The following is a 288358-nucleotide window of genomic DNA, read 5'->3' as shown; positions in this document are numbered from 1 at the left end:
TTATATCTCCTCCTTAGATGCTGTATATAGTCTTGTTTCATGATGTCATTATCTCTTTGTGAAATTAAAAAAAATTCGCTGACAGTTTAAGAAATTTGTCACAACAGTTGTATACTACAATCTGTCTAATTTAGGAGACAGTTTCCTGTCACATCACTGTTCTGTGAGTACTTAATCTGTTTGCCATTGAGTTTAGGGTAATTTGGAATTACTAAAGATGATGAGTAGTATAACAGACAGAAAGAGTCAGCTGATGTAGGTTCTAGTTTCAGCCCTGTATCAGTTTCCTACTGCTGCTGTAACAAATTAACACAAATTTAAGGGCTTAAAACAATACAATTTTTTAATACTACAATTCTATAGATTATAGATATAACACAGGTCTCACAGAGTAACCCACTCCTGATCTTGTGGGCCCCATTCTTCCTCAAAGTCAGTAATTTTATATCTCTTTGACCATTCTTTCACAGTAACACACTCTCTGGCCCTTCCCTCAGCTGTGAAAGGTACTTTTAAGGACTCATGTAATTAGATTGTGCCCACATAGATCATCCAGGATTATCTCTGCCTCTCAAGGTTCTTAACTTTAATCACACCTGCAAAGTCCCTTTTTCCATGTTTGGTGGTAACATATTCATAGGTTCTAGGAATTAGACATGAACACATTTGGCAGAGGGCATTATTATGCCTACTACAAGTTTCATTCATATCACTTTATGACCTTAGTTAATCATTAAGCACTTTAACTCTTAGCTCCCTTTTCAGCAAAATGGTGATAATTAATCACTCTGCTGATTAAGGTGGCCTTCCTTTATTTTATTCTCTTTGTCCCTTTTCCTAAGATTTGTTGTAAAGTGTAAGGTAATGAAGGTGAAGTTATTTGCATTTTAGAAACCAGGTGGTATTAGTCCCAGATTTGTTTTGCAATTTGCTAACTTATTCATTAACTCATATACTCACTAAGTAACTGTTGAATACTTACTGTGTGTCCAATGCTACAGTACATTTTACAGACATGGTGGTGAACAAATAGACAAGGTACTGACTGTTGAGGAGATTTAATGAAAAGATAGGTCATGTAACTGAAAGAACACTGGGCAGCTACTCCAGTTAGGGTGAGCAAGGACTACTTCTCTGAGGAGGAAAGCTGAAAGTAACATACTCATTTTCCAGGAATGGCAAGGAGATCTGAAATAAGAGATCTTGCAAGACAGTAGGAAGAGCATTTCAGGAAGAGAGAAAGGATCTAAAATGGATTCAAGTTTGGTCAGTTCCAGGAACAGCTAGAAGGCCATGTAATTGAACAAAATAAGCAAGAAGGGAGGTGAAAGGACTAGGTTGGACATGTAGGCAAATAATTTGGTCAAGTAATTAAATGAGAAATGGTGAGGAACAGAACATATGTTCATGTTGACCAAGTCCATATAAGTTTCCCTTTCCCTATTTTATTGTTCTTAAAAGATAACTGACAAAATCATCTTCCTGGGATTTTGTTGTTGTTTTAATCTAGATAAGTGGTCCCCAACCTTTTTGACACCAGAGACCAGTTTCATATAACACAATTTTTCCACAGACAGGTGTTGAGGGGATGGTTTCGGGATGAAAATGTGCCACCTTGATCATCAGGCATTAGAGTCTTGTAAGGAGCGTGCAACCTAGATCTCTCCCATGTGCGGTTCACAATAGGGTTCCCACTCCTATGAGAATCTAATGCCTGGCTGATCTGACAGGAGGCAGAGTTCAGGCCGTAATGCTCGCCTGTCACTCACCTCCTGCTGTGCGGCCAGGTTGCTAGCAGGCCAGGGACTGGTACTGGTCCGTGGCCCGGGAGTTGTCGACTCCAGATGTAGATGATAAATATAGTAATAAACTATCCTGTAGGGAATTTAGAGAAAAACAAGCAAACATGAAAACCAATATTTCAGTACTTTCAATGCAAAAACTAGTAAGAGAGGCCTGGGAATTATTGGTGTTTATCAGCTGTGGTCTGAGGATGGAAAAATGATTTAAGTATTTACCTAAATATATCTATAGTTCACCATTACTCTTAAATAGGAAGTTTAGGTGGGCATTACATTCTAGTTGGGTACTTTTGCATTAATACATAAAGATACTGTTTCATTATCTTCTGGCATTAGTTTTACTGAAGAAAATGAAATTTTGTTCCTTAGTAATCAGCCTTTCTCAATTTTTAAAGATATTATATTCTCATTGCTTTTGGTTTCTGAAATCTCACTATGATGTGCCTAAGTTGGATTTCTTTTCATCCTCCTAAAATTTTGTATAATTTTCAAATTATGGATATTTATCTCTTTTTAATCTCTTGACTATTATATCTTCAGATATTGCCTCTTCTACGTTCTCTGTTTCTGGAACTCCTATAGGTATATGTTGACGTTTTTAATGCCATCCTTCATGTCCCTTAATCTTACTTACATATTGTTTACTTTTTCTTGCTACAAGGTAGGAAGCTTTTTTGTTCTTCCTTCAAGTTCAGTAAGTCTCTCTTCAAATAATGATAAAGAGCAAATACTTTTAAAAAGCTTTCTTGGCATCAGGAAATCTTTGAAGCCCTTTTTATACATTAATTCATTTACTTAGCACAAAAAGCATAAGCCGTTTATCATCTTATAGATGAGGCAACTGTCTAATTTGCTTTGAATTTTTTATTTCAGTATCTGCGTTTTTGCATGTTCTGCTTTGTTACCAATTTCTGCTTATGAAAAATAGCCACAGTTACCTTTTCCACAGCCACATTATTGTATTTAATGAATTTCTTCCACAAAAAATAGTGGTGTTGTATGTAGTTTTAGATTTAAATAAATTATAATTTCTATATATCTTATAGTTTCATACTTGTATGCAACTCATACAGTTTTAGTCATTTACCTTCAACTTATGTCTGATTTCAATTGATTATTTTATAAGGCATATGTCATGTTTTACTTAGTCAGCATAGGTTAGATTATGCTGTGGTAGCAAATGTCTCCATCTCATTTGCTTACAACTACAAAGATTTATGTTTTAACATGCTACATGTCCATCAAAAGTCATCTTTCCTAGCAGCCTCTGATAGAAATGGCAGTTTTCACATTCCATTGGCTAAAGTAAGTCTTGTGGACAAACATGTCCTTACTGGAGTGAGAAATTAGAATTCTTCCTTGGGGACTGGCAGGGTAGTTCAAGCCTATAATCCCAGCATTTGGGGTGGTCAAGGTTGGCAAATTGCTTGAGCCCAGGAGTTCGAGACCAGCCTGGGCAAAATGGTAAAACCCAGTCTCTAGTAAAAATACAAAAATTAGCTTGGCATGGTGGTACACACCTGTAGTCCCAGCTCCTGAAGAGGCTAAGGTGGGAGGATTACTTGAACTCTAGAAGCAGAGGTTGCAGTGAGCTGAGATCATGCTACTACACTCCAGTCTGGGTGACAGAGAGAGACTGTCTCAAAAAAAAAAAAAAAAAAAAAATCCTTTCTAGGAAGTGTAAGCAAATATTGGTAAACTGTTATTTTACCTTCCATATTCGCCCTTTCAACTGCCCAACATTTTATTTCCTCTCGCTTTGACATGTAGCACTCACTCAGTAATCCTTCAAGGGAGACAAGCCCAAAAGTCCTAACCATTCTCTGCTCTAAGCACAAATCCGGAATCAGTGACTGGTGTTGGGTCTCTTTATCACTTCTAGAGATGAATCCTCTTAGTTAAGAAAATTCTGATATGAATAAAATGTTTAGGACCTTATACACTCTCAAAACATGATGACAGGACAGAGATAAGCTCGTTCAGATGTGGAAAGAATGAGAGAATCTCTCCAAGGGCCTGGGAGAATACCCTACTACATTTGTCAGTAGCAATTCCCAAACCTTGCTGGGCAGAAACATCAAAAATCCCCTGTCCTCAGGGTGAGGGACATTTTTTTCTAGGCCAAAATTCTACTCTATAAGATTAGTTCCATAATCAATTATGCTCATAAATTTTGGCTCCACTCTTGAGTTATTTTTGTCTTCCATGATCTTCTTTGGCCACATCTCAAGGAAGCATTTAAGAATATTTCTTCCTAAGGGGCTGAGAAGCTCTCTCAGTCTGCTTTCCAGAGGATTTGGGGCCTATGTTTGTTAAATATCACAAGTGATTTATATCTAGGTTTATAGTGCTTCTACTAGTACAACTCTCTCAAAAACATGCCTTTCTCAGTTACTGCCACCTGGAGCCTATAAAACCGCACTGGAAAAGCCACAACCTTAGAATTTTTTGCTAAAATACTTTTTTCTAACCAAGAAAATTTACTGGGTACAAACGTAATCAATTCTATGGTTTTAACAATGAGTATAAGGACAACACTGTCAATTTGATTCTTAATAGGAATTTGACTTTTAAGCTTTCAAGTCACTCAAATAATTTTTTACTTCATTTTTTACCAATTGAGAATGAGAACCTGTTGTTGTCTTCCATACCTGAGAGTTTCTCAATTACTGAAATTTACTCTTACAGCAGACATTACAGGATATCTTTTTTGCATTGCCACATCAGTATTGGCTGTCTCTCAATGGATAATACCAGCATCTCTTTACCTGATACATTTCTCCAAAGCTCTAGAAGCATGTTCTGCCTAAGTGCATGGCAGTGGATGACTCTGAAACATGTCTTCCACACCATTTTTAAATGCTTCCAAGTGGGATTATGATACAGTGCCAACAGAGGTAGCTGGCTCGAATGCTTTCCTTTCTCATTCCTCCCACTCCCTACTTGTGTTTCCTGTTCATCCCAAATAAATTATTTTCAGTTTAATCCTTGGATAACAAGATCAACTATTGGGAGAATTCAAACCAGCTGAGTTCACTTTTATTTCTGTGTGAAACCTGACAATTCTTTGCCAAGTACAAATATTTATTGTATTAATTTGTTAAACAAAACAATATTAACCAACCAACCACTGTACCAATAGTCTTGTTGTTGTTAATCCCTTTTCCAAAAGCTACAAACTTATTACATACTTTACAAATTATTTCATTCAGTAGTTATACCAAATTGTTGCCCGTGATTAACATGGATCACCACCTTTCCAGATTTTAACAACAGTTTTTTCTCTATCCCTTTCCAACCTTGAAGCAATTGACACATAGTTTAAATTTTATATTATTGAAAAATCATATTCATGGTACAATTTATGCATTATTCAGGATTGGCTAGGTTGTGCTGCAGTAATCAATGATCTGCAAATCTAATTTGCTTACAGCAGAAGAGATTTATTTATCAGTTGGGCTGGATGTCTTCATTCTGGGGTCAGGAATGAAGGGTTAAGCGCTATAAAAATTGCAAGTCATCATGGCAAAGAAAAGAAAGGATAAATATAATAAAATATAAACTGGATCTTTAATAATGTCAATTAGATAAAATACAGAACATTCAATTACATTTAAATTTCTGATAAATGATAAATACATTTTCTGCGTAAGTATATCTCAAGTATTACATGGGGTACACTTATAAAAATTACTCATTGTTTATCTGAAATTCAAATTTAACTAGATGTCTAGTATTTTTACTTGTTAATGCTAGCAACCCTACTACTATGGGCTGAGTTGTGTACCACCAAAAATGTATATATTAAATCCCTAACCCCAAAACCTCAGAATTAGACTGTATTTGGAGATAGGGCCTTTAAAGATATTATTAACTTAAAATGAGGTCTTTAGAATCTGAACTAATCCAATCTGACTGGAGTCCTTATACGGTGAAATTTAGACACACAAAGGGACACCAGGGATGCATGCACCCAGAGGAAAGGACACAGAGATGTGAGGACACAGAGGGGTGGCCATCTGCAAGCCAAGGAGAAAGGCCTCTGGAGAAACCAAACATGCCTGTACCTTAATATTGGACTTTTAGCCTCCAGAACTGTGGGAAATAAATGATGCTTAAGCCACACACTGTATAGTACTTTGTTACGACAGACCTAGGAAACTAGTACACCTACTGTTTAAGCTTCTGCTAGAAAGTGACACATACAATTTATGCTTGCATTGGCTAAAGCTGATCACATGGCCAAGCCTGACTTCAAAGGGACAGAGACATACAATTCTCCCTCTTGTTGGGGAAGCAAGTATTGATGGAAAGTAACAAAATCTATCACCTTTTTCTATTCCTTTAGTACTAGACATCAAAGCCTCATAAAATTATTTGCTCTAACAAGCGATAAAGAATCTCATCTATTTGTGCTTTAGAAATTAACAAATTCTTTGGGATATATACACCCAGAAATGTAATTGCTGGGTCACTGTGCATATGCACACTAATTTCATTAAAAATTTCCTGGAAGCTCTCCAGAATGGCTACACATCTGGTCACTTTCTCACAAGAAATGAGGTTTACCTTCCCCAACCTTCTCTACAGCCTTTGGCATAAACATCTTTCTTTTTCTCCAACTAATCAGTATGAAGTGGCTTCACATTAATTTGCAGTCCTCTAATTTTTAATGAGGTTGCACATTCCTGCATGCATATATTAAACATTTAGTATCCCCTTATGTGAGTTGTCCTTTCGTGTCCTCTGTATCCATTTTTCTATTGGGTTTTCTGTATTGATATTCTAACTCACATAGGAGTTAATTCTAGTTATTAATTATTTGTCTCTTAAATTTCCAAATATCTTCTTTTAGTATGTCACCCATTCATTAACTTTAATCACAGTGTCTTTCCCTAAATATAAATTCACTAGTTTAAAGTAATTTTTTTTCTACTCATAGCGAATGCTCTTGTAGACATGCTTAGAAAAATTCTCCTTCTGGATTTTTCACAAATAGTTTCTGAATATTCTATTGGGTTTATAGTTTTACTTTTCACATTTGGGGTTTTAGTAATTTAGACTCTATGGGCTATTTTTTTCTATATGGACTACATGGCCTGTATGGTCTATATGGACTCTATTTTTTCTATGTGGTCTATATGGGCTCTATTTTTTTCTGCATAGTAACTAAATGTTAGTTACTAAATGTTAATTTTCTACATGGGAACTAAATGTTCCTAACACCAACCATTGTATAATTCATTGATTCCCCAGCAATTATGATGTTATTCCTATTAGATACCATATCCCTGTATTTCCATAAATCTATTTCTGGGCTGTCTATTCTGTCCTCTGAATTCTTTCTCTGTTTCTTTATTAAGATCTTGCTTTATTAATTGTGATGATTTTGTACTACATTTTAAAATCTTATAGAAAATGTATTCTCTTTTTCCCCTTATTTTCAACATTGCTTGATATATTTGAGGATATTTATTTTTCTAGCTATATTTGAATTACTCAAAAATTCTTTTTAAGATAGTAATTGAATTTAAATATGAGTGGTTGATTGTTAACATCTTTACATGTAAAATTATCCTATCCATAAATATATTGTTCAGATGTTCTTTTGTGCCCTGTAAATAGAGTTTAAATTATTATCTGCACTAAAGGTCATATGTGTCTTTAGTTGGGGCAATTCTTAATTTTTTATGCATTTAGTAATTGATACCTTTTTCTTATTTTATTTCATTATTATTGATTTTCAGAAATGTCACTACATTTTTGGTATGTTGACCTTATATTCAACAACTTTCCAAACTCTATTATTAGTTGTTACAGACTTATTAATTCTACTGAGTTTTGTAGGGAAATTATCTCATCTGCAAATAATAACAATTATGGTTATCTTGTCTATTTTTCTTGCACAATTATATGTTATGCTCATGTCAGATCTTTCTGCACTTTAATGGACAGTACAATTGACGAAGAATCACTGTCTTAATGCCAGCTTCAAAGGGAATGTGTGTCAAGTCAAGGAAAATGTTAATGCAGGCTTTATTCAGAGTCTTTACATATTTAAGTTTTAGCTTGTGTTTTCTAAGAATTCTTTTTCATCATCAGTAAGTGTAGGTCTTTTTTCAAATACTTTTGCTGAATCTATGGAGTTGGTCATTTTAATTTTTCTCTTTAGGTATATTAATGTGCGTAATTATAGTAAAATCCATCATTGTTTTTCTCCTCATGGCTAGTATTTTTCAAATTGTGTTTAAGCAATCTTTCTCATCAATATTTCTCACAGATTGTATCCTATTATTTATTTTATTGACTTTATACTTTTATTTTTCATGTTTTGAGCTTGACAGATTTTCTAAACTGAGCCCATCTTTATATACTTATTTGATAAATATGTGTATTTTATGTTAGTTGGTTTGGGCTTGTAATATTTTGCTTATGATATTTGCATATGTTTTTATGAGTAAATTTGCTCTTTTTTTTCTCACATTTTCCTTATTCTATTTTATCATCAAGACTATATCAGCCTCATAAAAAGGGTTGGGCAGGGCTTGGTGACTCACACCAGTAATCCCAGCACTTTGAGAGGCCAAGGTGGGCAGATTCCTGGAGCACAGGAGTTCAAGACCAGTCTGGCAAACATGACTAAACCCTATCTCAACAAAAAATTTAAAAATTAACTGACATGGTGGTGCCTGCCTGTAGTCCCAGCTACTCAGGAGACTCAAGTGGGAGGAATGCTTGAGCCCAGGGGGGCGGAGGTTGCAGTGAGCCATGATCGTTCCACTGCACTCTAGCCTGGGTGACAATGCAAGACCCTGCCTCAAAAAAAAAAAAACAAAAAAAAAACTGCTGGGTAATTTTCTCCTTTATTACTTTTTTACTTTCCAGAACAACTTTTATTAAAGAAATATTAGTTCCCTTATAATATCTAGACATTAAAATTTTCTGGGAAAATATAATTTTATTTCCATTGTTCTTATTCTATTTCTTCTTGTGTCAATTATTACATTTTATTTTTACTTATCTATTTCACATTTTAAATGTATTAATGAATACTTTATAATATTTTATAGTGATTAATCCTCCTTTGTCTTTTTTTGAGCTGAAACAATTTCCATCTTTTCTCCTTTTCTTCCTCTTTTTTTCACTTCAGTCTTACCAGAGATTTATCAATATGTTAGATTTTTCAAAGAACCATGCTTTGATTTTATTAATTTTATCTATATTTTATACCCTATTTAATTGAGTAGCACCCCAAAATTTACTGTTTATTTCTTAATTCTTTGTGTTTATTCTATCTTTATTTCTATAGCTTCTTTTGTCAAACTCTTTGCTTACTTGTTTTCAATGACTGCTATATCTTCACAAAGAGTCAAAATTTAAAATTTTCATTGAGTACCACTTTAGATTCATGCTACAAATTTTCACATGTGGTGTTTCTACCGTCATTCAGTTTTAAGTTATTTTATCTTTATGATTTCCTGTTTAACCAAGTGATAATTTCATATAATTTTTTTTTAAGTTTCAAGGCATATGGGATTTTAAGCTATTCTTTGGTTACCGATTTCTAATTTTAATGCATTATTACTAGAGAACGTAGTTTGCACTATTTTGTTGGGATGTAGTGAAGCTTCTTTTGTTATCTAGCTGCAATGGATACCATGGCAGTCTTTCTAGATAGTTTCTTCAGGGATGATTTGCCTATATTCCAACGTCCAGAAGCATTGGTTACTGATTGTTCCCAGCTTGTCCCTCACAGGAGATAATCCTCAGATGCAAGGAAATGCCTGTTTCAAGGATCTCTCCCTTCCCTGGTTCAGCCTGTAGCCAGTGACTACAGACAGTAACATGCAAAGTCCCTTTCTCTCAGTTTGGAAAATCTTGGAAGAGCCCTCATTAGGATTGGTTGAGCTTCACTAGCGACCTTTTTGTGGGTCACGTTCCCTCTCTGCCTGAAACTAGTGTGTTCACGTATGTACAAGTATATCTCCTAAAAGCACATCCCCAAGAATATTCTGCCTATTGCTCTCCATCTTAGATTCTGTTTCCAGAGAAATGTTAGTGACTGAAGCATGCATGTTAAAGAGAATGTGCATTCTGTGTTTGTTGGTGTAAAATGTTATAGGCATCTTTTATATTCCCCTACTTAATTTTTATTATTTTTTAAAATGATTTATTATCTTCTGAGAGGAGTTATTAAAATCTTTTGTCTACAATTATTATTTTATCAATTTTCCCATTATTATCTAGATTTTACTTTGTATATTTTGAGACTATATTGTTAACTGCATATGTACTCTGGAACTTTGACTATTCTTGATACTATTCAGTATGTAGTAATTTTCTTTGATGCTTTGGCATTTTTGTGCTTGAATTTCTTTATCTGTCTAACATTACACCTTTACCAAATTTCATTTAGCTGCTCTTTGTCTGCTACACCTTTGTATCATCTTTCATATTCAAACATTCCATGTGCTGCAGCTCTAAATATGAGAGAATGTTAATGAAATGCAAAGACGGTCTCAACAGTTAAAATAAAGGGGGTTGTCCTATTATAAAGGGAAGAGTGAACCAGAGTAGAAGTGAGCCAGTGATAGATATCTATTGTTTTTCCTCCAGGTATGTCAACAACCTAGGTGAACAATTTCTTACTCTGTTTCTCCAATGAAACAGTAAAGGCAGAGCCTCACTACCCACAGATTATAGGATAATATTCAACCAGCTGTGAAGAGCCAATAGCAATGAACACAGGCCAAATTGGACATTATTGAGAGAGAATATTAAAACTTTAGCTTATAGTAACCTTGGGACAACTAGCATAAACTATGCCTGATCTAAGGAAACTGGTGTATATGATCACCCTGATTCTCCCTTTATCTCCCACCTCCTCCTATGCACAAAGTAATTACAATGTTTTTGAGGAACAAATCCAGAAAGATAAAACAAAAGAGAAAGTCCAAAATGCTCTTCACAATTGTAGAGATTTTTCTCAATTTAAAAACAAAACAACAACAAAATACCCCAAGTATATACCACTCAATATATTGAATGAAAAATTAATAAACCACAATGCCTGTCTAGACATGTCCCAGAAACATATCTGAATTAGATGAATAAAGAAAAAATTCTTTCAAGTATCTATGCAGGAAAAAGTTCATCTACAAATAAGAACCATGCTAGCCTCAGACCCCAACAACTTAAGATACATAATTTCAGAAAACAATGGAATAATTTATAGATAATATGAGAAGTGAAATGATGTGATATTTACAGGGTATAATTAAGAAACTTAGCTCTTAAATATTAATAACAGAAGAAATTATTAAGTATAGAATAAATACTTATTCTGAGTATACAGGAGCTAAGAATATGCCACTCAACTTAGACAGACAAAACTGAAGTCAAAATAAGAAACCACAAGAGACAAATTGCTAGAATAAAAATAGCCTGGACATTCCTGTGGGACTCTAAAATATATGATATCCAAATCACCAGTGCTGGTACCAGTGAGTACCAAACAAGATTAACCTCAACACAGCATTCAGCCTGCAAGAAAGTGGATGTATTTAGAATTCCTTTCACAGTGACACCAAAATAAAGCTTCAAATAAACAATCTCATGATTGTCATGCTCTTCAATGGCAGTAATACTTTAAGGCCGCAAAAAGAAGTCTCCTACAAAAGCCATTATTTCAAGTAGGTTTACCAACAAATTCAAAAGTCCACTAAATATGATTGTAGCTTCTGTATTGAAAAACATAGGTTATCCTTTAACAACAACAACAACAAAAACTACAAAGAAATATGCCAACATGTTGGTGTAACTTTCCTTGGTTGTTTAGATAAGATTGATGGTTTTCTTTAGAATACTTTAATATTTTAAACAAAGTATTGCTTTGTAAATAAAAAATAAACTTTATATGAAAACCAAATGTTCAAATCTAAATCTCCCCAAAAAATATAAATTATTATTATAAACCCAGGTCACCATTCCCCTCATCCCTGTCTTATCCTCCTGAACGATATTTATAGAAATTGTTTTTATATATTGAAAAAGCAAAAATGTCACTCCAGAAGTGACACAACGGAAGATGGCAGAATACACAGAGTGAAAGGAATTTGGAGATGTTGTAGTTCAGTGGTTCAAAACCAGGGCTGATTTTGCCCCAGTGATGTTTGGCAATGCCTAGAGACATTTTTGGTTGTCACAATTGGGAAAGGGGTTGCTACTGTCATTTAATGGGTAGGGGCTGGGGATGCTGGTAAGCATACCTCAAGGCACAATGCCTGCCCAATAACAAAGAATTATCCAGCTCTAAATGTCAAAAAATACCACATTTGAGAAAACCCCATCAAATTCAATTCCCTAGATGTATAAATCAATGAGAATATACTTAACACTACTGGCTATGCATTTAAAAATGGTTAAGATGGTAACTTTCATGTTGTTATTTAAAAAATAAATTATGATAAAAAGATTAAAAAAATGGTCAAAGAGATTGCAACTCTTTTCCAGCATTGAACAATTATTATGTGACAAAGAGTAAGCAACAGTGACACAGTTAGTACATGGCAAAAAGATAAAATTATGTGATTAAGAATTTAGTTGTTTTTATTCTAGAAGCAGAGAAATGGTGGAGATGAGGCCCCAACTCCTTCATATGACAATTTTTTTGTCTTCCTTGGGCAAGGGCCTAGATAATTCCCAAACTGTGCAGATGCAAATTTTTCCTGCTGTGCATGTATCACCCAGCCTACCATATAGGCCCCTGAAGTCCATCGAGGTGGTTGTTTCTGCTTAAAAAATTTATGAAAGACTGCTTTTCCTCCATAGTTAACGAGGAACTAAAACAGGGTGCAGATTTTTAAATCTCTGCCAGATGTTGTTTAATAATATCATCACTCACTCTTTGAGAAGAGTGAATTATATCTGCAGTCAGCCAGGTCATCACCCCTAAAAGTTCATGGTTTCATTAATTTTCTTTATGTGGATGTAGACAAGACCAAAAGTCTCAACCCCCAACTATTTATAAGCACATTTTCTTCAGGACTTTAGACACAGGCAGATAAAACTGAGTTGAAGCTACTTTGGGCCAGGGCACTATTTGAATTTTAATATATCTGTGCTAAAGTCAAATTATACACAGTCTCTGAATTAGAACTATTAATTTTGAATCATGTTGTATTTGCTTAGGGAATAGTGGGTCTGTGAGGTAGGAGCAAATTGTGTGAATACACCCATAGAGAGGAGTCAATTTGTGAGGGTTCTAATGAGAAAATAAACTAATATTATTAAGAGGAAGCCTTGATTAGGTCCAAGAAAATAATACTGAGCCCTACATACAAAAGGAAAGCAAGAAATAGGAGGAGTAGCAATAAAGTGAGATATTGAAAGTTTCAAGAGCAAGACAAACTTTAGGTTTAAAATGGTAAGTACATTGAGAATTCTTTTGCTGTCTTTTTTATGGTGCCTTTCCTATGTTATTGAGAAAAAAAAAAAACCTTTCTAAAGGGGCAGTACAGAGCTCAATAATTAAGATTCAATTTCAGTTTGAACGAAAATGTTAAATTCCATAATTTGAGAAGGAAATGAGTTTTTTTTTGTTTTTTTTTTATTTGTGTTTGTTTGTTTGTGGTACAAAACCCAAAACAAGGGAGCTCAGCTCAACTGGAACAAGGATCTGGCAATGCGTCTTAGACTCTATAAGGTAGCAGAGTTTGCCATGAGTGGCCATAGAATGGAGTTAGTGTGAGAAAAGAGACACAGATTCCGGAGTGAGCAAAGAAGACTCATATATTCGAGTGACTCAACTGCTTTTATTTTTCTGGTTATGCAAGCATGAGTCAATATAAATGACAAAGTTGGGAGAGAGGATGAAAATGGTGACTGCGAAGCTATGGGTTGTAAGCAGTGTAGCTCTACATAATAGGAGTAGTGAGGTTAGAGAGGCATAGTAGAAGAATGTGTGTGTGTTAGAGTATAACAGATCTGGGTTTCAATTCTAGTATTTCTACCTAGTAGTCTCTTACTCCTTTATCTTCATATTTCTCATCTAGGTAATGGAGAAATTGATATAAATCTCATCCGTTAGTTGTATAAATTAGCTACTTAATGAGTGCCTAGCCCATGTAGTATCTCAATGAGTAAGTTCTTTTGTTATCGTTAAAGTTTACTACATCCTATTTCATGCTCAAGGTTCATAGACTTAGCTTCCAATCTTATATACCCTGACACATACACCTCACTATGTTTCTTCAGTATTTCCCTAAATTGGATATGAATCATAGTATGTTTGTCTGTACTTTTTCAGTGTTCCTTTTGCATAATGCATTTTCTAATTTAGTGAACACTTACCCTAAGTATTCAATTCATCCCTCTCCTTAGCTATGCTTTTTTATTATTAAAAAAATTTTTTTCATCAAATTTTATTTTATGTTCCAGGGTACATGTAAAGGATGTGCAGGTTTGTTACATAGGTAAACATGTGCCATGGTGATTTGCTGCACAGATCAACCCTTCACCTAGGTATTAAGTTCAGCATCTGTTAACTACTCTTCCTGATACTCTCCCTCCCCAACTCCCAACCACAGCACCCAGTGGGTGTTGTTCCCCACCATGTATCCGTGTGTTCTCATCATTTAGCTTCCACTTGTAAGTGAGAACATGCAGTGTTTGGTTTTATTTTCCTGAGTTAGTTTGCTGAGGATAATGACTTCCAGCTCCATCCATATCCCTGCAAAGGACATAAGCTTGTTCTTTTTTATGGCTGCATAGTATTCCATGGTGTATATGTACCACATTTTCTTTATTCAGTGTGTCATTCATGGGCATTTAGGTTGATTCCATGTCTTTAATGTTGTGAATAGTGCTGCAATGAACATACACATGCATGTGTCTTTATATACATGTACACATGCTTGTATACACCTAGTAATGGGATTGCTGGGTCAAATGGTATTTTTGCTTCTAGGTCTTTGAGGAATCACCACACTGTCTTCCACAATGGTTGAACTAATTTATACTCCCACCAAGAGTAAAAAAGCATTCCTTTTTCTTTGCAACCTTGCCAGCATCTGTCGTTTCTTGATTTTTTAATAATTGCCATTCTGACTGGCATGAGATGATATCTCATTGTGGGTTTGAATTGCATTTCTTAATGATTAGTGGTGTTGAGCTTCTTCTCATGTTTGTTGGCTGTATAAATGTCTTCTTTTAAGACCTGTCTGTTCATGTCCTTTGCCCGCTTTTTAATGGGGTTGTTTGGTTTTTTTGATTTGTGCATGTGTGTGTGTAAATCTGTTTAAGTTCCTTGTAGACTCTGAATATTAGACCTTCGTCAGATGGATAGATTACAAAAATTTTCTCCCATTCTGTAGGTTGTTTGTTCACTCTGATGATAGTTTCTTTTGCTGTGCAGAAGCTCTCTAGTTTAATTAGATCCCAATTGTCAACTTTTGCTTTTGTTGCAATTGTTTTTGGTGTTTTGATCATGGAATTTTTGCCTGTACCTGTGTCCTTAATGGTATTGCCTAAATTTTCTTCCAGTGTTTTTATACTTTTGGGTTTTACATTTAAGTCTTTAATCTATCTAGAATTATTTTTTATATAAAGTGTAAGGAAGGTATCCAGTTTCAATTTTCTGCATATGGCTAGCCAGTTCTCCCAGCACCGTTTATTATATAGGGAATCTATTCCCCATTGCTCATTCTTGTCAGGTTTGTTGAAGATCAGATGGTGGTAGGTGCGCAATCTTATTTCTGAGTTGCCTATTCTGTTCCCTTGGTCTATGTGTCTGTTTTTGTAATGGTACCAAGCTGTTTTGGTTATTGTAGCCTTGTAGCATATTTTGAAATTTGGTAGTGTGGTACCTTCGGCTTCATTCTTTTTGCTTAGGATTGTCTTGGCTATATGGGCTCTTTTGTGGTTCCATATGAATTTTAAAATAGTTTTTTTTCTAATTCTGTGAAGAATGTCAGTGGTGGCTTAATGGGAATAGCATTGAATCTATAAATTACTTTGAGCAGTATGGCCACTTTCATGATATTGATTCTTCTGTCCCCAGCATGGAATATTTTTCCATTTGTCTTCTCTGATTTCCTTGAGCAGTGGTTTGCAGTTCTACTTGAAGAGGTTCTTCACTTCCCTTGTTAGCTGTATTCCTAGGTATTTTATTCTCTTTGTAGCAATCGTAAATGGGAGTTAATTCATGATTTGGCTCTCTGCATGCCTATCAGTGGTGTATAGGAATGCTAGCAATTTTTGCACATTGATTTTGTATCCTGAGACTTTCTTGAAGTCGCTTATCAGCTTAAGAAGCTTTTGGGCTGAGACAATGGGGTTTTCTAGATATAGGAGTATGTCATCTGCAAACAAAGATAATTTGACTTTTTCTCTTCCTATTTGAGTATGCTTTATTCTTTCCATTGCCTAATTGCCCTGGCCAGAACTTCAAATACCGTGTTGAAGACGAGTGGTGACAGACTGCATCCTTGTCTGGTGCCAGTTTTCAAGAAGAATACTTCCAGCTTTTGCCCATTCAGTATGATATTCTCTATGGGTTTGTTATACATGGCTCTTATTATTTTGAGGTATGTTCCATCAATACCTAATTTATTGAGAATTTTTAACATGAATGGATGTTGAATTTTATCGAAGGCCTTTTCTGCATCTATTGAGATAATCATGTGATTTTATCTTTAAATCTATTTATGTGATGAATTACATTTATTGATTTGTGTATGTTGAACCAACCTTGCATCCTGGGGATGAAGCCAGCTTGACCATGGAGGATAAATTTTTGATTGGCTGGATTCAGTTTGCCAGTATTTTATTAAGGATTTTTTACATTGATGTTCATCAGGGATATTGGCCTGAAGTTCCTTTTTTGTTGTATCTCCACCAGACTTTGATATGAGAATGATGCTGGGCTCATAAAATGAATTGCAAAGGAGTCTCTCCTTTTCAATTATTTGGGATAGTTTCAGTAGGAAAGGTCTCAGCTCCTCTTTGTACCTCTAGTAGAATTCAGCTATAATTCTGTCTAGTCCTGGGGTTTTTTGGTTGGGAGGCTATTTATTGCTGCCTCAATTTCAGAACTTGTCATTGGTCTATTTAGGGGTTCAACTTCTTTCTGGCTCAGTCTTAGGAGAGTGTATGTGTCTAGGAATTTATCAATTTCTTCTAGATTTTCTAGTTTATTTGCATAGTGGTGTTTATAAGTATTTTCTGATGGTTGTTTGTATTTCTGTGGTGTCAGTGGTGATATCCCTGTCATCATATCTGATTGTATGTGTTTGATTCTTCTCTCCTTTTTTTATTAGACTGGCTAGTGGTCAATCTACTTTATTAATTATTTCAAAAATCTAGCTCTTGGATTTGTTGATATTTTGAAGGGTTTTTCGTGTCTCCATCTTCTTCAGTTCCACTCTGATCTGGGTATTTCTTGTTTTCTTCTAGCTTTGGGGTTTGTTTGCTCTTGCCTGTCTAGTTCTTTTAGTTGTGATGTCAGATCGTCCATTTGAGATCTTTCTAGCTTTTTGATGTGTGCATTTAGTGCTATAAATGTCCTTCTTAACACTGCTTTAGCTGTGCCCCAGAGATTCTGGTATGTTGTCTCTTTCTTCTCATTAGTTTCAAATAACTTCTTGATTTCTGCCTTAATTTCATTATTTACCCAAGAGTCAGGAGCAGGTTGTTCAATTTCCATGTGGTTGTATGGTTTTAGGTATGTTTCTTGATCTTGAGTTCTAATTTGATTGCACTGTGATCTGAGATACTGTTTGTTATAAATTCAGGGGTTTTTTTTGTTTTTTTTTTTGCATTTGCTAAGGAGTGTTTTACTTCCAATTATGTGATCATTCTTAGAGTAAGTGTCACGTAGTGATGTGAAGAATATATATTCTGTTGTTTTTGAGTGGAGAATTCTGTAGATATCTATTAGGTCCATTTGATCCAGAGCTGAGTTCAGGTTCTGAATATCTTTGTTAATTTTCTGTCTTGATGATTTATCTAATATTGTCAGTGGGGTGTTAAAGTCTCCCACTATTACTGTGTGGGAGTCAAAGTCTTTTTGTAAATCTCTAAGAACATGCTTTATGAATCTGGGTGCTCCTGTATTGGTTGCATATATATTTAGAAGAGTTAGCTCTTCTTGTTGAATTGCCCCCTTTACAATTACGTAATCTCCTTTTTTGTCTTTTTTGTTTTTTGTTGGTTTATAGTCTGTTTTATCAAATACTAGGATTGCAACCCCTGCATTTTCCTGTTTTCCATTTGCTTAGTAAATTTTCCTCCATGCCTTTAATTTGAGCCTACATGTGTCTTTGTATGTGAGATGTGTCTCTTACTATACACCAATGGATCTGGACTCTTTATCCAGCTTGCCATTCTGTGTCTTGTAATTAAGGCATTTAGCCCATTTATATTTAAGATTAATATTTTTATGTGTGAATTTGATCCTGTCATCATGATGCTAGCTGGCTATTTTGCAGAATTGTTTATGGAGTTGCTTCATAGTGTCACTGGTCTGAGTACTTCAGTGTGTTTTTGTAGAGGCTAGTAACAGTTTTTCCTTTTCATAATTAGTGTTTCCTTCAGGAGCTCTTGCAAGGCAGGCCTGGTGGTGACAAACTCTCTCTGCATTTGCTTTTCCAAAAAGGATTTTATTTCTCCTTAGCTTATGAAGCTTAATTTGGCCACATATTAAATTCTGGGTAGGAAATTCTTTTCTTCAAGAATGCTGACTATTGGCCCCCAATCTTTTCTGGTTCTTAGGGTTTCTGCTGAGAGATCTGCTGTTAGTCTGATGGGCTTCCCTTTGCAGGTGACCTGGCCTTTCTCTCTGACTGCACTTAATATTTGTTACTGTATTTCAACGTCGGATAATCTGACGATTATGTGTCTTGGGGTTGATCTTCTCATGGAGTATGTTACTGGAGTTCTCTGTATTTCCTGAATTTGAATGTTGACCTGTCTTGCTAGGTTGGGGAAGTTCTCCTGGATGATATCCTGAAGTATGTTTTCCAACATGGTTCCATTCTTCCTGTCTCTTTTAGGTACCCCAGTCACTCATAGGTTCAGTCTTTTTACATAATCTCATAGTTGTCGAAGGTTTTGTTTGTTCCCTTTCATTCTTTTTTCTCAATTATTGTCTTCATGTCTTATTTCAGAAAGATAGTCTTAAGCTCTGAGATTCTTTCCTCCACTTGGTCTGTGTGGCTATTGATACTTGTGATTTCATTGTGATGTTCTCATTTTGTGTTCTTCAGCTCCAGCAGGCCATTTATGTTTCTTTCTAAACTGGTGATTCTGGTAATCAGCTCCTGTAATCTTTTATCATGATTCTTAGCTTCTTTGCACTGGGCTAGAATATGTTCCTTTAGCTGAGTGAATTTTGCTATTACCTACCTTCTGAAGCCTACTTCTGTCAATTCATCCATTTCAGCCTCCACCCAGTTCTGTGTCCTTGCTGGGGAGGTGTTGTGATCATTTAGAGGAGAAGAGGCACTCTGGCATTTTAAGAGTTGTCAGCATTTTTGGATTGATTCTTTGTCATCTTTGTGGGCTTATCTACCTTTGGTTATTGAGGTTGCTGACCTTTGAATGGGGTTTTTGTGGGTTCTTTTTTTGTTGATCTTGTTGTTGCTTTCTGTTTGTTTTTCTTTTAAGAGTGAGGCCTGTCTTCCATAGGGCTGCTACAGTTTGCTGGGGGTCCACTCCAGACTTTAGTTGCCTCAGACTTTCCCACACCTGGAGGTCTCACCAGTGAAGGCTGCAAAACAGCCTGCTCCTTCCTTGGGAGCTCCATTCCAGGGGAGCACTGACCTGATGCCAATCCAAATGTTCCTGTAGGAGGTGTCTGGAGACCCCTGTTGGGAGGTTTCACCCAGTCAGGAGAAACAGGATCAGGGACTCACTTAAAGAAGCAGTCTGCCTGCCCCTTGCCAAAGTGGGTGTTCTGTGCTGGCAGGAACCCTCCTCATCCAGATTTCTGGGACTTTCCAGAGCCAGCAGGCAGGAAAGGCTGCCAGCTGATCTGCCGATATGGTGGCCACCCATCCCCCTGGTGGCTCTGTCTCAGGGAGAGATCAGCGTTCTGTCCGTAAAACCCAAGCTGGAGTTGCTGAAATTACCACAGGGAGGACATGCCCAGTGAGGAGGGATGGATCAGGGTCCCACTTAAAGAAGCAGTATGGCCACGATCTGTCACAACAGCTGTGCTGTGGGGAATTCCCAGACTCCCCAGAGCTGGCAGGCCAAAATGGTGAACTGGAGCCGCAGAGATGGCAGCCACTCATCCCCCCAGGGAACTCAGTTATCTCAGGCAGTCTCCAGTCTGGTACTGCTGGCCAGCTGATATTCCAAGCCAGTGGGTCATAACTTGTGAAGTGCTGTGGGGGTGGGGCCCACAGAAGGACACTACTTGTCTCCCTAGCTTCACCCCCTTCCTAGGGGAATGAAGAGAGGATCTCCTGTCTCACTATTATTCCCAGGGCTGGGGAATGCAAAAACTCCTGGGACTTTGTGCCGGCCTGAGTGGCTGCTGAGACTCCACATACCTCTGTGCTGCAGACCCAAGGCCCTGGTGGCGTGAGCTCACGAGAGGGTCTCCTGATCCGCGGGTTGCACAAATTCATGGGAAAAGCATGGATTCCCGGGCAGGGTCACACAATTACTCACCACCTCCCTTAGCTGGGTGTAGGGGCCCCTCTGGTACCGTGTTGCTCCTGGGTGGGCCATCACTCACCCTGCTTTTCCTCACTCTCCATGGATCACATCGATCATGTAGTCAGTTCCCATGCTAGAACCTGGATACCTCAATTAAAGATGTATAATTCACTCATGCTTTTGTTCTCCGTGAGAGCCAGGCAGACGACAGCTGCCTCTCTTAGGCCATCTTGGCTACCGGCAGCTATGCTTTTATTTCTGTCCTCTTTGGCTCACTATAGTCACAAAAAAGTCTAAAGATGATAACCTTCCAAGTGAGACTAAAACTAAAAGTAAGTAAAGTAACCATACATTGCAGTTTACCTGGAACTATATCCATGGATGTGTCTGGCCTCCTACATAGTTAAACATTTGTCCATAATTTTTATGAAGTTTTATTATTAACAAGTGTATTAAAGAATGCTGGAGTAGGTTTGGTACACATTTGCTTTGTGCTCCCAGCATCTGCCGAGGTTTCTCCCCGTAGTGTATAAGACAGATGGGTAGTTAACAGAATACTCACTGTAATAGGAGAATAAATCCGAAATATGACCTGTGATGACCCCTTTCTGGTTCTTTCTTAAATTTTCAAGGACACTATATAGGATACTCATTCATAAAACAAAGTGACCTCAGACTAAAGCAGCCTTGGAGAACTAACACTTCAGTTTGAGGTAGTAGTGGATTACTTTTTGATTCTGTTATGCCTGCCACTAGACGAGTTAGCCAATTTTACTATACTATGGCATTCAAAATATTTATATCCACCAGATTACCAGTTGGTAGGGTTAGTACAAATCAATAAATATTATAACTGGATTATACATGAAACATGTGTGTGAAATACAGGCTGAGAAATCCTGCCATAGATTAGATAGAGAGTATTCAGAATATTCTTGCTACAATGGTTTTGTCACATATAATGGTATAAATCTAAAACTATTTTATTATTTTGTAACATTTATATTTATTTTGTAATAACCCCTTTAGTAACAAGGTGTTAACAACAAAAAGATATTTGTACAAAATTTTAGGTACAGAATTTCATTTTCTCACAAAAGTTGACTGTGTTTATATTACTTGCACAAGTTTTGTGTCAATATTTACAATCCATCATGGAGACCAGGGTGGTATTAGTGATCAGAGAAAAACATAAATCTGTTGCGGTATCACTGTCACCTTCAAAAGTTAGAAAAAATGTACACAAAGATGACAACTTATCATCAGCAAGTTTATGTAATGTAAGTTTGTGATATGTAAATTGCATGCCATATATCGCTATATGAAGCATGACTGTTCAGTTAAATTGCATTACTATTCTTCAAAATTAAATTTGCTCATTTTCAATTCCAAGTTCTGCTGGGCATATACAAAATTCAAGGAGTAGCTAATGCATTTGCTCCATTAGTAGAAGAATTTTACAAACAGCTTTAAATGATTAAACTTTTATATCAACTTTAAATAGAAAGTCATGTAGGTACAATAATATTTCAAAAATTTCAACCCATTCATGGAATCAAAGTAAAGCATTTTGGTGTTTGTTCTCTAAAAGATGAAGCATCTGACATTACTTTTAATATAAATTTAACTTAAAAGTTCAAAATTTTAAAAATGTTATTGTGGTGATAATATGAATAGAAATTTTGGTAGACCACAATGTTATGATGACAAACAAGGTTTGTAGAGAATTTTAGGACAGAAATATAATTGAAATTAATTGTACTAATAATATAATTTACATGTGTATTAAACTGTGTTATTCTACTAATTAAAATAAAAGTTGTAATTGCATATATTTACCAATGCGTATGTGTGTGTATATACACATATCCAGAAAGAAAGATGTACAAAGTGATAAACTACAACACTTTTGAGATAAATTTTATGTTAAATACAAAAACGATGCTTTAAGATGGCAGATCATAACTGCTCTCTATACTGTCCTTTATCAATAGGAGCCTTTTAAGAACTACCTTGTAAATAACCTGAAATCCTTAATATTATTTAGCGTTATTGTAAAAAAAAGTCCTCCAAAAATTTATATCTTTTAAAAAATCTTTTTGAAAATTTTAATCAAAATATCCAACAATGAATCATCAAAACAATAAAAGAACATTATACAAACAAGAAACTAAACGAATCAAACAATAAGGGTGCAAATTGTGCACTAATATAATTTTTAAATTTTAAAATGGCACTTGGAAAGATCTTGCGTTTTGGAGAAAGTCTTTTGATAGTGATCTTAATTTCAACTATATATACACTGTATTTATATTCTGTGCCAAATTGTAATGAAACTAGAAGGCCTACTATGTTACATTATGTAATTTTGATTAATTTTGATTAAGCAAAATAATAATAGAGACCACTAATTGAATGAGTTTGTCTTATAAAAGTATGTAAAAAAGAGAAGCACTATGAATTAAGGTACAATAAGAGTACAGGAAAAATGTTTGGCTGAAACATTTACACACTTTACAAAATAAAAGTTAGAATTGACAATACACTTCATTTAGAATAACATGCTCTGAGCCTACCATGCATCTTTGCACGGGGTGGAGAGACTTTTTTTTTATAATAAAGGTTTGATTAAAAGAGTAAGCATTAATTGAAGGTGTCAGCACTTTCAAATTTACTAGCCAGAAGATTGTAGGCAATCTTACTAAACTTAATAAGACTATTATAACATACTTTTCAGATAAATATCCATGACACAGTATTAAATGTAAGCAAGAAACTGATTAAAGTATGTAAAAATATACTAAGAAAAATTATTGTACTTATGCAATTTTTAATGCTTAATCAACACAATAAATGGTTGGGTTGCTGTTTATGTATTTGACTTAACATTCAAAGATCGATCTTATTTTTAACTGTTTTGCATTCTTACTTTTTTTTTTTTTTTTTTGAAACAAGGTCTCACTCTGTTGCCCAGGCTGGAGCACAGTGGCATGATCTCAGCTCACTGCAGCCTCCACCTCCCAGGTCAAAGCAATTCTCCCACCTCAGCCTCCCAAGTAGCTAGAACTACGGGTATGTTCCACCATGCCTGGCTAATTTTTGTATTTTTTGGTAGAGACAGGGTTTCACTATGTTGGCCAGGCTGGTCTTGAACTCCTGACCTCAAGTGATCCGCCCACCTTGGCCTCCCAAAGTGCTGGGATTACAGGTGTGAGCCACTGCACATGGCACATCTTTACTTTTGAAAATAGTTTTGAACACAATGAAAGCAATTTGGAAGTAATATTACTTTACAAATTGCTTTCATTGTGTTCAACACTAACTTAAACTATTTTAATAAATATGTAAGTTATTTATAACTTATATATTATATGTTAAGTTATAACATAATTTATTTAATAAATATATAATGTTATAACAGATGTTAAATATTAATAAATATATAAATTATTTTAATTATTTTAATAAATAAAATTTTATATACATATACACACACACACACACACACACATATAGAGAGAGAGAGATTGAGAGAGAGAGCATTCTTACATTCTTTATTCTTAGAAATGTCCTGGTCTAGACAATAAGTTATATGGTTATCCTGCCTAGGATGACTCTCTTTTTGGTCACCCTCTTCTCATAAATTGGATTCAGCCAGTGGGGAAAAAAAGTGCCTTAATTATATATGCATCTTATAAGGAGGGATAAGGGGAAAGGAAAGGGAAGTCATGGGGAAGTGAGTGGAGGAGAAGACAGAGGAGGAGAGGGAGAGGGAGAAATGAGAGCAGGAAAAGGTTTCAGCCATTAGGAGTTCTGGAGTGAGCGGGGAGGCCAAAATTCTACACCATTTCAAATTTTCAACCTGATTTGTTCTTTCTTTTTAATTATTTTTAAGTGAAGATGTAATTTATATATAGTTTATTACAAAAGTCTGCTCTGTGTACCGCTCTGCGTATTGTTCTATGAATTTGTATCTGTGTATGCACCACGTGATCATTACTTAGTCAATCTTCCAGAAACTTCCTTTTTGTCCATCAAAGTCAATATGACCTTCTTCTCAGCCAGCCAGAGGGAGTCACTATACTAATTTCTCCATAGAATATTTTTTCCTATTCTTGAAACTAAAATTAAAATAAAAACATATAGCTAAGTACACTTTTGTGCCTGATTTATTTTGCTCAAAATAATGTTTTTATTATTTATCCATATTATGTTTTTTTTCTTTTGTATTACTGTGTAGTGTCTCACTGTAGGAATATATCACTATTTATCCATTCACTTGTTTATAAACATTTAGGTTGTTTTCATTTTAGGGCTATTACAATTAAAGCTAATATAAACATTTTGTACAAATCTTTTGGTGAACATATGAGCATTTTTCTCTTAGATATATATTTAACAATAGAATGGCTGGGTCATAGGATAGATGTATATTTAGTTTATTAGAAACTTCCTGAAAGTTTTTCAAATGTTGAGTTATTTTACTTTTAAGAGCAATAAGTACAAGTTTGTTGCTCTACACATTTACTAATATTCAATATCATTAGTTTTGTTTTTGTGTTTTAATTTTTAGCCATTATGATGGAAGAGCAGTTTTAATTTACACTTCTCTTATGAGCAATATTATTCAGCACTTTTTTCATATACTTAATGTTCATTTTAATACTTTCTTTTTGAAGTATCTGTTCAAGTCTGCTATGGGGCATGGAGATGATGTCTCTTCCTTGTTGATCTGTAGGAGTTCTATGTATTTTCAGTCTATGAGTCCCTTGTCAGATGCAGGTATTTTTAACTAACTTATAAATATTTTTCCCCAGCCTATAGTTTTCCTTTTCTCTTTACTTAATGGTACTTTTTGATAAGCAGTAGCTTTTAATTTGATAAAGTTCAAGCTATCATTTCTTCTTCTTTTTTTCTTTTGACGCTGTTAAATAAAATACATAGCAGGCTGTTGGATCAGACTGAGCCCCTGCACTAGATCCAACAGACCAAATAAACCAACATGGAGTTAGTCATGCTAAAGTATCATGCCACCAAGCCAAAACTAAATTATTTATCTGACCTTCCAAGAAATCCAGCAAGTTAGAGATAATAGCCAAATCTCCAAACAGATCAGTGTTAGCCGGCATAATAAGGAAGTCCTCTCTGCGTTAACCTTTACAAGGAAAATCACTTTAAAATGACCAATCTACATTTTGTTCTGTTTCTGCTTGCTTAAGCCCTTTTCTGCCTATAAAACTAATGTCTCCTGCTCAGCTCATTGAAACACTCATTCTGTCTTCTGCTTTTTAGAATGGGTCATTACCCAAGCTAGAATTACAAATAAAATCCAATTGGATCTTTAAACTAAATTTGCTGTAATTTTTGTCTTTTGACATTGCTTAATATCTTCACCCATGCTAAGGTCACAAGGATATCCTCCTAGGTTTCCTCCCACTCTCCCATTTATATCTATGATCTATCTTAAATTAATTTCTGTATATGTTGTGAGGTAGGTGTCAAAGGTCAATTTTTTTCCCAAGGGACATCTAATAGTTTCGGTGCTACTTATTAAAAAGACTTTTCTTTCCTCCACCAAACTTCATTAATGTCTTTGTCAAAATAATTATTTCTTTTTTAAACCAAAAGAGAGAGGTAAAAGTGCTTTGTTAAACAGTCGTTATACAATTCAGCAGAAAACGTCCTTCATGGAGAGCAGGAAGAATTTGAGGTCAACTTAGGGTTCTAAGCAAACTGGACCTCACATTAGCTTTTGCAATCAAAAGCAGCTTCATTGATCTCTTCTTCATTTCTTTTCTCTCTGTTTCTCATTCACAATATCTATAAGGAACACTCAAATTGCTGTTTTAATTGTAGGGATTCCTTGATCAAAACAGTTATTTCTCAATATACCTAATTACCTGGTTTCTAAATAGCCTTGACCTGAAAATCTCTTCTACTTATTCCTCGGATGGCATGAGGCGTTAGCTATAACAGACTGTGCTTGGAAAAATTTTTATTAAGGAAACTGGAGACATTTCTTTTCCCTGGATTGCCACTGTGGGTGACCTTGGGCATGAAGCTTATCGGTCCTTGTTCTTAACATCCTGATCCATCAAATGATGGTGTTAGATGTTTGATCTAAAACACCCATCGGCCCCAACATTCTAGGAATGAATGTTTTCCTTGATTAACAGCCTCTGCTTCATCATCCATTAGTATGCTTGATAGCAGAGAAAAGAGTGACAGACTTTTTTTTCCCACTCCTTTTATTAAACTACCCAAATCAATTAACTCCAATTAAAATTTGTAGTTTTAATTAGTTTGTCTGATGGGTTTTTTAAAAAAACTCATAAATGTAGATCTTTGCCCTTCTCTTTTTAGGCTTGGAAGCTGTCATGCTCCTTTTAATTTGAGCTCCTCTCACCCTTTTGTGCCACCTTTGATTCATTATTCTTTGTTCTTGTGTATTGATTTTGTCTTTTTTCTCCTTCTCCTGATAGTGATAATACCTTGCTTAAACAAAATTTTAGAAGCAGAGTCACAAAGATTTTGAATTACCTAGAAATGATTTCATTCATAAGAGTTAAGTATTGTTAAAGGGCTTCTAGCCAGTAGAAATATGTCAGCATCCCAGACACATTTTTGACATTTTTCAGATGTATATCATACATCACCCTTCCATGACCTGCTGAGGCTCACACATAAAGCATAACGTTCCTGAGGAGAAGAAGGAAAACTCTCATACCCAATATACTTCCCACAGCTGCACATGTTCACTGATGCTTGGTTTGTAAGCAATATATTTAATTATATTTATTTTATTACACTTTTGCACATCCAAATCAACTTAATAGGAATCTAATATTCATGAGGACAAAGTTTTTGCCTGTTTTTTTTATTGAACTTTAAGTTTTAGGGTACATGTGCACAATGTGCAGGTTTGTTACATATGTATCCATATGCCATGTTGGTGTGCTGCACCCATTAACTTGTCATTTAGCATTAGGTGTATCTCCCAGTGCTATCCCTCCCCCCTCCCCCCACCCCACAACAATCCCTGGAGTGTGATGTTCCCCTTCCTGTGTCCATGTGTTCTCATTGTTCAATTCCCACCTATGAGTGAGAACATGCGGTGTTTGGTTTTTTGTCCTTGTGATAGTTTACTGAGAATGATGATTTCCAGTTTCATCAACATCCCTACAAAGGACATGAACTCATCATTTTTTATGGCTGCATAGTATTCCATGGTGTATAGGTGCCACATTTTCTTAATCCAGTCATCGTTGTTGGACATTTGGGTTGCTTCCAAGTCTTTGCTATTGTGAATAGTGCAGCAATAAACATACGTCTGCATGTGTCTTTATAGCAGCATGATTTATAGTTCTTTGGGTATATACCCAGTAATGGGATGGCTGGGTCAAATGGTATTTCTAGTTCTAGATCCCTGAGGAATCGCCACACTGACTTCCACAATGGTTGAACTAGTTTACAGTCCCACCAACAGTGTAAAAGTGTTCCTATTTCTCCACACCCCCTCCAGCACCTGTTGTTTCCTGACTTTTTAATGATGGCCATTCTAACTGGTGTGAGATGGTATCCCATTGTGGTTTTGATTTGCATTTCTCTGATGGCCAGTGATGATGAGCATTTTTTCATGTGTTTTTTGGCTGCATAAATGTCTTCTTTTGAGAAGTGTCTGTTCATGTCCTTTGCCCACTTTTTGATGAGGTTGTTTGTTTTTTTTCTTGTAAATTTGTTTGAGTTCATTGTAGATTCTGGATATTAGCCCTTTGTCATATGAGTAGGTTGGGAAACTTTTCTCCCATTTTGTAGGTTGCCTGTTCACTCTGATGGTAGTTTCTTTTGCTGTGCAGAAGCTCTTTAGTCTAATTAGATCCAATTCATCAATTTTGGCTTTTGTTGCCATTGCTTTTGGTGTTTTAGACATGAAGTCCTTGCCCATGCCTATGTCCTGAATGGTAATGCCTAGGTTTTCTTCTAGGGTTTTTATGCTTTTAAGTTTAACATGTAAGTCTTTAATCCATCTTGAATTAATTTTTGTATAAGGTGTAAGCAAGGGATCCAGTTTCAGCTTTCTACATATGGCTAGCCAGTTTTCCCAGCAACATTTATTAAATAGGGAATCCTTTCCCCATTGCTTGTTTTTCTGAGGTTTGTCAAAGATGAGATAGTTGTAGATATGCGGCCTTATTTCTGAGGGCTCTGTTCTGTTACATTGGTCTGTATATCTGTTTTGGTACCAGTACCATGCTGTTTTGGTTACTGTAGCCTTGTAGTATAGTTTGAAGTCAGGTAGCATGATGCCTCCAGCTTTGTTCTTTTGGCTTAGGATTGACTTGGTGATGTGGGCTCTTTTTTTGGTTCCATATGAACTTTAAAGTAGTTTTTTCCAATTCTATGAAGAAAGACATTGGTAGCTTGATGGGGATGGCATTGAATCTATAAATTACCTTGGGCAGTATGGCCATTTTCACCATATTGATTCTTCGTACCCATGAGCATGGAATGTTCTTCCATTTGTTTGTATCCTCTTTTATTTCATTGAGCAGTGGTTTGTAGTTCTCCTTGAAGAGGTCCTTCACATCCCTTGTAAGTTGGATTCCTAGGTATTTTATTCTCTTTGAAGCAATTGTGAATGGGAGTTCACTCATGATTTGGTTCTCTGTTTGTCTGTGATTGGTGTACAAGAATGCTTGTGATTTTTGTACATTGATTTTGTATCCTGAGATTTTGCTGAAGATGCTTATCAGCTTAAGGAGATTTTGGGCTGAGACAATGGGGTTTTCTAGATATACAATCATGTCATCTGCAAACAGGGACAATTTGACTTCCTCTTTTCCTAATTGAATACTCTTTATTTCCTTCTCCTGCCTAATTGCCCTGGCCAGAACTTCCAACACTATGTTGAATAGGAGTGGTGAGAGAGGGCATCTCTGTCTTGTGCCAGTTTTCAAAGGGAATGCTTCCAGTTTTTGCCCATTCAGTATGATATTGGCTGTGAGATTGTCATAGATAGCTCTTATTATTTTGAGATACGTCTCATCAATACCTAATTTATTGAGAGTTTTTAGCATGAAGCGTTGTTGAATTTGTCAAAGGCCTTTTCTGCATCTATTGAGATAATCATGTGGTTTTTGTCTTTGGTTCTGTTTATATGCTGGATTACATTTATTGATTTGTGTTTGTTGAACCAGCCTTGCATCCCAGGGATGAATCCCACTTGATCATGGTGGATAAGCTTTTTGATGTGCTGCTGGATTCGGTTTGCCAGTATTTTATTGAGGATTTTTGCATCAATGTTCATCAAGGATATTGGTCTAAAATTCTCTTTTTTGGTTGTGTCTCTGCCAGGCTTCGGTATCAGGATGATGCTGGCCTCATAAAATGAGTTAGGGAGGATTCCCTCTTTTTCTATTGATTGGAATAGTTTCAGAAGGAATGGTACCATTTCCTCCTTGTACATCTGGCAGAATTCGGCTGTGAATGCATCTGGTCCTGGACTCTTTTTGGTTGGTAAGCTATTGATTATTGCCACAATTTCAGAGCCTGTTCAGAGTCTATTCAGAGATTCAACTTCTTCCTAGTTTAGTCTTGAGAGGGTATATGTGTCGAGGAATTTATCCATTTCTTCTAGATTTTCTAGTTTATTTGCGTAGAGGTGTTTGTAGTATTCTTTGATGGTAGTTTGTATTTCTGTGGGATTGGTGGTGATTTCCCCTTTATCATTTTTTATTGTGTCTATTTGATTATTCTCTCTTTTCTTCTTTATTAGTCTTGCTAGCGGTCTATCAATTTTGTTGATCTTTTCAAAAAACCAGCTCCTGGATTCATTAATTTTTTGAAGGGTTTTTTGTGTCTCTATTTCCTTCAGTTCTGTTCTGATTTTAGTTATTTCTTGCCTTCTGCTAGCTTTTGAATGTGTTTTCTCTTGCTTTTCTAGTTCTTTTAATTGTGATGTTAGGGTGTCAATTTTAGAACTTTCCTGCTTTCTCTTGTGGGCATTTAGTGCTATAAATTTCCCTCTACACACTGCTTTGAATGTGTCCCAGAGATTCTGGTATGTTGTGTCTTTGTTCTCATTGGTTTCAAAGAACATCTTTATTTCTACCTTCATTTCGTTATGTACCCAGTAGTCATTCAGGAGCAGGTTGTTCAGTTTCCATGTAATTGAGCGGTTTTGAGTGAGTTTCTTAATCCTGAGTTCTAGTTTGATTGCACTGTGGTCTGAGAGACCGTTTGTTCTAATTTCTATTCTTTTACATTTGCTGAGGAGAGCTTTACTTCCAACTACGTGGTCAATTTTGGAATAGGTGTGGCATGGTGCTGAAAAAATATATATTCTGTTGATGTGGGGTGGAGAGTTCTGTAGATGTCTATTAGGTCCGCTTGGTGCAGAGCTGAGTTCAGTTCCTGGGTATCCTTGTTAACTTTCTGTCTTGTTGATCTGTCTAATGTTGACAGTGGGGTGTTAAAGTCTCCCATTATTATTGTGTGGGAGTTGAAATCTGTTTGTAGGTCTCTAAGGGCTTGCTTTACGAATCTGTGTGCTCCTGTATTGGGTGCATATATATTTAGGATAGTTAGCTCTTCTTGTTGAATTGATCCCTTTACCATTATGTAATGGCCTTCTTTGTCTCTTTTGATCTTTGTTGGTTTCAAGTCTGTTTTTTCAGAGACTAGGATTGCAACCCCTGCCTTTTTTTGTTTTCCATTTGCTTGGTAGATCTTCCTCCATCCTTTTATTTTGAGCCTATGTGTGTCTCTGCATGTGAGATGGGTTTCCTGAATACAGCACACTGATGGGTCTTGACTCTTTATCCAATTTGCCAGTCTGTGTCTTTTAATTGGAGCATTTAGTCCATTGACATTTAAAGTTAATATTGTTATGTGTGAATACGATCCTATCATTATGATGTTAGCTGGTTATTTTACTCGTTAGTTGATGCAGTTTCTTCCTAGCCTTGATGGTCTTTACAATTTGGCATGATTTTGCAGTGGCTGGTACCGGTTGTTCCTTTCCATGTTTAGTGCTTCCTTCAGGAGCTCTTTTAGGGCAGGCCTGGTGGTGACAAAATCTCTCAGCATTTGCTTGTCTGTAAAGTATTTTATTTCTCCTTCACTTATGCAGCTTAGTTTGGCTGGATATGAAATTCTGGGTTGAAAATGCTTTTCTTTAAGAATGTTGAATCTTGGCCCCCACTCTCTTCTGGCTTGTAGAGTTTCTGCCGAGAGATCCGCTGTTAGTCTGATGGGCTTCCCTTTGTGGGTAATCCGCCCTTTCTCTCTGGCTGCCCTTAACATTTTTTCCTTCATTTCAACTTTGATGAATCTGAAAATTATGTGTCTTGGAGTTGCTCTTCTTGAGGAGTATCTTTGTGGCATTCTCTGTATTTCTTGAATCTGAATGTTGGCCTGCCTTGCTAGATTGGGGAAGTTCTCCTGGATAATATCCTGCAGAGTGTTTTCCAACTTGATTCCATTCTCCCCATCCCTTTCAGATACACCAATCAGATGTAGATTTGGTCTTTTCACATAGCCCCATATTTCTTGGAGGATTTGTTTGTTTCTTTTTATTCTTTTTTCTCTAGACTTCCCTTCTCGCCTCATTTCATTCATTTCATCTTCCATTGCTGATACCCTTTCTTCCAGTTGATCGCATCAGCTCCTGAGGCTTCTGCATTCTTCACATAGTTCTCGAGCCTCTGCTTTCAGCTCCTTCAGCTCCTTTAAGCACTTCTCTGTATTGGTTATTCTAGTTATACATTCGTCTAATTCTTTTTCAAAGTTTTTAACTTGTTTGCCTTTGGCTTGAATTTCCTCCTGTAGCTCAGAGTAGTTTGATCATCTGAAGCCTTCTTCTCTTAATTCGTCAAAGTCATTCTCCGTCCAGCTTCGTTCCATTGCTGGTGAGGAACTGCGTTCCTTTGGAGGAGGAGAGGCACTCTGCTTTTTATGGTTTCCAGTTCTTCTGCTCTGTTTTTTCCCCATCTTTGTGGTTTCATCTACTTTTGGTCTTTGATGATGGTGATGTACAGATGGGTTTTTGGTGTGGATGTCCTTTCTGTTTGTTAGTTTTCCTTCTAACAGACAGGACCCTCAGCTTCAGGTCTGTTGGAGTTTGCTAGAGGTCCACTCCAGACCCTGTTTGCCTGGGTGTCAGCAGTGGTGGCTGAAGAACAGCGAATTTTCGTGAACCGCGAATGCTGCTGCCTGATCGTTCCTCTGGAAGTTTTGTCTCAGAGGAATACCCGGCCATGTGAAGTGTCAGTCTGCCCTTACTGGGAGGTGCCTCCCAGTTAGGCTGCTCGGGGGTCAGGGTCCCACTTGAGGAGGCAGTCTGCCTGTTCTCAGATCTCCAGCTGCGTGCTGGGAGAACCACTACTCTCTTCAAAGCTGTCAGACAGGGACATTTAAGTCTGCAGAGGTTACTGCTATCTTTTTGTTTGTCTGTGCCCTGCCCCCAGAGGTGGAGCCTACAGAGGCAGGCAGGCCTCCTTGAGCTGTGGTGGGCTCCACCCAGTTCGAGCTTCCCGGCTGCTTTGTTTACCTAATCAAGCCTGGGCAATGGCGGGTGCCCCTCCCCCAGCCTCACTGCTGCCTTGCAGTTTAATCTCAGACTGCTGTGCTAGCAATCAGAGAGACTCCGTGGGCATAGGACCCTCCAAGCCAGATGCAGGATATAATCTCCTGGTGTGCCGTTTTTTAAGCCCATCGGAAAAGCGCAGTATTAGGGTGGGAGTGACCCGATTTTCCAGGTGCCGTCTGTCACCCCTTTCTTTGACTAGGAAAAAGAACTCCCTGACCCCTTTTGCTTCCCGAGTGAGGCAATGCCTCGCCCTGCTTCGGCTCATGCACGGTGCGCTGCGCCCACTGTCCTGCGCGCACTGTCTGGCACTCCCTAGTGAGATGAACCTGGTACCTCAGATGGAAATGCAGAAATCACCCATCTTCTGTGTCTCTCACGCTGGGAGCTGTAGACCGGAGCTGTTCCTAGTTGGCCATCTTGGCTCCACCCCAGTTTTTGCCTGCTTTTAAAACTTTCAGCACGTCAAATCATGCTAGAAAATAATGGATAGTAAATACTTGTTGAATGAATGAGTGAGTTTATAAGTTTAAAACTAAACCAACTAAATAAATTTATTTAATTTTTTATTATTTAAAATATTATTTTATTTTACTTCAAAACCCTTCTCTATTACTGAAGCTTTATTACTAAAAAAATATATTTTGAGCATAAACTATGCACCAACTGTTATACTAAGTTTTAATGAGCATTTCCTTATCTACTACTCAAAACAATTTTGTGAGAGAATTGCTATTATTATTTTAACTTTTAAATTATTAAATTCAGGGTTAGAAAATAATAAATAACTTACTAAGGTGTTAGAACTAGTAAGCAACAGAATCAGAATTATAGCTCAATTGCAAACAAACCCACAGAAAAATTTAGACATTGAGAAAAGAAGAAAAATATTCACCATAACACAATGATAATAGTATCATTATTATGCCTTTGTTCACATAAATTTTTGGTTTCAGATAATGGTATCAGATTATATGTTTAAAAACTATGTTTAAATTGTTACACCAGGTGGTGTCTTGTTATAACTAGCATCTTAATGGTTGCATATATCATTAATCAGTTATCTTTCAGAACCCCATGAAATGAACTAACTTGGAGAATAATCTTTACTCCTGTTAGGCTAAACTTATTCTCAGATAAAAATCAATAATATCAATAATACCATAAGGTAGTATTATAGTTGTTCTTACTATTCCTGATAGTGATAACTAAATATACTGAAAATTTATCAAGAGCCAGGCATTGTAATAAGCACAATGAAATGAGATACTATCCAATTGAAGGAAAGAAAGGGAACTGAATGCAGAACTTTGCTTTGGACTCTAACACCAAGGCTGCCATGTTTAAACCCAGCACTGCGCAGACCCCCACAAGCCTTGATTCTAGGCTGGTAGCTGTAGACTGAGCCTCCAGACGTGCCCCAAAACTAGGCAGGAACCCATAGGACCTTTGAGGTAAACTTGGTTTGTATCTGCATTACTGCCAGCTGACTGCAGTAGTCTTGCACTGCAGAAAACTTTCAGTGGCAAGCAGGCCTAAATAACCTTGGACTTGTAAACTCTGGGCATGACAGAGCTTCATGCCAGCCTCAGGAGTCATCAGATTGCAGCTCAGCACCATGTTAGTTGCAGCAGCCCTGGGCTTAAGAAATACGTTATACAGCCTTCAAAGAATCACTAGATAGGTTTACTGTTTAAAAAAATATATTCCTAGACAAACCCAGTTTGTGAAGACTGGAATGAGTATCTGTTTCCTACAATGTGCTTATTATGCATGGCCAGAAGTATCAAAAATAGTCAGGAAATTTGACATAAACAAACCAACAAAATAAAATGACCGTAACTGACCCTAACAAAATGGAGATATGTAAATGACGTAACAAAAAATTCAAAATAATTGTTTTAAGGAAGCTCAGCAAACATTAAGAAAATACAGAGAAACAATTCAATAAAATGAGGAAAATAATAAGTGACCCAAATGAGAAATTTAAAACTGAAATTGATATGATTTTAAAAACCAAACAAACAGAAATCCTAGAAGTAAAAAATATAATAATTAAAGGGAAAATGCAAGAAGCATCAACAGCAGAATTGATGAGGCAGAAAAAATAATCTGTAAACTTGAAGACAAGTTATTTTTAAAAATACAGCCTGAGGAGAAAAAAGAAAATAGAATGTAAAGTTTGATAGTTAATATTGTCAACTTGATTAGATTGAAGGATGCAAAGTATTGTTTCTAGGTGTGTCTGTGAAGGTGTTGTCAAATGAGATTAACATTTGAGTCGGTGGACTGGGAGAGGCAGACCCACCCTCAATCAGGGTGGGCAACATCTAATCAGCTGCCAGCCTGGCTTGAATAAAGCAGGCAGAAGAAATTGGAATGAAGAGACTTGCTGAATCTTCTGGCCTTCATCTTTCTTCTGTGTTGGATGCTTCTGCCTGGGCACCCAAACTTTCTTATACATCTTCTGAAATCTAGGTGGAGGTTGCTAAGCATTCTTCATGCTCATTCTGTGCACTTAAAGGCTTAACATCATGTTGAAGATGCCAAGGCTTACAGCTTGCATTATCCAAAGTGGAAGCACAACCTGTACCTGAGCCCTTTTAAGCAGTGGCTGGAGCTGGAGCAGCTGGAATGTAGGCAGCATTGTCTTGAGGCTGCACATGACAGCAGGAACTGGGCCTGTCCCATGAAGCTATTCTTTCCTCTTAGGCCTCTGGGTCTGTGATAGTAGCCTCTGCTGTAAAGTTCTCTGAAATGCCTTCAAGGCCTTTTCCTCCATTGTATTGTTTAGTAGCACTTGACTCCTGTTTAGTTATGCAGATATCTCTAGCAAGTGGTTGCTTCACAGCCTGCTTGTATTTCTCTCATGAAAATGTTTTCTTTCTCTGCCACATCTGCGAATTTTCCAAACTTTCACATTCTGATTTTCTTTAAATATAAATTTTAACATAAAGTCATTTCTATGCTCCTACATCCGAGATAGGCCCCTAAAAGCAGCCAGGCTACTTCACGAACATTTGTTGCTTCAAAATTTCTTCCATCAGATACCCTCAATCATCACTTTGAAGAAAAATTTTCCACAGTACTTAGGACATGAACAGAATGTAGCCAATTTCTTTGCTAAGGTATAACATGCATGACCTTTGCTCTAGTTCCCAATAAGTTCCTCATTTCCACTGGATATCCCTTCAGACTAGGCTTCACTGTCCATATCACTATCAGCATTTTATTTACAACCATTTATCCAGTCTTTAAGAAGTTCCAAACTTTCCCTTATCTTCTCCTGAGCCCTCCAAACTCTTCCAGCCTTTGCCTGTTACCCATTTCTGAAGCTGCATCCACATTTTCAGGTATCTTTATAACAATATCCCACCCCCAGTCTGATTTTCTGTATTAGGCAATTCTTGCATTGCTATAAAGAAATACCTGAATGGGTTGGCCAAGATGGCTGACTAGAAGCAGCTAGTGTGTGCCACTCTCATACAGAGAAATATAAGGGGAAGTAAATGCAGCACCTTCAATGGAAACATCCAGGTATGCACACTGGGACTCATCAAGGAAACAGCTTGACCCACAGACAACAGAGAAAATCAAAGCAGGACATCCATCCACCCAAAAGTGACACAGAGCCAAGGGAGCCTCCACAGCCCAGGGAAGTAGTGAGTGAGTGAACAAACCTGGGGACCCACATTTCTTCCATGGATCTTTGCGATCCTAAGGACACCTCAAGAACCCACTCCACCAGGGCCTTCAGTCTGACACACAAACTTATGTGGAGTCTCAGCAGAGCAGCCACTCAGGCACATACAGTGGGTCAGGAATCTTAGATACCTGGGCTTCCCAGGAAAAGTTACTGCAGCTCCAGCAAAGCTGGAGGTTAGACCTTCATACACACCCCTAGGAAAGGGGCTTAATTCAGGAGGCTGAGCAGCAACAGGCTGAAAGCCCTGCTTCTATAGAAGCCCACAGAATAACAGTCACTGGCATAGGAGTTCAGCACGCCATTGGTAGCAGCATTGCACCTCCTTGACATGGAGCTCCCAGGGGGAGAGGCAAGCCACTATCTTTGCTATTTCACATCCTTAATTATTGTTTCTTAAGCTCTAGGAAGTCTGAGGCAACTAGAGTCTAGAACAGTCCTCCAGCACAGTTCAGCAGCTCTATGGGAAAGTGGCCAGACTGTTCATCCATCATTTCTCTTCATTGAGTGGAATCTCTCAACCAGGGCAGGGTCTTCAGTCACCCTTGTCAATGTTTTCCAGCCAACAGTGGATACAAACCTCCCTGGGTCAGAGCTCCCAGAGGGTGGGGTAAGATGCCATCTTTACTGTTTGACAACCTTAACTTTTGTTGCTTTCTGGATTTGGAGAGTCAGAGGCAACTGGGGACTAGAATGGACCCCCAGTGCACTACAGCTGCTCTACAATAAAGTGACAAGACTACTTTTTTTTGGTTGTTGTTGTTGTTGTTTTTCAAACAAGTCCCTGATCTTCCTCCTTACTGAGCAGGACTGCAGGACATCCTGACCAGGGACTCCAGCTACCCCTGCTGGTGTTTTCTGGATGGCAGCAGTTTCAAATCTCCCTGAGATCACCCTAGAGCTGCAGTCTTACAATAAATCTCAGAGGGGTACTATATATGGAAAGGAAAGGCTGTTACCAGCCAATAAAAATACACACTAAGTACACAGACCAGTGACACTACAAACAACCATACAAACAAGTCAGCATAGTAACCAGCTAACAACACAATTACAGGATCAAATCCACACATATCAATACTAACCTTGAATTTAAATGAGTGAAGTAACTCGTTTAAAAAGCATGAAGTAACAAGCTGGATAAAGAACCAAGATCCAATGGCATGCTGTCTTCAAGAGACCCATCTCACATGCAGTGACACCCATAGGCTCAACATAAAGGGATAGAGAAAAATCTACCAAGCAAATGAAAATCAGAAAGAATCAGAGGTTGTTATCCTAATTTCTGACAAAACAGACTTTAAAACAACAAAGATGAAAGAGAAAAAAACCCAAAAGCATTACATTATGGTAAAAGGTTCAATTTAACAAGAAGAATTAAATGTCCTAAATATACATGTACCTGACACAGGAGCACTCTGATACATAAAATAAGTTAATATTTACCTACAGAGGGACTTAGACTCCCACACAATAATAGTGGGAGACTTCAACACACCACTGACAGTTTTAGATAGATCATTGAGGCAGAATATTAACAAAGATATTCAGGACCTAAACTCAACATTGGACAACATAGACCTAATAGACATCTACAGATCTCTCTACCTAGAATACACATTCCTCTCATTGCTACCTGGCACATACTGTACAATCAACCACGCTATCAAACATAAAACAATACTCCACAAAAGTAAAATAAATGAAGTCATATCAAATACACTCTTGGACAACAGCACAATAAAATTAGAGATCAAGACTAAAAAAATTGCTGAAAACCATGTAATTACATGCAAATGAAGCAACCTGCTCCTGAATTACTTTTGGGTAAATAATTAAATTAAGGCAGAAATAAAGAACTTCTTTGAAATTAATGAGAATAAAAATACAACATACCCAAATCTCTGGGACACAGCTAAAAGAGTATTAAGAGGGAAATTTATAGCACTAAATAGTTATAAAGATCTCAAATTAACAACCTAACATCACAACTAAAAGAACAAGAGAAGCAAAAGCAAACCAACCCCAAATCTAGCAGAACACAAGAAATAACCAAAATCAGAGCTGAACTGCAAGAGATTGAAACATACAAAGAAACATTCAAAAGATCAAAAAATCCATGAGATGGATTTTTTGGGGAAAACAAAAATAGGCCACAAGGTGCACTAAGAAGAAGAGAGAGAAAATCCAAATAAACACAATTAGTAATGGCAAGGGGATATTACCACTGACCTCATAGAAATACTAATAACTATCAGAGACTACTATGAACATCTTTGAAAATCTAGAAGAGATAGGTAAATTCCTGGACACATACATCCTCACAAGACTGAACCAGGAAGAAACTAAATCCCTGAAAATACAAATAATGAGCTCCAAAATTAATCAGTGATAAACAGCCCAAACCAAAAACACCTAGAACCAGACAGATTCACAACCATATTCTACCAGATGTACAAAGAAAAATTGAAATGATTATTACTGAAAGTATTCCAAAAAATTGAGGGGGAAGCAATCCTTCTCAGCTCAATGAGGCCAGTATCATCCTGATACCAAAATTTGGCAGAGACACAACAACAACAAAAAACATTCAGGCTACTATTCTTGATGAACACTGATACAAAAATCCTGAGTAAAACATTTGCAAACTGAATCCAGCAGCACATTAAAAAACTAGTCCACCATGATCAAGTAGGGTTTATCCCCAGGATACAAGGTTGATCCAACATATGCAAATCAATAGATGTAATTTATTAAATAAAGAGAGCAAAAGACAAAAACCACACGATTATCTCAATAGAGGCAAAAAAGTCTTTTGCTAAAATTTAACATACTTTTATGTTCTCAATAATCTAGGTATTGAAAGAATATAGCTCAAAATAATAAGCCATCGATGACAAACCCACAGCCAACATCATACTCAGTGGGCAAAAGCTGAGAGCATTCCCCTCAAAAACTAGCAGAAGACAAGGATGCTCTCTCTAACCACTCCTATTCAACATACTATTGGAAGTCCTGGCTAGCAATTTGGCAAGTTAAAGAAATAAAGGGCATCAAATTAGGAATAGAGGAAGTCAATCTATCCCTGTTTGCAGATGACATAGTTCTACATATAGAAACCCCCGTAGACTCAGCCCCAGAGCTCCTTAAGCTGATAGATAACTCAGTGAAGTCTCAGGACACAAAATTACTGTACTAAAATCACCAGCATTCTTATACACCAACAAAGGCCTAGCTAAGAGGCAAATCAGGAATGCATTCCCATTTACAATTTGCCACAAAGAGAATAGAATACCCAGGAATATAGCTAACAAGGGAAGTGAAAAATCTCTACAATGAAAATTGCAAAACACTGTTCAAGGAAATCAGAGATGACACAAACAAATTGGAAAAGATTCCATGCTCATAGGTAGGAAGAATCAATATCATTAAAATGGCCATGTTGTCCAGAACAATTTACAGATTCAATGCTATTCCTATCATGCCACCAATAATATTCTTCACATAACTAGAAAAAACTGTTTTAAAATTCACATGGAAACAAAAATGATATGAAATATTCAAGGCAATGCTAAGTAAAAAGAACAAAGCTGTAGTCATCACCCTACCTGACTTCAAACTATACTACAGGGGCATAGTAACTGAAACATCATAGTACTGGTACAAAAGCAGATAAATAGACCAATGGAACAGAATCAAGAGCAAAGAAATAAGGCCACACACCTACTACCATTTGATCTTTGGCAAAGCTAACAAAACCAAGGAATGGGAAAAGGATTTCCTATTCAATAAATAGTGTTGGGATAACTGGCTAGCCATATGGAGATGATTGAAACTGGAACCCTTCTTTACGCCATATATAAAAATCAACTCAAGATGGATCAAAAACTTCAATTTAAAACTCAAAACTATAAAAATCCTCGAAGGCAACCTAGGTAATGCCATTCTGAACATAGGAACATGCAAAAATTTCATGACAATGACACCAAAAGCAATTGCAACAAAAGCAAAAATTGACAAATGGGATCTAATTAAACTAATGAGCTTCTGCACAGCAAAAGAAACTATCAACAATGTGAACAGAAAAACGGTAGAATTTGCAAACCAATTTTGCAAACCTTTAGCTGGACTAACTAAATAAAAAATCTGAGAAGATTATAATAAACAAAATCAGAAATAAAGGAGGAGATATTACAACTGATATCACAGAAATACAAAGGACCATGAGAGATTATCATACACCAACAGACTGGATAACCTGGAAGATACAGATATATTCCTGGACATATACAACCTACCAAGTTTGAATCATAAACAGAAAATTTGAATAGACCTATAATGACTAAGTAATCATAATAAATTTCTTTCATCAAAGAAAAGCCCAAGACCAGATGGCTTCAAGGCTAAATTCTACCAAACATTTAAGGAATGAATACCAATTCTCACACACTTCCAAAACACAGAAAAGAAGAGAATACTTCCAAACTAATTTTATGAGACCAGCATTACCCTCATATTAAAACCAGAAAAGGACACCAGAACTGTTTTCCTTTCTTCTGGTGTCGTTTTCTGGTTTTAAGATTAGGGTAATGCTGGTCAACCTCCCTGGTGAACATACATGCAAAAATCCTTAACAAATTATTTAAAAAATAAATTCAACAGTGATTAAAATAAGCATTCACCATGATCCAGCAGGATTCTTTCTAGGTATATGTATTAGTCCATTCTCACATTACTATAAAGAACTACCTGACACTGGGTAATTTATGAAGAAAAGAGGTTTAACTGACTCACAATTCTATATGTTGTACAGGAGACATGGCTGGGGGGCCTCAGGAAACTTACAATCATGGTGAAAGGTAAAAGGGAAGCAAGCAGGTCTTCACAAGGTGGCAGGAGAGATAGTGAGAGAAGGGGGAAGTGCTGCAAACTTTTAAACAACCAGATCTCATGAGAACTCACTCACTATCATGAGAACAAGAAGGGAGAAATCCGCCTCCATGATCCAGTCGCCTCCTACAGGTCCCTCCCCCAACATTTGGAATTACAGTTTGACATGAGATTTAAGTGGAGACACAGAGCCAAACCATATCAGTATATGAAGGTAGTTCAATATACAAAAATAAATAAATGTAATACATAACAAATTACACAAACCATATGATCATTTCAATAGATGCAAGAAAAGCATTTGACAAAATTCAACATTATTTTATGATAAAAAGAGTCAACAAATTAGGTATAGAAGGAATGTACCTCAACACAATAAAGGCCATAGATGACAAACCCATAGCTACCATCGCACTCAATGGCAGAAAACTGAAAAGTGTTCCTCTGATATCCAGAAAAAAAACAAGAATGCCCACGCCTACCACCTCTATTCAACATAGAATTAGAAGTCCTAGCCAGAGTAATTAGGCAAGAGAAAGAAATGTGGGGCATTCACATTGGAAAGGAAAGAAAGGAAATTGACCATGTTTGCAGATGACATGATCTTATATATAGAAAACCAAAAACACTCTACCAAAAAAACTATTAAAACTAATAAACAATTTCATTAAAGCTGCAGTAGACAATATCAATATAAAAAAATTAGTACTGTTAATATAAATGAATAGTGAACTATCTGAGAAATTAAGAACACATTAACATTTGCAAAAGATTTCTTAAAAGATAATATTCTTAGGAATGAATTTAACCAAGAAAGTGAAAGATCTCTACCTTAAAAACTATAAAATACTAATAAAAGGAATTAAAGAAGTCACAAGTAAATGGAAAGATATTCTATGTTTACAGATTGGAAAAATTAATATTGTTAAAATGCCCAGAATACCCAAAGAGATTTACAGATTTAATGTAATTTCTATTAAAATATAAGAGATATGCCTCACAGAAATTGAAAAACAATCTTAAAATTTGTGTGGAACCACAAAAGACTCAGAATAGCCAAAGCAATATTGAGCAAAAAGAATAAAGCTGGAGCAATAGCAATACCTGCCTTCAAAATAAATTTAAAAGATATGGCAATGCAAAGAATATGGTACTGGCATAAAAACAATGGAACACTATAAAGAGTCCAGAAATAAATACACACATTTACAGCCAAATGATTCTCTTTTTAAATTGTTATTATAGATTCAGGAGATACATGGGCAGGTTTGTTACATGGATATATTGAATAATAGGTTTAGGTTTCTAGTGTACCTATCACCTAAATAATGAACATTGTACCCAATAAGTAATTATTCAACCCTCACCCTCCATACACTTCCCCCACTGGATTCTCCAGTGTCTATTATTTCAATCTTTATGTCCATGTGTTCCCATTGTTTAGCTCCCACTTACTAGTGACAGTATGTAATATTTGATTTTCTGTTTCTGAGTTATTTTATTTTGTACAATGACTTCTAGCTCCATCCAAGTTGCTCCAAAAGCAGTATTTCATTCTTTTTATGGCTGTGTAGTATTTCATGATGTATATATATCACATTTTCTTTATCAGTCATGTGTTGATGGGAACTTAGGTTAATTTCATGGCTTTGCTACTGTGACTAGTGCTATGATAAACATATGAGTGCGGGTGTCTTTTTATGTAATGATTTCTTTTCCTTTGGGTAGATACCCAGTAGTGAGATTTCTAGGTTAAATGGTAGCTATATCTGTAGTTCTTTGGGAAGTTTCCATACTGTTTTCCATAGAGGTTGTAGTAATTAACAATCCCACCAACAGTGTATAAGCATTCTTTTTTCTCTGCATATACATCAACATTTGTTATTTTTGACTTTTTAATAACAGCCATTCTGATTGGTGTAACATGTTATCTCATTATGGCTTTGATTTGATTTCTCTGATGATTAGTGATGATAAACATTTTCTCATGTGTTTGCTGGCCACTTCTATGTCTTATTTTGAGAATAATCTCTTGTCCTTTTTTGACTTTTTATTGTTTTTTTTTAATTGAGTTCCTTGTAAATTTGACAAATAATATTAGTCCTTTGTTGAATGCATAGTTTGCAAATATTTTCTCCCATTCTAAATGTTGTGCATTTACTCTGTTGATTATTTCTTTTTATGGCCAACTAATTTTTGACAAAGGTGTCAAGAAAACACAATGGAGACAGGATAGTCTCTTTAATTGTATTGGGAAAACTAAATATCTACATCCAGAAAAATGAAATTAGATTCTTATCTCAAACCATATACAAAAATCAACTCAAAATGAATTAAAAACATAAACATAAAACCTGATATTATGAAACTAGGAGAAAACATGGGGGAAATATTCTATAACATTGATCAGGGCATTAATTTTTTTGGATATGATATCAAAAGTACAGGCAAGAAAGGCAAAAATAGAAACGTAGTCACATCAAATTTAAAAGCTTCTGCACAGAAAATGCAACAATCAGCAGAGTAAAGAGAAAACCTTAAGAATGGGAGAAAATATTTGCAAACTATACATCTGATAATGGGTTAATATTCACAAAATTCAAGGAACTGAAGCAACTCAATAGTAAGAAACTTATATCCAATTTAAAAATGGACAAAGAACCTCAATCAACATTTCTCAAAAGAAGACATACAGGTGGCTGACAGGTATATGAAAAAATGTTTAACATTACTAATTATCAGAGAAATGCAAATTAGGACCACAAATCGATACCACCTCACTCCTGTTAGAATAGCTATCACCAAAAAGACAAAAGAAAAAGGAACTCTTGCACACTGTTGATGGTAATGTACATTAGTACATCCACTATGGAAGACACTTGGAGGTTCCTCAAAAAACTACAAATAGAATTACTGTATGATCTAGCAATTCCATTACTGGGGATTGAAGAGATGTTGGTAAACAGATGCAAAATTAGATAGTAGGAATAAGTTCAAGATACCTATTGTACAGCAGGGTGACCATATTTAATGATTACATATCTGGAAAGATGCTAAAAGAACTTCCCCTGTCTGAAATATTTTATTCCTCAGCAAGACACTTTAGCACTGTACTCAAACCTTCAATTGTTCTCCTATAATTTCTTATAGTTGGTTTCCTTTTAAATTTCTCTCCTCTAGGAGCCTTCCAAGACATCTACTATGTCACCAGTATTGTTAAGCACCTTCCTGTGTCATTCCATATTCTTGGAGTTACCCCGTAATACATTATTTATAACAGAGCACTCTGCATTTCTTTGCCTGTATTTTCCACAAGACACGAAAATATATAAGGTTGTGTCATGTCTTATGTCCTCATATTTAGGGACTCAATGGATTTTTCTTTGATAAATTAATGAGCTTGCCATACCCTTTCTAATCTGGCTTTCTTATGATCAGAATTACTTATTGGCAAAAGTGCAGGTGGTCATGGAATGTGGCAACAATAAGATGCCTCAAAGAAATGTAACCCATTACCTTAAGTCTTATATGTTCGTATTTTCCTGCCCCAAGTTAATGTTTTCACCCCAAAAACTCCTCATGAATATTAATATAGTGATTATCAATCTTTCCTATTCTTGGGCACACTTTAAATTCTAGAATTTTCATCCCAAACTTGTAGATTACATTTATTTAGGATATTCCACTATTTTCTTGGTCTCCTTTCAGTAATCCATCATTACTGGGTAGAACATTTCATGATATTACTCCCTTCGCTTAACAGAGATCTTTCATGTTTCTGTAAATGAGCCATTTCCATCTTATGATACCCTTTTTGCTTTATTCACAGCAAGAGGTACTCACTTATACAAAATCTTGCAAAGCCCTCTGCTTAACATTCCATCTGCTATATGTCAAAGTAATAATATGTATTCTCTGTTGCTTCTAAAGCAAATTTTATGCATCATTTAAATTTCATGGCTGGCCCAATACTGAAGGGTTTGACTGACATCAGTGCACTACAGCTGACTTTTTACAAACCACCTTCCTAAAAGGACTTTTCACATATATATACCTCTGACCATCAATGAAAATGATTTTATTATGGCCCTTTGCAACCCAGGTCTTCACACCTTCCTTAAACAAAACTTTTGGCAAAATAACCACTTGTGGCCTCAGAATAAGGAGTTCTTGATTCTGCACCTCAAAAAAATTGTTCCATAGCAGCACCATTACTACAAATGTTCCCATTTATTCTAGCATTATTTTATCAGTGGCTAAACTTATTTTTGGAAAGAAGGTGATCTTATTGAAGAAAGTGAGCATGCAAAACAAACGTTCTCGAAAAGTTTCTAGCATGGTCATTCTGATCCTGTCTTTTATGTCCTTGTTGTGTGTCAAGATGGGCTACATTGATCCCCTTTTTCTTTAAGGAGAATTAAGAAGTGAAGGATCAAGATTTAGCTAATATAATACACTAGGAAGAGATGTCTGGAAATCCATATGGAATTTATGTCCCTTCATTTTATAAGGCTCAAACCATCTTTGTTACTCAATGTGTGTGTGTGTGTCTGTGTGTGCACGCGTGTGTGTGCACATGTAGGTGGCTGCTTAGTGGGTGCTTTCTCTTGTCCTTAATAAGAATTAAATTCCATCTTTTTTCTTAAGAAAAAAAAAAGTGACCAAAGTCATCTAGTGCCTTAGGCCCTAAATCATAGCCAGAGTAACAGATTCACTTCATTTCTTCTTCTTTTTTTTATTCTAACTTTACTAACTAGGCTTCAGTCACTGCAGTTCTTAACCAATAATTAACCTTACTTCAACAATAATTAACCATGACAGAAAAAGTGTAGCAGGAATAGTTAGAGTGAGGGGGTGGAGAGTAGTACACGTTTTCTTTCATGAAAACAGAGTCGGTTTTACAAAAGTTAAATTCAACTGAAGAGATGTGATGAGAAATATATAACAAAAAATGGTAAAAATGGTAACCAGGAGGAAGAAGATGAACCTCTACTGTATTTTCATAGCACGTTTCCAAACCTCTATTCCTATCCTTAGTATATTGAATTGTAAATATTGTTCACTGGCTTGATAAATGATGAATGAACAAATAATATCTCCTAGTTTGTAATGAGCATGGAAAGTTTCATAATGGTTCTAGGAACTGAACTCAGTGCTCATGAACTACTAAGAATCCAGATATAGAGAGTGCCATGAAAAAGACAAGAAGACAGAATGAACTCTGCACAGTAGTGGGACACTTAGTTTAGTCCAGGTACAGAGATAGGCATGACCTTAGAATCCGTCATCTCTAGCCAACTTAATCACAGGGGTACATTTTTCTTTCTAAGGAGAAAGAGTAATTTGCAACCACTTTTTTTTTTTCTATTTTTACAACCTAATACTTGCAGTGAAGGAGTCAAGTCTTTTGGGCTCTTGGTGACTATTAAAGTGGAGGTTGCAAAGCAATCTGAGTAAATAAAAGAAAAACCTGAAAGGACACATCTATCACCACTCAATTAAAAGTCTTATTAGAAATAAAGCTATTTTATTCAAACAGCTTTATTAAATATTGAGAAAATGTGTATAACTAGGAAGGCACTATGTAGATAATGTGAAATATGCTGGTTAATTAGTTATACTTTCAGATGGCAAAAAAACTTTCTTATTGTAAAATGTCATCTGGAATGTTATCATTTAAAAGTCAGTAATGAAAACAAAAATTAATAAGAACTTTAATGCAATACCAAAGTGTGCAGGAAATAAATGTCACCAATCTACAGAAACAAGATCTCTTCTGGCATTTATCATTTAATTTGGTTTTCCATTAATCTTAGCTTTAAAAAAAAACTGAAAAGCCCCTAGTCACAATCTGTTAGCCTATTTAGGAAGCCACTGTCTTTAATAACAGAGACAATAAGAAGGCCAAGTGGTTCTAGCAGTCATCCACACCCTTGATGGTTGTCTGAGCCTTCCAGACCTGAGACTGAGTTATAAGCTTAGTATTGCTTTTTCAAAACATTTCAAGCTGTTTCATAATATTGTCAAGGCATTATCCTGTCTCCCCAAAAATCTACTGAATACCTTGGAATCACCCTATACTGCCCCTCCTCTCTCACATCTGCCCTTACAGCACACACTTCCTGGGCAAACAAATATTTTCAGGTCTTCAGAAGATGCTATGCCATAAGTTTTTGTTCTCCATCCCTACTGCCACAGATCATATTTATTTTCTGAGATCTGGACTGTTTTCATCTTAGCTTCCTAATGAATCTCTTTATCTTTGGCACCTTTTCCAGGGGCAAAATGTGTGTGTGTGTGTGTGTGTGTGTGTGTGTGTGTGTGTGTGTGTGTAGAATATTAATTTTACAACAAATAAATTGGTGTGTAGAGGGATCGCCAATATTGCTCTGATCACCACCATTTTTTCTTTATTCATTTAGCAAATCATGTCTGGTTCCTGTGCCAGGCACTAGGGCTATAGCAGAAAGCAAGGTAGATGCAATACCTGTCAATATTAAGCCTACAGTTCAACCTGCATTTAAATATATAAAATCTAAAACTCTTTTACTCAGAAACCTACACAATGTTTATCTTTACTAGAACAGAAATGTAAAATAAATATGCTCTAAATCTGCCTGACACTCGACATATACCAAGTAAGTCTCTTGATTTCCAGGTTTAGAGTTTAAGTACCTAGGGGTCAAAAATATTAAATGATGTCACAAAATGGCTTTAGGTTATTGGAATTAGTAGCGGCCATCATATATTAATTAATAACATTTTATTAATGGAAGTAATGATATCTCATAGAGTTGCTGTGAGGAGTAAATGTGGATGTGCATATGTAATATCCAGCATGTGGTTGATGCTCAAAAATGTTGATACAAAAAACTGTTGATACATTTTCTCTTCTTGTTAGGAAAGATGAATAAAAAATATTAAATGTCCCAAATCAATATAATGCTACAATAGCTTCCCAAATTACACCCTTTAAATGTGTCTACCTAGAGTGTTCTTAATAAATATTTGTCTCGCTGTTATAAAAATTATTACTGAATTATCAAATTTTTTATTGTAAACTCTCATCCTTTTTTTTCCTTATCTTATTCTTGGTCTATGAGAATGAAAGTATCCCAGGATGCTATAATCTCTGCACCCCATTTAAATCCCCTCTATAGCTTATCATATAAAAAGGAAACTTACAAGCAACGTACATAAGTACATTTGTCTGAGCTTCAAATGCCCAGATCTAAGCCCGTGAGAAAACATTTCTTATAGGTTTGAGACATAAAGCTGAAATTGTGGATCCTCTACTTTTCTTTTCTATTATAAAAGCCAGTGAGTTCATTACACAGACTTCTCTCAACCTTATTAGATTTTGCTTCCAGAAAGTTGCTCATGTTGGGAACGCTTCACAGAGATACCCACTATTCCATGATCTTGTTTGTCTGAGGTTTCAAAATCTCTTGGCACCCTTTGCATCCTAAGCTTTCCTCATGTCTTCTAGCACAGACCTGTTCTTTTATAAAATGTATTTGGGATTTTGACACCAAGTTTAACATGTGGTGCAGCCTGTCTTCATGGCAGCTGATTTCCACTAATCCCATTCCCAAGCAGTCATGTTGTTTGGCAGATGACATTCAACAGGTGCGCACCATGTCTTACAAGGTCTCTGGCTGCCACAAGAGGCATAGCTGGAAAAGATCTAATGCTGTTGTTGATCTGCAAGCATCTGTTGTGGCCTGGCAACCATGGCTATGTGCAAGCATTCAAATATAGACCAAGAGGGCATTTTGCCATTTTAGCAGATGGACATGCAGAGAAGTAGCCAAGAGCCTCTGTACATGTGGCTGGAGGACAGGACGTGCAGCCAGTAACATTTATTTGGCCTTTTAACTGTTGCTTAGAAACCTCAGGTTCAGGAACAATGCCCTTCCTAATTACAACTTGAGCCTTGGACATTCTCTTCACAGGAACCATGATCTGTGACTGCTGTGGAAAAGTGTTGGGCAGGAGGAGGCCAGCTGGGTCTTTGAAGTTGACAATGGAGCCAGGAATGAAAGCTACACTTAGGGTAAGAATTGCTTCCCCTGGAGCTAAGTCAGCAAATGCTGTCTCGTTGTCAGAGCCGAGAGGTAAGGAATAAAGATGAATCATTGCATACTTGTGTTCTTTTCCCCTGCTTTCACTCTGAGTGAACAGGAAAATCAGGTGAGACACAAAATGGCCAGGGAATAAATCATTCCTCTACTGGCAAGACAGACTGGGCTGTATTAAACCAGAGTTAGGAAGAAAAGGAAAACAAATGAGAGAAAACTGGACTCTGGATCAATACATTAAAGAACCTGCAGGATTAGAGTAGAGGGTCATGTTAAGGGCTTGAACTCAGAAGTCAGATCATCTCATTTCAATTTCCGCACCTCTCTTACTAGCTTTGTAACTAGAGTCAAGCTAATAAACTGTCTGACTCTCATTTTTCTCATCTAGAAGATAAGGAATAAAAACACAGTAACTATAAGGTAGTTGTAATAATCAAATGAGTTAATGTACATAAAGCACCTAGAACAGTGCCTATTACATAGTAAACATCACATAAGTATTAACTCTTATTATCATATGTAAAGGTTAGTCTCTCTCAGACAAGCTTCAGCTAAATTATGTTCAAACTCCACTAAAAAATGTACTTTGTACCAACCTGGCTCAGTTATATTGCCCCCAGTCTCTTGTAAGATATTGTATTAAATTTTCCTCATTTGGGGTCCTATTATCTGGTAGTAACTATCATTGTATGCACAAACCATCCACCACATATTCCTAGCCCCAGCAAACCAAAACAAATAAAAAATAACAAGATCATTTAAGAAGTAATCCTCACCCCACTGCTTGACTCCTTACATAAATGTTTTGGTGTCTAATACATCTACCTCTATGGCTGCAGCTACTTCCTCTCCAATAACCTGAAGTCAAAATCTCTCTTCAGAGTCCAGACCTGTTTATCCCATGGTATATTAGCCATACATACTTGGATGTTCCACAAGTCCTTCAAACTTTGTGTATTGATCACCGAAGACATTATGTTCACTCCCAACCCCCCGCAAAACTGATGCTGTTTCTTCTTCAATATCTCTAAACCATTCATATGTCCTAGGTGGCTCTTTTAGTCTTAAAAGTGTCTCAACTTGGATATAAGTTATGTAATTGCCTTGTGTATCTCCCATCTCAGTGAACCAGCCACTCAGTTGCTTAAGGCAGAAATCCTAGCTTTTCCTCCACCCAGCATAATGCAAATCTAATATATCACCAAACCTGGCCAATTACACATTCTAATTATGTCTCAAATTTACCCCATCCTCTTTAACTACATTGCCACTGCCTTTATGTAATTCCTTACCCCATTTTTCTACTGGCATAGGTTTCCTGAATGGTATTTCTACATTTTCTGTCCCAAAATATCATTCTGAATACCTCCATAGCAGTTTTGTTCAAAAACCAAATATGACTATATTATTTCCCAGCTTAAAACTCCGTTCAGTGGCTTTAGTATATAAAGGGAAAATACAAGCTTCTGCCAAACAAAATATTTCAGCTTAATATCTATAAATGAATGACTTCCAAAGGTACATCCCCAGCACCATCCTCTCCCCTAAAAGAGAAATTTGAGTGTCCAATGGCCTATTCTACATTTCTACTCTAATAGACATCTCAAGCTAAAATTTTCAAATTTATATATATATATATGTATATCTGGTTCCTGTTCAATTTGAAAATACAGAAAAAATCTGCCATAGGGAAGAAACTCTCTCCTGGGGCATTTGCCACATCCATTTTTATTAAGCCATTATAGATCATGGAGGCTGTATCTCAAAGTGTTTAAAAAGCTCAAATTCTCAGTGTATGCCTTTAAGCAAGCCTCTTAAACTCTTTAGGGTTCAATTACCTCGTCTGTAAAATGGGAATAAGAATAGTTCCTGAAATATAAGGTTGCAGCCAGATTAAATGAGATAATAGGAATAATGTACTTTGCACCAATTTCATCATATATTAAGTGTTCATTAAATATTAGATCACTGTTTTGTTTACAAAGAAAAACAAAAGCCATGGAAGAAAGGGAAATCTGTACTTTAAAAGTTTTTAAAAAGGGATTTACTAGCAAAGAAATATATAGAGAGAGTAACTATGAACTTTAGGGAAGGAAAGGAACAAGCTGTGTCAAGAGTACAGAGGCAGAAGTTTTAAGTCCTGGATTGTTTCATGTTACTCTAGGGCTTGCAAAGAAGTCACCTCACTTCTATAGATCTCAGTTGCTTCTAAAAGTTGGAATAAAAATACCCTCCTGGTTCCTGGCTAGGATAGTGTAAAGATCAAGTGACATAACTGAAGTGAAAGTCTTTGGAAAGGTACACATATCATGTAAGAAATGTTAGATGATGATGGTATTAATGGGTACCTTATAGCCATAAATAAAATGAGCAACAGTGTGTATTCCAGACTCTGTGAGAACTACTATCATCAGTTTTATATCAAATAAATAGAAAGTGATGCAGAAGGAAGTCCAGTGGGTAGACAAGAACCCTCAGGGATGCAGTGAAAGAACAAGGGCTACAATTTCAGATTTTTGGCCTCATGTCTAGTTCTCTTTTCCTGCACAGGCTCAGAACTCTTACATTCCTTTCTAAATCTGGATCGGTGACAGCACGTTACATTCTGGTCACACAAAAAACCTTCTCTGTTTCTGTTATGTTGTTTTGCTGGAGAGCCCCCAAACTCTACACTGTGCAAAAACCACATATGTCCCTTGAGGTCAATGATATTGACATTTTCTGCCTGATTTGGAGATGTTTTATCCACTGCTACAGTAAATGTGATTTAGTCTCATTCTCCATCTCACTGATAATTCTGACTTTGGCAGAAGCGTCTGTCATGCCAGAGAAACAAAGTGAGGAAGAGAACCTGATTCTGAGACCCAAATATGATATATTATGAAGGGTTCTGCAGTTCAGCTCCAGGTTTTGTTTGTTTGTTTGTTTGGGGGGGGATGGTTGTTTGTTTGTTTTTTTACCTAGAATGGCATTACTTCTAAAGAAACTTAGAAATACATTTTACACAGAGTATCAAATCCCACTCAAACTGGTATTTTTCACCACTTTATCTGGCTTACTAAGTAAGCTGTTGAAACAACTGTGCAAACTTAGTCACAAAAGCTCCTTTGTTTATGGTCACATAGGAAGGTGGAAGAAATGGGAGGGAAAAAATAACAAAATATATCTTAATGAGAAAATGCATAATTTCTTTAAAAATAAGGTGAATTTTATTAGTAGTTAGAAATATATTTAGTAGTTAAAAATTAGTAGTTACTAGTAGTTAAAAATCTACTTAGAATATATAGAAGCAGCCATTGTCTTTTCTCACAAGATGCTTTGGGCATTATAGGACCCCAGTCTTAGTATCATAAATGTGGGTATAGCCCCAAATCCAAATTTGGAAAGAAACACACAAACAGTGCTTCAGTCTACCCACCCCTCCCCCATTTATACTGCAGATTTGTTTTATTTTTATAGCCTTTCTTCGTTCTTCTGATAGCAGCACAGTACTTTTCCTATTAGGAATCATGACTATGTTCATGTTGTCCTGGTGGAGCTGTCAATTATAGTGACCCTTCTTTCCAGCATAGCTTGTGATCATGTGATTCAGGACAGCCAATCAGTGTATTCCATTTCCCTTGTTGAAGTGATTGAGCAAAGAGTGTACACATGGCTCACAGAAGTCCAGGCCTTTCCTGATATTTGACATTTGGAGAGTGAAAAACAACAACAACAAAAAAAGAGTCCGTTTTCTGAATCACAAGTTACAAGGATATAAGCTTGGGCATTTTTTCCTATCATAGAAAGTCTTATTGAGAATGGGACCCACATGCAGAAGGTAGAAATGCTAAAAGATGAAGACAAAAGAAACAGACAACAAATAAAACTCCAATATTATAATTTGTGTCACTGAATCTTGCTATGTAGAATCAAGCTGAACCTAAACTTCCAGATATGTAAGCCAATATATTCTCCTTTTAGTTTCAGGAGTTTAAATTTGACTTCTGTGGTTTTGGGTTAAAACAGTGCCTAGTACAATATATAGTAAAATATTTCATGATCATAATCTCTAGGACCATATTGTACCAGTGCAAAACAAATACAAAACAATTTGCTTTTGGTGCTTCTTTTAAATAGAGAACATTATTTAAACAAAACTGTCTGAGAATATGAGACATCAGCCATATTTAAATTGTGTCTGAGTCACTCACAAAAGTTTAATTGCCTTTAAAAGAACATTGAAGACAAACTCCCAGGAGACAAACCCGAGACACAGGATGAAGTACTGACCCTCTCATTCCTTAAGGAGTGATTATCTTTCTGTTTCAACACCTATGAGCAGTTTTGATTAAATTTCATAAAAGGCTATTTCATTAATTGCATTTTTTATGTAAGTGATGGCCATGAAAAATTGCTTTGCTGTACAAGTGAGGCAGAGTAATATTTTGAATTGTTAACCAAAGTTTTTTCAAGATATTTCCCCTTACCTAACCACTTCTCCTAATAAAAGCAACTGGGCATCTTGTCTTTACTACTGCAGGGATGAGATGACCCAGTAGAATGCGTAATTCAGTTTGTAGCTTCTGAGCTGTAAATGACTAGGTAGAAGAACTCAGAGAGAACTGAAGAGAGCTGGGAAGTGGGTGAGATTCCTGAGAAGAGGCCCTGAGAAACAGAGTAGAAGTGACTATGTGATACATGCTTGATAAAGCTCCTTGATCCACCCAGCCCCCAAGTTGTTCATAGCTTCAGAGCAGGCAGGGAGTGCAGCCAATGGTTTTCCATGCTCGCGGCAGAAGTTTTGAGACAGTGGAGAGAGCCAGACCTGGAGCAAATGATAGCACAGCAGCAATCTGTAGGGATTGATGACCCAGGACTGGCACAGATAACTGATGTCACAGAAGATGCCTGCATAGTCAGATGACAGTCAGGAACCAGACATCACTGTGCCCTGTAACATGTGCTAAGGAATTTAGCCACCATCCTGGGGAAAAGTGGCAGAACCTTAAATAGGTTGACATTTTTGTTCCTGTTGTTAGGTAAAAATTATAGGAAACTATTGTTTTGGACTAAACTCCTGCACTAAGCCCCAACAGACCAGATTTTAAAGAAAAATAGCTTTGAAATGACTAAAGAGCTTTTCATTCTCTGCTTCTGCCTTCTTTAGCCCTTCTCTGTCTACAAAGCCAACCTTCTACTCAACTTCTCTGAACACTCAGTCTATTTTAGAGAATGAAGTGTTGCCCAATTCTAGAATTGCGAATAAAGCCAAATGAGATCTTTAAACTAAATTTGTTGTATTTTGTCTTCTTTTTTTTTTTTGATGCTTTCTTAAGAATGAGGCCTTGAAATAAAATTATATTGAATTATAGAAAGCAAAAGTTACATTTCTTAAGCACTAGAGTGAGTGGGTAGACAAAGAGTCATACTATCAAAATATTTAAAATAAGTTTTAGGGTAAAATAACCAAAAAAAATCTTTCAAAACCATTTATTCAACACTTGCATTTAAATTTATGAATCACTAAGCTTAAGATTTTGTGTTAATGAAGTTTGTTGCAGGCAGTCAGCACTTACTCCACATGTGCTGTGGCCTCCACACACCTTGCATTTCATCAACTTGTGCCTAGGGATATTTCCTCTTCACCTTAACAAATAGTCATCTACCATAGGCCCGGCATTATACAAAAGTGAACTGTTAATTACAAGGAGGGGCTGGGTGCGGTGGCTCATGCCTGTAATCCCAGCACTTTGGGAGGACAAGGCGGGCGGATCATGAGGTCAGGAGATCAAGACCATCCTGACTAATGCGGTGAAACCCTGTCTCTACTAAAAAATACAAAAAATTAGCCAGGCGAAAAAATTAGCCAGGCGTGGTGGCGGGCTCCTGTAGTCCCAGCTATTTGGGAGGCTGAGGCAGGAGAATGGTGTGAACTCAGGAGGCAGAGCTTGCAGTGAGCTGAGATTGCACCACTGCACTCCAGCCTGGGCAACAGAGCAAGACTCCATCTCAAAAAAAAAAAAAAAATTGCAAGGAGGGTTGGGCTAAATGAAGATTGCCAACTCAAGCTTTCTAATTAAGACCCTCAACTGCAAACTCACATCCTCTGACAGACAGTGGACAGAATCCCATCTGTGTGTGAAACAAGACACTGAGAAGTGGGGAAAAGCAATTGCCCATATTAGCATTGCCAAATACAAAGAAAAAAAATCTTTTTAAAAATTCAACTATGATGATATTTTCTCTCTTCTTCATTTTAAGAAGGGAGTAATATTTATTGAATACAACTTATACATCAGAAAATGTGCTAGCTGCTTTATGTACATTATCTCACTTAATGCTCACAACGGCACTGTCTGGTAGGTTTTAATATCCCCATTTTCAAGTAAAGAAAGTGAAACTCAGAGAGATTTAGCAATTGATCATAAGTGATACCCCTGATCAGGGAAAAATTGAGAATTAAAGTAAAATTAGCATATCTCAAAAGAGTGTGCATTTCAACTACGCCCCACACTTCCCAAATTTGAACCACATTAAAAGGCCCTTGATAGTTTAGTGTTAAATGGAAATTCATTAAACACTGTGGGAGCTGTTTGGGCAATCTCACCCTTGTTATTCCTTTGGCCAAGATTCTCTGACCCTACATATTTGTATAACTGAATTTTTTCATCTTCAGATCTAAGCTAAAATGTCACCTCCTAAAAGAGATGGCCTCTAATGGCCTAATCTAGAGTGGAAAAAAAGGGGCCATTCAGTCCCCAGCCTCTGTCACATTAATGTTGTAGTTCCCTATGTTTGTCATTTCCTGAGATGGTCTTTTTTTCGCCTGCTATATATCTCCTCCCACTGAAAATTCTCTGTATACCCTAAAGGGAAGATTTCTGACTTCCATTCTTGTGCCTATACCCTAATGTCACTCACAGTAGCCATATTATCACGTTCCTCTACTCAGCCTCCTCAAAGTCTTCCTATCTCACTCAGGGTAAAATACCAAGTTGTTACTGAGTTTGATTTCTGAGAGCCTCTCCTTGTACTCTCTCCAACTCACTCTGTGCCAGCCATGGTTTCTTAAAAGACTTCAGGGTCTGCAAACTGGCGATTCATCTGCCTGGAACAGTATTTGCTCAGATACCCTCATCCCTCATTTATTCACTTTCCCCAAGCCTCTGTTCATTCTGCCTGGTTGTTTAGAATAACAAACGATGGCCAGGCGTGGTGGCTCACATCTGTAATCCCAGCACTTTGGGAGGCTGAGGCAGGCAGATCAGGAGGTCAAATTGAGACCATCCTGGCCAACATGGTGAAACCTCATCTCTACTAAAAACAGAAAAAAATTAGCTGGGTGTGGTGGGGTGTGCCTGTAGTCCCAGCTGCTTGGGAGGCTGAGGCAGGAGAATCACTTGAACCTGGAAGGCAGAGGTTGCAGTGAGTCGAGATAGAGCCACTGCACTCCAGTTTGGTGACAGAACGAGACTCCATCCAAAAAAAAACAAACACAATATATCTTTACTTTTATATTTAACCAAAATTACTTTGCAGGCACCCTTACAAGATGAATTAATTGTTGAGTCTACTGACCCTCAAATGTATAAGCTTTTAAAGGAAGAAGTAAAAAATTGCTCATCTTTCTATTTCTAGAAAAGAAGTAGACTTAATCTACCTTTTACTAGTCAAAGATTTAAATAATCTTATTTTTTAACCATTTTACTTTTATTTTTATAAACTGGCATTTATTTGTTTCCTTTATTGGTTCATTATTTATTACTTTACTTCTTTATTCAATGTACATATTGTGAGCACCTACTAAGTATTCAGTGGTGGAGATACAAAAATGAACAAGACCCATTTTCTGTGCTCAAAGACCTCACAAAATCTACTAAGAGATTCCGACAAACTGTTAGGAAGGTCACTGTGACATATGTGCCAACCTAAATAGCCAACAGAGACAGACTCTCTAAAAGAAAATGATGTTTACTTGGGACGAAAGTATTGCAATTAGCATATGTGTACCATAGTAAACTACATGCATATTCAGGGAGGTAGGGGAAGACAAATATTTTTAAAGAAAAAACTGAGAAAGATTACATAATTGTTTTGAAATAATTATCATTCGCTACAAAGTTCAATAACTAGCATGATGCCAGTCTGAGGGTGGATAGGCAGTTGCTGTGCAGATATCCTTGCAGAAGTACTTTTTTTGTAAAGTTGCAATGATTTTTGTGCACGACTGCAGTTTTTGCAGTCTTTTGTGATAGCTTTTGTTATCAGGCACACAAGTGTGAGAGCCCTCTCTTCATAGCCTTCCCCAGCTCTATTTCACTATTTGTCAGCGTTGTTTTTTGTTTCTTTGGTTTAACATTATTGACTCCATTTTGACTCTGACAATTTTCACAGTTCCCCTTTTGATCAATATCTTATTTCAAAAGCATCACTAATCAATCATCCTATAGTTAGTTTTTGATGTTTCTTGGTGCCACGACGGACTTGTCCAAGGGGCTAGTCTCATCTCATATTGAAAGGGATTGATTGGAGACTAGGATCCAGGGTCAACCCTTCAGTCCTTTAGGGAGTGGCTCTCAAGCTATGTCTGCGTGGAGTTCACTATTATGTTCAATTTTGTCTGCTCTGTAGTCTTTTGTTATCTTAAAGTGCTGGGCCAACATTATTTTGTTAGGAGTTAGTATGTCCATATAAATTTAATAAGTAACAGATACAAAATTTAGAAAGGTAAAATAAATGGTAATATGACAATTCAAGTTTGCATAATGATTTTGAGCCATGAACCTAAACTTAAAAGTAACCAATCGAATAAATCAAATGACCACAGGGAATTAGGTAAGACCCATAGTAAGAATATGGTCTGTTTTCTTATTTTATGCAAATGACTCTCAACTTTCCAGAGGAATTTTACCAGGTACAGCATGTAGTATTAGCAATAACAAAGACATTTTCTTATTTAACCAATGGATACTAAAGAATGTTTAGGTTCTGTTAAGCTACCAGCAGAATCTGTTGATTGTTAAACTTTACACCATTATCTTACCATGTGAAAAAGGGAGGTTAGAGTAGCATTAAGGTAGGTAATAATCTCATTGTGGTATGAAGACTTGTTCCAATATCTTGGGAAAAGCTGCCTACAGCATGAAAACATCAACTTCTCCTGGTTTTCAGTTTGAATATCTCTAGTCATCATATCCAGTTTGATGATCTTGTGGTGACCATACATCAGGCACAAGGCTTGTTCTTTAAAAGGTATCTACTTTCAACTTACAGGGCTTTAGGATCAGAGCAGTTTTTTGTTACTAATTGGAGAGTTGTAGCCAAATATTGGTTGAAATTAGGATTCAGGATCTAGTCCAGTCTACGGGTAAATAAGAAGAACTTGAAACCCATGAATAAGGCTACAGTCTAATAACAAGTATATAATAGTTCATTTTTTCGTCAAAATAATATTTTCACTCTGCATTCATCACATAGGAGTCTCAGATTTTAATACCTCTTGAGGGAAGGAAGTCAAACCAGGGCAGACTTTAGATTTCACTTACCTTCTTTAGTTTTCCGGGCCTGCCAGGAAGTGACAGTTTCTAATCATTCACTGTGATGCTAGGAACCATTGAAGCCAGTTGTTTCATGCACATTCTCAAATAGGATACTTCAGTCAAAGCCTTAGTAATATAATCACTGTTTTCAATTCTATCCTTCTATAAAGAGACAGCAGATTTTTGTTGAACTTATGCAAGTAACTACATTATCATTAGAATATTATGAATATTTTTCAATTTTTGGAGGAATCAAGCAGGGAAAATTGAGGTTTTGGGACTCGGACTGGCTTCCTTGCAACTCAGCTTGCAGTCGATTGTGGGACTTCACCTTGTGATCATGTGACTCAATACTCCTTAAAAATCTCCCTCTCATGTATACATCCATCCTCTTAGTCCTGTCCCTCTAAAGAACCCTATTACAGAGAAAAAGTAAATACTTCAATGTTTTTTTCACAAAGGTATACTTTACCAAAGTGTTGTAAACTATGTTGTAAGCTTAAGTGTTGTAAAGCTTAAGAGATAACTTTTTTTAAAATCTTGAAAATATTTTAAGTGAATAATCAATCATTGTTTTACATAAAAATCATAAAAACATTAGCTTTATCAATTACTTAATTTCATATAACTAAATTTTTACTTTGCTTGATCTTGATGATCACTTTTATAAACTCATACATTTCTTCTTTGGAATTCTGGAAATTTTTGTTCAGTCCATTGATCTTAAAGTTATCAGACGTCCGTGTTCCAGAGTACTTCTTAGAGACTTTTTCTTGAAAAGCAATTTTGAGTTGTAGCTGATTACATATGCTATTAGAGAATAATTTAGAACAATAGCTGTGGATGACAAAAACTTAAAATAACCATGGTTAAAAGTCTGATGAAAATTCAAAGTTGACAAGGAAATGTAGTTATTTTTATTATATGCAGCATTTTAAGATGTCAACCAGAATCATTACTGACAGCGTCAAATTAGTACCATCGCACTTTTATAAATTTTATATATGCTTTAGAATACTTAAATTCATAACATATCCATTCAAATAAAACTTTAGAAAATATTTCAGAAAACTAAAATTATGGCATAACATATCAAATTTTTACAAATTTATATAGTTTTTAAAAAGTTATACCAAGAATACACCAATAAATATAACTGAAAGAAGATCTAGTATCACATCATTTGACAATGCCTTTCATACAATCTGCCAAATAAACCTTATCATTTAATATATCTACAAGATGAGAGATATATTCTTTGAGGCTCTACAGAAACCCAACTGTAAAATTGCAGAGTTAATTGTAGGTGTCAAAAAAGCCTTAATTTAGGATTTTGATCCTGGGGAAACCTGTCAAAGATGTCAAAAAGTACAAAACACTTGATAAAAACAGAATTAAAGGTCCCTGTAAAATAATAGTCATTCATTTAACCAGAATGATAATCAGAGATCTTCAAAAGCAGTACAGAAAATCAAATGAATATAAAATCCTTAACCTTTTTAAAAGGTCAATTTTCCTAAGTAAAGAAAAACACCCTAATAAAGTCAACACAGGGCCAGGTGCAGTGGCTCATGCCTATAAATTCCCAGCACTCTGGGAGGCCAAGACACGAGGATTGCTTAAGGCCAAGAGTTAGGGACTAGCCTGGGCAACTCTAAGACCCTATTTCTAAAAACTTTTTTTGTTAAAAATTAGCCAAGTATCGTGGCACACGTCTGTAGTCCCAGCAACTCAGGAGGTTGAGGTGGGAGAATCACTTGAGCTCAGGATTTTGAGGCTGCAGTGAACTATGATTGCACCACTGCACTCCCACGGGCAACAGAACGAGACCCTGTTTCTAAGGAAGAAAAAAAATATAACACAGGAAATTCTCTTAATAGAATTTAAAATCTTTGTTTTTGTTGTTGTTGTTTCTTGAGATGGAGTCTTGCTCTGTCGCCCAGGCTGGAATGCAGTGGCACAGTCTTGGCTCACTGCAACCTCTGCCTCTTGAGTTCAAGCAATTCTTCTGCCTCAGCCTCCTGAGTAGCTGGGACTACAGGTGTGCGCCACCACACCCGGCTAATTATTGTATTTTTAGTACAGATGGGGTTTCACCATATTGGCCAGGCTGGTCTCAAACTCCTGACCTCATGATCCGCCCTCCTCGGCCTCCCAAAAAATCTTTGTTTTTTAGGTTAGTTGCCAAAAAGTTAAAGAAAAATGTTCTGCAGCATGATTGTTTCTCAGGAAGCCCATTTAGATAACCTGGAAATCAATCTTGATGGAAGGGTAATTAAATTTAATCAGACTCAGAAAGAATGTGTTCAGGATTATGAGTACATTATATTACAGAGGAATGCAAACAAGAAAACTGGTACATTGAGCAGGGGAATACATGGTTTTTACTAACAATATGGGAAGTTTCCTGGTTACCTGAAACAATTCAGACACATGAAGAAAACCCAAAAGCACAGAATCAAGTTATACTAGAGAAAAACTTTGCTTTTCTAAGTCTTTGAGAAAAATATTTCAATGTCAGGCAACAAACTCAGAGTTAAAACTGAGGAGAAAAAAGTTAAAGGGGATGACAAAAATGTTAAAAGAGTGGGCAGCCTAGCTTAGCAAAAGGATATAGCTTTATAAGGGAAGAAAGGAGAGCCGAAGGCAAAGTTGATACATGACCTGCAAATCTCATGCAGAAGATACAGGAAAGGTTGAATTCTGACATATAAATATGAGAAGTTTAAAAAAATAATTTTACCTGGAGAAATGAAATTGCCATTCTGAATAAAAAAGACAGCATTTCAAATCTGAAAGTAGTAAAATTAAATATATCTCAGCAAGAAATGCAGCAGAAATAGAAACTGTCTGTAGTTTAGAAGATGGCTGGTGGCTGGGCGTAGTGGCTCACGCCTGTAATCCCAGCACTTCAAGAGGCCGAGGCAGGCGGATCACCTGTGGTCAGCCATTCAAGACCAGCCTGGCAAACATGGCAAAAACCTGTCTCTACTAAAAAAAAAAAAAAAAAAAAAAAAAAAATTAGCCATGCATGGTGGCATGTGCCTGTAATCCCAGCTATTTGGGAGGCTGAAGCAGGAGAATCTCTTAAACGCGGGAGGTGGAGGTTGCAATGAGCGGAGATGGTGCCACTGCACTCCAGCCTGGGCAACTGAGTGAGACTCTGCCTCAAAAACAAAAAGAAGATGGCTGTTAAAGAAACAGATTTCAGAATCAAAAATCAAAACCAATTGCGACTATTCTAAGCATAAATCAATACTTTGTTGTTCCTACATAGGGAACCGAATTTTTAGTTTTGTATGTCTTTTTTTCAATATTGACTCTTCTTTAAAAATTATTATAAATAATTTTCTTTTAATTATAACCAATTTGATCACACACAAAATTCTTTTTATAAATCCCCCCTTCACAAACCTTACCAAAACTCACAATATTTGTGATATTCTTGGACTCTCTGCTCTGGCCTGTACTTCTTCCTTCTTAAATAACCAGTCATTTTACTTTAGGACAAAAATTTTCTACCCAAGGTTTTTTCTCATACAAAATTATTCTCTTTTCTTCTTAACCTTCCTTGCAATCAGAAGATTTTTTAGAAACACACAACAAAAAAGTCCAAACCAAATCCAAAGAAATCAGGTATTCGCAGAAATCTTAATGCAGGCACGCAGATTGAAAAAAATATTAAACTAAACCTGCAGCCCGAAAGTGAATTCACCAGAAAAGACATGCCTCATGAACACAAAGTAGATTTTGTAAAAATAAGAGCACTCAATCCAGAAAGACATGTGTCTTTACACCAGAAAGGTCTTACCGGAAAAGACAGAAACAGTTTTATCACCTCAGGAGGGACATATGGTCCTTTACTAAAGTGGCTTTACCAGGTCCAGATTCCAAATATAGTCAAGAACTACTACCAAAAAGAGGGAGGCTCAGCCTTAGAGAATACTCACCAGGGCAGAAAAGGTGAGTCATGAAAGCAGAGAGCTCAAAGGGCTCAAGTGAGTATTGCATACCAGTTCCAAGAATCGCCAATTTCTTTCAATGGGTGATCTTTTTCATGTCCACTTCTGCAACCATATACATCAACCTATGTAACAAACAGAGAAAGAAAAAGAAAAGATGTTGAGGGAATAGAGCATTGCAATGGAAATACACATGCCGTAGTAAACTATGTGTGTTTTCAGGGAGGTAAAGAAAGACAAATCATTTTAAAGAAAAAATAAAGAATACACAATTGTTTTAAAATAATTTTCATTGGCTACGAAGATTAATAACAAGGGTCATGCCAGTCTGAGTCTGGACAGGCAGTTGCCGTGCAGATGTCCTTGCAGAATTATTTTTCTTGTAAGATTGTGATGGCCTTTGTGTACGGCTGTGGTTTTTTCAGACTCTTTTGTGATAGCTTTATCAAACATACAAGCATGAGAACTCTTTCTTCAAAGCCTTCTCTGGCTCTGTTTGTCAAGATTTTTTTGTTTTAACATTAATGACTCCATTTTGATTTGAACAACTTTCACATGTACCACCTCATCATTTCCATGGAGAAGCTCTCCATTAAACTATTACGGAAATTCATTCTCAGAATTAGAAAAGTAAAAGGAGGATTCTGGAATTTAATTTTTAAAGGGTCAGTATAATAAAAGACACACTATACACTGGTGAAATTTAGTGTTCCTACAAAATGTATGTTCATTTTTACGTAAGTATCTTTGTAATAAAAAGGAGTTTTAGTATGTTTCATACTTTTCTTATTTAAGTGTTTAATGTCAAGCGAACTTGTTACATAATTGATATCTATGATGAAATAGAGGGGAAAGAGTAGAAGACAGGCAAGAGCCACATCTGGTATTTATTCGTTTATGACATTATATAGATAAATTGTAACGTCTGCTGATTCCTGCTCCAGCCCTCTTTCCCTCAGCCCAAAAATTCTTCCTGGATATGGAGAATTAAGAGAGAATAAGAGGAATTCAGAAAAAATCATGGGAAACACTGGCACTAAATTTTCATTCAATCATGATATTCTTGTGACCAAACAGTTGCATTGAATATCAGTGGAGAAGGACTAAAAGTAGAGTGCATTCAGGAATCCAAATTGTTCCTGGGTGCACTGGGGTTTGGATACATAAAAGAGGCAACACTTGGTTCTATTGTGGTAGATGAAGTAATCATCTTAAAGGATTCTAAACTATGGTAGGTCTGTAAAATATGATTTTATTGTCATAAATGGTGTCTAATGGTGGTAAATTTATTTCGATGTTTTGACAGTTTAAAGAAATATTAAAGTTTGAAAATTAGAGTTATATTAAACATCATCTCTATTGTGAGATTTAATTTAAACTGAGTGTGTAGACACAATACAAACATCCAAATAAAAGGACATTGTGGCCAAGTGCCAATATAGCAGCATGGTTGTTATGCTGTTGCAGTTCAAAAACAAGGAGCTGTTTTTCCCTGAAATGGGTGGAGTGTTTTTGAACTGCAACAACGTAACGACCATGCTGCTATATTGCCCAATTTCTGCTATAAGTTATTATTCCAGGGGAAGTAATGGAACACATGCTGAGTCAATGAGAGCCCTTACCTGGGATTATTTTGGAATTCAGAAAAAGTGATAGCTGTTGGCCGGAGAAGGTGAAACAACTGGAAACCCTGCTGTTGTTAGTGGTCATGTCGATTGCCACACTGGAAGAACTCATCTGCAGTCAGAGAAAACAGAGTTAAGCTAGTTCTAAGAAGAGAGGAAGATGAGAGAATCCTGGTAGTAATTTAGGCCCAGCTGTATTCCTTCCCTCACTGCAGTTGTGTGTTGCTTCTTTGAGCCAACAAATTCCCACTTTAGGCCAAGCTTGACTTAGGTGTCTCAATTAAACTAATATAAATTGGCATGTAATATCTGATTGTTTATCAATACCAGAACAAACAGAAAAAAAACATAATTATTACAACATGGAAATAAATCATTCAAATCACATTTCAATTTATTCCACTGCTTGCATATAAACAAGATGAATTTTATTACATAACCACCCCTCCCCATAAAATGGCTGTTTAACTCTCCTCACCTGATTGAGTTAAAGTTAAATTATATAATTAAAAATTTCAAAATACTGTGGCTTGAACTCTTTATAGATTTAAATCTGCATAGGTTTAAAATTCAGAGCAGGGTTGGGGGGAATGTGAACGTTAAGCTTATTTTTACCTCAGTGAGCTTTGTTGTATTTTAACTTGCTCTACCTCCATCCCTGGCTCCCCTGGGTAGCCTTGGAAAGTACTAGCGCCCATTCTTGATAACAAAGGGAGCAGAATAAAGCTAGAACTCTTTCAAAGCCCCATTTCCAAAGAATTATCATCATTTTACCTTTCAGATGGTTCCCTAGAAGATCTAACATGAAAAGCTTGTCTTTATATGGCCTGACTCAAAGCTCACCTAGTGCTAATAACCTCATCCTAAGAGGCATTTATCAAAAACATCTACATGCAAGCATTTAATATTGCAGCTGTCTTAGATGATAGGTAAGAATTGGGGTGAACAATAGACTAATCATAAGGCTTATAAAGAAAATCTGAAGAGATTTTCTAAAGGGATTTAGAAAGCTCCAGTACTCCTAGGATTCTAGAAGGCCGTGCATATTCTTAGGGCTGTGCACATGCTCAAGAAAGACCAAAAAAACCCCTAAACTCTCAATTCTGGCTGACTTTGGGGCTCTGTGAAAGCAGGAATTGAAAGCTAAAGCAGCGTGGTAAACAGCCTGACTAAATGACAGAATAGGGTCCTATTGAGAGTAGGTTTGGTACTTACATTGGTATTTAAATAGATATTTGTAAATAACAGTGAAGGCCTCAACACATCCAAAGCCCATCAGCAAAGGCTAGAAGGTTTATTAGTTTCAGGCATTTAAAGAAACTTCTGTCCAATCATTAGATGACCACTAAGCTAGCTGAGTCTATACTCAATGACTACACATGACAAAGAATGCAGACTTCACAAAATTAGTTCAGAAATTTACCAAACACACAACTAGTACTACAACAAGCAGCAACAACAACAGAAAAACAGAGAGATAATTTGATTCCCAGAATTGCCATATTATATTATTTGAAGTGTCCCGTTTTCAACAAAAAATTATGACATGCAAAGAAACAAGAAAGTAGGGGGAAGAAATTAACAAAAAGAAAATATCCCTGAGGAAGCTTAGATATTGAACTTAGTAGGCAAGAAACTTAAATTAGCCTTTTACATTATGTTCAAATAGCTAAAGGAAACTATGTCTAAAGACATAGTATTATGTCTCCACAAATATAAAATATAAATTAAATGATAAAAATATAAAATAGGATAAAGTAGAAAATCTGGAATTGAAAACCATAATAGCTGAAATAAAAAATTTTTACCACAGGGGCACCAAAGCAGATTAAGCACACAGAATAAACAGAGAAATCTCAAAGATAAGTCAATCAAGATTATTCTATCTGAATAACAGGAACAAAAGAACAAAAAAGTTATCAAAGCCTGAAAGACATGTGAAACACCATTAATCATACCAATATATGCATAATGGGAATCCTAGAAAGAAGAGAGAAAAAGGAGCAGGAAGAATATTTGAAGAAATTATGGCCAAAACTTCTAAAATTTGATAAAAATTGCTAGTCTACATATTCAAGAAGGTCCAGGAACTCCTAGTAGGATAAAATAAAAGAAATCTACCTCTAGACCCCTTATAATTTAACTGTTGAAAGTCAAAGACTAAGATAAATTTTGAAAGCAGCAAGAGAGAAGAAACTCATTATGTTTAAGGAATCCTCAACAAAATTGAAAGCTAGGTTCTCAATAGAGGTAAGGAGGTAGTGGGATGACATATTCAAGATGTGAAAAGAAAAATCTGTCACACAAGAATTCAATATCTGCAAACTATCCTTCAAACATGAAGGGGAAATTAAGATATTCCCAGATAAACAAAAACTGAGAGTGTTCACTGCCGACAGACCTGCTTTACAAAAAATACTAAAGAGAGTCTTTCAGGATTAAAGGAAAACACACTGATTGGCAACTGGAATTCACATGAATAAATAAAAAGCCCCAGAAAAGATAAAGATATAGGTAAACATAAAATACAAAATAAATGCAATGTTTTATTTTTAACCTCTTTTTTCCTCCTCTCTGATTTAAAAGATAAATGCATAAGGCAATAATTATAATTTTATGTTAAGGGGTGCACAATGTATAAAGATGTAATTTGTAAAAATAACAACATAAAGAATGGGGAGCTATTACTGTTCTATATGTAAACAAAATTTGTGTACACTATTGAAATTAAGTTGATATTAAACCAAACTGAATTGTTATAAATTAAAATATTAATGTTAATTCCCAGAAAATAACTCAAAAATATGTAGTAAAATGTACAATATAAAAATTGCAAGTAAACTAAAATGGTACACTAGAAAGATCTCTATATTAAAAGTTAAATTAATTGTAAATGAGTAAAAGAGCACCACTCAACGGTCTGATCTAGAAAAGACTCACTTTATGCTCAAAGACACAAACCCAAAGCAAACAGAAGGAAGAAACAATTAGTAAAGAAATAAATGAAATAGAAATTAGGAAAACAATAAAGAAAAATCAATAAAACTTAAAGTTAGTTATTTGAAAAAAATCATCAAAATTTACAAACCTTTAGCTAGACCAACCATAGAGAAAAGGACAGAAGATTCACATTTCTAAAATCAGGAATAAAAGAAGGACATTGCTACTAATCTTAAAGAAACAAAAAGAATGATAAAAAAAAAAATACCATGAGCAATTGCGTGACAACAAATTAAATGATCTAGATGAGTTGGATAAATTCCCAGAAAGACAAAAATTTACCAAAATTCAGTCAAGAGAAAATAGAAAATCTGGATATACCTATTGAAATAGAAAATCTGGATATGCCTATTATAAGTAAAAAGATTGAGGGAGTAATTTTTAAAAACCTCCACAAAGAAAAGCCAAGAAAAAGATGGCTTCACTGGTGAATTCTACCAGATGTTTTCAGATGAATTAACACCAATCCTTCACAAACTTGTCAAAAAATAGAAAGGGAGGATACCTTTCCAAACACATTCTAGGAGGCCAGGATTTTTGCCTGATAGCAAACCGGACAGAGCCATCACAAAACAGAAAAATACAGAATATCCTTTATGAATGAAGATGGAAAGACTATAAAGAAAGCACTAACAAACTGAATCCAGCAGTACATAAAAAAAGTATATACCAGATTTATTCCAGAATCCAAAGTAAGTACAACATACAAAAACTAATCAATTTATACCCCAAAATAATAACAAGGGGAGAGAGGAACACGTTCATCTCAATAAATGCAGAAAAAGTATTTGACAAAATCCAATCCTCTTTCTTAATAAAAACACTCAACAAACTAGGAATAGAAGAGAATTTTCTGAACATTTTAAAGTGAATCTATGAAAACCCCACAATTAATGTTATACTTAATGGAGGTCAGACACAATGGCTCATGCCTACAATCCTAGCACTTTGGGAGACTGAGGCAGGAGGATAGTTTGAGTCCAGGAGTTTGAGTTTACAGTGAACTATGATCATGCCTCTGCACTCCAGTCTGGGTGACAGAGCAAAACTTGCCTCTAAAAATAAGTAAATAAAATTAAAATTAATTATATTTAAAGATAAAAGACTAAATGCTTTCCTTCTAAGATCAGGAACATGACAAGGATCACAACAAGGATTCTGTTCTCACCACTTGAAGTCAGGGTAGTATGGAGGACAATTAGTCAAGAAAACGAAATAAAATGCATCCGGCTTGGAAAAAAAATATATGTAAAAGTATCTCTATTGGCTGATGAGATGATCTCATATTTAGAAAATCCTAAAGAATCTGCACTCCCAAAAAATGCTATGAAAGCTAATAAATGATTCAACAAGTACACACAAAAAGATCAAGAAAAAAATCCGTTGCGTTTCTATACATTATCCATAAACAATCCAAAAATGACATTAAGAAAAAAATTCTTGTACAATAATATCAAAAAGGATAAGATACTTAGAAATAAGTGTAACCAGTGATGTGCAAGACATTTACATTGAAAACTACAAAACATTATTGAAATCAAGAACACCTAAGTAAATAGAAAGATGTCCCAAGTTCATAGATAAGAAGATTTAAAGTTCTTTAGATGGCACTTTTTTCTAAATAGACCTATAGATTCGTTGCAATCCCCATCAAAATTCCAACAACTTTTAAAAGTTATTCTTAGAAATGGACAAGCTCATTCTTTTATTTATTTATTTATTTATTTATTTATTTATTTATTTATTTCCAGACGGAGTCTCACTCTGTCGCCCAGGTTGGAGTGCAGTGGCACGATCTGGGCTCACTGCAACCTCCGCCTCCTGTGTTCAAGCAGTTCTCCTGCCTTACCTCCCAAGTAGCTGGGACTACAGGTTCCCGCCACCACATCCGGCTGATTTTTGTATTTTTGATAGAAATAGAGTTTCACCGTGTTGGCCAGGCTGGTCTCAAACTTCTGACCTCAGGTGATCCGCCTGCCTGGGCCTCCCAAAGTGCTGGGATTACAAGTGTAAGCCGCTGCACCCGGCCCTCATTTTTAAATTCATATCGAAATGCAAGGGAGGCAGAATAGACAAAACAATATTGAAAAAGCAGAACACAGTTAGAGGACTCAAACTTTCCCATTTCAAAACTTATTACAAAGCTACTGTAATAAGTAGACTGTGATTGCTAGGATAAGGATAGACTTGAAGATCAATGGAATAGAATTGAGACTTCAGAAATAACAATATATGTATGGTCAATTGATTTTTTACAAAGATGGCAGGACCATTCAATGGGGAAGAAGATAGATTTTTTTTTTAACAAATGATACTGAAACAACTATTATCCACATGCAAAGGAATGCATTTGAATAACTACATCATACCATATACAAAAATTAATTCAGATTATATCAAAGACATAAACATAAAATCTAAAGCTATAAAGCTTCTAGAAGTATCCCATTTAATCTTCAAAATACCCTTTATAGATCAGTCTTATTATTTTCATCCCCATTTCACACTTAGGGAAATGAAAGCTTTTCACAGTTACTGAAAGTAAGAATTCCAAATGAGGAAATTGGCTTCACTAGTCATCCCTTTAACCACTATATATTACAATTATGAAGCCACAATCATAGGTTAACTGTAAACAAATTAAATTATGATAGGAGACTCAAAAAATAAAAGTTCTAATAGTGTGAACAGAAATAATCAAATAGTAAAACAAAAAAAAAGAAGGCATGTAAAATGGCTCCATAGGAAATGCTGTGATAAGATCAGATTTTGAAAAAAAAAAAATACATGTGAAAGTTGAAGGAAGAAGCATAAATATAAAGATATATAAATGAACATCAAAGAACCATATATTGGAGTAGAGAAAACTCAAGTACAGCATGGATAAAACTCATGGAAAATATCCAAAATAAGTAAATTACTTGAATTTTATTTAGAGAAAGCCAAACCAGTGCCTGTTCCTTAGAGGTGACACAACAGTAGCACATGACATAGAAAAGAAAATCATACAGGTCTTATTACATTTAACCTCCTCCATTTCAGAATAGAGTGTGAGTTACTTACATTTATTGGGCTACTTTAGTTCTTTAGAAAATCCCACAAATATGTATCATTGCCACCATTTTACACATGAAGAAATTGTGGTTTGGAAGATACTGTTTACTCGAAGGTATAGCTAGTAAGTTGCAGAGATGGAATTTGAACTGAAATCAATCTTGTGCTAAGTCCACACTTTCTTATATGAAAGATGTGACTGGTAAAAATTAGTCAGAATTACAGATGACTGATACTTTAAAAATTGGATTTAACTGTATGATAATCTAAGCTGAATTAGTGTGCACAAACAGGTGGAAGTACCGTGAATTATGATATTCCCAGCCCAGAGATAAATGATTCTGCTTTCATAATAGTTTCCCTTTTGTTCCATTTGTTGTCCTAGTTAATGTCTAGTTAATGCCTTTGTTAAGTTTCATCTGTGGTAGCCTACAGTACATAGTCTCTTCCTGCCTAGCACTTCCCTCACTACCCACACTTTCTGCATGTGTAGCTTTAGGTAATTCAAGGGAAATCCTGAATCTAAAATACAGCTCAAAGTTATAGCTAACGAGCCTTATCTACCTAGAATAAAATTCTGAAATAACCTTTTAGCATTCTTTATTAATGGATTGTTGAGTTGTCACAGTGACAGAAGGAAACAGAGAAGATACAATACCAGGACTCTATCAGTTACCTACTGCTGAATTATAAACCACCACAAAATTAGAACCTTAAACCAAGAAAAATGCACAAAATTTTAATTCCATCACATTCTGCCATACAAAGCAAGTAATGAGGCCAGTCCAGATACAAGTCTACTTCTTGATGGGAGGAGCAGAAAAGTCACATTGCAAAAGGATGAGAAATTTCTGATTTGTTAAACTTTATTTTCTTTAAATTGGACTTTGGGCAGACTTACTATAATATGGCAACTCCAAAGATTTTGTCACCTAAGTTGTATCTGTCTCCTCTTAGCTAACTCCATCCTTTCCTGTATTGTTGTCATTTCCTTAATATTATTCAGCCTGAAAAGGTAAAATAAATGTCATTAAGTGAGAATTAAATTACTATTAGGCAGCTTATTTCCTTAATAAAATGTAATCTATAGAATATTAAATTGTTATCAGAATCAATGAATTAGAGGTATATATGGCAATATGGAGAGATCTTCAAAGCGTAGAATTTACTTGAAGTTAATAAAGCAAAATATGTGTATTCCCATGAGGAGCATGAAGGAAGTAAAGGAGATAACTGTTCACCACAGGGATCGAGTCAGGTGGGCTAGGCTGACAACTACAGGTGAGATTGTATTTGTCCTCAGAATCTTATTCTTCTAGGCATCACCTTTCTCTCCCAAACACATAAAGAAATATCCCAGCAAACATGAAATCTGGCTTTATGTAAGTGCATATTGGTTATATAGAGTCCCCCTATTAGTGCATGTTACTCATATAGAATAGAGACTATGCTTTAGGGGTAGGATCAGAAAACCTGTGACACTACAACATGGGAGATCCTGCATCACCGTGGAGTTTGGCATGGCCCCTGAGTGTGTATGTTCAACTACATATCCTGTGCTGATCCTGTGTCTGCGCTAAGGCATGTTATAATGTCTTAATATCCATTTTTAATGAAAGAATAAATGTAAAACACTTAAAACAGTGCCTGGCAAACGAAAGGTGATCGAGAAATTCAGTTACTATGATCATTATATATTCAGTGCCTTCTCTATGTCAGGCATTATTTGAGTCTCTGTGGAAAGATCAGTGAACAAAATGAACAAAACTTTATAATCTTATTGAGCTTATATTTTAATGATGAAACAGACCATAAATAAATAAGCAGAATATATAGTATATAAGACAGCAATAAATGTCATGGAGAAGAACAAGATAAAACAGATAAGGCAATGAGGGTTTTAAGTCAGGGTGGGGGTTGCAATTAAAATAGAATGGTCAGCAAAGGTGTCACTGAGATGGTCAACATTGGAGCAAACTGCTGCAGAACGTAAGGAAGAGTCATGCAGATATCTGCTTAGAGGAGACCCCTCATAGTATGACCCTTTAGCACACATTGTTTATGAATTTACTAGTCCATACAGTGTGCCAAGTCCTGTGTGAAAAATAATAAAAGTAGCAAACAATTATTAAGTGCTCACTGTGTGCTGGGACCTATACTAAGCACACTACTTGTAATATTTCCCTTAATCTTTATAAAAATGATTTTATGTGGGAAGTAGGACTTAGAGAAGTTAAGTATCTTATCCAAAGTCAATCAACTAGGATTGTTACTGGCAGCAGCACTAAGATTTCAATTTAAGATTTAGGCACCACAGCTATTATCTGAATTTCATGTTTATTTATTGAACGTAAGATATTTCTATACTCTCACAGAGCTTGGTACTTTTCCTTGATAGCTTTTAACATTGTATTTAATATATTATTCATACCACTGTTTCTTCAGTGCCTTTTTTCCACATTAGACTGCATATTATGTGAGGGCAGGGATGAATCAGGCTTCCCTCATTCACCACTGAATTTGCAACACTTAGTACAGTGTAAAAGCACATAGAGAGTGCTCAATTCATGTTGCCTGAATTAATCAATATATCATATTTCCTATCATTGCTTCTTTGTAATATTTTACTGATTGCAATGTGCACGTTACTTTTCCCAACTTTCAAATACATATTTAATAAAGAAAATTTAAGGACAGCAAATGGTCTTTGATATGGTTTGGCTGTGTCCCCACCCAAATCTCATCTTGCATTCCTACATGTAATGGAATTATGGGAGCAAGTCTTTCTCATGCTGTCCTCATGATAGTGAATAAGTCTCATGAGAGCTGATGGTTTTATAAAGGAGAGTTACCTTGCACAGGCTCTCTTCTCTTGTCTGCTGCCATGTGAGTGTCTTTCACTTTCTGCCATGATTGTGAGGCCTCCCCAGCCACGTGAAACTGTAAGTTCATTGAACTTCTTTCTTTTGTAATTTGCCCAGTCTCAGGTATGTCTTTATCAGCAGCATGATAACAGACCAATACAGTCTTCATATTCTGAGTAACAAGATCAAAGTAGGGCTTTGGGAATATTATTCCAGTTTATAATTGTCTGTAATTGAAGTCTGTAATTCTTCCAGTCCAGCACCCACTCTAGTGACATAGCCCTTCAATTATTTTTTTGAATACCATCTTCTTCCCATAAGACAGTTCAGTGGTAAAAGTCTACCCCACCTCTTGTTCCAAGGATGGTTAAATGACTTAGCTCTAACCTCTGCCAGTCTAACCGCTGGCCTCAAAGACTTGCACGCAACCCAAGGCAGGCCAAAAAGATGCAGTCCTGAATGTTTGCTTAAACTATTGGGAAAGAGATACTTTGTTTCTCTGTATTGCTAATGTGATGGTTAACATTAGGTGTCAACTTGATTGGATTGAAGGATGTCATGCCTAGATAGCTGGTAAAGTATGTTTCTGGGTGTGTCTGTGAGGGTACTGCCAAAAGAGATTGACATTTGAGTCAGTGGACTGAGAGAGGAAGACCCACCCTCAATGTGGGTAGGCAACATCCAATAGGCTGTCAGCACACTAGAACAAAGCAGGCAGAAGAAGGTGGGGGAAGCTGACTTGCTGAGCTTTCGAGCTTTCATCTTTCTCTCATGCTGGATGCTTCCTTCCGTTCCTCCTGCCCTCAGCTTTAATCGAATAACTGCAGAGTTTTCAGTCTTTGGACTCTTGAACTTATACCAGTGGTTTGCCAGGGGGTCTCAGGCCTTCAGTCATAGACTGAAGACTTTTGGACTCAGTTTGAGCCACTACTGCCTTCTTTCTTTCTCAGCTTTCAGATAGACTATCATGGGACTTGCAGGGTGATCATGTGAGCCAATTCTCCTTAATAAAATCTCTTTCATATATACATATATCCTATTAGTTCTGTCCCTGTGGAGATCCCTGAGTAATATAGCTAACATGTTAAGATTTACAACTGGAGCTTATTCAGTTCATCTAGTTTCCTCATAAGAATGTGTCTGCAAAAGAAACCAATGAAGGAGAAAAGAAAGCCAAGATATGGGATGAAACAGATTTCTGACAAATATTTTTTTTGCACTTTAGTCCATCCATCCCTAAAGCCATGCCCTTGGACTTTTCTGCTACATAAGCAATAGATACTTTTTCTTTCCTTAAGCCAATTTGAATCTGTATATTAGCTATCTGCAGTTCATAATGAATGGATTCAACATTTAATGGCTGAAAACAACAAAAATCACTTATTATCCCTCAGTTTCTAATGAGCAGGAATACAAGTGTGGCTCAGATGGGATGTTCTGGCTGAGTCTCTTATAATGTTGCTCCTAGATGTTGGCTCAGCTGCATTTATTCAGGGGCTCAACTGAAAGGGAGAATCCTTTCAAAGGTGGCTCACTCATGGCTGGCAAGTTAGTGCTGACTGTTGGCAAAAGTTCTTAGTTTTTTTTTTTTCACATGGGCCTTTCCATAGGACTCGTTGAGTATCTCCATGACATGGTAACTGGCTTCCCCCCAGGGTGAGCTATGCAAGAGCCAAAGGCTAAGGCTGCACTACTTTTTAAAACCTAACCAACTAACATTGGAAGTTACACACTATTACTTCTGCCTTACTCTCTTTGTTACACAGCATCAGCGCTATTCATTATGGAATGGAACTTTGCAAAGAAAGAAATAGAAAGCGAAGGTCACCAGAAGCCATCTAGGGTGCTGAATACCACAATCAGGTTTCTGTAATTGCATTATAAAGTCTCCTGCCTGAACTTACAAGTTACCTAAATATAATGTAAAGTGTCCATGTATTCTGATGAAAAGCCTTGATAGAATAAAGAATACAGTATAAGCAAACAACCTCATCAAGGTAGACTCCAGGGAGACAGCATACCTGAGCCAGGCTTTGAAAATTATTTCACTATTTATTTGTTTAAGTAAGGATGAAAAGAAGTCATTTCAGGGCTGAGAAAAGGAGACGCAAGAAAGAGTAATAAGAAGACTGTTGTAATTGATGTAAACAGAGGGGTCCTAGTGGAAGATAACGCAGTCAACAATTAATGGAACCAGCTTGGGGCAGATACCTGACTACATATCTTTTGGAGCTCAGATTGAATTCTGTAGCAATTTTTCCTCAGAAATGTAAGCAGTAATTAAGCAAAGGGAAAAGATAAGGGAAGGCCCAGCCATGATACTTCTGTACACACAATGCTAAACACAAACTTACCAATTTCCAAGTAAGAAGGTTGTTGGTAGCTTATGTGGTACCTTGCAAAGCCTCCATGGGCCTAAAACGTGCATCTTCTCAATGTCAAAAGATCTCTCCTATTCATTTATTCAAGGTTGACCTGATTCTAGGGGACTAACTGATGCTAATAAAACTCACAGAGATTGATTAGCAACTTGAAAGCTAATTTCTTGATTTATCATGAGAAACTTTATTGCCTCATGGACCAAAATTCTCAAGTCAAGTGGATAGTGTATCCTCTTTCTAATAGGGAAGTTTTCTTGGGAACTGAATTAACGTGAGAAAGTTGCTCAGTAATTACAGAGGTGAAAGAAAGGAAATATAATTATCTTAATGAATTTATAATTAATTGTTTTCTCTTCTCTATACTTATATCATTTGACATGTTTATTCGCTCCAAAAACATTTACTCAGCATCTTCTATGTGTCCTGCCCCATATTAGTTGCTGAGCCATGTAAAAATGTACAAAAGCCTTTGCTATCAGCAAGAGGACAAGTGGGGAACCAACATAATTCAAGCTTCTAATATTTGCCAGACCTTATACTAGGTGATTTATATCATTGATATTTTACAACAAACTCTGTAAGAAATTTAGATTTTATGTTGCTGCTTCAAAGATGATAAAATATTTTTAAAAAGAAAAAATGCAATTTAAACAACTTACGCATGATCACAAAGATATGTGGTTTCATTACTATATATGCAGTTAACCCCTGAGCAAGGCAAGTGTTAGGGGCACTGACCCCCATGCAGTCAAAAATCTATGTATAACTTTTGACTCCCCTAAATATTAACTACTGATGAACTACTGTTGATAGGAAGCCTTACTGATAAAATAAACAGCTGGTTAACACATATTTTGTATTTTCTATGTATTATATACTCTAATTTTTACAATAAAGTAAGCTAGAGAAAAGAAAATGTTACTAAGCGAATCATAAGGAGAAAATATATTTACTATTTATTAAGTGGAAGTGAATCCTCTGAAAGGTTTCATCCTTAACACCTTCACACTGATAAGGAGGAGGAAGAGGAGGAGTTGTTCTTGCATCTTGGGGGTAACAGAAGCAGAAGAAAATCCTTGTATAAGCGGACCCATGCAGTTCAAGCCTGTGCTGTTCAAGAATCAACTGTATTTGTCAAAACTGATATCATATGTAAATTATACCTCAATAAACTGATTAAAGAAAACCATGTCAGAAAGTCAAAGAGAGGATTTGGGGAGACAAAATTTTGAAAAAAGCTGTTACATGCTGTGAGTTCGCAATCCCCAAACTTTGCCTCAGGCCTACTGAAAACAGTTTCCATAGTACCACTAAAGAAGCAGAAATGTGTTTCCTTGAAGTTTCCTAGATGATTAGGTCTGAGTAAAGGTTAGTTTTATTTGTTCAACTCAGCTAGGCTATGATGCCCAGTTGTTTGATCAGACACCAGTCTAGACATGTCTAGGTATTTTTTAGATGCGTGTATTAGTCCATTTCACATTGCTGATAAAGATATACCTAAGACAGGGCAATTTACAAAAGAAAGAGGTCTAAGGGACTTACAGTTCCATGTGGCTGGGAAGGCCTGGCACATCTCACGTGGTGGCAGACAAGAGAATTGAGCTTTTTCAGGGAAACTCACCTTTGTAAAACCATCAGATCTCATGAGACTTATTCATTATCATGAGAACAGCACAGGAATGACCTGCCCCCATGATTCAATTACCTCCCACTGGGTCTCTCAAGATGAGATTTAGGTGGGGACACAGCCAAACCTTATCAATGTGATTAACATTTGAATCAGTAGACTTTGAGTAAATCAGATTACTCTATATAATATGGGTGGGCATCATCCAATCAATTAAAGGCCTAAGTGCAAAGACTGAAGTTTTTCAGGGAAAGAATTCTGTTTCCAGATTGCAACATAGAGATTCTGTCTGAGTTTCCAGTTTTTAGACTCAATACTACAACATCAACTCTTACCTGAATTTCCAGCCTGCTGGCTTTCCCTGTCCTATAAATTTCAGACTTGCTAAGATTTACTAGCCTCCATAATCTTGTGAGCCGATTCCTTAAAATCAACCTCTCTCTCTCTCTTAATCGGTCTATTTCTCTGGAGAATTCTGACTAATACAGATTTTGGTACCCAGAGTGGTTCAAAAGGAATAAAATCTTAAGAATGAGATTTCCAAATTGGAAAATCTAAACATCGGCTAGTCCTGGTTCACCAGCAGACGGCCTTTGGATTCACACTGCATCTCTTTTCTGAGTCTCAAACTGCTAGCCTCCCTTATCTTATTTTGGACTTTTGAATCCTCCACAATCACATGAGCTAATTCTTAAAATAAATGTGTTAACAAATAAACAATCATCCCACACGTTCTGTATCGCTGGAGAACCCTGATTAATATAGTCCCCAAAACTATCCTCTGCTTATTTTCCCAGTTTTAAAATTCAGAATTGGTATAGACATGCTGAGCAACCAGGGAGGAATCCCCACATTGGTTTTCTGATCTGTATATTGAGAGCTATTGTGGTAGGAAAGGCTAAGTGGAAGCCACTAGACCTATCTCTACCAAGGAAAATAGTAAACTGAAAGCAATACCACATTACTGGAGGGATTACAGAGATAACAGCCACCATCCTCTTCAATATGTCTCTCTGGAGAACACAGTCTGATTCACACCTAAGAATGTTAATCAGCCTATATAAGCAAGATAGAGTTGGTTTGACCTGCATTTTCAACTTTGGGTGTGGGGGCAAGGACTGAAATGTTTTTTATGAACTAGATCTGGGCCTCTTGAGATCATCTTGGTCCTAATGAATAGAACTGTACAGAGAATTGAGGATTCACGGCAGCAGAAGTTAGAGTAGAAAATAGGTTACTGAGAATGTTAGGAGTCAAGAGTGAATGCATCTGTCCAGGTCAAAGGAACTGTAAAAGAAAAGTCTCTAGTGTTAGGAATCTTCCAATAATCGAAAAATGTACATCACCAAATTCAATCCATAAATTTTTATTTAGTTTCTAGACAATGTTAAATAATATTTTAGGTACTAAAGATACATTAACACACAGTACAGACACAAATTGTTGCCCTTGTATAACTTTTATTCTAATGGTAGAGGCAAACATAAAAACAAGGTTATAAACTGGATCCCTTCCTTACAACTTATACAAAAATTAATTCAAGATGGATTAAAGACTTAAATGTAAGACCTAAAACCATAAAAAACATGGAAGAAAACCTAGGCAATACCATTCAGGACATAGACATGGGCAAAGACTTCATGACTAAAACCCCAAAAGCAATGGCAACAAAAGCCAAAATAGACAAATGGGATCTAATTAAACTAAAGAGCTTCTGCACAGCAAAAGAAACTACCATCAGAGTGAACAGGCAACCTACAGAATGGGAGAAAATTTTTACAATCTACCCATCTGACGAAGGGCTAATATCCATAATCTACAAAGAACTCAAACAAATTTACAAGAAAAAAAAAAAAAACTCCATCAAAAAGTGGGCAAAGTATATGAACAGACACTTCTCAAAAGAAGACATTTATGCAGCCAACAGACACATGAAAAAATGCTCATCATCACTGGTCATCAGAGAAATGCAAATCAAAACCACAATGAGATACCATCTCACATCAGTTAGAATGGCAATCATTAAAAAGTCAGGAAACAACAGATACTGGAGAGGATGTGGAGAAATAGGAACACTTTTACACTGTTGGTAGGAGTGTAAACTAGTTCAACCATTGTGGAAGACAGTGTGGCAATTCCTCGAGGATCTAGAAATAGAAATACCATTTGACCCAGCAATCCCATTGCTGGGTATATACCCAAAGGATTATAAATCATGCTACTATAAAGACAAATGCACACGTATGTTTATTTCAGCACTATTCACAATAGCAAAGACTTGGAACCAACCCAAATGTCCAACAATGATAGACTGGATTAAGAAAATTTGGCACATTACACCATGGAATACTATGTAGCCATAAAAAAAGATGAGTTCATGTCCTTTGCAGGGACATGGATGAAGCTGGAAACCATCATTCTGAGCAAACTATCACAAGGACAGAAAACCAAACACCGCATGTTCTCACTCACAGGTGGGAATTGAACAATGAGATCACTTGGACACAGGGCAGGGAACATCACACACTGGAGCCTGTCAGTGGGTGGGGAGCTAGGGGAGGGATAGCATTAGGAGAAATACTTAATGTAAATGATGAGTTGATGGGTGCAGCAAAGCAACATGTCACATGTATACCTATGTATCAAACCTGCAGGTTGTGCACATGTATCCTAGAACTTAAAATATAATTTTAAAAAGTGAAAAAAAAAAAAAAAGCCAGACTAAGGAGAATGAGGAATGCCAGGGTAGACAGGGTAGGCATCATTAGCAAAAGAAGGTAACAATTTGAGGAATTATTTGAAGGAGATAATGAAGTAAGCACACAGGTAGAAGAAACAGCCAGTACAAACACCCAAATGATGGAAATTTTCCTGGCATGCTTAAGGAACAACAAAAAGGCAATGTAGCTGTGCTAATACAGCAAGGAAACCTAATCATAGATGAAGTCAGAGAGATTGTGGGGACCAGATTATGTTGGGCTTTATAGTTCATTCTAACAACTTTGGCTTTTGCTATGAGTAAAACAAAGAGTCATTTCAGGGCTTTAAGCAAGGATCAGACTAGCTTCTAATTAAGCACAAAGGGACAAAGGTAGAGACAAAGAGAGCAGGTTGAAGAAAATAATATAGATGAGAGATTGTAGTGGCTTGGAGTCCACTAGTAGCAGTAGAAGTTGTGAATTCTGGATGTATATTGAAGGTAGCATCCACAAGATTTCCTGAAAAATTGGATATACGAAAAGAATAGAGAATCAAGGATGACTCCAAAGACTCAACAATTGGAAAGATGATTCCCTGAGATTGAGTAGACTGGAAGTGGAAGAAGTTTTAGGGGAAAGGTATTGGTTGAGCTTTGGACATCTTAAATTTAAGATGAGTATTAGAAATCCAAATGAGCATGCTGAGTAGGCAGTTTGAAATATGAGTCTGGAGATTAAGGGAGAAATCCAAGCCAGTAATATAACTTAGGATTCATCATCACAGATATAATGTTTCACACAAAGATGTCATATGATTTAAAATTGCCTTATCCTCTCATCTCCTCTTCCTATTGAAGGAAATTTTTAAAAAATACCCTAAAATATATTTCTTTGACATATTTAGAAATGCCTGCCCTTAGCCATCCTGACAGAAGTGGACTTGCAAAGCTGAATTAAATGGGGAAAATTTCCATCTATAGATAATCTCCACTAATACAGTCATGCCCCCTCCCTTTCTACACCTTTCCCCAGATCCAGGAGGGGTTGAGACTCTGACACCTTTAAAAGATTGAAAAGAAACATTTACCATCTATTCTCTCTAGGGGAGACTTCGCTACATAACAAGGCCACCTTTGCTAGCCTGAATATAAGCCCCCATTCATTCCATAACCTCATAATGGTACATTAAGTTTCTGTAACTCATTGGGAAACTAGATTTTCATTCTAAAGACTCCAATGTATCTATGCTAAATACATTTGTATGTCTTTTCTCTTATTAATCATGCTAGTGATTTTTAGCAAACCTATAGGGGACCAGGAGCCTATGGCCCCCACACTAAGTTTTCCCACTCTTGTATGAAAGACAAAAGAAGTGAGTGGAATAAAGGAGAAAGATCTGGCTGTATCTCAATTCCTATAGACAACTTCAGTCTTTACTTTGAGGGTATAGGCAGGAGGGAGGACACTTACCTTTGAACCATGATTGAAATGTGTAATTAATATCTTGGACTTGGCTATCTAATCTAATCTCTAAATGAAAGCTAGATTTGAGACATTAAGAAGTTAGAAATCTATTTCTTATCTCAGTGTGAGGAGAAAAGTCAGAGGAAATTCGTAAGTTTTAATCCAAATGCATGTAAATATTTTCCCTTATGAATACAGTTGGAAAGGGCATTTGGAGACAAAACAAAGCTGCTAGTCACTAATACAGCAGGCAAGTACATTAAGAATTAGTTTATGCACTATAATATTTTTCATTTATCCATTTCTGTTAATCCTTCTTTCTGCAGTCATGCAAAGAAAGAACCTATTGGGGCCGGGCGCGGTGGCTCACGCTTGTAATCCCAGCACTTTGGGAGGCTGAGGCGGGCGGATCACGAGGTCAGGAGATCGAGACCACGGTGAAACCCCGTCTCTACTAAAAATACAAAAAAAAATTAGCCGGGCGTGGTGGCGGGCACCTGTAGTCCCAGCTACTCGGAGAGGCTGAGGCAGGAGAATGGCGTGAACCCGGGAGGCAGAGCTTGCAGTGAGCCGAGATTGCGCCACTGCACTCCAGCCTGGGCGACAGAGTGAGACTCTGTCTCAAAAAAAAAAAAAAAAAGAAAGAAAAGAAATGCTAACTAGATTATTTATGCCCAAGAAAAAAAAAAAAAAAAAAAGAAAGAACCTATTGGCGTTTAATTGCAATAAGCTTCCAATTATGAAGGCATCTGAAGCTTTTATGAATACCTGAATGGATGAAGCTTAAGATTTCTGCAAGTTTCTGTACTCAACACTGAGCAAATTCTAATAAACACTTGGTCTTTATTGATACTTCCACTTTTACTGCAACCGTGAGAAATAAATGCTCTTGATTAGGTGCTTGGAAAAATAGACTGTGATAAGGCAAGCTTCTTAGAAAGGTATTTGACTAGCTTAGTATTCTTACTTGTATGCAGACACAGCTCATCAGCTCAATTGATAAGATTTAGCACCAAGTTGTGGGTTGAAATGTCATGATGGTATACAACATCTTACTTGATGGCTCAAAAAGCTCCCTGACTTAATTTACTTCAATTTGCCCTCTTTATAGCAAAGCTCTCTTCTGAAAAGATACGTCAGATTTTTATGACTGTATTAGAGATGGAAATTATAAATGCTGCTTTTATAAAGCACTCAGAGAAAGCATCAGGTGTCAAGATCTAAAACAGGCTGTCAGGATGATCCTGCATTGACTGCTGTTCTGGCTGCTTTAAGGAACCTAAAAATATTCACCAACATGCAAACCCAACAGCCCAGGCACACATAAGAGGACAAAGCAGGGCCAGAGACCAGCTATTTGTTATATAAATAGAACATTAGCATAATAGAAGGTATTTGCTTGTTTCAGCAAGACTACTGTCATAAACTTTGTGGAGTAATATGTTGCCTTTAATAGAACAGCTCAGGAATCATTACCGGCAGCAGCCACAATATGTCTAGGATAATAGTGGATGGCTGTTCAAGCCAGAATTTCCCACCCTATATTATCATTTTAGAAAGTTTGTAAAGGCAAACTGGAATGATAAAAGTTTCAAATATCAGGTGCACTGTCATAGCCCTTTGGATGCAAAAACAGATTGAAAGCAGCAAGAGCTATGCAATTACCTAGGATATTGTCAGTCTGCTACACTAGCAAAGTTCCTGGGGCCTGGCCAGATTTTAGCTCTTTAATACCAGCTCTCCTTGCTTTTAGATTATAGAAGATCAGGTGTATTCATATGTTCTTTCGTTGCTGTAAAGAAACACTCGAGACTGGGTAATTTATAAAGAAAATAGTTTTGTTTGTCTTTTGAGATGGAGTTTTGCTCTTGTCACCCAGACTGGAGTGCAATGGCATGATCTCAGCTCACTGCAACCTCTGCCTCCCAGGTTCAAGCGATTCTCTTGCCTCAGCCTCCCGAGTAGTTGGGATTACAAGTACCCACCATCACGCCCAGATAATTTTTGTATTTTTGGTAGAGACGGGGTTTCACCATGTTGGTCAGGTTAGTCTTAATTGACTCACATTTCTTCAGGCCTTGCAGGAAGCATAGCTGCATCTGCTTCTGGGGAAGCCTCAAAAAACTTCCAATCATGACAGAAGGCAAAGGGGGAGCAAGGCTTCTCACATCGTGGGAGCAGGAGCAAGAGAGAGTGAGGGGGCCCATGCTACACACTTTCAAACAACCAGATCTCCTGAGACATCTATTAGGAGAACAGCACCAAGGGGATAGTGCTAAACCATTCATGAAGAATCCACCCTCATGATCCAATCACCTCCCACCAGGCTCCCCCTCCAACACTGGGGATTACAACTGGACATGAGATTTGAGTGGTGACATAGATCCACACCATATCATCAGGCAAAGCCATTTCTTCAAGGAAACTAAATTTCTGCTTATACTCAATCAAAGGTAAACATGTGCAAGGTTTAGAAGATTCATAAGGGAAATCAACCGAGATAAAACAGCATTCTGAAAAGTGTACTGACTACCTGTTGTGCCTACTTAGACCACTGGAATTGCTCCTGCACTCCTGCTTCCTCTCTCTCTAAGAATGTTTGCTTCTTTATATTTTAAATTAGCACATCTTTTCCTGTAGAAAACATAACAATTTATAAAGATTTTATTTATCACATATTCCTATAATGCCTCCAACTACAAGAAAACCACTATTAATATTTTGTTATTTTTCCCAGTATTTAATATTTATTATAAATAAGGATATATGATATAGTGTATATATATCATCATATTTATATGATCATTTATATTAACATATAGTAACAATATATTATTATTTATATTATTATAGAGTAAATTTATATCATATTTACATTAATTAACATATAGTAAATGTATTACAATTATTTATATATTTATTATATTAAGTATATAGTAAATTTATTTTTAAAAATACATAAAAGGTTTTTAAAAATAATTTTTTGCAAATTTCATAACTTAGCAAAGCATATTGTTTTATTTCAAAATGTGTTTCTTTACTAGTAAAGTTGACTACTTAAAATATATCTATATTGAAGAACCAGAACTGCTATTACAAGTTTGTAGGGTCCATAAAGTTAAGCATATCTTCATATTAATGTGTAGAAAACCTCTTTCATTTGAAACTTTATGAAAATCAAAACGATTCATTAATAAAAAATGAATCTTAAAAATGTATTATTTACATTGTTTTTAAGATATAATGCTATTACTACTTAATACACTACAGTACAGTGTGAACATAACACTGCACTGTATTATTGTACAATAACCAAGGAAATCTACTCAAAATAAACTTTAAAATTGGGAGTGACTATGGATTTTTATTAATAAAAGAATTTGACGTGCTTGAGAAATTAAAATACTTGCATCCAATATGAATCCTGGTCCCCACATGTTCTGTTCATGTCGTAACTATTCATCTGGCATTCTCATTATTTGATTATGCACTTGCTTAATTTTTCTACTAGTTTTAATATTGAACATTGGTTTCTATAGAGTGTAATTCTTCCAACTTTCTCTTTCCTGTGACAGCATAGGAGTAATTTAATGAAACTGCAACTCCCTCTTTAACCTGACCATCTAATCTATATTCCTCATTTCTGTAAAAAGTCTGCAATATTTGATAATAGGAACGCAGTTTGATGTCCCTAAATGTCACTTGTTGACTGGATGGGAATCCTAAGTGAAAATGTCTTTTGTCTCAAACATTGCAAACTGAACTACAACATTTTTGTTACTATACTCTGTAAGTAATAGTTCAATAGTATTTCTCCTTCATTCTCCTATGTTCCGTGTGTGACTTGCTCAGGCACTGCTTTTTTAAACAATTTCTGCAATGTATAGTTATGTATAGATAAAAATTGCTGAAAATTTTTCATATAGTCAAGGTCTAAAATTCCAAATTTGGATACCCGTAAAATAATATCTGTGGATTTTTCTGTAAGTAATTAGTCTAATCTGACTAGAAAAAGAAAGAAAGGAACAAAGCAAAAGATGAAAAGTAAAATATATAAAGAACTGAATGTACTTGGTTTTAATAAAGCAAAACTTGAATTAAAAGTAATGGGTTAGATGAGGAGAATGAAAGGGAAGTAAAATTTGTCAAGCATCTACTAAATTTCAGTTACAGTATGTTATCTACTTGCCAATAAGCTACTGATAAAAACAAGGATATATTCTATTTTTTTAAACCAGGCACTGTAATAAGTACTTAACAAATGCTATTACATTTAATCTACATAGCAATATGATTACATATGATATACGTGTGTGTGTGTGCTTATACAAATGAGGATACTTAGATTTATATGCTTACAAGATTAACTTGCTAAGAAATTGGCAGACCTAACTTTATGGATACAAATTTGTGTGACAGTAAGTTACAGGCATGTAATTACTGTGCTTTTACTATCTTCTCATAAGGTTTATTTAATCACCAGTTTTAGAGTTCAGGAATTGAGGGTCAGATCCACTGAATAACGTAGCTAAGGACATTCGAGCCCAAATCTGTTTTGCCCCAAATAAGCTCTAAATTACCCAACACCATGGAAAATAAATATTCAGTTTTTAAGAGCAAATCTCCTGGGTATGAAAATATGGATAGCTAAAAACAAAGCTATCAAGCAATGTTAATTAAATGAATAGAAAAAGAGCTTCTGATGACTCTTCCAGGTAAGAAAAGTAAACGTTCTTGCCAATCCTAAATTGTAAAGATTTTTTTTCCATTCCCATAAGACCAGTCCTGAAAAAACACCAACTCTTCAGGTCAAGATGTTACATTTAATTGATTATCTCTGCTTTGGTGTGAACAATTAGAACACATACTCATCAACAGGGCAAACCACTTGAAACAAATCATTTAGAAACGCAAGCAAAACAAAGAGGAAATTCTTCTCAGGGAAGCTTTCTGAATTTCCCTAACCCATTAAAATATCAATTCCTATAACAAGTGATGGTTTCACCAAGGAAATTCTGATTTGCAGGTTTCAGGATAGCTGAAGCATATCTATATTTCAGTATAAATACATACCAAACTATCTTTTCAGCAATGAGTCAGAAAAATTCTCTGTGAAAATGACTTTACAGAGCTACAAAATACTCACAGAGAGTGACATGTTTTCTCAAAGGGTAGAAATTCATGATTAGAAGATCTATGGTAATGGTTTTTGTTTTATATATACTTCCCTCTTTCCTAGGCTTCACCAAGTCAGGTAGGGGAGGACATCTTCACTCTGCAACTTGCCCTACTGAATGCAGAAAGTACTGTCTACTTAGATAAAGCCTACACTAAAAGGGAATTGAATCTCTGCAAATAAGTATGTGGATCTAATTTCTACCTTCCAGATTAAAAGTGTAATTAAAAATGAAAAACTTCTTAGGACTAAATTGATTTTGGGGACAAATCTCACTTCTTAGCTTGAGCTGACTTATTCCCAATCTTAAACCCTAATTAATAACATACAAGAATGAGTTTTATTGTACATGCCACTTATATTAACTGTTAATAGTCATCTCTTGAGCTGCCAATAGAACTTTTCTACACTGATGGTAATGTTCTATATTTGTGCTGTCCAATGTAGGAGTGAAGAGCCATAGGTATTTATTGAGGATTATCCTCAATATCTGCTAGTGTGATTGATAATTTTACATTTACTTTAACTTTAATTACTTTTTACACTAAATTTAATAAACAATTTTGCAACACTAAACTTGACAACTTAAATAAAATGGGCAAATTCCTTGAAAGATCCACATTATCAAAGCTCACTCAAGAAGACATAGATAACCAGAATAGCCCTTTATCTTATGAAGAAATTGAATTTCCAGTTATAAACTTTCCCACAAAGAAAACTTCAAGCCTGGAGTTTATGGCTTCGCTAGTCTATCAAGCATTTTAAAAACTAGAAAAGTAACAGTCATACACAAATTGTTCATTTCTTCTAGAAAATTGAAAAGAAGAGAATACTTACAACTCATTTTATGAGTTTTGTCAAAGCCCGACAAAAATATTACAAAAATACTATTACAGACCAATATCCCTTATGGACATACATGGAAAAATTCCTAGCCAGTTCTTAGTAAATTAAATTCAACATTGTCTGAAATGGACAACACATCATGATCAAATGGGATTTATCTCAGGGATAAATCTTGTTTTGATATTCAAAAATGAATCAATGTGATTTATCACATTATCAAACCAGCCAAAGAAAAAGAATGTTTATATCAATAAATGTAGAAAAGTATTTGTTGAAATTCAACATCCATTCATGATTAAAAAAAAAAAAAAACTCCACCAAATAAGAATAGAAGGAATTTCCCTCTACCTGAGCATGTATGAAAAACCTACATTAATATAATTTTAGATAGTGAAAAACGGAATGCTTTCCCACTAAGATCAGAAATTAGGGAAGGGTATCTACTCTTATAACTTCTGTTTTACCTTGCACTAGAGGCTTTAGCCAGGAAACAAGAAAACAAAAATAAATTTAAAACATTCATATTGGACAGCAAGAATTTCAGGCCAGGTGCAGTGGCTCACGCCTGTAATCCCAACACTTTGGGAGGGCAAGATGGGCAGATCACCTGCAGTCAGGAGTTCGAGAACAGCCCGGCCAACATAGTTGAAAAGCCTTTCTCTACTAAAAAATACAAAAATTAGCCAGGCAGGGTGGCACACACCTGTAATCCCAGCTACTCAAGAGGCTGAGGCAGGACAATCTTTTGAACCTCGGAGGTGGAGGTTGCTGTGAGCCAAGATTGCACCATTGCACTTCAGCCTAGGCAACAGAGGGAAATTCAATCTCAAAAAAAAAAAAAAGAATTTCAAATATCTCTATACCTCTATTTGTTGACATGATTTTCTACAAAGAAATAATTATGCTGAATTGAAAACAGTACATTTTATTTGGTTTCATTTATCTAAAATTATTCAAAAAAACTAATCTATGGTGATATAAATCAGAGAAGTGGTTGCCTAGGGACCAAGGGAGAGGCAGGGAAACGTGAACTGAAGAGATGACAAATGAGCACAAAGAGATTTTTGAAGATATCAGATATGTTCTTGATTGGGCTGATGTTTTTATATATGTAAACAAACATCAAAACTTATCAAGTTGTAAACTTTAAATATGTGCAGTGTGCTGTATGTTGTCTTTGTCCATTTCTGTTGCTATAACAGAATACCTGAGACTGCATAAGTTATAAAGAAAATAATTTTGGTATGTTGTGTCTTTGTTCTCGTTGGCTTCAAAGAACATCTTTATTTCTGCCTTCATTTCGTTATGTACCCAGTAGTCACTCAGGAGCAGGTTGTTCAGTTTCCATGTAGTTGAGCGGTTTTGAGTGAGTTTCTTAATCCTGAGTTCTATTTGATTGCACTGTGGTCTGAGAGACAGTTTGTTATAATTTCTGTTCTTTTACATTTGCTGAGGAGTGCTTTACTTCCACCTATGTGGTCGGTTTTGGAATAGGTGTGGTGTGGTGCTGAAAAAAGATGTATATTCTGTTGATTTGGGGTGGAGAGTTCTGTAGATGTCTATTAGGTCTGCTTGGTGCAGAGCTGAGTTGAATTCCTGGATATCCTTGTTAACTTTCTGTCTCCTTGATCTGTCTAATGTTGACAGTGGGGTGTTAAAGTCTCCAATTATTATTGTTTGGCAGTCTAAGTCTCTTTGTAGGTCACTAAGGACTTGCTTTATGAATCTGGGTGCTCCTGTATTGGGTGCATATATATTAAGGATAGTTAGCTCTTCTTCTTGAATTGATCCCTTTACCATTATGTAATGGCCTTCTTTGTCTCTTTTGATCTTTGTTGGTTTAAAGTCTGTTTTATCAGAGACTAGGATTGCAACCCCTGCCTTTTTTGTTTTCCATTTACTTGGCAGATCTTCCTCCATCCCTTTATTTTGAGCCTATGTGTGTCTCTGCACATGAGATGGGTTTCCTGAATACAGCACACTGATGGGTCTTGACTCTATCCAATTTGCCAGTCTGTGTCTTTTAATTGGAGCACTTAGTGCCTTTACATTTAAAGTTAATATTGTTATGTGTGAATTTGGTGCTGTCATTATGATGTTAGCTGGTTATTTTGCTCGTTAGTTGATGCAGTTTCTTCCTAGCCTTGATGGTCTTTACATTTTGGCATGTTTTTGCAGTGGCTGGTACTGGTTGTTCCTTTCCATGTTTAGTGCTTCCTTCAGGAGCTCTTTTAGGGCAGGCCTGGTGGTGACAAAATCTCTCAGCATTTGCTTGTTTGTAAAGTATTTTATTTCTCCTTCACTTATGAAGCTTAGTTTGGCTGGATAGGAAATTCTGTGTTGAAAATGCTTTTCTTTAAGAATGTTGAATATTGGCCCCCACTCTCTTCTGGCTGGTAGAGTTTCTGCCGACAGATCCACTGTTAGTCTGATGGGCTTCCTCTCTGGCTGTCCTGGGACACATTCAAAGCAGTGTATAGAGGGAAATTTATAGCACTAAATAACCACAAGAGAAAGCAGGAAAGATCCAAAATTGACACCCTAACATCACAATTAAAAGAACTAGAAAAGCAAGAGCAAACACATTCAAAAGCTAGCAGAAGGCAAGAAATAACTAAAATCAGAGCAGAACTGAAGGAAATAGAGGCACAAAAAAACCCTTCAAATAATTATTGAATCCAGGAGCTGGTTTTTTGAAAAGATCAACAAAATTGATAGACCACTATCGAGACTAATAAAGAAGAAAAGAGAGAAGAATCAAATAGACGCAATAAAAAATGATAAAGGAGATATCGCCACCAATCCCACAGAAATACAAACTACCATCAGAGAATACTACAAACACCTCTATGTGAATAAACTAGAAAATCTAGAAGAAATGAATAAATTCCTGGACACATAGACCCTCCCAAGACTAAACCAGGAAGACGTTGAATCTCTGAATAGACCAATAACAGGCTCTGAAATTGTGGCAATAATCAATAGCTTACCAACGAAAAAGAGTCCAGGACCAGATGGATTCACAGCTGAATTCTACCAGATGTAGAAGGAGGAGCTGGTACCATTCCTTCGGAAACTATTCCAATCAATAGAAAAAGAGGGAATCCTCCCTAACACATTTTATGAGGCCAGGATCATCCTGATACCAAAGCCTGGCAGAGACACAACCAAAAAAGAGAATTTTAGACCAATATCATTGATGAACATTGATGCAAAAATCCTCAATATAATACTGGCAAACCGAATCCAGCAGCACATCAAAAAGCTTATCCATCATGATCAAGTGGGCTTCATCCCTGGGATGCAAGGCTGGTTCAACATACACAAATCAATAAATGTAATCCAGCATATAAACAGAACCAAAGACAAAAACCACATGATTATCTCAATAGATGCCGAAAAGGCCTTTGACAAAATTCAACAATGCTTCATGCTAAAAACTCTCAAATAAATTAGGTATTGATGGGACATATCTCAAAATAATAAGAGCTATCTATGACAAACCCACAACCAATATCTTACTGAATGGGCAAAAACTGGAAGCATTCCCTTTGAAAACTGGCACAAGACAGGGATGCCCTCTCTCACCACTCCTATTCAACATAGTGTTGGAAGTTCTGGCCAGGGCAATTAGGCAGGAGAAGGAAATAAAGGGTATTCAATTATGAAAAGAGGAAGTCAAATTGTCCTGTTTGCAGATGACATGATTGTATATCTAGAAAACCCCATTGTCTCAGCCCAAAATCTCCTTAAGCTGATAAGCAACTTCAGCAAAGTCTCAGGATACAAAATCAATGTACAAAAATCACAAGCATTCTTATACACCAATAACAGACAAACAGAGAGCCAAATCATGAGTGAACTCCCATTCACAATTGCTTCAAAGAGAATAAAATACCTAGGAATCCAACTTACAAGGGATGTGAAGGACCTCTTCAAGGAGAACTATAAACCACTGCTCAATGAAATAAAAGAGGATACAAACCAATGGAAGAACGTTCCATGCTCATGGGTACGAAGAATCAATATTGTGAAAATGGCCATATTCCCCAAGGTAATTTATAGATTCAATGCCATCCCCATCAAGCTACCAATGACTTTCTTCACAGAATTGGAAAAAACTACTTTAAAGTTCATGTGGAACCAAAAAAGAGCCCACATCACCAAGTCAATCCTAAGCCAAAAGAACAAAGCTGGAGGCATCACACTACCTGACTTCAAACTATACTACAAGGCTACAGTAACCAAAAGAGTGTGGTACTGGTACCAAAACAGAGATATAGACCAATGGAACAGAACAGAGCCCTCAGAAATAATGCCACATATCTACAACTACCTGATCTTTGACAAACCTGACAAAAATAATCAGTGTGGAAAGGATTCCCTAATTAATAAATGGTGTTGTGAAAACTGGCTAGCCATATATAGAAAGCTGAAACTGGATTCTTTCCTTACCTCTTATACAAAAATTAATTCAAGATGAATTAAAGACTTATATGTTAGACCTAAAACCATAAAATCCCTAGAAGAAAACCTAGGCAATACCATTCAGGACATAGGCGAGGGCAAAGACTTCATGTCTAAAACACCAAAAGCAATGGCAACAAAAGCCAAAATTGACAAATGAGATCTAATTAAACTAAGGAGCTTCTGCACAGCAAAAGAAACTACCATCAGAGTGAACAGGCAACCTACAGAATGGGAGAAAATTTTTGCAACCTACTCATCTGACAAAGGGCTAATATCCAGAATCTACAATGAACTCAAACAAATTTACAAGAAAAAAACAAACAACGCCATCAAAAAGTGGGCAAATGATATGAACAGACACTTCTCAAAAGAAGACATTTATGCAGCCAAAAAACACATGAAAAAATGCTCATCATCACTGGCCATCAGAGAAATGCAAATCAAAGCCACAGTGAGATACCATCTCACACCAGTTAGAATGGTGATCATTAAAAAGTCAGGAAACAACAGGTGCTGGAGAGGATGCGGAGAAATAAGAACACTTTTACACTGTTGGTGGGACTGTCAACTAGTTCAACCATTGTGGAAGTCAGTGTGGCTATCCCTCAGGGATCTAGAACTAGAAATAGCATTTGACCCAGCCATCCCATTACTGGGTATATACCCAAAGGATTATAAATCATGTTGCTATAAAGACACATGCACATGTATGTTTATTGCCGCACCATTCACAATAGCAAAGACTTGGAACCAACCCAAATGTCCAACAGCGATAGACTGGATTAAGAAAATGTGGCACATATACACCATGGAATACTATGCAGCCATAAAAAAGGATAAGTTCATGTCCTTTGTAGGGACATGGATGAAACTGGAAACCATCATTCTCAGCAAACTATTGCAGGACAAACAACGAAACACCACATGTTCTCACTCATAGGTGGGAATTGAACAATGAGAACACATGGACACAGGAAGGGGAATATCGCACTCCGGGGACTGTTGTGGGGTGGGCAGAGGGGGGAGGGATAGCATTAGGAGACATACCTAATGCCAAATAACGAGTTAATGGGTGCAGCACACCAACATGGCACATGGATACATATGTAACAAACTTGCACATTGTGCACATGTACCTTAAAACTTGAAGTATAATAATAATAAGATAAAATTAAAAAAAGAAAATAATTTTATCTGGCTTATAGTTCTGGAGGCTAGAAAAAGGGCATGATGGCACCTTCTGGTGAAGACTTTTGTACTGCATCATAATATGGCAGAAAAGTTAAAAAGCAAATGAGAGTGTGCGACACAGTAACAAGCCAACCTCACTTTTATAACAACCTGCTCTCATGAGAACTAATTCCCATGATAACTAATTCACTCCCAGTTGAATTAACTGACTCCCATGATAATGGTGTTAATCCATTCATGAGGACTCCACACTCATGACCCAATTACCTCTTAAAGGCCCTACTTTTTGATGCTGTTATGTATGCAATTAGGTTTTCAACATAGGAACTTTGGGGGGATACATTCAAACCATATCATATGTCAATGAACCCTCAAAAAGCTGTTAAAATTTGAAATTTAATTAGCCACATTTGCAGGTCTAGACTATTAAGTATTCAAGATATTTTCAAAGTTACTGAAGTCATGTGCCATGATTAAATATAACATATGCTCTGGATATAGAAGAGAAAATGGAAGCACTTGTGTCATGTTGTCAGTATTCGACATGATGTGACTGCTACAAGGATTCCATTTGCTCCATGTCATCTGATCCAGTCATGGTGAAATGCAGTAGAATTTACAGGCCATTTAAAAGGATAGGGTAAGGTAATTTGTTGAGAAAAATAAGTCTAGTCAGGCAGATGATTAAACAGTAATATTTATATTGAACTTTGACATCTTTCATGGTATTTTATAGTCATCTTGTAGTAAACTTTTCTTAAGTCACAATTGTCATGATTTTATTGAAACATAATTGGTGCTCAATAAGCTTAAATATTTTTGGAAGAAATGATGGGGCACTTCCAAGATGGCCAAATAGGAACAGCTCCTGTCTACAGCTCCCAGCGAGAACAATGTAGAAGACAGGTGATTTCTCCATTTCCAACTGAGGTACCTGGTTCATCTCACTGGGACTGATTGGATAGTGGGTGCAGCCCATGGTGGGCAAGCCAAAGCAGAGTGGGGCATCACCTCACCCAAGAAGTGCAAGAGGTCAGGGGATTTCCCTTTTCTAACCAAGGGAAACTATGAGTGACTATACCTGGAGGAACAGTACACTCCTGCCCAAATACTGGGCTTTTCCCACAGTCTTCACAACTGGCAGACCAGGAGTTTCCCTCCTGTGCCTGGCTCGATGGGTCCCACACCCATGGAGACTTGCTCCCTGCTAGCACAGCAGTCTGAGATCAACCTGGGTTGCTGGAGCATGGTGGGGGAAAGGGCGTCTGCCATTGCTGAGACTTGAGTGGGCGGTTCTATGCTCACAATGTAAACAAAGCGGCAGGGAAGCTCAAACTGGGTGGAGCCCACTGCAGCTCAACAAGGCCCACTGCCTCTCTAGATTCCACCTCTGGGGGAAGGGCATATCTGAACAGAAGGCAGCAGACAGCTCCTACAACTTAGACGTCCCTGCCTGACAGCTCTGAAGAGAGCAGTGGTTCTCCCAGCACAGCGTTTGAGATCCGGTAATGGACAGACTGCCTCCTCAAGTGGGTCCCTGACCCCCATGTAGCCTGACTGGAAGACACCTCCCAGTAGGGGCCGACAGACACCTCATACAGGTGAGTGCCCCTCTGGATTGAAGCTTCCAGAGAAAAGATCAGGTAGCAATATTTGTTGTTCTGCAGCCTCCGTTGGTGATACCCAGGTAAACAAGGTCTGGAATGGACCTCTAGCAAACTCCAACAGACCTGCAGCTGAGGGGCCTGTCTGTTAGAAGGAAAACTAACAAACAGAAAGGAATAGCATCAACATCAACAAAAAGGACATCCACACAAAAACCCCATCTGTAGGTCACCAACATCAAAGACCAAAGGTAGATAAAACCATTAAAATGGGGAGAAACCAAAGTAGAAAGGCAGAAAATTCCAAAAACCAAAATGCCTCTTTTCCTCCAAAGGAACACAACTCCTTGTTAGCAGAGGAACAAAACTGGATGCAGAATGAGTTTGATGAGTTGACAGAAGTAGGCTTCAGAAGGTCAGTAATAACAAACTTCTCTGAGCTAAAGAAGCATGTTCTAACCCATCGCAAGGAAGCTAAAAACCTTGAAAAAAGGGTAGATGAATGGCTACCTAGAATAACCAGCCTAGAGAAGACCTTAAATGACCTGATGGAGCTAAAAACCACAGTACGAGAACTGCATGACATGTACACAAGCTTCAGTAGCTGATTCGATCAAGCGGAAGAAAGGAAATCAATGATCGAAGATCAAATTAATGAAATAAAGCAAGAAGACAAGATTAGAGAAAAAACAGTGAAAAGAAACAAACAAAGCCTCCAAGAAATATGGGACTATGTGAAAAGACCAAATCTACATTTGATTGGTGTACCTGACAGTGATGGGGAGAATGGAACCAAGTTAGAAAACACTATTCAGGATATTATTCAGGAGAACATCCCCAATCTAGCAAGGCAGGCCAACATTCAAATTCAGGAAATAAGGAGAACACCACAAAGATACTCCTCAAGAAGAGCAACCCCAAGACACACAATTGTCAGATTCACGAAGGTTGAAATGAAGGAAAAAATGTTAAGGGCAGCCAGAGAGAAAGTTCGGGTTACCCACAAAGGGAAGCGCATCAGACTAACAGTGGATCTCTCAGCAGAAACCCTACAAGCCAGAAGACAGTGGGGGCCAATATTCAACATTCTTAAAGAAAAGAATTTTCAACCCAGAATTTCCTATCCAGCCAAACTAAGCTTCATAAGTGAAGGAGAAATAAAATACTTTACAGACAAGCAAACGCTGAGTGATTTTGTCACCACCAGGCCTGCCCTAAAAGAGCTCCTGAAGGAAGCACTAAACATGGAAAGGAACAACCGGTACCAGCCACTGCAAAAACATGCCAAATTGTAAAGACCATCGAGGCTAGGAAGAAACTGCATCAACTAACGAGCAAAATAACCAACTAACATCATAATGACAGCACCAAATTCACACATAACAATATTAATCTTAAAAGTAAATGGGTTAAATGCCGCAATTAAAAGACACAGACTGGCAAATTGGATAGAGTCAAGGCCCATCAGTGTGCTCTATTCAGGAGACACATCTCATGTGCAAAGACACATAAGCCTCAAAATAAAGGGATAGAGGAAGATCTAGTAAGCAAATAGAAAGCAACAGAAAAAAAAGCAGGAGTTGCAATCCTGGTCTCTGATAAAACAGACTTTAAACCAACAAAGATGAAAAGAGACCAAGCAGGTCATTACGAAATGGTAAAGGGATCAATTCAACAAGAAGAGCTAACTATCCTAAATATACATGCACCCAATACAGGAGCACCCAGATTCATAAAGCAAATTCTTAGAGACTTACAAAGGCTTAGACTCCCACACAATATTAATGGGAAACTTTAACACTCCACTGGCAATATTAGATCAATGAGAGAGAAAATTAACACGGATATCCAGGATTTGAACTCAGCTCTGGACCAAGCAGACCTAATATACATCTACAGAACTCTCCACCCCAAATCAACAGAATATATATTCTTCTCAGCACCACACTGCATTTATTCTAAAATTGACCAAATAGTTGGAAGTAAAATATTCCTCAGCAAATGTAAGAGAACAGAAATCACAACAAAGTGTCTCTCAGACCACAGTGCAATCAAATTAGAACTCAGGGTTAAGAAACGCACTCAAAACCACACAACTACATGGAAACTGAACAACCTGTTCCTGAATGACTACTGGGTAAAAAACAAAATGAAGGCAGAAATACAGATGTTATTTGAAACCAATGAGAACAAAGACACAACATACCAGAATTTCTGGGACACATTTAGAGCAGTGTGTGGAGGGAAATTTATAGCACTAAATGCCCACAAGAGAAAGCAGGAAACATCTGAAATCGACACGCTAACATCACAATTAAACGAACTAGAGAAGCAAGAGCAAACACATTCAAAAGCTAGAAGAAGACAAGAAATAACTAACATCAGTGCAGAACTGAAGGAGATAGAGACACAAAAAAACCTTCAAAAAATCAATGAATCCAGGAGTTGGTTTTTTGAAAAGATCAAACAAATAGACTGCTAGCAATACTAATAAAGAAGAAAAGAGAGAAGAATCAAGAAGATGCAATAACAAATGATAAAGGGGATATCACCACCAATCCCAAAGAAAGTACAAACTACCATCAGGGAATACTATAAACACCTCTATGCAAATAAACTAGAAAATCTAGAAGAAATGGATAAATTCCTGGACACATACACCCTCCCAAGACTAAATCAAGAAGTTGGATCTCTCAATAGACCCATAACAGCTTCCGAAATTGAGGCAGCAATTAATAGCCTATCAGCCAAAAAAAAGTCCACCACCAGTCGGATTCATAGCCGAATTCTACCAGAGGTACGAAGAGGAGCTGGTACCATTCATTCTGAAACTATTCCAATCAATAGAAAAAGAGGGAATCCTCCTTCACTCATTTTACGAGGCTAGCATCATCCTGATACCAAAGCCTGGCAGAGACACAACAAAAGAAGAGAGTTTTAGGCCAATGTCCCTGATGAACATTGATGTGAAAATCCTCAATAAAATACTGGCAAACCGAACCCAGCAGCACATCAAAAAGCTTATCCACTACATTCAAGTTGGCTTCATCCCTGGGATGCAAGACTGGTTCAACATACACAAATTAATAATCGTAGTCCATCACATAAACAGAACCAATGACAAAAGCCACATGGTTATCTCAATAGATGCAGAAAAGGCCTTCGACAAAATTCTACAGCCTTTTATGCTAAAAACTCTCAATAAACTAGGTATTGATGGAACATATCTCAAAATAATGAAAGCTATTTATGACAGACTCACAGACAATATCATACTGAATGGGAAAAAACTGAAAGGATTCCCTCTGAAAACCGGCACAAGACAAGGATGCCCTCTCTCACCACTCCTGTTCAACATGGTATTGGAAGTTCTGGCCAGGGCAATCAGGCAGGAGAAAGAAATAAGGCAGGAGAAAGAAATAAAGGGCAATTAGGAAAAAAGAAAGTCAAATTGTCTCTGTTTGAAGGTAACATGAATGTATGCTTAGCAAACCCTATTGTCTCAGCCCAAAATCTCCTTAAGCTGACAAGCAACTAAAGCAAAATCTCAGGATACCAAAATCAATGTTCAAAAATCACAGGCATTCCTATACACCAGTAACAGACAAACAGAGAGCCAAATCATGAGTGAACTCCCATTCACAACTGCTACAAAGAGAATGAAATACCTAGGAATCCAACTTACAAGGGATGTGAAGGACCTCTTCAGGGAGAACTACAAACCACTGCTCAATGAAATAAAAGAGGACACAAACAAATGGAAGAACAGTCTATGCTAATGGATAGGAACAATCAATATCGTGAAAATGGTCATACTTCCCAAAGTAATTTATAGATTCAATGCCATCCCCATCAAGCTACCAATGACTTTCTTCACATAATTAGAAAAAAACTACTTTAAATTTTATATGGAACCATAAAAGAGCCCACATAGACAAGACAACCCTAAGCAAAAACAACAAAGCTGAAGGCATCATGCTACCTGACTTCAAACTATACTACAAGGCTACAGTAACCAAAACAGCAAGGTACTGGTACAAAAACAGATATATAGTCCAATGGAACAGAACAGAGGCCTCAGAAGTAACACCACACATCTACAGTCATCTGATCTTTGACAAACCTGACAAAAACAAGCAATAGGGAAAGGAGTCCCTATTTAATAAATGGTGCTGGGAAAACTGGCTAGCCATATGTAGAAAGCTGAAACTGGATTCCTTCCTAACACCTTACCCCAAAATTAACTCGAGATGGATTAAAGACTTAAATGTTAGACCTAAATACAAAAAAACCCTAGAAGAAAACTTAGGCAATACCATTCAGGACATAGGCATGGGCAAAGACTTCATGACTAAAACACCAGAAACAATGGCAACAAAAGCCAAAATTGACAAATGGGATCTAATTAAACTTAAAGAGCTTCTGCACAGCAAAAGAAACTATCATCAGAGTGAACAGGCAACCTACAGAATGAGAGAAAATATTTGCAATCTATCCATCTGACAAAGGATTAATACCCAGAATCTACAAAGAACTTAAACAAATTTACAAGAAAAAAACAACTCCATCAAAAGTGGGCAAAGGATATGAACAGACACTTCTCAATAGGAGACATTTATGCAGCCAACAGACATATGAAAAAATGCTCATCATCACTGGTCATCAGAGAAATGCAAATCAAAACCGCAATGAGATACCATCTCATGCCAATTAGAATGGTGATCATTAAAAAATCAAGAAACAACAGATGCTGGAGAGGATGTGGAGAAATAGGAAAGTTTTACACTGTTGGTTGGAGTTTAAATTAGTTCAACCATTGTGGAAGACAGTGTTGTGATTCCTCAAGGATCTAGAACTAGAAATAATACTTGAACCAGCAGTCCCATTACTGGGTGTTTACCCAAAGGATTATAAATCATGCTACTATAAAGACACATGCACACATATGTTTATTGTGGCACTATTCACAATAGCAAAGACTTGGAACCAACCCAAATGTCCATCAATAATAGACTGAATAAAGAAAATGTGGCACATATACACCATGAAATACTATGGAGCCATAAAAAAGGATGAGTTCATGTCCTTTGCAGGGGCATGGATGAAGCTGGAAACCATCATTCTCAGCAAACTATCACAAGGACAGAAAATCAAATACCACATGTTCTCACTCATAAGTGGGAGTTGAACAATGAGAACACACGGACACAGGGAGGGGATCGTCCCACACCAGGGCCTGTTGGGGAGTTGGGGTCTAGGGGAGGGATAGCGTTAGGAGAAATACCTAATGTAAATGATGAGTTGATGGGTGCAGCAAACCAATATGGCAAATGTATACCTATGTTACAAACCTGCATGTTGTGCACATGTACCCTATAACTTAAAGTATTATAATAATAATAATAATAATAATAATAATAATAATAGAAATGTTTTAAAGTTTTACAGAAACGATTTTACCTACCTAGAAATAAAATAATAATTCACATTTTTAAAAGTCTTCATTCTTATTACCTAAAACATATAATAGCCACATTTAAAAAAAAATGATCATGGCTATAAGACTGACAAACACTGCTATAAGGTTAGCTAGTAAAAGTTATATCTTGTGTCTTAGGATTCATAGGAACTGAAGTGTGAGTGCTGTAGGCGATATGTGGGTGTATTATTTTGCTTGTGTTGCTATAAAAGAATACCTGAGGCTGGGTAAAATAAACGTATTTTCTTCATAAATTCACAGGCTGCAAAAGAAGCATGGTACCACCGTTTGCACCAAGTGAGGGCTTCAAGCTGCTTCCACTTGTGATAGAAGGGGATAAGAATCCATGTATGTAGAAATTACATGATGAGTGGAAAACCATGAGAGACAGAGAAAGAGGTGCCAGGCTCTTTTCAACAACCAGTTGTGTAAGACCTATAAATGAAAACTTTTTCACTCCTGTGAGAATGGCACCAGGTCATTCGTGAGGAATCCAGCCCCATGACCCAAACACCTCCCATTATACTCCAGCCCAAACATTGGGCATCAAATTTCAACTTGAGGTTTGGAGGATCAAATATCCAAACAATAGCAGTAGAGAAAGGGAGACACTAATAATATGAACTCAGGTAAATAAAATGTATGATTGCATTCTGAGTATTAAAACTCTAATAATTAAAACTCTAAATATTATAATTCAGGTAACTCTAATAAACTATATAGTTTATATAAAGTTGTACTATATATAGGTTATATAAACTATATATATAGGTTATATATATACTATATATATAGGTTATATATATACTATATATATAGGTTATATAAACTATATATAGGTTATATATATACTATATATATAGGTTATATACTATATGTACTATATATAGGTTATATATATAGTTTATATAAACTATATATAGTTATATAACTATATATATAACTATATATATAACTATATATAGTTTATATAATATATATATATTATATAAATATATATATTATATATATATATATATATATAAGCCTTTCTCAATTTGGGGAGATACCAATATGATAGATAGATAGATAGACAGATTGATAGATCTCCCCAAATCTGAGGAGAGGAATGGACATCCAAATTCAAAAAGGTCAACAGGCCTGGAATAGGATAAATCCAAAAAATCCTATACCAAGATACATGATAATCAGATCATCAAAAGACAAAACAAAGTCAAAATTTTAAATGTAGCAAAATAAAAGTGACTCTTCATGAACAAGAGAGTCCCTGTATGACTATGAGTGGTTTTCTCAGCAGAGACCTTGCAGGCCTGAAGGAAAAGGGCTGATATATTCAAAGTGCTGAAGAAAAAAAACTCTGCCAACTAAGAATATTAAATCTGGCAAAAGTGTCTTCTAAAAATGATGGATGAAGAATGCCTTTCCCAGACAAGCAAAAAATGATAGTGTTTTTTTTTGTTTTTTACCACTACATATGCTTTACAGGAAATGCTAACGGGAGTTCTATAAGTCAAAACAAACTAATGCTAAATAGTAACACAAAAACATATGAAAATATAAACTTTCTATATAAATGTAAAAATACAGAAAAGTCGAGAATACTGTAATAAGTGTTGAGGGTATCTAAATCATTTTTTATTTTAGTATAAAAGTAAAAATACAAAAGTATTAAGAACATAACTAAAAAATTTTAATGGATACATAATATAAAAATATGTAAATTGTGATGTAAATAGCATAAAATAGGAGAGGAATTAAAAGTGTAGATGTAAATGGAACAAAAGAACTATAAGACAAATGATGTGGTTTGGCTGTGTCCCAAACCAAATCTCATCTTGAATTTACATGTGCTGTGGGAGGGACCTGGTGGGTAATTCAATCATGGTAGCAGATCATTCCATGCTTTTCTTGTGATAGTGAGTAAGTCTCATGATGTCTGATGGTTTCATAAGGGGGAGTTTCCCTGCACAAGCTCTTTCTCTTTGCTTGCTGCCATCCATGTAAGACATGACTTGCTTCTCCTTGCCTTCTGCTGTGATTGTGAGGTCTCCTCAGACACTCAGAACTGTAAGTATATTAAATCTCTTTCTTCTGTAAATTGCCCAGTCTCGGGCATCTTTGTCAGCAGTGCAAGAACAGGCTAATACAACAAATAAACAAAATAGCAATAGTAAGTCCTTTGCTGGCAAAAATTGTTTTAAACATAAGTGGTTTAAAATTCTTAATCCAAAGACATAGAGTGGCTGAATAGATTCTTTAAAAAGACCCAACTATATGCTGTTTTCCAGAGACTCACTTGAGATTTAAGGACACACAGACTAAAAGTGAAGGGATAGAAAAAAAGGTATTTCATGCAAATGGCAAACAAAAGATTGCTGGGGTGGCTTTACTTAAGAAACACAGAGGAGGTGCGAGGTGGCTGACTAGAAGCAGCTATTGTGTGCCAACTCTCATGGAGAGGAGATAGAATGAGAAGTAAACACTAGCTCTTCAAATGGATTATCCAGGAGGTAATGTTGGGATTTATCAAATAAGCAGTAGTGACTATGGAGATCAGAGAGAAGTGAGGCAGGAAAACCACACACCCAGGATTGGCATGGCACCAAGGGTGGCTCCCCACCAAGAGGATAGAGTGAGTGAGCAAGAGCCTCTGGGGACCCATACTTCTGCCATGAGTCTTTGAAATCCTTAGCACAGAAGATCCCCTTGACCTCCTCTTTAGAGCCTCCAGACTAACATGGAGAGTTTTGTGAAGGCTGGGCAGATCTGCCACTGAAGCCTACATGGAGCCCCAGTGGTCTTAGATCCCTAAGTACCCTGAAGCCAGCTTCCATAGCTCCAACCAACAAGGGAGGCCAGACTATCTCATGCACTCTCAGGATAGGAGCTGCATCCTTGGTGCTGAGGAGTGGATGGACTGTAGACCTCACCTCTGCTGCACATCAACAGGCAAAGCCCATTGGCCTGGGACCCCAATGCAGCCACTCCACCTGTATTAGTCTATTTTCACACTGCTGATAAAGACATACCTGAGATTGGACAATTTACAAAAGAAAGAGGTTTAATGGACTTACAGTTCCACATGGCTGGGGAGGCCTCACAATCATAGAGGAAAGCAAAGAGGAACAAGTTATGTCTTACATGGATGGCAGCAAGAAAAAAGAGAGAGAGCTTGTTCAGGGAAACTCCCCCTTATAAAACCATCAGATCTCATGAGATTTATCCACTATTACAAGAACAGCAGAGAAAAGACCCACCCCCATGATTCCATTATCTCCTGCCATGTCCTTCCCACAGCACATGGAAATTAAAGGAGTACAATTTAAGATGATATTTGGGTGGGGACACAGTACCAACCATATCATTCCACCCCTGGCCCCTCCAAAATCTCGTGTCCTCACATTTCAATACCAATAATGCTTTCCCAACAGTCTCCCAAAGTGTTAACTCATTTCAGCATTAACTCAAAAGTCCACAGTCCAAAGTCTCATCCAAGACAAGGCAAGTGCCTTCTGCCTCTGAGCCCGTACAATCAAAAACAAGTTAGTTACTTTCTAGATATAATAGGAGTATAGGCATTGGGTAAATACAGCTGTTCCAAATGGGAGAAATTGACCAAAGCAAAGGGGTAAAGACATCGTTCAAGTCTGAAATCCAGCAGGGTAGTCAAATCTTGAAGTTCTAAAATGGTCTCCTTTGACTCCACATCTCACATCTGGGTCATGCTGATGCAAGAGATGGGTTTTCATGGTCTTGGGCACCTCCGTCCCCATAGCTTTGCAGAGTATAGTCCCCCTCCTGGCTACTTTCCCCCTGCATGGGCTGGCATTGAGTGTCTGCAACTTTTCCAGGTGCACAGTGGAAGCTGTCAGTGGATCTACCATTCTGGGATCTGGAGGATGATGGCCCCCTTCTCACAGCTCCACTAGGTGGTGCCCCCTAGGGATTCTGTGTGGAGACTTTTACCCCACATTTCCCTTCCACACTGCCTAGCAAAGGTTCTCCATGAGGGCCCGCCCCTGCAACAAACATCTGCCTGGGCATCCAAGTGTTTCCATACATCCTCTGAAATCTAGGCAGAGGTTCTCAAACCTCAATTCTTGACTCCTGTGTACCCGCAGGCTCAACACCATGTGGAAGCTGCCAAGGCTTGAGGCTTCCACCCTCTGAAGCAACAGCCTGAGCTTTACCTTGGCCCCTTTTAGCCATGGTTGGAAGGACTGAGATGCAGGGCACCAAGTCCCTAGGCTGCACAGAGAAGGGAGGCCCTGGGCCTGGCCCAGGAAACCATCTTTTCCTCTTAGTCCTCTGGGCCTGTGATGGGAGGGGCTGTTATGAAAATCTCTGATATGCCCTGAAGACGTTTTCGCCATTGTCATGGGGATTAACATCTCGTTACTTATGCAAATTTCTGCAGTGACTGGAATTTCTCCACAGAAAATGGGATTTTCTTTTCCATCACATAGTCAGGCTGCAAATTTTCCAAACTTTTTGCTGTTTCCTTTTTAAAACTGAATGCTTTTAACGGCACCCAAGTTACCTCTTGAATACTTTGCTGCTTAGAAATTTCTTCTGCCAGATACCCTAAATCATATACCTCAAGTTCAAAGCTCCACAATTCTTTAGGGCAGAGGCAAAATGCAGCCAGTCTCCTTGCTAAAACATAACAAGAGTCACCTTTGCTCCAGTTCTCAACAAGTTCCTCATCTCCATCTGAGACCACCTCAGCCTGAATTTCATTGTCTATATCATTATCAGCATTTTGGTCAAAGCCATAAAACAAGTCCCTAGGGAGTTCCAAACTTTCACACATTCTCCTGTCTTCTTCTGAGCCCTCCACACTGTTCCAACCTCTGCCTATTACACAGTTCCAAAGTCACTTCCACATTTTCGGGTAGTTTTTCAGCAGCACCCCACTCTACTGGTACCAATTTACTGTGTTAGTCCATTTTCATGCTGCTGATAAAGACATACCTGAGACTGGGAAGAAAAAGAGGTTTAATGGACTTACAGTTCCACATGGCTGGTGAGGCCTCGCAATCATGGTGGAAGGCAAGGAAGAGCAAGTCACGTCATACATGGATGGCAGCAGGCAAAAAAAGAGAGAGTTTGTGCTGGGAAACATCCATTTTTAAAACCATCAGATCTCATGAGAATTATTCATTATCACGAGAACAGCACAGCAAAGACCTTCCCCCATGATTCAATCTTCTCCCACTGGGTCAGTCCCGCAACATGTGAGAATTATGGGAGTACAACTCAAGATGAGTTTGGGTGGGAACACAGAGCCATAATATATCAGCACCCTTGTCTGAGCACTTAGACCAGTCCCAGCTCTGCATTTCTCTGATAGAGCTCCTAGAGGTAACCAACAAGTTTGCAGTGTTTGCCACTGCCACGGCCCCTATCCTATTGCCCTCATGCTGGAGAGAGATCCGAGAGCCCAAGAACTGTCAAAGGCCTTCAGTATACTGCAGTTGCCATGTGGAAAAGCAGACAGAATGTTTTCCATGCAGGTCCCTGACCCTCTGGATCCTCACTGGGCAGGGCCTCCCAAACTGGGCTCCCAGTGCAGCCGCCCTACCACTCTCTGATCACCTCAGTCAGTGGTAGCTCTGTGTTTCTCTGGGGTAGAATTCCTAGAGACAACTGACAGAGTTTCTGTCATTGCTGCTGTGGTGGTACCTGTCCTTGTTGGTCTTGTGCTACAGAGCAAAGACCCTGATCACTTTGCTCGCACCTCCAGCATTCTACAGCCACTGTATGAAGAGGAGCCCAGTCTCTCTTCCCTATGAGTCCTTGACCCCAAGCTATTCACGAGGTAAGACCTCCAGTTTGGGCCCACATCACAGCTACCCCATCACCAGCTTATCATTCTAATTGGCAGAGGCTCTGTGTTTCTGTGGGGTGAAACTCCCAGAGATAAGTGGCAGGCCCTCTGCCATCGCCAATGCCAAGGTCCTTGCCTCTGCTGCACCCAAGCTGGAGAGGAAACAAAAAGCATGAGCTTACCCTAAGGCTGCGGTGCATAGCCTGGAAGTGCCAAGCTGACATCTGTGGCCAGCACTTGAGTGAAAGAGGAGTCCACAGTTTCAGAGCACTGAGAAGGTGTATGGCTGCAAAAATGAGGAGATACAGAGGAGCCAAGCAAAAGAATACCCTGTCTACCAGCCATTATGCATAAGTGCCATCTACTGGATCACAGCTCAAACTACAACACCAAAAATAATTTTGTTAATACACTTCCATGTGAAACCAAGGGCAAGAATTCAGCCATAAATAAAGACCCTGCAAAAGCCCTCTGAAAACAGGCATAAATGAAACCAAGACTGTACTCAAATTTCACCACAGTTACAAGACCATTAGCCCACACAGATGGGAAAGAGCCAGTGCAAAAACTCTGGCAATTCTAATATCCAGAGAGTCTTCTTACCTCCAAACAACTGCAGTACCTCTTACCTCCAAACAACTGCACTACCTCTCCAGCAATGGTTCTTAACCAGAATGAAATGGCTGAAATGACAGATATACAATTAATGAAGATCATTGAGATTCAGAAGAAAGTTAAAACTTATCCAAGGAATCTAAGAATCCAGTAAAATGATTCAAAGGATGAAAGATGAAATAGCTGTTTTAATAAAGAAACAAACTAATCTGACACAGCTTAAAAACACACTACTAGAATTTCATAATACAATCAAAAGTATTAACATCTGAATAGACCAAACTGAGGAAGGAATCTTAGAGCTCAAAGACTGGTCCTTCAACTTAATTCAGTCAGAAAAAAATGAAAAAAAAAAACAATAAAAAATGAACAAAACCGCCAAGAATTATGGGATTATGCAAAGAGACTAACCTATGATGCTTTGGCATCTTTGAAAGAGAAAGAGAAAGCAAGAAAATTGGAAATCATTTGAGGATGTTGTCCATGAAAATCTCCCCAACATCACTAGAAAGGTCAATATTCAAATTCAAGAAATCCAGATAATCTGTGTGAGATACTATGCAAGATGACCATCCCCAGGATGCATAGTCAGTAAATATTCCCAGGTCAATGCAGAAGAAAAAACATTAAAGGCAGCTAAAGAGAAGGGGCAGATCACCCAAAAAGGAACCCCAACAGGCTAACAGTAGACCTTTCAGCAGAAACTCTACAAGCCAGAAGATCCTTAAGGAAAAGAAACTCCAACCAACAATTTTTTTATCCAGCCAACCTAAGCTTCATAAGTGAAGAAGGTATGACTCCTTTCAGACAAGCAAATGCTAGGGGAATTTGTTACTACCAGAACTGCCTTAGAAGAGATCCTTAAAGAGGGCTAAACATGGAAATGAAAAGACTGTTACCAGCAACCACAAAAACACATTTAAGTACATAGACTATTGACAATATAAAGCAACTACACAATCAAGTCTACATTACAACCAACTAACAAAACAATGACAGAAACAAATCCACATATTTCAGTGTTAACCTTTAACATAAATGGGCTAAATGCCCCTTTTAAAAGGCACAAAGGGGTTAAGTTGCATAAAGAAGCAAGACCCAACTGTATGCTGCCTTTTAAAGACCCATCTCACATGCAATGATACCCATAGGCTAAAAGTAAAGCCTCTGTTCAATGCAGAAGAAAGAAAGAAAGATCTGATAAACAATTACAGCAAAGTTTCAAGATACAAAATCAATGAACAAAAATTGTTAGCATTTCTACACCTCAATAACATCCAGGCTGAGAGACAAGTGAAGAACACAGTCTCATTTGTAATAGCCGCAAAAAGAATAAAATACCTAGAAATACAGATAACAAAGGATGTGAAAGATCTCTACCATGTGAATTATAAAACACCTCTTAAATAAATCAGAGATGACACAAAGAAATGGAAAAACATTCTATATTCATGGATAGGAAGAATAAACATTGTTAAAATGGTCATATTACGCAAAGCAATTTACAAATTCAATGATATTGCTATAAAACTACCAATGATATTTTTCACAGAGCTAGAAAAAACTATTGTGAAATTCACATGAACCCAAAAAGAGAGAGTGATAGGCCAAAGCAATACTAAGTAAAAAGAACAAAGCTGGAGATATCACATTGCTCAACTTCAAACTATACTACAAAGATACAGTAACCAAAACAGCATGGTAGTGGAACAAAACCAGACACATCGACCAGTGGAATAGACTAGAGAACCCAGAAATTAAGCTGTACACCTATAACCGACTGATCTTTGACAAAGCCAACAATAACAGCAATGGGGGAAAGGGCACCTTATTCAATAAATGTTGTGATAACTGACTAACCATATGCAGAAGGCTAAAACTGAACTCCTACCTGTCACCATATACGAAAATTAACTCATGATGGATAAAAACCCTAGAAGGAAACCTAGGAAATATTATTATGAATATCAACCCTGGCAGCATTTTCATGATGAAAACCCCAAAAGCAATTGCAGCAAAAACAAAAATTGACAAATGGGACCTAATTAAACTAATGAGTTTCTGCACAGCAAAAGAAACTATCAACAGAATAAACAGGCAAAATATTTGTAATAGGGATAAAATATTTGTAAATTATGAATCCAACAAAGGTCTAATATTCATAATCTATAGGGAACTTAAAGAAACAAACAAGCAGAAAACAAACAACCCCACTAAAAAATTGGCAAATGACATGAACAGGCATTCTCAAAAGAAGAGGTACACACCACCACCAGGCATACAAAAAAAGTTCAAAAGCACTAATCATTAGAGAAATGCAAATCAAAACCACAATGAGATACCATCTCACACCAGTCAGAATGGCTATGATTAAAAACCCAAAAAATAACAGATGGCTGGCAGGGTTGCAGAGAAAAGGGAATGCTTATACACTTTGGTTAGAATGTAAATTAGTTCAGACACTGTGGAAAACAGTTTAGAGGTTTCTCAAAACAAAACTTAAAACAGAATTACTATTTGACCCAACAATCTCATTACTGAGTATATACCTAGAGGAATATAAGTCATTCTACCATAAAGACACATGCACACATATGTTTACTGCAGCACTATTCACAATAGCACAGACATGGGATTAACCTAGATGCCCATCAATGGTGGACTGGAAAAAGAAAATGTGGTACATAGACACAATGGAATACTATGCAGCCATGAAAAAGAATAAAATCATTGCTTTTGCAGCAACATGGATGAAACTGGAGGCCATTATACTAAGGGAATTAAAACAGGAACAGCAAACCAAATATCACATGTTCTGTCTTATAAGTGGGAGCTAAACACTGAGTACATGTAGACAAAAAGAAGGGAACAATAGACACCAGGCCTCCTTCTTTAGGTTAGAGGGTAGGAGGAGGGTGAGGATTGAAAAAATATCTACTGAATACTGTACTCATTGCCTGGGTGACACAATAATCTGTACACCAAACTCTTGTGACACACAATTTAACCGTGTAACAAATCTGTACATGTACCTGAAACCTGAACCTAAAATAAAAGTTGGGAAAAATAAAAAATAAATAAATGAATTGAAATCTGAAAAATACAGAAAAAAAGTAGATGTTAAGTCCGAAACATTAAATAAGGATAAAATTATCAATTTATCAGTAAGATATAAAAATATAAATATATATACACTCAACATTAGAGCACCTACATGTATAAATCAAATATTTATAGGGCTGAAATAAGATATATAGAAATACAATAATACTAAGAGACTTCAATATCCCATCTTCAACAGTGGATAGAACATACAGACAGAAAATTGGTAAGGGAACAGTAGACTAAAACAACACCAGAGATCAAATTGTCCTAATAGACGTATACAGAACATTTCATCCCAAAGAAGATGAATACTGCACATTCTTCACAAACATACAAGGGGAATTGTCCAGAATAGACCACATGTTAGGTCACAAAACAAATCTTAACAAATTTAAGAACATTGAAATTATATCAAGTATCTTTTTTTAGCACAATGGTTTGAAACTAGAAATCAAAACCAGAAGGAAGATCAGAAAATTCACAAATATGTGCATATTAAACAATACATTCCTGAACAACAAATGAGACAATAAATAAAAAAATCAAAAAATGTCTTAAGAAGATGAAAATAGAACATGCTGAAAGTTATGGAATGCAGTGAAGCAGTTTTAAGAGGTACATTTATGATGATTAACTCCTACATTAAAAAGCAGAAACTAACAAGTTTGGGAAACTAGGGGGCAAAAAGGGCAGAAAGATCTTAAATAATAAATTTACCTTTATACCTCCAGAAACTAGGGGAAAATAAAGAACATAGTTCAGAGTTAGCAGAAGGAATAAAATAATAGGATTAAAGCAGAAATTAATGAAACACTAGAAAAACAATAGAAAAGATTAATAAAAGTGTTACTTGAAAAGATAAACTGACAATTCTTTATCTATAGTGTATTAGTCCATTTTCACTCTGCTACAAAGAACTACCTGAGACTAGGTCATTTATGAAGAAAAGAGGTTTAATTGACTAACAATTCCACATGGCTGGGCAGGCCTCAGGAAACTTACAATCGTGGCAGAAGATGATAGGGAAGAAAGGCACATCTTTGGCAGAAGAGAAAAAGACAAGGGGAAGTACCACACTTTTAAGCGATTAGATTTTGTGAGAACTCACTATCACAAGAACAGCATGGAGGAAACCTCCCCCATGATCAAATCACCTCCCATAGGTTCCTCCCTCAACACGTAAGGATTAAAATTTGAGATGAAATTTGGATGGGGACACAGAGCCCAAACCATTCCATATAGTTACTAAGAAAAATGGAGAAAACTCATTTCAAGTGGAAATGAAAGTGGAGACATTAAAACTGATATCGCAGAAATACAAAGGATCATATAAGAGTATTATAAACAATTATACACCAACAAATTGGATAATTTAGAAGAAATGAATAAATTCCCAGAAATATACAATGTACTAACACTGAATAATGAAGAACTAGAAAACCTGAACAGACTAATAACTAGTATGGAGATTGAATTAGTAATCAAAAACATCCCAACAAAGAAAAGCCCAGAACAAGATGACTTCACTGGTGAAGAGTTCACTGGTGAATTCTACCAAACATTTAAAGAAGATTTAGCGGCAGTCCTTCTCAAACTTTTTCAAAATAATGAAGAGGAGGAAATACTTTGAAACTCATTTTATGAAGACAACATTATCCAGATACCATTACAATAGCATTTTTTTTATTATACTTTAAGTTCTAGGGTACATGTGCACAACATGCAGGTTTGTTACATAGGTATACATGTGCCATGTTGGTTTGCTGCACCCATCAACTCGTCATTTACATTAGGTATTTTTCCTAACGCTATCCCTCCCCCAGACCCCCACACACCCTGACAGGCTCTGCCTGGCATGTGATGTTCCCCTTCATGTGTCCATGTGTTCTCATTGTTCAACTACCACTTATGAGTGAGAACATGTGGTGTTTGGTTTTCTGTCCTTGTGATAGTTTGCTGAGAATGATGGTTTCCAGCTTCATCCATGTTCCTGCAAAGGACATGAACTTACCCTTTTTATGGCTGCATAGTATTCCATGGTGTATATGTGCCACATTTTCTTTATCCAGTCTATTATTGATGGACATTTGGGTTGATTCCAAGTCTTTGCTATCGTGAATAGTGCCACAATAACATTTTAAAATGCCATTTTACAGTAACATTAAAAAGAATAAAATACTTAGGAATAAACTTAACCAAGGAAGGAATAAACTATACAATGAAAACTATAAAACATTGATTAAAAAATAAAGAAGACATCAATATATGAAAAGATAATCTATGTTCATGGGTTATAATAATTAATATCACTAAAATGTCCATACTACCCAATGTGATCTACAGATTTAATGTTATCCCGCATGAAATCCCAATGGCAATTTATAGAAATTTTTAAAATTCTAAACTTTATCTGGAATCACAAAAGACCTAGAATAGCCAAAGCAATCTTGAGAAAGAACAAAGCTGGAGGCATCACACTTCCAGATTTCAAAATGTATTACAAAACTAATTTAAAAAGTGTGGAACTGGCAGAAAGACAGATATATAGAATAACGAAACAGAATAGAGACCCCAGAAATAAGCCCACACATACAGTCAACTAATCTTTTTACAAGAGTATCCAGAATACACAATAGGTAAAGGATAGTCCCTTCAATAAATGTTGTTGGGAAAACTAGATATGCATAGGCAAAGAATAAAATTGAACCCCATTACATCATACACAATCAATTCAAAGTGGATTAAAGCCTGAAATGTAAAACCTAAAACTGCAAACTTCTAGACTGAAACACAGGAGAAAATTTTAATGGCCTTAGTCTGGGCAATTATTTCTTGATATGGCACCAAAAGCACAGACAACAAGAGGAGAAATAGGTAAGTGGGACTACATCAAACCAAAAAGCTTCTGCTCAGCAAAGGAAACAATAAACAGAGTTTAAAACAACCTACAGAATGGGGAAACATTATTTGTAAGCCATTAATCTGTTAAAGAATTAATCTACAAAATATGTAAGAAATTTCTACAGTCTAAGAGCAAAAAGCAAATAATTTAAAATGGGCAAAGTAGTTGAATAGACATGTCTCCAAAAAAGACATAAAAATGACCACCATAAGGGTAAACTTGGTATTGACAAAGAAGAGCACTCTGGGAAGATGACTGAAATCTCTTTCTGCTTTTCAAACTTACCTATCCATGAATACCTATCCAACAACCACTGCTTCCCTTCTTCCTTGTAAAAAACAAACAAAAAAACGAAAAAAGAAACAAACCTGGCTTTATTCAACTATCAGATGGCCATATGTTTTTCAGAGAAATCTGAACCTGTTCCAAACCTAAGAGATGAACCATAATAGGCTTAAACCAATATTGTGGTGGAGGATTGGGAAGTACAAGTCAACAAAAATGCGCCTGTATTCTCCCTCTAAGACATGGTAATCTGGAAATAACACCTGGCACCATGGCAGCTATCCTGACTTTATGAGGTTAGTCAGCCTGAGAAAAAAGACAGAAGGGTAGAAAAATGGAAGGAAACCAGGCCTTTGATGATAACATACAGCCACTGAATTCACCAAGGCTAGAATTTCCCTAGCTTCAAGTAAAGATTTTTCACACTTGTCACTATGGACATTTTAGAAGAGATAATTTTTTGTGTGTGTAGAACGCTGACCTGTGCATTGCAGGAATATAGGATGCTAATTAGCATCCCTGGCCTCTACCCACTAAATGCTAGTAGCATTCTTTCTCTTGGGTGACAAGCCAAATATGCCTCCAGACATTGCTAAATGTTTTCTGGCTAGCAAAACATTCCACAAAGCTGATCTTGGCTGAGAACCACTGATTTAGGTTTCTTCTTATACAAGGTATGTTTCTTATTGTTTCAGGTATCTTAATTGGATATGTAGCCTAAAGAATCCTAGTCAAGAGCCTTATGGCATCAACCATACCTTTTTGTTCCATTTTTACCTTTTATCTATTTATTTTTTGTTCGGGTATCTGTTTGCAAAAGCCTTTCTTTCTTTCTTTTTCTCCCTCCCTTCCTCTTTTCCTTTCTTCTTTCGGTATTTCTTTCCTTCCTTCATGTTTTGTTTCTTTTTTTCATTTGTATCTGAAAAATCATGAGTCTGGATAAAATAGTTATTAGAGTTAGTTTTGATAAGCTTGAGATGATTATGATTCATGCATTAAATCAGAGAAGTTGGAGTGACAAGGCCACTTATCAACTGATTGTTGAACAGAATGGCAAGAAATGAATTACTGCATCTGCTCCTCTTTCTCAGAGGTATTGTCAAGAATAAATCATAGATGCTGATTTTGAATCTCTTGATGAGATATAACAAAATATTCTGCTCACAAACAGGCTTGAGTCACTCCAGGCAAAGCCAGGGTGGATGCAGCATGTTGGAGGAAAAAAATACACAAAAATATTGCTTAGAGATCATCTGTGAAAAGTCCTTACTCTCCCTTACTACCTCTGACAGCATAATATCCTAACCCTTTCATAATGACAGCCATAACCTTTACTTTTGTATATGCTTCTGAAAAAGAAATTTGTGTATCAAATTATAAAAATTAGCATTATCATGAAGTGAATTTACTTGAAATGAGTTTAAGATATGTACTAAAATGGCTTTGTTATGTATTTGGGAATATTCTCTTTCCCTAGAATTCTTCTATGGCAGATATAATGTAGCTATAATTACAGATTGTCAAAATCAAGTTTTGCTTCAATTTAACATAATTAAAACTAGTTCTACCAAATTCAGTGTCCTTATTTTTGTAGCAAGAATAACTTAATGTCTTCTTTCTGTAGTTGAAAAACTACAAGACTAATGGAGCATTTGTGCTTCAAAATTCAAGTGCCATGTTTGTCAACCATGCATCTATATTCAATGCCAAGGCTTTTATTAGTTGTGCTATGACAATTAAATAACAGCTTTACAATTTCAGAGGCAAGTCATTATCACATTTTAAATGGAATTTCTAAATAATTGAACTCTTAAAAGACATATATAGCTTTTCAAATACTGTGTATGATTTACCACATGGCAAATTTTATTATTCAAAGAAACTTCAGATCAACTCTACAACTTCCATAAATGGTCATCCAACTGGGGTTGCAATGCTTTGTTGCAAAGTGCTTCATTCCACTGGTGAACAACTCTGATGCAATTCCTTCCTCTTTCCCACCCTCTCTCCTCTCTCCTTCTCTTCATACTTCCTTCTTTTTTTTCTTTTCTTTATTCCACAACTTATAAAATGCTAATATGTGGCAAGTTCTGTGTTAGGTCTGTGGATACATTAATCAACAATGCTATAGTATGAAAGTTTGTATCCCCTCACCCCACAAATTGAATATATGTTGAAACCTAACCTCCATGGTGATGGTATTAAGAGCTAGGGCCTTGGCGGGGCGAGGTGGCTCACAGCCATAATCCCAATGCGTTGGGAGGCCAAGGGGGCAGATCACTTGAGGTCAGGAGTTTAAGACCATCCTGGCTAACATGGGGAAGCTCATCTCTACTAAACCTACGTAAATTAGCCAGGCGTGGTGGTGCATGCCTGTAATCCCAGCTACTTGGAAGGTAGAGGCAGGAGAAATGCTTGAACCTGGGAAGCAGAGGTTGCAGTAAGCTGAGATAGCACCCCTGTGTTGCAGTCTAGGCAATAGAGTAAGTGATACTCCATCCGAAAAGAAAAAAAAAAAAAAAGATCTAGGGCCTATTGCAGAGTGATTGGGTCAAAAGGACAGAGCCCTTGTAAATGGGATTAGTAGCTTTATAAAATAAGCCCAAGGGAATTTATTCTCCCTTTCCACCATGTAAGGACACAGCAAGAATGTACCATCTATGAACCAGAAAGCTGACCCTTGCCAGACACCAACAGAAATAAATGTCTATTGTTCATAGGCTACCCGGTTTATGGTATTTTGTAATGGTAGCCTGAATGGTCTAAAACAAACAAGATTCAGTTCTTGATTTCAAGTAGCTCACAGTCTATATTGAGGTACTGTAAAGTAAGCAGGCAATATAGGATGAAAGTGCCAAGACAAAGATAAGCTCAGGTAAATTGGATGCAGAAATCAGTAAATACTTACTGGAAACCTATTGGATCTTTTGCACTGTGCTTGGAGCTAGGGGGCTTACAAGACAATTTGTACTTAAAATAAGGCAAAACTTGCCTCTTTGTCACTTTATTACATTAGGTTTAGTTCTGCCCTCGAAAAACATGCAGAATGATTCTAGTCTTTTTGCCATGTTCAAAAGTTTTGTCAAAGAATAGTTTTTCTTCTTTTCTTGGTAGGCACTAAAGGGCAAAGCCAGATAGTCTATAATTATTTCCTCGATGAGGGATACATCTTTAAAATATTCCTATTATGGGAAAATACAAAGGAAAATTTATTTGGAATTTTCCACCTTTGTTAATTTCAATTGTGAAGACAAAGCACAAAATGTTGTAGTCCTTCAGTTTCCCAGAAAACGTTCTACAAACAGAGGTATTGATAAGTCATCCTCAACATTGACATAAAAGTCAGCACTCAGATTAGCATTCCAGATAGCACTTGCATTTCAGATGGTAAAAAATGCCAAGGTCCTTAGACAACCAAGGTTATCAAAGCTCCATTTTTTCCTGATGGCATACAATAGAGACTTTTGGTTTTCCTTCATTTTTTCCCCTTTGTAAAAATTGTTCAATGAATAATAGGGAATTTAGAATTTGATGTATAAACTATTAAGTGTGAATTAACTGCATAAACTTTTTCTTGTGAATCAAGAATTCTATTCCCACTTCTGTCACTAATTTGCCATGTGACCTTGGGAAAGTCACTTCATTATTCCAACTGCCTATTGATAAGATAAACCTAATATTCCCTATTACCACTTTCATTTCTAACTTTCTGTGATTTTGAAATAATTTTATTGAAGAAGTAGCTAAGAAATGTGAGAATCACACAAAAAGTTTGTCTATAATTCTTACCCACATCCCCCTCCCACTAGTAAATCTAAGGAACCCTGTATTTACCTCATATAATATTTGATATTAAGTTTATAAGTCAAAGGGTGAGTGTCGTTCAGACAAAACTTAAAATAATTGAGTATCTCCCAAGCACCAAGCAATATACTACATCCTTGACATATGTGTATTCATTCAATCTTGGAATCACTAATTGTCTATGCTTTTGTCAAGTTTTTCCAACCGTATCATTATTGTGTTGTTGAATTAGAGGATAGGGACAAATAATTGTTGAGCTCTCACTATGTGCCAAGAAATATTTTAAGCATTTTACAAGCATTGGTGTAGTATTTGGTACATTTTAAAGGTTCACTAAATGTTTCTCAAATAAATTAATTTATAAATAAGTTAAAAATGATTTCTTAGTAATTATATCATATGACAACTCTATGATTTCTTGTGTTTGTGGCCTACTATTTTTGCCTTTAACCAGTCTAGTTTTTACTAGGTTTTATTTTCTTATCTAGGAAAGGGGGGAAATGCCTTATAAAGTGTTTGTTAGGATCAAGTGGGATTTAAAAACAAAAATTTGTTTGATTAATATGAAATTAGTATGGACTTACATAGTTACAGTGTATTCTCATACTTAACACAGCTTTATAAATTCCAGAAATTATAGCAATAAAGAAGAATCCAGAGATGGAGGCTGAGGAGGGTAGGCCACCCTTGAAAACCATTCATACCCTATCATCATCAATATTGTCATTGTCGTAATTCCTTTTTCTTCTTTTCTTAAAATGATTTTTTTTTTTTTTTTTTTTTTTTTTTGGATGCAGAGTCTCGCTCTGTCACCCAGGCGGAAATGCAGTGGTACAATCTCCGCTCACTGCAAACTTCCCTTCCGAGTTCAAATGATTTTCATGTCTCAGCCTACCGAGTAGCTGGAATTACAGGCCTGTGCCACCACACCAGCTAATTTCTGTATTTTTAGTAGAGTAGGGGTTTCACCATGTTGGTCAGGCTGGTCTCAAACTCCTCGTCCTGCCACCAACTGATCTGCCAGCCTCCGCCCACCTTGTCCTCCCAAAGTGCTGGGATTACAAGCATGCGCTACCATGCCTGGTCCTCATCATCATCATTTCAAACATCAAAGCCAAGTCCTGAGGCCAGGCGCAGTGGCTCATGACCATAATCCCAGCCCTTTGGGAGGCTGAGGCATGTGGATCACCTGAGGTCAGGAGTTCAAGACCAGCCTGGCCAGACTGCATACCTGGAGTCCCAGCTACTCAGGAGGCTGAGGCAGTAGAATTGCTTGAAACTGGGAGATGGAGGTTGCAGTGAGCTGAGATCATGTCAATGCACTCCAGCCAGCCTGGGCAACAGAGCGATAGGCTGTTTCAAAAAAAAAAAAACAATCCAAGTCCTAAAGCAGGGTCACAAAATCAAATGCCTGCAGGGTCTAAGCAGGTATGAGAAGTGAGGTAGGTAAAGGATACAATCAAGTTCAGAAAATATAACTCATTTTAACTGGGCTACCATTACTCACTTCTGATTCTGGACTTAGAAATTTAGAACCAGCATTACCAGACCTTCCAAATTTTAAAAATAGGTTGTAAATTCATTTTTTATGAATTTTTCCATTTTTTTAAATGTCATGCAAACCAAACATAATAGATTGCACATCGTATCTGGTTTAACATATATTTTCTTACATCAAAACTAAGGTTTTTTGTACTCTTTTTGTCAGCCCCTTTAGTGAATGGGTAATCATGTTCTATATCTTAAGCTTATCCTTTTCCCTAGATATCCCCACTATCATTGAAAGCTAAGCCCTCATCATCTCATGCCTGCATTACTGCAGCAGGCTTCTAATTGCTTTCATTGCTTCTTTACCAGATTAATCTTTCTGCAATACCACTTTAATCATTTAACTCCCTTGTTCAATAATCTATAATGTCACATTAATTCCATATTCTTATGCCTGGCTTTTAGGACTTCCTCTAATTGGATTCCCTCTTATCCAATCTTCTTTCTTCTACTTTTTTCTAAAGATGTATATTGCATTTTTGTTTTCCCTAAGCTTTTGCTCAGGCAAGCCCCCCAACCTGAAATACACTCTGACCTCACCATACCTATCAGACTTCTCCTCTTTTCATGAAGTCTTCCTTGATACCATAGCCCATACTAAATAAGTACTACATTTTCTGAATTTCTATTTCACATACATTCAGGAGACAATAGTTTAACATTAAATTATTCTCTAATTGTGTCTTATATTAGTCTTGAATATCCAATTGGGTTATAATCCCCTCAAAAACAAAGGCTATATTTTCTTCATTAGTCATTCCATTGAATCTAGCATGGTGCTGAGTACCTTAGGGGATCCTCAAAATGTCAACAAGAGTAATATGGTTAAAAGCACATAGAAGCCTGGATGAGAAACCTTGATTTTGGATGGTGCTTTGTTGTTACATAGACCTAGATCTAAATCCAAGATGTATTATGTAAGGCTTGTGTACCTTGGGTTCTGATAACCAATTTTCTTATATTAAATAATAATAATAGCTAACACATAGTGAATACTTATTTTTCCAGGTGCTATTCTAAACACTTTATCAATAATTTTCACAATAACACACTAGCTAGATAGTATTCTTGTTCCTATTTAGTAGCTGAGAAAACTGAGGCAAAGAGAATAAAGTTAAGTAATTTTCCCAAGATCATGGCTAATAAGGGTTAGAATCATGATTTGAACACAGGCAATCTTTGTTCAGAGTTCACAATCATAATCACGATGCTATGGGAATAGTACAGTACCTACCAAAGACAGTTAATACCAAGTGATGGTGATAGTTGTTAGGCAAGTAGTAGCTATTTTAACTTTGGAAAATCACTTAGTTTCTCTGGCATTTGGTTTTCATTCTACTGTACAGACTTCATTGGAGCTATTGGGATACACAAATGAGATAATCCATAAAATTTTAAGTGCACTATATAAATTATGGTTGTTTTATTAACATTATTATACTATGAATAACTTCTCAACCTTCTCATTTCTAATACATTCTTGAAAATGGTTTAATTTCTTCCTGAACCATTGTAATCAATGCCAACAAAGTTGATCAGGGCTTTTTACTTGACATCCATTGCTTGCTTGGGAGAATACTGGAAAACTGTATTGGTCTTACAGCGTTCTCCACATTTTCCAAGTTAAGCAGTATCTACCTGGGTTTAGCCTACTTCTGATCGAGACCATTATTAAGGATATTATAATCTTTAAAATCACAACAAAATTTCCAGTCTCTTCCAGCTAATACAGTCCTCCATTCAACATAATAGCATAGTCACAGAAGTAGTTATGGAGGGGAAGAGCTACGAGATGATGAAGGAAAGCTAGTTACTCTAATTTTGCCCTTTTCCTAATAAATTTTTATCTCATTCTTTTTAATTCAAAATAAGCTATGACTAAAATTTTTGGCAGTTCGTGCCAAATATCCCCAATCCACTATTCTATATGTTTGCTTCCAAAATTGAGGGAAACAAATGATCTTCACCTTTCTACCTCTAATTTAGTTTATAGAGGGTGTGGCCGGGTCCAAAGTGTATGAGTATACTTACTAATTTTATTTTTTAAATGGCTACTCCATATTCCTTTGTTTGGATATATTATATTACAATTAGTACTATATTATCGGATATTTGTTTTCTCTGATTTCTGTAAATGTACATGTTCTCTGCAATCAACAACCATAATACATACATGTTTAAGGACTTTTTAAAATCAATTCTTTTATTTTAGTTATTTATCCTGAAACTCTCTCTCCCCCATCTTGCACTTCCCAACAGACCCCAGTGTGTGTTGTTCCCCTCCCTGTGTCCGTGTGTTCTCATTTTTCAGCTCCCACTTACAAGTGAGAATGTGCGATATTTGTTTTTTCATTCCTGCATGAGTTTGCTGAGGATACTGGCTTCCAGTTCCATCTATGTCCCTGCAAAGGGCATGATCTCATTCCTTTTTATGGATGCATAGTATTCCATGGTGTATATGTACTACAGTTTCTTTATCCAGGCTATCATTGATGGGCATTTGGGTTGATTTCGTGTCTTTGCTATTGTGAATAGTGCTGCAGTGAACATACATGTGCATGTATCTTTGTAACAGAATGATTTGTATTCCTTTGGGTATATACCCAGTAATGGAATTGCTGGGTCAAGTGGTATTTCTGGTTCTAGGTCTTTGAGGAATCATCACACTGTCTTTCACAATGGTTGAACCAATTTACATTCCCATCAACAGTGAAAAAGCATTCCTATTTCCCTACAACCTCGGCAGCATCTGTGGTTTTTTGCCTTAATAATAGCCATTCTGACTGGTGTGAGATGATATCTCATTATGCTTTTGATTTGCATTTTTTAAATGATCAGTGATGCTGAGCTTTTTGATTTCATTTGTTTGTTGGCTGCATAAATGTCTTCTTTTGAGAGGTGTCTGTTCATATCCTTTGCCCACTTCTTAATAGGGTTGTTTGTTTTTCTCTTGTAAATTTGTTTAAGTTCCTTGTAGATTCTGGATATTAGACCTTTGTCAGATGGATAAATTACAAAAATTTTCACCCATTCTGTAGGTTTTCTGTTCACTCAGATAACAGTTTCTTTTGCTGTACAGAAGCTCTTTAGTTTATTAGATCCCAGTTGTCAACTTTTGTTTTTGTTGCAATTGCTTCAGATGTTTTTGTCATAAAATCTTTGCCCATGCCTAGGTCCTAAATGGTATTGCCTAGATTTTCTGCTAGGGTTTTTACAGTTTGGGATTTACATTTAAGTCTTTAATCCATCCTGAGTAAATTTTTGTATAATGTGTAAGGAAGCGGTCCAGTTTCAATTTTCTGCATGTGGCTAGCCAGTTCTCTCAGCACCATTTATTAAATAGGAGGTTCTTTTCCTATTGCTTGTTTTTGTTAGGTTTGTCAAAGATCAGATGGTTGTAAATCTGCGCAAGTGATTTTTGCACATTGATTTTGTATCCTGAGACTTTCTGGAAGTTGTTTATCAGCTTAAGAAGGTTTTGGGCTGAGACAATGGGGTTTTCTAGGTATAGGATTATGTCATCTGCAAACAAAGATAATTTGACTTTCTCTCTTCCTATTTGAATACCTTTTATTTCTTTCTCATGTCTGATTGCCCTGGCCAGAACTTCAAATAGTGTGTTGAACAGGAGTGGTGAGAGAGGGCATCCTTGTTTCGTGCCAGTTTTCTAGGGGAATGCTTCCAGCTTTTGCCCATTCAGTACGATATTGGCTATGAGTTTGTTATATACGGCTCTTATTATTTTGAGGTATATTCCATCAATACCTAGTTTACTGAGAGTTTTTAACATGAAGGGATGTTGAATTGTATCAAAGACCCTTTCTGCATCTACTGAGATAATCATGTGGGTTTTATCTTTAGTTCTGTTTATGTGATAAATTACATTTATTGATTTGCATATGTTGAACCAATGTCGCATCCCAGGAATGAAGCCAACTTGATCATGGTGGATAAGCTTTTTGATGTGTTGCTGCTGGATTCAGTTTGCCATTATTTTATTGAGAATTTTTGCATTGATGTTCATCGGAGATATTTCTTTTTGTTGTTGTGTCTCTGCCAGGTTTTAGTAGCAGGATGATGCTGGCTTCAGAAAATGAATTAGGGGGGAGTCCCTAACTTTTCAATTGTTTCGAATAATTGCAGGAGAAATAGCAACAGCTCCTTTATGTACCTCTGGTATAATTCGGCCATAAATCTGGCTGGTCCTGGGCTTTGTGTCATTGGTAGGCTGTTTATTACTGCCTCAATTTCAGAACTCATTAGTGGTCTATTCAGGGATTCAATTTCTTCCTGGTTCAGCCTTGGGAGGATGTTTGTGTCCAGGAATTTATCCATTTCTTCTAGATTTTCAAGTTTATTTGCATAGAGGTGTTTATAGTATTCTCTAATGGTTGTTTGTATTTCTGTGGGGTCAGTGTTGATAGCCCTTTTATCATTTTTTATTGTGTCTATTTGAGTCTTCTCTTTTCTTCTTTATTAGTCTAGCTAGCTGTCTATCTATTTTATTAATTTTTCCAAAAAAACAGATCCTGGATTTGTTGATTTTTTTTTGAAAGGTTTTTAATGTCTCTATTTCCTTTAGTTCTGCTCTGATCTTGGATATTTCTTGTCTTCTGCTAGCTTTGGGGTTTGTTTGCTCTTGGTTCTCTCGTACTTTTAGTTGTGATGTTAGGGTGTTGAGTTGGGGTCTTTCTAGATTTTTGATGTGGGAATTTAGTGCTACAATTTCCCTCTTAATACTGCTTTAGCTGTCTTAAGCAATTCTGTTATATTGTCTCTTTCTTCTCATTAGTTTCAAATAACTTCTTGATTTCTGCCTTAATTTAATTATTTACCCAGGAGCAGATTGTTCAATTTCCACAGAGTTGTGTGGTTTGAGTGAGTTTCTTAATCTTGAGTTCTAATTTGATTGTGTTATGATCTCAGACACTGTTTGTTATAATTTCAGAGTTTTGGTTTTTTTTGCATTTGCTGAGGATTGTTTTACTTCCAATTATGTGATTGATTGTAGAGGAATCGTCATGTGGCTCTGAGAAGAATGTATATTCTGTTGTTTTGGGGTGGAAAGTTCTATGGATATCTATCCGGTCCACTTGATCTAGATTTGAGTTCAAGTCCTGAATATCTTTGTTAATTTTCTGTCTCAATGATCAGTCTAATATTGACAGTGGGGTGTTAAAGTCTCCCAGTATTCTTATGTGGGAGTCTAAGTCTCTTTGTAGGTCTCTAATAACTTGCTTCATGAATCTGGGTGCTCCTGTATTGGGTGCATATATATTTAGTATAGTTAGCTCTTCTTATTGAATTGAACCCTTTACCATTATGCAATACCTTTCTTTCTCTCTCTCTCTCTTTTTTTTTTTTGTCTTTGTTGTTTTAAAATCTGTTTTGTCAGAAACTAGGATGGCAAGCCCTGCTTTTCTCTGCTTTCTACTTGCTTGGTAAGTGTTCCTCCATCTCTTTGTTTTGAGCCTATGTATGTCTTTGCATGTGAGATGGATCTCTTGAATATAGCACACCAATGGGTCTTGTCTCTTTATCCAGTTTGCCTTCTGTGTCTTTTAATTGGGGCCTTTTGCCCATTTACATTTAAAGTTAATATTGTTATGCGTGAATGCTAACTGGTATATTTTGCAGACTTGTTGATGTAGTTGCTTTATAGTGTCATTGGCCTTGTACTTCAGTGTGTTTTTGTAATGCATGGTTATGGTTTTTCCTTTCCATATTTAGTGCCTCCTTCGGGAGCTCTGGTGGTGATGAATTTCCTCAGCATTTGCTTGTCTGAAAATGATTTTATTACTCCTTTGCTTATGAAGCTTAGTTTGGGTGCATATGAAATTCTGGGTTGGAAATTTTTTTCTTCAAGAATGCTGAATATTGGCCCCCAATCACTTTTGGCTTGTAGGGTTTCTGCTGAGAGGTCTGCTGTTAGTCTTATGGACTTCCCTTTGTAGGTGAACTGGCCTTTCTCTCTGGCTGCTCTTAACAGTTTTTCCTTCAATTCAACCTTAGAGAATCACACAATTATGTGTCTTGAGGTTGATCTCATGGAGTATCTTACTGGGGTTCTCTGGATTTCCTGATTTGAATGTTGGCCCATCTTGCTAGGCTGAGGAAGTTCTTCTGGATGATATTCTGAAGCACGTTTTCCAACTTGGCTCCATTCTTCCCGTCTCTTTCACTACTCCCAATCATCATAGGTTCTGTCTTTTTTACATAAGCCCATAGTTCATGGAGGTTTTGTTAGTTCCTTTTCATTCTTTTTTCTCTAATCTTGTCTGCCTGTCTTATTTCAGAAAGATAGTTTTCATGCTCTGAAATTCATTTCTCTGCTTTGTCTATTTGGCTATTGATACTTGTGGTTACATTGTGAAGTGCTCCTGTTGTGGTTTTCACCTCCTTCAGGTCATTTATGTTCCTCTCTAAACTGGTTATTCTGCTAACAGCTCCTGCAATTTTTTATAATGGTTCATAGCTTCTTTGCATTGGGTTAGAACATGCTCCTTTAGCTCAGCAAAGCTCATTATTACTCACCTTCTGAGGGCTTCTTCTGGCAGTTCATCAATCTCAACCTTAGCCTAGCTCTGTGCTCTTGCTAGAGAGGTGTTGAGATCATTTGGAAGAGAAGAGGCACTCTGGCTTTTTGAGTTTTCAGCATTTTTTCATTGATTCTTTCTAATCTTCGTGAGTTTATCTTTGAGGCTGCAAATCTTTGGATAGGGTTTTTGTGGGGACTTTTGTTGATACTATTGTTGTTGCTTTGTTTGTTTTTCTTTTTAACAGTCAGATTCCTCCTCTGTAGGGCTTCTGCAGTTTGCTGAGGGTCCACGCCAGACCCTATTCACCTGCATCCCTCCCACACCTGGAGGTGTTACCAGTGGAGGTTGCAGAACAGCAAAGATGGCTGCCTGCTCCTTCCTCTGGGAGATCTGTCTCAGAGGGGCACCGACCTGATGCCAGCAGGGATGCTCCTGTGTAAGGTCCCTGGTGACCCTACTGGGGATCTCACCTAGTCAAGATGCAAGGGATCAGGGGTCTGCTTAACCAAGCACTCTTGCTGCCCCTTGGTGGTGGGGGCGCACTGTGCTGGGGGGAATCCCACTGGTCTGGACTGCCTGTATTCCTCAGAGCCAGCAGGGGGAAAGACTAAGTCAAGTCCACTGATTCATGGAAACAACTGCCACCTCTTCCCCACGGGCTCTGTCCCAGGGAGGTCAGAGTTCTGTCCATAAATCCCTGGCTGGAGTTGCGGAAATTCCCTCAGGGAGGCCCCATCCAGTGAAAAGGGATGGATCTGGTCTGGCCTAAAGATAGTCTGGCCATGAACTGCCACAGCCACTGTGCTGCACTGCAGGGATTTCCTCCTGGGTCCAAGCCACCCAGGCTCCCTGGCACTAGCAGGGGAAAATGGCAGTCTGGAGCTGCAGTGATGGCTGCGGCCCCTTCCCTGGAAACTTGGTAGCCTTAGGTAGTCTCCAGCAGAGTGGCCACCGAAAATCCGCACAGCTCTGTGCTTGGGACCCAAGGTCCTGTTGGCATTGGCTCATGAAGGGATCTCCTGATCTGCAAGCGGCACAGATTCACGGAAAAAGTGTGGTTTCCTGGGTGGGGTAGCACAATCACTCACTGCCTCCCTTGGCCAGGGGTGAGAGCTCCCCTTGCCCCGTGCTGCTCCAGGGTGGGCCCTCATTCCACGTTCTGTGTGCGTTGCACCAACTTCCTAGTCAGTCCCAGTGAGAGAACCTGGACACCTCAGTTGCCGGCGCAGGATTCACTCGCCATTTTCATTGTTCTTGGTGTGCACCTCCAACCACAGCTGTTTCTAGTTGGCCATCTTGGCTCCTCTGAGTGTATTTACTTAATAGGCATAATCTAACTTGATTAGCTATGAAGGAAAAGAACAAAGGAAAGCCACTATGCAGTAATATGGAATAATGCTCTTCTGCATAAAGATGAACAATTTCAGTCTCCTCTCAGTTCACTAATAACTCTGTCATTTAGACTTCAATATGCTCAATTATAACTACATATTATTCTATTCCAAAATAGCAGTAGCTTGTTTTTTTATATAAAGATGTAATTATGAGTATGGTGGTTGATGGCATAGAGAGGGCATTCATTAGGGTTTTTCTGGGTATAATGATAATACCAGCAATGGCCTTATTCTCGTTCTTGTTTTTCTTCTTATTGACCTTTCTTTTCCCTCCAAGCAATAGTGTTATGAAAAGTGAGTGAGCCAAAGAAGGCTAAACCAACACTGGGAGTTGGATTAGCTCTTACTTGATAAAATATGTCATCTTGTCTAGAGATATGATGCTTTGTTCTTAGAACTTTTGAAAAGGGGTGTGCTTAGTCAGTTTGCACTGCTATAACAAATTACCATAAATTAAGTGACTTAAAACAATAGAAATTTATTTCTTACAGTCTGGAGGTTGGAAATCCAAGACCAGGGTGGAAGCATGGTTGGGTTCTGGTGAAGACCATCTTCCAGGTTGCAGACTGCCAACTTCTTATTGAACATTGGTATCCTCACATGGCAGAAAGAGAGTGAGAGCTCTGTTGGGTCCCTTATATAAGGGTATTAATTTCATTCATGAGGGCGCCACCCTCATCACCTAATATTGTCCCAAAGTCCCCACTGCTAATACTGACACATTGAGTCTTAAGAGTTCAACATATAAATTTTGAGAGGAACACAAACATTCAGTTCATTCTAGGGAAATATTCTGGAAAACTAAACCTTTTATTTCATCCTATATTTTCAAAATAGAGGAAAGTGACAAAGAACTTTATTTTTTTGACCAATACCAGTGGGAAATAACTAAATCAACATTATGAGATAGCAAAAAGAAAAAGAAAAATCATTCCCAAAGGGGCCACTATGTTACTCGCTCCTCTCTTACCTACCTAAAGCAGAGGCTCCTGACCAACGTCAGGACCCTGCTATGCAAAAAGGAGACTAAATATCTGCCTAGATGCTAATCCTCATATTCCTCTCCATGGCCAGATGTAGCCTGGGGTAGTCAGAGCTATTCATCTTTTATATAATCATAACCATTAAGTTTACCCAATGTGCCTACGAATATTTTTATTTCCCACGTGCCATTATAAGATAAAGGTTAAAAAGCATTGACTGATGTAAATTCTGCCCAAGCCTTCTCCACAAAACAAATTACACTTATCTAGCAATTTATCTCTCTCTCTTTCTCTCTCCCTCTCTCTCTCTCTCTGTGTGTGTGCATGTGTGTGTATGTGTGTGTTAGCTTTCACAATTACCCTAAACAAGTTTGGAGGTGGTGAATCAATATTATACAATTTTACATTTAGTACATCACTGTACATATAGTGAGATCTTTATAATAAAATGCTGGTTGACGTAAGTCCATTTTATGTCAAAATGAATAAATATGACATAACACATCACCCCCTCGCCTATCTGAGCCAGCATTCAGACAGATCCAGAGAAGGGCATGATTTCTACTTTCTTTTTTCTTTGTCTTCTTTTTTTTTTTTTTTTGAGACGGAGTCTCGCTCTGTCTCCCAGGCTGGAGTGCAGTGGCGCCGCGATCTCGGCTCATTGCAAGCTCCACCTTCCGGGTTCCCGCCGTTCTCCTGCCTCAGCCTCCGGAGTAGCTGGGACTACAGGCGCCCGCCACCACGCCCGGCTAATTTTTTGTTTGTTTGTTTGCTTTTTGTATTTTTAGTAGAGACGGGGTTTCACTGTGTTAGCCAGGATGGCCTCGATTCCCTGACCTCGTGATCCGCCCGCCTCGGCCTCCCAAAGTGCTGGGATTACTAGGCGTGAGCCGCCACGCCCGGCCATGATTTCTGCTTTCAACATTTAAGCCACATTGCATATCCTGTTGGAAGTTCCAGAGAAGAGTTTGCATACAGTGTTTCCAATTGTGTAAATAGTTATTAGTATGACAATATGTTATTAGACAAGTAAAAACCAGGGTTGGTGTGTAAGTCACAACTCAAACTGCTGACCAGACCACTGGCAGCTGGTTGCCGGTCCTCAAAATAGCTTTTCTTTTTTTTTTTTTTCCATGTATAAACTTTAAAAATCCATGCCTTTAGTTTTGAGTCACACAGTCTGTGGGTTCCCCCTGCTGGCCCTTTAAGTATTAGGACTCACAAGCTAAAAAACACTTAGGGGTACCTATACACTGAAAACCAACTCCAGAGACAAAGCATCAGAATGATGCCTTATATTGGAAGATTCCAGTTTGGAAGGGCAGAGAGATGTGGAGATAATACTAAGCTTATTTAACCTAAGAACCAGTGAGACTCAGCCCATTCTATTTGACATGTGTACCCACTTATTGTTTTTATGAATTAGTTACTGATGTGTAAAATTTGAATTTTTCATTTCCTGTGAAAGGCTGCCAACAGAGTCGATATTGTTCCACAGCTGTGGTAAAGTAGTGTTTGCCCTTCTTAGATGGGGCATGCCCACTTGCCCACTAGAATTTGCCACAGTTACCAATATTTGCTATGCCATGACTCACACTTACCGGGTGTCAGTTGTCCATTATCATCAGGCATGAGCTGGTTTTTTATTTTGTTTATTTATTTATTTTTTTTTTTGGATACTTAGCCAATTTCACTCATTACAGTTTGGTGCCCAGATTCCACCAGACATTTGAGTTTTGAACTTCCACTTTGAAACATAGGGCAGGTACCAGTTTCTCCAAAACTCACTACTGATTCCTCCAAATCCTTATACCTCAACCCCTTGCAAACTAAGTGTTTTTGTTATTTTGACATATGTAATTTAGAACTTAGCTGCTCGTAATGAAGCTGCTTTTACCACTTGGAGTTGAAATATGAGAAAAATACATATAGAGATTCCTCTTAATAATAAACTATCAAAAGAATACCCTTACAGTACTGTTTCACTTCTGAATCAATTTCTATAGCTGCAGCAAGGAAGAAGAGAGAGACTAGTATTTTAAAAACTTTATCAGTCAAGTAGCAGAAGAAAAAATACACTGTGACTGAGAATGGGATGAAAGAAATATCTGAGGTCTTTTAAGAAAAGACCATATAATCTTACCTAGACCTGGCCATGACAAGCTGAAATTGAGGAAACCCAAAACTCCTTTTACACTGCATTTGGGTAAAAAGCAAAGCCTTGACCTGTTATTATCTGCCCCCAAGAAACCCAAACCTGCCATCAGGACTCACTGCTTCTTGATAATAGAGGTGCCAGGCACTGGTGGTTCACCAAAGCAGCTGTTAAGTTTACTGTACTTATATACTTAGCATGAAATGAGTTTTTTTGGGGAGGGTGGAGATGGACTTTTTTTTTTTTTAACACTGGAATGGTTAAATAATGATTTTCTGAGAACTTTCTGTTAAAAGGCCCTCCTATTCCAGTTCAGTTTCTTCCCTTCATCCACCTCTCATTCCAAATCTTCATCTTCCACATCTCAGTAGTTCTTATTCTACTAAGAGATGACAAAATGAAGCAGTATGAAGATTCTTGCCTGGGAGTCAGGATTTCTGAATCCAAATCACATCTCTGCTGCTGACCATTTTCTGGACCAGTTTCTCCCATTGGCAAAATATGAGTTTAGAATACAGAAAAAATGCATTGCTTTCCTTAATGACTACTATGTAATTAGGCATCCATGTACGTGTGCTTATCTAGTATAATCTTTTAAACTAAACACAAAAGCAAGTCAGAGGGTCCACAGTTGGTGTATGAGAATTATACATGACCCAAATATAAGCAAGTTGAATATGGGGGCCTTATTCACATCTATTTTTTCTTTTGGCAGAAATCTTTTCTAAGAATTTCTTGTTGTTTTATGATAAAGTGTTCATAAAATGAAACCAAGCAGCTCAAACTGTATAATGAATTACTAACAACATTAAATACAATAACTAATATATCCAAGCCAGCTAGCCAGACACCTCTCAAAGAGAAATAAATGATTAGGTCCCAGTGGCTTGAAAGATCATGAATGGTAATCATGTCTAAAGCGAAAATTTGAAAAGTCCTCAGGGCCAAGCGGGCCATATCTGTCTCATGGGGTAAATAGTGGGCTTCAGATATTAGGCAGTCGTTAATGTCTCTGCTCATTCTAATATCCCCTTCCTCATCCTTCTTGTTAAAGTAGTATTTTCCAAAGGGAATTTCATGGGATGTCACTTGGTATCCTAAAGAAAAACAAGAGAGAGGGGGTAAGAGGCTCTGTAATTTTTTAGGATATGCTGAATTGAATAACAATATGGTAGAAACAACTAATGGGTACCAGTCTTAATACCTGGCTGATGAAATAATCTGTACAACAAAATCCCGTGATATAAGTATACCTATGTAACAAACCTGCACTGATACCCAGGAAATTAAAAGTTAAAACAAAATAAAACAATATAGTGAAAACAAATTCTTCCCAGAGTCTTTAATATACCAACATGACAAGTGTTCTGGGAATTTGCATAAGGCAGTAGCTACATTAGTTCTCAATGAGGTTTGGTATCATCCTCCGAGGATCATAGTGTTAGTCTGTTCTCAAACTGCTAATAAAGACATACTCAAGGCTGGGTAATTTATTTTTTTAAAAAAAGGTTTAATTAACTCACAGTTCCACATGGCTGGGGAGGCCTCACAATCATGGTGGAAGGCGAAGGAGGAGTAAAGGCACATCTTACATAGCAGCAGGCAAGAGAGCCTGTGCAGGGGAACTGCCCTTTTTAAAACTATCAGATCTCATGAGACTTATTCACTATCATGAGAATAGCATGGGAAAAACCTGCCCCCATGATTCAATTACCTCCCACCAGGCTCCTCCCACGACATGTGGGGATTGTGGGAGCTACAGTTCAAGATGAGATTTGAGGGCGGCGGGGGCAGAGCCAAATAATGTAAATCACTTATAAATGTATTAAGTCAATTTCGATTATCATGATAATGAGAACCTTTACTTGCATTTAAAGTCCAGAGAGCATGGATGCTAAATAACCTGCAATATTTGGGGATAATTGCACGAAACAAAGAATTGTCTGGCTGTAAGTGCTAGTAGCCTCTTGTTGACATCAGCAAAGACTGCAGCATTCCCAAAAGGAATTTGACCAAAGAGCCTTCAGTTTGGAGTGAAACTTGTGAGACTACTATTTCCCGGAATGCATTTTGGGAAAGGTAGCTTAAGATACTTACTTAAAGACTTGGTTATAGCACTAGTCACCACCCACCACCACCTATGAATTTCTTTTTTTAACTGGGACTTGGTGAAGACCCAGATTATTTCAATCCCTTTAATCAAAGTGAAATGAAGGCAGTGGAAGGGAGAAGCATAATTGTGGGCAGAAATCCTGCCTCAAATACACTTAGGCGGAAAACCGCTTTATCTCTTTAGAGCATTTGTGGCTACTTCTCTTTCCTGAAGCATTAAGAAGACTCCATAAGCAAAGCCCTTCCACATCACAGGACAAATTGCTGAAGTGAAAGAGAGCCACCCTCTACTTACTGGGACTGGTGTGAGGACCTTAACCAAGAAAAGAAGATACTGAATTGTAAATGTACCTAGGGGGAAAAAATCTGAGTCTTACAAGTGCCTAAGAAATCAGCTTGTGGAACTTCCCAAACTTCCACATCAAGAAGTCTTTTCCTCTCCATTTTCACAGAAACTTCAAATTGTTACCCTTTTGATACTTCTTCTCCACCTTCACTGCTATTTCAATATAATTCATCATCTGATTTTATCACTAAATATTAAAAGGATTTTCAGAGAGTTTAAGGAGGTATAAACAACACATGTGATAAACATACTCTTCTCACCCCTTCCCCAAATAATAGCTATTAAGTTCTGCACCTAATACAAAGCTATTTAGCTGGCTGAACTTGGGAAAATCACTAATATGTTTGGGAATCTTGGTTTTCTTGTCTCTAAACTAGAGTTACTAAAAATGTTCACTTTACAGGGTTGCTGTACACATGAAATGAGATCATGTTGCAAAAGGCTTTTGTCCTGTTGCACAATTAAGTGATCAATTGATGGTAAAGCTATTATTTTTATTATTAATAGACATGAAACCGGTCTTCTAAGTCTTCGTTCAGAGTTCTTTGGCTACCTGAAATTCTCAAGAAGACTGTGCTGCTTCCAGATGTAGCTGAGAAGGTGGCTTTTCTAAACTTCTCAGGCAGCACTGGTGCAAGCAGATGGCAGCTGCAGCCTACTAGCCTGGTTTCTCATTCACCTTCTCAGGCTCCTTCTTCCACTCCTTTCTCCATCAGTTAAAATTTCCCTCAAGAAGGCACAGTGGCAGCAGAGAGGCCACCAGATTAACAACTTTTCTTCTCCAGTGTTCAGCTCTGTGGGATTTACTGTTCCACTTTTTAAATCTGAACTGATCCTCAGGGTAATTCGTAAATAGCATTGTATTTGTTAGTCTTTATTACCTGGCCCATTTGGCAGTTTGCAGGTAATATTGGCATAACATGACTCTATATGGGAGAGTGAGGGATCCACAGTCAGAATTGACTAGAGCTGTATATAGCAATGAGGCCACTCCTCTCACTTATATTTCACAAGTAGGAAACATAAGGTCTAGAGGGGGCACTCATTTGCCCAGGCCTCACCATGGTAAGTAAGGTGCAGAACTGGGTCTGGATCTGGTTCTCTTGGCTCTTTCAGAGTACAGAGAATACTATTCTGATTGTACCTTAGTACCTCTTCTAGCCATAAGCATGAAACCAGGAAAATTCAGCTATAAGCATGTTAGTAAACTAGCAATGTATTTAGCTTAAATTCACAATGTAGATATTATTCATGTCAGGGATTCTGACTAAGAGTGCTGGATTAAATGGTACTATTCCAACAAAATAAACTTCGACGCACTAATACCAGTCCTCAAAAGGAGCAACTGGAAGAAAGACTTGCCCGAGAAGTTCTGGGTGTGTCTTATCAGATTTTCGCAGGGACCCTGCTCTTAAGCCCCACTCTTACACCACCTCCTGCTGAATGCATTCGTGTGCAAAGTGTGCAAGCTATTCTCTGCTCACCTGAACACAGTAGTGACATGGGGAGGAATTTTTACAGTCTTTACCTGCATAGTTAGAGGAAGAAAAAGAACTATGAATCTCCTCTCCCTAAATGCACTATACAACCCTCCTCAGAGGTTCTGCTATCTCTACAGGGCACTTCCAGGAATCAGGGCTTGGATTGCCACAGACCCAACAACCACATACCTTCCCCTCTTTTCCTTAGCCCTGTACCGAGGGAAACTTGTCTCTGCCTTCTATTTTCCCCAGCGTCTCACGTCAAACCCTCGTCTTCCTTTTCATTTCTTTCAATGGACTTTGACAGCTTATTAAACCCAGATCCTAAGTATTCCCACCTTTCCTTGAGGGAAAGAAATTCATCTTCAAATCCTTCCAGAGGTTAAGGAGAAACTTTGTCATTCAATTCCTGCTGAATAGCAAAGAAAGGCAAGAAAAGCAAATCAGTTAAGCCTGTATTTTAAGATTATTTGAATATTTATATTCTACTATAATTTTAAAAGTAAGGTAAATTTAGGGGGACACAAAATTCAAACCAAATTCCTCACCTTACTATAATTAACTAGTTCTCTGTTCTCAGCTTCTGATTTCTTCCATAGGGTTTGTACCTGGTAAATTCCCTCACTTCATTTAATCTGCAGGCTCTTCCTTCTTAATTTTCTTTTTAGATTTTTTAGACTTATCCATTCCCGATCTCAGTGCACACTATACATTAAAAAAAAATACATGGGGACATGGAGGGGAGGGCAGTCCAGCAATATAGTCCAGGACAAAGCAGTAACCAGAGCTGTCCTTTTCTGTAAAAGGGGAATAATGATAGAATCTAACATATAGTGTTATTATGAAGATTAAAAGAAGATATTTCATATGAAGCATTTAGCCCAGCTCTTGGCACATGTAAGTATCCAATAAATGTTTGCTATTATTAAATTTTTATGGTAAAATTACCCCTACAGAGTAACCATATGGTTCTTTCCTTTCAGTGACACTATGCATTTGGAATCATTAGGAGAAAAACATTAGTTAATTCCTTCAATTTGATTCCACCACCTACAAATTTAAAATGAAATTAAAACAAGGAATCTCTTCTAGGCACTTAATAAGGGCTTATTTTTAGCCAAGCATTACTCTAGGTTCAGGGCAGAGAGCAAAAGGAAAAGGCAAGCGTATTGAGAACAAGAATTTACAGTGTCACTAGAAAATAACACCTGGGTTTGGAGGGTGAATTAAGTTTGCTTTTCCCTTTCTTGCTTGTCATTTATATTTGTATTCAGAAAGTTTTAGAAAAAGTATTCTTTATAAGACTTGCTTACCTCATGTTTCTTGCTAAGAATGTGGCTTCTGGTTATTTGATTGATTCGGGAACTAATCACCAAAAACTGATTTATATGGTTCCTGTTTCTCAAGTGGTCCTATTTGAATGGCATTACCTTGAGATATAAGGTTCTTGTCCCATTAGACATTTTTAATAAATGTGTTTTTACTAAAAACTAGAATCAGAAAACTGTGCCCAAAAAATCAATAAATTAAGGCTACTCAGGCAAAACTCCTTGATTTTCATTGAGCATATGCATATCCCTTAGGAGTTATACAAGTACTACATAAAGTACTATGGAAAACATTATGTAAAATTTACCTATATGATGAAGTGGTTATTGCCAATACAAATAGCAGTAATGATAACACTCAGCAATAGCCATAATACCATGGCAGGAAACACCAAAAGAGAAAAAATAAATCAAGGAAAGCTTTCTAAAAATAAAATCCTGACTGCCTTCCTTTCACTCTCTCTCTCCCTTTGTGTGTGTGTGTGTGTGTGTGTGTGTGTTTGTGTGTGCGTGTGTAGAAACAAGAGGCATCCAGAAAGCCCAATCAATCAGGGTCTACACAGAGCATTCAAATGAGTTCTGCTTTTGGCTTTGAAAATAAGTATAAGAAGGGGGCTGTCTTTCTCAGCAACATGGATGGAGCTGGAGACCATTATCCTAAGTAAAATAATTCAAAAACAGAAAATCAAATACTGCATATTCTCATAAGTAGGAGATAAACAATCAGTACATATGGAGATGAAGATGGAAATAATAGACACTGGGACCCCCAAAGTGGGAAGAATGGGAGTGGAGAGGAGGTTGAAAAATCACCTACTGGATACAGCATTCACTACTTGAGTGATGGGTGCATGAGAAGCCCAAACCTCACCGCTTCTCAATATATCTAAGTAATAAACCTCCACATGTACTCCTTGAATCTATAAAAATAAATAAATAAAAAGAGGGCTGTTAAAGGAAAAACATCACACTGGACAAGACAGTAAACACCCAAGTTAGTTTTATTCCAATTTGATCACCAGCAATAGGAGAAAGGGCACAAAGTCTGCACACTCAGCTCCACTAAGAAAAGGGGGAGAGAGTCTTTATTAAGAGCTGGGGTTGAGGGTCATAAGCCATCTGTGTTTGCTAACTGGCCTTACCCAAAGGAAAAGAAGACTTTCTCATGTCTTCCTAACTGGAGGTCCTTTCACAACTTGGAGCAAAGCATTTGCTGAAGGTAGGTTCCTAACCTCCCACAAAAACTGTGAGATAGGGATGCTATCTTCCTTGTTCATTATATTTCAAAGAGTTCATTTCCAAGTTTTTAGGAAAGCATTTTCTGGGTGGTAAAACTAGCAAGAGGCTTTTTAAAATATTGACATCTCAGAGGAGCAGAGAAAGAATTTAGGACTACAAATATTCTAAAGTAAATAATCCAAGAAAAGAGAGGTGAGAGGCTTAATGTAGAGAATGAGTATGTCTAACGGTTAGTCAAGCTGAGGGAAACTTTAGGCCTTATTGGTCAGAGGCCATTCACTTGCGTATACAGAAGTACATGTGGAGAAACCATGGTAATAACGTTAGAAAGGCTAACTCCTGAACAGAAATAACATAGGTTCACTCCAGAAAGACAGCTGCTATATTGGAAAAGTATATGACAGTTGTCATAAGAGCCAGGTAAAGCCCTGCACTTAGATTTGAAAAATGAACACATCTTTCCAAGAATACAGACATTTTATGGAAGCTCTTTTATGCTGGATTTTCCATGCTGACACCCTCCTCACCCTTCCACTCTTCATCAGAATGAACTTGTTCCATATTCCATTTGCTGTCTCTCACAAATCAATTTTTGCTAGGATAAAAGGTACACTAAGAATCACAAGATGATTGACTATTTTAAAGCAACTAATAGTCTGCTACTTAGTACCTTAAATACTGTAGTCGCTAAAATAGACAAAGCCATAGTGACATTTCCTAACAAGGAACAGTGACTGTCCACTTCTACAATGCTGAATTTTATCCATTTATAAAATATACTTTGTTGATTTGCCTTAAATGCTGTCTGCTTTACTTGGTATCCGTTCTAAAAAAACAAAAACTGAGTGAATGTAAAAGCTATACTCAGTGCTTAGATTTATCTAGGAATCTTCCTTTTAAGTAATAAAAGCAATAATATTTATATTGCTTTTATATGTTATCATCTAGCATACTCATATGTACTTACATGAATATATAGAACTTCGTAGTTTGAAGCTGCTTCTCTAGCTACTAATTCATTTCATCCTCACAACAATCCTTGAAGAATTATTATCCCAATTTTACAAAAGAGTTTTTTGTTTTTTGTTTTTTGTTTTTTGAGACAGAGTCTCGCTGTCGTCCAGGCTGGAGTGCAGTGGCGCGATCTCGGCTCACTGCAGGCTCCGCCCCCCGGGGTTCACGCCATTCTCCTGCCTCAGCCTCCCGAGTAGCTGGGACTACAGGCGCCCGCCATCTCGCCCAGCTAATTTTTTGTATTTTTAGTAGAGACGGGGTTTCACTGTGTTAGCCAAGATGGTCTCGATCTCCTGACCTCGTGATCTGCCCGCCTCGGCCTCCCAAAGTGCTAGGATTACAGGCGTGAGCCACCGCGCCCGGCACAAAAGAGTTAAGTGAAGCTCACTGATGATAGTGGCCAAAGTCTTACGCCAAGCAAATGTCAGAGCTACTAACAGAAAAACAAGAGAAATTGTTTATGGCATTGGCTTCCAGAGGCCTCCATCTTAACAGGGAGTTCTTTGCCAACTTTGAAATAAGGAGTTTAGAGTAAGTGAGGTTCATGTATCTTTCAGCTCTGAGTTTGTGGTTTTGCCTTGGTGGTTTTTGTAATTACAACTTCAACTCTGTGTTCATATGATACCTTGCATGGTAATATATTTGCATTATTAAAAGGCCTTCTGAAGTCCAAGTTGTTTTTTAAAAGAAAAACTCAACTTTCATGTTCTACTTTGGTAAAAGAAAGAGGCTAGATGAAAATATATCTAAGATATTTTTTCAGTTCTATTAATTTACAAAGTGTTGAACTTTTTGTTTTTCTCATCTCTTTCTGCTTTAAATATGCTTACTAATATTTTTGCATTTTTATGTGAAGTCATTAAAAAATCTGTCTGCATTCCTTAAACACACATGCACAAATAACTTCAGAGGCTCAGAATCTACCACCCTGAGTCCACCAACTAGCAATTAGCCAGAGATCTGCTTTTCTGCTTTTACTGGACAAGAGATTTAAATATAGCCAATTCAAGAATATTACAGTGTTCCCTTCCCAACCACAAGTAACATTTCATTCATTTCACTGAACATTTATTTTCTATCCAAGGACTCAAATGAAACCACATTTAAGAGAATGCTCTATGACAATGGTTGTACTTATACTGTGTGTACTCTGAATAACTTGGCAAAGGTTCCGCATGCTTGCATTAAGAATGGGATTAGGGGTGGCATTATAAAACTGGAGTAATTGCTCAAAATCTATACCTTGCCTCATTTAAATTATGTAGCTACGCAACCCTAAATCTAAACATAAAATTTATAGGCCAGGCACAAAGTGGCTCACACTGTAATCCCAGCACTTTGGGAGGCCAAGGAGGGTGGATCACTTGAGGTCAGGAGTTCAAAACAAGCCTGGCCAACATGATGAAACCCCATCCCTAATAAAAATACAAAAAAATTAGTGGAGAGTGGTGGCAGGCGACTATAATGCCAGCTACTCTGGAGGCAGAGGCAGGAGAATCACTTGAACCTGGGAGGCAGAGGTTGCAGTGAGACGAGATCATCCCACTGCACTCCAGCCTGGGTGACAGAGTGAGACTGTCTCAAACAAAACAAAACAAAACAAAAACCATAAAATTTATAGTATGTAGTTAAAGAAATAAGGAAAAAAGGAAAGAAGACACTCTACCATTCAGTTGATTTTGTGTACTGTAGGTTAAGCAAGCTGTGAAAAAGGCAAGGACGGTGCATAAAGGCCTTCTATCTCCTGCAATCCTCCTCCAGCCCTGCTCTCATTGCCGTCAGCTTCTGCTCAGCTGCCAAGTGCCAGCGTTCCCTCAACTTGCACCTATCCACAACCTCTGCACCCAACACCATACTTCCCCCTGCCAGCCATGTAGACAAGTAATCAGCCAACCCATGCTGGTGTATCTCTTACTTTATAATTGTTACTCCCTACCATAATTGTCTCCTTTTTTTCTAATCCTAGGAACATTCCCATTTCTTACCTATGTAAGAAATTCTTGGCGGTAAATAATAAGTATATGATTTAACTGATGTAAAGCTAAGAACCAGGTTTTGGAACTAAGCAAACTGCTCTGCTACTTATTGTGTGACATTAAGTAAATCACTTAACCTCCTTGAGTCTTACTTTCTTTATCTGTAACATGGAGATAATATTACTGTCTTCACTGGGTTTTGTGAGCACATAGTTTCTGCCCTGAAAATATAGTCGTTGTTGTCACTTCAAAAAAGAGAAAATTATTCCAGAAGATAACTCATTTTTTTTTCTTTTTTAACAGCAGTTTGAAGTTGCATGATCTTCTGGTAAAAAAAAAAAAAAAAAAAAAAAGATACTACACTGGACTGGAAGATTTCAGACCTAGTCCCTGCCCCACTTCCTCATTGTGTAACAGAGGGCACTAGAGACACATTGCAGAAGGATTTTCCTTTCTGGTTCTGATGAGCTGGCTCAGAAGCCCTCTGCAGCCCACACAACTTTTCCCATGCCCAGCTGTTTCAGTGAACTGCTTCTCTAGTGCCCAGTTCCTGTACCAAGCACAGCTTCCCCAGAGCCTAACTCCTGCAGCAGACAATTATCAGGAGCACCCAGTAGGCAGCAGCTTCCCCTGCCATCCGCTCACCCAGGCAATTTTGTATTGGAATGCCTCAGGCAAGACAACTTCTGTGAACAGCCTTTTCCAGTCTCTAGAGTGTAGATTTTCTGTAAGTTTCTAGAGGTCAGATTTCCAGAGGTTTCCACTAGTGATGTACCACGGCAATTTCTCTGCCATCCAATGAACCACAGCAGAGCCTTCTCCCAAAAGATCTGGGTCTCAGCCCGGAAGCTGGGAGTGGATCTTCCTTGGCTGCTCTACCCCAGCCTATCTCAGTCTGGGAGGTACTGGCTGCTCTTTATATTTGCTACTCCCGTATTCCTTAGAATTCTCTTTACTTCTTAAGAACCAAACCCTTATTATGCCAATCCCTTTTTATAGTTAATAATTCTTTAAATTTTTCCCATTCAAATTACCATGTAGTTTTTGTCTTCTGATTGGACATTGACTGATACACAGCTCTAAGATTTTGAGACTCGGAAATACTGTTATTTCCAGGATGCTATTGTTAAGAATGAGATCTTCTTCTTTTTTTTTTTTTTTTTTTTTTGACATAGAGTTTCGCTTTTATTGCCCAGGCTGGAGTGCAATGGCGTGATCTTCGCTCATTGCAAGCAATTCTTCTGCCTCAGCCTCCCAAGTACTTGTGATTACAGGCATGGACCACCACGCCCAGCTAATTTTAAATTTTTAGTAGGAATGGGGTTTCACTATGTTCAGGCTGGTCTCGAACTCCTGACCTCAGGTGATCAACTCACCTCGACCTCCCAAAGTGCTGGGATTACAGGCATGAGCCACCGCACCCGGCCTAGGAATAAGATCGTGTAATTTCACTGCTAAGCCTCTCTAAGGAGCATTGTTTTGGAGGTGAGATGTCAGAAGAAAGTAACAAGGCTTTTGGAATGGCAGAACCACATGTGAAAGACACAAAAACCTTCACTTAGAATACAAAACAGATATGCATAGAGCCCAAAGTCATCTAAATAATCAAGAGGGACATTCATAAATTTTATTTGGTTTTGTACCACTTGGAGTTAGCCAGACTGCAAAGTTAAGGTCACAGTCCTCTAGACTGCCAAGTCTGCCCAAGACTTTTGAAACAGACAAGTTTAGGAGGCTCCCAGAATCATCCCAGAATCATTCTTGGGCTCAATAATTTGCTAGAAAGACTCACAGAACTCACTGAAAGTTATTATGCTCAAGGTCACATTTATTAAAAGGAAAAGATACAAATTAGAACCAGACAAAGGAAGACACACAAGGCAGAGTCTTGGAAGGATCCAAACAAACATGGAGCATCTAGTCATCCTTTCCCCAAGGAGTCAGGGATGGACAGGGTTACCTCCTTCTGGCCACAAGCTATGGCACTACACATGGGTATTGCCAACCAGGGAAGCTCAATTGAGGTTTGATGTCCAGAATTTTTATTAGGGTCCATTACTTAGGCAAAATTGATTGAATCACGCTTCCTGAAGGTTAAACTGAGATCACATGGTCAGAAGGGCTTACCATGAGCTACCTTTACAGCATAAACTATTAGGGGATCCAGTTCAAATAACAAAGACACTCCTATCAGTAAGGAAATGCCACAGGTTCCAAGGTTACCCTCCCAGGAACCTGAGACAAAGGCCAGATCTCTTTATGACCTGGCTAAATTCCTTGCTACTCATGTACCAAATACATTGAAGAGCAGAAACAAAAGAAGCTATAGTAATTATTACCCTAAAGACAGATTTTCTTGGAAACGAATGTAGTTGTTTCTATAAGGTCAGTCTCATTGGAAGGATAATAGATTGGATATAAAAAAGGAGAAGGAGCCACCAAAAATGTCATAGGGTTTTCCTTTCCTTTTGTCTTCTTTTTAACTTTTATTCTAGGTTCAGGGGTACGTATGCAGGTTTGTTATATATGTAAAGTGTACCTTATCAGTTCTTAATTATTTTTTCAACCTTGGGACCCCAGGTTTTATGTACTGGCATGAAAAGCTGATTTAGAAGTGAAATTTGTCACATTAATTCCCTGTTTTCTTTCTTTTATATAACAACATTTTCATCTCTGTACACTTTCATGCTTCATCTCATAGGTTCGCCTCTATAACCATCCTGAAAGCACAAAGAAATTATTCTATGCCTCTTTTCTCCCTCCCCAACTCCAGGAAGAGTTAGTATATCAAAATGTCATTATCCCACCAGAATCTGTGGTCATGTGGTCTCTCATGTTCTCTTTCTTCTTGTTCTAAATCATTTCACATGCTCAATGATTAGATCACTGTTTTACATGTGTATGTATTCAATTACATTAGCAGTGATCCAGGGAATGCCAAAATGTTATTACATATAGTGAATGGTCAGGACACTATACAGGCTGTCTGAAATAGATGTAAAATGTTATTTCCATGGCTGCTTTCTTATTGTATTTGGTCCAGTTAAATTGGATGTGGTAAAAAGCAAAATAAAATAAAGGTGAGGAAAGCAGATTGGATACGCTATAAATTCACAGAAACCAACCCTGATATAATTGCAACACTACTAGTTCATCCTTCTACATTTATATGGTGAACTCATTTTCTTCTGTCACTTCACTTATTACTCTATCAAGTCTTAACTCTCCATTTTATTCTTAAAATTAAGCAGATCATGTCACCATTTACCTTACAGGGAAAATACACACGTTACATATACATGCACACACTCACACAAATACATCTCTTCCCTGCCAAGAAATACTCAAATTTGCCATATATACATAACTAATTTAACAATATTTCTCCCTCGTTAAAGTAAGGTGTATCTCCTTTCTATGTAAGGGCAATGCTTTCCTACATGCTTTCAGATACATCACCTTTACTTTTCTCCAGAAAATTGGATTGTTGATTAACATTCTTATTCCTTTTCCTTCTCATATATTGCAACACCTCTGTGGATTCTTCCTTTGGTGTTTAAACATACCCATGTTTCTCCCAATTAAATATAAAAGTCCTTCCCTCAATACTACATCCTATACTAGTTAGCAGACTATCTCTCTTCTCGCCTTTAAGGCTAAACTTCTATAAAGAAATATTTCAACTCACTTCTAACTCACTCCTCAAGCTACTCTAGCCTGGAGTTTTGCCTCCATCATGCTACTGAACCATGTCTCATGAAGATCACCCAAAATCTCCTGTTACTAAATCTGTTACTGGTGGAAGATATCTGAGTTATCAGTGGCAAATCTGTATGAGTCTGCAGCAACTTCAATTCTTGCCTCCTCTAAATAAAGAATTCTACTGAGGGTCATAAAGCAGAAGAAGAGACCACGGTGAGTTTCAGAGCAGGAGTGGACATTTCTTTTAAAAGGCTTTAGAACAGGAAAGAAAGGAGGCCTATCACCTGAGGTCAACACAGTGAAACCTCATCTCTACTAAAAATACAAAAATTTGCTGGGCGTGGTGGCAGGCGCCTGTAATCTAGTTACTCAGGAGGCTAAGGCATAAGAATCACTTGAACCCGGGAGGCTGAGGTTGCAGTGAGCCGAGATCGTGCCACTGCACTCCAGCCTCAGCGACAATGACAAGAATGACACTTCCCTCTCAAAAAAAAAAAGCAAAGTACACTTAGAAGAGACCAAAGCAGGCACCAAGGTCAAGTGTGGTGTTCAACTTTGATCCTAGATCTTTATAGGCTGGTCCCTTTCCCATTATTCTTCTTTTAAGGTGGGCTGCCCATATGCACAGTGCCCTGCTAACCCTTGGAAAGTGAACATACGCAATGTGTTTAGGAAGTTGTATCCATGCCCATCTGACTCTTTCTTCTGTTTTCCTGTGGTATGCCCCCAGAAGATCGTACTCCACCATTTTGTCTCTTAACGTGCGTGCCCAGGAATTTGCTTCTCCCTGGCATCTGCATTGAATGAAACACTTTAGTGCAACAGGTATGGATCATCAGGAAATGGCCTCTCCCTGGCACTGGCTTCCAATTTATCACTTTTAGAGAGGCAATGTGATCATTGCCAAACCATCATCCAGCATTTCTAGTGGGTGGCAGGGAAAGCCCTCTCCTGCTCTGTTTATGCCTGTCTAACTACCTGTAACAAATCCAGTGAATAGTTTTGGTTCTTGTCTTGTGTAAGTTCACAGCACTCTTCAACTCTTCTGACCACCCTTTCCTTCTTGAAACACTTTCTTCTCCAAGATCCCAGGATATCGTATTTTCTTGATTTAGTAACAGCACTGCCTAACTGCTTTGAACCTTTTGGCCTTCTTTGCTTAGCCATTTAATGTTGAAGCTCCTAAAAGTTCTATTAAGACTCTATTATATTGTCACTTTGCACTTTGTCTGTAGGAACCATCATCTATGCTTATGTCTTCATTGCTACTGAAACATAAATGATTCCCAAATCTTTATCTTCAGCTGAGATAGATCCTTTGTATTTCAAGTCTGAATTGGTAAACCAGCTTGACAATTTGTCTCAAAAGATCTTCAAATCTAATATAGCCAAACCAACCACACTCATGACTCTCCTTTCACCAAAAATTGTACCCTTTTTGGAATGGGCCATGTCTCATCCATTCCATCGAATAAGACAGAAATCTAGGGTTTATCTTTAATATCTCCCCCTCTCCTACATCTTCTATCCAATCGATGACCAAGTTAGAAAATTTTATCCCTTAAGAATTTCTTAAAGACACCTACTTTTTAAAATCTCCACTGACACATTTCAGTCCAAGACTAATCTCTCTACAAAACAATAGAAAAAATCTCCTCACATGTGTTAGTGTATTCAGGTTTATACATCTTCTCACCCATGCCAAACCAATGCATTCACCATCCTAGAGCCAGAGTGAGTTGATCATGACACCTCTGCTTAAAATATTTTGGTAGTATTGCTCTTCAGCTACAGATTTTTCCACTTCTCTTAGACTACAGATCAAAATCCTTGAGTAGCTTACAAGACGGTTTGTCCTGTCCCCTATTCATCTCATTCTCCACCAGCCCTCATCCCTTGCTTGTTTTGTTTTAGCTATATTAACCATACTTCAATTAATAAAAATGCTATGCTGCTTCTTGCCCCGTGTTCTGCATAAAATATTCCTACTTCCTAACTCTACCCAGGTAACTGGTAACTTATCTTTAGATCCCACTTCATTCATCACCTCCCCTAGGAAGATTTCCTGATACTTCTGTATAGATCAAATCTTCCTATCAGATAGTCTCATGGTAACACTTATTACTTCTCCATTATGTGTATCACTTCAATAATGTTATAAATATTTATGCAATCATTTAGTTAATCTCCACTCTAGGACTATACACATAAGGACAAGGAATATATCTATTTATTGTACTCCTGGAACTTAACATAACATCTGATTATCATTAAGTATTTGTTAAGAATATGAGTAAGTGAAAAAAATTGCTAGTTTTTGAAATACAAAATAACTTACAGACAGCAGAGTTTATGCATCTGAGGGTAAACTTCAGCAACTAATGGGAAGGGAAATTTTTTTGAATTTCTCTTTTACTGCCCTTATTGCTAAAAAATGCATTCCTCAAGAAACTGAGGAGTCTCAGAGGTGACCCAGTGGTCAACCAGGGATTAGACTATAGGGGAAGTTAAATGGCAGGGACCAAAACAATCCCAAGCTCCCTGCTCCACTTTAGCCAGATTATTTTTGATGTTGCATGTGTTAAGCAGTAGAATTCCATGGACCGTTTTGTTTGAGTAAGTGTATACTCCATCTGTGCCACTTCAAAAAGATTTGGAAGTTACTGAACTAGCCAATTTCAGTGTACAGATGAGAAAGCTGAAGCCCATATTAAGCAAATGAATAAGCCAAAGCTGCAGAGTTTGTTGGTATCAAATCTTTATATTACATGGAAAAAAATAAAAAAATCCTCAAGAGTGGGAAAATCCCCTGGAAAGAATATAGTGCTCTTCTGATAACAAAGAAAAATCGCTCCTTTATGCCTCCTCCTTTCTCTTCTTTGCTAGTTCCCCTTCTCTCATGCTGATTTTATTCTCACAATATTTGCTAAAGTATCATGAAATGAACTTCATAGGATCAATGTGAATATTTCATTTTCTGACTTTGTAAAGGAGGGTCACTCTGGTAACTGGGTTTCCTAAGCAATTTTCATTCTTCATTTGCCAGATAGAAACCCCATGTATGTATTTTAAAGCTGAAATTCTCCCAAAATAACGAATTGACTGGCACTCATTTTTATTTCTGGAGTAAATTTGAAAATAAGCATTTCCTCAATCTGTATACATACAATTCATTTATAGCAAGGAATCCTAAATAAACAGAAAACGGATTGGAAGCAAAATGTATTGTTATCCTTTCTTTGTAAACACTAGAGGGCACTAAATACTGAAGAAAAAGTTAGAAATTTTGCAAGGCATACACAAATATATCTCACTAGATGGACTAAATAAATTAAAATAATATACTATGTATGCTCTTGAGTCTCTCCTTAGATAGAATATATACACTACTTCAAGATAGGGGAATGCATATTTACTGTAATCTAGAAAAACATATTAGGAGAATATAATGAAAATCAACCAGAAAATGATCTATTGTTCGGGAATTTTAAAGTAATGTAAAATCTGTATCGAAATCCCATATATCATTGCTTCCCTCTCCCTCTATCCCTCTTTCCCCCTTCTCTTCCTCCCTCCTTCCTTTCTTATCATCTCTATCCTTATCTCTTTATTTCTATATCCTTCTTCAACTATAGCTCTAGCTTTATCCTTTGATTATATATGAGATAATTTTATATGTAATATAAAATTTATGTACATAATTATAAAATATAAGACAATTACGTAAAACTCTAATATCCAATATAAACATACTTTACACATGTAGCATAGTCACTAGTGGCCATGTATGTATATAATGTGTATACTATATATGTATAAAATGTATATACTATATACATATATAATTTTGAGCTATAATAGCAATCAAGCAATGAAATATAGGACAAAAGCAAAATTATAATATGCAATGTTGGTAAGTAGATACCAAAATAGGCCCTCTCATATAATTATAATAATTTTTTATTATGCTAATGGCATGAGTATTAAACTGGCAAAAAAAAAAACTCAGAAAGCAATGTGGAAATGTGTGGATAGGTAGGTAAGTAGGTGGTTGGGTGGGTAGGTAGCTATGTAGCTAGCTAGGTAGATAGATAGATAACAGATAGATTTTTAAACCTGAAAATTTGTATCTCTTAAAACTAACTTAAGAAAATAACCAGAGGCATGTAAAATATAAATGTACAGAGAAGTGTGCCAGAGCAATAGCAGAGTAAAAAAATAAAAATAAGCTTAATGCTCTACGCAATAAAGAATGGTCTGTAATCCCAGCACTTCGGGAAGTCAAGGCAGGCCGATCACCTGAGGTCAGGAGTTCAAGACCAGCCTGGCCAACATGGCAAAACCCCGTCTCTACTAAAAATACAAAATTAGCCAGGCATGGTGGTGCGTGCCCAGCTACTCGGGAGGCTGAGGCAGGAAAATCACTTGAACCGGGAGGTGGAGGTTGCAGTGAGCTAAGATCGCGCCACTGCACTCCAGCCTGGGCAACAGAGTGAGACTCTGTCTCCAAAAGGAAAAAAAAAAGTATATTTATAGCCATAAATAATATATTATGCTTTCATTAAAATTCAGGTCTTCAAAAATTAAAAAGTGACAGGATAACATTATGATGTTGTTTGGAACAAAAAATAGAATTGTATACAAGTATGTTCTCAATGTTTAAAAAAAACTATGTCTTTATTAATAGTAGTTAGATTTATGTTGCAAAATTATAGAAGCTTTTAATTTTCTTTTGAAATTGTTCATATTTTCTAAATTTTCTAAAATAGGCAACACACCAATTTTATAGTTAGAGAAAAAATTAATTTGTATTTCAAAAAAAGTGTAAGTTCCCCTCAAAATATAAATACAGTAAAAACAATTCTAATTAGCCTAAGTTTAAGGAGCTGGAATTTTTCAGGTTAAAAGATATATTGTTATCTATCTAAATATCCATCAATATACATATATAAGTGATAAACAATAGTATCCATTTTGCTATATACTTACCAGCATTGAATGATATGATTTTGATTTTGATTTTGTTTTATATTACATTGCTTACTTTTAAAATTGAAGATTTTTTTTTATAACTTTCTGGCCATTAGTGATTCTACTACTGCCATGAATTTTGTTATTATTTAATTTATACTTTATATTCAAATTTTACCTCTATGCCAATAAATTCCTTTATATAATTTTTTCTTCAATCAAGAAACCAACTTAGTGTTACACATTGGATTTACTTTACATATCTTCTTAATTTCTAGTCTGTAGGCTTTCTTAATCTCTAGTGACGTTGACCTTTTTTTGAAGAATACAAGCCAGTATTCTATAGACTTTGTCTCAAAAATTTGTGTTTGTTTTCCTGTAATTCAGTTCAAGCTATACATTTTTGTCTGGAATACAAATGACGTAATGTTTTTCTTCAGTAGATCACATCAGATGTCTAATCTATGGTGATTAATTTCTGGGAAGATGCTTTGTGATTATGTATATACTGCTTCTTATCACAATTTGTACTGTAGTTTTATCATCCTTTGATGATTCATGCTAGAATCAATTCTTTTTCAGGTTAAAAGATATACTGCTATGATCATCACAAGTTGGTGATTTTCTAACATCATTATTCCTCTTCATTTAATTGTTAGTCTTCTATTATTTTTTAAGTTTTCCATTCTCCCTCAGTCCTTCATTTTTATTATTGGTGTGGGCATGCGGACTCTTCTTTTAGGCAATGAGTTATCATCCATTACTATCATTATTTATTTTGGTATTCTAATCTTCTTTCCAGATTTGGCCACTGGGAACCATTTTGGGTTAGCCCCATTGTACTTTTGACATGCCTTATTATTATTATTATTATTACTAGTATTTTGACTATATCCTTATTTTGTGGCACCATAAATTGTTCCAGGCTCATCTTGTACATTTCCTTTCTCTGGAAAATTCCAGTCCAACACTACTGGGTTCTTTGTAGCCTTCCTCTATTCCATATTTGTCTAGGGGTGAAAATTCTGGCTACATCAATGTCTTTACTCATTCACTCAATCTCACAATACACAGAATAGTTTCAGAATCACTACACACATACTACTGTAAAATACAAACCCATCAGGCAAATAAAAAATAATTTATAATAATTAAAAGATAATTATTATAAAAATAATTTATAATTTATACATATAGTTATTTTATTTTTAGAATAAGCATGCATATCAAAGTACAACGTTCAAAAGCTATTTAGTTTAAAATATATTTTTTAAAAGTTATTTTGTTAGTCCTTCCCTTTAGCGTAATTAGGTGATATTCAAAAAAGTTTTTTTACGACAATAATTATATTTAGTTAAATTTAACTTACTTTAAAAAGTCATATTGAAGGGCCTTACAAAATGCATTATAAGCTGCTTATTAGTGTATTTCAATTTCGATCCAAATTAGAAACATTTTCATTTACTTGGTTTTTCGCACTTTATTTTTTCAGAGAATAAAAAGCATCATATAACCCGAGGTATAAAATAAATATCCATGAGTCTATACTGACATAAATAAATGACTGAATAAATAAATCAAGAACCAAAGACAAGTTTCATATGCAAAATAATTTCAACAGTTTAGGTAGTTACTTTTTCTTCAAGGATGTGAGGGCATAACTACTTTAAGTGAGTGAGCTATGCATTGTGACTTCCTTCCAAATAATACAATATGAAAAGGAGGTTAAAAAACCATAACTTTACAGTAAAGAAATCTACAAAACACTACTTCAGCCAGATGATTAAGATAAACATCAACAGTAATAAGTCACATTGAGAGTATTTACCCTTGATATGATGTGATAAAAATAACACTTTACCCTGTCTTCTTCTTCCCCAAAATATATTACCCCAGTCTAATCATGAGAAAAACATTAGGCACATCTCAATTGAGTGACAATCTACAAAAAAACCTGACTAGTCCTCCTCAAAACTTTCTAGGTCATCAAAAAATAAGGAAAATCAGGGAAACTGTCACAGCCTGAAGAAGCATGAGACAAAACAAACTAAATGCAATATGGTATCCTGGATGGGATCTTAGAACAGAAATAGGACACTGGGTGAAAAGTAAAAAAATCTGAATAAAGTGTGAACTTTAGGTAATGGTAATGTATCAGTTTGGGTTCATTAATTTTAATAAATTTAGTGTATAATTTAAAATGTCAATAATAGGGGAAATTCTCAGGAGATTGAGGGGGGAGAATCCCTAGAGTTTAAGGGTTCAAGTCTAGGCTAAGCAAAATAGTGAGACACTAAAATAAATAAATAGTAATAGGAGAAATTAGTTGTTGGTTATAGAGGAACTCTAATATTTTTGCAATTTTTCTGTAACTCTACAACTATTCTAAAATAAAAATTTTATTTTAAAAATCAATGTGAAATATTCAAAAGATGGAAAATGAATGGAGAGAAAAGAAATAATCTTTTCCACCATTCCTACATTAATACTTATTTTATAAAGTTTTAATAACATTTTTGGCATATTTCTCTCTCTTCAAACCTATTGACGCAAAGAAGTAATCATAGGACCGTTAATGAGATTAAAATGTGTATCCTGCATCTGAGAAATGCTGAGGACCACTAACTGATTTTTGTCTGAGAATGCCAATGTAGTGTATGGCAACAAAGTAAAAGGGGGTGCATTGGGATAGACCTGAACTCTCAGACTTCACTGGAGCAAGAGGATGACACAGACTTTTCATTAAACAGACATAAAACATGCAGGAGCAAAAGGCAGTATTGAGTCATCCGTGGTCCTGGCCAATAAAGCTCTCTAGAAGGGCAGACGGTTCTGACCTGCAAGGAGTTGGATAAGGGCTAGGGAAATAAGCCATAAGTAACTAATAGGAATAAGGGTACATCCACTCAGGTTAAGGATATTGCTGGAGAGAAGTATTCATCAATGGTGATCACTAGGGTTCCATGTGCATTTGCTGAAGATGGAGAACAAAAAGATATCTGGCCTAGTTATAACATATGTTGCCTTTCCTCACCTCTACTTTCGTTCTTCTTTCCTTTGCCTCTAGAAAACCAGAAACATTAGTTAGTATGTGGGTTAGGAGTAGGACAGAGATGAAGAGTTCAACATTCCCTTCCCTGAAGGCAGGCAGCTGCCATCTACAAGAAGGTGGAGAAAAATCTTAACTTTCAATAAATATTGAATTACTTGATTAATATCTAAAAATGGGTGCATCCTAATTACTGAATTGAAACAATGTTTTGTAAATTTAAATGATCTTTTAACGCTCTGAAAGTTCGAAAATTTTTGGACTCTTTCCAAATATTATTCAGGATCAGGAAATTTTTACCTCCACTAAATAGATGTTTAAGAGATAGTGGAAGACTAACATGAATTAGTGTTTATATTGTGCTAAAAACCATGTTTGTTCATTTTACTGAATATGTAACTGCTATGGGCCAACTTGTGCTCCCCTTTCCCCAAATTCGTATGTTGAAGACATCACTCCCAAGTGCCTCAGGATGTTTGGAGATAGGGCTTTTATGGAGGTAATTAAGTTTAAATAAGGTCATAAGGATTAGGTTCTAATCACACAGGCCCGGTGTCCTTACAAGAAGAGGAAATTTGGACACACAAGGAGACACCAGGGATGCATGCACACAGAGGAAAGAACATGTGAAGACAGCAAAGAGGTGGTCATCTGCTAGCAAAGGAGAGAGGCCTTAGGAAAAACAAATGTGCTAAGCTTTTGATCTTGGACTTCTATCTCCAGAACTATGAGACATTGTGAGACAATAAATTGCTGTTGTTCGAGCCACGCAGTCAGCGGCATTTTGTTATAGTAGCCCCAGCAAATGAATAAATAGCACCTATGTATATTTGATGTATGTCTTAGGCCATTTGTACCACTATAACAAAATACACGAGACTGAGTAATTTATAAAGAACAAAAATTTATTTTTCACAATTCTGGAGGCTAGGAAAGTCAACATTAAATTGCTGGTAAATTCAGCGTCTAGTGAGGGCCCATTTCTCATAGATGGCACTGTCTAGATGTCCTTACATGGAAGAAATGCAAAACAGACCAAACTCCCTTCCCCAAGCCTTTTGATAAAGACACTAATCCATTCATGAGGGCAGAACCCTCACTGCCTAATCACCGCCTAAAGACCTCATCTCTTAAAACTGTTGCACAGAGGGTTAAGTTTCAACATGAGCTTTGGGAGGGACACATTTAAACCACAGCAACATATCACACTTAATTCCACAACATGCTCCTGTTCTCTGTTTCTGACCTTGAATTCATTCCTTAAACTTAATTCACTGTACTTTTTCCTCTGCTATTGTTCTTGGTTTCTTTCCTTAGCTACAGTTGGCATCCCTTCTCTTTCAGCAGGCCTGCTTTTATCCTCTACAGGTACAAAAGACTAAATCCAAGAGGGTGTTAGGAACTCTCCTGATACCTGTTTCATGGGGATAATGCAATCACCAGATTCCATTCTTTTCCTTCTCAACCCAAATCCTGTGGCTAAAGCCCAGCAGCTACACCTTATAAACTTCTCATCAACTAATATCCCTCCCAAGACAAAGAAATGGACTTCCCCTAGGCATAAGAAATAGTAACAAGTCACATGAAAGCTGGAGTACAAGTTCAAAGACCATTGAGCTCAATAAGACTAGCCTTGGGGAGGAGGCATTTATCTCTGACAATTTTATATTTGCACTATGCCCACAATCCTGTCTTCATAATTGAGCGGTGCTATAACAAATTACCTGAGGCTAGGTAATTTATTTTTTTTAAGAAATTTATTTGGCTCACAATTCTGGTGGCTAGAAAGTCCAAGAGCATGGCACAGGCATCTGCTCAGTTTCTGGTGAGGGTCTCGTGCTGCTTCAACTCATGGCAGAAAAGCAGAAAGGAAAGTGGATGTGTACAAAGAGGGACCAAACAGTGGAGAAATTGTGCTTTACAATGCACTCTGGTGAGAATTAATCTATTCTCAAGAAAGCAAGAACTCACTCACTCCTGAGAGACAGAGACATCATTAATCTATTCATGAGGGATCTACTACCACCAACCAAAAGCCTCCCACTAGGCCCTACCTTCCAACACTGCTACACTGGCAATTCGACTTCAACGTGAATTTTGGCAGGGACAAAACACATCCATACCACGGCAAATTATTTTCTTCTTTTTTTTTTTTAGTTTTTCCTTATGCGGTGAATACATTTCCTGAAGGGGAGCTATTTGTGGGTAGATAATATTTCTCCCACTTTCCAAGAGTTCGCTTTATATAAATTACTGTACATAGGGCTTTTGCTTTGGCTGGAGAAACAATGATTTTATTTTATTTTTTTTGTAAGAGGTGCCAAGGCAGGCGATGGAAGAGATGAAGAGAGTACAGGCAATGGGACCACGTTTGCTGCCACAAAGCCCGTTAGATTGTGTGAGAGATACTAAGGGAGAGAGGAGTTAGGACCAGAGCATGACAGACCCTCTCACATGAGGGACTTAGTGAAAGTCTAAGAACTGGCACTGCTGCTTTGAGCCACAGTTGCCAGAAAGCTGAGGGGAGAATCATTCTTCTCCCTTCCTTTCAATACCCTGCTTTGGCCTCCAGGGACATCAGCAGCTTCAGCTTGACTGGATGTGTACATCATCACAAGTATACGGAGGTTCATTCCCTTCCAGCTGTTGGGTTATGACAAGGGAGAGATGAGCAAGTTGCAGCAGGGCCTAGATGCTGGCTGAAGCTGAACTGACGGAATACATTTTGATCATGTTTTACAAACAATCTTTGAGGCATCAAATGATAAGAGGAGACACTTTCCTGGAAGAAGGGATGTGGGGGTACATAGGAAAGACTGAGTGAAAACAATGTTAAGGGGGAACTTATTTTTTGGCCATGTACAGGGACCTCCAACTCCAGGATGAGGTCATCCCAAGATCCTTAACTTAGTTATATATGATAAAGATCCTATTTTCAAATTAGGTCACATTCACAGGTCCTAGGGACTAGGACTTGGACATATGTTTTTGAGGAGACACTGTTCAATCCACTAAATCCCCCTGTGGAAATGTTACTTCCATTGAGAATCACTATATTTTTCTGTAGTGTGTATTATCTAAACTTTAGTATTATTCTAGAAAAAAATATATTTACTTGAATTTCATTTTTCAAAATGCATTCTCTCTTTACCCACTCTCCATTCCTATGGGGTGGGAAGCCTCAAAATGCCTGCCTACTGCTGTGTGTTCCACTGCCTACCTACCAAGTTAGGCAGCTCCATGCAATTCAATTCATTACCCAGGCCAGGACTGAGTGAACTATTTGCCTTTCTTCCTGGATATTATCTAGACAACATTTTCTGGTTTCCTGGGCAGTTTGGTGTGGCCATGAGACTGAACTATCCAAAGGGATGTGAGAAGTGGTGCTTATCACCTCCAGTTAGCCCATCAAACCCTTCCTTCCTTAAGATCATACACTCTCCTCTCTCCCCACAGCCCCCAACCCACCTGATATAGTTTGGCTGTATCCCCACTCCCAAACCTCATTTTGAATTGTAGTTCCTACAACCCTCATCTGTCCTGGGAGACCCAGTGGGAGGTAATTGAATCACAGAGGTGATTACCTCCAGGCTGTTCTCCTGATAGTGAGTGAGTTCCCACAAGACCTGATGGTTTTATAAAAGACTTTCCTCCACCTTCACTCTGTACTTCTTGCTGCTGCCATGTTAAGAAGGATGTCTTTGCTTCCCCTTCTGCCTTGATTGTAAGTTTCCTGAGGCCTCCCAAGCCATGCTGAACTGTGAGTCAATTAAACCTCTTTCCTTTATAAATTACCCTGTCTCGCGTATGTCTTTATTAGCAGTGTGAGAACAGACTAATACAACACCCCGGCCTAAATTTCTACCTTCAAGGCAAACATGAAAGCCTTGTGTTGATGATGGTAAATTTTTCATCAGTCTGGGTCCCCAAAAGATTGAGTAAAATAGAGCTCCCCAACACTGATCAGGAATACCATTTGGGAATTTAGTGGAGTAAGAAATACACTTTTCTTCCACTCAGTATTAAATGACCAAGATTTTGAGGATTATCTGTCAAGGAAGTCAGCATTCTCTTAATTAACACAAGCAACTAAGGTGGTGCACAATCTACTCAGTTAGATCTTTACCAATTAGGAAAGGTGAAATCCAGAGATACAGAATGGGAGTAGAGTGTTCTATGAAAAATTAGAGTAAAATTTAATTTTTCAAAGGAACCCATTAGACTCTGTGTAAAAGGGCCCTTTCCCCTCTTCCTCTCCTGCCATTTACACCTTACTATGTTCTTCACGCTGGTCCCTTTCCTGGACTTAAACATATCATGCTCATTCCTACCTCAGGACTTTTGCATGCACTACATTCTCTACCCAGATTACTCTTCTTTAATTCTTTGTAAGATTGGTTTTTTATCATCCAAGCTTCAGCTTAAACATAATCCTCCCAGAGAAGCCTTCCTAAATCCCTGTGTAAGCTCTAGGTAAAGTAATCACACTCACGTACCCAACCCAATAATTTTCCTTATTACTCTGATATATTATTTCTATAACTTTTTGAAATGATAATTTTATTTTTTTTTTTACCTGTTTATTTTCTCTCCCTAGGCACTAAAAAAGAAGTTACATTAGAATAAAGACTTTATTTGCCTTGTTCATTGTTATATCCCCAGAGCCAAGAACAATGCCAAGCAACAATGAATACGCTCAGTGATATTTAGTGAATGAATTAGTGAGGAGAGAAAAAAGGGAAAGAAAGAGAAAAGTGGCAGACACCCAAGAAGATCACTTGTTAAATACTTACAATAAATTTTCATCAGTTAAGTGCAGAGTATATCTTTTCCTTGTACTATAAAAAGATTTTATACTATACTATACCGTACTAAGCTCTTAGAGAATAATATTCTTTCAAATTGTTTATCTGCATTTTAATGTACTTTCCATAGTAACTAGCACATTTCGCAAAGAAAAGTAGTCAATTCTGAATGAGGATACCAGAAGATGCTTGAGAAAAAGAAGGTTTCACAGTCTGAAAACAGAGAATAGACAATTAGCTATTTTTGGCTGCAGCAACACACAGGGACTTAGGAAAAGACAGTCGGGGCTCAAAGATTCAATGTTTAATAAGAGGGTCAGGCTTTAGAGAGAGACGGGAATCAAAGCAGTGACAATGGGCCCAGAAACAGGAAGCAGAATAACTATCTCTTGGCAGAAATAGTCTAGCCAGGACCCCCTACTATCCTCAATATTCCTGCTGGCATTGTGACATGATTGAGCATGGCTCCTGTTCGATCCCATCTACCACCATGATGAATTAATTCTGATCTTTTATTTCTGTATCATTTGCTCAATTTCAAAGAGCTAAATGAGAACATTTAATTTGCAAACTCTAGGTCATATGACTGATTCCCTCAGCTGCTGGCCCATTAGCTTCTGTGTTAGATGGTAGGGGAGCACCCTCAACTGAAAAAAAAAAAAAAAAAATGCGAAAAACTCTGCTTACTGAAACTCCAAGGCATAAGTAGGCAGCGGGATGTTCCCAGACAATTGTCAGATGAGGTCAAGGTGAGGAGGAGAGAGTTTTGAGGGTAACAAGAAGGCTGTGATTCAATTTGGAATAGCCTTGCATGCCAGGTTCAAAAATTTAGTCTGTGTCCAGGAAAACATGTATAGATTATTTCTCTAACCAGATCGTAATTTCCTTGAACGATTAGAAGGATAAAGTGTTTATCCCTCTGCCCCTACCCATCTTATACTGAAACTCAGACATAAACAGCAAAAAGTACAATGCTTTATGCATCACAGCCAATCAATAAAATATGTTCAAGTAAAGCAGAATACAGAGGACTACAACTTGTCATCAATTTATAATAAAATAATATAAATAAAAAGTCAAAAGCAAGGCAACCTAAGAAAATTAGAAATAATTTTTTTCTCTATACTCTCCTATTTTCCTTTTTAAGATTCTAGATATGCCTCTTCACTAACTTCTCCCCTTCCCTAGAAGATAATCAGAGTAATGGAGGGAATGGCACTTACCTATGGAGTCTGACACCCATATTTCCAATCCATACCCTGCTGCTTAGCAGCTATGTGACCATGGGAAAATCGTTAACCTTCCTCATCTTCAGCTTCAGCATTCAAAAACTAGAACTCATACAAACTATCTCATTGTTGTGACTATCTAACCTGACAGGAAAGTCTGTATTTTCCCCCTCTATCTTCCCCTTAAGAAGTCATTAAATCCAGTCTTAACTGCCCAGCAATTAGCCAATGTTCCAGGATTTATTTTCCTCCTCTCCAATCCTAGCATTCTTACCTAGCCTTATATTCTCACACACCATATGCATCTTAAAGACGGTAACTTGTGTTTCAAAAGAAAAAAAATTTAATCGTGCAATTAGTGGCAGTTAGGGAAGTATCTTTGTTGGGGCACCCTCAGGGGTATTTCTATAACATTAACTGTAATCATTTATTCATAAGAACGCATCTGCCAGGTAGTAAGAGTTTTCAGCTAATAATATACAAAATTAATAAATCATTAGAAGGCAGAATAGCACAGAGAGAAATGGCGTGATCTCTGGAGCCTATCTACCTCTGTGAAAACCTTAGCTCTAGAACATACCAACTATGTGACCTTCAGCAACCTACTAAAACCCTCTGTGCCTCAGTTTCCTTATCTGAAAAGGCAAGGGAATAGTATCTATTGTAAGAGGTTGTTATAAGAATTAAATGAGGGCCGGGCGCGGTGGCTCACGCCTGTAATCCCAGCACTTTGGGAGGCCGAGGCGGGCAGATCACGAGGTCAGGAGATTGAGACCATCCTGGCTAGCACGGTGAAACCCTGTCGCTACTAACAATACAAAAAATTAGCCGGGCGTGGTGGCGGGCGCCTGTAGTCCCATCTACTCCGGAGGCTGAGGCAGGAGAATGGCGTGAACGCGGGAGGTGGAGCTTGCAGTCAGCCGAGATGGCGCCGCTGCACTCCAGCCTGGGCGACAGTGCGAGACTCCGTCTCAAGAAAAAAAAAAAAAGAATTAAATGAGCTAATACATTAAAGCTCTTAGGACAGTATCAGAGTCAGAACTGAAATCAGTTTGTTAAAATGATTAAGCAGAATTTCCTTAAATGGAAAAAAAAAGATACAAACTCTTGTACTATTACCCTTCTTTTATTCAAAATGATCAAACTTACAGTGTGAATAGATCTGCAAACTGATTGAGAGATAAACACCTCATGCTCCTACCAAATGAAGGTCAGTTATGCAAAGATTTATGAAGTATGACACATACTAGTTTTTTGTTCCTGCATTGAAAAGAAAAATGGATGACGCAAGTCAGACACATTTAGACCCTCCCTCAGTCTCTCTCTCCCTCTCCCACACGCGCACACACACACACACACACCATGCTTTTTTCTATCTCCTATACTAGCTCCATATCTTGTTGTCTGAATCAGTATAAATTTTTATACAAATTGAATTTTTAACCACTAAAAAACTATAGTATAATACAGTATAGTGGAATATAATAGCTATGAGCATTAGCTATGAGCCACACTTACGTTTCCTTGTTTGTAAAACGGAAACAATAACTACCTCATAGCATTATTGAGGGGATCAAATAATATAGCAAAATGCTTTAAATTGTATTTTTTATAACAACCTATTGTATTTATTTTGCCAAATTTGTTGAGCAGATTGAGACAAGGAAATGTTAAGATACTTGAACAAGATAATTGGGAAGTGAAACATCTGTAATGGGTTACAGAATTTCAGAGCTCTCAGCTCATCCAATCTACACAACTACCCTCCAAAATGGTCTTATGCCTATTTCTAAACTGAAGCCCAGTAAGTACTGGAAGCTTATACAGGATTCTAAAGCTAGCAAGTGGCAGAGCTATGATGTAAACTCCAGTTTGCCCACCCTAATTGCCATGTGTTTTTGTTTTATTTGGTTTGGTTTCTCCCGTAGTTAGATGGAATCAAATGAAATTGAGATGAAATATGCCAAAAATAGTCACATTTGGCAATTCCATATAGTTCAATGTATATTTAGAAATATACTGTGGAAAAATCATCACAACTCTTCACTAACACTCTTCTTTCTCTATCTTTTCCTTTACTTTTTTTTTTCCAAATTCATAACCTAACATCCTACATATATCAACACTGATTTGAACAGAAGACCACTAGAAAGGATTTTAGAGGAATATAAGATATGATTTCTGCTCTCACATAACTACTATCGAGTTGGGTAGATATGCTAACCATGCAAGAAACTATCAAAGGGCAAAACAATGAAGGAGAAATTCAACTGGCCATCAATCATTGAATATAGAATATATATGTGTCATGCCCTATGCTTGTCTCTGGTGGATGCAGTGATAAGTAGAAGATACATGGTTCTTGTCCTCACAGAACAATAGCAGAGATAGTAGAAAACAAATAATTACATAATTACAGATGTAATATGTTTTTAGAGTACCCATCGCTTCTTTCCTCTGCCGACTAAACACCCCATCTACATACATCCTATGATTCTGAACTTGCCTTAATATCCATCTGCAGATCTTCCTTGACTTCAGTGAAATTGGAGGTGGCTAGTTAATTTTAGAAGCAGCCTGTATTTATTTTACAGACTCCCTCTTTTTTATCTGTAGATGACTTTTCTGGCAATCCCAGATTAGAACCATCCCTTCAATGGAAAGCAAATATATAATTAAGTAGGGTGGGCTCATTCTCTCTGGGAGAGACTACTTGCTTAAAAAAAAAGCTAACCTGGGGAAGCTAAATAAAAAATGTAATTAACAACTTTCTCCTTAAAACATAAAATTACAAACCACAGAAGACTCTGTTACAAGCATGCTCATCATTTGGGGGATGTCAAATATGGTCTTGATGCTTCTGATGCTTCTAGTGAAAATCATGTAGCCACTGGGTGGAGAACACAAAAGATGATTTAATTCACAGGATAAAACCCCAGATGTAACCACTCAGTCAATGAAACTCTTTAATTTCACTCTCTTTGTACTTATGGTTGAAACTGCATATGAATTAGATACTTTGAAAATAGACTTTGCTTTCTTAAACATATTTTATAAAAGGTCTGGCCAATTTTAGTGTGCATGAATAGTATACTTTCCCTAACTTGAAGTTCCTGTATTTCAATCAAGTTTGGTTTGGTTTTCTATTTAACCTGTTTTAAGGACCCTTTTAGAATTTTAGTGGTGAATGTATTTCAGGGAATGTGAATTGGTCAACAGCATATTGAATCCAAGTATTAAATCATCTTTTAATGGGAACATCCTATTTCTCAGAAGCTTTTATTTCATTGCCACAGCAGTAATAATCATCTGAATACTGCTTAATGGAGTACTTTAATCAATATGTGAGTCCATTGGCTCTTAAGAGTTCCTTTCACTGTTTCAAGCAATATTTGTATTGGCATTCTTATGCATCATGTACTTCATTTTAAAATTCAGAAATCTTTGGGTTTGTGCTATAGGTTACTATAAATATTATAGACTAATAAAAATAAATATTTTCGTGAAAATTAGAGGAATAAATCTGAATTTAACAACAAAAGTCTCCATCTTCTCCAAATCTCTACTGCTTAAAATGAACCTAACAACAAAAATAACAACAAATACAATAAAATTAAAGTGGGATCCCGGGGGTTCCTATCTGAACAAACAAAGACAATAATTATTACATTTAATCCACCAAAAAGTATAAATTATTTTCTCCAGTATACAGATAAGAAAACTAGGGCTCAGGGAGGCTAAAAACCCAATATTATCCAAGTTAAAAAACTGAGAGAGTTAGGATTTGAAATCAATTCCATCAAGCCAGCACACTTTCCACTAAACAATATTGTCTGGTTGGAAGAAATAAAAATCAACTGATGGCTGTTGTAGGAATCAAAGAGGGTGGAGGTAAAGTGATAGCAGTAGGAAAGGAGAAGCAGCAATGGATTTTGGATGTTTCCCCAAAACTACCCACTGTGGCTTTCAGCTAGATGAAGTCATTTCCAATAACTGGTAAGGGAGACAATTTAAAAGAAGAAATGACAATAAAAACTGGTAGTACAATTTATTAAAATATTGGACAAAAATCAAAGCTGACTTTTTTTTGCCTTGGAAAGCAATATGGTAGTTAAGTACATGAACTTTGTTCCTGAAACTAAGCTGTTACTCTTTTAACAGTGATGCAATTCTAGACAGTTATTTAACCTCTTTTAGCCTCAGTTTCCTTAATGAATTATTTAAGGGATAATATAATAATGCTGTTTTAGTATGGATTTCCCCTAATAGCAGAGCCTGATATAGGACTTATATACACACAGATTATTTTTGGAAATGATCCCTAGTAAGATAAATGGGGGGCTTGGAAGACTCAAATATGAAAAGAGAGCCAATCAGAGAACATGCTATTGAGCTGGCTACCATTATGGGCAAATAAGTGTTGGTCTCTGCAGAACACCTAAAGAGCTGTGCAAAATGCATCTCAGAATTGCCCCTTGAAAGAATGGAAAAAGAAAATATTTACCCATCATCACCTATTGTTCAGAGTTGCCCTGTGTTGCCCTAACTTCCTCCTACTTACAGTTTTGCACATATGTCAGGGTGGAATTGTGGACATGAATAGGCAACCCACATTATGGTGGTAGAGAGGCCCTGGGACAGAATGCACAAGGTATACAATAGAGCTAAGGCAAGGTCCTGTTAAGTTATGTGTTCACAGATATTTACTATAGTAAAGATTAGAGTAAAAAGGTGAGCCAAAAACGTACAATTAGAGCAAGCATATCAGTGGATGCCAGGGGCCAGTGGATAGAATGAGGTGATTGACTACAAAGGTGAATGGGGTTGTTTTTGAAAATGTTCTATATAATGAATGTGTGATGTTTACATAAGCGTATACTGTACATGTCAGAAATTTCTCTAATTGTACTCTTATAATTGGAAATTTAATTATTAATACAAATATAATTACCAATATTGCTATGGTTTGGATGTGGTTTTTCCCCACCAAATCTCATGTTGAAATCTGATCCTCAATTTAACAATGTTGGGACTGGAACCTAGTGGGAAGAGTTTGGGTTATATAGGCAGATCTCTCATGAATAGATTAATGCCCTCCTAAGGAGGGTAAGTTCTTTCTCTCACAGGAATGGATTAGTCCTCACAAGAGCAAATTGTTAAAGACAGTCTGGCTTCCTCAACTTTTCTCTCTGTTGATTCCTCTCTTGCCATGCGATCTCTTTGCACACGTCTGTTCTTCCACTTTCTTCCATGAGTTAAAGCAGCCTGAGGCCCTCACCAGATACAGCTGCTCCATCTTGAACCTTCCAGCTGCCAGAATCATGAGCCAAATAAACCTCTTTTCTTTGTCTTTGTAAGTTACCCAGCCTTGGGTATTCTGTAATGGCAACACAAAGTGGACTAAGACAAATATAAATTATACTTCAGTAAAGTTGGTTGTTTTAAAAAAGGATGAGCCAAGACATGCAGTAAATACAAGAAATGTCTGATAAGCATGTATTTCATATAATCTTGAAATTTAATGCAGTAGCATATGCAAAGCATATTAACTGACACATAGAAAGTATTTAAATACTAGTAGCTATTGTAATTATTAAATACTAACTGGAGATAATCCTGGTGATTTTGAAAGAAGTAGAAGAGTTGGGAAATTGAACTAATTTAAGGAAAAATTAATTTAGCCATATATTTGTCCAAATTAGGGTAATGTAAGAACATATCAGTGACTTACAAATTTTGTAAGTAATTAAGAAATTTTCAATTAGAAGTAAGTGTGGAGCTGAATATTTACATGAGTCCTTCAAAAAGTGATGGTTAATGGAATAAATGAAGATAACAGGAAAGACTGCTGAAAGAAGACAAATAGTCAAGGAATTGATAGAGGATACAAAAGATGAAAACTTACATTCTTTTAATGTCTACCATGTGCCAAAGACATTATTATTATTTAGTTTTCATAACAACAACATTTGGTGGATATGATTACTTCCATTATATAGGTTAGGAAAGTAAAGCTTAGAGGTTTGTGAACCTGCTAGTTCAAAGTTGTGTAGCCAATAGGTGGTTGAGTGAGAATTCAAAACTAGAACAGATTTGCTTGATCCAGAATGGTATGACTTTATTGTCCATTCATTTCCTTCTACATTGTACTGCCTGTAAAGTGGGAGTCAGTTATGGGAGGAGACTCAGAATGTCACAGGTCTTGCAAGCTGTTGTGGAAAATTTGGAAAGAGACATTGGATTTAATGACTGATACAGGTCAGTGAAGAATGATCTTGGAGAGAACAGTTTTCTTCAGTGGCGTGGTAGTGTTCAAAACAGGATTTGATGGTAAAGAAAATGTAGAACCATTGTGTGTAGACTCCTTGATGGAAAAGTTTATTGGTAAAAGATCAGAGGGAAATTGCAATATAGATTTGTCCATTCAAACCCCAAAGTCCAGATTCTTACTGCAATATTTGATGTAGCCAATATACAGCAGTTGAGTTCAATTTTGGCCCCTGTTTATGTGTATTCTAAAGAAAAATAACAATCCTAAGCATATGCCACTTAAACAAGAGGATGTGATTATACTATGAAACACTTGTGACCATAGGAATATAGCAGTGCTAAGTCAAGATAGGTCTTAACTCACCTCTTCCTTTCATTTGCTGCCATTGTTTGCCAGAGGTCTAGCACCTGTCTTCAGAGGAAAGTGAAAATGTTAGTGCTCAGATGGTGGGATGAATTCCTGAATTACTGTTGGCTCTAGTAGTTTCTTCTGATCAATTTTATAGTTTCTTTAGAACTAGAAAATTAGTTCTCAGAATGGCACTTGGCCACCCAATGTGTATAATACAATTACTCAACCAGCTGCCTGAAAGCAAGGGACAACAGAGAAGTCAGCTACTGGCTGACTCAGGCAACAGGAAATTTGATGATACTCCTTGGTCAAATCCTTCATTTAACATACATTTGTATAGAACCTTTCTGTGTCAGGCACCATTCTAGGTACCACAGACACAACAATAAAGAGAACTGACAAAACCTCAGCCTTCATGGAGTTTATATGCTAACACATATGCATAAACAAACACATATAAAAATCCAGAAAGTCATTAATGCTGTGAAGACAAACAACACAGAGTAAGCAGATACTGATGTTGGGTTGTTGCTTTAGGGTGGTCGGCAAAGTTGTTTCCAGGGAAGTGACATTTGGATGAAAAACTGAATAATGTAAGACAGTTAACCATCAAACATCTGTGTGAAGATCTTTAGGAGGAGTGGGGGAACAGCAAGCGCAAAAGCCCTCTGATGGGAAAGTGCTCGTTATGTCTGAAGGACAGCGGTATGACACCATGGCTGGAGTGTAGTGGGGGAGGGAGAGAGAGGTGAGAAATAATAATGGAGACTTAGTTAGGGCCACATCATGTAAATAGAGCTTTTGCAATCCTATAGACAAGAACTATGTTTTGATTTTTCCCAAGTCCACAAAATAGTTTGTGATAGAAAGCCATCGAAAGACTGAAAACGGGAGTATTATTTGTAACCTCAGTTGCTGTTCCATGCAGGCGTAGGAGAGAATAATTCTTCCTTGCTCCATATCTATTGCTGGAACAGTTCTCCATGATCTCTTTAGTCTGAGGACAAATGACAGTTTTCTGGTTACAAGACAGAGAGGATATGCCATCCTAGGCAATGAGATTGGGAAATATCAAGCATGCATGTGACTGCCAAGTATTAAACCCCATTTTCTGATGACCACTAGGGTTCCAGGTATCAGCCCATAAAGTGAGCTTTTTCTGAGAAAATGAAAGATGGCAGGCAGAAATGAACAAGCTAGTAAAGAGGACTGAGGCTTATTGTTAAGGTCTGGGGCCTAAAAATGTCAGGATTCAAAGTGATCAATTTGGAAAATAAAGAGATTTGGACCCTCCTCTGAAACCAGGGAGTAGTGAATATGTGGAGTCAGAAAGTAACTGCAAATACTGGAGAAACTGTGGAAGCAGCATTTTGTAGGAGTGTGGGGAAAACAACACCCTCAACTACTATTCCTACCTTCTGTTAAATCTATTACTTTAACTTTACCTCTGCCAGCCAATAAAACTTTTTCATGTTTTGGTACATTTTAATTGTTTCCAAAGTCCTTTCATGCATAGGATTTATTTGACTTTTACAACAACCTGAGAAATGGCTGGAACAAGTCAAGAAACTTCACATCCAGAGAAGGGAGCTGGAGATCAAAGAAGCCAAGTCATCTGTCCATAATCATTGTGCTGCCCACCTTATTAAGGGGTAAGGACAGGGATTTAATGCGTGTCTTTTCACTCCTGCACAATGCTCCATGTATTAGAGTATGGCATTTTATGTGAACTGCAGAGATATTCAAAATACATGGAATAAATGAAATTTTTAGGTGTTAAGAAAACTATTGCATGATAAGAAGTCCAAAAGGAGGGAACTTCCAGGAGTCAAAGCTTTGACATGTGAAGAAATAAAAAAAAAGCAAACCAATCCAGGCCACAGATGGGAGGTACCACATCCTTGCTTTAAATACTAGAAGGAAAATATATTCATTAGGTGGCTTCCTAAGGCCTTTACTAGTCTTCGGAGTCTAGCTTGTAAACTTATGCTCTTTAATCTGATTGAGTTCAGTGATTCAATCAGCCTGCTAGAATAATAAAAACTTCACATGCAGGGGTTGCTCAAGAGTGTACATTTAGCTTTCATACAGCTTAGGCTCTTTTTTTCACACACTATACACTTACATTCCTGAGATGCCTTTCCTACAGGGAATTCACACTTTTACTGATCAGCAGGCATACAAATACTGTCAGGTGCCAGTTGATAGTTTAGTTTCCAAAATATCACCATTTATATCTTTATAACTATGCTTATATGATCGTTTAAAAACTTTGGCATACTACTCAACATAAGATATAAAAGGCAAATAAGAAAAAGTGTTACCAGATGCTTGTAATAATTTAAACAAAGGCTGAAATCATTTGGACGGTTAAAAAAAGACAACTTTTGGGCTATATTCAATACTTAACTGAATGTTCAATTACATTAAAGGAACATGTATAAATTACTCAGAACATAATTCTGGAAATGTATGGTTAAAGATTGTATCTAATGAGGCAGAGTATAGTGATGGAAGAGAAAATGGGCATATCCTAAAAGAATAATTGGGTAAGCAATATAAAATATGTCAATGATGTGAATACAGAGAATATTTCTCTCAAGATCTAAAGAGTTATGGTCACAACCCAGACCTTTATTAGAAGAACATAGCTGGTTTTCAACTCTTGCTAACAAAGTTTAAAGCATGTTGATAAAAATCTAAGCAAATTCAGCCTCAAAATGTTTCATTTAATTTGGAGCAAAATCATCAACATATAATGTCTTCTCATACACATCATTTCAAATACAGAACAGAATAAAAAGACATGAAACAAGGAACTATATAAAATAATAAAAAAAATTTTATTTTCTTTATTTTAACTTAATCTATATAAAGCAAAGATTCTCCCCAGCTCTTAACTCACAATGTCCACAGCATCTAGAAAAATACCTGATTTCAGGAAAAATATTAGAAAACATTCATATTGTGGAAATTTTCTTAGAAGCCCAAACAAGGATTAATAATCAAGAGATGATAACCAAACACTTCTATCACAATTAGTCATTATAATTTAATGTGTAAATCTATGCTTATGTATAGTCACCTTTCAAACACAATTTCAAATTACATCAGGTAAGGAATTGCCTACATATAGTCTCAAATCACTTGACTAGAGCTCATGTATTCCTAGACATATAGGCAGAAAAGTAAGGTATGGGGCAAAACTGATTTCCGGTTCGGTGGTTAATCATAACCTTTACCAAAACACTTCTCTCTAGGCCTGTTTCCTCATCTGCAAAAGGTGATTCTCAGTTCTGAAATATCAATAGAATGGTGGGTGGGGAGGGGAATGCAGTAGCAGAAAAATGAAGAAAGGTCAAGACTTATTTGGTCACCTCATCCTAACTTTCAAGTCACCCCATCCTTGTCCTAAACTCAGAGTCACTGATATGGTTCGCTGCGTGGCATGCCCAGCGAATTGTAATAATTCTCACCCTGAATTGTAATAATCCCCACGTGTCAAGAGCAGGGCCAGGTGGAGATAATAATGGGGGTGGTTTCCCCCATGCTATTCTAGTGGTAGTGAATAAGTCTCAGGAGATCTGATGGTTTTATAACTGGGAGTTCCCCTGCACAAGCTCTTGCCTTCCCCCCATGTAAGACGCACCTTTGCTTTTCCTTTGCCTTCTGCCATGATTGTGAGGCCTCCCCAGCCATGTGGAACTGTGAGTCCATTAAACCTCTTTCATTTATAAATTACCCAGTCTCAGGTATGTCTTTATTAGCAGCATGAGAACAGACTAATACAGTCACTCCCTCCTCAGCACTCAAGGCTCTCAGCTGAGACCTCTACCTCGCTGTTAGTTCATCATAAGTCTTATTTCCCCCCCATTAGACAGTGAATCTAGTATTTCAATTATTGTGTAGTTGGCAGTTGATCGGGTCTCAAAAACACAGAACCAATGCAGAGGGGCCTGTGAGGAGTGGAAGGACCCATTCTGCTTGAGGTTAAAGTTCTGGTTGGGGTGGGCAGGAAGTGGAGGGGGGGAAACAAAGTAACCCTTTGAAATGGAGTAGGGATCAATGTAATATGAGTTAATTTTCTTTTCTTTTTTTTCTCTCCTTCCTTCTTCCCTCTTCTTTTTTCTTTTTTTTACTTTCTTTTGAGACAGAGTCTTGCTCTCCATCACTTAGGCTGGAGTGCAGTGGGATGACGGTGGCTCCATGTAGTCTCAATCTTCTGGGCTCAAGCAATCTTCCCACCTCAGCCTCCCGAGTAGCTGGGACCACAGGTGCCTGCCACTATGCTCGGCTAATTTTCCGATTTTTTGTAGAGACAGGGGTATCCCTATGTTGCCCAGGCTAGTCTTGAACTCCTGAGCTTTCAAGCGATATCGTCCAGCTGAGATGATGACAGGCGTCATCCCAGCTGGACTATAATATGGGTTAATCTTAATAGCAGCTAAATGTTTTACACATTTTATGCCAAGGACTGTGCACCGTGCTTCTCACAACACCCTAGGAGGTGGGTACTATTATCATTCTCCTTTAAATATGTGGAAACTGAAACTTAGAGAAACTTGCCCCACACTATCCAACTCTTAAGGGGCAGAGGCTGACTTGGAACTCAGGCCACAAGGGATGACCTTCCCCCACCTGTAGAGGGCAGAGATCCTGCTGGGAGCCCAGGAAGCAGGCAGGGCCAGGAGAAAAGTTAATACTCCCGCTCCAGACACTATGAGGAAGGGGTTGCTGGCACCTTGGAGTCTCCAGCCATGCGCCGGCCTTAAATAGGGAGGGGTTCCTTTAAGTGAGAGGGACTTTTCCCCATGCGACAAAAAGTAACTCCCAACTGGGAGGGGGTTCTCTCCGAGTGGCATGCAGGGTGAGCTTAGAGCCAAGCGGATCGATGAGGACCCGGCCAACCGGCTGAGGGAGCATCAGGACCCCCTGTGGGGATCGGAGGAGGAGGATTCCGACAGGAGGGAGGCGGAAGCCCTGGGGAAGCAGGATTCCTGGTCGTGGGTGGACCCAGTGGAAAAGGACGTGCGAAGCCTGTAGAGAATGGAGCAGGCCGGCCAACCGGGCCGGGGGGCAGCGGGTCCTGAGGAGAGACTGGAGGTCGCGGGTCCCGAGGAGAGACTGGAGGACGCGGGTCCCAAGGAGAGACCGGAGGCAACGGAACCCGAGGAGGGACGGGAGGCTGCGGGTCCGGAGGAGGTGCGGGAGGCGGCAGAGCAGGGACCTGGGGACGGCTTGAGCGGAGAGGAGGGGGCCTGCGTGGAGCCAGCTGGGCCGGGGGGCGGGGAGATGGCGGTCTCCGAGGGTGGGGCGCCGGCCGGTCTTGCGGTCTGGAGGCGGGGAAAGAGGCGTGGAAACAGGGACGGAGCGAAGGGGAAAGGAAAGCTGCCAGAGGGCAGGAGTGGAAAGGACCCTGGCGAGCACCGGGAGGAGTGGCGGCTGCGGGATCAGCTGCCGAGCAGGCACAGGGACAGGTGCCTGGAGAAGTACTGGGAGAGCGCCCAGGAGCGCTACCGGGTGAGGGTGGGGAAGCGCAGGGCCAAGCGCGCGAAGCAGGTTGTCGGGGACCGGGTGGAGTGGAAGTACCCGCTGGAGAGGAAGGCCGGCTGGCTGAGGCGCCCAGAGACGGTGGAGTCCGAGGAGGAGGAGGAGGAGGAGAAAGAGGAGGAGGAGGGGAAAGAGGAGGAAGAGGAGGAGGAGGAGGAGGAGGAGGAGAAGAAGAAGAAGAAGAAGGAGGCCTGCAGAAGGAAGAGCAGCCCCTTAGAAGTCCAGCAGCAGTAACTCCGGCGGCCCAGAGTCAGATTCTGCACCTGCCTCAGATCTCCACGCCTGTCTCAGCTGCCCCTCTCCTGCTGCCTCTCGGGCACCAGTGTCATTAACGAGCTGGTGAAGATGGGCGACGCGGATCTCCTCGAAGTGTTGGCGGAGGAAGGTAGGACCGCGCCAAGAGGCGTCAAGGGAGAGCCGGGCTGGCTGCCTGCACCCCGCCACCCGCGGCGCAGGGGCCCCGGGGGACGTTGGCGGTTCTGCGGCCTGAGTCCTAGGGAGGTTCACTGCGTGGCGTGCCCAGCGCGAAACCGGGACTGCGGGGCAGAGTCCCCCGCCTGGGGTGAGTGGGGTTGGTTTCGGCACCCCACAGATTTCTCTACTGCTCCTGCGCGCCAGGGACCTGCGACCTGTGACCCCTATGGTTCCGGAACACCCTCCTAGCTCCCTTGCAGGCCTGGGAACCGCCGAGTAATTCAGGGCTGCTAGGCCAGCTCTGCTGTGCTTGGGCCTCCGAACCCAGCCAATGGAAATGAAGGCTTTCAAAGAAAGCAGCAGTATAGAGTGCAAGACAGCTATCCCACGTGTAAAGAGCTGGTCCTTGAGTCTTATTACCTGACTCTCTCTGCCCGTTACTTATCATGCTTTGAGATGCTTGTTAATTGTAGGAGTAGCAGATCCTAAAATCTATCAGTTTGAGATACTGACAGCCATATGCACTTGGAAAAGCTGCTGCTGCTGCTGCTGTTGCTTTTAAACAGCTTACATTAAGCCCTTTAGTTGAGAAATATTTATCCATTGTTTGCCAAAGCCTTTACACCACCTGTATTCCGTGGACCTATTTTAATACACGTATTTTCGTTAAAATGCACATACTATTTTGCTGCTATCTCCAGGACCCCAGTTCCTTCAATGATACTTTATTTTCATGTCTTGTTTAGTGTTGGATTTAAACATGGAAACAGTTTTCCAAAGTGACAAAAGATCTGATCATTACTATTCAGCCTTCAAAGGCACCGGGAAATACCGTGTGTTACTGCATCCTCCTCGTTCCCTTTTTTAAGCAGCTTTATTGAGATATAATCTATATACTGTAAAATTTACACCTATTTGACGTGTAAAGTTGGATTTTTTAGTGTATTTACAGAGTTTTGTAACTATCATCATAATCTAATTTTAGAACACTTTCATCACCCCAAATAGAAACCTCTTAGGCAGTCACTTCCCATCCTCCCCACTTCCTACCAGTAATCTCTTTATTGTCTCTATAGATTTGCCTATTCAAGACCATTCATATAAATAGAATCATACAACATGTGGTCTGTTGGCTTCTTTCTCTTAGATTAATGTTTTTGAAGTTAATCCATACTGCAGCTTTTATCAGTGCATCATTCTTATTAATTGCCAAATACTATTCCGTTGTAGAGATATAGCATACCTATCCATTCATCAATTGGTAGGATTTGTGTTATTTCCACTTTTTTTTGCTTCTATGAATAATGCTGCTATGAACATTGATGTATCAGTTTTCATATGAACATATGTTTTTATTTTCCTCGGGTATATATCTAGGAGTGGAATTGCTGGATTATGTGGTAGCTTTATATTGAACATTTTAAGAAACTGCCAAACTGTTTTCCAGGCATCTGCATGTTACCTTCCCATCAATAATGGATGAGGGTTCCAATTTCTGTACATCCTCACTAACACTTGTTATTGTCTTTTTTTATTATAGCCATCCTAGTGGTTGTAAAGTGGTATCTCAATGTGATTTTGATTGTATTTCCCTAGTGACTAATGTAGCAAGTATTTTCTTATACTTATTAGTTGTTCATGTTTTTGGAGAAGTGTCTATTCAGATCATTTGCCTGTTTACAAAAATTGAGTTGTCTTTTTCATTATTGAGTTGCAAGAATTCTTTATATATTCTGAATACAAGTCCCTTATTAGATATATGACTTACAAATATTTCCTCCCATTCTGAGTGTTATCATTCTATGTTCTTGATGGTGTCAGTTGAAGCATACCCCCCTTATTTTTTATTTTATTTTATTTTATTTTTTGAGACAGGGTCTGGCTCTGTTGCCCAGGCTGTAATGCAGGGGCATCATCTCTGCTTACTGAAACCTCTGACTCCCAGGCTCAAGCGATCCTGCCATCTCAGCCTCTGGAGTATCTTGGACTATAGATGCTGCACCACGACCTCCCCAGCTAATTATTATTATTTTTTTTATGAAGATGGGGTTTCACCCTGTTGCCCAAGTTGGTCTTGAACTCCGCAGCTCAGCTGATCCACCTGACTTGGCCCCTCAAATTGTTGGGATGACAGATGTGAGCCACAATGCCCAGTCACACTCCCCCATTTTAAAAAAAAAGGCCTTTGTAATCTATTTATGCTTGCATGTGATCCAAATTGTGCCTCTGATTGGGGTGGAGGTGAGAGAAAAAGATATTTATGAGGAATACCCTATATTTGATGGCTGGGACTAATTACTGCATTCTGCCCAAATTCCTGTATCTAGGTATATTCAAGGATCCAGAACCCAAGCAGCGGGGAAGTGTGGCATTGATGAGAGCAGGGCCTAAGGAGCAGCATAGTTCAGGCCACTCATATGACTCATATATTTTTAGATGTTTCTTAACATGTCAGTTCTTTTGCTGGTTTAGTTTTACTGCCCATTATTGAGACCTGTGTTCTTATTAGGTATCTTAGCCCACTTTTTTTTATTGCTACAACAGAATACCACAGCCTGGGTAATATATAAAGAAAATATTTCGCTTTTGGTTCTGGAGTCTGAAAAGTCCAAGAGCATGGTATTGGCATCTGACAAGGACCTTTGTGCTGCCTCTTAACATGTTGGAAGGTCAAGGGAGCACATTCAACCAAGAGATAAATGTGTCCAAACTTATCCTTTAATTAGGAACCCAATTCTAGTGTAACTATCCCACTCCCAAGAGAATGGCATGAATTCATTCATGAGGATGGAGCCCTCATGATGTAATCACCTCTTCAAAGCTCTACCTCCTAATACCATTAAAATGACAGTTAAATTCCACCATGAGTTTTGGAGGGATATTTAAACCATAGCATTAGGGTGTATGAAAAGTTCATTGTTATGAGTTTTTTTTTTTTTAAATAAACATTCCAGTGGATTTTTAGAATTCTACTTCCAGATATATTTTCTCTTGGAGTTAAATGACACTGTTGGCTGGGTGTGTTGGCTCACGCCTGTAATCCCAGCACTTTGGGAGGCCGAGGTGGGTGGATCACGAGGTCAAGAGATCGAGAACATCCTGGCCAACATGGTGAAACCCCGTCTCTACTAAAAATACAAAAATTAGCTGGGCGTGGTGACATGCACTTGTAGTCCCAGCTACTCGGGTGGCTGAAGTGGGAGAATCCCTTGAACCTGGGACGTGTACGTTGCAGTCAGCCAAGATTGCGCCACTGCACTCTAGCCTGGTGACAGAGCCAGACTCCATCTCAAATAAATAAATAAATAAAATAAATAAAAAATAAAATAAATGACACTTATGAAAACAAAAGTGTTGGCTGAAGAAGGCTGAAAAATTCAAGTTCCAGAGCATCAATTTTTAGTAGCTACTTTCATTTCTATGTTGTAAAATATAAGCAGACTTTTTAGACTAAATTTACCCATATAGGTAAGCCTTGATTTTGTATGTGCTTTCTAAATCACCTTTAAATACTGAATATGAGAGTCAATTTATAAAATTGATTGTAAGAGAGACAATGTAACATTTTGCCTTTTAGATGTAATAGATCTAAGATTTATTACATCTCTACTTTTTTCACAATTAAACACATACGGAATCAGTGATCTCCAGTTGACTAATTTCCTACTATCTTCTAATTTTAAAAATGAAATTCTAATGGCAGAAGTTAATAGAGCACTTAATTAGTTACATAAACAAACATTGCCAGTAAAATGTCATTGCTGGAATTTAACTGTTGTTTTTTTTTTTTCTTTTGAGGTCTTACTCTGTTGCACGGGCTGGAGTGCAGTGGTGTGATCATAGCTCACCATAGCCTCAAGAAATGTTCATTCTTTAGCTGATTTATGATACAGTTAGTATTGGAAAAAAGTTTGAGAGTTTAGCATTGGAAAAGGCAGATTAAAAGTTGAATGTTAGGTTGTTTGCATCTTTACAGCTACGTTAAGCATTGTGTTCAACTAAGCCGCCTGTCTTTAGTAATGTTAATATTTGATTAGAAATATTTTATTTTATACTGCTAGTAAGAGTGTAAACTGAGAAGACCAGTTGGTAAATACAAGTGCTATTTTTGGGCTGTGGATTTGCTGGAGTGTGTATTCTTAGTAATGTGCTTTCAGTGAAAACTCAAGACTCAGTCTTTAGGCTGGCTTTACTTTTGGCACGTATTTGATGATTTTCCACAGTGATTGGTACCAAATGTTTCATATCCCTGGAATCTAGCCCTCAGGGAGAGTATAGTGCTATCCATTCATTTTAGAGGAAGTTGGAGGAATAGAAAGAAGCTGACAGAGTTGTTGGCTTCAAATCCCGCGTCTTCAGTCAGGCCTCTGTTTTGACAGAGGTTTGGTGATTATGCATAGTTACAGCATCTTTATGCTCCATGAGGGAGTGTGAAAGTGTCTGAGTCTATGTCTGTGTGAACATCTAATTGTGAGGGTGCAGCATGTGAGAGAGCTAGTGAGCAGTAAGTGTGCAGGGGTGAGAGAGGGAGCATGGTGTGTGTGGAAATAAATCTATCCTCTTGAATGTCCCGGTGTTTCACAAAGGATGCAGTTGACAAAATGTGTCCCTGTTGGTTCTCCAGAGCTGACAGTCTTGTGGAGGGATGTGTAATTGAGCTAGGTGTCCAGAGAGGGCTGCATTCAAGGTGGTATGGGAGCAGGTGGGAGGCCAACTCAGGGGACAGTTGAGGTTTCAGGCAAGGCCTGAAAGGAGGAAGTCTAGGCTGATATAATGTGAAAAATAAGCAGGAGTTAGAAAGGGAAGAAAACAGGTGTTAGTTCTAGAGGAAGAAAGCTATAATTTTAAAGGTTAAAGTGTGAAAGGAGAGCTAGTAATAATGGGAGGTAATCTGGAGGATTCCTATTGTCCCTTTTCTACATTCTCAAATAAATGCATTGCATCAAATTTTAATAGCAGTTTGAAAATATTTTTTCACCTGCTTGTTTTATGTTAAATGGAACAAAAATAATTAGGAAAAAGAGGGGCTAGTGTTTGCAGTTTTTCAACTTTCTTTTTGTAAAAATAGAATTGTAAAACTCCTTAAACCTAGCTTAAGGTTTGCAGTTGCTTGATTGCTCTGTGATTGGAACTATATTTTGTTTGATGCATTGTTCTTTGCCGTAATAGTGACTGTCTTTGTCCTTTAAAAAAAAAAAAGCCTCTCTAAGTCAATGTTAACTATCATATCTTGAGAGACAAGGCTTGTATTTCTTAGAATCCTATTCTTTATCTATTCATTATAAAGCCATGCTAAATTGGTCTCCTTTTCATTCACAGATCTAATGAGAGATGATCAGGATCAGGATCAACTGAGTTTTGAGCTATATGTTTAGGCAGTAATAATGGGTAAAACCCATTGATGATAATACTGTATGATGTTTAGTATTTTTCAAAGCATTTCTCGTTAGATTTATATCTTTTACATGAGAAAGCCTTCACTCAGAAAGTTAAGTGGTATAGCTATAGTTGGTTAGTTTTCATGTTTTGCTTAGAGTAAAACATTTTAAGAGCAGATCCTGCAACACAAAGATCTGAATACAAAAGGAGTTATTTCAATTTTATTCTGACATTCTGAAACTTAGCCCAAGGAATTTACAGCAGTTTTGAAGCTTAATAGTAGAATAGAATAATAACAACAATATCAAGAAGAATAACATCCATTTACCTCCTATATGCCAAGTACATGCATTATCTACTTAGTGCTTACACAAACATTATGAGATAGACATACCGCTTATGACAGTTGAGAGCTTTGAATTTATGTCATACTCTTGCAGTGGAGGCTAGGAAATGTTTTGTTTGCTTGAGTACATTACTACACCATATAATTAGGGTTCTATTAGCAAAGAAGGAGGAGGAGGAAAGATATTTGTCAGTAGCCTGTAGCCTCTGCTGTATTAGTCACCCACCATTAACAGTCTTTCCTATTTTATTAAATGACATCTTCTCAAATTTCTCATGCCTAGGAGTCTTCTATTTCATCTTAACATAACATATTTTTATGAAAATAGGTATATTTTCTAAAACAGAGTAAATTTAGTGATAAGAGCGCATTGTTCTACTTAAAAAAAATCTCTTTAATCTCTGGCCTGATAAAATACAGGTATTCTCATATCTGCATTTAATTCACTCTGTTGTGATGTGTTGTGTTTTGGTTGAAGTGTCTGAAGAAAATCTGGCCTCTTAGAGATCTGTAGTTGAAAAGGGAGGATAATTTTAAAGAGTTTTTGAATAATTATGGATATTCTTCTCTGATTTGCCCCAAAATTCAACAAATAATGTGTTCTTTAAAGTTAGATATAATGTAGAATTTGAAACCATTGAAATGAACTTTTATTTCACTGCTGCATTAAAATCTGTTGGTCTGTCCTTCACTTGAAATGTATCTTTTTCTCATGCATGGTTTTGTAACATCATGTATTGCTTATTTGGAAAACAGTTATCTACTGAGTTATACAGATCTTCTAAATGTTGACATATTTCATTTTAAAATACCAAAACGTAATGCTAACATCATCACTGATCTCATCAGGAAAGCACTGGGAATCTGTTCAGCTCACAGTGATGGTCACAAGTTTACAAAAATTATTTCATTTGCAGCTCAAATTTTATCATTGGCAATAAATACTGTCAGGTGTTTTCCGTGAAGTGATAGATTCATGTCATTAATGTTTGAGGTGATATCTGACAAATAGTCAGGTCTCTATGACCCTGTGTTTTCCCATCATACTTTCAACTAAAATGGTGTTTTATGAAAAATTTGGCTACTTTACCTTGCAATGTAAAGTACTTTTTCATGAGGCAACCATGGTACTTTGGAATGCAGCATCAGCGCTTCATGCATTCTTCCTGTTTCTTTATAGATTATTAAAAATTTGTGTGTTCAGGGTCAAGATTTTATAAGCTTCATAAGCTTTACTGTTTATCAAGGACATTTTTAAGTTAAACTACATTTTTGTTTCTCTTTGTACTGAGAGTGCATGATGGTGGAGAATATAATGACTACTAGTATAGTCTGGTGCCATAGCCTTGATTCATATGATGGCACCAGCAGTTTTATCCCATTGTTTTTGCATCATCGATGCAAATGTCAACAGAATGAAAAAGACAAATATAGTTTTAATATTATTATAAAACTTTAAATAAAAAATAAAATATATAAATTTGACACATACGAAAAGTAAAATAAATTGTATCTTGATGGGTGTTGGCAGACAGTACTTTAAAATTGCTGATATAGGATTTGAATTATCACCTAGAAGGAGAAGTTGTGTGGGTGTGTTATGTATGTGTGTGAGTACTATTGTCTGTCAGTATCCACAGGCATTGGTTTCAGGATACCCCACTGGTACCAAAATCCAAGGATGCTCAAGTCCCTCATATAAAATGGCATAGTATTTGCATATAACCTATGCACATCCTTGTGCATGCTTTAAATCATTGCTAGATTACTTATAATATGTAATACAAAGGAAATGCCATGTAAATATTTGTTATACCCCTTTGCACAGTGCTTGGTGCATGGCAAGTTATCATTATATTTTGGCTTTTCATTTGCAGCCACAGTGAAAAACTTGGCTCCCTTGTCAACTTGCTCATTCAATTTTTCAATAAACGTTTATCAGCCATCTTTCATTTGCCAGTCAGTATGCTAAAAGAACAAAACCACAAATTGTGCTCCCTTTTCAGAAACTTATCTTCTTTTGGGGATAAAAAGATATTAATCAAAAAGCACATATATTCATGTAAAATTGAAACCCTGACAAGTGCCATCAAGTAGAGATATATCAGATGCTTTGAACTAGCCAGATATGTGAAAGAAGGCTTCCCTGGGGAGAAAGTGACTTTCAAGCTGATATCTGAAGGATGTGAAGAATTACCCAGGGCAAGGTGGGGAGTGAGAGAATGTGTTATTCCCTTTTGTGCTGTTATAACAGAATACTACAGATTGAGTAATTTATAAACAATAGAAGTTTATTTGGTCCATGTTCTGGAAGCTGGGAAGTCCAAGATTGGGGACCACATCTGGTGAGCCCCTTCTTGCTGTGTCATAACATGGTGGAAGGCATCACTTGGTGAGAGAGCACGCACACATGAGATGGCCTAACTTTCTTTCATAACAAATCCATTCTTGCAATTACAAATCTATTCCTGTGATAACAGCACTAATTCATTTATGAGGCCAGAGCACTGATGACCTAATCACCTCTTAAAGGTCCTACCTCTCAACATTGTTGCACTGCAGATTGTTTCCAACACATAAACTTTGGGAGACACATTCAATCCATAGCAGAGAGCATTCCTTACAGAGGAATAATTGTGTGTTAAGGCCCCTCAAAGAGGGAGAATGGAACAGAAAGAAGGTGTAAGGATCTGAAAGGAGACTAGTGGGCCAGACTTAAGAGTGCAAAAGGGTGAGGTTGGAGAGGTTGGTTGGTTTTAGTTAATTTTAAAGAGTTTTACTGTTTGCCAAAAGCAAAAAACTTACATCAAGAATGACCCCATCTTATACTAGCAAAGCTATGAATCATAAATCTGCTTTTTAAAATAAAATAAAATTATAAATAAAGTAAAGCTTTCTTACAAGCCAGTGTTTATTTTCACATACAGCCTTGTTTAAACCAATGTACAGATCAAAACTCAAAATATTCCTCTGCAGAAAACTTTGGACCTTATTCCTTAGCCGAGCTATAATGGTTGGATTTCAGTCAAGTATAAATTTATGTATATAATGGGCTTAATTATTTAAGAGAAAAACTGAGTGATTTGTGTGATCTGTGAAAAGGAATTGGACTATCATACTTGGGTTGTGAAACAGCTATACAAATGGTAGATTTATGTTTTTTATATTTTTTGGATTTATACAATTGCTTTATTTTGTTATTTTTTACTTATAAGAACAAACATTTATTTCTCACAGTTCTGGGTGCTGTGAAGTCTAAGATCATGGTACTGAACTCAGTGTCTGGTAAGGGCTTGTTTCCTGGCTCATTAACAACATCTTCTTACTGTGTCTTCACATGGTGGAAGAGGGAAGGCAGCTCTCTGGAATCTCTTTAATAAGGGCTCTAATCCCATCCATAAGAGCTCTGCACCATGAGCACATTCAGACTATAGCACCTGAAATACTTGGTGTTTTTTGGCTTTGTAGACACATCATTCTGATTTCTGCTTTTATCTTCACACTGCCTTCTTCTGTGCCTCTGTTCCCTCTTCTTTTCTTAGGAGGACATCCATCATTGGATTTAGGGCCCACCTGAAATCCAGTATAACTACATCTGTCTAGATCTTTAACTAATTACATCTGTAAAGACTACATTTCCAAATTAGGTTTCAGTCTGAGGTTTGAGATGGACATGAATTTGGGCATAGGAGAGACATTAGTCAACCCCTACAATGGTTCGATATCAAGTTTCCATATAATAAAGTGTCTTGTTTTGGGCTCTCTGTTCAGTTTCATTTGCCAGTTTTTCTATCCTATTTCTAAAATTATAGTCACTAACTTGAACTTAAAGTGCTAACATTTTATGCAGTTCCCGTTGTGATATTTTCTCCAAAAAAAAAAAAAATACGTAGGAAGTTTTTGACTTAAATATATCTTAGGGCTTTTTCAAGTTGGAACCACTAGAAAATAAGAATTTCAGTTCTATATTTAACTTTTTTAGTGTCATAAACTTATTTGAACATGTATTTTAGTGCAAACGACTAAATGCATAACCATTACGGAGCTATCTGTATGTCGGGAAAGTACTTCGGCCTATGCAGAAACTGGTAGTGTTCTATATACAAGCTGTCTGGTTTGATTTCAGGAAAACAAGCTGAGAGAATATTAAATCTCACATGTTGAGAACTAAGAGATATTAATGGACACCCTATTGGGTATTTTACTCTTAGCGGTTTTGTGGTTATAGGTTGATAACTGCATTGATCAGAGTTAAGTTTATTTCTCAGTAATTGAGATTGTATTTTACACATCAGTATTTTATCCTTTTCCTATTATAGGCAGTTTTAGGTAAGACTTCTTTTGGAGTCTGTTTCAAACAATTTAGCTCCTGAATAGTCTTGTGTCTTTTCTTCTAGTATTTTTTCTTTGAATTTTTTAATTCATTCAATTCCTATTTTTCCTTACACAGACTTTTGAACATATTCTGATCAGTTGGCTAATTTAACATGTTTTTCTCTTTCTTATTTAATTTAGGGGAAAAAGTCAATAAACTAGACTACTCTTTCCAAATGAGTGAGGTAAGTTAAATATATATGTATTAGCTTCCTTATAAGTCAGAATAAAAAATCAAGATAAGGTTAACTAAGTATTTGTACTTATTTACTTATAATACATTCTATTTTGTCCTCTAATTTATTCATTTTTAAGTAGCTAAATCAAGTTCTATGTTCCATGCAGATTTAATATTGGATCTTTTCCAGATGTTATAAGGGAACAAATAGATGATTTGTTTTGAGGCTCCCTGTGAAATAAACTCAGATATGCTGATCATTGATATGCAAGATACTAGTATTTCACTTAACATTTTGCTATTATGTAATGTTAGTGTAGTCTGTGATAGCTTATTATTTTACAGTTATTAGTATGATTAGTGCTTATCTATGACTATACTGGAGTTCAACCTGAATCGTATAAACACATTAAATAGAACAATAAATAAATTAAATACTACTTGTAAAAATACAGAATTCTTTTAACCAAAGGCCTTCTTATATAAATTTTAAGAAAGATACAAACAATTTATATTGCTTATATACTGAATATAAGCATGTTAAAGGCATTTCAATGAAATAATCTTTCTGATAGACTCTAGTCGATACAGAATCCCATGTGTAGCTCTCACAGAGGTAGACGTCCTTGAGTGGTTTCAGGATGTCCAGCCAGATATAAACAGGATTTAAAAAGAATTTCCAGGAATGACTGAAATTTCTGCTTGGAAAACATCCTTCTAGAATAGGTTGGCTATTTGCTAGTTGGCTGGATAAGCTCATTAAGATTCCTAGAAGTTACAGGGTTCCTTTAAAAAAGTTCAGTGACCCACTAGTCAGAATGGCTATTGTTAAAAAATCAAGAAATAACAGATGCTGGTGAGGCTGTGGAGAAGAAGGAATGCTTACACCCTGTTGGTGGGAGGGTACATTAGTTCAGGCATTGTGGAAGATGGTGTGGCAATTCCTCAAAGACCTAAAAATAGAAATACCATTCGACCCAGCAATCCCATTAGTGGGTATATGCCCAAAGGAATACAAATCATTCTTTTATAAAGACACATGCATGTATATGTTCATTGCAGCACTATTCACAATAGCAAAGACATGGAATCAACCTAAATGCCCATCAATGATAGACTGGATAAAGAACATGTGATACGTATATATCATAAAATACTATGGAGCCATAAAAAATGACAAGATCATGTCCTTGGCAAAAACATGGATGGAGTTGGAGGCCCATTATCTTTAGCAAACTAATACAGGAACAGAAAACTAAATACACCATGTTCTCACTTATAAGTTGGAGATAAATTATCAGAACACACAGATACATAGAGGGAAACATCACACACTGGGGCCTTTTGGAGGATGGAGGGTGGGAGGTGGGAGAGGATCAGGAAAAACAACTAGTGGGTATTAGGCGTAATGCCTGGATGAGGAAATAATCTGTACAACAAGCCCACATGACATAAGTTTATGTATGCAACAAACCTGCACTTGTATCTCTGAACTTAAAATAAAAGTTAACAAAGAAAAGTTCAGTGACATAAATGGTGAGAGAAACAGAATATGAGAACCAGAGGGAACTACGAAGATCATATAGGACAGTGATTTTATAGTGTAGTTTGCAGATCAATATACAAATAAGAATAAGAATTATATGAAGAATTTCTTAAAACTCTAGATTCTTGGGCCCAAGCTGTCTCAAAATAAAAAAATAAATAAATAAAGGAAAGTAGAGCAAAACAAGCCCAAAGCAAGTAGAAGAAGGAAATAATAATAAAAGCAATTGAAAACCAGAAAGTATTAGAAAAAAGCATTGAAACCAAAAGTTGTTTCTTTGGAAAGATACATAAAATTGACAAACCTCTAGCCAGACTGGCAGAAAGGGGGTTGGGCTGGGACATATATAACCAATATCGAGAATAAAACAGGACATATCAATATGGATTCTGTAGATACCAAAAAGATAATAAAGGAATACTACTAACAACTCTACACACATAAATTTGACAACTAAGATGAAATGGACTAATTCTTCAAGAAGCACAAACTACTATAATCCACTCAACGTTAAAACAATAATTTAAATAGCTCTGTGGCTGCTAAGTAAACTGAATGTGTAATTTTTAAATTCCCCTAAAAGACATCTCCAGGTTTAAATGGTCTCATTGGAGAATTCTACCAAATGTTTAAAGAAGAATTAACATTAATTTTATACAGTCTCTTCCAGAAAATAGAAGAAAAACAGACGCTTCTCAGTTCATGTCACAGCCCTACATTACTTTGATACCAAAAGAGACAGTTTAAAAAAAAAAAAAAACAAAAAGCCTACAAGTTGTATCCCTCATGTACATAGATACAAAAATCCTTAGTAAAATATTAGCAAATAAAATTCAGTAATATAAAAATAATTATGCAACATGGCCAGGTAGGGTTTACTCTATTGATGGAAGGCTCCATTCATTTTCGTGTGTGTATGGGAAGGGACAGAGTCTTGCTCTGTCACCCAGGCTGGAGTGCAGTGGCACGATCTTGGCTCACTGTAACCTCCGCCTCCCAGGTTTAAGCGATTCCCCTTCCTCTCCCTGGAACTACAGGTGTATGCCACCACACCCGGCTAATATTTATAATTTTAGTAGAGACAGGGTTTCACCACGTTGGTCAGGCTGGTCTCGAACTCCTGACCTCCCTGACCTCAAGTGATCCGCCTGCCTTGGCCTCCCTAAGTGCTGAGATTACAGGCGTGAGCTACTGCACCTGGTCTCCATTCATTTTTTGAAAAACAATTGGTATACTTCACCAAAGGCTAAATAATAAAAATCATGTGATTTTTATCAGAAAAAAATATTGTCAAAATTTAACTTCCATTTCTTAAAAACAAACACAAACTCTCAGAAAACCAAGAATAGAGAGGAACTACTTTAACCTGATAAGGAGTATCCTCACAACACTTACGCTAACAGTATACTTAATGGTAAAAGACTGAACACTTTCTTCGTAAGATCGAAATGTCCTCACTTACCCTTCTCATTAAATATAGTACTGACAATTCTTGCAATAAGACAAAAAATAAAATAAAATAAAAGGTATGCAGATCAGAAAGGGACAAATAAAACTCTCCCCATTTCCAGGTGACCTGATGATGTACATAGAAAATCCCAAGAAATCTACAAAATTAAAGACAAAAACAAAATTTCCTAGAACTGAGTTTAAGAAGGTTGTAAAAAATAAGAAAATTATATAGAAATTAGTAACATTTCTATATACTAGTAATGACAATGTGGAAACCCAAATTGGTATGTAACTTAAAATATCTGCATGACATTTCATAGACGTAGGCAAGATTATTCAGAAAATTTTATGGAAATACAAAGGAAGTAGAAGAGATAAAATGATTGTGAAAAAAAGAAGAAAGTGGGAGAAAACCCTCTATCTTATTTTAAGACTTGTTTTTTAGCTGCAGTCTAATGAAGACTGTGTGATATTTGGAGAAGGATAGGCATGTAGATTAATGAAACAGAATAGAGATCTCAGAAATAGCCTCACACAAGTACAGCCAAATGATTTTGGACAAATGTGCAAAAGCAGTTCAATGGAACAAACAGGCTGGAGCATTTGTATATTCATAGGCAAACTTATGAACTTAACCTAATTTTATAACTTATACAAAAATTAATTCAACATTGTTCATGGACTAAATGTACAACATAAAACTATACATTTTTTTGAAGAAAAAAACGGATCAAACTGTTTGGAAATTAGGTCTTGGTAAAGAGTTTGTAGTCATGTCATATCTGCAAATGAAAACATTATTAATGAAAAGCATTGATAAATTGGAGTTTATCAAATGTAAGAATTATTGTTCTGTGAAAGATCCTGTTATGATGATGAACAGACAGGCTACAGACTGGGATAAATATTTGCATATCCTGTATCAGACAAAGGACTTGTATCTATGATTTATAAAGAACCCATAAAATTTAAATATTTTACAAAAAAAAAGCTGCCCAATTAGAAAGTGGGCAAAATACATATTGAGATCTTTCAATAAAGAGGAAATATTATGGCAAATAAGCATATGAAAAGATCTTCAATATCACTAGCCACTAAGAAATGCAAAATAAGATCAAACTGAGATGTCAGTATATGCCTATTAGAAGAGCTAAAATATAAAATAGTGACAACACAACTTACTGGTGAGGATGCAGAGAAACTAGATCTCTCACACATTGCTGGTGGAAATATGAATGATACAGTCACTCTGGAAAACTGTTGGGCAGTTTCTTAAAAAACTAAATTGTAATTTTCATGTCAGTTGGGTAATCATACTCTTGGGCATTTATCTGACAGATATGTAAACATATATTCACACACAAAACCTAAACACAGATATTCATAGCAGCTTTATTTGTAGTAGCCGAAAAGTGGAAACAACCTAAGTGTCCTACAGCAGGTGAATGGTTAAACAAAGTGTGGCACGGCCTTATCATGTAAAACTACCCATCAGTAAAAAGGAACAAACTATTAATAAACACAACTTGGATAGATCTCCAGGACACTATACTAAGTGGAAAAAAAAATCTTAAAGGAACACATATGTTGTGATTCCATTTTTATGACACTCCTGAAATGACAGTATACAGATGGAGAACAAATTAGTGATTTCTAGGGGACATGGATGTTGAGGGGAAGAAAAATGGACATAAATTTAAAAGGGTAGCATGAGGAAGATCTTTGTGGATACAATAGCTCTATACCTTGACAGGGCTGGCTCTTACCCAAATGTACACATGTGACAAAATGACTTTCAACTACACAGAGACATTTTACTCATGTCAGCTTCCTAATTATGATATTTTACTGTGGTTATGTAAGATGTAAATAACCATTGGAGGAGACTGGGTAGGGGTTACATGGGATCTCTGTGTATTATTTTGGCAAATTCCTGTGAAGCTATAGTTATTGCAAAATAAAAAGTTAAAAAAAGTGAGTACAACTAACTTCACTTTCCTCAATGCTAAATTATATTTTTTCTGATACTCAAATGCAATAAAAACAGGCTCTACACATTACAGCCAATTTTTTTCACCCCATCTATGGACAGGAGGCAGGCAATTTTCAAAAAAAATAAGTATTATAGCGTGTTCATTGAACTATTGGATTGAGGCAGAATTGACTAGAATCAATGGATTTTGTCCATTAACAAATTTGTAGATATGATGAATATTTAGGCTTTTACAAGACAGAAGAATATATAGGAATTCTAGGTTCATTATTCCAAAATTATTTTATACTTTGAAAGGGTCCTCTGTGCTTTCATGATTGCTTAAATATTTAAAAAGCTATTCTAGTTTTACCTCTGATTTACAATTAGTATGAGTCCATCATTGGACATTGTTACAATCTTTTTGGAAATCAGAAAATGCATGTGAATTAAACATGTGTGATATGATTAACATATTTATTATATGATCACTAGAAAGTAACAAACATTAATTTTAAAAAGCCAACATTTATCGAGAACTTCCCATGTATTATTTAATCTCACTCTATGGAAGTTATGGTTTGGAGAGGTTGACTTGCTCAAGTTTAGAAATGTAATCAGTTTTACATATGTATTTAATGGGTTTTATATAATTGAAGAAAGAGGTTATGAGGCAAACTGAAAGTATATAAATTGTTTTATTGTCGTATCTCCTATGTTTTGGAGCTGGGATTCTGAACATAGGTAATCTGATTCTAAAGCTCCTTATTCACTGTATAATATTTCTTTAAGAATGCTGTTTTAAGAATTGTGTCTAGAAGTACATCAAGGATTCTCGTTTTGCCTAAGACTAAGCTTAGTAAGAAATGAGACAGTGACATACTCAGCAAAATGAAGAAGTAATCTAAGTTATTTTATTTTACATTCTGCAAAGTGAAGATATAACCCCATCTTTTGATTGGAAATCATAGCAAAGATTTTTCCTAAAGGGAGAGATTGTAAAATGACTAGCCCGGTTGCTTTTGAATATATGGTTTTCTTCTATCCTTCTGTAAGCAAAACAACTAACATTTCTCTAGGATAATTGGAAAAAACTTATCAGGGGTCAATATAAATGAAGCTATAATAAATTTGTTTATTGTCTTAGTAGAAATGTAGCTGCACAGTATATTTTTAGAGGCTACTATTTCAGAATTGAGTGATCAAGATACTCGTTCACTTCATTTGCTATCTGTTGTATTTAGATGAGCTAGTGGAATTCATTCAAGGTCCACAAGTAGATATAATCACGTATAAGTGGTTTCTAATTATAACTGTATTTTAGGCCTGTATACTCACAGATTCTCAGTCTTCCCACAACTTTTCCCACCTGTTTCAGTATTACTTTAGTACAGTAGATTACATTATCTTGTAATTTATATTAATTATAGTAGTATGAAAATTGTATGTTTTCAAAATTATCTTTCATTCTCTTTTAAAGAACACAGAGAAATTACTGCTTTTGTGGCACATTCTGTTACTTTACTTTTGTAGCATTGGGTATATTTCCAAGGTGCTCTTTGAGTATGTTTTAAATATGTCTATCACACATTTTATCTGCTATTTTGAAAACTAATTTGCCCAGCATTATTTGGGCATAATGAGACACTGATTGTGATTTTTCCAAGAACAAGGTAAGTGAATTACAATCTGGACATGAATTTCCAATCATTTCTGTTGGTTGCTGTCTCTCCATAGTATTCTATTGTACCTGTCACTAGAGACTGCTGAGAAGTGATTGGGCGTTATCTCAGGTCTGTGTCCTGTGGTGTGTGGACCATCATGTAACCTGAGGAATTGGGAATCCACCATATACAAAGGGAGGCATCCCTATTGCGTTAATTATAAGTGGTTTGTGTGTATTTTTATACATGTATGGCTTTTTTTGGAGGGGTTATAAATTCAAATTCTTAAGAATCCTGTTGGTGTATTTTCCAAGGTATTCCCTTTAATGATTTCAAATAAATGTTGAAGGGCGTAAAATAGCCAATTAATTCTGCCCTTTTGTTGGTTTTGTTTAGGATGCAGCATCATAAAAAGATTAGACCTCCTTGTTATTTCTCAGTAATGTAGTAGTTCTTAACCATTTCTTGTATCTGATTATTTTTACGATTTGATAAAGCTACCTCCCAAATACTAATTTTCTCTGAAGCTCACTCTCTCTCCTCACTGCACAGAAAAACACACCCTGCCCCACAGGCACATTTACAGATACATAGCACACATACATGAACACACATGCACATGCATACACATATATATGCCCACAGTTTTACATAGGATTTAATGTGGTTCCAGATTAAGTGTTTCTGCATAGAGGTTACAGAGTTTTTGTTACTGAAACTTAAAAGCTCCCTTTGTTCCACGTGCACTATTAATAATAGCATTATATCTTCCCCCGGTACTGTTAGCAGAGCCTGAGCAGCAGAGAGACCAGCTTTCTCATCAATGAAGAAACAATGGTAAGCAGTGACCAGTACTATCCTTTCTTGCATGGACACAAATGGGGCACCTTTTTGTAGTCTGCAATGGTGATGCTCTTTTCCAGTTCAGTTATTTGACATGCTCTCATACATGGTATTTGAGAATGTATTACTTTAGAAAAAAAAATCAGTTTCTTTAGGTGGGGGAAAAACACATCAGACATATCAGTGAGAATGACACACTGAGTATAACACTTTGCTTGGATTTTAGTTTTTCTATGAGAAAATGAAGGGTCTAAGAGGTGTCATGACTTGACCAAAGTTATCAATATGTTTAAGAGGTTGATGCTTGACTAGCACTCAAGTTTCTGAGGCTTAGTTCAGTATTCTTTCTCCGTTGCGTCGCTCTTCTTGTCTCTAAGTACATGCCTGAGGATAATCATGAAAAAGTACAATTCATTTAAAAATCAAATTTAAATATCAATTAAAAGATTGGTAAAGGGACCTGACAGTTTTCATTAGTTGCCTAGTAAGTAAATAATGCCATTTGGGAAGATGGGGAAATATAGTTATATTCTTATACTGATAATTTTAGCAAGGATAATAGTTTGCTTTTCACTAGGGTACTAATCTTTAGTCTTCTGGAATGAGGATTGTGATAGTGATCAAATTAAAACAACTGAAATGTTGTTGATTTGTTTTGTTGTTGATTTGTTTTCTTTTTTTAATTTACTTTTTTTTTTAACTGCATAAAGCATTTTTACATGATTCCAAAGTTGAAATCCACAGATCAAATAACATTTAGATGAGCCTAAAGCTTATACAATTTTGGTATCACTCTTTAAGAAACATATGGAAAAATATTTTACTTTAAAACATTTACGAAAATATTTTACCACGAGAACACATTGCTAGAATCCTTCCTAAACCCTTGGAAGGGGCAGATGCAAGTAAGACGCCCTGAAGATTAGACTTTATTAGCTTGAAGGTAAATCTATCTTAGGTTGAAAATATGAAACAAAGTGTTTTTAGAGAAATCTTTCTTCTTTGTCCTCTCAGTCTTTTTGTATAATAGTTACCATTTGTGTTTGGTTTATTTTTCCAATACTATTACAAATGTTGCTAAAATGAATATTCTTGGGAATTAGTCTTATAATATTTTGGTCATTTTATTTTTCTACATGGAATTCATTTAACAGAGAATAAAGGTATATGTAATTTGTAATTTTCCCATATGTTGCCAAATTCCCCAACCTTTTGTGTTTGTAGCAAACCTATGAGAGTGCCTGTTTCCCACAACTCTATCAGCAGTGTGTTGTTATGCTTTTAGATTCTTGCCTGTCTCGTGATAGTGAGATAGACAATGGCTTTTGGGAGCTATTTCACTTAGCACAGTATCTTAGTATCATTTAAAATTGCATTTCTCACAACATGTGTGAGATATTCATCTTTTTTTACATTGACTGGTCATTTAAATTTATTTTGCTAGGTCACTCTGTATATATATATATATATTGTCCATTTCCTGTCAGTTAGGTTTTTCTTTTTACTCTTGATTTTTTTGGAGCGCTTTATATATTTATTGTTATCTCCTTGCCTGTGACGAAAGTTGCAGATACTTTCCCCAAATATGTTAAATACATATAATTTAATTTTTAAATTCTAAATGACTTTAAAATGATGTATGATATTTGATTCACTGTGTTGACATTGTCTTTGATTAAACAGTAAGTTGTTAAACAGTAGTCTTCTTTTTAAAAATATACTTTATTTTAGTATAGTTTTAGATTTATTATAAATCTATTTATTATAAATAAAATCTAAACAGAGTTTCTTATACCCCACACTCATTTTCTCCTATTATAAGAATCTTACATTAGTATGGTACATTTGTAACAATTAATGTACCTATATTGGTGCGTTATTATCAAATAAAGTTCATGCTTTATCCAGATTTCCTTAGTTTTCCGCTAAGATCCTTTTCCTATTCCAATATCTCACTGAGGATGCAGCATTGCATTTAGTAGTCATATCTCCTTAGGCTCCTCTTGGTTGTGACAGTTTCATGTACTTCTTTTGATTTTTATATCCTTCACAGCTTTGAGGAGTACTGGTCAGGTATTTTGTAGAATGTCCTTCAATTGGGACTTTCCTGATTTTTTTTTTTATAATTATACTTGGATTATGTGTTTTTGGAGGAAGATAACAGAAGTGTCGTTCTCTTCATGTCATATCAAGGATGTATTCTATCAACATGACTTAATCACCATTAATGTTTTAACCTTGATTACCTGGCTTGAAGTAATGTTTAGCAGATTTATTCACTGTGAAGTTACTCTTTTGTTTTTTTTCTCCCTTTCCATACTGCATTCTTCAGATGAAAGTCACTATTTGCAGCCTACACAAAAGGATTGGGATTATGCTCTCCCTCCTTATAGGTGAATCCATTATTTGGAATTGTTTTTGTGTGTAGGGGAGATCTTTCTTCCTTTCTTTTTGTCAGTGTGTACTTATGGATATTTATTTTATATTTTATGTTATAAACCAAATACTACTTTATTTTCTTGCTCAAATTGTTCTAGCTTTGGCTATTGTAAGTGTTTTTGTTGTTGTTGTTGTTGTTGTTGTTGTTTTTATTTTTGTGACAGCATCTTGCTCTGTTGCCAAGGCTGGAGTCCAGTGGCATGATCATAGCTCACTGCAGCCTTAGATTACTCAGCCCAAGTAATCCTCTCACCTTGGTCTCCCTGAGATTACAGGAGCACACCACCACATCCAGCTAATTATTATTATTATTATTATTATTATTATTATTATTATTGTTGTTGTTATTTTGGAAATTGGGTCTCACTGTGTTGGTCAGGCTGCTCTCAAATTTCTGGGATCAAGCAGTCCTCCCATCTCAGCTTTCTTAGTGGTTGGAATTACAAGACATAAGCCATATCACTTGGCTGGGAGCTTTTCAGTTGACTCCTGTATTCCCTTGGTATACCCCTATTATTGTGTTTAGTTTTGTTTTGAGTATTTTCCTACTTTCTGACAAGATGCTCCAAATTCATCTTGTACATTTCCTGCCTCAGTCCTAGAATCAACTGTGTACCCAGGGAAGTTTTTTTTTTAAAAATATATCACAGAAATATCACAAAAGAAAAATCTGTATAAATTAGGGTTCTGTTAGGCCTGCTCAGTGTATGATAATTTGAGAAGGACTTCATAAAAAGACTTTTACAAAGATGGGGTGTAAGGGAATATCAGCATATATAGGTATAGGACTCTTGAATTTATTAAAATCCATAGAACTGAAGGGAATAGGGTAAGGAGAACTTATTGGAACCCAGGAGGAAGAAGTCGTATACTAAAGACATTATCCAGAGGCTCAGTGATCTTTGGTGAGGGGACACAACCTTCCTGAATTCAACCTTAGGAAGGAAAACACTATCTATTCTTTCCAATCATTTGTGAGAAGCAAGAGGTCAAGGGAGCTCTTTGGTTTCCTGCACAGGACAAAAAGCAGGGTGGAGAGGAGTGGAGAGCGAATGTGCTGGGATAAACCAACGGAATATCACTGGATATGTTTTTGGGTAAAAAAATGGACTCTTGCGGTTTCTACTGTGATTATTATGACAGAAAATCAGTATCAATTATTTTATAAATAGAGAATAATTAATGTAATTTAAAATTCTATTTGAAACAAAATAGTGAAAAGTGGATGAGCACCTAAATGGTTACACAGATTGTCAGTATAGAAAGGTCACTAAAGCCACTAAATGAAATGTAGAAAGATGGAAACTATTATGCTTAAGAGAACCTATCTTAGAGTGACTATTGTAGGGGATTGGACAGAATTTTTTGGTAAGTATTTGGAGTTCAGTAAGCAAAAAATGGGAATTGAAAAGACACGCTAAAGGTTGCTTAAATAATGACAGGTAGGCAATTAACAGATTTTGAAGGAGTATGGGCCTTGTTAACCTCAAGGATGATATTCCAAATATTTAATAACTGATATGGCATAGGCACAAACCAATCAGAAGGAGCCTTTGAGTAAAATGACAAGAAGCAGTTAGTATGAATATTAGCACAGTATTTATAATTGATCTGTGCATATATTTAGATATTATCACCTTATGATTCAGTCATTAATTCAGTCTCCTAGTGATTTCATCCAGTTTCATGGCTTTAAATACAATTGATATGCCATCTCTTCTTCTTTCTTTTTTTTTTTTTTTTTTTTTTGAGACGGAGTCTCGCTCTTTCACCCAGGCTGGAGTGCGGTGGCGCGATCTCCGCTCACTGCAAGCCCCGCCTCCCGGGTTCACGCCATTCTCCTGCCTCAGCCTCTCCGAGTAGCTGGGACTACAGGCGCCCGCCACCACGCCCGGCTAATTTTTTGTATTTTTAGTAGAGACGGGGTTTCACCATGGTCTCGATCTCCTGACCTCGTGATCCGCCCGCCTCGGCCTCCCAAAGTGCTGGGATCACAAGCGTGAGCCACCGCGCCCGGCCTATGCCATCTCAATTCTCAAGTTTCAAGTGTAGTCGTTTCTCCTCAACTTCACTTTTAAATATCCAAATGCTTTCTCAGCATATGCATATGGATGTCTAAAAGCTACCTCAAGATGAATATGTCCAAAATATAATTCTTTATCTTCCCCTACAAAAAACTGCTTGTCTGAAGTCTTTCGCGTCTCAACAACAACACACAATGTATTCTTTTCATTGCCCAAGTCAGAAATTTTTTTAAAAAGTTTTCATCTTCATTGGTTCTACGTTAGATACAATAAAATGCACCCATTTTAAGTGTGTAGTTTGATGAGTTTTAAAAAACTATAATTTTTGTAGAAGATTTCCATTACCTCAAGAATTTCCCTTTAGTGGTTTTCCTCCTACCCTATTCTAGGCAACCAGTGATTTGTTTTTCTTTCTAATGTAATATATAAATGGGATTTTACAATATACACTATTTTGTATCTGGCTTCTGGCTGCTTTTGCTCATTACAATGTTTCTAGCACTCATCCAAAACTCCAAATATTACTAATAAATTGATTCTTTTTGAATATATCTGTACTAGAGATATTATTGTTTATTTTATTTTATTGCTCAGTAATATTTCATTGTATGGATATACTGAAATTTATTTGTCCACTCATCCATTGATGGATATTTGGATAGTTTTCAGTTTCAAGACCGTTATGAATAAGGCTGTTATGAACATTCATGTAAGAAGTGTTCTTAGAGATGTATGTTTTCATTAATCTTGGGTAATTTCCTAGGAGTAGAATTTCTGGGTCATGTGGAAAATATAGGTGTAACTTTATGTAAAACTGTCACACTATTTTTAAAAGTGGTTGTACCATTTTTTATTCCTACCAGCAATGTACAAGAGTTCTATTTGCTGTACATCTTCACCAACATTTGATATTGATATTGACAGCTTTTTAATTTCAGTAATTCTATTGGATAGGTAGTAGTATCTTGTGATTTCAATTCTCATTTCTTTTTTAAATAATGATGTTGCCCATCTTTTCATGGGCATATTGGACATTCATAGATATTCTTTTATGAACTGTTCAAATCTTCTCTGCATTTTAAAAAAATGAGTTGATTATCTTTGTATTGACTTGTAAGAGTTGTTTATGTATTCTGGATGCAAGACCATTGTCAACCTTACTTATTGTGAACATTTTCTTCCAGTTTGTTGCTTGCCTTTTCGTTTACATACAGTGTTTTTAGAAAAGCACATTTAGAAGTATAGAAATTCAATTTCTCATATTTTATCTTTTATCATCCATGCTTTTTATGTTCTATTTAAGAAATATTTGCCTATGCCAAAGTAGGGGAGATTTTCTAAGATTTTCTTCAGTTTTATAGTTTTAGTTTTTATGTTTAGGTCTATGATCCATGGAAGTCATAATGTGGCCCTGCATGGTCCTTTAGTGTGGGACTCTTTCATTTCTCTTAACAATTCTTTAATGAATTTAGGGAAAACATCTGAGAAAAATAGCAACCTGTGAATCTCATGAAAGACACCAAGAAAATAAAAATACTGAGATGAAAAATTTCAGGCCATCAGAATAATATAGGTTAAAATATGTTTTATGCAATGACCAACATTTGTCTTGTATCTTTTGTATTTTTAAATAACAGCAATATTAACTCCTCTGTGTACATATAGAAGATGTTAGTTTACAGGGCAGGAATTTTCCCTCCAATGGTCACCAGTTGCTTAGACTTCTTCAACCTATTCCAGGAAGAGACTAGGTTAAGTAATTGTATTGGATTATCTATCCATGCATTACACTATAAAATACACTCAATTATTGCTCATTTATGCTATAGGTTTGGCTTTCTTTCAAATATAGTTTGTATCCCAGATATTTTTAGGTAATTGACCCTGTATTTTAAATAATGACCATGTAATTGAAGATTGGACGCAACTCAGCATTTGAATAACTGAATGACTTTATGTATTCTATTATATTGCATGCTCATTAAATAAAAAAAAAAACCTGGGTAAACTTTCCATACTACACATCATCTCAATATAAATGTAGTAATTTTACTTTCTTTTCCTGGTATATGCAGGCATACTTAACAAAGTATCTATTTTACTTTATATTTTTATTATTTTCATGTTTTCCTTTATTATTATTATTTTTCTCTTCTCTTCCTTAACTACATCCTTTGCAGGGACATGGATGGAGCTGGAGGCCATTATCCTTAGCAAACTAACACAAAAACAGAAAACCAAATACTGCATGTTCTCACTGATAAGTGGGAGCTAAATGATGAGAACACATAGACTCATAGAAGGAAACAACAAATGGGATCTTTTGGAGGGTGGAGGATGGGAGGAGGGAGAGAAGCAGGAAAAATAATGACTGGGTACTGTGCTTAATAAATGGGCGATGAAATAATCTGTACAACCAATCCCATGACAGATATTTCCTTATGTAACAAATCTGCACATCCTGCACATGTACTCCTGAACTTAAAAAAAAGTTGAAATAAATAAAATATAAATCCACAAATATTTATTATTTTTAGTCACTATTTAAAGAATTTAGGAAAATCTACTTGAGTCTCCTTATTTTCTTTACATCTTTATTGCTTTCTTCCCATTTTTTCTTCTTTTTTCCTTGCTAATTTCTATCCTCCAGTTTGAAATATTACACACACACACACACGCACACACACACACACACACGCACACACACACACTTATAAAATGATCATACCGAGGGTTAGTTTGTCTGTGTCTGTTTTTTGGAATCTTCACTGTAATTCTGGGCAGGAAGTGCTAATTCTTTATTGGTTGCTTCACAGCCTGCAAAGCGATTCAATTTGTTCCTGAGGCGGCGGCTTATGGTAAAACCAGTGCTGAATGATGCTGCTTATGCTCTGAATGGCTGCAGTGGTAGCCTTAGTTGTTTTTCTTCTAATGAATACTTTCATTTGGGGGAACATTGTCACTAATTCCTAGTCCCCAGGCAACTGAAGTTTAAGAATAGTGATTCTTAATTTGTTCTGGATTTGGATTAAATCTATAGATCCTCTTCCTAAAATGTATACACATTCTCACACACACACACAATTCATAGTTTCAGAGGTTTATGAACTCTCATCAGGAATGCAGGGTTTTATTTTGTTCTGTTTTCACATAGAGTCTTACTCTGTCGCCCAGGCTGGAGTGCAGTGGTGCAATTACAGCTCACTGCAGCCTCGACTTGCCGGGTTCAGGTAATCCTCCCACCTCAGCCTTCTGAGTAACTGGGACCACAGGGGCACGCCACCATGCTCAGCTAATTGTTGTATTTTTAGGAGAGATGAGTGGTTTCGCCATGTTGTCCAGGCTGGTCTTGAACTCCTGAGCTCAAGCAATCATCTGGCCTTGGACTCTCAAAGTGCTGGGATTACAGGCATGAACCACCACACCCAGCCGGTAATTCGGGTGTTTGAACCACAGAATAAGTACATCCTTTATAGAGAAGCCACTCAGATGTTTACATAATTACAAATAGATATTCTAAGGACAAATCAAATATAAACATAAATGCACACACATACTACCAAATATGTTTATATTATGTTTTGAGTAAAACAAAAGCATGATGTGTGTTAGTAACATTCAGTTATATGTGACAGAATTATCAGATTTTTCTGCCTCAGCCTTAACTGATTTTTATTAGTAGTCCTGAGACACGCCCCTCACGTTGACTTACAAGGCTCCCAGTGATTTTTTCCCATATTTAAAACAGATTTACAGTGTATTGTCAGGGTGTGATATAATGATAGAAATTTGTGTTTTCCTAGCTAGCCTTTGGATTTCAGAAGGACAGTATGTATACCTATTTTTGACTGAGCGCTCCAGAAAATCACTGGAGTTATTATTCTCTTAGCTACTTTGTATATTTTCTAGTTGTCAAATACTCTGAATATGAGTTTTGTTAATTCCTATGTGCACATGTTCTGTCACCAGAACTGCTCTTTGTGTACCCAGATTTAGCTTATGTAAACAATACAAGTACCTGTAAATATATTAGTTTTTGAAAACAAAACAAAAAACAACAAAAAACCCCTCTATCATACAAAATATGACTGTCACATACTTAGAGCAAAAGGACTATTTTTTTCTTCTAATGTTTGAGCTTTGATTTTATTTAGTCTAAGTAGTATATTATTTCTGCCTCAGTTGCCTTCCAAGAATTTTGGTGAATTTCATAAGATGCTAACACTGTGATGATTTATAAGAGTGCCAATGATTTGTTTGGGTTTGTTTTTTCTTTCTTTTCAAGTTTTAGTGATTTATAGTCAAAGTATAGTGTGATAGCAGTTTGATTTTTCTCAGGTTCTTTTACTTTCTTTTAGGAAATAGGAGATGATTATGCATCCTTTGGCTGAGGTGAAGAGAACTCAGACATAACATTTGAGTTACTATATTTTGGCACTTAATCTCTAGGTTCCCTAGATGTTTTTTTTTTTAATTCTTTGTTCCCTTTTCCGCACATTTCTTCCTGTGCACTGGGAGCTAGTTTTTTTCTGAGACACATCAGCTTTGCATCAGCTATGTAAATACACTTACTTTGTTCATAGACCACAGATCAAACATGAGACTTACGGCTTATTTGCATATAACTGACCCTCATCCATTCCCCTTTCTGGGAGGCCTGTCTCGCCTGACTTGGGGAAAAAAATCCCATAGGGTACAATAAAAGAAACTCATGAATTAATAGAAACATTAGTTGTGAAAATTAAAACCATATAGTTACTCATTCACAGGTGAGCTAAAGCAATTGGAAAATTAACTCATCGACAGCCATTGTATTATCTATTTGCATAATTCTAAGTGTAATAATACATGTAGGCTAGTAGGAATATTAAGTATTAGACATAAACTTTAAAGAAAACCAAATCAGTCAAACATGAAATCTCTTTCTTCTGAAGCTCTCTCATGTTTTTGCTGTTTTTAAAGTGAAGGAACTAATGAACTAACTACACAACATGTGAAAGTTGAACTTGTAAGTGTAATTATTATACTGAGATAATTCGTGCAAATTTAAACAAAGGATTGATTTTTGCTCACCTGGGAAATTGATGTTGAAGGGCGAGTTGCATGAAACCTAACTTGTGATGCCAGCTAATAAGCTACCTGCTTTCTAATATTTAATTGCACCTTGATTTTATTTTAATCCTTACAAAGTTGAATTAGGAAGTGACAATTTTATAAAAAAGTAGAATAAACATTAATCATAAGTTTATTTTCTTATGGTGAGACTCCATTAATTGGTCTGTAATTAATTATACCCCCAAAGTTGTGTGTAGCCATGAATTATTTAGTGGACTAAGTGATATGTTGTTTAATGAAGAGAACAAGTCAGTCTCTGAATGTGCATTTTTGGATCAATTTATGCATATATTCATTTCATATTTTGGTATGTTTGCAGCATTTTTGTTGTATGTGCATGTAGTTAACATGTTTATTTTCCTCCTGAGTCATTATTGCTTAATCTTTTATATGGAATTTCAGTTTATAAAACAAAGCATAATCTGTTGCTGACAACTCTGGTTATTTGTCTCGACTTGAGTAAATTATAAATAATTCCTTTTGTGCTTTTGCCATTTCAGAATAAAACTATAATTTACAATTGTGTCATTTATGTCTCCTGCAGTTTCAAAAAAATCAGCAAAGCAAAGATTCTATCTTCTTCCGAGATGGCATTAGGCAAATTGATTTTGTGCTTTCCTATGTTGATGATATAAAGAAAGATGCAGAGTTAAAGGCGGTAAGTGCATTATAAGAGAACTGGGAATAGTAAAAAGAAGCACATTTTATAATTTCACATGGATATCTGGATTGAATTATGTTGTAAAAGTGAGAGGCCCTGAAGTGTTACTGAAAACTGAAACTGAATGATATAACTGTAAAGTAGGCAGCCTAAGAATAGACATGTAAAATCGATGTTATTTTTTGGATATTTTGCATTCTAACTTATTTTTCTTCTTCCAAGTAACTGATTCTTTTTATAGCTCACTTTAGATAATAAATGTAACATCCAAAATTTGAGGTATGTGTCTGAATATAATAATTACCTTTTGTATGATATTTTCATTTTGGAAATGTATGACTAATCCATTCCTCCAGGTATAGCTTTTATATTGTACTGTATTCCTGATTCTGTTTTATTTGTATTACACATCACTTTATAAGCTTATTTATTCATGTTTTTACCTGTTTGCTGTCTCCAACACTATAAATTAAGTTTATGAGGCCAAGCACTTTGTCTTGTTCATCGCTATGTACCCAAATCCTAGAACAATGGTTGGAGTATAATGGATGCTCAATAAATACTCAATATTTGAAATCATAAATTAATCCATTTCTATACACATATATGTCTGTGTGCATACACACACATTTACTTATGTACTTACAAAATAAATGTCATATAAAATAAAAATAAAAAATAAAGATATTATTCCCGCAAGACTCTGTACATATACAGGTCTGCCCCTTTTTTCCACCCACTGCCTGGAAAGCCGCCTACCAGGCCTCTGAAACTCATGACCCATCATCATTTTCATCTCTTCTCTGAACATTCCCTTCAAACCTCTTTGAGGTTTTTTGCTTCCCATAGCAGTCCTCTCAAGTGATGGTTACTTTTCTTTACACAGCATTTCCCTAGAGATGGGGTAAATGCTGCTTGCCCTCCTTGTATCTTGTTGATTATACTGTGTTCTCCTTCACTTGTCCCTGAAATTCCTGAGATTTAAATCTCATCAGATTTATTATTATCCTGCATTGTTTTTGTCATTTATCTGTCTCTGCATCTTCTATTCCTCAAAAATTTTAGCTCCTGGATCACTGTCAGTCTTTCCAGCAATCTTTTAAAATCATTGATAATATCAATTCATACTTAGATGATTATTTTGACACTCTGGCCTCTCTGTTCCTTGAACTCCCTTTTCCAATGATCTTAGCTTCTACTCAGCCATTCACTCACCTAGAACTTGTCATTACTAATAACTTCAACTCTTTATAATTTTGTTTTACATGTACAACTGTCTGATTATACCTCAAATCTTTCTGATACATATTCTTCCTCTTTCAACCTCACCAGGACCAGATAAGATGCAATCATCTTACTGCTTTTTTGCTGCTCTTATTCCCCTCTCAATCTTTATTCAGCTTATGTCTCATGGTCAACAATTGTAATTACTCTGTTACATATCCCATCAAGTCCCTTGCCCCTCTCCCAGTTGTACTTGACAAAACAACAACTTTAGTTAAACCCAACCCCACCTACTACATGCCAGCACACATGCAGAAAGGAAAACTTAGAATTTACTGACTGACTTTACCTTATATTTGTGCCCATGGACCTTAACTGGGTCCTTATGCTGTGTGGCAATCATACTTTCCTTTCATATTCTATTGTCTCCCACTTTCTTAGATGACTATTTTATAAAGTTTTTTTTTCTCTCCTCACACCTCCAACACCTCCTTCCTATCTTCAAGTTTAGCTGATCACATTTTTCTGCTTCATTGAGAAAACTGAAGCAAGAAGAGAAAACCTATAAATTTCTCCCACCACATCTGTCCATCCACCAGGACTTTTGCCTGTGTAAGCTATCTTACTTTCTGTTATCACAGACAAACTAATTATCCTTCTACCTAAAGCCAACTCCTCCACTTGTGCCCTGCATTCTCTTTCTTCTTGCCTACTATTCAGGAGTGCCAAAGACAACCCTCAGGTTTAGGGGCTCATTAGAAAGGATCACAGGACTCAGTATATAGTCATGCTTATGGAGATGTTTTATTACAGTGAAATGATAAAAAGCAAAACCAACAAGGGAAAAAGCTCATGGGACAAAGTCTAGAGGAAACCAGGAGCAAGCTTGTGAGAATTCCCTCTCAGTAGGATCACAGAATATACACTTACATTTTCCAGCAACAATGTATGAAAACACATGTGAAATATCTATTGGGCAAGCCCATTAAAGTGCCCTAGGTTTTTATTAGGTGCTAGTTACCTTGTCACCTTCTGCCTAGCACATACCAAAATTTCATACTCCAGAAGGAAAGCAGATATTCAGCATAAATAACGCTGTTTGTAAAAACAGTATAGGCAAAATGAGCCACTCTTATCAGTTCTGGGAGTGGAGGGAACTCTTCAGAAAAGCAAGTCCCAGACACTAGGACCAACCTTTCTAAAGTTGCAGGCAGGCCTTTCTAAGGATGGCAGTTTAATGCCTGCTTTATTAACTCTTTTCTGTATACCTATTTTGGGATATTGCTCTGAAAATTAGTTCCTTTTTCTCCTAAATTATATTTGATATTCTTTACTGGGCCATTTTCTTCAATGAATAACTAGGCTGTTAATTTTTCTATATTAAAAAGGTATGAATAAAAACCCTCTTTTTGTTCCAGTTTTCCTATTAGCTACTATTTCTCTATTTTTTTCTACTCAATTGTATATTAAACCTATTCCTTTCAAGCCTTCATCCCAACCACTCTGCCCATCTCCTTGTGTAAAATCCAGTGGTCAAGCCTCAGCCCTCATCTTACTTGACCTATTAGCAATATTTAACACAGTTGATCCTTCCCTTTTCTATTGTGTATGTTCTTCATGTGGCTTCCAGGACTCCACATTGCCTTAGTTTTTTTCTTATTTCACTAGTTGCTCCTTCTCAGTCTTTACTTCTCCTAAATCTCTTATTATTAAAGTGCCTCAGGGCACAATCCTTAATCCTCACCTTTCCTTATCTTACACTGATGTATTTGATCATTCTTACAGTTTTAAAATCATATATCTTATGATTTTATATATATTTATCATACAATCCCAGAATTCACTTTTCCAGTCCACATTTCTCTTCCAACTGTGCATAACTAAATGACTATCCCACATCTCATACCTTCAATGTACTGGCATAACAACAGACACACAGACCAATGAAATAGAATAGAGAATCCAGATTTAAATCTATGAATTTAAAACAAGCTCATCTTTGACAAAGGGGCCAAGTGCATAATACAATGGAGAAAAGATAGGCTTTTCAATAAATGATGCTGATGAAACTGGATAACTATATGTGGAAGAATGATACCAGACCCATAGTTCTTAACATACAAAAGATCAAATAAAAACGGATTAAAGCTTTGACTCTAAGACCTGAAACTATGAAACTACCAGAAGAAAACACTAGGGAAATGCTCCAGGACATTGGTGCAGACAGACTTCTTGTGTAAGACCAGGCAATTAAAGGAAAAATAGACCACTGGGATTAAATCAAGCCAAAAAGCTTCTGCACAGCAAAGGAAAAGTGCCCATTGTTGGATGAATAGATAAAGAAAACATGCCAAATACAAATAATGGAATATTTTTCAGCCATTGACAAAATGAAATACTATCATTTGCAGCCATCAATGAAACTGGAAACCATTATGTTAAGTGAAATAAACCAAGCACAGAAAGACAAATGTCATATGTTCTCATTCACATGCAGGAGGTAAAAATGTGGATCTCATGAAGATAGAGTAGACTGCTGGCTACCAGAAGCCAGGAAAGGGAGGGAGAAGGAGGGAGATAAAGGGGGAAAAACAATATAATGTATTTATTACTACTGAACTGTACACTTAAAAATAATAAAGATGGTAAGTTATATATGTATATTTTAACTGAATAAAAATGTTTTAAAAAGAAAAAATACTTTTTTTGTCATCAGTACATTGCTTTAATAAAGGCTGGGTGGGTAGTTCACACCTATAATCCCAGTGCTTTGGCAGGCTAAGGTGGGAGGATCAGTTGAGGCCAGGAGTTCAAGGCCAGCCTGGGCAGATAATAAGATGCAGTCTCTATGAAAATTTTTTTTAAAAATTATCCGAGTGTGGAGACACCTTCTTGTAGTCCCAGCTACTCAGGAGGCTAGGAAGGATCACTTGAGCCCAGGAGTGTGATGCTATAATGTGCTGTGATCACAAGACTGTACTCCAGCCTAGGTGACAGAGCGAGACCCTGTCACTACAAAACGAACAAACAAACATGAAAAACTAAGCACCCAAGTGGTTATTTTCAGTAATGACCTATAGTTAAATTTAAGTTTACTTTTTGCTAAGTGAAGCCATTTTGTCCTTCAGGATTAAAAAGTCTTGATGACATATTGGCTTAAAATTCCATTAAATGTATAGTTTATTTGAAGAGTATTGATCTTTGTAATAGTGAGTCTTTTCAATTTGCAGCATATGTCTCTCTGTTTATAAAGTTTTTTTTATAATTTATGTTATTCAGTAAAGTTTTGTACATTTCTTCAGATAGAGGCTCTGCGTATTTCCTGGTGATTATTCCTGGATATACTGCATTTTTGTAGTTGTTGTGAATTATAGTACAAGAGAAAAGCAGTACCTGACATTCAGATGGAGCATTTTTATATACAACTATGGGAGGGGCAGAGAGCCATCCAGAGTCAAATCCATTGTATATTGAATCTGTCAATACTGAGCAAATAAAACAAAAGTGTTCTGCATAATTCTGTTGATTTTTTTGTCACAGGAACGAAGAAAAGAGTTTGAAAAAAATCTCAGAAAAACAGGTCTCGAGTTGGAAATAGAAGACAAAAGGGTAAATGTGGTTGATAATTTATACCAGCCTCTTTAATTTAAGTGTTGTTTTCTCCTATTCTGGCCTTTGACTGGATAGATTCTGTGTTTGGGGGCAATACAATAGCTCTTTTGGCTAGAGATATGTGCACCGGGATGATAGGGCCTGTAGTCTTACAGGTAAGTAGATGAGTACTGTGAATATGCAGTAATAAATGGAACACTTTATAAATTGACACAGTTTGCATTCAGGATACAAAGATAAAGAAGATGTGGACTTTTTCTCATAACAGTTTCATTTCGAAGTCTGCCTATAATCTGGTACCCTAAATAATTAACCAGGCTGTCTTGCAGCATAACCTGCTGTTTAAGCCAAGACATTCTTTCTGTTCATGAACATATCAAGTTTTCTTTTTAAAGTCATTTATTTACTGTTTTTCTAGAATTTCCTTCAAAATTGTTTTTAAAGACCTATTTAATATCTCACCCTATCTATGAAATTTCTAATAGTCCCAGCCTGGGCAACATAGCAAGATCCTGTCTCTACAAAAAAATAAAAAATAAAAAATTAGTTAGGCATGGTGCCTGTAGTCCAGCTACTTGAGAGGCCAAAGCAGGAGGATTGCTGGAGCCCAGGTGTTTCATGGTTGTGCTGCTGCACTCCAGCCTTGTCAACAGAGTGAGGCTCTGTCTTAAAGAAAAAGAAAAGAAAAACGAAAGCATTACTCTCTAGTTCTCCCATTTTCGTGAACTAATAAATTATTATACCACACAATCCATAGTTTCTCCTTTGCCATGAACCTTTGTTATCTAAAGTTCTTCCTCTTTGTGTAGGCTAAACAAAGAAGCTGGGTAAGAAGAGTGAGTACGTTTTACAGTTTATATGTATCGCTTATATAACCTAAGTAAAATTTTGAGCTTATAGCTAGTTACTAAAAACTTAAGAAATTGCCCAGAACCACATAGGTAATTGTGGATTTAGAGATGAGTATACATTGACCATGAAATATATGTTTAAAAAATTCTTTCTCTGTGTGTGTCTTTGTATGTCTCTCTTTCTGTCTTTCACATATATACACATGTTACATGTATATATATACATGTTTTTGTAACTGTAACTATATGTTTTGTGAATTTTGTTTTCTCAAAGTTCTGCCTGAAAATTTCAAAAAATTGAAAATGCTTTGATGTGTTTGAGATTTTATAAAATATTGTTTATTTTATTTAATCAGCTCAATAACAACCTGATCAGTAAGCTTTCTGCTGTTTTGCCTTTTTTTTAATGCAGGACTCTGAAGATGGAAGAACTTATTTTGTCAAGATCCATGCCCCTTGGGAGGTATTAGTTACCTATGCTGAAGTCTTGGGAATCAAAATGCCTATTAAGGAGAGTGATATTCCCCGCCCTAAGCACACTCCTATAAGCTATGTGCTTGGACCTGTAAGACTCCCACTGAGTGTGAAGTATCCCCGTCCTGAATATTTTACTGCACAATTCAGCAGACATCGGCAGGAGCTCTTCCTTATCGAAGATCAGGCAACCTTCTTTCCATCCTCATCAAGAAACAGAATTGTAGGTAGAGAAGACCTTTGGGCACATCCCTTCAAATATGAGATGTATGCTTGTGTGTGCTTTTATACATGTGCAGATGTCATACCATTTCTGCAAGGTGTTTCTGTATAGGATATAAGCATTTGGTGATATTGGGCAGTTTGAAAGTGTAATTAGACCACATAAACGTATTACCCTCCCTAACTCTCAAACTGTTGTTTAAAAATGAGTGGTTGATGGTATGGATGTAGTAAAGAAAGAGATGCTATACAATATTGGAAAAAGCAATTGATTGAGAGCTAGAAGACTTTGATTTTGTAAGATCTTTGTAAAATGGTTTTACAAACTTGGAGTTTGGTTTTATACAGTCAGTGCATAGTAAAGGAACTATTTATCATTCCAAATGGAAATGAAATGTTTTAATTCCTTTATATATGGATAAAATTTGAGAAACCTCAAAACTTTTTTTTTCCTTCATTTAAAACTATTTTCTGCCTTCTAAATAGTATTGTTTTCTCTGCATTTGAAGTCCTAGGATCTTTAAGTTTCCCATTAAAAACCTCTCTCAGAAAGAATCATGGTTTTGTGCCACTGTTTCTTTGTGCTTAGACTGGAATAATATCCACTTCATAGGTTACCCAGATAATTAAATTAGTTCAGACATAAAGAGCTTTGAGCAGTGCCTGGCTTATACCAAGTGTTCAACAAGTGTTAGATATTATTATCATTGTTTATCTGGCTTTCAGAGGGAAAAAAAGGTTGTATGTTACCTTTTATAGCTTGCTTATTTTAAAAAATTTATGATTGACACATAATTGTACATGTTTATGTGATAAAATGCGATGTTTCAATACATGTATACATTATGTAATGGACAAATTGGGATAACTAGCATCTCCATCATCTTAAAATTTTTCTTTTTTTTGTGATGAGATCATTCAAAAACCTCTCTTCTAGCTATTTTTATACTTTATTGTTAATGTTAGTCATCCTACTATGCAATAGAACACCAGAACTTATTCATCTTATCTAACTATAACTTTGTACCCATTGACCAATCTCTCCCCATTCTTTCCTCCCCGTACCTTTTCCCATTCTCTGCTAATCACTATTCTACCCTCTACTTCTGTGAAAACAACTTTTTGGATTCCACATATGGCTGAGATCATATGGTGTTGATCTTTCTCTTCCTACCTTAATGTCCTCTAGGTTCATATTGTCAGAAATGACAGCATTTCATTCTTTTTATGGCTATATCTAGCCATAAAATTTATTTAATTCCGTGTGTACACCTTTTCTTTCTTCAGTCATTCATTGATGGACATTTAGATTGATTCCACATCTTGGGTATCGTGAATAGTGCTACAGTAAACATAGGATAGCAGATATCTCTTAAACATACTGATTTGATTCCCTTTGGGCATATACCCAGGAATGGGATTGCTGGATTATGTGGTAGCTCTATATTTAATTTTTTGAGGAACATCCATATTGTCTTTCATAATGGCTATACCAATTTGTATTCTCTTCTGTAGTGTGTATGACTACACACTCTCCACCTCCTCTCCACGTCCTCTCCAACGTCCTCTCCAACACTTTCTCTAGGTACTCTCCAACACTTGTTATCTTTTGATTTTGTTTATTAATTTAATCATCAGGGTTCTAACAATCACAAGATTCTTTTCCTTGAGATTACTTACTTTATTTTCCTGAGGAATTAGAGGTCTGATTCCATGTTTTTTCTAGTTCCTAATAAATATTTTAAAAATTCACTGACAGGAATAGTCAACAAAATGTAATTCCTAGAATTGAGGATATGAATCCACAAACTAAAAATGTTCTTCCTTTTTTTTTTTCTAACCTGGATTAAACAACAACAAAACCTAAGTCAGGATTTATGGGAATAAAGAGCAAATGACATGGAAACAGAAGACCTTATTTCAAGTCGTAACTCTGCTACTTTCTAAATATGATCATTTCTCTTAAAACAAATAATGATAATACTGACATGATTGTGAAAATCAAATGAAATAATGTATGTAATGCACTTTGAAAATGGAAAAGTATTTTAGAGATATTTGTTACATTGAAAAATTGTTCATAAAAAGCCAGTGAACTCGTAGGAACAAATTAGGAACTTGATGAGGAATAGAAATGTCAGTATTCATTTACCTCTACTTGTTCTTTGTGAACAGTGTCAATACCTTAGTCTAATTCAACTTTAAAGCACACTTGGTCTTCCTTCATAGTGTAGCAGTCTTGTTCTTGCTTTATTGAGGAAGATATTTGGGAGGTTAACGTAGACAAAGTCCCTTCCGTTTTATCCTCATCCACAACACTTGTTTCAATGGATAATCAAACTGAATAATATTACAAAAACATCTTACATTAATATAGAATTTCATACTTTTCAAAGCATTTCACAACCATCATGGCATCTGAGCTTCACAATATATAGTAAATAGTATATAACCCATATATGTGATATGTTTGTTTATATATACACCAATATGTAGATTTGTGAATATGTATATGATGAATATATATGATTATGTGTTTACACCTTTTATTGTGGAAAAAGGTTAGACTTTTTAACATTAACAAAGCTCTAGATTTATCCAGCCATGTCAGTGAAAAAGCTTACACTATCAATATGAGATTTAAATTGAACATATGGCCAAGGAATTTCTATGTGTATAGAAAGAGAAACAAATAAGATACATCTAATCATTTTAATTACAATGTCCTCCTTAAAGATAGAGAATTAATTTTTACAGGACACCAATGCCAAATTTCAGTCCATTTATAATGGAAAATTTTCCATTGCACTAATAATATGTAATATATGGATTCATGTCGGTATCTTTTTTTGTCAAATAATATTTTACAGCTGGATTTTATACATTCTAAGTGTACTTCATCCCAACACAGTTGCTTTTTGATAGTGTTTTTAAAAAATTCTTTTATCTTTAATTTAAGTTCGTAAAATGCTTTAAAAATTTCAGATTCATAAATCCGACCGCCTACAAATCACATCTGTGTGCCTATCAAAAGCACTCGTGTTCGACATGCCTAAAGCCAAACTTTTAACCACCATTCCCACATGTCCTCCTGACTATCAGTACCAAAAAGCAGACAGACAAAAGTGATGCAAACCAGGTCCTCTTCTAAGTATCCCTCTTCCCATGAATAGCACCTCCATTCAGGCATCAGCAAGAAGCCTAAGATTTCTTTATACTACCTCTCCTTTACCACCCATGTTCAACCCATCACGAGGTTCTATCAGTTTAACTCCTAACTGTCTTTGAATCTGTCCACTTCCATCTCCACCTTCGCTATTACCAAATTATCCAAAATCATAGTCATCATTCATGAGATCTACTAAAATGCATTTTAATTGGTCTTCCTACCCATGCTTTTGCTACTCTCTAATATAGACATCCAGAATGATCTTTGTAAAATCAACTCTGATAGTGTCAGCCCTTCAAACCTCACCATACCTCTTATGGCACAGATCAGAATTATTAATGTGGCTGAGAACTATATGATTCATTACAGAGGAATCAGAAGATTTTGAAAATTAAATAATTATTTTTCTGTTTTTTTATTAGTGTTCATCTTCCTATTAGTCTCACCATTGTATGCTCAATGCCCAGTATATAACACTCATAAGTATTTTTAAGTAATGAATTAATAAGATGTACATTATTTCATCACATCATTTTATATTATAAGCATTTTCCAATATTTCAATATCACTTCTATGGTCATTTACCTTATTAAATTTTTTAGTCGTACAACTAAAGCACAGTTTCATCCTCATTGTGAAAGTAGCAAACATTAAAGAGATATATATCATAAAATGAAAAGATGTTATATTAATCCCCATTTTACTTATTTTTCAGTGGAAAACACTTATCGGTTAACAGTATATTCTTTCATATCTTTTTGTGACAGTACATATTAATCTATCTATTCATTTTAATGGTTCTTTATATTCTATAGTATAGATATAATTTTATTAAACATTTTCACATGTGATAGCTATTCAGGTTGTTTCCACCTTTTCTGATATTATAAACAACTCAGTTTGCAAGCTGGTATTTATACATTTCAGCATAAATATAAGTTTTCTGCTAAAAGAGATACACATGTAAAATTTCGAGATCTAAGGACATGCACATTTAAATTTTTACGTGTATTACACTATCACACTTTGCAAAAAGATGTAGTAATTTGGAGTCCTAATTACAACATATGAGAGTACTTGGTTTTCCACCTACATACCTTTCTGGACACAAGAAATTATCAGTCTTTCATGTTGTCTCTTTTTTTAATGGATGCATAAAATGATAGAGGTCCATAAGTCGTAATTATCACAAGATGAACACAGCCACGTGACCACCACCAACACCTAAAGAGAAAATACTCTTAGCCATCCAGAAGCTCTAGTGCCTCCTCTCATTCACTATTCCTCGTCTCCTCTGCAGAGATAGACTAACTTCTTACAGCAGAGATTAGTTTGGCTTGTTTTTAAATTTTATAAAAATGCAGTCATACAGTATGTGTTGTTGGTAGTCTGGCTTCTTTAACTCAACCTTTATTTGGGTGATCAGTTAAGCTCTTGTATGAACTTTTGTTCATTCATTTTCATTCTTTGGTATAGAAATTTATTTGTGTATGTGTCATTATTGTTTTAATTTGCACTTCCCTGATGTAAATGAGATTGATCTCCTTGTATATGTTTATTGGCCATCTAGATATGCAATTTTGTGAAGTACCTGCTAAAGTCTCTGGTCTGTTTTCAATTAGGTCTTCCCTTTTCTCGTCAATTTGCAGTAGTTATTTATATATTCTTGATCTGAGTCCTTTATTCATTTTATATTCTACTGATCTTTTGTTACTTTGTGTTTCCCTTTTGAATGTTTTTAGATAAACAGATGTTTTTAATTCGAATATACCCTGCTTTCTCAATTTTTTATGTTATGAATAATGCTGTTAATATTCAACTCGCACCAAGATAATGAAATTAATTTCATATATTATCTTTTAAAAGTTATATTATTTTACTTTTTACATTGACAACTACTATCTACCTGTAATTAATTTTTGTGCCTTGTACAAAATGTAAGTCAATTTTTTTCTCTTAAGTGTATAGTCAGTCAGGTTGCACCAGTTATTGAAAACATTCAACTTTTCATACTGTTTTACCATGCCACCTTTTGTTATAACCTAAGTATCTATATATTCATAGCTCTACTTCTGAATTTTATTCTGCTGATCTACTCCATCTATTTTTGTGTCAGTACTTAGAATGTTGAACTTTATCTGAGTTCTGTAGTCCCTTAAAACAGGGACAGTTAAAGGAATCATTTCACATTCTAGAAAACTGTTTATTACACAGAACTACTCTTTACCATATGACATAGATAATACTCATAGATACCCCTTCCTGCAAGTTTGACTTGACAGCACCATTTTCCACATAGTTCATCCTAAATTCACCTGGTAATTGAAGTGTTTATCTGTGTTTCTTACTTGCTTTTATTCCAAGAAAAAAAAACTCATATCTCTATGTCAAGAACTAGTTACAGCATGGAGCCAGGTGCTTAGGCTAAACTCCCATGGAGACTGGGAGATGAGTATGCTGCCTTTTTTGATGCTTACATTTTTAAAAGTGATTACTCCAAGAAAACATAAGAAAAAAAATACCTGATTTATAAAATTGTTAAGAGCCTTATTTAGCTTTTTAAAAGACACACATCTCAAAGGGACAAAGAAAGAATTGATAAGTTCTCTAAAAGAAATAGGAGGGGACTTCAAAATTTTCTGGAAAAACAGAATTTAAAAAAATATATATAAACTTTATTTATCACAATAAGCTTTCTCAGGGTCCAGCCATTTTTTGTGAGTGATCATAGCAGCCATTTAGTCTTTCCTTGAGGAACTGAGGGTCCTGGGAATCTAACCATGGCAATGTAGTCTTACTTGCATTATTAACTGAAGAAAAATGGATGCCCCTTCCACACATTTTAAGATTAAGAAACAAAAAGAAGTTAGACTGAGCCAAATCAGGACTGAAAGGTGGATGCCTAATGATGTCTCATTGAAACTTTTGTAAAAATTGCCCTTGTTTTATGAGAGGAGGAGCAGAAACATTGTACCTGTGAAGAAGGGCTCTCTGCTGAAGCATTCCAAGGAGTTTTTCTGCTAAAACTTTGGCTAATTTTCTCAAAACACTGTCATAATGAGCAGAAGTCATTGTTATTCAGCCCACCAGAATGTCAACAAGCGAAATTCCTTGAGCATCCCCCAAAAAACTGTTGCCATGGCCTTTGCTCTTGGTTTGTCTGCTTTTGCTTTCCCTGAACCACTTCCACCACTTGGTAGCCATTGCTTTGATTGTGCTTTATCTTCAGGATAACACTGGCAAAGCCATGTTTCATCTCCTGTCATAATTCTTCAAATAAATTCTTAAGGGTCTTGATCTTACTTATTTAAAATTTCCATTGAAAACTGCTTTTGTCTGCAGGTGAACTGAGTACAACAATTTTCACACCCATTGATTGGAAAATTTGCTCCACTATAATTTTTCAGTCAGAATGGTGAAAGCTTAACCAGTTGAGATATCTGTGATGTTGGCTATTATTTGTGCTGTTCATCATTGGTCGTCTTCAATTAGGGCATGAACAAGGTGAATTTTTTCCTTGCAAATTGATGTGCATGGTCTGCTGCTGTGGGTTTCATCTTTGACATTATCTCATCCCTTCTTAAAATGAGTTATTCATTTATAAACTGTTGATCTCTTTAGGGGGATTGTCTTCATAAGCTTTTGGTAAAGCATCAGTGAGTTCACCATTCTTCCCCACAAGCTTCATCATAAATTTGATATTTGTTCTTGCTTCAATTTTAGCAGAATTTATGTTGCTCTGACAGTGGCCCTTTTCAAACTGATGTGTTCTTCTTAGTCCCTCAAACTAAATCCTGTTCGGACATGTTATAACAAGTTAATATGAGTTTAATTTTGTGCCAAAAAATTTGAAAACCACACATATCTATTTTTCATTAGTGTTTTGAAGACCCCCTTGTACTCCAAGAAATAGGAGGTGGGGGAAGTCACTTTCCCTTTTGGCACCAGGGAAAATCTAGTTCTTCTACGTCTATCCTTACCCCTGCAGTTTCTTCCTTTTGTTGTTATTAACAGTTTGTGGTAACAAAGGCCAGGCACACTTCACTTCCTCCAAATTCTCATTCTTTGTTTTATAAGTGGTTAGCTGAACTGTTTATCCCCATTGATCCATCAGAACAAGCAGTTGACCTGACTTGACCAAACTTTAATTAAGCTTCTCTTCTCCCTGTAGGAACCTGAACATTGACCTACCCCCAACTTGAGCCAATATTGTCATGTATAGAAGCTCCTCCTTAACACAAAGAATGATAATCCCTGACACTTGCTTACTTCTCCCTATGAATGAAATCACTTTTCTGTCTGACCTTTCAGATGTTTGCAGATCTCCTGAAACTTTCTTTCTATTGCAGTAGTCCCTCTCTATCTTTTGCAACAATTTTTTCAAATAATGTATTTTCAGGCCTAAATTCAGGTTTTTTTTTTTTATTTTAGAATACTGTGCTTTACTTATTATCATAGCTTTATAATACATCTTAATACCTGGTAGTGCAAATATTTCCACTTTGTTAACATCCCAAGATAGAGTTCTTATTTTGGTGAATCTTTCCTAAGGAGATAATCTAAAATATGTAAAACATATTTTTAAATAATGTCATATTTATGACATTATTTATAAAAATTAAAACTACCTTGCATAAATTATTATCTATTTACTGAGATGGAATATTGAGCTGCTCCTAACATGAATGATGAATTTAGATGGTGATGATTCAAGAACTACAACCATTTCCAATCAAAAAGTCCTTGAATGGTGAAATGTAAAAGAAACGAAAGGTAGGGGACTATGTATAAAACAGTGCTGAAAAAAACAAATTTAGCAATTAGAAAGAAAGAAATTTTGAAAAGTTGCTGGAAGATAAAAAGCAGATGAGATTGAATTCACAGAAATACAAGAGCAGAGGATACCAAAGCCCAAATTATATTCAGGATGAAACTCATAGAAATATGCAAGTTGTTGCAAAGTCGCTGTAGAGATAGGATCACTTTGGCTAATAAATTCAGATATCAGGTAAAAGGCCTTGTAAAAATAATTAATTGAAGAAGTTTTCAAGACAGCTTGGATAAATATCAATTCTACTCCATATTCCCCCAATTGAACTGTTAGTAGTGACATTAGTATCCTACTTGAAGCCCTAATTATAGTAGAAATTCTGGCACAAAGAACTAAAGAGGAGGTTTGGACAGGAGAGGCAAAATAAATTATGGTCTGTTCACCCCTGCACCCCATCAAATGAATGGGGAGCTCTCAGACTCAGAAGCTAAAATATCTGCAAACTCCGTATAATCCCACACTCTACATCTTCCTGACAACCAAGAGAAGCTTCCTTCTGTAATTAGAGCCTGCATCTACATTCAAAGTAGACATTGTTAAATTGTGATTGAAAGAAATGTGGAAAGCATAAAGTTCTGAGATGTGATAGTGTCTCTTTGCACTTACCTTGTAGGTGTACTATATTCTTTCAAGATGTCCTTTCGGCATAGAAGATGGGAAGAAAAGGTTTGGGATTGAAAGACTGCTAAACTCTAATACTTATTCATCTGCCTATCCACTCCACGATGTATGTATAGGTTTGATTATGAAAATCTGAGCTTATTTTCCTCCTGCCATGTTCATTACTGGGAGAGAGAATCTTCCTTTACTTCAGTTGCTTAGTTTTCTCTCATGGTGGGAAAATCCCCAAAGACTTCTTGGTTCTGAGCTGAGAGCTTTACCAGCTATGCTGAGATATATAATAAATGTATCTTTGAGGTTTCAAATGGACATTTATTTTAAAAACTTTTACATTTGCACATGACTTTTTATTAGAACCCATTTTGAAAATAGCAGTCACATTAAAAGGACATTTTAGGACATAATATTTGGAAATTTCTATCTGAGCCCATTAGTTCTTTTCTCACTTATAAAGTTTTGAAGCTGTAAAGAATTTAAATTACATGCATTCACATATTCATTCATCAAATACATGGTTGGCTTCAATTATATGTAAAGCATTCTGTTAGGCATTATTGGAACACAACCATGAATCCAAGCTCATAGACTAGGACTCTCCTAGAAATAAAGCATGTGTACAACTGCAATATAAACTAAAGGCTTCAGTGCATAAGAATGCTTCAGATGTTATGACAACTGATGTTCAGAGGAATGTTTTTGGGGGGCTGGCAAATCATTGTACAAAAACATTGAGTTTATAAGTTTAATAGGGAAGTGACATTTTACATGATTCACCTGTTGAACCAAACCTGAAAACTTGGCCTTGGAACCAATACTCAGCCTAATTTCTGGGTGTTTTTGATGGAAACCTTCTCATTTGAATAGCCAGTGTTTAAATTTCACCACCTATTGGCAGTGGAAATCCTGGGCCTGAATGTGTACATATTCTACTTTGAGATCATCCCTTGGAACGTCTATTTTTGTTGTCTCTTTTGTTACAGTTTTACTCTTCCATACTTAAAAAGACTTTTTGGTGATGTATTCTCTTTGTAAGAAATATAGTTCTCAGTAATAGAAGAAACAAATATTTCAATTGAAACAAGTGGCAGCTAAATAATTCCCCATTTTTTTGAAATACAGTGTTGCTGTAATACTTCCCAAAAGCCCAAAGCCAAGCTCTTCCTTTTATAGGACTTAGTCTGTTGTGCTAGTTTTCCTCTGTTAATATTTAATTTTTGTTTTGTTTACTTTTGTTTTTTGAGATGGTGTCTTTCTCTGTCCCCCAGGCTGGAGTGCAGTGGTGCAATCTTGGCTCACTGCAGCCTCCGTCTCCCAGGTTCAAGCAATTCTCCTGCCTCAGCCTCTGGAGTAGCTGAGATTACAGGCACACACCATCATGCCTGGCTAATTTTTGTATTTTTAGTAGAGACGGGGTTTTGCTATGTTGGCCAGGCTGTAATTGAACTCCTGGCCAATATTCAATATTTATTCAGTAGTATGAGAATTTACTCTAGGTCGGTTCCACACTGATTAGTTTTTCTGTAAGAGTAGAGGAAATTTTCCAAAATGAGTCGCCATTTTCAACAGGAGTGTCAATTTAGTAACTTAAGTATTAGAAAAAACAAACAGCTTCTTCTTTTTTTCAACAGCCCTTGAACACATATATAGTACATATCCACTGAGGATTGGTTCCAGAACCAATCCACGGACCCTTGGATACCAAAATCCCAGCATGGTCAAGTTCATTATATAAAATGTAGTAGTATTTGCATGTAGCCTACACACATTCTTCAGCATACTTTAATTCATCTCTAGATTATTTATAATACCCAATACAATATAAATGTAAATAGTTGTTACACTGTATTATTTTTAAATTTGTGTGTGTGTATGTGTGTTTTTACTACTGTTTAAAAATATTTACAATCTGCTGTTGGTTAGATTTGTGGGTGCAGAACCTGCAGATACAGAGGGCCCACTGTCACAATTTTTTTTTTCCTGGGGCAAAGAAACTCTTAGGAGATTATAGATTCTAAATAATAACACGGACATTGGGTAAAGCAGAGAGATCTAAAGTAGGTTAATAAACACTTTGCACTGCATTCTGTCAATCTTTCTTCACAAAATGGCTCATTCTTTTTTTTTTTTTGGAAGATTTTGAGTTTTTTTAAATTAATTTTTAGGGTATTAATTCTATTCTTACAACGCCATATCATAAAGCCAAACTAATGTCTTCAGTCATCAGCAATTTTAAACTATACATGTAGCCTTTCAGTAGAGTCATATAGGCTCATTGGAAATTCAATGTCACTGAGCTATCACTAGAGATAGCTATAACTTACTGTTGATTTTACTTTTTAATCTTTCTTTTCTTCTGAATGCAGTGTTAGGCACTGGATTTTCCCTTATGTGCTTTACAGAATCATTTTTCAAAATACCCACAGAGGCTGCTTTTTTGATTGTTTAATTTCTTAAGATTCAGTTGGATTACCTACAGAAGAAGAAAAAAGTTGGAAACTGGGTGATATAAAATTTAACACCTTATCATATAAAGATTTTCACACGTGCCAAATTTTAAACTGGATATTTATTCAGTGCTGCCTTCAGCAGTTCATTTGTCTGCAGTAAAAACAGAATATCTTAAACAGCCACAGTGTACACAATACTTTGCTAGGCCATGAAAATATATTAATAATATTAGTCAGTATCTAACGATGGGAAAAGAACTTATGCATGAAGTGATACCGAGCCCCTTAAATGCTAAAGTTTGTTGTAGTATTTTAAGTTCTTTGGGAAGTGGCTATCAGTGAGGATAGAACGGGAGTCTCTTCCTGTAATAGCAGTATGACTTTGGATTAGTTGCTTAATGTTCCTTGAAGTTTAATTTTTTCATCTATAAAAAAAAGCATTAGCCCATTTCTAAAGTCCTATCCAGTTATGTAGTGATATGGCTCTCTGGGCCGTGAATATTATATTAGGATTTGAGTAGAAAAGAAAGGGCATTCCAGGTGAAAGAATAGCTTGAGTAAAGCCAAAGTCTTACATTTTTACTTGTATTTTGAGATAGCTTTGTGTGATAATTTAATAAGTAAATATTATTATAGTTTGTGAAATAATTTCATCAATTGAATATGAAATCTAAAAGTAAAAGAAAACATACCCTTGTTTACTAACCTTCTTAGAAGAGCAGTATTTATTTACTTCGCCTTTCTCTTTTGCTTCGTCTTTTATGTACCCTCCTCTTGAATATCTGCAGGGCCAATATTGGAAGCCATCAGAACCTCCCAATCCTACCAATGAAAGATACACACTTCACCAGAATTGGGCTCGATTTTCCTATTTCTACAAGGAGCAGCCTTTAGACTTGATTAAGTAAGTTTCATACACAGGATCAGACCAATTAAAACTTGATAATGTGATTTTTATTCACAATGACATAATATTCTGGGTTTTTTTTACTGCTATTTTTGCCCACTACATTTCACAACTTCTTGATTTCATATCTACAATATCAATTAGCAATTCATTTAGGAGAATGTTGTTGCTAAATTGATGAAAGACAACAGAGATAGTGTGGTGGTGAAGAGGTTAGACCTTAGCATTTAGCTAGGCTGAATTCCAATCCAAGTTCTGTCTCTTGAAAGTTATATAAATTTGGTCAAGTTACTTAACCATTATGAAAATAGGAATAACAATATTACTACTTTTTAGCATAGTAGTTATAATATCTATACTATCTGTAAAATAGGAATAGCAATATTACTACTTTTTAGCACAGGGGCTAACACTTAGTGTTTAATACATATTAGTTTTTGTTTCTCCTGGAGTCCAGAAATTTGGAACGTAAGACAGAGGTTGTATATGGATGTTGTGTGTGTGTGCTCTCAGTGAGCTGTGAAGACGTTTGTTCTATGACCTCAATCCTTTAGACAGTTTCATTAGCTAAGCAAGAAGACTATGGTTGCAGGTTATCGCTTTAAAGCATAGCAATACTACAAGCATACAGGATATTAGGAGACTTACATGATTTTATTCAATGAGCTATTAGATTAGAGATCTCTTGCTACCATAGGCAGTGTTTTTTCCTCGATGGTTTATACTTGCATTGCTATGTTTACACAGCATCACAGTATCTGTTTCATGAGACTGATTTGAATGGATCCATCCAAATCAGTTGAAATGTTATCTCAACAGTATGTTTAAGTCAAACTAGAGGACACATTTTGAAAAATAAATGTCAGTTTATAAACTGGGGCTTTTGATAAATCATGCAAACTCTTTCTTGAATGGCTATTTTAACTGTTTTGAATAATAATCATTTAATATGTTAAGTTATAAAACTAGAATATTTATCAAAAACATTTCAAATAATTAAGAGATGAACAAAGTTTTAAGTGAAATTCTACCTTCATCAAACCCCACAAAAATAACTAGGCTTGATTTGGATAATATTGATTTAGTCCTGTTTTTGTGCTCATGAATAAAAAAGCAGAAACATTTTTTTTTTCTGAGAGCAATGGCATCTTTCTCTTCTCTTTCATGCTAAGATTTTTCTTTATTCACTAAATAGTATATTACTGATATCCTTCCATGAATACACAAAGATCTATCTGATACTATTTAGTGGAACATAGAATGCCTTATTATAAATTTCTCATAATTCATTTATTGGTTTTTCTATTGAAAAACATTAGGCTGTCCCAATTTTTTTATATAATTTCAACTTTTAAATTTTAGATTCAGGGGTATACATGCATGTTTTTTATGTGGGTATGTTGCATGATGCTGAGGTTTGGGGTACAGATCCTGCCACCCAAGTAGTGAGCATAGTAACAAATAGGGAGTTTTTTAACCCACACCCCTCTCCCACACTACCTCCTCTAGTAGTCACCAGTGTATATCGTAGTCATCCTTATATATTTAGCTCCCACTTACAAGTGGGAATATGCAACATTTGGTTTTCTGTTCTTGTATTAATTTGCTTAGGATAATGGCCTCCAGCTGCATCAGTGTTGTTGCAAAGGACATAATTTTAATCTTTTTGATGGTCGTGTAGTATTCCTTGGTTTATATATACCACGTTTTATTTATCTGCTCCACCATTAATGGGCACCTAGGTTGATACCATGTCTTTGCTATTGTAAATAGTGCTGCAATGGACATATGGGTGCATGCGTCTTTTTGGTAGAACAATTTATATTGCTTTGAGCATATACCCAGTAATGAGATTGTTGGGTCAAATGGTAGCTCTGTTTTAAGTTCTTTGCAGAAGCTCCAAACTGTTTTCCACAGTGGCTGAATTAATTTTCATTCCCATCAACAGTGTATAAATGTTCTCTTTTCTCCACAATCTCACCAGCATCTGATATTTCTTGACTTTTTAATCACAGCCATTCTGACTGGTGTGAGATGGTATCTAATTGTGGTTTTGATTTGCATTTCTCTGGATTAGTGATCGATGAGCATTTTTTCATACGTTTGTTGGTTGCCTGTATGTATTTTGAGAAGTGTCTGTTCATGTCCTTTGCCAATTTTTTAATGGGGTTATTTGGATATTGCTTGTTGACTTGTTTGAGTTCGTCACAGATTCTGGATATTAGACCTTTGTTGGATGTGTAGTTTGTGAATGTTTTCCCCTATACTGTAGATTGTTTACTCTATTGATAGTTTCTTTTGTTGTGCAAAAGCTCTTTAGTTTAATTAGGTCCCACTTGTCAATTTTTTTTATCGTTGCAATTACTTTTGGTGAGTTAGCCAAAAATTATTTACTGAGGCCGATGTAGAGAAAGATACTTCTTAGGTTTTCTTCTAGGATTTTTACAGTTTGAGGTCTTGCTTTTAAAACTTTATTCCATCTTGAGTTATTTTTCTATATGGTGAAAGATAAGGGTCCAAGTTTTATTCTTCTGTGTATTGCTAATTAGTTATCCCAGCACCATTTATTGAATACGGAATCCGTTCCCCATTGCTTGTTTTCATCAGCTTTGTTGAAGACCAGATAGTGGGAGGTGTGCAGCTTCATTTCTGGTTTCTCTGTTTAGTTCCATTGGTCTATGTGTCTGTTTCTCTACCAGTACCATGCTGTTTTGCTTACCATAGCCTTATAGCATAGTTTGAAGCCAGGTAGTGTGATGCTTCCAGTTGTGTTCTTTTTGGTTAGGATTGCTTTGGCTATTTGGCCATTTTTATGGTTCTATGTTAGTGTTAGAATAGCTTTTTCTAATTCTGTGAAAAATGTCATTGGTAGTTTGATAGGAATAACATTGAATTTGTAAATTGCTTTGGGCAGTATGGCCATTTTAATGATAGTGATTCTTCCAATCCGTGAGCAAGGAATGTTGTTCCATTTATTTGTGTCGTCTGATTTCTTTCATCAGTGTTTTGTAGTTTTCCTTGTAGAGATCTTTCACCTCCTGGATTAGCTGTATTCCTAGATATTTCATTTTTTGTGGCTATTGAAAATGGGATGGTGTTCTTGATTTGACTCTCAGCTTGAACATTATTGCCATATAGAAAGCTACTCACTTTTGTCCATTGCTTTTGGGTCCTGAAACTTTACTGAACTCTTTTGTCTGTCATTTATGAAGTCTAGGAGACTTTTGGTGGAGTCTTTAGGGTTTTCTAGGTATAGAATCATTTGTCAACAAAGAGAGATAGTTTTACTTCTTCTTTTCCTATTTGGATGCCTTTTATTTTTTTTCTCTTGCCTGATTCCTCTGGCTAGGACTTAAGTACTATGTTGAATAGGAGTGGTAAGAGTGGGCATCTTTGTTTTATTTCATTTCTCAAGGGGAATGATTCCAACTTTTGCCCATTCACTATGATGTTGGTTGTGGGTTTATCATAGATGGCTCTTATTACTTTGAGGTATGTTCATTCAATACCAAGACTATTGAGGGTTTTTAAATCATGAATGGAAAGGGATGCTGAATTTTATCAAAAGCTTTTTCTGCATTTATTGAGATGATCATATGTTAATAGTTTTTTCTCTTAATCCTATTTATGTGGTGAATCACATTGACTTATTTGCACTTGTTGAATCAGCCTTGCATCTCAGGAATAATGCCAGTTTAATCGGATTTATTAACTTTTTGACGTGCTCTTGGATTTGGTTTACTAGTATTTTGTTGACAACTTTTGTGTCTGTATTCATCAGGGATATTGGCCTGGCATTGTCTTTTTGTTGTTGTTGTGTCTCTGTCAGATTTTGGTATCAGCCTGGTGCTGGTTTCATAGAATGAGTTATGGAGAAGCCTTTCCTTTTTGAGATTTTGGAATAGTTTCAGCAGGGTTGTTACCAGTTCTTCTTTGTATGTCTAACTGCTAGTATTTGGGTGTGAATTCATCTGGTCTAGGGCATTTTTTGATTGGTAGATTTTTAAATTAATGATTAAATTTCAAAACTTATAATGGTCTCTTTGGGTCTTTACTTTCTTTCTGGTTTAATCTTGGGAGCTTTTGTGTTTCCAGGAATTTATTCATTTCCTCAAGATTTTCCAATTTATATGCATAGAATTTTTCATAATAGTATTGGAGGATTTTTGATTTCTGTAGGATTAGTTATAATATCATCATTGTCATTTCTCATTGGACTTATTTGGATCTCCTTTTTTTCTTTGTTAATATAGCTAGTGGTCTGTCTTATTTATTCTTTTGAAGAACCAATTCTTGGTTTCATTGATCTTGTGTCTAGATTTTTGCATCTCAACTTAATTCAGTTCTTCTACAATTTTAGTGGTTTTTTCTGCTAGCTTTGGCGTTGGTTTGTTCTTATTCTCTAGTTCCTCTAGGTGGAATTTTAGATTGTTATTTTGAGGTCTTTCTTACTACTTAATTGAGGCATATTAGAGCTATAAATTTTCCTCTTAGCATTGTGTTAACAGCATCCCAAAGGTTTTGGTAAGTTGTTTCCTATTTTTATTAATTTCAAAGAATTGTTTGATTTGTGCCTTAATTTGCTTATATACTCAGGAGTTATTCAGGAGCAATTTGTTTAATTTCCATGTATTGGTGCAGATTTGAGATATCTTTGTATTGATTTCCATTTTTAAAGCACTGTGGTCTGAGTATGTGCTTGATATGATTTTGTCTTTTTTAATTTAATGAGACTTGTTTTATGACTAAACATGTGATCTCTGAGAAGATGAGAATATATATTATGTGATTGGTTAGTGCTCTGTAGATGTCTATTAGGTCCAATTGGTCCAGTGTTGAGTTTAAGTCCAGAATTCTTTTGCTAGTTTTCTGCATCAATAATCTGTCTAATGCTGTCAGTGGGATGCTGAAGTCTCCCACTACTATTATGTGGCTCTCTGAGTATTTTTATAGGTCAAGAAGGGCTTGTTTTATAAACATGGGTGCTCCATTGTTGGGTACATATATATTTAGGATAGTTAAGTCTTCTTGTTGAATTGAGCCCTTTATAATTATGTAATGGCCTGATTTGCCCTTCTTAATTCTTGTTGGTTTAAAGTCTGTTTCATCTGATAGAATAGAGATTCCTGTTGTTTTTGTTTTCCATTTGCATGGTAGATCTTTCTCCATCCCTTTACTTTGAACCTGTGAGTGTCATTAGAGGTGAGACAGGTCTCTTAAAGACAGCAGACAGTTGGATCTTGTGTTTTTATCCAGCTTGCCACTCTATGTCTTTTACATGCAGTGTTTAGACCATTTATATCCAGTGTTAGTATTGATATGTGAGATTTTGATCTTGTCATCATGTTGTTAGCTTGTTGTTTTGTAGACTTGATTGTATAGTCTCTTTATAGTGCCTTTGGGCTATGTGTTTAACTGTGTTTTGTGATAGCAGGTGTTGTTCTTTTATTCCATGTTTAGTACTCCCTTAAGGACCTCTTGTAAGCCATGTCTGGTGGTAAAAAATTATCTCAGAATTTGCTTGTCTGAGAAGAATTGTATTTCTCCTTCACTTATGAAGCTTAGTCTGATGAGATATGAAATTCTTGGTTAGAATTTCTTTTCTTTAAGGATGCTACAAATAGGCTTCCGATCTCTTCTGGCTTGTAAGATTTCTGCTGACAGGTCTGCTGCTAGCCTGATGGGCTTCCATTTGGATGTAATCTGACCCTTCTCTCTAGCTGCCTTTAAATTTTTTTGTCCGTGTTGAACTTGGTGAATCTGATGACTATGTGCCTTGGGGATATAGTGTCTCATCAGCGTTCTCTATCTTTCTTAAATTTGTCTATCAATTTCTGGTGAGATTGGGGACATTTTTATAGACTATATCCTCAAATATTTTTTCCAGGTTGTTTACTTTCCTGTCTCAGGAATGCCAATAAGTCATACGTCTGGTCTCTATATAATCCTAAATTTCTTGGAGGTTTTGTTCTTTTTTTTTTTTTAACTTTTGTCTGGCTCAGTTGATTTGAAGAACTGGTTTTTGAGCTCTGAGGTGCTTTCCTCAGCTTGGTCTATCTATTCTGCTGTTAATGCTTCCTATTGTATTATAAAATCCTTGTAGTGATTGCTTCCATTCCAGAAGTTCAGTTTTGTTTTTTCCTAAAATGGCTATTTTATCTTTCAGCTCTTAGATTGTTTTACTGGATTCCTGGATTACTGGATTGGGTTTTAACTTTCTCTTCAATCTCGATGAGTGTCCTTTCCATCTAGATTCTGAATTCTATGTCTGTCATTTCTGTCGTTACCATCTAGTTAAGAACCATTGCTGAGGAGCTCATTTGGAGGTAAGGGGACACTGACTTTTTGAATTTCCAGAGTTCTTGCACTGAATCTTTCTTGCCTGAGAGGGCTGGTGTTCCACTAATTGTAGCATAAGTTGAGTATAGTCAATTGGCTTCATTACTGGGTGCTTTCAGAGAGCCAAGGCTCTGTACAGGGTCTTTATTTGTGGCTGGATTCTTGCCTTGGGTTTCACAGTTTTGTATATTGGCAGAAATGTTTTCAGTGTTGTAATTTGGGCTACTATCCAGTAGATGGCACTTAGGAGTAAGAGCCAACAGATAGGCTCAGCCTCGCAGCGCTTCAGTATTTCTGCCTATTCACAGCAGTGCTCTGTGGTGGGGTGAAAAGAGAGATGACCCTCTCTCCTTGCTCCTGTGCTTCGGCATCCTGGGGGAGACCCCTCTGATCACTGGCACTGTGTCTGTGTTTCGTTTGTTACTTGCTAATTTCAGTATTACTTCTGATGTGATCTGATATGATTTATAATTTGCTCTACTTATCTCTGGAGTTCAATCAATTTTTGTTTTATATCTTTCCACTCTTCTCTATTCGTTTTTTTAGTTTTTATATTTCTGGGGTTTTCTTGTATCAGCAAATATTTATTTGAGAAGAGTTCACTCTGTTTTAAGGTTTTTATTACAGTATTATTCGATTCCATGTTATTTGGGGAGAATTATCAGACTAAATTATTTACTTAGCATTTTCTGATTTTGTTTTTGTTTTGCATGTTTTTTTATGGATGTGGCCTACTTATTTCAATTTGTTTTTAATTTATGAACAGAGTTTCTAGCACTAGAGTGCCCTTCTCTGTTAGTCCATCACACATTCTCAACATGTTGTCTGTAGACACCTTTTCTGCAGTGTTAAAAATGTCATTTTCATCATTGTGTGCCTGTGTTTTGACTGTGGCTCATCACATGAGGTCAGGGGTAGCATTTTCTACTTGTGGCATCATGTCAGCACTGAAAAAGTTTCAGATTTTGGAGAATTTTGTGTTTCAAATTTTCAGATAAGGGATGCTCAACCTGGTGAATGGGAGTGAGGGAGAATCTGTTTCTGCGTGTGCTGGACCTGAAGCTTCCTGTGAGTGTCAGAGCTGTGGGCACCCATCTTCCCTTACCCTGCGAAGCCTATTTCTTTCATTTCTACAAGATTCCAACTCTCCTCTCTTATTTTCTTTTTTCTGTTTACTGACACTCCTCCAAGGAGTACCAGTATTCTCTTTGTATCTGATTCTTCTCAAGAAATATTGCTTATCTCAGGCTGCCACTTCCAGTCTCACTCTTTTCAGATCCTTTCTTATAGATTATAAATGACCAAATCCCAACATATATTCTGCATTAGGGCATTTAGTTAAACTTTTCTCTAGGGTTATTTTAGCTGTGTTTCTTTATATTTTCCACCCTACTTTACATTTTTCCCCTATAATTTCTTAAACATCTTCACCTCTCTTCTGTGTCTTAGATTTGTAGCAGCAGGTGTTGAAGTTGTTTCTATTTCCTTACTTACAGGTAATTTGAGGATCGTGATTTTCTCTGTCATGATACTGAAGGCCTGTGTTGGGTTTGGGTGTTTTTCCTCTCCTTGTTGATTTCATGGGTTTTAGTAAAGGTTTTGTGGGTAGACTTGATAAAAGTTAAAATATTCTTAAAATAGAAAGAAATTTGCCTGTAATCTCACCACTTTGGAAGGCCAAGGCAGGCAGATCACTTTAGGTCAGGAGTTTGAGATGACCCTGGTCAACATGGTGAAACCCCGTCTCTACTTAAAAAAATAATAATAATAATAATACAAAATTTACCCCAGCGTGGTGGCACACACAACTGTAATCTCAGCTACTTTGGAGGCTGAGGCAGGAGAATTGCTTGAACCTGGGAAACGGATGTTGCAATGAGCCGAGATCGCACCACTACCCTCCAGCCTAGCACAACAGAGTGAGACCCTGCTTCAAAAAAAAAAAAAAAAGCAAAAAAGAAAAGAAAGAATTTATTCATAGATGCATAAGTACAATTTACACATTTCTTTTAATGAGACTTTATTAAGCATCACTACATATCAAGCAAGGTACTGTGCCTACAAAGATAATCAGATGGTGGTTTCCTAACATGAATTTGTTTGCAGGAACACACACGAATGCACATTAGTTACAGCACAGTAATACTCCAAACAAAATACAGAGGGAAAAGCACCTATCTTCATGACAACCTCTAGGAAAGCTTCACAGTGCTTTTGAACTATGTCTTGAAAGATAAGTAGCAGTATGGTAGGGAAAGAAGTTAGGTAAGAATATCTCAGGCAAAGAGAACACACAAGAGCATTGTGTGTTTAGTTCATGTAGGAGTGTCGGCAAAGGAGATTTGAATGTTTACCAGGAACAAAATCCTGAAGAACAATGCTGAAGTAAAAAGATGAAGCTTTGAAGGAAGAAAAGGATATTGCTCAATTTTTACTTTAGAAACATCATTTTATTGGAAACAAAAGATAATTTAGATGAATATAAGATTGAACTCAGGGAAGTAAGGAGGCTGTTAAAATTGTCCAGCAATAAATTTTGGAGGTCTTTTCAAGGCATTGACAACAGGAAGGAGAGGAGACTATGAATTAGAAAAAATATTTTTATGACAGAATTCATTGGACCTAATGGATTATTGGATATGGAGGACAAAAATAAGGAAGACAGAATGATAGGGTGTCTAGAAAGAGATACAGTTTATAGGAATCTGAGTTCCTAGCTTTCACATATTTTATGTTACCTCTATACCAACCATCACTTTAATGTCCAGATATCTGGAAGTGGTTTTTCTGCCTTTTGAGCACAGATAATTTTGTCACATTAGATAATATTTTTAGGGAAAATGGCAATGCTAAGATTGAAAAAAATGGGCTGATAGAGCATATAAAATTGAAGACTGATCACTGGCACATCAGCTCTATCAGCTCTTTTTTTTTCCTTCCAGCTTACACTTCAGGTAATTTTGTTTTTTGATATCCATATGTTGTATGTTAATGCTTAGAAACAAAATTGAAATACTGCCACATACTAAATAGCATAGACTAAATATATGTGTGGTACAGATAATGTTATTACAATGTGAGGATAATACTGAAGCTAAGTTTCTCAAATGTTTATGGATTCATTATAAAAATAAATCATTTTAGAAAAAAAGTTTGCATTGATTGATTTATCAAGATTGTATTCAATTTAATTCTGTCATCATTCTTTTGATTATTTACTATGTCTTCAACTAAATATTACATCTTGGAAATACAAAATGAGAGCAGTCCCCTCACACAGTATCTAACACACATCTACCTATCAGATGCTATGTTAAATGGTGCAGTGCCACAGATCAGTTGAAAGTCTAATAAGTAAAATAGACAGGTTAAAAATGATCATAGATTTAAATATATGGCATATTTTTCTAAAAAATAATACGCAAAAGAAGGCTCTCCCTATATTTGAGCTTTTATAGAGTGTCTCACATTATTAGATTTCTCTTATTTTCTTAGTTATGTCTAATAAGATAGTTTAAGTTAAATATTAAATGTGATTTCAATAATGTATACATTTTTACCATATTGCAAATCTAAGAAATATCTCTTGCTGTCTAAGATCCTGAAAGATTATTTAGTTGTTAATCTGTTACTGTTAGATACCCAAGTCCAAAGTTTAGTAAAATAATTTGTATATTTCCACATGTAATAAATACTTAACCTGATATCATTTAGTAAATTCTCAGCAGTTGCTTTTTTTGACAGGTTTGGAGTTCTTGAGGGATTTTATTTTTTATGCTCAAGGAATAAGAATTGTGACAATTGAAAAGGAGAAAAAAGTAGTACTTTAAAACTAAGGTTGTTGAAATATCCAGTTTCCTTATGAATTCTTAAAGAATTTTTAAATTAAGGCTATAGCAATAATGTTGATATTATATTTCTAATAACATTGATTCTGCAATTTTTAAAACATTAAAAATTAGACATGGTTAACAGTAAATTTCATAAAATATATTTTTGTACTTTTCTGATTTTGATGTTATATACTATTGCAATAATTTCTACATTTTTCAGCAAAAAACCGGGAGAAACGAAGTTCATTCACTCTGAGTAAGCTAAGGAAGTTGCGAATGGCAGATTAACAAGGGAATATTATAGCATTATAATTTAATTTCAAGTTTATAGTGATCTGGAAAACCAAATTAGGGAAGTTAACAATGCAAACTGTTCATCATCACTGAAAAGAATGAAAAAGACAGGATAAGCAGAAAGATGCCTACTAATGTTAAGAGTGCTGAAATATGAAGAATGGGAGGTTCAATAAAGTTAATATTGAATATGATAAATCTATTTTAAAATCTCCTTGAGAAAAAATGTTTATAACCTTTATGTTCAGATATGTGTTCTTGTTGAGCATATATAGAAATTACAATTTAATATTAAGTACTTTCACAGAATCATATGGCATACTACTAGAACACAAAAGATATCACATCTTTCTGCCTAGGAAACCGTGGAAAGACTCACAGATTTGGTGAGCTGGGATCTATATGAATAAGGAGGAAGATTAATCAGGTTAAACAACAACAACAAGAAAACCTGACTTTCTGAGGAGCAGAGAACTACTTTCTCTCATTCCTAAATGGGTACTCAGTTAAAAACAAAACACTTGGTTGTGAGAATTAAAAGTTTGTGCCAATAAGTGCTGTCACTTTTCAATTCTTTGAAAGCCAAGAGCTGAGCTGCATATTACATAGAATTTTTGCTAAAGTAGTCATGTTTAATTCCTTAGCCTGCTACGTATGTCACAATCCTGTAAACATCCAAGATTCAAAGTTGGAGAAAGATGGAAATGTATACCTACAATGTGGTCAGAGAAATGTTTTCAGTTTTAGAGAAATAAAGCAAAAGTCCATGCAGATTTTGGATATGGTTTTGATTTGTTAAGTTCATTCCTAGAAATTACATTGCAGAATATTCTGTAGTTTATTTAAAAACCATTTAAATTATCTTTATAATATGGAGGCTTTCCAAATTATCTTATTCAAATTTTAAATTTAAATTCCATTTAATTGGCTCTCTACTTATATCTGTTATCCCTTTAAATCCTTATATCAGTCCTTGCACTATGGAATAAGCAGTATCTTGTGTTAAAACATGATAATGATATGGAAACTGAAGTTTAGAGAGTTGAGTAACTGCACCAAAATTACATGTCTAGAAAGCAATGGAGCCAAAATTAGAATATATGCCTGTCTGAATACAAAATCAAGGCTCTCTGGACTGTAACATTCTTCCATATTCTGATTCTGTTTTTACTCTTTTTCACAGGAATTATTATGGAGAAAAAATTGGTATCTATTTTGTCTTTCTTGGATTTTACACAGAAATGCTATTCTTTGCAGCTGTAGTTGGCTTAGCTTGTTTTATTTATGGTTTATTATCAATGGAACATAACACAAGCAGGTAAGTGCACCTGAGTTGCCCAGATAGAAAAAACGTCTTTATCTTGTGCCAAATGAAGCTGTTGTTATTATTTCCGGGGCGTTTCCTTCAGAATGTTTCCTTATAGCAGCAGATAATTGATATTTTCCAAAAACTACTCAAACATAGCAGTCGCCTCTCACCTGGTGCTTTATGGAAAATCTGTTTTTAAAGATGGGCTCTGAAAAGTCTGCTCCTCAAAGCGTGACTTGACCCACTATAGAAATTGCTGCTTGATTGCCCCTTCTGTTATATGTGAGAAGTTATATAAGTAGTTGTTCTAATAAGAACAGCTTGTACTTTTACCTAAACAACTATCACTTTTCAATAACTTGGCTGCTCCTCTTGCAGCACTGAAATCTGTGACCCTGAGATTGGTGGTCAGATGATCATGTGCCCACTCTGTGATCAAGTGTGTGATTATTGGAGACTAAATAGTACGTGTTTGGCTTCAAAGGTATGTATGCATTGTAATAGGTTGAAAAGACTTGGAATTTCCCTCCTTTTTATTACATTTAGTACTAAATTATCTTTGTGATATTGTTATTTTTATTTTTACAGTTCTCCCATTTGTTTGATAATGAGTCAACAGTGTTCTTTGCAATATTCATGGGAATTTGGGGTGAGTAAATAGTCCCATAAAGAAACAGCTTTCTTCCGATTAATGTGTTGTTTTGCCTCCATATAATATATGACAGATGAAATATCTTACATACCAAATGTGGTTTTAGATCATTGTGTCTTTGTTGGCATTAATACACTGATGGAGTGCATATTAGCAGCTATTAGTTCTTGGTCCACAAAGGTATCTATTAAACATCAGCTCATTTCTCTAAGAGACAACATAATTTTTGAAACATCAAATGTATTAATTTCCCACTGTCTTTCAGTGCCATGTTAAAAACAGCCTCAAAAAGTACTTAATTCAGGAGAGACTAAACAAATATTTTGTGGCTGGAGGATATTGAGTCGTATACAAACTGGAACAAAGATTAAAAACTTGAGGACTAAGGAACATTTGTGAGTCTAAATTGTCTAGTTATAGTTTCCATTTCCACATTCATTCATTAAAAATCCTTCATATAAAATGGAATTTCCCTTAACTTTGAAAATGCCCAGGACTTCATATTTTAACTATTTCAGTTGGAAAGTTAAAGTGTCATGAAATTTTTCCTATCATCAGCAAGGAAAATATTTTCTGTAAGAATAACTTTGTTAGAAGAGACCTAAAGACTGGTCTAAAATATATCACAAAACTTGGAGTTACTAGGTGTAAATTAGACATTTTTCCCAATTAAAAAACACCTCTAACAAACACAAACATGTGCCATTCAAAACTGGGCAAGGGCAGCCAGGCACGGTGGCTTACGCCTGTAATCCCAGCACTTTGGGAGGCCGAGGCGAGCAGATCACGAGGTCAGGAGATCAAGACTACCCTGGCTAACACAGTGAAACCCCATCTCTACTAAAAAATACCAAAAAAAATAAGCCAGGCGTGGTGGCGGGTGCCTGTAGTCCCAGCTACCTGGGAGGCTGAGGCAGGAGAATGGCATGAACCCAGGAGGCTGAGCTTGCAGTGAGCTGAGATCGTGCCACTGCACTCCAGCCTGGGCGACAGTGCGAGACTCCGTCTCAAGAAAAAAAAAAAAGTGGGCAAGGGCTGCATTATCCAGGCAAATAAAATCAAAATTTGTAGGTATGTGTGCAAAGCAGAGGGATTTATGGCTTTCTCTCATTTCTGCTTGGCTGCTGTGGTCTGAAGAGAGCAGCCTAGATTCAAAGAGAGAACAAAGAATCGAGAAATCTTATTAATGGTTTAATAGCAACCCCAGTTTTTGTAAGTTGTAGTATATACATCCATTTTTCATGAGGCTGCCAAATCCTGCCTCTCATTACTTGGAATCGAAAATGAATGATAGGTGCATGATTAAAACAAATGCATTGTGAGAATTTTCCATTGTTTCCTTTGAGAGAGATTGTGCACCAACACCTGCCTTATATTACATCATAAATAGAGAAGTGGGTGTGTGTGGAGCACCCTACAGCACTATTTGCAGTTACTTGATCACAAGTGAGACTGATCACGTTTTTAATATTTACTGACCATTGGCTCTCCTTGATGTTTGAAGTATTTAAATTTTTTTATAATTCACATGTGCTTTTGTATAATAAGCACAGTAATCCTTTGTCTGCCACATAAATTGCAAATATTTTTTTCAGTTTGTAATTTACATTTGATCTCATTCGTAATCAATGGACATTTTAATATATATTACTGGTCATAAAACTTTCCTTATGGTTTTTCTTGTTTTTGTGTTTCTTTAGAAAACGTTCCCCACTGAGAGAGAATGTAAGATGTTCACCTAGGTTTTATTTCAGAAATTTAGTGACTTCATTTTATTTATACTTTAATATAATTCAGCAACTAGTTTTTAAAGTTTCTACCCTGGAACAGGTACTCTTCGAGGCAATAGGAATTTAAATATGCACATACATGGTCCTTGATTGTAAGACACATTTTGAGTGTACATGCCTCCATGATTGTAATTGTGTATAAGCCAGGCTCGTCACTAGATTACTTGCTCCTTTAGGACAAACACCATGGCTTTCATCTCCATAGTTCCAGGGCTAGGCGTATGGTATGTATTCAAATATATGTTGAATAAGTGAATAATTTAAATGCTAATTGTATTCCTTCTTAAAAATGAAAAAGGTCAAGTCCTATTTAGGCACAATCTATAAGGCCCAAACCAAGGGTCCCTTTAATTTCCTGAAATCCTTTTCAGGGAATATGTGAATCCTGTGATTCCTATATACTTATAATCACAAAAGTCTGTAGAAATCATGGGAACAATTTTGTTTTTAGTCCACATCATTTCTCTTTCCTTACAGTACTCTTTTTGCTAACTATTTTGTACCATCATTAATTTATCTCACAATCCCATCTATGTTGGCCAGCTTTCTTATTTCTACTTCAGCATTAACAAACTTTGAGACAAAAAATTTTAAATGCTTAGTGTTTTTAAAAGTTTTAGCAGTATGTATATGACATCCAATCTCTTGCATAGCCACAGTAACCAAATACTGCTTCTAAAATTAATGGTAGTTGTTCTATTGTAGTGTAAACAAACAAGCAAATATTAAAGTGTTTAATAGTACCAAGTTCATGAAACTGTTCTCCCTGCTAACAATGTATCTACTGAATAAAGCAGTAATGAAATGAACAGAGTAAAAGTTTCTGCCTCATGAAATTCACAACCAATATTAAATGATAGAATGAATAAGTGAATGAAATATAACCTGCTGTTAAGAAAGTTACAATCTAATTGGGATAGAATCTGAAGTCTACTTTCGTAGAAGTGCATTGTAAATGCTAAGGGAGTACAGAGGAGGGCTGAATTACTTTTTGACTGGAGGAGTTATATGAGGTATCTAAAATAGCCAAACTCATGGAATCAAAGAGTGGAATTGTGGTTACCAGGGGCTGTACAATTAGGAAATGAGCACTTACTAATCAATAAGCATACTTTAAAGTTTCAATTAAGCAAGATGAATAAGGTCTGTACAACATTGTACTATGGTCCACAATAATTAATTGTACACTTTACAATTGTTGAGTGGTTAGTCTACTGTGTTCTTCCCACTTAATAAATGTTTAAATATTTCTTTAAAGTTTAAATAATGAGCAAAGGAAAACATAAGCCAATGTATACATGAGCAAATAAACAAACAAAAAACCAACAGTCAGATGATAGGTATATTTGCACTGGAAAAATATATTTTGGAAGCTGAGAGAGCAATTAGATGACTGTAATGATAAAAATATAATTAGGATTTTTAAAAATGTGTGGATATCATCCATAGTTCCTTACATTATTTAAAAGGTAGAGAGTGAGCCAGAAAGTTGAATCTTTTACACATGGTAAAATTATGAGTTAATATTGGATGCGTTAGTATTCTCTTCCTAAGTATATCCCAATAGAAAGGTATGTATATGCCCATCAATAGATATGTACAAGAATGTTCACAGCAGCACTGTGTGTAATAGCAGGTATCTGGAAACAACTCAAATGTCTGTCAGCCCAAGAATATATAACCAGAATTGCAATTTAACCATAGAGTCGAACACTATGCAGCAATGAAAATAAATGAATTTTCACTGCACACAGCAACAAAGTTGAACCAAAAAAAAAAAAAAAGCTTGACACAAAAAAATATCAGTTGTGTATCATTTATGTAAATCCATTTGTAATGGAATAGTTTTTATATTGGTGCTGATTATATTGGTATATTTATTTTGTGATTTTTTTAATTGTACATTTATATTTTATGTATTATTCTATAAATATATATTCTTCAATTGAAAGTTGATAATTCCAGCACTTGGGGGGCTGAGGTGGAAGGATCACTAGAAGCCGGGAGTTCGAGACCAGCCTGGGTGACGGAAGGAAACTCAAATAAAGACATAAAAAGAAAGCTGAAGTTTTGTGTGTATATATAGTATGTGTACTTTAAAAAAGAGAGTAATTGTGCTGGAGATTGGCTCTTATGCTTCCTAGGTATATTTCCCTAAGCCTGAGAAAGCAGTAGAATGACTTGAATGATTTCAATAAAAGATACATGCAAAAAATTACTTCAGTGTTAATAAAAAGCTAAGTTCAAATATTACTTCAAATTATCTGAATGAAGGAAGATATTAATATGTCTGAAAAAAATTCTTGCTTGGACCACTGACCAAGAAATTAATTTAAATTTTTGTATGAGTTGTTTTTCGGTGTATTATTGTATACACAATATTATGCCAACATTAATAATTGATGAAGTTTTAATCAAACACAACAGCGAAAGAATAGCCACCTGAAACATGTGAACCATCCTGCAACCAAAGTAATTAAAGGGAAAAGTTGAAAAAGTTTTTAACTTTTTTATATCTTTTTTTTATATATTTATTTACCTATAGTCACCTTATTTTTGGAGTTTTGGAAACAACGTCAAGCCAGACTGGAATATGAGTGGGACCTGGTGGACTTTGAAGAGGAACAGCAGCAGCTTCAGCTGAGACCAGAATTTGAAGCTATGTGTAAACACAGGAAATTGAATGCAGTGACTAAGGTAGACTAGAAAACTGTGAAACGGACAGCATATCTCAATAGACACACTGCTATAGGTTTCTTCTCATATAATCATAGTTTAATTTGCCTTTAAAATATTCTGCAACATATAAATCACATAAACTTCTTTACTTGTTTCTAATATACATACATGTATATAAATGTATATATATGAAAATTTTCAAACACTTTCAAATGTAGATAGAAAAGTGTAATCAACTACATGGATGAACCCATCACTCAGAATCAATCGTTTTTAATTCACGGACAATCTTGTTTCATTCACACTCATACTCTTTTGTGTCACTAAATTATTTGGAAACAAATCCAAGGCATAATAACATTAAACTAAGTGTGAAAAGGAAAATAGTGTGTATGCTGTGGGCTTTGTATATAAATGTACAGACATTGAAATGATGCTAAGTGATATATAAAAATTAAAATAATATTTATATTAAGATCGAGGTCTTATATTTTATTAGACTAACTTTTCTTCACATGGCCCCTTTTAATTGATTATATTGAGAATCATTGTATTGGTGTGTGGGGGAAGAAGTCTACATATTAGAATGCTTAGCTGACAAACCAGCTATACGTTCTTGACTGAGTTGTTTAACTTTTTGGTACCTCACTTTTTTCATGTGAAAATGGAAGTGCTTTGCCTTTAAAGACCAGAATCTTGGTTACATATTTTTTGAGCCCCTATCTTTCCATAATCTACAATCACTGTGTTTCCTGCTGCTATTTAAAAGAGAATAATATGTGTCCCAAATACATTCTCTTCAGTAGAATTCCCTGTTCTCTTCAGAAAATTATTCTCGCAGTATAACATTTAAAATTATTTTCACCATTTAGGCATTCACTAAACAATTACTAAATTTCATTGAAAGATCATGAAAACATCTCAAAATATCATGAAAACATCTCAGAAAATACATTAACAATGTGGGTGGCAGTTTGAAATTAAGAAAATATATTAAAAGATATTGACAGAACAATGACATGATGTTCATTCCTATTTCATGAAATAAAAGAGAAAACAAAAGCAGTCCTATTAGCTTTGCCAAAAATTAACAGAAAAAAAAAATGTATTGAATGCCTACATTTGAATCCAGTTAAAAAGCCATATGTATTGATTCACTGTGAATTGTTGGCTTCACTTAGCTTTCATGGTTTAGAAATCACGAAACAGAGATTTTGTTTGTTTGTTTGTTTGTTTTACTTATTGCAGTGCTTCTTCAGTGTTTAAGGAAAACCAGAACTGTCACATTTGCATCCACATTGGGAACACACATGTGCACCCACACAAATTTGCATACACATGCATGAGCACACATACATTGGGTGCACATATGAACATACATGTACACAGTGACATATATGCATACATGCACACACATTCTGAGGTCTGCAGGACTCTTGGATAGCCTACTCTGCCTGTTGAGAGTTCTATTTTTATTCAGACCACCCTAAAAATTATTAAAATGTGAACTATTATGTTATGGAATTACATGATTTTGATTTCTGCTGACAGTTTTTTTTTTTACTATTTTTTGCTTCTTTTGGGTAAAATCTACTTACTTCTTGATGCACTTAAGAATATCAGCTGTATAATCAATATCTTTCATTGATAACTCTTAAAGACTAAAGGTGGAAGTCTTGGCTCCTGAGCTATGTGGAAGAACACAGTTTATCTGAAAAATATAAAGAAAGCATCTAATTTAATATCATGCAGAGCAATGCAATTCAATTCAATTAGAATAAAATTATAACACCATTAAACATCATAAAGCATGTCTACCTAAGCATCAACCTTCATTATTCATTATTTGACTTTATTTACTCAGTGCCAGGCCCTGAACATCGTAATTCAGCATTTAGGAAATTGTGTATATCCATTATGTCTCATATCATGTGTAAGATAACCCATCTAGGAGGCCTGGAGATTTCTCCTTCAAGAGAAGGAACCATTCCTATAATGTAGCTTTCCATGACCTATAGTAGGCCCTTTTGGGAGGTTCCTACTTTATCTGGGCTCTATGATATTGACTAGTGCTTGGAGTCTTGACTTAGAGGAGAGATTTTGAATTTCTTTGTGATTTCTTTAACATTACAGGAGATGGAACCTTACATGCCTCTATACACACGTATTCCATGGTACTGTCTTTCAGGAGCCACAGTGACATTATGGGTGAGCATTTGTTTAAAAATTGCTATAATTTCTTCAACAGGTGATTAAATGAGCTATCTCAACAGTGTTACCTGCAGTGTCTCTTGAGTCCTTCCTTTCCCTCTCCCTCCCTGGTCTTTTTATCTTGGTTATAGCTCTTATACAAAATAAACTGTAATTTATGTGGATTTTCCATACTTAAACTTTGGGAAAAGATCTCGGGGAAAAGGAGGTACTTTATCTTAAAGCCTGTCCCTCCCTGCCTCACGACACTTCATTTAAGTGATCACTTGAAATCAGGACAGAATAACAAACTTACTCTGATTCCAGGCTCTTTGGTTAGTTTTAGAAAAATCATGAATGTATCTTTATTTCCACCTTATTTCCTGCTCTTCCTTTTTCGAAATGTGTTCCCTCTTAACAGCGTTTAATTTTAGAAGGTAACAGGCAGTGTTACCTTCTAAGATGTTAGTTAGCATGTTGAAATATAAATAATTGACAGTTGTAGACTATAGTTTAGACTCACCAGTCCATAAACCCCATATGATTTATCTTTAACATTTCTTGTTAAATCTATTTTCATATTTTAAAACAGTAAAAATATGTTTTCTTAGATTATATAATAATCATTCAGGAGATGTGATAAAATAAAAGGGGGAGAATCATTAATTCAGGACTCTCTTTTGAAAAATCTTCTGGAGTATATCCCCAGAAAATTATTCCGTTTTTGATTTCTAGTTTTCATTTAATTTGACTCGCTTCCTCAACTTTTAGAATAAAATTCTCTAATGATTGATAGAAAGCCATCTTTGTGCTTTTGCAATATGGGAAATATACAAAATTTATACAGAATGTATATAAATTTCTAAACTGCCAGGCATGTTAGAGCACTAATGGCAATATTCTGAGGGGAAATGAAATACAATATTGACATGTATTTTTCTTAGGAAAATAAGTGATCTTGATTCTACATCTTTAACTTCAATGTAGAGCATGTGTCAGCAAACATTTTCTGTAAAGGGGCCAGATATATTTTTGGCTTTGTGGCCACATATAGTCTCTGGAACATAATTGCCTCTATTTTTCTCTATAACTTTTAGAAATGCAAAAGAAGGCTGGGCGCAGTGGCTCACGCCTGTAATCCCAGCACCTTGGGAGGCCGAGACGGGTGGATCATGAGGTCAGGAGATCAAGACTATCCTGGCTAACACGGTGAAACCCCGTCTCTACTAAAAATTCAAAAAATTAGCCGGGTGTGGTGGCAGGCACGTGTAGTCCCATCTACTAAGGAGGCTGAGGCAGGAGAATCCCTTGAACCTGGAAGGCGGAGCTTGCAGTGAGCCAAGATCACGCCACTGCACTCCAGCCTGGGCGACAGAGTGAGACTCTGTCTCAAAAAAGAAAAAAAGAAAAAAATGCAAAAGAACATTCCTAATTTAAGGACCATATAAGATCAGGCAAGGCCACGGGCAGGATTTGGCTTTCTACTATAGTTTGCCACTCCCTACTAGAGGATAAGCCTAGAGGATGAGCAATGAATACGTTTCTCTTCTAGACTTAATCAGCAGCTACTATATGCCTTATCTCTAACCCTTTTACCTTGCCAGTGTTGATGTCTTGCCACCTAGGGAAAGAGAGACTGCCTTAGTTTGCTTTGCTCATGAGAACTGCTAAACTTCATATAATGAGATGAACAGAATAATCAATATGTTAGATATGTATTCATAGCAGAGATACAGAGACCCAAATAGCAGTTCTTTGTTTTCCTTTCCCAGATGTCTCTTGTCGTCACCAGTATGGTAGCTGTAATTGTGTACCGCCTGTCAGTCTTTGCTACATTCGCTAGTTTCATGGAAAGTGATGCATCCTTAAAGCAGGTCAAAAGCTTCCTTACTCCTCAGATAACCACATCACTCACAGGATCATGCTTGAACTTTATTGTCATCTTGATCTTGAATTTCTTTTATGAAAAGATATCTGCCTGGATCACAAAAATGGGTAAGCTGGCCAAATCATTAGTGTGATTCCGAAGAATGATTCTTATTGATGCTATATGTCTATTTTGGATCAGGTCTCCAGGGGTTCATTTTCAAAGGGCACATTTTAAGGCAGTTTTTCTCTGTAGATAGACCCATATCTGCTATTTCAAAATTGTTCAAGAGCCACCATTCAAGGTCCATTATAAAGGAAGCAGGAAAAGAACTGAAAAAAAAAAAAAAAAGAATTCGGACTCTATATATCTTTCTGAGTATCCTTGTCTTAATTCTCCCTTGATGGGTCTAGTTGAATCCTAAGAAAAATAATCACTTTACTGAAGACACAGATAATTTTTATTTCATGTGTATGGTTCTTATAAAGTATTGATTTTGGAAGTTATTGTGAGAAAAACAGAAACATCAGCTTCTCCTAAATAAATCTAAATTTTAGTGCTTTTCTTTTCTACTGCTATCTCTTAGAACTTGGATTATTTTCTTGTTAAAATATTAAAATTTCTACTTAAAGCCACAGGGGAAAGTGAAAGGGGTCACATGTTAAGTGAGAGATTGAGTTAAGCAGAGTAGCACAGAGCACAGTCGCTTCTGCTCTTTTTCCTGGCAAGTTAGCAGTAAGATCGGAGACTCAAATCAAGGCATCAGCCTCTTCTCTGAGTGTTCTCTGCAGGGTTCAAGCTCCTTTGAATCTGTTGTACATAGACATCATGGCTGACGTCAAGCAAAAGATCACATTATTCAGTCGGCACTGGAATGATCACTGAGATGAGACTTTCATTATACACTATCTTCAAATTTGGAGTTCTCTCTCATTTTTACTTTTCTCTGCTATCAACAGTGAGAAAATCACAGCAGATAAATTGCTTTTAAAAGCACCTAAAAACTCACCATTTTCCTCAATGGGAAAAAAAAATCAAGTTCACATTACAGGTTTTGTAGGAATACAGCTACATTTCACTAAAACGGGGGAGTTATCTATGTCTTTAAAATAATTTGTGATACTCTTCCAGTATTGCTTAAAATGTCATGATTTGGCTAGATCAGCTCATGCTACTGGGAGATCACCAGCTCAGGAAAACATTCTTTTCTACATTTTTGTGCTTCATGATCCTCTATTGCAGGGTGAAAATAATTTAATATTTTGTTATCTTTAGAATTCATTAAATGACAGATCATGATCATGCATTTTAAATAAAGGAGAGGGAAAATGTGTACTGTTTCTGCCACTATTTGCTAATTACATTATTTTCAAAATTAATATAGCCGTTGAATTAATGAGAGGGCAACACAATTCTGTTGGAAATCATCCCTGCCCTTGACATGAGCTTACTTTCTTTAAACCTGATTGTAAAACAGATGAGTTCTAATGGCTTATAGCATGGCAGATAGTGTTTGGAGATGAGCATAAGTTTCTTCAGTCTTATTTGGTGTATTAGTTTGTTTTCACACTGCTATAAATATACTACCTGAGACTGGGTAGTTTGTAAAGGAAAGAGGTTTAATTGACTTATGGTTCACATGACTGGGGAGGCCTCAGGAAACTTAACAATCATGGTGGAAGGTAAAGGGGAAACAAACACGTTTTTCATAAGGCATCAGGAGAGAGAGAGAGTGCATGGGGAAGTGCCACACTTTAAAACCATTAGCTCTCAATTGGCCAGGCGCGGTGGCTCATGCCTGTAATCCCAGCACTTTGGGAGACCGAGGCAGGCGGATCACGAGGTCAGGAGTTTGAGACCAGCCTGGCCAACATGGTGAAACCCTGTCTCTACTAGAAATACAAAAAAATTAGCCAGGTGTGGTGGCGCACATCTGTAGTCCCAGCTACTCGAGAGGATGAGGCAGGAGAATTGCTTGAACCTGGGAGGCGGAGGTTCCAGTGTGCCGAGATCGTGCCACTGCACTCCACCTGGGTGACAGAGTGAGATTCCGTCTCAAAAATAAATAAATAAAACCATTAGCTCTCTTGAGAATTCACTCAACACCAAGAGAACAGCATGGGGAAAACCACCCCCATGATTCAATGGCGTCCCACCAGGTCCCTCCCTTGACACGTGGGAATTACAATTTGACATGAGATTTCGGTTGGGACAGAGTGCCAAACCATATCATGTGGGTTTGAATTTCAAATTCTGTGTAACCCCAAGATAAGAATGCTATCTCTCTGACTGTGGTAACAACAGCTTCCTAGGCTTTTCCAGTGGTTAGTTTAATACAAAGTGTGTAACAGAAAGTCTAGCACAAATCCATAGTTACTTAATATTGGCCTACTATCGCCAGAATGGGGAGCATTCTATAGGCTCCCAGAATGATGCAACTAGATGTTCACTTGTCCCAGGGAGTATGAAGTTCAGGGAAAAAAATAAGAAGATGCACTAAACATTTTTTTTTTAACTTAACAGAAATTCCTCGAACATACCAGGAGTATGAGAGCAGTCTTACCTTGAAAATGTTCCTGTTTCAGTTTGTAAATTTTTACTCATCCTGCTTCTACGTAGCTTTCTTTAAAGGGAAGTTCGTAGGCTATCCCGGAAAATACACGTATTTATTTAATGAGTGGAGAAGTGAAGAGGTAAGAATTTCCTTGAGAGGTGAGGTGTGTAGCTTCAATACCTCAGTATTAACCACTTTCTCTGTGCCAAGCACTGATTCGCATGCTAAAAAATTACAAAATATATCTAGGCACTGACTCTATCCACAGAGAGTATTGTTCACTGATGAATCCTGTCATTTGATAAACTTACCAGTTTATTTTTGAGCAAGAAGTTATATTATGCCTATGGTTTAGCAGTAAAATATGAGATATAAAATGACGTAAGTTCTTTATTACTGAAAATTTCCTGCAAAAGAAGACTGATTACTTTCTGTAGAAATGGTTCCACTATGGGTAGTAGAGTTAGAACAGATCCATGGCTTCCAAATTGTGGAGAACGGAAGATATAACAACTCCCAACCCTAACCCAGATATAAAGAACTCAGAATTTTCTAAGAATGAGACCCAGAAATCTGTGTTTTTTAACACAGTTCACAGATCAGTCTAATGCAGCTAGCCCGGCACTGGTCTGTGATCAAGTTTGAAACTATTGGGCTAAATATATCTTAAACCTTCTAACCAAAACCTTCAGATTCTAATCTTACGGTTTAGGGTTTCCTTTAGGTGTTGCAAAATTCCATCTTTGATCATTCAATTCTGTTTTCTCCCCTCTTGCTTCTGACTAGTGTGATCCTGGAGGCTGTCTTATAGAATTGACAACCCAATTGACCATTATAATGACCGGGAAACAGATTTTTGGAAACATTAAAGAAGCCATTTATCCGTATGTATTACTTACAAGTTTTTATTTATTTAAGTAACCATGAGATATTTCCTCTAGAAGAAGATGGAATTTTTTGATTATCATGGTGCCTTTGTTAGAAAATGTTTAAGCCAAAAGAAGGCTTTATTTTTAACAACAGTGAAGGTTGCATTAAAGTAATATCAACTCTTATTTTTATTATTTATTTTGGTTCCATGGCTAGCAAGGTTTTTAAAAAATTTTAATTGACAAATAATCATCTATATTTATGAGGTACAATATAATGTTTTGAACACAATATTTTAAATATGCATTTTTGTTACTTTACTTTCCTGTGAAGATTTCACTGGGACATCTAAATGCTATATCCTCTGTAGTTTATTCTACATGCTGTGTATTATTTCTGAATATTACTAAAAGGTGAACTTTGTAAAAATATCGATGTGTCATGTAATCTAGGCATAAAAATAGATTGTAAATGAAATGATGGAGACTTTCAGGTCAATACATGAAAGATTGCTCTCTGATCAAAACACAGAAATAATGAATACATTATAAAAAGAGAAAACTAAACTGACAGTTTATCTCAAATAGTAGATGAAAATTGTCACGGATAAAAAGAGAAAGAATTATAAAATCATAAGTCTACGATCCTGCAGGGCTCCTAGTTAGGAAATGACTGTGTCAGGGTTTGGCATGCAATATAAAGTGGAGTAAAAGTGCTCCACTTAAGACAGAGGCCCATCCACTTTAACTGCACTTGAAGCCAGAGACTGGGTTTACTCTCACTCATGAAAGAAGACTGAAAACACTATCCCTGCACCTTCCCACCTCCAATATATACACGATTTCATAGTCCCACTTAGGGCTCTATTTCAAGTACTAAGAAAAGAAGAACATGGACTTATCCCTACAAATGGTAATAAATGTAAGCCTAGCCTTCTAGTTTCATGCTTAGATATACCACATCCATAAGAGAAACAGGAAAACTTTTTTTTTTTTTTTTTTTTTGAGACAGAGTTACACTCTGTCGCCCAGGCTGGAGTACAATGGCGCAATCTCGGCTCACTGCAACCTCCACCTCCCGGGTTCAAGCAACTTTCCTGCTTCAGCCTCCCGAGCAGCTGGGATTACAGGCACGTGCCATCACACCTGGCTAAGTTTTTGTATTTTTTAGTATAGATGGGGTTTCACCATGTTGACCAGGCTGGTCTGGAACTCCTGAACTCAGGTGATCCACCCGCCTCAGCCTCCCAAAGTGCTGGGATTACAGGCGTAAGACACCATGCCTGGCCCCCAAACTTTTATTTTAAGTTCTAGCTCTAGATTGAGAACCGAAAGGACTGAATGGAGGCAATACCTAAACCAAACAGAAGATGGGAGATACATATGCACAGAGAGGGAGAGAGACAAAAGACAGGGGAGGTAAAAGAATAAAAAAAAAAAAAAAAAAAAACACAAGCAAATTAACAACAACAACAACAACAAAACCCTGAGCCTTCCTAATAACCAAAATTTCAAAATGTGATAATATTTAATGCTACAAAGGCTGTGAATAAAATCAATTATTAGAAAGTGAACTTACTCCAGCTGATATTTCTAACTAGAATATTCTGGCAAAGCCCTTAAAAAATGATGTTGACAATACTAACAACATAAGGAAAGGTGATACTGTCATTAAAACAGATCAGGAAATAAATAAAAACTGACAGAAATGAAATAAGAATAAGTAAATATGAAATGGAAGCAATTACACGTACGTCAAAAATTATACTTTAAATAATGAGTACAACAGATGGGAAAATTCCAGAGTACAATTCCAGCCTGGACATGGTTGAAGAATGTATTAGTGAATCGGAAAATAATAGTGAGAAATTCCTACCTTGTACAGTGTAACAAATATATGACATTTAATAAAAATAAAATAAGGGTATGTTAGATTAAGAGGCTTCCACATTAATCTACTAGTAGTTCCAGAAAAAGGTAATTGAGTAAATGCTGAAGGAAAAAAATATTCGAATAGGTAATTGCTGAACATTTTTCAAAAATGAGGAAAAACACAAGTTTCAGAAATGGAAACAAATTCTGAGTATGAATCAAGATACTAGAATTCAATTCAAGATAATAGAATTCAATTCATACCCAGATTCATTATGGTGAAACTACAGAACACCAAAGAAAAATAGACAATCTTTAAAAATCTTAGATGAAAAAGATTAACTTTATTCAAATGAATGTCATCTACACTATCATCAATTTCTTATCAATAGCATTAGATACCAAAAGATGTTTTCAAGGTTCTCAGTGAAAATAATGTTCCCCTTTCATTTCTAGAACCAGGTAAACTATTATTTAAAGTGCTGATAAAATAGACATTTTTAGACATGAAAAGACTAGGAGAGTTTGCATGTAAAATTGTCATGGAAAGAACTACTGAAAGATTTTCTTGAGCAAAAAGAGATCACAAAGTGAAAGTACAGGATGCAAGAAACATTGGTTAGCACAGAATTTGTTAGCTCCAAACAAATGAAATCATTTGGTAGAATCTAAAATCATATAGAATTTGTGTGGGGAGAACTACAAAATCCTGATTAAAGAAATTTTAAAACTATATAAATGGAGAGAAATATCATGTTTGTGGTCAATTATCCCCAAATTGATATATAGATTTATTGTTATTATAATCAAAATATCAGCAGGATTTTTATAGGTATAAACAAGTGGATTCTAAAATTTATATGGAAGGCCAAGGAACTAAAATAACCCAAACAAGTATGATAAAAGAAGAATAAAGCTGTAGGAAATACTCTACTCAATTTTAAGGCTTACTACAAACTATATTAATCAAGACAATGTAGGATTGGTGAAGGGATAGTTATATAAACCAATGGAATGGAGTAGAGATTGTAGAAACAGATATTGCAGAAATTTGTGCTCTAGCCAAATATGACCATTTAATTCAAGACAGGTGCAAAAACAATTCATTGATGAGAGAGTAGTCTTTTTCATAAATGGTGTTGGAAAAATTGGACATCCCATATGCAAAATAATAAAACTGTGTGAAACTTGCATCTCATTCATAAATGAACTCAAAGTGGATCATAGACAAAACTATTTTTAAAAAGCAAGGAAATGATTATTATAAAATTTAAGATAATGGTTATGGATGTGGGGATTGAAGAATTTATAAATGGAATGAAGCACATGAAAGAGCTTCCAAAATTTCTAGCCATGTTCTGTTTCTTGAACTGGGTGATCTCTTTTCCACTGTGACTCCAGTAAGAGTATGCTCGTCTGTTTGATAGTGTCTCAGAAATCACAGGTGCTTTTTCCTCTTTACCCTATTCATTTTTCCTCTTTGTGTTTTGGTTTGAGTATAAGCAATATACAAATGTTCCTCTTAATCCACATTTGCTACAGTACTTCATATTGTCTTATTATTTTTGCCAACCGGGGATTATAAATGATATCTCATTTTGGTCTAATTTTGCATTTTTCTGATTGACAACACGAATAAGCATTTTTGGCCATATTTGTTTCCTTTTCAATTAAATGCTTGTTCATGTTGTTTAACCATTTTCCTACTGTCAATCTTTTTTCAATTTATTTCTATGACTACTTTTAAACTTCTGGTTACTGGTTTTTATTTGCTTCTTTTTTGGTTATATATGTTGAAAATATTTTATTCTAACATAACTGTTATCTTTTTATTTTTTAATAGTATGTTTAGGTCACAGTTTCACAACCACAGAATTATTGATATAATTCTTAGTTGTGGGGTGCGGGTTATCCTTTGGATTGTAAGATGTTTGACAGCATCCTTGGACTCCATCCGCTAGATGCCAATAACTCATCCCTCTCCAGTTGGGACAACCAAAATATCCCTAGAGAGTGCAATTGTGTAATTGTGGGCAAAATTACTCCCAGTTGGAAACCACTGCTTTAGATGAACAAAATTACATAACTTTAATATGGTAGAATTTATCAATCTTTTATTTTATGTGTTAGCATTTTTAAAGAATTGTTTAAGAAATATTTTCCTACCCAGGATTATAAGACATTTTCATTATTATTTACCAGATCGGTTAAAGTTATGCCAAAAGTAAGGTCCTAGGCAAAATACTGGGTATGCAGATGTACTGATAAAAAGTTATGTGGAAACACACACACATGCACAAAGATATTCTCATATACTTACTTCTAAACTTTTTATACATTTTAACATTATTGTTTTTCACTTTCAAATTCTAAATATATGTGGACAGGATTTTTATGTTTGATATGAGATACAAGTCTATTTTTTACATATATGTATATATATATGTATAAACTATATATTTGTATAAATCCTCATATTACCATTTAATGAAAAGTTCCTTTTTTGTATGCTCCATCATCTACAATACTCTTCATCTACATACAATATTATCTACAAAACTTTTTATGCCATATAAACACTATCTACATGCCATATAAATATCTACGATTATATATATATATAATCTACTATTTTATGTGTGTGTATATATATAAAATCTATCTACGATTATACCAAGTGCAAGGCTATTTCAAGTTTTCCATTCTATCCCAAGATTTGTTTATCCCTGCACCAGTACAACAATCTCTCTCTCTTTTTTAACTGTTAAGTTCAGAGGTACATGTGCAGATTTGTGACACAAGTAACTTATGTCATGGGGGGTTGTTGCATAGATTATTTTATCATCCAGGTATTAAATCTAATACCCAGTACTTTTTCTTCCTGATCCTCTCCCTGTTATGATACTCTACCTTCTGATAGGCCCCAGTGTCTGCTGTTCCCCTCTATGTGTCTGTGTGTTTTCATCATTTGGCTCCCACTTATAAGTGAGAGCATGTGGTATTTGGTTTTCTGTTCTTGCATTAGTTTGCTAAGGATAATGGCCTCCAGCTCCATCCACGTTCCTGCAAAGAACATGATCTTGTTCTTTTCTATGGATGCCTAGCATTCCATGGTGTATGTGTACCACATTTTCTTTATCCACTCTACCACTGATGGACATTTAGGTTGATTCCATGTCTTTGCTATTGTGAATACAGTACTACAGTCTCTTAATTAATACAGCTTTCTAAGTCTTGATATCTGGTGGGGCAACATTTATCAACTTATTTTTTATCTGTAGAACTGTCTTGGCTATTCTTGGTCTTTTATCAATCTATATAAATTTTATAAACATCTTGTCAGATTTTACATGGAAAAATAATTTGGCTTTTTCATTGAAATTATATTTTAATTGTTTCAATATAAACAGTTGACTTTTTTTTTAATAATACCAAGCCTTCTTACTCGTGAATATTTAAATTGGACTTTAATGAATTCTAATAAATATTTTAAACTTCTACATATAGGTCTTATAAATCTTTTGTCACATCAATTTCTAGGTACTTTTTAATTGCTATCGTAAATGATATCTTTTTAAAAATATATATCTTTTCTACTTGTGTGTTGTGGGTGTATAGGAATGAAATATATTAATAAACCCTAATATTATTTCTAATCATTTTTGTCTAACTTCACTTGGGTTTTCTATTCAGACAATCACATCACTGTTAATAATCACAGATTTCTCCTTTATTTCCAATTATTTTGCCTTTCTTATTTTATTTTACTGGCTAAGATCTCCAGTAATCTTGAATGTGATCATGCAAATTCTTATTTTGTTCTTGATTCTAAAGGAAATGCTTCAGACTTTTCCCAATTAAGAATGCTGTTTGCAGCCTGGTGCAATGGCTCATGCCTGTAATCCCAACATTTTGGGAGGATGAGGAGGGAGGATTGCTTGAGCTCAGGAGTTCAAGACCAGTCTGGGAAACAAAATGGGACCCCATCATATAGAATAAAATTTAAAAATTAGCCAGGCATGGAGGCACATGCCTTTAGTCCCAGCTACTTGAGAGGTGGAGGCAGGAGAAAAGGTCAAGGCTGCAGTGAGCTGTGATTGCACCACTGCACTCCAGCCTGAGTGGCAGAGTGAGACCCTGTCTCAAAAAAGAAAGAAAGAAGACAGACACAGAGAAAGAAAAAAGGAGAGAGAGAGAAAAGGAAGGAAGGAAGAAGGGAGAAATGAAAAGAAAGAAAAGGAAAGGAAGGGAGAAAGAGAAGGAAAGGAAGGAAGAAAGGGAATGAAAGGAAAGGAAGGAAAAAGAAAAAAAGAAAGAAAGAGAAAAGAAAGGAAAGAAAAGAAAGAAAGAAAAGTAAGAAAGAAAGAGAAAGAAAGAGTTTGCCATGGATTTTAGTAGATATTTCTGGTAAGATTGAAATAATTTTTTTCTATTTCTACTTTTCTTTCCTAAGTAGGTTTTAATAGGTCCTTAAAATATATCAAATGCATTTTTCTGCATCAATTGAGATGATTTTATATTTTTCAGCTCAAACCAGTCAATGTGATATATTTATTGATTTGATAATTTAAGTTTTTTAAAAAGCCTTTTTTAAAAAAAGTAATACATTATCATATGTCATCTTTTTATATAGCATGGAATTCAGTTGGTTAAAATTTTGTTTAATGTTATTCAATTTGTTATGTGAGTCATTTCCTATTATAATCAATTTCATATTTGTTTGAATTTTCTTCTGAGCATCATGACAGCATCAGGATTAGTAAGTGGTCTTAGTGGTAACCCTCTCCTCCACTTATTCCTTAGCCAAAGTGTCTCTGAGTAAATATATTTCTCTGAGCTGAGCAGAGTAAAGATTGTCTTATTTTCTCAATCACCCTAATAAAGAACTCTTGACTTCTACATGTGTCATGAAAAGAACACCAGATTTTGATTTGCGCTTTGGCTGCTGTCATTTCTCTTTGCTCTGTGATCTTAAGTTATTTAATCTCTAATTTCTGCCAGTTTCCAGATCTAACACTCTGATTCTCTGATCACTTTCTTTTTAGTCCTATTTCATATATTAACTTTTATCACTTCCAACAGCTTGGCTTTGAATTGGTGGAGACGCCGAAAAGCTCGGACGAATTCTGAGAAGCTATATAGTCGATGGGAGCAGGATCATGACCTTGAAAGTTTTGGACCCCTTGGGCTTTTCTATGAGTACTTAGAAACAGGTAATTTTTAACCACTGTTCTGAAACACAGAGTCAGCATGAATGGGTGATTTTTCAGCTCCTGATATTTCTTTCTGCCTTGCACATGGTAGGTGTTCAATAAATCATTGGCTGTTTGGCAAAAAAGATGAGTGGACGAATATAAAGAAAATTTGTTCCCTGTTTCCCTGTTCCATCAAATAGACTGCAGAATAAATTTTAGTTTCAAAACACCAATCTCAGTTCCTGTTAACTGAATGTTAATATTGTTGAACCAAATCAAGTAAGAGTCATTTTTTAACACCCATCTCAAATTCACTTTGATGGCTATTTCTCCATTTGTTTGCCTCAGTGACTGACAGCTCAAAGATAGAATAAGTTGCCTGAAAAACATTTCCAGAGTTTGACTTTAAATTAGTAAATGTCCTTTTAGTGAGGTTAAAAATAAGGCTAAAAGCGATTGTGTAAGGGAAATACAAGCTGAACACAAGAAACATTCAAAACATTGCAAGGTTTGAACAGAGAAGAGACCCTTGAGGAGCAACTTTCAGAGAGATTTTTCTGGGAACTGCCTATATGGTCTGCTCAGAGTGTTTTCCCTCAAGCAACTTTCCCTGTTTCTCTCACAGAATTAAGGAAACTGTGTTTGAGACAGAGTCTCGCTCTGTCGCCCAGGCTGGAGTGCAGCGGCCCGATCTCAGCTCACTGCAGCCTCTGCCTCCTGGGTTCAAGCGATTCTCCTGCTTCAGGAGAATCGCCTGTAGCTGGGACTACAGGCGCGTGCCATCACGCCCGGCTAATTTTTGTATTTTTAGTAGAGACGGAGTTTCACCGTGTTGATGGTCTCGATCTCCTGACCTCATGATTCTCCCGCCTCGGCCTCCCAAAGTGCTGGGATTACAGGCGTGAGCCACAGCGCCCAGCCAGGAAAATAATTTTCTTACCTTTCAAGGCCCATAAAACCGTGGTAGAATACGTGCGATGAGCCAAAATTCTTCATGCTTCTCCAGTGTACTACATTATGTGATACATGGATTGAAATATAAATTTAGGACAAATAGAAGCCATTTTATAGAACTCTTTGGAAAATCAGATAATCTTTGCCTTATAAGGCGATAAGGCTATAATTTTTAATTGTGTAAGTTTCAAATGAGTTTGCACATATGTACATCAGAGATTATTACTGAAATTAAAAAGTTGAAACAAAGGTTTCATAAGATTGTTTACCACTTATTAAGACATAATTAATTTATTCTGAAAACTTTATATATTGTATCTAATTTTGAAACAATTCTGCAGAGTATTCATTATTCTACACATTTTATTGTTGTGAATTCTGAAACTTGCATAGGTTAATAAATTTTTTATGGGCCACAAAGATTTTAGGTAAAGATATTAGATGTGAACCTAGAAAGTTCATGCTGCTTCTACATAATACTTCCTCTTCATTTTCTACCTCATAGGTTAGGTAGAGAAAGCAGGAAAAAAAGGAGGTGAATATGTATTTTTTCACTTGATAACAAGACAGATTCAATTAGATGAGAGAAGCTAAATTCCAGAAACATTTGAGATGTATTTAAAATGGAGGAATAACGGAATTTTTTTTTCCTTTAATGGAAAGCCATTTCCATTAAATGGCTTATTATTTTTTTCTTCAATCATGTGGGAAGCTTGGGCTGTTAGTTGCATGGGTTCTTTTACCCCACTGTTGGAAACAAAAGAATAAAAGTGTGGAGATAAGCCAGCTTACACAGGTGTGGTCCTCTGTTGAGTCTTAATGAGGAGAGATAATAAAATTTATTTAGAAAGATGTCATGATAGTAAGGAGAATCAAGACCTTAACAAGTTTCTTATTCTAGAAAATGTATATTTCCTTTTCTGACACACACACACACACACACACACACACACACACACACACACACAGCTGGCTGCTGGGATTATACAAATGAATCAGTCATCATGCCTGATCTCAAAAAGTAGATGGGCTAGCAAGATAGAAAAACTTGGTTACCTCACTAAATTGCTAATACAAATGTAAAGACTAGGCAAGCATAAACCTAAGCTTAGCCCATAATAAAAGGCAAAGAGGAATAGATTCTTCCTTCTAACAAGCATATCTCTAAAGGGAGAGCAAAGAAGGAACTCAGCCATGCATGCCCAGTTTCTCCTTCCAGTTCTAGCAAGCAGGTAAGTCACTGCGCCTCCTGTGGACAGGAGGAACTGGACAGACGGACTGAAGCCTGGATTGTCGTATTCGTGTGGATCACTCCAAAATGAAGGAAGTAGCAGGATTTGGGCAGGGTGTTCCTGGCTTTCTCCTTCACAATAATGAGTTCATGCCTTTTTCTTTTCTCTACAGTTACTCAATTTGGATTTGTTACACTATTTGTGGCCTCTTTTCCTTTGGCTCCTCTTCTTGCTCTCATAAATAATATTGTAGAGATTCGAGTGGATGCCTGGAAACTTACCACTCAATACAGGAGAACTGTAGCTTCTAAAGCTCATAGCATAGGTGTTTGGCAAGACATTCTTTATGGAATGGCTGTCCTTTCTGTTGCAACTAATGTAAGTGGACCTATTTCGGTGGGGTGACTTTGCATTTCATTTTGGGGGGCATGGGGAGATGTAAATGATGCTTAATCTTTACATTGATTTCATCATGGTGATACTTTATAAAGCTAAAACATTCCAAAATTGTTATGCACTAACCAATACAGAAAAACCTATGTCAGGCAAACTCTTAGAAATACAAGGACAATTTTAAAATTATAAGTGTCATTAAATAAAAATATAACTGTCATTAAAGTATCATGACAGTTTCACAGCATGTGACAAAGTAGACAGAAAATAAGTAACAGTATAATGTGTTTGAAGAAAACAATTAAAAATTGATTATATTTGCATTTGTGTACTACAGAGAGTATACATTTACCTGTTGTGTTTATGAAACACTTATTAAAATGTAAGAACAATAAATTTCCAAAAGTATAACTTTTACAATGCATTTTCACCTACAATATACTTTATAAATTGAAGTTGATAATAAGATAATCAAAAAAGAAAATCTAACATTTTTAAGTAGGCCTCCTATAAGAGAAAACAGAACTGAAATCATAGAGCTTAATTTAAATGAAAGCCTATAGGAATGAGCCAAAACCACTATTACAGATAACTCCATTGCCGTACATTTTTAATTATTAAAAGAAGACTGGAAAATGAGCTGAGTATATAACTTAAGACACTATCAAAAATTGTAAATCAAATTGATAGAAAGTAGTAAAGAATAAAGATGTAATCAGAAATAATCAAATTAGAAAACAAAAGGCAATATAATTGCTGAGTAAATCAAGAGCTAGTTTACTGGAAAGACAAAGTAAGTAAAACTGAAAAAAAGTATGAGAGACTCTTGTGTACCAATTTACTCCAATAAATTTTGAAATATATTTGAAATGACTTTTTTAGAAAGCAACAATTGCCAGATCTATTCAGTAAGTAATAGAAAGCCTGAATGTACCATTAGCCATAGAAGTTACATTAGATTTTTTTAAAGTGTGGCACTAAAATTACAGGTGCCAGAGCCAGATGGTTTTTAGTTGACTTATCTAACCTAAAAGAAATATGCTATTTATACTATTCCAGAACTTAGGAAAGGATATGAAAATATCATTCCCATGGAATCAAATACTGAAATTAATTGCACTGAACTGTGAGAAATTTACAAACACATGATATTCTGCTTCCTCATTCCTGTTAATCTCTTACACACACACACACACACACACACACACACACACACACACACACACACACACACACACACACACACACACACACACACACACACACACACACTCCTACCTCATTGAGTTAGTCTAAGAAAGTTAATTTGGTTAAAGATAGTAGAACTGTGCTGTTAAACAATAAGAAATGTAAGAAATAGCAAGGCTTGATGGAAAGAACATGGTTCTTAGAGACAGATACATTTCGGTCTGACTCTACTTAGCCACTTTGTAGCTATGAAATCTTGGAATACTGATCACACACTGTAAATGAGCTGTTTTGTGTTTCAAGACAAAGACTTGCATATTACTATGATTTATAATAGTATTTAATCATTTTGCATCTGTATAATTTATGGTACTGAGAGATGTACAAATCAGACATTATTAAAACTAAATTGGCAGCTGATGATCTTCCTCTTTTTTTTATTCTTCAGGCCTTTATTGTTGCATTTACATCGGACATCATTCCCCGTCTAGTTTACTACTATGCTTACTCAACAAATGCCACACAGCCTATGACAGGATATGTGAATAATAGCCTGTCAGTATTCCTGATAGCTGATTTTCCAAACCACACTGCACCTTCGGAAAAACGAGACTTCATCACTTGCAGGTGATTTGTTTGTTTGTTTAGGTTTTAGTTTTATCCTTTAAGTGTATTTCTTATCTATTACCTTTCTATCTTACAATATAAAGGATTTTCTTAGGGCAACAAAAATCCTGTAAAAATAAATTGTATCCGTTCTAGAATTCACACATTGCATGATTCAGATTTGAAAAGGTAAAATGGCAAAAACTAAGATTATGGGTAAAGATAACATTAGTTCAAAATTGTTTCTTACTTTCTAATTTATCAAAAGGATTTGTCACCAACAAGTGCCCCATAGTCCAAAGCTGCAATAATCTATAGATCATACAACCTCGTCTTATTGTATATACATTTAACTTACTTGAATTTATTTGTGTCCTCAGAAAAGAGAGTGAGAGGGAGAAATAACAGTATAATAATATGATCAGTTCACCACCTATCCTACTAAAAGGTTTTATTCTGTATAGGGAATATAAAATTGCATATGTGAACCTACTGTTTTTACACACAGTGTATCATGTACTATGGGATCTTTTCACCATACAATTTAAAGACACACACACACACACACACGCTTATCAAGGCCCCTTAATTTAAACCAGCTGTTTCATTTGAGACTCCAAACAAAAAGGAGCAAAATATTGCAAGACAAGCAGACATTATTATAGTTATATTACATATTTGAGTATAGTGAAATCATAGCCTAATGTGTTTAAGAGCATGGCCACTGGTGTCAGATTTCTGGATGTGATTACCCCTTAGCTGGACAAAATATTTGAGGAGGACCAGTATCCCGTGACTTTATAGAAGAGAATGAACTCACAAAGTTGAACATTAAGAAAACTTCAGAATTGTGTTAAGAAAAACAAAGCAATACAGCATCAGAACAGCCATGAGAAAATAGAGTTTCAAGAAGATAGAAGTGGCCTATAATATTCTTATTTTTGAAAGTCAAATCAAAGGATTAAAATATACCTGCAGTTTAAGGATAGGAGAGAAGGAAAGGACTGGGAGTGTTAAGGAGTGGGAAAAGAGGAAGTGGAAGCAGCAAATTTTGAATAACTCATTTGAGAAGCTTGTCTTTGAAGGGCAAGAGAGAAGTTCCACTTGTGTATTTCTTCTTAGATCTATTTTGCACATAAGTAGCATATACCCTGACTTTATGTGAACAGGAAAGATAAATGTTTCATAATATCAATTAACTTTGACCTGATTTTTCTGATCAACTAGAAAGATCTGTTAAGAGAAATAATAAGAAATTATGTTAGGTCTCTCTAGTTGAAGCTATAACTATTTTTTTTTCATTTACTTCCACTTTTCAGGTACAGAGATTACAGATATCCTCCTGATGATGAGAATAAATATTTTCATAATATGCAATTCTGGCATGTCCTTGCTGCCAAGATGACCTTCATCATTGTTATGGAAGTAAGCTGTTCTTAACTTTCATTCCAATTACTCCCTTCTCTCTTTAGGCAGAAATTTCTAAAGGTAACCTCTCATCAGAAAGTTAGCAATATCTCAATACATTGTCTTGAAGGAAGTATTGTATCTGTTGTCATAAAAAGCACCTTAGGGATATTCTCAGTACAATGGATTGCCTATTATTCACTTTCTATTGTTGAATATGTCATGGTGACAGAAAAGGAAAGGAAAACAAATATGGTTTTTTCCCTTCAAGTCAGGAAAAGGGGAAATAACCCACTGATTTTACAGAATACCTATTATTTACTAGTTCCAGAGGCTGTATTAAATCATAACAACATTGTAAATTAGACCTATCACTCACCTTTGAAAAAGGAATCTGAGATTCAGCAAAAATAAGTAGTAGCTGGCTTAACGTTAACTAACTAACATTAGTTCTGGGTCTCAATGCCAAATGTGCCTCACTCCCAAGCTTATGCTCTGTCTACTATATTATGCTTCCTCTCTTGTGGAATATCTAGTGTAGTTATAGAGATAAGGCATGCAAGAAAAGGTAAACAATACAGAGGCAGTGCTGGACAAAGTTTCAAATTGAGTGATACAAATCATAGGGCAAGAAGGCCTATCGGGGAGGGAAAATAAAAGAAAGGTACTTTTTCACCCTGGAATAAAGCCCAATAAAAGACAATCCTAACTCAAGAACATGCCATTCCAACCAGTTTCTGTTTAATTTATTTTTATTGTTATCAAGGTTTCACATCTAATTTTAAAAATCAAATAGTTCTGCATGGCAAAAAAGCAAAAGAGCAATTGTACATAATATACCTGCCTACCCTAAAATCCTAATATCCAAAGTAAACATCTCAATTTTTTTAACTCATTCTTCTAGTAGTTTCCCTTGTATGGCAAAAGGACATCATTTTGCAGTTATGTATTTTTATTTTTTAGGTTTAGCTATCAATTACTGACATTCTACTTTGGCAGATCTCACACACACACACACACACCCACACAGAGAGAAAAAGAGAGGGGGAAAAAAAAACTTTCTCTTTTTCCTATTGCTCAATAATTAAAGCATTTTTTTGTCTTATTCTGAAATTCAAAACCTCAGAAAACAGGAAGCATTTTGATAATTTATTTAGCAGCAATATGTGATCTAATTTAAGGCTATTGATAGCCTTTATTATTTTTAGAGTGACTATTCGTTTACTTTGCTGCAGAAATATTTAAGTGTTTGATACAGAGTGCCACCTGAGACCCTGCTGGTTGATACACTAAATTACATGTTTTTAATATTTAATCTCAATTCTGAAATATTTCTGTCCATCAGAGTTTTGAATAAGAGATTTTATATAAATACAATAGTCAGGGTTTATAAATTATGACTTTATAAATGTTAGTCACATCTGTTTCCTGTCTTACATTCTGAACATATTATAATTGTACTTTTCTCCCTCTCTTAGTTCCTTATGAATTTATCAGTCTTCCAACATTTTGCGTCAGAAGTTTAGATCACCTTTTAGCCAGTAAATTACTTAAGGAATTCTTTTGTTTTAATTTATTTATTGTTTGTATTAATTTTTTGTAATCATTGCAGGCTCCAATCAAGCATCATCCTGGGACTTCTCTTCATCTTGTCTTCTATTGGAGACTATATTTTCTGCAATCTATGTTTCTCCCATTTTTGGTTTACTAGCTTATTGTAGTGAAGCACATCTTCCAGTAATTTTCTGAGGAAAAATTATGGGCAGTCCATTTTTGAGAAATTGAATATTGAAAATTTCTTTTCTTTCCTTACGTGTGATTATTTGGAATAGAATTTATAATTAAAAGTTGTTTTTCTTAAAAAATTTTTAATCAACTTTATTTTGGTATTCCTGAAATTTTGAAGACATTGCTTCATTTTCATTCAGCTTCCAGTATTGCTACAAAATGCAATACTATTCTGACTCCCCAGTCTTTGTGTATTATCTGTTTTTAAAATCAATATAGTTTTAGGATTCTGTCATTAGCCCCATTTTTATGAAGCTTCACAAGATGATTCTTTGCTATTTGTCAATATTCATTGTTTTAAACACTCATCAAGCCCCTTAGATCTAAAAATGTACTTACCCTTCAAGTTGAGAAAATTTGCTGGCACAATTTCTTTGATAAATTTTTTCTTTCTTTGTGCTGTCTCTCTGGAACTGCCATTATTCAGATTTACACTTCCTAGTTTGAAATTCTAATTATTTGTTTTCTATGAAAACATGGATTAATATCTTTTTTAAAATTCTTTTTTCTTTTACTCCTTTCCTTATATCTGGTTCTTTTCTTTTTTTCTTTTTTTTTTCCCCATGTCAGAGACTTTCCTACATAGTTAGTGGTTCTGCTCACGTTTAAGAGTGTGGCAGTGAAAAGCTGATTTTAAGCATTTTGTGCATACAGGAGTGATGTCACTTGGTGGGTTTCACTGTAGGTTGATAAGGTAGTGAGCTGACATTTTCATTGGATCCTTACAAAATTTTGACATCCACAGTTCTGCTTTTACAGAATAGTTATTTTTCCCAGAGAAAGCCCTTTAAGTCTGTCTATTGAGATATTTTGTAGCTGCCTATGTTCTAAGACCTGAGCAAGGCAGAGGGGACTAAGTATCTCACAGTTCATTGTGCTGAATTTCACTGTTTTCACAATTTTTTTTCAATATGTTTTCATACCTCCACTGTGTCTGGTGCCCCTGGATTCATAGCTTTCTGGTATAATTTCTGCAGAAAACAAACTCTTCAGCTGCTTCCAGGGTATATTATGGAGTGAAAGAATACCTGGATACAAATGGGAGAAAGTCTCCGAAAATTCAAGTGCTCCTTATGCAAATTTTTATCTAATCCTCTGGTTTTCAACTCCAACTCATACTAATACCTTCGAAAGTCCTTATTGCCTTCTTTCTTGAACTTTTCTGACAATCTGAAACAAAATTGGCTTTTGTCTTTTTGGTTTCCACTATCAGTTCCACATCACCATTTGCAAGTTTGCTATCCTTTTTCACTCTTTTGAGTCAAATTCCTTTATAAATATTTTATCAGGTTTTCAGGAAGGAGCAGTGATAAAGAGTATATTCAATAATCATGTTCAGCTGGAATATTGCTAGTTACATATTTAAGTATATATTTATTTGTTTGATGTTGATCTTTGTATGAAAGTTCTAGGACAGGGACCATATCTTCTTCCTTGCCTTTCTACTTCATATGTTGAGCAGTTTCTTAAATAAGTGAAATGATTTGTAAAGACTTTCTGCTGAACATGTGACAATTCTAACAGCGTCTAATCTTTCCTTTATATTTCCTCTAGCATGTTGTGTTTTTAGTTAAATTTTTGCTGGCCTGGATGATACCTGATGTTCCAAAAGATGTTGTGGAGAGAATCAAGCGAGAAAAGTTGATGACAATCAAGATTCTCCATGATTTTGAGCTCGACAAATTAAAAGAGAACTTGGGAATTAATTCTAATGAATTTGCCAAGCATGTCATGATTGAGGAAAACAAAGCACAGCTGGCTAAATCAACAATCTAATCAGCATAATGAGGAAGCAGCAGGTGGCCTGCCTTACTTCACCTTATCTTCTGGGTTTAGGGCCAGATGCCAGAAACCATGTGTCAATTTTACCCTTTCTTTTTTTTTTCTTTTTTTTTAAACTCAAAGTTTTTATACACTTTTATAGAGGCCAACTTTGTGATGTTGGAAATGTACGACTTCTCTGCTTCACTGACTGGGCCCTCTCTAGATGTTGTTTTCTGAGGTGCTGTAAATGACTGTTGAAAGTGCAGGTAGAATCAGAATACTGGGAAATTATGGAGTCTTGCAGTTCAGTAAGAAACACTGGCCTTGGGCTGTCCCATCACTTTCCAGTGCATCTATTTATTTTTATGGTCTTCTCTTGGGTTATTTGATACCTCCTTCCCCATTAAGAAAAATGTTGGGGCAAAAAGAAAGGAATCAGAGAGACTGACTGAGCTCTATATATCCTATCATTTTAAAATATGCAAATGAATTGCCAAGATCAGATGACATAAGAAAACTCACACATTAAGGTGTTAATGTATCATAGCAGAGGTTTATTCCTGACACATTCAACTACCATCAGAATCCCAGATAGTTCTTCCTGGTAAATGCAGAATTCCTTTTCTCGAGACTGAAATTTTGGGTTTCAACATAAAACAACTTGGTTCTTAGAGATAATAATTTGGTTATAATAGTTTCAAGACTGATCCTATCTGGAAAACAACATTATGAAGCTGTTAGATTGCTTCAGGTTCTCAAGCAAAGATACAATAGAGAAGTAAATGTGTTTTCTTAGTATTTAATGGATGCAAGACAATGTATATTGATTAATTTGTTGATTTTAATTTAGAAAATTGTTAAATTATTTCTTAAAAATCACTTTTCTTTTGGAATGCCAATTTCGCATCATGAAGCCTTTTTGTATAAGTTAGGTACAAGTTGTTTATGATAAACATTTCTTTGCTTTAAAATAATTGCAAATCTTTTAATACGTTTACAATCTTTTCTATTGATGTGTCATCTTACACAATGCTCAGTGCCTTGTTCCAATACCTCTGACACACAAGAAGTCACGTTGTTAGCTAGAGATCTGATGTGATGTAACATCTTAAATGTAAGCTTGTCTTAAAGAAATTGTCAGTGTAATAACAACCAGTCTTGAACACCAAAAGTGAATCAACCAACTAAGAATGAGTTCATGGACTTAATAATCTAAAGGGGAAAAAAATGTTTGTTGAATTATTCCTCTCAAATTTAGGCTTGTGTTACATGCACAAAAATCCTTGTTCTTTTTTCACTTAAAAAAAACTAAATATGTATAAATTTGTGTATCTATATACACACACATATCTATATAATTATTAGCACTAGAGTGTTATAGTCCAGTTATGTAGTATTTGAATCTCTAGTTTCAAATTATAATTCACCTCCAAAAGAACATTGTTTTTTAATCACACACATAAGAAATTTTATCACAATATTTAAAACTAATATTTCATTATCTAATGCTAATAAAGTATTGTGGTACTGCCAGTATTAAATATATGGCAGAAGGTATTACCTACTGATCAATAGTAAGCATATGGAACTGGGGATTATGGATTTTATAAACTATTGAGACAGTCACCCCAGTTTGGACTGGGACTAATCCCCAGTACTGATTTGTCATCCACTGAGTAGACCTTATGAATATTTTTGGGTAATTTGAAATGATCTCATTATTGAAAGATGATTTCATATGTAGAGGAGATAATATTTCTTTCTTGAAAAAACAAGTCAGGGTTACCATGATGTGTGCCACCAATGCAGGATCTTTGGCTTGTCAAATCAGATTCTCCATTGCTGCAGGGTACAGTGCACACCGCTCATATTGCCTCCTTCCTGGGTGCTGATAAAAATAAGAAAGAGCATGGAAATTGGTTTCTTGAATATAAGCTTTAATTTTTAAGGCTTAAAAGTATTCATAGAGGTAGACTGTATGGTAAATAAAGACAAATTTAATTCACAAAGTTATCTGTACACTGCAATTTTAAAATATACCAACTAAATTATTGGGTTTCTGGAAGTGAATGGAGAAAACAGCAAGGGAATAAATCGTTTTTAAGATAAGTAAATAATTCCCATGATTGATAGATATTTTCCTTTTAAAATGTTATGGACTGATATTTTTTATTCACCTTTAAATTTCTTACCAAGAAGTTTATCTTTGTTTTTCAGATTTAAAAATGAAATACAGGTATTCCTCACTTTCCTGAAAACATGCTAACCAAAATCAGGAGCCAAACCAATTTAGATAGATGTGTCTCATCTAATTAAACCCATTGGTTTTTATGGGAGGGCTGCATTAAGAGTGCCCAACCACCACATATAAGTTGATAATTACCAGCATGGCAGGTGATTTTATCCACTGACCAAGCGCATAGTTTTGTTTTATTTTCAGAATGATCTAGGGAACATTTGAGATTTTATGTGAAATAAAATTTTAAGTGCCAAAGCCAAAAAAAAACTTAACTCTTTTCAAATGCCCTCTTTCATCCTTGCCTTCATCAACTTTCCTTTGCACACAGGAAGCAAAATCTACTTCAAAACATTTATTTTAGAGGAATCCATTAAGAAGGGATTGTTTTACTTAAATGAAATGCTGTCTTATTTTTGCTGTGTCTTTTGACACCTCTTAGCTTTAACATTCTTCTTTTAACGAAGCCATTATGCAAGTTATCAAAGAAGAGGAAAAGGAAAGAAGGACAGATGAAAGTGACGGGAGATGAGAAAGAGGAGGAGTGAGGAAAGAGTTATTTCCTTATGAATCCTGTGTGTGTGTCTTTGGAAGAAAGAGCTGTTCCGAGGAAGCTTGGTCCAGCTGTGGTTGATAAGAGGTATAGCTCTTAAAAAAGACACCTAATGAAAGTGAGAGAAAAGCTAAAGAAAATTTCAATGTGACAACTATTATGTGTCAAAATAAAACTTAGATTCCAAAGTGATTTTGTAGTGTTGGGCGCTATGAGTAGGTATGGATCTCTGTTGATTGACTCCAGTTGAAGGTGAGAAATCTGTACCAATCATTCAAAAAGGGAATCTACTGTTTTGAAAGAAACTCTCTCATATTTCCTTTAAATTATTAATAGTTGTTATGTAACTAAAGAATGTTATGAAGAAAAATAGCATTGCAAAAAGTACCACTGGCCAGGCTTACAAGTCAGCCACAATGAATCGGTATAACTACTGTGTTATTCTTTTCCTAGACAAATTTTGACTCTTCTACTTTTATGTGTAATAATTCCAGTATTCTATTTATTTCAGCATTATGTGAAAAATGATGAGAATTTTAAAAAGAAAATAATAGTGTGGTTTAATTGGTGTGAGATACCTGCTTCCATCCTCCTCAAAGGTTTGACTGGGTGTATCTCTCCTATGTGTGAGATTATGTCCCCTGGTGTTAACACAGGAAATGAGTGCTCCTTTTTAAAATTTCTTTCTTCCAAGTTTTTTTTCCAGGAAGACTAATATGCAGTTATGCAGAAAAAGCTGTCTTAAATAACGTGTACATAAATCTCAAGAGAATCAAATTCACACAGTGAATAAAGTAATACTTAATATTAAACTACATTTTGACATGAACTCAATTTATTCTTACAGTAAAATGTTGATATTTTGGAGTTTAAATACTGCTTTTTTAGTCATATTTGTTGCTTAGAAACATTAAAGTGTGTATATATATATATATATATAAAACATGTTTAGCTCATGAAATTACATATTTTTGCACATTGAGATGTTTGCATATTAACGATGCAAATTCCTTTAAGTAAGAAGCTGGATAATGCAGAAAAAGTTGAGAATGTAGTAGTTTTTGTTGTTTTGTCTCTTTATTTTTACTACTTTGGAAGATAAAGGTGAACAGAAAGTCCCCCAAAAAGAAACATTGCATGTTGAAATGTTACAGGTAGTTAGATAGGCAATAAGCGGGGCAGGAGAGGGCTCCCGACACACTCACTAGGAATGTAGGTGATGGTTCCACGATTATCACACTGCTTCTCTAAAAATGATAATTCTGCAGCCAGAGAGAGGCAACCTCCTGATGATCCACACCTGTTAACATTAAAAGTGTTACTTGACTGCAGGCCCCAGGGAGAAGCAACTTCCTGGGCATGCATGTTAAGAGACAAAAATGGTGAAGTATGATCTTCCAGGCACACTTCAGCTGAAAAAGGAAGAAAGCCTCAGGTGGGCGTGTGTATAATTCCCTAAACACACTGCACATGTTTAATTCCAAAGGGTAAGGAGAGCACTGCAGATGCAGAAAGCCCACACTAAGGGAAGAACCATGGGAAAGAGGCAAGCCGATAAAGTCCCAGGACCATGGTTAAATGCCTCTTTTTTCTCCCTTGGAGCTTCAGGTGCCAACTTAGGTCTCCTCCCAGTGAATTTTCCTTTTTTTTTTTTTTTTTTTCTATTCTAAAGCCTTTTAAAATAAATTCCCACTACTGCTCCAAAATGCCTTAGTCTCTTTCTCTGCTTTATGAACCTCAATTGAATTCTTTCTTCTGAGGAGGCAAGGACTGAAGTTACTGTGGACCCATACGGATTCACCTCTGGTAACTCAAGGTAACTTGGATGTCTGCCACCGCTAACAGAAATAGCTCCCACTATTCTGGGACAAATAGTCTCATGTTTTTCAAAAAGAAGTCCACAACCTTGTTCATCAGAATTATCTGGACTGCTCGTTAGAAATGCATATCCCTAGGTCTTATCCCAGATCTCTAGAAACAGAGTTTTTGGAAGAGACGCTTTAAAAAAATCTCTCCAGGTGTGTTTTGGGGGATGGGGGTGGGGGAGCAATAACACTGATGAGAATTTCATAAGATGCCAAATTCCCTAGCCCAAAGTATTTCTATAATGACTCTCAGACATTAATTTATTGTTCCAGCCCATTAAAGAAGTATGTTAAGACATGTAGTCAGGGTTTCCAAATTTGTAAAACTGTTGCAATTCTGTTGTATATGGAAGTAGTTAAAATCCTACAGCCTAAGAGCTCCAGCCCTTTAGTTTCTACTTATTTAAAAAAAAAAGGAAGTAGTAAATTAAATTTATTTGCTTTTACCAATATATTCAAGAAAATAAAAGTGTAGACTGGACAGAAATTATGGTGGATATATCACATTCTAAGAATAAATAGAACAAATAGTTTAACATACAAGATTTAATCAAGAAAGCAAAGCTGTTAGGAATATTATGGAATAAAGGGTTGTTTATAGAAAACAGACCTTTTGAAATTGTGAAAGAAACTGGAAAGCAACGGTCTGGAAGAAAGATTTGGAGGGTAATATGGTTTGGCTGTGTCCCCACCCAAATTTCATCTTGAAATATAGCTCCCATAATCCCCATGTTTCCTGAGAGGGACCCAGTAGGAGGTAACTGAATCATGGGGATGGATTTTTCCCATGCTGTTCTCATGGTAATGAATAAGTCTCACAAGATCTGACGGTTTTTTGAAGGGCAGTTCCCCTGCATATGCTCTCTTGGCTACCGCCATATCAGACATGACTTTGCTCCTCCTTCACCTTCCACCATGATTTTGAGGCCTCCCCAGCGATGTGGAACTGTGAGTCCATTAAAACTCTTTATTTTTTAATAAATTGCCCAGTCTTGGGTATTTCTTCATAGCAGTATAAAAATGGACTAATACAGAGAGTCAGAGAAGAAGAACCATTCAGCTCTCCTGAAACACTGCCATGGGTAGAGAAGTTGAAGCTTGTAGAGATATCCATGTGATGTGCTAAAGTGAGACTGGGAAGGAAAACTAATGAAGAAGTCTATGGGGAGGTGTTACATTTGTCTAGCTATTGTTTCTATGAATCTGCAGCCAAGAATCATACACAAACTTGGAGCACACTGCTGGTCAGGAATAGTTGGACATGGAGTGAAAAAGAGTGAGGAGAGCATAGAGCCCACTAGACTCCAATTTGCATGTCCTTTATCACACCTGTCCTCAAAGACCAGAAAGAAGTCTTTCTGTTGCTTCACCTGTTTGCCTCTTGTGCAAATCTAACCTGATACCAGATAAAGAAAAGACTTCTGGGCAGTGCAGTTCCAGCTTCGCTTAGTAAGGCTACTGGCCATTTGAACAAAATGATTAATAAAACAGATACAATGTGCTTTCATTAAATGTTGTGTTCAATAAGGAAAAGGAATTTCTTTACAAGTACATTCTAAACACTAACAAAATCTGGTCAAATACCAAGCCGCACCCAAAAAACAAACAACAACAACAAATAAAACAGCAAATTTCAAATGACCAATATAAATCAGATAATTTTCTCTGTCCACAATAAAATGAAATTACAAAAAATAAAAAGATGGCTAGGAAAATTATGTAACAAATCTTGAAGTAACACAAGAAAAGGTAATCAAAGCAAAGTTTAGAAGATAATTTTTAATTACATTGTACCAAAAATACTGCACAGCTCAAATTTTGTGGTATACACTAAATGTATTTTATGGTGGTTTTAGAAGAACTGTATAGCATTTAATTAGGCTATTAAAAAAAGACAAGAAAAACAAGTTAAGCATCTAAAGAAGTTAGAGAACAGCAAAAAAAGTAAAAGGAAGGGAAAAATCATCTTAAGAGGAGAAGTTAATGAAAAGTATACAGAAAACAATATCCTTAATGGGAACATATTAGACTTATTCTCTTTATAATTAGCAATAAGAAAGCACACTTCCAGCAATAATAGCCTAGTTTTTCAGACTATTGCAACTCCAAGAACCACTAGAAAAACTGGGTAACATGTTTTTTAAAATGATTAAAAGCATCAGAAAAATTTAAGACAAAGGGTTTTTATAGAAACAACTAGGAGAGAAAAGCAGAGAAGTAAGCCTGTTTTTGTGACAATATTTTCCCTTCAGGAAACTGTAGATTCAAGAGGAAAAAAAAAAGGCTGAAAGAGAGGTTCTGCTGAGCTTTCAACAGATTTACATCTTGGGAGAAATATTTAGGGTCTAGCAAGGATAAAAAGCTCTGGTAAAATTTCAGTACTTTCTGTGGAGACATTAAATATAAAGACACAGAAGGGTTGAAATGAACATAATGGGGAAAAATGATATGCATTGGAAACACTAAAATAAAATACAATTGATCTATACTAACATCAGACAAAGTAGAATGTGAGGCAAGGTGTAATAGTAGAGATTGAGATATTGTATAATGATAAAGTGATGAATTTAAGAAGAATGCATAACTAATCTAAACATGTATTTATCTAATAACATACAGGAAAACTTATCGAGAAATGTTGACAGAACTGAGAGATGGTAAACCCACCATTTTTTATTTATTTATTTATTTATTTTTGAATCGGAGTCTGGCTCTGTTGCCCCGGCTGGAGTGCAGTGGCGTGATCTCGGCTCACTGCAAGCTCCGTCTCCCGGGTTTACGGCATTCTCCTGCCTCAGCCTCCCAAATAGCTGGGACTACAGGCACCCACCACCATGCCTGGCTAATTTTTTTGTATTTTTAGTAGAGACGGGGTTTCACCATATTAGCCAGGATGGTCTTGATCTCCTGACCTCGTGATCCGCCCACCTCGGCCTCCCACAGTGCTGGGATTACAGGTGTGAGCCACCATGCCTGGCCAAACCCACCATTTTATCTGGAGATGTTAACATGTTCTTAATGACTGATAGACCAATGGAAACAAATGCAATAGGATATGGAATATTTAAACTGTACAATCAATCAATTTGACAACTGACAAATACATATATGTATATATATATAATGTATATACACACACATATATATACATACAAACATGACAAATAACATGCAACAATGGCAACACACATTTTTAAGTGTACATGGAAGATTTCCAAAATGAAACACATCCTGGACCTTAAGGCAGATGAAATTAATTTCAAAGGACTGAAGTCATTTAGAGTATTTCTCTGACTATAGTGAATTAAACTGGAACTCAGTAGCAGAAAGATAACTAGAAAATCACCAACATGTTTGGAAACTAAGCAAGCAAAACACAGTTCTCAATATATATTGATCAGAGAAGAAATCTCAATGCATATTAGAAGACATTTGAAAATAAAAATGAATATTTACATTTTCAAATTTGTTGGAATCAGCTAAATCACTGTTTTTAGAGAATCCAAGTGTGTGAAAAAAAATTCATGCAGAGGGGTGACTCAGCGTGAGGTTTCAAAGGCCAAGCAGATCAAAGAGACTTTGTCAAAACTGGGGCACCCCAGAGTAGGGGTCACAAAGCCCAAACAGACTTTGCCAAAAAGGGGGCACCCAGAGTAGGGGTCTCAAAGCCCAAATAGAGTGAGGTTGGTGAATTTATGGGAGAACAGCTTGATTCGGGGAGTTAGTCCAAGAATGGTAGGAATGGCATAAGTGCATTCACACAGGATGAAGGTGGTCCTGGCTGTAGGTATTGGATCCTAAAAAGGTGAGGAGGGCATCTACGCAACGCCAACCCAGCACAGAGAGTCAGAGCCCAAACAAGGTGATGACCACATCCCCCAAAAGGTGTAGCCTGGAGGAAGAAATGAGAGTCAGAGTGTGGCAAGCAGTGTGGACATACATGCTGGTAAGATGACATGGAGTTTTGGGGCCCAACTGATGTGAAGAGAATACCTACATAGTCCTAACACTGGGCTGAGGGAAGGGAACTTGTCATGACCTGACATAGTGTGATGGAGCTGGATGGGGTGAGCTGGGACTCACACAGGTAGCCAAATTATCTGGAAGTGTCAGAAACTGAATGTGAAGCATTACGAGGATGGGACGCCATTGTTGCAGGCTGTGATGGTGGTGGCTGATTTGAGGTTTGGGGCTCAGAGAGGAATGAGGAGGTCATGCACATTGAGGAAGGGGTGGTAGGGGTGGTAGGAGTGGATGGGAGAGATAGGTTATATACAAAGGCTTAATCAAGTATGTGAAAACACTAAGGATATAGTCAGTTGGAGATGGGAGTTACAGATCTCTAAAGGAGAACCCTAGAACGACTCCTCTCATGTTTGATTGAAATTGGAGGTAATGGATAGAACTAAGGATTTTTCATATGTAGATATAGAAATAAATATAAATACATACAAAATGGCAAGATGGGGTCAGGCAATGTCCAAGGTGACCCTGAAACATTTTGTTATGCTAGAAAGCAAGAAAAGTCTCAAAGGATGATTCAACGTGTTGTAAAAAGAATATAGGAGAAAGCTTTAAAATGCATAGCCTGAATTTAATCATGAATAAACATTGAACAAACCCAATCCGAAGGGCATTCTACTAAATAACTGTAATCTCAAAGTAGCAAAGACATAAAACTCATGAAAAGACTAAAGAACTATCCCAGATCAAAGTACACTAAAGAAATTTGACAAATTTGGCAAACACAATGTGTGATTATGACCCAGATGTTTTTGCTACAAAAACCAAGGTTGGTATAATTGGTAATACTTGAACATTATCTGAGGATTAAATTGGAGAAATGTGTCAATGTCAATATCCTAATTTTGAAGGTTGTATTGAGTTTCTACAGAAACTGTGTATTTATAGAAAATACACACTAAAGAATTGTGAAGGAAAAAATAAATACTGGAATAATAAACAAAAAACTAATATGATAAAATGGGAGAATATATTTGCAAATCATGCATATGATAAGAGGTTGACATCTAAAAATAAATAAGGAATGCAAACAAATCAATAGTAAGGAAACAGATAACTAGATTTTTAAAATAGGTGAAGGATCTGAATAGACATTCTCAAAAGAATAATACAAATGGAAAGCAGATATATGAAAAATGCTCAAAATCACCGATCATAAGAGAAATGCAAATTAAAATCACAGTGATACATTACCTCAAACCTGTCAAATGGTTATTATCAAAAAGAAAAGAGATAACAAGTGTTAGCAAGAATATGGAGAAAAGGGAACACTTGCACACTGTAGGGGGTGGAGCGTAAATTAGGACAGCCAATATGGAAAACAGTATGGAGGCTCCTCAAAACATTAAAAATAGAACTATCATATGATCCAGCAATCCCACTACTGGATATGTATCCAAAGAAAATGACATCAGTATGTCAATGAGATATCTGCACTCCTATGTTCATTGCAGACCATTCACAATACCCGAGATATGGAATAAATCTAAGTGACTATCATTGGAATGATGGATAAAGAAAATGTAGTATATAAACACAACATGATACTATCCATCCTTAAAATAGAAAGAAATCCTGCCACTTGCTACAACATGAATGAACCTGGATGACGTTACGTCAAGAAAAATAAGGCAGGAATAAATAGACAAATACTACGTGATCTCACTTATATGTGTAGTATAAAATAGTTGAACTCATAGGAACAGAAAGTAAAATGGTAGTTACCAGATGCTGGGGCAGGTGGGGTACTGGGGAGATGTTGATCAAGGAACACGAAGTTAGACAGGAGACGTAAATTTAAGAGATCTGTTGTATGTCATGGCAATGAGCTAATAAATATATTGTATAGCTGAAAATTGCTAACAGAGTAGATTTTAAGTGTTTTCTCCACAAAAAGCGTATATGAGATAATGTCTATGTTGAATAGCTTGGTATAGTCATTCAACAATGCATACCTATATTAAAACATTATATTGGACACCATAAATACATGCACGCTTTACTTGTCAACTACAAAGAAAGAAAGAAACCTCTAATATAAATTGTTACCTAAGGGTGGTAGATGGAGCCTTAAAAAGAAAAATGGAAATACGTCTTCTTTAATAGTAATGTTTTGATTTTTGACCCCTGTAAATATTTTAAACATAAAAAAGATCAAAAATTTTAAAAAAAGTCACACTAAATGTTGTAAATTAAACAAACTGAACAAAAGAAAAATAATTATTTCAAGTAATTTGGTGCATAGCATTCTGTGTATCCTTAGTGCAGTATGTTCTAAATATAAAAAGAACTGCAAAGATACCTCAGACTTCACTCTGTAGTTTTATTGTTAGTAGAAATGTTGGTATTTTGGGTTTGAAACTATTTCATTTATACAAACACATAAATATGTTTATATTAGGAATGAAAATTATCGATTAAAAATAAAAATATAAAATAAATTTTTTAAGTTGTAATATTAAATTTGAAAGAGAACTGTCCACATGAACTCATGATTATTTAATGTCTTGCATGTATCTACTGAAAGTGTCAAGAAGAAATTAGAACCTATTATAAATAGGGACATATAGCATCCAGATCTTGGCTTCTAAATAGGTCTCCCCATTAAAAAAAAAAAAAAAAGATTGACTCCAAGTTTATGGAAGAAAATAAGATAAACCTTAAATTCATTTTTAAGGAGAAAGGAAAATTAAAGCACTGATGGATCATGTCAGAAGACTCTGAGACAAGCCTGTGCATTGTGGCAAAACCCTGTCTCTACAAAATACTACAAAAATTACACAGGCGTGGTGGCGCTGGCTTATAGTCCCAGGTATTTGGGAGGCTGAGGTGGGAGGACCTCTTGAGCCAGGGTGGGGCTTGTGGGGACGGGGCGGGGAGGGGAGTTGCAGTTAGCCAAGATCGTGCCACTGCACTCTAGCCTGGGTGACAGAGCGAGACTCTGGCTCAACACACACACACACACACACACACACAACACACACACACACACACACAGTCAGCCTGTAGGAGTGCCTTATGGCCAAATTTGAGAAAGTTTGAGCATCAAAAAACATACTAACTATATATGATTACAGCACATTTAATAAATATATATATTGGGTCTATAAAACATTTAAAAAGAGACAACTTAGAGAATGTCGGCTAATAAACTTGGAAGAAGTGATTTTAAAAATCACTATTTTGGGCTGGGCGTGGTGGCTCACGCCTGTAATCCCAGCACTTCGGGAGGCCGAGGCAGGTGGATCACCTGAGGTTGGGAGTTCGAGACCACCCTGACCAACATGGAGAAACCCCATCTCTGCTAAAAATACAAAATTAGCCAGGTGTGGTGGCACTTGCCTGTAATCCCAGCTACTCGGGAGGCTGAGGCAGGAGAATGGCTTGAATCCGGGAGGCGGAGCTTGCGGTGAGCCGGAGATCGTGCCACTGCACTCCAGCCTGGGCAACACGAGCGAAACTCCGTCTCAAAAAAAAAAAAAAAGAAAAAAAATCATTATTTTGCAGTCCTCTCATGTATTATCTGTGAAAGTATTGTCATTAATTGGTAAATATCATATACAGTAAAAGGGTTTGTGAGCAGAGAATATTTACATGGTGCCAAAGTATCACTTCACATACTGCTTGCTAATTGCAAAGAAAACTATGTATTTTTACAATGGAAAAATCTTATGGTTATCCACTTTTTCCTGATCATCAAACTTAGCATCACTAAGCATGGAACAACTTAAGATCATATTATACAATCAGATATAAAAATATAGTACAGAACATAACATCTGAGGTATGTTTAGACTTCTAGTTTAGAGGAACTCTAGGACATAGAAGCACAAACACGGTGAGGAACAATGAAACCAATGCAGAATATAGTATACTCCTATAAGACCTATAGCCATAAAAAATTAAATGTAATGAAAAATGGAGGAGGAATGCTGTTGTAGATTAAAAGAGAACATGAGCCTTGATATAATGTTGATATTTAAAAGTAACACAAACTGTAGACTTCAGGGTAGCTGAAGATAATAGTAGTGCCGCCAGTCTGCCAATATTTTCTTCCAAAACAATACAAAACAGCAAAAATAGAAAAGTAAATGTATACAAAATGCATGCTTTAGCATATCTTGAAGAAAGAGAATGGTTGAAATTTCACATTAACTGTGAGTAAAGGTGGAGAAGTCACCAAATCCCAGTTAATGATCTTTCATATTCCTGCTCTACACTCATCCTACAGTAAGGCTTTACTGTGAACGAAGTTAGACCAAAAACAAACAAATGGAAAAACCACAGGGAAGACAAAAGGAAAGCCATCAAAGGGGCCTAAGGTTGATGTAAAAGTGCTGCACCCAAAATTGAGTACATCAGTCTTAAAATACTCGAAAAGTGTCTGGGCAGATCGGAACACAGAATGCAAGGAAGGGAGTTCAAAGAATGTGCTACTTCAAAAGAGTCTCATAACCATGACTCAAAATCCAAAGACACTGGATTGGCAAAAGATTGGTAAAGTTGACTTCATAAAAATTTTTAAAAATGCATTACAAAAGTACCATAAGGGAAATGACCAACTGGGAGAAAACATTTGCAACTTAGACAAAGGACAAATCTCTCTATTTTATAAAGAACACTAAAAATTAAAGTACAGAGGACTGAGGGCCTATAGAAAAAATGGGACAAAGATATGAACAGATAATTAATGAAAAATATATAAAAATGGTCCTCAAATATATGAAAAGTGTTGAACTTATAATTAGAGGAATGCAAATTGAAACACTGAGGCAGAATTTTTCACCTATCAGATTGGTAAACATTTAAGTTTGATGACGAATTTTTTATGAGGCTGTGAGGAAAAAGGCACTCTTTAACGTTCCTTGTGAGATATAAACTGTACAACCCACTGAGAAGATAATTTATCGTTTAGCTTTTTTTTTTTTGAGACGGAGTCTCGCTCTGTCGCCCAGGCTGGAGCACAGTGGGCGATCTCGGCTCACTGCAAGCTCTGCCTCCCAGGTTCACGCCATTCTCCTGCCTCAGCCTCCCGAGTAGCTGGGACTACAGGCGCCCGCCACCACGCCCGGCTGATTTTTTGTATTTTTAGTAGAGACTGGGTTTCGCCGTGTTATCCAGGATGGTCTGTATCTCCTGACCTCGTGATCCGCCCACCTTGGCCTCCCAAAGTGCTGGGATTATAGGCGTGAGCCACGGTGCCCAGCCTACCGTTTAGCTTTTATTCCATTTGGGGATTCTATTCTACATCCTGATTGATTTTAATTACTTTTTTATTTCAAAGTTTGTGAAATATTATCATGGTTATAACACCCAACAAAACTACATATGCATTTATTTTTTTCACCTAGCATTTCTTCTTCTAGAAATCTATTCTAAAGACTTATCTTGAACAATACAAAAATACATATGCAATAGGTTATTCTTTACAACACTGTTTATAACTACAAAATATTAAAAACAATATAAATGTTCATACATAGAACAGTGAGTGCTTAAGTAAACTGTAACACAGACACGCAATGGAATATTATTCAGCTGTGTAAAAAAGAATAAAGAGATCTGTCTGAATGGATATGAAATGATTTGCAAGATACACAGTTAGAAAAGCAAAATCCAGAAGAGGGCCTATGGTATACTACACTTGGTGTAAAACTGAATTGGATAAAAAACAAATATATATGTATCTGTATATCTGCTAATTTTTGCAAAAGAAATAGAAGAATAAATCAGAAACTAATGTTACTTGCCTACCGGAAATGGATGAGAATAGAATAAATATTGGGTAGAAGGGATGATGAGGAACAATGTTTCTCTAGGCATACCTTTTCAACACCTCTGACTGTTGTAAGTATGGTAATATTTCACAAACCTTGAAATTTAAAAAAAAGAAGTCCATCAGGATGTAGGGTAGAAACCCCAGATGGAATACAAATTTAAAAATAAATAACTATATTAAAAGTGAATAATAAATCCACTCGACAGGACATGGGGAAGAAAAAAAATAACCTAAGTACCTGGAAAACAATATAATTTGACTATATACTGTAAGGCTAAATACAGAAAGAAGTATACTTACACACTATACTCTAGTTAGTAAATGTCTTTCTCACAGGAATGTGACCTGGCAATTCTGAAATTATTTATGTATATACTAGAACTGAAAAATAAGTAAATATAATGTGGATAATGAGAATAGGGTTTATCACTGTCAGAGAAAGAAGTTATAAATAACAGAAAGAGAAAAGCAGAAATGAACTCTATGGTTTTAAGTTGGAACTAAAGGTAACAAAATACTCATGATAGGTTAAAGATAGACAAATATAAAAAATGTAGATGTGCACATTTCAATGTACAGGCATATATTTTCTAGTTACGTTCTCTGAGAGAGCACAGGAGACAATGACACTACAGTAGTGCTGACTACAATCTAGCCTCAGTGGACTCTGGTGAAAAATATTTGATTCTAAAGGCTAGAGCAGAGAGAATACAAAAGGAGTCTCAAACATTTTTTGGTGACAGAAAGTAAGAGAGTGCTCAAGGATGGGACGTGTCAAAGGACACAGAAGTCAACCTGAAGTAACTCCTAATAGCTAAACTTGGAAAAATTAGAGCAACAAAATTAATAATAATAATAATACCCAGTAGTTAACACTGATACAAACAAATAATTGAATAAATGAACAAAGGAGGGAAAATATATTGAAGAATTCCAACTAATAAATTGGAAGGAATCAGAGAGGCAAATCATATTAAACACAAACCATAGAAATTATTGTTAAAGGCTAAAATTAATAGGAGAAAGCATGATAAAAATAGGACATTTGAAAAGACTTAAAGAATCACTACCCACAATGTATTCATTTAATTCAAAGAGAAAAAAATAACTTTGCAATAGATAAACCTGTCATACACTACTTTAACCAAGTAATCAAGATTAACATCACCAGTAATAACACGTATTAATATCATGTACCCAGTATAATGCACTGAGGACACATCAGTACTTTGGTATTCTTGCCAAAAAGGCATTACCTCAATCTAATTATGAAAAAAAAATCAGACAAAGTCAGATTGATATACATTCTACTAAAGGATTAAATCATCAAAACAAAGAATGAACAGCTAACTGACAGATTAGAGGAGAGTAAAGAGACTTGACAACTACTAAATGAAATATGGGATCTGGGGCTGGATCTTAGACTTGAAAAAGGACATCAATGAGAAAACTAGTGAGATGAAAATAGGCATATAGTGTAGCTAATCCTATTGTATCAATGTTAATTCCCTGCTTTTGAAAATTGTACTGCAATTGTGTAAGGCACTAATATTAGAGAAAGCTGGGTAAAGGGTAGCACTATAGATGCAATTCTTCTGTAAGTCTGAAATTATTTCAAAACATAAAGTTTAAAAAAACTAATAACATTTTGTGGACAATTGGAGAAATGTGAACATGGATTATGAGATGATATTACTCACTGTTAATTCTGATAAAGGTATTTTGGTTAAATAGGAATAATACCATTATTCTTAAAAGATGCACATTGAAGTAGGTGAGGCAAAGTGACATGATGTTTAAAACTTAATGTCAAATGACTCATCAAATACGTACTAAAGAGATAAAAGAAAATCACTCAAATTATTAACAACTATTTAATCTAAGTAGTGAGTACACTGACATTTAGTTATACTATTTTCAAGCTTTTGTACTTTTGACAATTTTTAAAATAAATATTTGGTTTAAAAAAATCACACAATTACCCTTTTTATTCCACATGGATATTGTAGCCAGAAAAAATATAGGTTAAAAAAAGAAAATATGTATAACTCATAAAGCAATCAACAAAACTCTTATTTGTATCTAGATCTACCAATTTACATGGAAGACAGGGGTTGGAGGAACTTATTAAACATGATGGAGCCACAAAAATCTAAACTAAAAAACCTCCATAGGACCAATAATTGGCTTTCCTTTGCAAATAAATTACCAGCAAAAAGAAAAGAGGTGGAGGGAAACCTATGAAAAGCAACAACAACAACAAAAACTTAAGAAACCTATCACTCATGGATGCATCTTCTTTAGATCCTGATTTGAGCAAACTTCAAGAAAGGAAGGAAGAGGAAACGGAGGAAGAATAGGAGGTTCAGAAGCAGGAGGAGAAGGATAAGAGAAAAGAGAGGAAGACAAAGGAGGAAGAGAAAGCTGAACAGCAGCAGAAAAATTAGGAGGAAAACATATTTGCGCCATGACTATCTAGTGTTTACTTCAAAATGAATGAAGAATTATTTTTAATGTTAGGTATAATAATGGTATTATGACCATGAGTTTGAGAGCACATATCTTTTAAATATACATCCTAAACATTTGCAGGTGAAATGACATGATGCCTGGGATTTCCTTCAAAATTATCCTGGGTGGGGGTGGGGAGGTGAAATCAGAGGGGATAAATAAAACAAGATTGCAAGATGTTCATATTTGTTGAAGCTCAGTAAGGAGTGGCATATAGATTTTAAATGCTATTCTTTCTACTTTTGTATATGTTTGATTTTTTTTTTTTTTTTACAATAAAGGGCTTTTAAAAAGAGCACAAAAACTGCATACATCTGACCAGCAATTTCATTCTACAAATCTACATTACACAAATACTCAAATTTGTAAATTGTAAATATAAAGGTGTGGGTAGAAGGTTGATAGTGCAAGTATATTTTAGTCATTGCAGTGTTGTTTGTAATAGGCAAATACAGGAAATAACCTAACAACAATTCGTTTTAAAAATAATATTATGGGATATAACACAATCCATTCATTAAAATTAACATAAGTATACTACTATATCTGTCGAGTTAAAAACTAGTTACAAAACTATAGATACAGTGTAATCTCATTTGTGTACAGTTGAGTTCCCAATCTAACTCACACTAGAAACTCACATAAGCGGCAAAAATGTTTTAATTCTTATCTTGATTGCCACCTGCTGGTCATCGGGGGAAATACAATTTTTAAAGTTTATGAGGTTTCCAATTTGGTTGGATCCAAAGAAATGAATAGTCCCTTTAGGTGGTTTTCAGTAACTCCTAGATGAAAGTGCTCAGTTTCTTGAAGAACCTGCATCCCCCCTCATGCTTCTGCGGCAAATATGGTGTCCCAGTCTATTAATAGGAGGAAAATGGCATGGGAAAAGATGGGCCTCTGGTTTATGAAAATGGACTGTGTACAAGCTGCAGGTGCAGGCCACCACTGTTACTTGGGCAAAACAGCCCTTGTAGGTCTGGTCACTGAGAACCTTACTGGCATCGTATGGCAAATAAATCTGTAGTATATTCTTTTTACTTGGATAATACTTATCGAGAAAAGCAACTATATTCCTCTTGCCAAATCTACCCTCCTTAGGTTTTGCTAGCTAAAATCTCCCGGGTTTATGTTATGTGCCTGATATATATCCTGGTCCGGTGTTCTGCTATCAGCTTCTCTAGACAGTGCCTTCATTCTTCCACAGTGCATTCAATGGCAGTTTCACAGGTTCTCAGCTTAGGGTCCACTGATCACAAAAAATTGAGGGAGGCTTGAGGAGGACAAGTATATATTTTTATCTGACTGTATCCACCCGCTCCTCCTTGCTGTTATGCTGAGCTGACCCATATTTATGTGGAGTCCTCTGTACAACTTCTGGTTTCCTACTGGATACTTCAACTGGAAAGCTGGGCAACTACCTCCCTGCTTTCAGTGTTCCCCTGCTTGTTGCAGAAAGTGCAATAAGGATGTAGGTGAAGTGCTGTATTTAGGATATGATTCTAGGGAGTGAGCAAGTGAGAAAAGGAATAAAGCAAGTGTTTATCAGTGGGTTATCACTGTGGGAAACCAGAGGTATGTCCCACTGAGAAGCCCTCTGAAAGACTGTTTGAAATAAAGCTCAGAAGTATCACATAGAAGAGATGAGCAAGATGGGGATTTTATCCACTGCTTCAATCCCTCATTGATTGAGGGTTGATTCTAGGAATGGTAAGTCCTCAGCAGTCCAAGATGCCCCAACCAACCAAGTACATTCCCATGGCTAGAAAAAAATCATTAAGGTAAAAAGATGTAAGTACATACCCGGGGTAAAATGCCATCAGTCATTATGGAAATTGTCCCCTGAAGCTACAGAAAAACTTTAAGTAAGTTTGCAGCTTTGAGTGGGACACTAGTGGCATCTGCTGACATCCTCATACTTTATTAGGGAACATATTCTGCTCTGGACTGAAGCCTAGAAAGAGGAAAGGGAAAAAAAATTTCTCTTTCTCCTACTGCTCAATAATTAAAGCATTTATTTTTGTCTTATTCTGAACTTCAAAACCTCAGAAAACAGGAAGTATTTTTGACAACGTATTTAGCAGCAATATATGATCTAATTTAATTTATAATCAAATTTTAGAGATCTATGTCTTATCAATATGCTATTCTACTTCTGACTTCATCTTTATTATCACTATCCTCTATCAGTACAAGCAGTGAGACTTCTTTCTACTGTGTTATGCCTTGTTTCTTCCCAGTTCTACTTCTAGTCTTGCTTAGGATTTAAATACCAAACCAAGATTGACTTCAACTATATGCTGGAAGAACTCTATGGGTGATTTCCCTAGGCTTAGCTCTTGATTTGTTAAATGGAAGCTGAATGAATTTATTTTTCAAAAGACAGCCTGTGGAGATGTAAATACATTCCGTAGAATTAACCCATTTAAAGCCTTTTGGCTATGAAGAATAATGCTGATTTAAACATTCATGAACAAGTTTTTTTGTGGACATAGTTTTCATTTCTCTTGGCTATATACTAAGGAGTGGAATTTCTGGGTCAAATGGTAAATCTACGTTTAATCATTTAAGAACCCAAATAAATTTATCAGATACCTATCCTTTTACTATATATAATGCCTTTATTTTATGATCATTAAAGTCCTATAAACTGCATCTTGTGTCCTTGAAACTGAGTATTACCTTATACTTTGTCTTTAAATTCTTTTCTGAATAAATTTTAACTACCCTGACTGGACAAACATCTTATTCTGACTAAGTTGAATATTGTATACTTAGAAATATGGAAAAGTACACAAATAATTTTCAAAATATTCTCTATATGTATGTAAAAATATATATATCAGTGTCTGTATGAACTTAAAAGAAGTTTAGTAAGAATACATACTGATACATCAACAGTGGCTTCTACAGAGTAGGATGGAGGTACCTCCATTATTCATTTTCTGCAATTAGTTGTTGTTTTAATTTTGTTATGAGAAGTATATAATAGATTCATTTTTAAAGGCTAGGTGATACAAATATATATTGAAAATTAGCCAAAATATTATAAAATTCAAATATTCCTCTAGAATGAACTCACATATTTAGATCACATTAGGTGAATGCCTTGAAGTGATACCTTAACTGAGTTACAATTTGAAATTTGAAAACTAGAAATATCCCAGTTAAATTTGCACTGCCTTGCTCTAAAACTATTGTTGAAATCATAGACTATTAAGCTATTAAGCTTTTTAATAATTTCTGTGTATGGTCCCCTCTGAAGTATTTTAAACTAAAAATTAATGTCACAGCCCTTGTGGGGCTGCTATGGAATCTCGGAAACATGGTTTTCTCTTGGCTTTAGAATCTAGGAAGCTCAAGAACCAATTCGATGGTATAACTTACCAACTCATTTCATCATCATCATTGTTGTCATCATCATCATCGTCATCATCATAGCAACCATTCCTTGAACGTTTATTGTGTTGCATACACTGGTCCAGAACCTTAAGGCAGATGATCTATTTCATCTTCTCAAGAAGTCTACAAGATAGGTTTTATTATTATTATTTCATGCTCAAAATCACTAAGGCACAAGATATTTAGTATTCCGCTCAAAGTTAGTAATTCATGTCAGAGCAAGAATTTAATCCAAGTTAGTCTTACTCCGACATTCATCTTATTCATTAAAGAGGACTTTTTAAGTTACAAACAACAGAACCCCTCAACCAGGTTGGCTTTTTAAAATGTACAATAAATATACATTTTATTATATATAATCTAGAAAGATAACAAGAGTATATCTTTTATCTCAACTTACAGCTCTATAAGTTGTTAAATTCTCTGCCACAATCTAGTCTGAAGTATGTTGATCATCTTATAAAACACAGAACATCATGTTGGTCCACTATATTGGTAACATCATGTTTATTAAATTGTTAAGCAAAAAATAGCATATATTTTTTACGCTGACATAGATAAGTTTGTTTTAAAATTTATATGGAAATGCTCAGGAGCTAGAAGAGATAAAACCATTAAACTTTGCTTGAAGTTAAGGCTAAAAGACAGCTGCAGTAATCAAGACAGCATGATATTGGTGGAAGAATAAAAACATATATTAAAGAAATATAATCAATAATCCAGAACTAGACCCACATAAATATGCCCAAATGATTTTTGAAAATGGTGCCAAGCAATTAGATAGAGGAAGGATAGCTTTTTCAATAAATGGTGCTGGAACATTTTGACATCCATAGGCAAAGGAAAAAAAAAAAGCCTTGCCTGAGTAAAAGCATGAAACTTTTAAATAAAAAGTAGGAGAAAATTTTCAGAACTTAAGATTAGAAAAATTAGTGTTAAACCTTACAACAAAACCATGATCTGCAAAAGAAAGGTTGAATAAATTAGGCTGCATCAAAATTAAAAGATTTTGTTCTATAAAAGACCTTGTAAAGAACATGAAAAGACAAGCTACATATTGGGCAAAAATATTTGTAAACCAGATATTCTACAAAGTACTTACATATAGAACATAAAAATCTCTCAAAGCTACAGTCAAAAAAGAAAAGAACAATTCCATTAGTGAGTGGGCAAAAGATATTTTGCTTAAGGGAATGTACAGATGACAAGCAAGCACATGAAAGGGTGTTCAGCATCATTCATCATTAGATAAATGTGAATTAAAACCACAACGACACATCACAACACACTCATCAGAATAGCTAAAATAAAAAATAGTAATAACACCAAACACTGGTGAAGATGTAAAGAAACTGGATCATTCTGATTGTTACTGAGTATCTAAAGTGGTAGATATATTCAGGAAAACAGTTTTTCAGTTTCTTATAAATCATACATTTACCATAAAATTCAGCAATTGCATACTTGAACATTTATGAAGAAAAAAACACTTAAACTTTTGCACAAAACTAGTACATGAATGTTCATACCATCTTTATTCATATTAGCCCCATAGTGGAAACAACCCAAATATCATTCATGTGGAAACAACCCAAATATCATTCATGTGTAAATGGGTAGACAAACGTGGTACATCCACACAGTGGAATACTACTCAGCAGTAAAAAAGGAACTGCTATTGATACACCAGCAACAGCTTGAATGGACCTCAAGTAAATTGTGTTGAGTAAAATAATCCAGCCTTCAAAAGTTAGATACTGTTTGATTCTATTTATATCATAGTATTGAAATTATAAAATTATAAGGATAGAGAAAAGATTGGTGGCTGTCAAGGATATGAAGAACAGGTTGTACCTATAAAAGGAGGACATGAGGAATCCTTATTAGGCAACTGTTTTATATTTTAACTGTGGTGGTGTTCACATGAATATAGATCCCTAGTTAAAAAACAAGAATCCATAACTAGAAGTCCTGATCAAGAAGTCTTAAATGCATATGTAGCTAATAACAGAGTTTCAAAGTTTTTAAAGCAAAAATACGTAGAACTAAAACAAAAATTAGAGACTTATAGTTGAAGTTGTTAACACTTGTAGCTCAGTAATTTATAGAACAAGTATATGAAAAATCAGTTAAGACATAGAAAACTTGAAAAATACTATCAGCTGATTTGATTTAATTTCTATTATTTATATCACTAAAATTAAAAAGAGCAGAAACCTACTTTCTTTGAAGAGTATGTGGATTGTTTACGAAGATACACTGTATTCTGGGCCATTAAAAAGTCTTAATAAATTTAAAATAATTAAAATTTACAAAACAGTCTGGTTATAATATAATTGAATAATGTATATTACAAAAAAATCTAGAAAATTCCAACAAATTTGAAAATTAACTCACTTTTAAATAACCTATGACTCAAAACAAAATTTAAAATATTTTGAACTGAAAGCCAAGAAAACACAACATAATTAAATTTGTGGGGTGTGGTTAGAGAAATGGCTGAAGTAAAATTTATAGCTTTAATTACTTACATTGGAAAAGACACAAATCAGTGACATAAGGTTTCTCCTTGAGGTGTAGAAGAAATGGAATTAATCCCAAGATAAGTGGAATTAAATAATAAAGAGGAGTCAATAAAATATACAATGGGCAAACAATTGGGAAAATCATTCAGATTAAAAAGTAGTTCTATGAAATGATCAATAAAATTGATACTGTTCCCACCAGAAAGATTAATGGAAAAAAAGGAGAGAAGGCATAAATTGCTTGTATCAGAAACAAAGAAGGGAATATCACTACCATTTCAAAAAGATGTACTGATTTTTACAAAAGTGTCAACAATATTTAAAAGATATTAAGAAAATATGAAAAAATTTTAATGATAGATTTATGAATTTAGATGAAATTATTATTTTTTTTTTTGAGATGGAGTCTCGCTCTGTCGCCCAGGCTGGAGTGCAGTGGCGCTATCTCGGCTCACTGCAAGCTCCACCTCCCGGGTTCACACTATTCTCCTGCCTCAGCCTCCCAAGTAGCTGGGACTACAGGCACCCGCCACCATGCCCGGCTAACTTTTTGTATTTTTAGTAAAGATGGGGTTTCACCATATTAGCCAGGATGGTCTCGACCTCCTGACCTCATGATCTGCCCTCCTCGGCCTCCCAAAGTGCTGGGATTACAGGTGTGAGCCACCGCTCCTGGCCCTAGATGAAATTATTAAAGCACTTAAAAACACAAATTCCTAAACTTGCACAAAGACAAATATAGAAAGTTTTAGTAGTTTATAATCTATTGAAAACATTTGATTTTGTAAGTTAAATTCTCCCCACAAAGAAAATTAGAAATCCAGATGGTTTCACTGGTGATGTCCATCAATCATAAAGCAAGATAAAATAGTCTTACATACACTCTCTCAGAAAATAAAAGAGGGAATACTTTCCAACTTATTTTGTAAGTCCATAAAATATGGTGTTACTCTCATACAAAAACTAAAAGAAAATATTACAAAAACATAAAAGTACAGGTTTATATCCTTCATTAACATAGAAACAAAAATTCTTATCAGCAACATACACATATTATAATATATCGTTACTGAAAGAGGTTTATCCCAAAGTGTGAGGTTGATTTTATATTCAGTATTTAATCAATGTAATTAGCCATACTTAAAGGATAAGAGAGAAAAACTTAGGTGATTATGTTAATTAAGATCTGGGAGAAAAAATATCTACAACAAAATTCAACAACCACTCCTGATAAAAATGCTCAGCAAACTAGAAATAAAAGAGAACTTCTACAATATAAAAATATGCAATGAATACTTTAAAAATAAACTTTTGTCAGCAGACCTGCACTATGAGAAAAGTTAAAGTGACACGTACTGAAAAAAACAAAAACAAAAACTTACTTATACCAGATGGAAGCTTAGATCTACTCAAATGGTAAGAAACATTGGCATACAGAAATCAATTTCATTTAAAATAGCAGTATAACATGGAATACTTAGAGATACACATAATAAAATATGGGCAAGACCTGTAAACTGAAAACTACCAAACATTGCTGGTAAAATTAAGAATAACTACACAAATGAGTAAGATATACTATGTTTACAGGTTGGGAGAGTCAAAATTGATAGAATGTTAATTCTTCCCAAATTGATCAATAGATTTATTATGTAACCAGTGAAAAGCCTGGAAGGCTGTTTTAGTGTGTCTTGGTTTTTAGAAACTAACAAACTCATTCTTAAGTTTATATTTAAGGGCCTAGGAAAACTAAAATAATTATGAACTTTGCACTACCTGATTTCAATACTAAAATATAACTTCAGTAAGAAACACAGTGTGATGTTGACATAAAGACAGATATATAAATATACATATAAATATATTTATATTACATATAAATAAGTAACAGGATGGGGAGTCAAAAAATAAACCCATACTTAAATGGTGTATCTATTTCTATAAAAGTATCAAAACACTTCAATAGGGAAATGATACATTATTAAACAAACTGCTACAATAATGAGATATTCACATGGAAACAAATGAGTCTCAATCCTTACACTTTGCATAAAAAGTAAGTTGAAATATATGATGCCAAATTAAAGAGCTAAAGCTTAAACTTTCGGAAGTAAAAACACAGGAGAAAATCTTTGCATCTTTGGCTACATAAAAATTTCCTAGAGAGGTAACACACATAAAAAAAAAACCCAAATCATTAAAGAAAATGATAAATTTAACTTTATCAAACTTAATAATGCTTGCTGTTTCAAAGATACTGTATTAATAAGGGTTCTCCAGAGAGGTAGATCTAGTAGAAGAGGAGAGAGAGAGAGGAAAGAGAGAGACAGAGACACACACACAGAGAGAGAAAATACATAGGGAATTGGTTCACACAATTAGAGAGGCTGAGAAGTCTCAAGATATGTTGGCTACATCATAAACGTCATATTTCATCCATATGTTATCCCTGTATTTCATATATTATTATCCCATTGTTTGAAGAGGGAAATTTAGCCAGAGAAGTAAAATCGTCTATCCAGGTATTGTTGAAAATCACAGAAACAGAATTTGGACTCAGGATGAAGTGAAACTTGTTCTTAACTACTATGCTACATTTTTCACCATGTCCACCTACATGAATTTCTTTATTAGAGACATTTCTACAGAAAAAAGTCTTTGACAAAGTTCTAATATTATCTTCTGCTAGAACTGGTTGTTTTAAGCGATATCATACCCTATTCCAGAAAACTTTCATCTCCAGACTCAGAATCTGTGAGTCTGTTATTGCCACTCTATTTATCAGAAATGTTTCTAAGAATATTCCTTCTAGACCTCTACTTGGGCAAAACATAAGCCTTTCTTAGAAACTCCCAGCCTAAGTGGGATCAGGAGGAGAAAATCTACATTACGATTATGTGCCGCGTACTATGTTAAGAACTTCACTGATAGGAATTGGTTGTGTCCCCACCCAAATCTCATCTTGAATTGTAACTCCCACAGTTCCCACCTGTCGTGGGAGGAACCCAGTGGGAGGCAATTGACTTATGGCAGCAGGTCTTTCCTGTGCTATTCTCATGATAGTGAATGAGTCTCACGAGAGCTGATAGTTTTAAAAACAGGAGTTTCCCTGTACAAGCTATCTTTTTGCCTGCTGCCACCCGTGTAAGGCATGACTTGTCCTCCTTCACCTCCCGCCATAATTATGAGGCTTCCCCCAGGCTCGTGGAGCTGTGAGTTCTCCATTAAACCTCTTTCCTTTGTCAATTGCACAGTCTCAAGTGTGTCTTTACCAGCAGTGTGAAAACAGACTAATACACTTTTTTATTTCTCAGTACAACTTTATGAAGTAGAGATTGTTACGTTTCTATTATACGTAAAGAAACTGACACTCAGAGGGAAGAAATAACTTCCCGAGTAGATAATGATGGACCAATGGTTCTTTTCAAATCCTGCTCAAAACTGAAATAAGGCTGGGCATGGTGGCTCACACCTGTAACCCCAGCACTTTGGGAGGCTGAGGGGGGCAGATCACCTGAGGTCAGGAGATCAAGACTAGCCTGGATCAACATGGTGAAACCTTGTCTCTACTAAAAATACAAAAATTAGCAGGGTTTGGTGGTGAGTGCCTGTAATCCCAGCTACTCGGGAGGCTGAGGCAGGAGAATCGCTTGAACCTAGGAGGTGCAGGTTGAAGTGAGCTGAGACTGTGCCATTGACCTCCAGCCTGGGCAACAAGAATGAAACTCTGTCTCAAGAAGATAAATAAATAAAAATAAAATTAAAAAATTAAAAAAGAGATATACTGCCAGCTGAAAAGTAGCTTATCTAGTTGGGGATTTCAGTTAGAATGTAAATTATTTGTGCAGGCTACCCTGGAAGATTTGTGACAGAGGTTATTGACAGACTTGGTCAGAAATGATACATTTTTATTCTCACTAACTGTGCAAATGAGAGCCAGGACTCTAGAGAAAGCAAGTTGAGTGGAGGCACAGACACCAACAAGGGGCTATCATAAGTGTGGCTTCAGATTCCTGATACCAAAAGAAAAAACTCCCCATCGTCAGCCACTGCCTTTGGTGAGTCCTTGGTAGATGTTGGATCCTGGTGGAACAGGATTTCATATGTCCAAACAAAGTGTCTGCATCAGGAAGATTGCCACTGTGGCAGGAAGATTCCAAGGTGAGGGAGACTTGGGCTGGAAGCACTGAGCCTTGCTGACAGTTTGTCTTGCAAAATGCTCTTTGTGGGAAAATAGAAGTGACCTTGCTTCTTATGTAGTCACTAATACACTGAAAGGAGAAAAAAATTATAGGATTATCTGAAATAAAATTTTAAATGACAGGAAAGGGGACAGTTATAAACAAGTCAGATGATGTCTATCCGGGATCATTTGCTTTTTGTACTGGAGCTCCCAAGTTGACTTACCCTTTCATCCTTCATTCTGTGTATTCCTTTATTCTTTCTCTCACTCTTTACTTCTTCCCTTCCTTCCTTCTCCCTGTTTTTTCTTTCTCCTTTTAGTCATCTGATCAGAGCAACCCAGTAAAACTTCTCACGACTGAGAACCGTCTCATTTCTTGTTTAAAAGAGATAAAATGTGCTTTAACTGTTTTTTCCAGGACCAATTTTGCAGTCAGAATATAAAGTTTGAAGGAATAAAAAAGACATAAAGTAACTCCTTTCTTCTGCAGAAATATGGGCTACAAAAGCAATGAGCAGAAATTACCCATCAGCTTTTACATAATAAGTTTTTACCATTCTTTTAAACTATTTAATTTAATATATCTTGTGTTTATCACTACATTCAAATATCACTTAATATTTTCACCCACAAATTTTACTGATTTTTTCAGGTAACTCATACAAGACAAAAGCATAAAAATACTATAAAACAGTTTAAAACGGATGAACAAGACTTTGTGGGAAGTGAAGATAGGCATCCAAGAAGTTACAGGTTACATAACAACAAGCTTAACGTGAGTCCTTAACGGTTAAGAAACTTACTTAACTGAGGCACAATGGCTTAAAACTGTTACCAGGGGGTCCTTGCTCCCAGAGCTCCCAAGATGGTGGCGGGCCACTTCCAAAATGGCAGCAGGCTGCTTCCAAGATGGTGGCAAGCCTCGTGTTCTCTGACCTGGGGTTCTTGGCCTCACTGATTCCAAGGAATGGCATCTTGGGCCATGTGGTGAGCGTTATAGCTCTATTAGAAGCTGCGGGTCATGGAAGAGAAGCATGGAACCCAGTGACTAGTGTTCAGCTCGATTAGGATGAACTCAGGCACTTAGCCATGCAGGAACAATGGCAAGCCTTTAGGTCGATTGGGAGCGGCAATGGGCACCTCGCTCGATCAGGAGCACAGCGGACACCCTGCAGGATCTGAGGGATGGAAGTCAGTGGTAGGTCTGCAACGGCGGCAAACAGCAGTGGTGGACGGCAAGCAAAGGCTCAGCTCGAGCTGTAACAAACACGGACAAAAAGAGAGTGCAGTTGCAAGATTTAGTAGAGTGAAAACAGAGCTCCTATACAAAAGGAGGGGACCCAAAGGGGGTTGCCATTGCCAGCTCGAATGCCTGGGTTTATATCCCGATCCTTGTCCCTCCCACTGTGCTCTCAGGCAATAGATGATTGGCTACTTCTTTACCTCCTATTTTTGCCTAATTAGCATTTTACTGAGCTCTCTTTACTATCTGATTGGTTGGGTTTGAGCTAAGTTGCAAGCTCCATGTTTAAATGTGGACACAGTCACCTTCCCAGCTAGGCTTCGGGATTCTTAGTCGGCCTAGGAAATCCAGCTAGTCTTGTCTCTCAGTCCCCCCTCTCAACAGGAAAACTGTTGGGGAGGTTGACCATTGACAGCTCTGCTTCCTGCTGAACTGGGGCATAGCAGGGGTTGTGCAGTTGAGATTTCCTTGAGAGGGGTGCCTTCAATGTCATTAACATTGGAGCATGGGCCAGCAGGCCAGTCCAGTGGTCCGTGGTAGATCTTAGTCATGGACTGCATCTGGGGCTCCATTTGAAGAACGATTTGTAGTTTTATAGCTTTGATTCTGGAACAGACAAACTTAACAAGGAGGTTAAAGATACAGGGTCCAAAGAGGAGTAGCAATATTATAGCTGCTAGAGGTCCTAATAAGGGGAGAATTTAGGGCATCCACTGGCTGAGGAGGCCCCAGGGTCCAGTGTTTTTAAGCTCCTCTACTCTACTTTGTATTCGATCTCGAATTTCCTTAACTTTCTCGGTGACAATTCCGGACTGATTAACATAATAACAGCATTCTTCCCCTAAAAATAAACAGGTTCCCCCACTTTTGGCGGTTAGCAAGTCTGAAGCTCTTTGATTTTGAAGGACTACTGCTGCTAGCGAGTTAAATTGATCTTGCAAGGTGACCAGGGAGTCAGCGACCCGTTCCATGTCACCATTTAGTTCTTAAGATAGTTTGTAGTAGAACTGAGTAGAGGTTGTGATACCGCCAATGCACTCCTGCTCCAATAACAAAAGGAAGGATGGGTACTCTTTTATTGCGGGGCTTAGGTACATGATTATATAAATCTTGTTCAGTGTAGATGGTCATAGGGGGCACTAAGAATGAGAGGAAGCACATAGATTCTGAAAAGCCACTCAAACAACGATAGGCTGAGGTACCACAGACAAAAAATATTCCTGAGGGTAGGCAGACTAATTCGTGTGGGAGGAGTTACCCACCTGATACACTGGGAGTTGGTTGTGTCTATAGTAATGATAAATTTTAAACAGGTGAGGTTTGAAGTATGGGTTTTTCCAGATTGGAGACAAGAGGTCCTACTGAAACGGAAGTGGTATTTATTTCTGTGCTGAAGTTCAGGTACAGGGATTGAAATGTATGGCCTGAAGTGCAGGGGGAGGCACATCCAACAGTTAGTAGGGTTTTAGGCCGAGACCTCATGGAGCCCAGTGAGGGTGGTATTAAGTAGACTTACCAGGTGAGTATGAGTACGGAGGGTTTCATGTAGTTTTGGGAGATCTAGTCCTTTGTAGGGGATAGGGGTGCTATGTACCAGGGTCAGTTGGGAGATTACTTCCTTTATGTGTTTTTCTCTTGCCTGATCTTGAACTCCACCCCCGCCAGACATACCAGTATGGGTGAAGTTAAGTCCAACAGACAGTGGCTCCAAGTCCTCAAGGACAACTAGGATTAATCATTTTCCCTGTCCAATAATGAGTATTTGCATGCATGCAAAGAGTGGCAGAGGTATAGCAGTTGCGGGGCATATGAGTGTGGGCAGTGAAGGTGGGGTTTCCCTTAGATAAACTCCTATATGACGGGGCATCAATATTCCCAGGAAGCCGCATTCTCCATGGAAACTCTTGGTAAAGGGAGATACTGGTCGTACAGCGGCATGGTGGGGGTGCAGTGAGAGTGAAAGGGGGTAAGAGAACAGTAAAGAGAAAAATATGATAAGAGAGGGCCATGAGGATTTACGTTTTTAGTTCCTTTTCTCACAGTTGTCTGACAGCCATAAGTCTCCTTTAGCAGTGAGTATGCTGTTCACATCATGAGATGTCCACACAGTAAGATCTCTTCCCTGTATTATTTTAACTGCTTCAGATACTAAGACTGTTACTGCCGCCACTACCCATAGACAATGAGGCCAACTCTTTGCCACTACATCAATTTCCTAACTTAGGTATGCCACGGGTTGCAAGCTCATCCCTCGGACTTGTGTAAGGATTCCTAGAGCTATTCCTGTTTTTTCTGTGACCTATAAAGAAAAGTCTTGTCTTGTTGGCAAGCTTAACACTGGGGCTTGGGTTAAGGCCTTCTTTAGGGCCTGGAAAGCCACTTCTACTTCAGGTGTCCATTTTACTAAATGAGTATTGGCTGAGTTTCCTTAATTAGTGTATATAATGGTCTGGCTATTTCACCGTACCTGGGAATCCATATTTGGCAGAAACCTGTTATGCCAAGGAGCGCTCTTAGTTGCTTTAGGGTTTTGGGATGAGGATAAGCCAGTATAGGCTGGATACATTCCTCACTGAGGGCCCTCGTGCCTTTGGATAATTTTAGCCCTAAGTATTTCACCTGCTGTCAGCGGAGCTGAGCCTTTGGTTTGGAAACCTTGTAGCCACAGGTAGCAAGGAAATTTAAGAGTGCTTGGGTGGCTTGATGGCACAAGGTTTCTGAATGGGCAGCTAAAAGTAAATCATCCATGTACCAAAGGACAAAAGTGTCCAGGTATGAGAATTGACTCAAATCTTGGGCTAATGCCTGGCCAAATAGATGGGGGCTATCCCTGAACCTTTGGGGTAAATAGTCCAGGTGAGTTCATACATTGGGTTCAAAGGATCTTCAAAGGCAAACAAGAATTGAGAGTCAGGGTGTACAGGGATACAGAAAAAGGCATCCTTAAGGTCCAGGACTGTAAACCACTCTGCTTCCTCTGGTATTTGGGAAAGCAGAGTATAAGGGTTAGGTACAGCTGAGTATAGAGGGACGACGGCCTCATTGATAATCCTGAGATCTTGCACTAATCTCCGCTGTCCGTTGGGTTTCTGTACTCCTAAAATTGGAGTATTGCAGGGGCTACTGCATGGTTTTACTTGGCCTTGGATTTTAGGTCCTTAACAGTCTTTTGGAGTCCTTGCTGGGCCTCGGGTCTAAGGGGTACTGCCTTTGGTAGGGAAAGGA

At 36.3% G+C, this 288358-nt stretch overlaps 1 protein-coding gene and 1 long non-coding RNA gene across 3 annotated transcripts; one reads left to right on the top strand and one right to left on the bottom strand.

The window, feature by feature from the left end:
- The first annotated feature begins 169463 nt into the window (after positions 1 to 169463).
- ANO5 (anoctamin 5) lies at positions 169464 to 258028 on the top strand. Of its 2 annotated transcripts, none has more exons than XM_032166402.3 (21): positions 169464 to 169657; positions 179927 to 179970; positions 187387 to 187434; positions 197563 to 197676; positions 202444 to 202512; positions 203779 to 204063; positions 212677 to 212790; positions 215920 to 216035; positions 227688 to 227822; positions 228192 to 228297; positions 228402 to 228462; positions 232801 to 232952; positions 235068 to 235142; positions 236897 to 237119; positions 239515 to 239684; positions 240332 to 240429; positions 247369 to 247499; positions 249840 to 250045; positions 251697 to 251875; positions 253174 to 253279; positions 256604 to 258028. In XM_032166402.3, the coding sequence occupies exons 1-21, from the start codon at positions 169618 to 169620 to the stop codon at positions 256823 to 256825; spliced, it is 2694 nt and encodes an 897-aa protein (XP_032022293.1). In that variant the 5' UTR covers positions 169464 to 169617; the 3' UTR covers positions 256826 to 258028. The 2 variants fall into 2 exon arrangements, with proteins under 2 accessions (XP_032022293.1, XP_032022292.1); XM_032166401.3 differs by having other exon boundaries at positions 187384 to 187434.
- Positions 258029 to 258447: 419 nt separating this feature from the next.
- LOC131384601 (uncharacterized) lies at positions 258448 to 284770 on the bottom strand. The gene is made up of 6 exons (XR_009215610.1): positions 284694 to 284770; positions 284115 to 284265; positions 277168 to 277305; positions 275584 to 275734; positions 260808 to 260902; positions 258448 to 258701 (listed from the first exon to the last, which is right to left on the bottom strand). It is a non-coding gene; the product is annotated as an uncharacterized LOC131384601 (long non-coding RNA).
- Positions 284771 to 288358: the final 3588 nt, after the last annotated feature.

This window comes from Hylobates moloch, unplaced genomic scaffold (assembly GCF_009828535.3).
Source record: "Hylobates moloch isolate HMO894 unplaced genomic scaffold, HMol_V3 SCAFFOLD_11, whole genome shotgun sequence".
NCBI lineage: Eukaryota > Metazoa > Chordata > Mammalia > Primates > Hylobatidae > Hylobates > Hylobates moloch.
Note: the sequence above shows the minus strand (reverse complement) of the source record. Positions and strands in the feature narration are given on the sequence as shown.

Bases quoted from the DNA above. Each gene is read 5' to 3' on its own strand.
- ANO5 (XM_032166401.3), top strand. From the start codon at position 169,618: ATGGGCGACGCGGATCTCCTCGAAGTGTTGGCGGAGGAAG. The intron at 216,036-227,687 runs GTAAGTTTCATA...TCTTTTTCACAG, and splicing joins CAGCCTTTAGACTTGATTAA to GAATTATTATGGAGAAAAAA. The intron at 250,046-251,696 runs GTAAGTGGACCT...TTTATTCTTCAG, and splicing joins TCCTTTCTGTTGCAACTAAT to GCCTTTATTGTTGCATTTAC.